The sequence below is a fragment of the Lagenorhynchus albirostris genome, chromosome 3 (genome assembly GCF_949774975.1).
Source record: "Lagenorhynchus albirostris chromosome 3, mLagAlb1.1, whole genome shotgun sequence".
Lineage (NCBI taxonomy): Eukaryota > Metazoa > Chordata > Mammalia > Artiodactyla > Delphinidae > Lagenorhynchus > Lagenorhynchus albirostris.
This window is the reverse complement of record NC_083097.1, coordinates 170,639,024-170,892,113: the sequence shown is the minus strand read 5'-3', so window position 1 is coordinate 170,892,113 and position 253,090 is coordinate 170,639,024. Positions and strand designations below refer to the sequence as shown.

The window sequence follows — 253,090 nt, the reverse complement described above, 5'->3', positions numbered from 1 at the left end:
GCAAACCTTCCCTCCCCCTATCCCCCCGCCAGTCCTCCAACATATACCCCACCCCACCCCACCCACCCCTCCCGGACCCCCGCAGTCCCCCCCCCCCCGCCCCCGTCTCCCGGTGCCGCCCACGGCCTGTTCTCCCCGAAGCCGCCAGAGGACACTTGTGAGCAGCGAGCGGGGCGCGTCCCTGCTCTGCCAGCCGCGCTGGGGGCTCGCGCGTCCCTCCGGGTGAGAGCCGAGCCCTCCGCGCCCCCGGGTCCTGCACGGCCTTCCCTGAGCTCCAGCCGCGTGGGCCTCCTTGTGGGTGTGTGCCCAACACACCCGTCCCGGCGCCTTTGCACATGCCGGAACCCCCAGGTACACTCGTCCTCAAATGCCCCTGCACGCGGTTCCTCCCCGCTGCGCGTCTTGCCCCCCGCCATGCGCTATTTGCTCAGTAAATACTGCGTGAACAACTGCGCCCACGGAGGCTGCACCCTGAGCCTGTGAGTCAGGAACAGACGAGGACTCCCAGGCCCGGCGGGAAGCGCCGACAGGACCCCGTCACGCAGCCTGGCTGTCCAGGCTCATTTCGTCCCTCACGGGGCGAAATGAGGCCATCTGGTCAAGTGCCCAGGTCCCGGCACACAGTAGGTGCTGAATAAATGTCTGCTGGCTGATGCCCGGAGGAGGGGCCTCCCTAGGGCTGCCACCTGCCTGGCCTGGGTCTCCCCCTTGTCTGTTTATGGGAGTCGGGTTTCCAGCCCGCAGCGGGGGGCTGGGCAGTGGGGGCACCCCAGTGGCGCAGGCCAGTGGTGGCGGGTTCTGATGTGGAGTCCAGGTGACACAGCACTGGTCCCAGGGGCAGACCAAGGGGAAGCCTGGAAGCTGCTGGGAAAGAGAGGCGCTCTGACACCCCGCCCCCAGGCTTGGGTTCACGCCCAGAGTCCCTCCTGCTAAGCTGGTCACTTTGGGTACCTTGCTCACCCCCTCTTTGCCTCAGTCTCCTCATTTGGAAAGTGGTTGGGTGGTCATGAGATGACTGTGTGCCATAGGCTCCCAGAGCTTTGGTGCTGAAAATAACGCACAGGATGCTGGCCGATATGGGCCAGCCCTTGGGAAGGACTCACTGCGATCCGGACACCGTGCTTCTCAGTGTACAAGCCCCGGCTCGCGGGGTCCTGACCATTATCAGCAAAGCGCTTTCACTGTCCCCATTGTTTAAAAATTGAGGTAAAATTCACATAACGTAAAACTAACCACTCACCACCTTAAATATACAATTCAGTGTTTTTTTAGTGCGTTCACAAGGTTGCATAACCACCACCTCTATCTAATTCCAGAACATTCCATCACCCCAAAAGGAGCCCCCGTCCCCATCAGCACTCACACCCACCCCTTCCGCCAGCCCCTGACAACCCTGAACCCACTCTGTGTCTGTGGATCTGCCTGTTCTGGACGTTTCCCATCAATGGAATCACACACTGTGTCCTTCTCCGTCTGGTTTCTCACACTGAGCATCGTGTTCTCAAGGCCTGTCCACGTTGTAGCGAGTGTCAGTGCTTTTCTCCTTTTCATGGCTGAGTGATGTTCCTGTGTGTGGAGGGACCACATTTGTGTATCCATCAACTGTTGATGGACATTTGGGTTGTTTCCACTCTGACTGTTATGAATCGTTCTCCTATGAACATGCGTGTAGTTTTGTGTGTGTGTATGTATGTATACATTTGGGCATATACCTAGGAGTGGAATTGCTGGATCGTACAGTAATTTTATGTTTAACTTTTTGAGGAACCGCTGCCTATTTTCCACAGCTGTTGCACCATTTTACATCCCACCAGCCATGGACAAGCGTCTGATTTCTCCACTGGGAGCTTCTTCTTTTTTTTAATAAATTTATTTTTTTTTAATTTATTTTTGGCCGCGTTGGGTCTTTGTTGTTGCATGTGGGCTTTCTCCAGTTGTGGCGAGCGGGGGCTACTCTTTGTTGCGGTGAGCGGGCTTCTCGTTGCTGTGGCTTCTCTTTGTTGCAGAGCACGGGCTTCAGTAGTTGCAGCACACGGGCTCAGTAGTTGTGACGCACGGGCTTAGCTGCTCCATGACATGTTGGATCTTCCCAGACCAGGGATTGAACCCGTGTCCCCTGCATTGGCTGACAGATTCTTAACCGCTGCACCACCAGGGAAGCCAACTGGGAGCTTATAAAACGAAGCACCCAGCTGGGGAGGTGAGTGGCTCAAGAGGTGGCCTGGAGCTGGTGAGGACTCTTCCTGCCCCACAGGCTGACTGTGGGTCCCCAGGCCTGGTCTCTTCTCTCACCCTCAGGCTCCACATCTGGGCCACGCCATCAGCCTGCCCCATGTCTAGTATCTCGTGGATGAGGCAGGAATTAGTATGGAGAGGAGGAGAGTTGGCAAGGGAGGAGTCTGGGTCCCGGCTGTGTGGCTTGTAGCTTAGCTTCTCTGAGTTGCAGTTTCCTCATCTGTAAAATGTGACAAGAGGAAAACAGTCTGGACATTCTTAAAAAAATGATCATGTGGTCCAGCACTTCCACTCCTGGGTACGTGCCCCAAAGAACTGGAACAGGTATGTAGACAAACCCTTGTACACACATGTTCACAGCAGCACAGTGCACAACAGAGTGGACACAGCTCAGATATCCATCAGCTGATGACTGGATACACACACTGTGGTCCATCTGTACAATGGAAGTCCATCAGCTGATGACTGGATACACACACTGTGGTCCATCTGTACAATGGAAGTCCATCAGCTGACGACTGGATACACACACTGTGGTCCATCTGTACAATGGAAGTCCATCAGCTGACGACTGGATACACACACTGTGGTCCATCTGTACGATGGAATGTTATTTGGCCATTGAAAATTGAAACACTGATTCTTGCTACAGTGTGGGTGAACCTTGAAAACATAATGTTGAGTGAAAGAAACGAGACACAGAAGGACAAATATTATGAGTCAATTTATATGAAGTCCTTAGAAAAGGCAGATTCACAGAGGAAGAAAGTAAATAGCGGTCACCAGGGGCTGCAGGAGAGGGGGTGGGGTGACCCCTAATGGGGACGGGGCTTCCTTCTGAGGTGATGAAAGTGCTCAGGACTCAGACCGTGGTGACGGTCGCACAACTCTACAGAACGTACTACACATCCCTGGATGGTCCACTTTAAAATAATGAATTTTATGGTATGTGATTACATCTCAATTAAAAGAAGACGCTTCCAGAGCTTTTCCAAAAGCGGCTGCCCCCTCTCAGCTTCCTGTCGGAGGTATCAGGAAGTTCCTATTGCTCTTGGTCCAGGCCAACACTCAGCATTGTCCGTATTTTTGGTTCCAGTGGTTCTCATGGTGGCCCCTCACTGAGGTGGCCCCTCACTGAGGTCTTACGCTGCAGGCAGGCCACATGGGGTTCAAGCTCGTTGGCCATTGGGGTGTCCTTCAGGACCTGACCTTTGAGGTCTTTGGCCCATTTTTCTTCAGTTGGGTAGTTTGCTTTTTGTCATTGATTTGCAAGAGTTCTTTACGTATTGTAGACCCTAGTCTTTCGCTGGATTATACACTGCAAGCATCTTCCCCCACTCTGCACTTTGCCTTTTGACTCTCCTAATGGTGTAATTGGACAGACTCACTTGTTTAAAATAAAAGACAATGTTTTAATTAGAAATAAATTTTATATGCAAGGAGGCTCAGCTCATGAGTCACGGGGGAGAGAGTTTACCAACAGTCGCATTAGCTTTTCCACGCAGAGGGCAGAGGGAATGAGATCGGCTTCATTCACAGATGAAGAGACGGAGGTTCCCAGAAGCACCCTGACTCGTCCTGGGTCACCTGGGGCAGCAGCCCCAGCTCTCCGCTTCTGCCCTTGCTTTGGGAGGGATGTTTCCAGAAGACACACCTCTTGGCCCACATGAGGGTATTTCTGAGCAGATTTGCAGGTTTGGCATGAAACCCTCAATTTCAAGTTACAAAACCTCATTTCCTGCCAAGGCAAATAGAAGAGGCTGGGGACGGAGAGGCCACTGTTTATGTCTCGTCCACTCCGGCTGGCCACCCTCATAGGTCAGTCATGTAACTACATGGTGTGGAGTGAGGACGTGGCCACACGCAGGGGTTGCGGAGGACCTCGGTCACCTGGCCTGAGCTGGACGCTGCTGCTGGGGCCCATCCCCCACACGGGGTCTCCATGTCCAGCGCTGGGTCCTCTTTGCTCCTCCCCTGGGGGGGTTGCTGGGAGGAGCCAGAGTGGGCAGCCAGGAGGCACTGAGTGACAGGCGCCCTGCCTTTCTGGGCATTAAACATTTGGGGTCTGGAAAGTCTGCTCCTGGATATATATACCCCAAATAATTGAAAATAGGTATTCAGAGAAAAACTTGTACACATACGTTCACAGCAGCACCATTCACAACAGCCGAAAGGTGGAAACCAACCAAATATCCATCCACAGGTGGCGGATAAACAATGTGGTCCCTCCACACATGGGAACATCACTCAGCCACGAAAAGGTGTGACGCCCTGGCACTGGCTACAACGTGGGTGGACCCTGAGAACACGATGCTCGGTGAGGGAAGCCGGACACCAAAGCCCACATAGTGTGTGATTCCATTTACGTGAAACGTTCAGAACAGGCAAATCCACAGAGAGAGAGAGAGAGTGGACTCATGGTTGTCAGGGGCTGGGGAGGGGGAGGGGGAGTGACTGCAGATGAGGATGGGACTTCTTTTTGGGGTGATGGAATGTTCTGGAATCAGAAGTGATGGTTATACAACAGTGTGAATGCACTAAATGCTGCTGAATAGTACATTTTAAATGTACAATTTTATGTGAATTTTATCTCAATTAGTATTTTTTAAATTTAAATTTTAATTTTATATTGGAGTAGAGTTGATTTACAAGGTTGTGTTAGTGTCAGGTCAACTCCGCAGGCGTAGAAAGCCTGGGAGGGCGGTCCAGGCCCCACCCCAAGCCCCAGCCCCAGCCCCAGCCCAGGTGCTTCCCAGCCAGACACATCCCCACACCTGTTTTTCAGGGCAGGGCACCGGTTTTCCCTCCTTTTCTTTCATTTCTCTCCCTCTCTCTCTCTTTTTTATTTGGAGTTCTTATATGTATTTTTTTTTTCTTATATGTATTTTTAAGCTGCTTTGTCGGGTATGAGTGACTTCAGCTGGGCGCCCACATTGGAAGCGGCCCTGCGATGTTCCCATGGGCCTGCCCGTGACATCGTGGTCACAAGAGCAGAGCAGAATCAGGACTTTTTTTTTTTGGAAGTTTAGTTGATTGACAATACTGTGTTAGTTTCAAGTGTACAGCAAAGTCATTCAGTTATATATATATATATTTTTTTCCAGATTACTTTCCATTTAGGTTATTACAAGGTATTGAATATAGGTCCCTGTGCTTAGAATCGGGATTTTGCAATGCGTCATAGGATAAAACTGCCACACACGTGGCTCAACCAGCCCAGAATCTGCAGTGTCTCCCATCCCCCGCCCGCCTCGGGGCCCTCATCCCCAGGACCCACCGCGGACCTCGGGATCCTTCGAGAAGTAATTACGCATCGTACACATGCGAGGGTTTGGATGGACGTAACACACCTGCAGCTATGACCTGCTTTGGTTCTGGTGGCTCCGCTGGCTGCCTTGGGGCTCAGAGCCCTGCTGGAACCGGACCTCCACCTGCCCTTCCCGGGGACGCGCCGGGGAAACCGAGGAGGGGGAGCGGGCGCCCTAGGGCGCTGAATCCTCACGAGACTGTCCGTGTAGGGATGTGGGTGACAGTCTGGCCCCTTGGACGGTGGTAGAGTCACCGGTGGGCAAGAGTCGCCGCAGGGCCTCGGTCCCCCTGGCCAGCGGCCACCGAGCGTTCAATGGGTTCCTGCGGGCGCCCCCGGCCTCATGGCCTCAATGCCGCCCCCATCCCCGAGCACGGGGCATCCACTCCGTGTCCCTGCCCTCTCCCCCAGGGCTGCCCAGTCGCCCCACAGACCCCGTGGCTGCTGCCTAAGAGTGTTGTGGAAAGGTCTCCCCGGGGGGGGGCGTCCCCCAGTCTGCCTGACCCCTCCCCGCAGACGCAGCCCCCCAGGAGCATCCCGCCCCCAGCCCCCGTGGCCTCAGTGTGTCTGCCTGTGAAATGGACGGGGCGGAGCTGCGCTGGGGTCCCACGTCCGCTGCTGAGGAGCCAGGAGGGAATGGACCAGGTGGGCACAGGGGAATGGAGGTAGAGTGACCTGAGAGAACAGACACTCTGACCGTGGGCGCTGGTCTTTATAAACCTCCCTGGAAGGCAGACAGGACAGGTCCCCCAGGCCGGGAGGAGACCCAGGGGGACCCGGATGCCCGCAGCCCCCAGGGGCTCGGGGCTGGGAGGGACAGGGCTCTGCTGGGGGCTCCAGTGAGGGACGCCCTGCCAGGATGGAGGCCCCGCCCTGAGCTTGGGGACGGACGGTTCAGGACAAGGAAAGAGGGAAGAGCTGGACAGCGGGGGGCCCGAAGGAGCGTGGGGGGTGGGAGCAGGTGGGCAGCATCCCACAGGGCATCTGTCCAGAGGCCGGTGGCTGACTCCAGCCCCTCAGAGGGACTAGTGCTGGGGAGGCTGGGGGCTGAGGACCAAAGTGGCCCTGACCACACCCAGGTGGCTGGTCTGAGCGGGATACCTGGTTCTGAGCCTCGGGAGAGGGTGGCCGGCCGGCACACCAGCCCTATTTATAATGGGAACCCATGGAAAGTTCTCCTGGCTTCACCGAGCTGCTCTTATCAATAAGTCGTTGCCAGGATGAAGATTCCACCCCAGGGAGCAGCGAGGAGGCTCCGCCTCACCCCCTCCCAGCCCTGAACGGGCCTTGGACGTTAAAACTGCTGGCCAGCTGTTCCTCAAAAGGTCAGATGTGAGGGGCTTCCCTAGTGGCGCAGTGGTTGGGAGTCCGCCTGCCAATGCAGGGGACACCGGTTCAAGCCCTGGTCCGGGAGGATCCCACATGCCGCGCAGCAACTAAACCCATGCACCATGGCTGCTGGGCCTGCGCTCTGGAGCCCGCGAGCCACAACTACTGAGCCCACATGCCACAACTACTGAAGCCAGTGCGCCTAGGCCCGTGCTCCGCAACGAGAGGCCACCACCATAAGAAGCCAGCCCACCACAACAAAGAGTAGCCCCTGCTCGCTGCAACTAGAGAAAGCCCGCGCGCAGCAACAAACACCCGACACAGCCATAAATAAATAAATAAATAAATTTATTTTTAAAAAAGGTCAAATGTGGAATTTCCATGTGACCCGGAAGTCTCCCTCCTGGGTGGAAATAAAGTGAAAGCATGAGTCCACACAAATTCACCCACATCCGGAGCACTACGGGAAGAGGCGGACGCACCCAGATGCCCATCCACCAACGACGGGTGATTGCGACGTGGTCCCTCCACACAAGGGAACATCGCTCAGCCACGAAAAGGAGGGAAGCCCTGACACCCGCTACAGCGTGGACGGACCCTGAGACCACGATGCTCAGTGAGAGAAGCCAGGCACAGAAGGACACACAGGGTGTGATTCCATTGATGGGAAACGTCCAGAACAGGCAAATCCACAGACAGAGAGTGGGTTCCTGGCTGTCAGGGGCTGGGGAGGGGGAAGGGGTGACTGCTGATGGGGATGGGGCTTTTTTTTTAGGGTGATGGAATGTTCTGGAATTGGATGGAGGTGATGGTCCCACAACTCTGAATATGCAAGAAAGCATTGAATTGTATAATTGTATAATTAATCTTTCTCTGCATAATTTAAAAATATCTTTACTAGTTTTTTGCACAAATTAATTTATACAATACAGCAGGGTATATTTTTTTCTAAAAGCCTGTCCCAGCTCATCATTTCACGTAATTCCATCAAGCCATGTCTCTAGGAGCAAACACTTTCTCCCCTCAGCTTCACTGAGGTATGATTGGCAAATAAAAATTGTGTACATTTAACGTGCAGCATGTGATGGTTTGATATATGTTTACATTGTGAAACGATGACCCCGATCAAGCTAATTAACACAGCCATCGCCTCAAGTGGGTACCTGTGCTTTTGTGATGAGAACATTTTTACGATCTGCTTTCTTAGCAGCTGTCAAGTACCAATGCAATATTATTAACTATCATCACCGTGCTGCACTTCAGACCCCCAGGACCTATTCATCTTATGACTGAAAGCTTCTTCCCTTTGAGGAGCATCTCCCCACTGCCCACCACCCACACCCCCCAGCCCCTGGTAACCACCGTTCTGCTCTCTGCTTCCATGAGCTTGATTTGTTTTTGAGTACACATTTAAGTGAGATCACGCCATATGTCCTTCTCCATCTGACCTCTGTCTCCTAGTATAATGGCCTCTGTGTCCATCCACGTTGTCACAAATGGCAGGATTTCCTTCTTTTTTAAGGTTGAATAATATTTCATTGTATATATAGGTACCACGTCTTCTTTATGCATTCATCCATCGACGGACACTTAGGTTGTTTCCATGTCTTGGCTATTGTAACTAATGCTGCAGTGAACACGGGGGTGCGCATATCTTTTTGAATTAGTGTTTTTGTTTTCTTCAGATAAAAACCCAGCAGTAGAATTGCAGGATGATACGATAATTCTATTTTTAATTTTTTGAGGAAACTCCATGCTGTTTTCCACAGTAGCTGCACTAGTTTACATGCCCACTGACAGTGCACAAGGGCTCCCTTTTTTCACATCCTCACCAACACTTATTATTTGTTGTCTTTTTCATGATGGCCGTTCTGAGTGGTGGGAGGTGATATCTCACTGTGGTTTTGGTTTGCATTTATCTGATGATTAGCGATCTTGGGCATCTTTTCATGTACCTGTTGGAAAAATGTCTATTCAGATCCTCTGCCCATTTTTTTTTTTAAAAAAAAGGTTGTTTTTTATTTTGTTGTCGCATCTGGACCTCCCTTGCTCTGCCCTTACAAGCATCCGTCCCTTTTTAAACACTAGATTTTGGTTTTTGAGCAGGTTTAGGTTTACAGAAAAATTGAGCAGAAATTGCAGAGAGTTCCTGCGTGCACAGCCTCCCCCTCGTTTCCCTGCTGTTTCCTCCCTGGCCATGAACGTCTGGTGTTGGTGTGCTACAAAAGTTTCAATCCATGAGCATTATCAATACTTTATTATTAAAGGCTGTAATGACACTCAGGTTCACTCTTGGTGTTGGATGTTCTGTGGGTTTGGACAAATGTACACTGACCCATATCCACCATTACGGCATCACACGGCGTCGTTTCACTGCCCTAAACCCCTCTGGTCCCCACCTATCCATTCCTCCTCCCCCCAAGCCCCGCACCACTGATCCTTCTCCCGGCTCCAGAATCCTGTCTTTTCCGGAACGTCCCAGAGTTGGAATCACAGTGTGTGTGTGTAGCCTTTTCAGACTGGCTTCTTCTACTTAGTCGTGTGCGTTTAAGGTTCCTCCGAGTCTTTTCGTGGCTTCATAGCTCATTTCTTCTTAGCGCCAAGTCACATTCCATCGTCTGGACGTCCAGCGTTTATCCATCCATCCACCTGCTGGACGGCATGTTTGTTGCTTTCTGTCTGGGCAGTTATGGACGAAGCTGCTATAAACACCGGTGTGCAAGTTTCTGTGTGGATGGCATTACCTGCTTTTACCTCTTCAGAGCTCAGGCCACTCGATGCAAGGGTCTCATTGAATTCTGGAGCTCTGGACCGATGTCCACCGCCACCAGCAACCGCGTGAGGGCGGAGACGATGGCCTACTGCCCCTGCTGGTCCCGGAGCTGAGCCTGGGGCCGGCTGGAGGCAGGGGCTAGGCAGAGCCCGCTCCAAGTCCCACCAAGCTGAGTGACCTCAGAGACTTCCCTGAGCCTCAGTCTCCCCAGCTTCATGAGGCCTGGAGGGAGGTCGCAAAGGGGGTTGCCGGCACGGGCCTCCCCTCCCCCCTCCCCTCCCTCTCCCCGCTCCCCCTTCATCTTCCCCTGCTCCAGGCAGAAGATGCTGGGGAGCAGCCAGTGGGGCAGCCACAGTGGACAGCTACTGCCCCCCGAATCCTTGCTTCTCGGGGACGGGAGCCTCCAGACTCGGGAAAGTGGGGCACCAAACGTCCCCAGCAGGTTTTTCTGGCCCACGGAGTCCAAGGTGGTAACGCACCGTCGGGCTGCCTGAACTTGTCCAAATTTCCCAATTTCCCTCCTGTGCACACAGCCCTCAAATGATGGAAACTCCCATGTGGTCTGACACGTACCTTCCCATGTCCTGACGCCACCCCAGCGCAGCCTCGGGGGCCACCGGGAGAAGCCAGCGTCTGCTGTTTTGAGCCCCGGGGCTCATGTTCTGTCCACAAGATGAAGAATCCTGCTCACCGGTGGGAAGGAAGTAAAGCGGGGCAGCCGCTGTGGAAAACACTTCCTCCGAAGTAAGACATAAGTTACCGTCCATTCCAGTAACGCCAGTCCCAGGCCTTTCCCCCAAATGACTGAAAACAGGTGTTCCAACAAAGATGTGTTCACAACTGTTCACAGCAGCCCCAAAGTGAAAACAACCCAAGTGTCCATCGATGGATGGACAGGTTCACGAATGTGGTCCCTCCACACACAGGAGCGTCCCTCAGCCATGTAAAGGGGTGAAACCCTGACACCCCTTCCCACATGGATGGACCCTGAGAACACGATGCTCAGTGAGAGAAGCCAGAGACAGGATACACAGGGTGTGATTCCACTGATGGGAAACGTCCAGAACACGCCAATCCACAGAGAGTGGGTTGGTGGTTGTCAGGGGCTGGGGAGGGGGGAGAGAGAGACTGCTGATGGGGACCAGGTTCCTTTTGGGGAGATGGAATGTTTTGGAATTAGAGGTAATGATTGTACAGCATTGCAAATGTACTGCCACTGAATTGTGCACTTAAAAATGGTCAATTCTGGGAATTCCCTGGCGGTCCAGTGTTAGGACCGCCAGGTCCTGTAGTTAGGTTAGCTTTCACTGCCACGGCCTGGGTTTGATCCCTAGTCAGGGAACTAGGATTCCACAAGAAGCACGGAGTGGCAAAAAAAAAAAAAAAAAAAAAAGACTAAAAATGCTCAAAACAACTTTACTCCCAGATGGGATCTCCATGATCATAAACTTGACCTTAAATCTAAAACAACCAGATATCTTAACAGCAAAACGGGTTTATTCGGGAACGGCAAACAGGTACAATTCTGGATACACGATCCAGGAAGGCACAGGCTAGTCTGTAGAACAAACCTAAGGAAACTTTTATAGAGACTAGGGAGTTGTGAGGGGCTGTTGTAAACAAAGAGCCCATTGGAGGAAACTCGGAGCTGGGAGTGTGGTGGCTTTTCATTGGCTGAGTTGTGGTGGTCTCTCATTGGCTGGGCTATGGTGGTCTCTCATTGGCTGAGTTGTGATGGTCTTTCATTGGCTGGGCTGTGAAGTCTGTGGCTGGCTGGGCTGGGCTGTTGCCGTGCGGGGAGAAATGCCTCCTTCTCCTGCTGGTGAGAAGCAATAACCTTCCTCATGTTTGGAGTCTGCAGGGGTGGGGGTGAGGGGTAGGGGTAGGGAAACCTCCACTGTAAATGAGGTTTCCTTTGTTCAGTGTCAGAGTTCCGTTGGCTGTGTGCCCGCCCTGTGCTGGGCAGAGGTGATAGGCTCGGGGCAATAATAAAGGCCCCAAGCATGAGCACCTGCTGTGCGCGTGAACCTGCCCAGGATTCTCCAATTTCGTGGAAACAATCCCATTTCTACAACAGCAGTCGCTGACTCTGCTGGTGTCCCACCTGAGGGCCGGAGCCCCCTGAGGCCTGACAGGTGTTATCCGGTTTGGTCTTACTGTTCCTTCCAAGAGGAGGTCAGGAGGTCAGGGTCACACAGGCGGGGCTTCTGCTCACTGCACGGGCCGGGGTCTGCAGACAAGAGCACCGCAGCCCCACGAGGGGCGAACCTTGCCCGCGTTTTAGAGGTGACACCACTGAGGCTCAGGGCAGTGAAACAGCTCCCCAAACTGCCCGCCGGCCCCACGGCCCCACCGCCGTCAGCCTGGCCCTCTTTAGGTGCCCACTGGGTGCTGGGGATAGAGCCTGGACTCAGTGGAGGGGCTGCAGGGGCCGCCGGACTGAAGGTGGTAACCCCTGCCTCGGTTTCCTCGCCGGCAAGCTGGATGTCAGCTGACTACCTGGCGTCTGAAATTCTGCCCCCTCCCTTTGTCCAGGCCTTGGTGTCCTCCGTGACCCAGCCTGCTCTGCAAGCGGCAGAATCTCCTTTCCATCCTCCTCCCGCCCACAGCCACGTGGGGGGCGTAACGGGTGGGGGGAGGCGGCAGAGCAGTCCAGGCTGGAGCGCTGAGGTCCTGACGGGGAGATCGGGGCGGGCGGGGGAGGCAGCCTGCTCCGTGGTCCTGCGGGTCCCCGCGCACACTGAGATGCAGGATAACCCACAGCGTGGGTGTCTCTGGGGGGGTGGGCCTGGGAGGGCGCTAGAAGGTTCTGTGGCTCGGCCAGGCGGTGGTTCTAGGACAGCAGAATCCAAAAGGCAAAAGGAGTTCCTGGCGGCTTCTAATTTAAAACAAACAAACAAACAATGTGGGAAGGAGAGAAGGAATGCTAGGAATGCGGCCATTCCCCCTCGCGGGTGGGGCCCTGGGCCTGCAGCCTCCAGTCCAGGACCCGCTGAGGGATGGAGGCCACCCCCGGCCCACCCCGGCTCCCCCCAGCCTCTGCGCTCCACGAGGCAACCAAGACAATTATTAACAACCTTGGAAAAGCAATTAAAACTGCCGTAAACCCTCCCCCTGGTTTTCTGTCATTTTTTGGCTTAATACCTCACTCCTCAACCGGAAGTAAAAAGGGGAAAATTATCAAAGACAGTGCTGGGGAACCAAAGGACTTTTCCTTCCTTGTCTGGGGTCAAGATCTCTGTGATCCCGCCGGCCTCCCTGTAAGGGGACCTGGGGGTCTGGGCGGGGAGTCCTTGGTGGTTTGAATTCTTCCAGGTCTGGGGTGTAGGAGAACCCCCGTGGAAGGTTCCAGAGACAAATTTTCACAGGGAGAAATAACCGTGAACTTCGCAGGTTGTCAGTGGCATACAGGGATTTAAAAGCTGTGTTTCTATTAGAGCCTTGGCCTGGTCTGTCCCGGCTGTGTCCCCGTGTCTCTGCCGGAACCCTATACAATATCTGGAAATGACACAAGAACATTCCGGAGTCCAGAGGCCGTGCTTTGGAGATAAATACAAGCCTCTCGGTACGTTTGTTTTTATTATTGGGACCTATTCTATCTTCAGCAAAAAGGAAATCGCCAAGAAAACAGGGGTGATGGAAGCTGGTGGGGCTTTCCTTGGCCCAACTGCTTCTAGAATGTTCCTCCAGGATAATGGGCGGGAATTTAAACCCTGTTGGCTCCACAGAGAGGCTCGGGGTGGGGGTGGGTTGCAAAATGTGAATTTCTTTAAAAAAAAAAAAAAGCTAAGAATGTTGGATCGTAGGGAAGGAAAGGTGATCACCCCAGGCCTTCTGGGTTTTTCTGGTTGTTTGTCCAGCTCTGATGCTCTGATAGGAAGGCCCAGGGGCAGCGGGCTGGCTGCAGGGTGCTGCTGAGGACCGCGTGGCAGGCAGCAGGTCCCAGGTCAGCAGGGCTGGGGGACTGGGGAGCACAGAGCCAGAGTGCGCAGACCTGGGCCCACCCGCAAGTCCCGAGTGAGTTCAGAGTAACCAGCTCAGCCCCCCACGTGAGGGGCCAGGGAAGGACGTGAGGGGCGTGGCCTCGGCAGGGGCTGGCCAAGGTCGTTCGGCATCTCAACCATGATCCAGCTCTAGTTAAAGATGATGTTTCCAGGGAATTCCCTGGCAGCCTAGTGGTTAGGATTCGGCACTTTCAGTGCCATGGCCTGGGTTCTATCCCTGGTCGGGGAACGGGGATCCTGCAAGCCACAGGGTGCGGCAAAAAAAAAAGGTGATGTTTCCGGAAAGTTCTGGGGATGGATGGTGGGGATGGCTGCCCGACAATGTGAATATGCTTAGTACCACTGAACTGTGCGCTTAACGATGGTTAAGATGGTGAATTTCATGTTCTGTCTCTTTTACCACCATTAAAACAACAAAAACGATGTTTCAGAAGACATGTTAGTATCATCCGGAAAGTTTCAGGATATCAAATAAGTGGAAAGGAAAATGAAGGGGAACCATCTTAACAAGGAGACATATCTCTCTCCTTGGTTAACAGAATAAAAGTACCAAGTAAGAATTTAAAAAGCTGCTCCACGGGCTTCCCTCGTGGCTCAGTGGTTGGGAGTCTGCCTGCCGATGCAGGGGACACGGGTTCATGCCCCGGTCTGGGAAGATCCCCCATGCCGCAGAGCTGCTGGTCCTGTGCTCCACAGTGGGAGAGACCACAGCAGTGAGAGGCCCACATACCGCAAAAAAAAAAAACCTGCTCCATGTAACAACAGTTAACAGTTTTACCTCCAGATTCCTGGGATATTTGTTTCCCTCTCTGCATCAACTCTATTTTTATTTTTTATTTTATTTTTTTTTGCAGTAGCAGGCCTCTCACTGTTGTGGCCTGTCCCGTTGCGGAGCACAGGCTCCAGACGTGCAGGCCCAGCGGCCATGGCTCAAGGGCCCAGCCGCTCCGCGACATGTGGGATCTTCCCGGACCGGGACACGAACCCGTGTCCCCTGCAACTCTATTTTTAAATGTTTTCCTGCCTAAGCTTGGGAGACCCCCTCCCTGAGCTGGTTTTTAAATGTATCAATGAGAAATGGATACAAAAGACTTGAGGACCATTTAAAAACCACAGGAGAGAGACTGCCTACCAGCCAGGAACATGGTGCCACCTTATAAAATAGAAAAACGATCGTATGATTCCCTCAGATCCTGGGATGTGGAAAATGCCTGGAAGTGAGCAGCGTGGGCTTGGAGCAGCAGGAATCTGCCAGGACCAGGAGAGAAGAAGAGCTTTGCACGCTTATTTTTTATTCTTCCAGGGTTGTGTGAACTTGCTACAATGACACTTAGTAATTTTTAGGCCAGTTTTGGAAAATATTAGCGTGATCCCAATTTTGTATATACATATGTATATATATGCATATATATACACATATGTATACGGTGTATATGTATTGTATATATACATACATACGTACAGATATGTAAATATCTGCACATCTATGTTTACACACGTACACGTTTCCCGTACAGCATAAATAGATCCAGGAAATATTCTGGAGGGAAAACCTCTGATGTTAAAGGCAATTATTGTTGACTTGGGGGCCGGGGGCCAGGTGTTACAGACGATTTTTAGTTTTCTTCTGTTTGGTTGTCTAATTGTGTAGAATGAGTATTTAACATACATAAATTTTAAAGTCAGAAAAAATACGTACAAAATACTCGGGAACAAAAAGAAGCCCCGTGCCCATCAGCAGTCACCCCATCCCCTCGCCAGCCCCTGACCACCACTAACTCTTTGTGGACTTGCCTGTTCTGGACGTTTCCCATCACTGGCATCACACCCTGTGTGTCCTTCTGTGTCTCGCTTCTCTCACTGAGCATCGTGTTCTCAGGGTCCGTCCACACGGTAGGGAGTGTCAGAGCTTCACCCCTTTCCGTGCATGGCTGAGTGATGTTCCCGTGTGTGGAGGGACACATCTGTCCCTTGATGGACACTCGGGTTGGCTCCACCTTTTGTCTGCCGTTCACCTCGTTCCCGTGAACACTTGTGTACGGTATTTATGCGGACTTGTTTTCATTTTCCTGGAGTGGAATTCCTACGATGGGATTGCTGGCCACACAGTAACTCTATTTTTACCCTTTGGAGGAACGGCCACTGTCATCCACAGCAGCTGCACCGTTTCATCTCCCACCAGCTGTGGACAAGGGTTCCAGCCTCCCCACACCCTGGCCCACACTTGTAACTGCCGTGGGGACATTGGCCGCCCTTGTGGGCCGGAGGTGACCGCTGTGTGGACAGTGGTCATCCTCGTGGGTGGGTGGTGATGGCCGTGTGGGTGGTGGCCACCCTCATGGACGGGAGGTGCCGTGTCACTGTGGTCTGACTTGCGTTTTCCTCATGAGGTTGAGCATCTTTTCACGTGCATGTTGGTTGGTTGTCCGTCTTTGCAGAAATGTCCACGCAGAGATGCAGAGGAATTCGGAGCCAGTGCTCTGGCTCCGTCCCCTTTGGGTGAGCACCAAGCAGCCTCCACCCCGTGGCCTGTCAAAACGAGAACAGATTGGTGACATAACGTCTCCACTCCAGGAAGGGGAGCGTTCTCTGAAAACCATGGCACCAAACGCCGGCTGGGGTGTTCAGACTGAGAAGGGGCCCATCCTGTCCCCCGGGTGGGTCATCAGGGGCCTCCCCGGCAGGCGGCCCTGAGGCACCTGAGCCAGCTGGCCACAACACGGGATCGAGTGTCCGTTTCCCGCTATAAACTATTGATGCCACTGATGTCACTCCCGCGAGGTTCACGGGTCTCATGTGTTACCTACCGTGAAACCCGAGGGCTGCTGCTCCTCTGTCCTGGAGTCCCATGGCCTGCCTGGGGGGGGGGGGCACGGTCCTTCCCCCCTCCTGGATCCTTCCAGAATTAACTTCTTACCAGAATACCCCCTGCCCCCAGGGAGCAGGACTGCAGAGACCCCAGAGCGTTTCGTTTATCTGAGCTGACATCCCTCTGCAGGTCCCCGTTGTCCCAGAAAACATGCAAAGGCACCAAAGGGTCTGGGCCAGTCTCCTCGGCTCCGAGCATCCTCTGTGGGGTGTCCCGGGCTCTGTGGGGTGTGGAGCGGCCTCCCTGCCCCCACCCACGCGATGCTGGGAGCCCCCCATGGTGATGACCACAGATGTCCCAAAGATGTGGCCCAGTGTCCCCTGGGGCAGAAACTCCGCAGGTGAGAGCGGCTGCTTTCCTGTAGTTAATTCTGGACTTGAACTTGGTTTGGCCTTTTGAGCCACCTCACACCTGCCCAGGGTCAGAGGCCAAGGTCTGGACAAGGCGGGGACGGACTCTCCCAGAACAGGCTCCAGACGAGGCAGCCCCAGGGGTTGCCAGGCTGGGTCTAGGGTCTCTGCTCCTGGGTGCTCCTGCAGCACCCCCTGTGCCCGCACCTGGCCGGGACCCCCCGGGCAGCCCTGACCCAGCCGGTGCCTGCGGCTCCATGACCCCAAGGACAGGCGGGCAGCGGGTGAACAGGTGGCCTCGGGATCACTTACAGCCCGGCTCACGTTCCCTCCGTATCGAGACATCAGACATCGTCCTTGTCATGAATTTTGCAAGCGCCCGCCCAGCCCCCACCTCCCCGAGGCAGAATGAGTTTCCCGTGGCTGCCGCCACCAAGAGCCGCAGCGGGTGACCTAAAGCAGCGCACATTTCTTCTCTCACAGTTTGGGGGCCGGAAGTGTGAGGTCAAGGTGCGGGCGGGCCGGCTCCTCTGCAGGCTGTGAGGGACCATCTTCCTGCGGCAGCTGGCCACCCTGGTTCCAAATAAGGTCGTGTTCATGGGTGCTGGCAGTCAGGATGTGGACAGCTTTTGGGGACCACGATTCAGCCTCTGATGGGGTCTCTGTGGGTCCCTCCTCCACACTTGGGCCCAGCTCTCCAAGTGTCGCCCCCCCCGCACCCCCCCGGGTTAGATGTGGCCCCTGAGTGAGGTCCCAGCCCCTTCCTGCGCCACCCCCACACACCCGCCCCCGTTTCCTGCTGCTGCCCTCAGTCATGCATGGGGTTGTCATTCACCTTCCCGGAGGCCCGGGCTTTCGGCACACCTGGTGCCCGGCAGCAGTCCCCGGGCCTTTTGGGCTGTGGCTTGATAGAGAGACCCCAGGCCCGCCCTGTGTGAGGGCTGCACACAGAGACACTTCCCAGGAGGACAGCGTGCAGGGGAAGGAACCCCCCCCCCTCCCCTCCGTAGAGCAGCCAGGAGGTCAGGTCAAGGTCGGCAGCAGGGGCCCCTGGGGTGATGGGTGAGAAGGGCACCTCCCTTCTGACGTCTCCCCCCAGGGAACCCATGGCCCCGGTGCAACCACAAGAAAACACTGCACAAACCCAGCCTGGGGACATCCTGCAGGACTCCCAGCCCGGGCTCCCCACGACTGCTCAGGGGCCCCCTCCAGGAGAGGTCGTGAGATCGGCACAGCCTGGAGGGCCTGGTACCGCACGGGGCCTGGGCAGAGACGACGTGGAGACAAACTGAGGAAATTCACCAATAAAGACAGACATGGAGAGAACGTGGGAAATCAGAGCCCTGGACATGTAGGCTGGGGCAGCCACTCTGGACAGTCTGATGCTTATTCCAAAGGTTAAGTTCAGAATCATCATACACATGACCCAGCAACTCCACTCCGGAGGGTCTATAGTTGGCTGATTGTGTCATGCCCTCCACCCCCTCCCCAAAATAAGATATCCTGGGGCCCTAACCTCTAGTACCTGTCAATGAGATCTTATTGGAAACAGGGTCTTTACAGAGGTGACTGAATTAAAATGAGATTATTAGCATGGGTCCTAATCCAACATGATACCTAATCCCTGGTGTCCTTATAAAAAGGGGAGATTAGGGACAACGACGTGAGGACACAGGGAGAGGATGGCCATTGACAGACCCAGGAGAGAGGCCTGGGGAACCAGCCCTGCTGAATCCTTGATCTTGGACTTCTGGCCTCCAGAACTGCAGGGGGATAAACTTTGGTTGTTTCAGGCCCCCATCTGCATCATTCATTACGACAGCTGCTGGAAACTAGCACAGATTTATCCAAGAGAAACGAAAACGTACGTCCATGCAACAACCTGTACACACACGCTCACAACTGCAGAAAAGTGGGGGGGAAAACGACTCTCCATTGACGTATGAATACTAAATGTGGTGTATACACATATGCACACATAGGAATATTACTCAGCCGTGAAAAGGGGTGAAGCACTGACACTTGCTGCAACGTGGACGGACCCTGAGAACACGATGCTCAGTGAGAGAAGCCAGACACAGAAGGACACACAGGGTGTGATTCCACTGATGGGAAACGTCCAGGACAGGCAAGTCCAAAGAGAACAGACAGTGGGCTCCTTGTTGTCAGGGGCTGGAGGAGGGGGTGGAGATGACTGCTGATGGGGATGGGATTCTTTTTGGGGTGACGGAATGTTCTGGAATTAGAGGGGATGGCTGTTCAGTGGCCACTCAATGCCACTGAATTGGACTCTTCAAATGTATAGTTTTATAGTATGAATTTTATCTCAATTAAAAAATTGTTTTGGGCTTCCCTGGTGGCGCAGTGGTTGAGGGTCTGCCTGCCGATGCAGGGGACACGGGTTCGTGCCTCGGTCCGGGAAGATCCCACATGCCGCGGAGCGGCTGGGCCCTTGAGCCATGGCCGCCGAGCCTGCGCGTCCGGAGCCTGTGCTCCGCAATGGGAGAGGCCACAACAGTGAGAGGCCCGCGTACTGCAAAAAAAAAAAAAAAAAAATTGTTTTAATGTTTGCAGCTTTCCTGGCTGCTCTGCAGAGGTAGAGAGCCTGGGAGGGTGGTCCAGGCCCCATCCCCACCTGTTCCTGCACTGGGGCAGCTTCAGTGCCTGGCGACCCCCCGGGACACTCCCTCGGTCAGGGGTACACGACATGTCTGGGTGCTTCACCCCCGCTGCGTGGCTGCCCACCCTGAATCCATGGGCAGCCCAGCCAGCCCCCGCCTCACCCTAAGACCCTCTACTCCCTCAGTGCCATTCCCTCTGCTCACCACATCTGACACACCTCCCCCAGGAAGCCCTCCCGGATCCCCCTCCGGTCCCTGCAGGGCCCTGCTCCGTCCTCTACTACCTCTCCCGACACGCACGTCCAGAAGCAGGGAGATGACCCGCAGTGTGGCTGAATCTCAGCTCTGTGCCCAGCGCCGGCCACAGCATGTGTGGGGCTTGAGAAGCCGCGAGGGGCATTTGGGAAGGGGGGGCTCTGGCCCCGCAAAGAGGTGCAGCAGAAAGAAGTGCCCAGAGACAGCTGTCCCCCAGGCTGGCCCGCTGGCCCCTCCTGTGACCACAGAGATGTCCTGTGGCCGGTGAGCAGGTGGGCACTAAAAGTTTTTACATTTAGTGCTTTTTGTGGGTGATTTTGGCCCCCAAGTGTCCCTGAGCACAAGAAAGCCGTGATGTGCCTTTTGGATAAAATGCGAGTATTTGCCGTAAGTTGCTCTACAGCCCTGCTGGCTACTGAATCAATATATGTTAAATAAGGAGGCTGCAGACAGAAACTCGCGGGACACAAGGTATGTGTGACGGGTTGGTGACACTGTTGTGACCAAAGGCTGGCAGGACTCTCACCCGCATTTCCCCCAGGAGCCGGGGTTCCGTGCTTCCCGACCCAGTGTTTGCTGTGACTTCACAGACCCTGAGTGTGAGAATGATGAGAATCAACAGGATTTTCTAAGCAGACTTTCTACTGAGCTGCGATTTACATGCAGGAAAGCACCCCAATCACAAAGCATTTTGCGAACTGAACTCCCATGAGTCCCCAGGTCCCCCCACCTGCCCTTCTCAGCCACTGACCCCCAAGAGCGCCCTATCCCAATTTCTGGCACTGTCGGTGCATTTTGCCTGCTGTTGGACTACATTTGTATACTTGGAACAGAGGTCTACCCGGCTGGTCTCTGTGCTTCTCCATTGCCGCGTGGATTCCCCCGTGCCGGAGACCCTCCGCACAGCACGTCTCCATCCTTTGCGCACTGCTCACTTCCGTTCTTTCCAGTGTTTGTCTGTTCCGTACTTTTTTAAAAGCTGCTATGGAGATTCTTGTCCAGGCTTTTGTTGACTATTTCTACACGTTTCTCTTGTGTAAACACGCAGGAGCGTGAGTGCCTGGCCTTAGGGGAGGCATACAGGCAACTTTTCAAGAAACTGTCAAGCTGTTTTGCAAAGCAGCTGCACTTCTTCCCCCTCCCCAGCGGCGTTTAGAGTTCCCCCTGCCCCATCCTTGCCAAAGCTGGCATTTCCGGTCTTCATCCTAATGATTTCTTAAAAACAGCTTTATTAGATATAATTCACATAACCACACTGCCCATCCATTTTTAAAGTGCACAATTCAGTGATTTTTCAGTTTATTCACAGAGTTGTGCAACCATCCTCACGATCAATTTTAGAACATTTCATCACGGGGAAGAAACGCCAGCCGCTGGCAACCACTTCCCAGCCCCTGACAACCAGGAATCCACTCTCTGTCCCTGTGGATCTGCCTGTTCTGGACGTTTCCCATCAATGGAATCACACACTGTGTGTCCTTCTGCGTCTGGCTTCTCTCACTGAGCATCGTGTTCTCAGGGTCCGTCCACGTTGCAGCGAGTGTCGGTGTTTCGCCCCTTTGCGTGGCTGAGTGACTTTTCCTTGTGTGGAGGGACACGTGGTGTTTATCCTTCACCTGTCGATGGTCACCTGGGTTGTTTCCGCTTTTGGGCTGTTGTGAATCGTGCCGCTGTGGACGTGCATGTTCAGGTTTTGTGTGAACGTGTGTTTTCATTTCTGCTGGGCAGATACCAAGGAGAATCTCTGGGTCAGGTGGTAACTCTACATTGACCATTTGAGGACCGGCCACACTATTGCTCACCCTCCTTGGTGCCCCCGTAAAGGCGGAGCAGCCTGGGTAAACCACAGGGGGGCCTCTTCCTGGCTGAGAGGCCCAGGCAGCTCACCCAGCCTCTCTGGGCTTGGGAAAAGGAAACATAGTATTTCCTACTCAGAGGATCCAAGACTTAAAACTGGAGCCTGGAGGGAGGTACCCAGCCCAGGCTGAGCTCCCAAGGGTGTGGACCGGGCGGTGGGTGTGGAGGCACTTAGGGCAGAGAGACAGCTCCCTCTCCGGGCAGGGCCTGGGGACACAGTGGGTCCTTCGGGGAGAGGCTGGCTTGCTGGTTTGGGCAGATAAGGTTTGCTTCTTGGCCTGAGGGCCTGGGGCTGTGGAGTCAGCTGTTGCCCAAGGACCCCCGTCCAGGGGCGGGAGACAGATTCCGACGTGAATATTCCCAGGCCCGAGCCAACCGTTTTGTTCTGCCCCTCAGCTGGGGACTGGGGTGGGGGGGCTCCAGCTTGGAGGGGCTGCAGGGTAGCCTCTTTGGCACCCCCTACCCCCAGCTCAGTCCCACAGATATCTGGAAAATGGGTCAAAGAGGCTAGGAGGCCTCTGAGGGGAGGGGAGATGTGGAACCCAGGCCCCCACCCACCCTGGACCCAGGCCCTACGGCTGTTGTAATCAAGGCAATGAATAAACAAACACAGGGAACAAATATTCCGAGACTATTAAGCCATTTCCATTTGAAACACTAGTGAAAGCCCGTGGGAAGGAAGGGGGCACTGGCCTAACCCTGCCCCTTATTTTGACAAAGGGGTAAACTGAGGCAGCCCCATCAGATCTGTAAAGAGAAATAAAACCCAGCAGCCTTTCCCCCCACCCGCCCCCGCCAGGGCCTGGGATGCTGGCCCTCCACCCCCATCTGGCTGCCACCCACCTCCCTTGCCCCTGCCACAGAAGATATCCTTTTCAAAATTCTCAATTGCAAGGGGATCACACACCCACGTTCACCCTAAATCATTGATGAGGGAGCCAGCTGGCCGGCGGGCAGAAGGGTTGAGCAGGGAGCAGACAGACAGGGGAGCCGGGTTTCTCCAATAAACCAGGGCATCCATCCAACTGAGATGCAGGGCCTGGGGGCTCCCTGGACCCGCCCCCTTGCAGACATGGAAGGTCTGCCAGCAGTCTTTCATGGCTGGTCCAGGGTCCAGGTGCTGTCCTGGGCTGACGAACAGCTCCGAAAACGGTGTGTCTGCATCCTAATCCCCTAACCCGTGAGCATGACTTTGTTTGGGAAAAGGGCGTTTGCAGGTGAGATTAAGGGCCTTGAGATGAGATTATCCCGGTGGTCTCTAAATCCAAGGGCAAGGGTCCTTTTTAGAGTCACAAACAGGAGAGACAGAGAAACAGGGAGAAGAGAACCATGTGACAATAGAGGCAGGGACTGGAGGGACCTGTCTACAAGCCAAGGACACCTGGGCCCCCAGAGCCGGAAGAGGCAGGAAGGACCCTCCCCTGGAGCCTCTGGAGGGAGCTCGGCCTTGTTGACACCTCAATTTCTGACTTTGGCCTCCAGAACCGAGCGAGAATAAATCTGTGTTGTTTCACGCCGCCTGGTTTGTGGCCCTTGTAAAGGTGGTAACAGCGTGGATTCCGATCCGGGCAGGGGCTGTCTTCTCTCCCTCGTGTTCCAGTGGAAGGCGAGAAAGAAATCCTCAACCGTTTTAAGGGAGAGGTCGGGGAGACTGTACTGACGAGGGGGCCTCTGCGCGAAGGCCCCAGGGCAGGGAGTAAAAGGAGGGAGTGGGTTTAGGGAGGAACCTTCCAGAAGGGAACAACCTCTTAAAGGAGGCCTGTATAAATACGGTCAGAAACCAGAAAGGCGGCTGCGGGTGAGAGGTCTGTGGGGCCACGAGGTCGACTTGGGCTTTGACTCTGAGCAAAGCCTGGAGGGCAGTGAGCAGAAATGGCTTTTAATAGATTGCGACCATTTAGATCCGTGCTAGGAACCTGGTGGAGGGTCCACCAACATTCTCCCTCTGGGCTGCGACACTCCCATGTCTCCAACCATCCTCCCTGCTGTCAAGAGGGCCCATCCCTGGCACCAGTAACCGAGGCAACAAAGATGAGCAACTGCCCCTGGTGGTACCCAGAGCGGAGCGCGACAGGAGTCCTGGAGGGAGCAAATCCACAGGAATGCGTTGGGGATTCTCCTAAATCCACCGGGACACTCCTGATTAGCCATTCCTGGGCTTCAGATGGCCTTCGGCGAAAGAAGGGGCCAAGGAGTGCAAGGCGGAGGCCTCCGTGAAAATCGGCAGCCGCCCCTAATCCGAGAAAGCCCTCTGGCTCGGCAGCCCCGGTCTCTGGGCTCCGTCCAGGCCCGCGCGGCCCTAAAATGGACGCTGTTGCCATGACTCCGCCCAAGCTAAAACCGACCGGAGAGGCGGGAGCAAAGGCCTGACCTCGACTTACGGAAACAACAAGTGTCATTCTCCCTCTTTAGGCTTGTGCCAATTAAAAATCCTTTTTTCTGCACGAGACGTATAGCAAACAATATTCAGGATAATTTCTTCTATTTATTGAACGTCTGCTCCACGCTGGGAACAAGCAAGCCCGGCATGCCCATCATCTCCTGGATGCTTCCAAAAGCCTGGGGTACCGGACTGCCGCGGCCTCCCTGACTCCGCCTGCCCCTCCCCCCACTCGCCCCACCCAGCTGGCCCTGTTTTCCGGCACCTTTCCCGGGGTTCCCCTATCACCCACAACTCTGTTCAACTCTTTTTGGAATCAGCATTCTCCGAGATAAGTTTGGAGTGTTCTGCTGCTGGGATGGAGGCCCGTCCAGTCCTGAACGTCCTTTGACGGCGGAGTCTGCTCTGTGCGCCCCGGGCCTCAGTTCCCCCCCATTGCAGGCAGGCACGGCGGTGTTGTCCGTGCGCCCCCGGCCTCATTTTCCTTCCACTGCAGGCAGGCAGGGCGGCGTCCGCCGTGCCCCCCCCCGGGCTTCAATTTTCCCATTCCTGCAGTCAGGCGAGGAGACCGTGGTCGGGCTTCGCTGCTCTGGGGCAAACAAAGGACAGTCAGGGGCGACCCGTGGCCACATCGTGCCACAAGCTTGGTGGCCAGCAGTGGAAACAACCCCGGCGCCTCTGGGACGCGTTAGGCCGCCGCCACTTCGCGTGCTAACCTAAGGGTAACGTCTAAGTTCGAAATGGACTTCGGCCAGGTGCCCACAAGCAAGGTGGCGCCCTGGAAGTTTCCTGCCCTACTTCAAGATGGCGACGCGCCTCCCTTTGCTCTCACGCCCGAAGTGGAGGTGGACTCTGCCCGTTTGCAAGATGGCGGCAGCCTGGGGGAAGCACGCTTCCCACCGCCTGACCCGCCACGTACCCACTCCTAAGATGGCTTCTCCAGCAAAGCCCCACGCAGGAGGGCAGCTCGCTCACTGGCTCTGGCGCAATCACGTGGCCTCACCTCTTCGCCCCTCCCCCGACTCCACGGGCCGTTTCCGCCTCGAGCCCTGACGGACGGCCATCTTCCCCAATGGCCGCCTGCCACTGTTTGTGGCCCCACCCCTCGAGCGACTTCCTAGCCATTGGGAGGCGCTGGCGGGGTCCCGCAGCGCTCGCCCCGCCCATCTGCGCGGCAGGAGCCAATGGGCAGAGCGCGCGGGGGACGTGTTCGGGCGTCTCCGCCATTTTGTGAGTCTATAACTCAGAGCCGTTGGGTCGGTTCCTGCTATTCCGGTGCCTCCACTCCGTCCCCCGCGGGTCTCCTGTGTGTGCAATGGACGGGTGAGTAGTACTCGTTCGCTCTACCCCCTGTCCTTCTCGCGCTCCAGTCTCTTTCTCGTCGCCGCCGCGGCCTCCTCGGGGCGACGGTCCTGGCGCGCCGCTCCGCCTCCACCCCGGGCCCGGGGCGCCGCCCGGTTCCCTCCCTTCCCCCCGGCCTGGGGCGCGGGTGAGGCCCTGGAGGGGGCCGCCAGGGGCGCGAGGCGGCGGGGGTCCGGGGGAGCCCTGCCCGCTTCCGGTGCCAACGAGGCCTGTCCCGTGCGCACGCGGCGGCCGCGCGGCTCTTCTCGCTTCCCGTCCGGGTTCTGCGCGCACGCGCCGCCCTTGGAGAGTCTTGTGGCCCTTCCGGCGCCCCGTATGGTCTCCGCGCGCCCCGTATGGTCTCCGCGCGCGTGCGCGGCCTCGCGCGCTCCCGGCAGCTCTGGCGCGCGTGCGCGGGCTTTCCCGCCGCGCGGACTGCCCCGGCCTGCCCCGCCCGCCGCGGGCCCGGGCGCGGCCGGAGACGCCGCCCTCCTGCCCGGAAGGGCGCGGGCCCTCCGCCGCCCCCTTTGTTCCAGCCCGGCGTCTCGGGGTAGCGCCCCGGGCGCGGTGGGGGCGGGGCGGCTCGGGACCCGAGCCCGCTCCCCGCGTGCCGAGGTGTCGGGGCGGGAGGGGACCGGGCCGCGCGGCGGCCGGGGCTCTGTTCTCGGGAAGGGGTGGAACCCGGTGGAACTGCGCTCTCCCGTCTGGCACCCCGTGGGAAGCGCTCAGGGGCAGTTGCGGGTATTTTGTGGTGGGGTGCTTCGAACCAGCTCTCCTTTCTCTCTTGGGCCCGACCGGGCGGGGCGGGCGGTTAAAAGTGCTCGGAGGGTCACGTGCCTTCGGTGTCTCGGCTTTGAAATGATAGGTTTCAACCTGAATTGAGGCCAACCTTTTAGAAAAATTGCTGCAGCAAGAGGAACTTGATCTCCTCGTGGTCTGCCTTCCGCTTTGGCTGGGGTGGACTTGTCCAGAGAACCCTTTCCCGAGCCAGCGGGCCGTGTGCTCGGTTTTCTTGGCTGTCTGGTCAAATTCTCGAGTTTTGTCTTTTCCATCGCCCCCCGTAATCTGGTTTGGGGGCGCATCTGCAGTCTCTTGTCGGTGGTGGTGGTACCTAGGCAGCCGGGCCTGGTCTCCGGGTGCAGCTCCTTATTGGTCTGCCGTCTTTTTGTATATGTGCTGCCGAAGCGAGCACTGGCCTGCCGTCTTTTTGGAAGGTCGGAAAATCTTTCCCAGAAAGGCCATTTTACGTAAAACACTTGCTGTGTCCGAAGCCCTCGCTTGGGAGTAGGAAGCCGCCAGGCGGCCTGGGTTAGCAGTTGGGAAACTGCGTACTTTTCATTGTTTGTCTTTCTGGGAAGTTTTTTCTTGACTCATTAAAATTTTTAAAAGTCGTTGTCGCTGGCCCGTGAGGTTTTTGAGGGCAAGAGGTGGAGGTTCCGCCGTAGAGGCGGAGGGTGAGGATGGGGCAGGGCCCGAGCCGAGGCTGTGGTGGGAGCCCCCTCCCTGAGAGCCCGAGGGGGATCCTGCAGCCGGCGGCCCCGGGGCCCTCTGCCGGGCCCGAGGCTGGGCCGGGGGACATGTTGTGTGACATCATGAGAGGCTCTGGTCACGGGACCGCCAGGCCTTGGAGGCCAGGTGACCTTGTGAGGGGCGTTGCTGGCTAAGTTCTCTCCTGAACTGATATTTTGGGAGTCGTTAGTTTGTTGTCAGTTTCTGTTCACTACGTAGACGACCTCGGAGGGTTCTGCTGTCCGAGGGTGGGGGGTGGGGCTTGGGCTGCAGGACCCAGGAGTCCGGGGCAGCTGTGCTCTCCCCCGGCCCCGCCTTTCGTAGCGGGGCCTGCTCTGCCGGGGGCGGGGGGGGGAGAAAGTCCGCTCACGCGGAGCCCGGTTGATGAGTAACTCGTGTCAGCTCTATCTGATCCTTTCCACCGAGCTGCCCCCTTCTCGGCCCCGTGGGGCCCGGAGCTCTGATCTCGGGCCCTTGAGTTGCCTTTTTACCGGCCTGCCTTCTGCTGGAAACGTCCCCCCAAGCACTGCCAGTTTCTAGAAAGCAAACAGCAGCACCTGAACCTTAACCAGCATCAAGTGTCTCTCCTAGGGCTTGTGGAGGGGGGTGTCTTTGTCTTTGGACGGGTCGGGAGGCGGGGCCGGGGTCCTGCCGGGAGGGAGCCGGAGGACAATGATGGCTCCTTTTCAAGTGGCGATTAAAGGGCGGACGGCTCGCTTCCCTGCCCCGGCCTTCTAGCTGACGAAGGCCTCGAGCGGGGGCTCGGGCGCCGGGATGTGGCGGGCGCCCTGGCTGACGTCTCCTTTTTTCTCTCCGCAGCATCGTCCCAGACATAGCAGTTGGTACAAAGGTAGGCGCTTGTGACGTTGCTTCCTCCTTCCGCGCGCTCCCACCATGGGCTGCCCGGCTTGCTGCTCCTAGGCTGGACAGCCGGCCTCGGGCGGGGGGTGGGCGGCCCCTCAGCAGTCTGATTTCTGGATCCCCTGCCCCGCCCTCAAGCTCAGAACGGCTTGCGGTTGGAGGTGGGATGCGCGGCAGGGTGACGGGATTTCTGTCCTCGGTTTCGTGTGGGTAAAGTTGAAGTCTGTTTGCACCTCAAGCAGCTAGTGGGGGGGGGCGGGACCAGAGAATCTCAGGGGGCTCTGGGGTAGTTCCAGGCTGCTTCTGAGGCTGTCCTCGTTCAGATAATTTTTGCTCAGAGAAACAGGACGGCGGGGGCAGAGTGTCCCCCCTCGGGCCGTGTGTCCTGAGCCCCGTAGGTGGCCAGGTGTCCTGAGGAGCAGGTAGCAGCTGGTTTCTGGTCTGGTGGCCGCCGTGCCTGGGCTGGTTTCGGTTTTCCCAGGCGGACTGTCTTTGCACACCGCTTGTCCCGATCTTCTTGCAGATAAAACCTGATTGGTGGCGGGAGGAGGGAGAGGGACTTCATCCGGAGTGCTGTGATTGGCACGGGGACCTTCCCCCTGCTTCTCTGGGGGCCGCTTCAGCCGGAGCACCTCTTCCAGGGGCTGTCTCCTCCGTCCCATGCCCCGGGGGTCTTGGCTGCACAGGACAGAGGCCCTGAGCCTGTAGGGTGCGTGCACCGGGGACCCACCGGGAGGGCAGCGTGGTCCTCTCCCTCAGGTTCAGGATAAGCTGGGCCCCAAATGAGGCGCCAGGGGTGTTGGTGTGTAAGCTATCAATGAAGAAGCAAGGGGACTCTAGGCGCTGTTCCTGGCGCGGTGGTCGTTTGCTGTTGGTGCTGAATTGACTTCAGGGCAGGGGCCCTGTGGCAGCAGCTGGGAAGAGCTCCCCCACACTGTGGACTGGCCCACGTACCCCCAGGCTTCTACCCTGCAGAGTGGCTGTGCCCCAGTGGGCTGTTCCTGTGGAGCCACTGGTTACCACGTGCGCCTGCCTGCCTGCCCCCTCCCCCCCCCCGTGCTGGGGGAGGGGGCGGCCTCTGGGAGGGAGGCCTGGGGGATATGGGCGGCCAAGTGGGTGGGGCTTGCCCCACAGACCCTGCAGATGTAGGCGTGCCAGGCCGTCTGCTGTGAGAACATGGTTGGGGCCAAGAACGCCCCACTCCTGAGGGAATCCCGGCCCTGCTTGTCACCTGTCAGAGACAGGAGCCGAGATGTTCTTTTTAAGGTTGTGCAGCCGGTGTGTGGGATCTGCCTGGGTGCCCCGTCCCTGTCCAGCTCTGGACGGGGGCCCTTTGTGTGTCAGGGGGCGGGTCAGGGCTCCAAGTCCACATTCCTACCACTTAGGCAGGGGAGACTCTGTCCTCGGTGGCTCAGGGGCATTCTGCCTGGGTTCTCATGTGGCCCTTCGTTCACGGCTGGGGCTGGTCTACTGCTCTGAGCCTTGAAGCGCCCAGGTCCACTTGGTGAAAGTGAGCTGGGGCGTGACGGGTCAGGTCAGCCTGGAGTGTTTGGGGTTTTTAACATTTTGCTTCATTATAACAAATTCTAGCCCGTAAGTGGTCTGCGGTTCTGGGTCCTTTTCTGGACTCTAAGACCAGGCAGGGGTCTGAGCCTTTGCAGCCTCTCCACGGGCTCAGGTGCTGGCCCTCTGCGCATCCATCTCAGCCCTGAGCCCTGGGGAGCAGATGCCCGCCCGGCGTGGGGTCTGGGTTCAGGGTCATGCCCGTAGCAGGTGGCCTAGCAGCCAGGGTGGCCCAGAGCATCCTGTTTGCTCCCAGCAGCGTTGCCATGTGCCCGATTCCTGTCCCGAGGGGCAGACCTTGAACCTCCCTGGCTTCCTTCGGCTTGTCTCGAGGGGCAGGGTGGGGTGTGAGTGTCCCACTCAACTTCGGTGCTAGACCACGGGAAGGTGGGAAGGACCCTGGGTGTTTGGCATCCTTGTTTGTAAGTGGCAGTTAAGCTGGCCTGAGGGAAGGGCAGAGATAAGGTGTTCTTGAGGAGGGACGAGCTGGCGAAAATGGCAGTTGGAGGGTCTGGCCCTGAGAAAGGCTGGTTTTTGCTGTTCTGCCGGGAGGCCGCGGGGCACCTAGGGCAGGGTAATTCTTCTCAGGCCACCGGTTTCATGTCCGAAAGTTGTTGAGGGGAGCCAGACCCAGTGGGGTCTCCTTGCCCCTCGGGTGGGGTTTTGTGCTCACCCGGCAGGAGGGCCCCCGTCTGCTTCTTCACCCTGGGCTCGATCTTACCTGGTTCTGGGAGTTGATTCAATTGCATTGAGATTAATGAGTCAACTAGTCGTTTCTGGAGAGAGAATGGGCTGGGCACTTGGGGAGCTTCTTGTTTGTCACCAAGGTGCCCGCCGCCTGGAGAGGTGGCCTTTCTGGTCATCGGGCTCCGGTTTCCTCAGACTGGAAAGTAGGACAGACTCCTGCGGCTGAGCGGGTGGCTGCAGTGTGTGTGACAAGGGGGCTTTGTCCTCGTGGGCCTTGAGTGGCTCTGCCGTGATTGAGAGCACGACGGCCGAGCCTCAGGGTAGCCAGCCTGAGCCCGTGCAGACCCCAGGCTCGGGGGGTGGGGGGACGGGCTGCGCAGAGCCCCTGTAGGGGACGAGACGCTGGCCCTGCTTGGGGAAAGACCCCCCAGGGGCTCCGCAGGTGGGGAAAGGAGTTGTGTCTTGGCTGCAGAACCACTGGGCCCCCGTAGGGAGGGTTGGGGGGCGCTGCGGTGAAGATGCGGCTCGGTTCCAACCCGCCCCTCTCTTCCAGCGGGGATCTGACGAGCTCTTCTCTGCCTGTGTCACTAACGGACCCTTTATCATGAGCAGTAACTCGGCCTCCACAGGTAACCCTAACTGCGGCCTTACCTGGGAGCACTTCCTCTGTGTCTCTGAGGAGCGCATTTGGGGTTGGTTGGTCCTGGCCTTGGTGACCTTGAGCCTCACTTCCCCGGGAGCCAGGTGTGGAGACCTCCCTGTCCCAGCAGCCTCCCAGAGCTGGGAGGAAGCCGATACCAGGAGAGGGGTCCCTTGCTCTAGGGGAGCCAGGAAGTGCCTCGTGCCATGCACACCATCCTTTTGCAGCAAATGGAAACGACAGCAAGAAGTTCAAAGGGGACAACAGGAGCACAGGCGTGCCCTCCAGGGTGATCCACATCCGAAAGCTGCCCAGTGACGTCACTGAGGGGGAGGTCATCTCCTTGGGGCTGCCCTTCGGGAAGGTCACCAATCTCCTGATGTTGAAAGGGAAGAACCAGGTACAAGGCCTAGGCCTTCTCTGGGGTGGTCGCCGGGCCTCCCGGGTCCAGGCCTGGCTCACACACGACCCCCCCCCCCCCAGGCCTTCATCGAGATGAACACGGAGGAGGCTGCCAACACCATGGTGAACTACTATACGTCGGTGACGCCCGTACTGCGCGGCCAGCCCATCTATATCCAGTTCTCCAACCACAAGGAGCTCAAGACAGACAGCTCGCCCAACCAGGCAGTGCGCGCCCTGGGCTGCGGGCGGAGGGGGGTGGGGTGGGCGGTGGCCTTGGGGCTGATGGGACTCACGGCTCTGCCCCCACAGCGGGCCCAGGCGGCCCTGCAGGCGGTGAACTCAGTCCAGTCGGGAAACCTGGCCCTGGCTGCGTCGGCCGCGGCGGTGGACGCGGGGATGGCAATGGCCGGACAGAGCCCAGTGCTCAGGATCATCGTGGAGAACCTCTTCTACCCGGTGACCCTGGACGTGCTTCACCAGGTGAGGCAGGGGGGTGGCAGGGCGGCACCGGCCTGCGGGAGGGGCTGGTTCCGGGCTGAGGCCAATCCCTCCGACGTGCTCTTCCCGTAGATCTTCTCCAAGTTCGGCACCGTCCTAAAGATCATCACTTTCACCAAGAACAGTCAGTTCCAGGCGCTGCTGCAGTTCGCCGAGCCCGCGAGCGCCCAGCATGCCAAGCTGGTGAGTGGCCCCGGGGCAGCCGCGCCGCCGGCTGCCGGCCCCCACTCACAGCCCTTTTGCTGCCCCCGCAGTCGCTGGACGGCCAGAACATCTACAACGCCTGCTGCACTCTGCGCATCGACTTCTCCAAGCTCACCAGCCTCAACGTCAAGTACAACAACGACAAGAGCCGTGACTACACACGCCCCGATCTGCCATCCGGCGACAGCCAGCCCTCGCTGGACCAGACCATGGCCGCAGCCTTCGGTAAGATGCCCGGTGGTGGGATGGCAGCGGGGCGGGGTGGGGGGCAGGACGCGTAGCTCGGTCCTAGGTGCCCGTCTCCCGGATGCCCACACAGCACCAGCCCAGAACCCACCGAGTGGGGCGCTGGCAGCCGGCTCGCACCCGTGGGTGCGATGATTAGTGTCTCATTTGTTTCTAGGTGCGCCTGGTATAATGTCAGCCTCTCCGTACGCAGGAGCTGGTTTCCCTCCCACCTTTGCCATTCCTCAAGCCGCAGGTATTCAAACGCTCGTCCCCACCACCGCCTCTGCATGCCACACCTCTCCCGTAGCTCTGCTTCCACGGCAGCCGACGTGGCGCAGTCACAGGGGGAGCCCACCTTCCTGGGCACAGGCCTCCAGGTTCCCCACGGGGCCTGGACAGGGCAGTCGTAGGGCAGGGCCGTGCAGAGAGCCCGCTGACCCCACAGTCTCTGGTCTGGTTCCCTTCAAGCGCCCGTGAGGACCAGCGCACGGTGGTTGGAGGGATATGCCCCTAGTAGGTGCGTTTAAGTGGCCTGGTAAGCGAGCGGTGTGAGCTGGGTGGGCACACCTGAGCATCCCTCCCGGGGGCCAGGCGCCCACCTACGTGACAGTCCTGAGCCTGTTGTCCCGCCCGGCGTGCTTTTTGCATGGTGACGGGCGCCTGCATGCGAGCACGGCCGAGGCCGCTGGGCTCGATCTTGCATCCAAGGAGCTGGAGCTTTCTGTGCTATTTGGCGCATGTAGACGGTCAAGCCAGCACGGTCTGTGCCACGAGAAGCGTGGAGGAGCCGCAGACGTGCCGCTGGGCCAGCCGCTCCCCCCCACCCCACCCCCTACGTGTCTCCGTTTGCATGAGGATGGGCAGGACCCGCGTTTTTGTCTCAGACAAGGTGGGCGCCGCTGCTTATCTGACTGCCTCTTCCCTCCAGGCCTCTCCGTCCCTAACGTGCATGGGGCCCTGGCTCCTCTGGCCATCCCGTCGGCGGCGGCGGCGGCAGCAGCGGCGGGCCGGATCGCCATCCCAGGCCTGGCAGGGGCAGGAAATGCTGTCCTGCTGGTCAGCAACCTCAACCCCGAGGTATGTGGCTCTTCTAGGCTGTCCTTCCGGACTCCTACTTCAGAAGTAGGAGTTGGGAGTTTGCTCTCAGGTCCTAGTGCAGACTGAGCCCCTCCCCCAGGCACTGGGGCCCCTGGAGCCGGGTCCCCTGGCCTGGCCAGTGCCTGCAGGTGTCACGCTGTTCTCCTCTCTGCACTGACGTCACTCACTGCTGCGTCCTTTCCGCAGCGCTTGGAGTCCTCCTGTTTTCCTTAATATCTCAATGTACGTTCCTAATTCCATGATGCTGAGAGTTGAAGTATTTGGTGTTCACGAGAGCAGTTTTGCAATTTCGAGCCCAACCAACCTCGGTCTGCAGGGGCCTGCGGGGCGCCTCTGGGGAGGGGGTGCAAGCCAAGGCCACCAGCCACGGTCCCTGAGGTGGCAGCCAGGCCTGTGCTTGTCTCGGTGGCCAAGTTCAGCTCAGGGAGCTGGGATGAAATGATAAAGGCTCGAGATATTTTGATTCTTGAGAGACGGGGTTCCTGTTTATTTTAACGAGCTGCTCTCTTGCCTGTCTGAGCATGTGTGACTTGCGGCCTCTCGAGCCCTGTCCCAGCTCCTCTAGCCAAGCTCTCCGCTAACAGCCACCCCAGTGAGCCTGACTGGAGGCCCTGGTGCGGGCCCCGGGGAGACAGTTCCTGGAGGGCCTGTTGGGGGAGTGGGGGGGCGGGCGGGCGCCGTCTCCTCCCCGCGGGGGGCGCTCCTGCTGTCCGCCCGGCGCGTGGCTCGTAGTGTGTGTGGTCTTGACTGATGGGACACCGCGTGTTTTCTTATGTATTTACTGACCTGTGTTTTTGCTACTTTTTTTCTTTTCTCCCCTTCCCCTTTCCCAATTTTTTTTTCTTGCCCTGATCCGGAATTTCTTTGCCAACTGACTGCACGGTACTTCTGCTTCCTGTTGTTGCTTGAAACAAAACAAAACCATAAATAAATAAAAACAAAATTCCCCCTCAAACCCTGCTCTCCGGAAACCAACCTGCCCTTGAATATTAACATCCTGACAACTTCATCATCCATCAACCTGCACGCCTGCGGGGCTGCCTCCTCGTGGTGGACGATTCCAACTCGCCCCCTGACCTCTCCCTTTCCCTGTCCCTCGCTGCCTTGCTCTGCTGTCCTCTAAAGAGAGTCACACCCCAAAGCCTCTTTATTCTTTTCGGTATGTTATCGTTCCCACTTTTATTATCTTGTTTTCGTGTAATTGAGGTGGTTGTCACGCTCTGAGACGTCCGAGCGTGCTGTTTGGGCTGCGCTTTGCCTACTGATTTGGACTCCAGAGCATGGTTTACGGCCCCGCATGCTATTGGCAGAGTAGATGTGTCGGTAGCAGCCGCAGGATGGTTCTTGGCAATTGGCCTTTCCTGGATTTCAGGGCTTCTTTGCTGAAGGCAGCCCTCCCGGTAACGCTCCCTGTGACTAGACAGCTTCTCAGGCAGAATAGCAGAGCTGCGGGGAGAGCCAGCCCTGTGCGGGAGTGCGGGTCGCGGGGCCGGCGGGGAGGGGCCGCGGGGCCCGGGCGGCTCAGCAGTCTGTTCCTGTGCCCTCGAAGGCGTGTACGGCGACGTGCAGCGGGTGAAGATCCTGTTCAACAAGAAGGAGAACGCCCTGGTGCAGATGGCCGATGGGAGCCAGGCCCAGCTGGGTAAGTAAGGGCTGCAGGGCCACCGGGCCGGGGGGCTGCGGGGCTGCGGCGTCGGCGGCCAGGGGCCTTGGGTCACGTGGGTCCTGTGTTGTCTTCCCCCCCCCAGCCATGAGCCACCTCAATGGGCACAAGCTGCACGGGAAGCCGGTGCGCATCACACTCTCCAAGCACCAGAACGTGCAGCTGCCCCGTGAGGGCCAGGAGGACCAGGGCCTGACCAAGGACTATGGCAACTCGCCCCTGCACCGCTTCAAGAAGCCCGGCTCCAAGAACTTCCAGAACATCTTCCCGCCCTCGGCCACCCTGCACCTCTCCAACATCCCGTGAGTGCACCCTGCACCTCTCCAACATCCCGTGAGTGCCTGTAGAGGTCTCCTGGGATGCTCCCGCTTCCAGGGGCTTCCACAGGCCGTAGGGAGGCCTTGCTGGAGGCCCAGCCGAGTGTGTTCTCTGCTTCTAGTGCACCTTTCAGATGCTCATGGTCATTTTCTGATAACCTATTTCTGGGGCCCCTAAAAAGCTCCTGGAGACCCCACCCTTCCCTGGACACTCAGCTGCTGTCTTGAGGGAATGGCCTTGACCTTCCACAGAGTGGCTCAGGTCCCTCTCTCTCTCTCCCTGCAGGCCTTCCATCTCTGAGGATGACCTCAAGATTCTCTTCTCCAGCAACGGCGGGATCGTGAAAGGGTTCAAGTTCTTCCAGTGAGCCCAGCCCCACCCCCTCGCCCCGCTGCCCCTGGGCCTGCCCTGCCCTACCCGGCCCTTCACGCCTCCTTGTGTCCCCCCCCCCACCCCGTTCTCCCTGCAGGAAGGACCGCAAAATGGCGCTGATCCAGATGGGCTCCGTGGAGGAGGCCATCCAGGCGCTCATCGACCTGCACAACCACGACCTGGGTGAGAACCACCACCTGCGGGTGTCCTTCTCCAAGTCCACCATCTAGGCCGCCACCAAGGACCAGCCTGCCGGGCACCCGGCGACAACTTCCATCATTCCAGAAAAAAAGCCACTTTAAAAAGCAGCTGAAGTGACCTTAAAAAAAGACCAGAGATTTTATTTTTTTAAAGAGAAATCAGTTTACCTGTTTTTAAAAGAAATTAAATCGATTTCACTTGCTCACCTGGGGGAGGTGGGGTGCCAACCTCAGGCTCTTGGTGACCGTGGAGGCCCAGCCCGGCCCCTTGCCCGTGCCTTCTGTAGTCTGTGTGGCGGGCGCTCCCAAACCTCCACTCGGCTTTCTTGTGCCTTAAACCCACTGCTCTGGCAGGGCCTATCTTGGGGTAGCAGACGTGTAGGGGTTTGGGGGCCTGGGGGGGTCGGCCTCCCATGGGATCGTGTGCCTGCTGCGGTGGGAGACCGTGGGTGGCCAGGTGTGGCCGCCCCCCAATCCTTGTATCATTTGCCCCCCAGCCCCAGGGCCCCTCCCCGTCGCTTCTTCAGCTTTGTTTCCACCATAATCTCTGTATTATGCTTCGACGCAGCTGCAGACACCTGTGCCTAGCAATATTTCCAGTTGACCAAATATTCTAATCTTTTTCATTTATATGCAAAAAATAGTTTTAAATAACGTTTTATATAGCAAGATGATAAAAATGGTATGAGTGTAACCTAAATTTTCTCCTCGTGGTATGACTTTGTATACTGTACTTTTATTTTATTCCTTGTCATTGAGTCGCAGGGCAGGATCTAATTTCCAGGGCAGACACAATGGGGCCGGCATGTCTGCGACCTGCCGATGCCTTACTCACAACTGTCCTCTGTCCCGGAGGACAAGTGCTCTTAAACTTTCAGGGTTTCTTTTTTCCTGCAAATTTTGGACCAAAGTTTTGTTTCTGTTTTTTGTCTGCCTCTAATGCTGGGACCCCAGGAGGTGGGACAGCAGCCCTAACCTTCCGGTCTTTACCGCCTTGTCCTGCACTCACGGGTCCAAGGGGCTCCTCGCGCAGGCCCTGTGCTGGCCGGCCCTCCTTCAGGGCCTGGGCCTCAAGTTTCCATGTCGGGGTGGAACAAGGGTGTAAATATTTATAATTTTTTATACCTGTTGTAAGACGTGAGGGGCAGCAATTGCGGTTTTTTTATGGTGACACAGATGTATATTTTGATAACAGCAATTACAGGCTCAGTATTGTAAGGAGCATGGCAGGCCACTGCCCGCTGCCGGCTTGTAATGCGGAGAGAACTGAATTAAAGCAATTTTATAACAACTCCTACCTTTTCTGTAGGCTCTTTTTTCCTGTCCACATGTAGGAGGTGGTCTGGCCGGTCTGTACTGGACTCTGAATAAATTCTCTGTATCCTGCACTTGATTTCCCTCTTTATTGGGCCTGTTTGTTTCACTGCTGTTTCCTCCTCTGTGTAAACTCAGCCGTGTTGTTCCCCTCACTTCTCGCTTGGGGGTTTCGGGGGGCCTGGAGATGGGGCCCCACATCTGCACTCCACCAGACAGATCCCTGCCCCCAGTTGAGCGCGCAGGGCCCCCGGAGGCCGGGTCTGCCTGCTGGGCCCTGCGACCGAAATGACACTCCAAAAAGCCGCACCCCGCTCAACGATCGCCTTTTATTGTCTGATGGGGCCCCACGTCTTGAGTTCGGCCAGACCCCCCCACCCCGCCCCTTGCTGCGCGGCCCCGCCCCCGCCCTCAGTCCTTGAACCTGCGGGCCGCCTGCATCTTGCGGTAGTAGCTCTCCGCCTCTGCCTCCGCGGCCTCCCGCTCGCACAGCACCAGGCCGCCCGCTTTGCGCCGCAGTGTCGACTCTCGGCTGGCCGGCCCCAGGGCCCCGTCGGCCACACCCAGCGGTGGCAGCCCCTCGCCTGTGGCCAGGTTGACGGTGGCCACGGCCCCAAACCGCGGCTCCTCCTGGTCCACGTCACCAACAGAGGAGCCTGGGGACACGCCCGGGGGCTTCGGTCCCCCACGGAAGCCGCGAGCCAGGTCCCCCAGCTCATAGCCGCCCTCCCCCTCAGCCCCCTTGGCCCCGCCGCCCGCCGCCTTCCACTCCCAGGGCCCGTTACCCGCAGACAGGTGGACCACAGGGTGGTGGGGCGCATGGGCGTCGATGGTGACGACGCTGGCGGAGTCACGGTCTGACGGCGACCTGTACTGGGAGGAGTCGGAGCTGGCGCTAGAGGACGAGGCCGTCTCGGCCGCCTTGGGGCCCGGCCCGCCTGGGGCCTTGGACATGGCGATGACCTGCAGCAGCCGTGGCGGGTTGGCCACGCGGGGCTGCGTGGAGGCTGTGGCCACCACGGTGCCGCTCTTCTCTGCCATCATGAGCCATTTGGCCCGCACGGCTGCGCTGCTCTTGGGGGACAGGCCTGCCGCAGCCTGGATCCCCTCCTCGGGGATGTGCACCAGTGGCTGCGGGCCAGCCCGCGGCGGGAGGATGACCCGCGGCCCGAGCCCCGGCCGTGCCTGGACTGTGGGGTACAGTGAAGGCGGGGCTGGACCCCCTTCTTCCCCCTCCTCGTCCTCGTCCTCGTCCTCCTCCTCCTCCTCCTCTTCCTCCTCGGCCATGGGCTCCGCTGGCGCCCGCAGGTGCGCAGGGCTGGCCTCGTCCGGCAGCCCCAGGCCGCGGCCCTCCAGCGACTTCTGCTTCCACTCGCTGATGAGCTGCTTGGATCGCGAGGCGTCCAGAGGCACGTGGATGGTCATGTGGCGGCGGGCGGGGTCATCGAGCGAGGGCGTGCTGACGCGGGGCAGCGTGTGGCTGAAGGTCACCATGTTCTCCTTGCCCATGGGGCTGCGTGGGGCCAGCAGGTCCACGTCCACGCTGGCCCGCTTCAGGCTGCCCAGTGAGGTCTTGTCGCGGGCCACAGGCCGGGGCACACCCTCCAGCCGCCCGGGGGGGCCCAGCTCGTCGGTGCTCACGGACTTGTTCTGCTGGTACACCGAGTCGTGGCCCCGCTGGGTCAGCGCCCGCAGCGCATCCTTGGCAGGCGCCGGGGCCGCTGGTCTCTCTGCCGGCGGGGCCTGGAAGTTGCCCACAGCGTGGCAGGCCTAAGGATGAGACACGGGCTGGGCGTGGGGCCGGCAGCCAGAGACCAGGGTCCCCGGCAAGCCACAGACTTGCCGTGGGAGTCCGAGAGGGGGAGTCCGAGAGGGGAAGTCCGCCTTTCTCCCAATGGGACAAATTCTGGCCTCAGGTCGCTCACTCTGCACATTGGGCAGGTCTGGGCCCGTGAGGTTCTGCCTCTAGCTACCAAGGGACAAAACTCAGCAGAGTCCCCCAGGGTGGGGCTGGCCTCCCCCCTCAGACCTCCCCCTGGGCACCCAGACCTCTCCCCTCAGCCCCTCACCAGGTAGGCAGCGATGCCAGCACCAATAAGGAAGCCGGCGTAGACATCCACGGGGTGGCTGCGGTACTGCGTGATCTGGGTGAGGCCACAGACGCCCGCCGCGATGGCAAAGGAGAACACCAGAATGGGCTTCAGCAGCTTGGTGGCGTCCGAGATGACCGAGTTGAAGTACATCTGCAGGGGGGCAGGCCGGGTGGTCAGGGCAGCCGGTCCTGGTGGGGTGTCCAGGGCATGGGGCTGGGCCGGCCGGGACTCACCGACACGTAGACAGCAGCGAAGGCAGACAGAGTGGCGTGCTGGGATGGGAAGGTCTTCCTGCAAGAGGCACCCGGGTGAGCCCCACCAGCTCTGGGCCCCTGCCTCAGTTTCCCTGCATGCTCCACGGGACGGGGGCCGGACACGCTCACCGTGCAGACAGGATGGCGTGGGTGTCGTGGCCGGAGCAGATGTCCTGCGTGATGTAGGGGTTGGCCTCACACGATGTGCCCAGCAGGGTGTAGTTGGGTTTGCAGACCGTCAGGAAGAAGGGTGCGTGGTAGCCCGTGGCCAGCTGGATGACGTCGGTCACCAGGGCTGTGGCACACAGGCCGAACACGTGGACGCCTGCGGGGTGGGAGGGTTAGGGCCGGGCGCGGGAGCTGGGGCCAGACCCGCCCCCCTCAGCGTGCGGACGCCGTGGGGGACTCACCTACAAAGCGCACCGTCCGCCGAAGGAAGGAGTTGAAGTTGCAGCCGCCGGCGTGGATGCTGCCCTCGGGCCCGCCCGAGCCCCCGCTGCGGCCCCACAGCCGGGACTGCATGCAGTACAACAGGCCCTCGCCCACCATGATCTGCCAGACGGGGAGGTGCTCAGTCGGGCTCCCGGCCGCGGTGCCCACAGCCGGCCCCGCCCCGCACCAGGACTCACCGAGGCCGCAGGCGCAGCGAAGGCCAGGCTGAGGAGCATGAGTAGTGGGATGAGCTCCTCGCTGGTCTCCACGTAGGGCATGGAGAGCGCGCGGTCGTAGCACTGGAAGCCCACCTTGGCCGGCTTGAAGAGGTCGGTCAGCTCCAGGAAGTAGAGAGACACGACGGAGGACGCCACTATGGGCAGCTGCAGGAACGGGACTGGCCAGGGTCACGCCACACTCGCTGACGGAGTCATCCGCCCATGAATTCAGTCCCTTCACTGATTCGTCCACCTATCCACATGTCCGTGCTGCTGCCGTTCACCCACGGATCAGCTCATTCAGCAATCCAGTGACCCACCACCCATCTGGGTAACATCCACAGATCCATCCATCCAACAGAGCCATTCCTGCACCCCTAACTCACTCATCGATCCACTAATCAGCCCATCCATCAACATTCCTTCCATGCATCCATCCGTCATCCATCTGTTCACGCATGCTTCCTTCCTTCCTTCCATCTATCCATCCATCAATCAACCAACCCACACACCCATCCACCCACCCATCTATTCATCCATCAGTCCATCATCTGACCATCAACCCTACCCACCTACCCACCCACCCACCCACCCACCCACCCACCCATCCATCCATCCATCCATCCATCCATCATCTTCCATCATCCAGTCATCAATCCACCATCCATTCATCCACTTAAGCTTCCTTCCTCCCACCCACCTATCCATCCATTTACTCACCCATCCATACATCTAACCATCCATTCATCATCCCACCCATCCCCTCATCCATCCATCATTCATTTATCCAAACACCCATCCATCCAACTTCCAACATCCATTCATCCATTTATTTATTATCCATCCATCCACCCACCCACCCATCCATCCATCCATACGTATGTCCATCCACCTACATTTCCATCCTTCCCTCCTTCTTCCCTTCCACTCACCTACCCACCCATCCATCCATCCATCAATCCACCATCAATCCAACCACCCATCTATCCATCCACCCACTCATCTATCCATCATCCAACCATCCACCCATGCTTCCTTCCGTCCATCCACCCACCCATCCATCCACCCATCTATTCATCATCCATCAACCCATGCTTGCATCCTTTTTTCCTTTCACCCATCCATCAACACAGCTACCCATCAGCCATCGATCCATCAACCCAACCACCCATCCATCTATCCAACACCCACCCCCCCATTCATCCATCATCCATTCATGCTTCCACCCAACCACTCACCCATCCACCCACACATTGATCCACCCTTCCTTCCTTCCAGCTAACCATCCTACCCACCCACCAATCTATCCTCCCATTCATCCATCCATCCACCCACCCACCCATCCACTCATCCATTCATCCAAACACCCATCCCTCCATCCATCAACTTACAACATCCACCTATCCATTTATTCAGTTTCAATCCATCTGGCCACCCACCCACCTACCCAACCCACCCTTCCATCCATCCACCAATCCTCCCATCCATCAATCCATCATTTTCAATTATCCATCCATCAATCCACCATCCATTCATCTATCCATTCATGCTTGCTTCACTCACCACCCATCCACCCACCCACCCGTCTATCCATCCATAATCCATCCACCCATTCATCCATCCACTATCCATCCATTCATCATCGATCCTTCAATTATCTTCCATCATCCATCAATCCACCTCCATTCATCCATCCGTTCACTCATGTTTCCTTCCATCCATCCACCCACCCATCCATGCATCATCCATCCATCCACCCACACTTACTACCCTCCACTTACCAACCCACCCACCCATCCATCCACTTACCCATCTATTCATCAACCCACATACCCATCCAACCATCACCCCATCCATCATTCATCCATTCATCCCTCCCATCCATCATTCATCCATCCATTCATCCATAATGTAGCCATGAATTCACCATCCATCCATCCACTTATCCTTCCTTCCTTCTTCCATCTATCCATTAACCAATTCATCCATCCATCAATCCACCATCCACTCATCCATCTACTCATGCTTGTTTCCTTGCTTTCCTCCTTCCTTTCATCCATCTATTCACACAACCATCAACCAACCCACCCATCCATCAACCACCCATCATCTTCCATCAATCCACCAACCATCCATCAACTCATCCTTCCTTCCATTCATCCATCCACCCAGCATCCACCCATCCATCCATTCATCATCTTCCATCACCTATTCCTAACCTAAATCCACCATCCATCCATCCATCCATCCATCCACTCATCCTTCCATCTAGCCGCCATCCATCGGTCTACCGTCCATACATCTACTATTCATGCTTGCTTGCTTCCTTTCTTCCTTCCATCCATTTATTCATACATCCATCCACCTACTCACCCATCCATCCATCCATCACCCCACACACCCATGCATCCATCATCTTCCATCATCCATACATCAATCCACCATCCATACACCCACTCATTCTTCCTTCCATCCATCCATCTTCCAAAATCAATTCATCAATCAACCATCCATTCATTCATCCACTTATGCTTCCTTCCTTCCTTCCATCCATCTATCCATCCATTTACTCACCCATCCATACATCTACCCACCAGTCCACCCAACCATCTATCCATCAACCCACTCATCCATCCATCAATCCACCTACCCACCCACCCATCCATCATCCATCCATCCACCTCTATCCATCTATCCATCCACTCATGCTTCCTTCCTTTGATCCGCCCATCCATCCCTTCATCCTTCCTTCCATCCATCAATCTACCCACCCACACACCCATCAACCCGTCCACCCATCCATCCACCCATCATCCATTCATCCACAAACACCCATCCATCAGCTTCCAACATCTACCCATTCATTTATTCATTATCCATCTATCTGAACACCCATCCACCCACCCATTCAGCCTCCCATCCATCATCCACCCATCAATCCACCCTCCATCCACCCACCCACCCATCATCCATCCATCTACCCATCCATCCATCATCCGTCCATCTACACTTCCTTCCTTCCTTCCACCCACCTATCCATCCATTCAGCAACGCACCCACCCATCATCCCTCCATTCACCCATCATCTTCCAGTATCTATCAATACACCATCCATCCATCCTCTTGTCCTTCCTTTCTCCCATCCATCCATCCATCCATGCACATCCATCCATCAATCCACCATCCATTCACCCATCTACTCATGCTTGCTTCCTTCCTTCCATCGACCCATCCATCTATCTGTGTATCCATCCACTTACCCATTCATCCATCAGCCCACCCTCCCACTCATCCATCCAACCACCACCTATCTACCCATTCAACAATCATCATCCTTTCATCCAAACACCCATCCCTCTGTCCATCACCTTCCAAAATCTAACCATCCATTTGCTCATTATACATCTGACCACCCATCTTTCCTCCCATCAATCATCCATCCACCCACTTATCCATATTCCATCCACCCATTCAACCACACACCCACCCACCCTTCCGCCCACCCATCCATCATCTTCCATCATCCATCCATCAATCCACCATCCATCCACTCATCCTTCCTTCCTTCCTTCCATCCATCCATCATCCCACTCGTCCATCAATCATCCATTCATCCAAACACTTATCCCGTCCATCAACTTGCAAGATCCATCTATCCAGTTATTCATTTTCCATCAGACCACCCTCCTACTCATCTGTCCATCCATCCACCCTTCCTCCCTTCCTTCCATCCACCCATCATACATCCATCCTGCCATCAATCCACTCACCCACACACCCATCCATCCACCCACCCCACACACCCATCAAATCATCCATTCATCCAAACACCTATCCCGTCCATCAACTTGCAACATCCATCTATCCAGTTATTCATTTTCCATCAGACCACCTTCCTACTCATCTGTCCATCCATCCACCTATCCTCCCTTCCTTCCATCCATCCATCATACATCCATCCTGCCATCAATCCACTCACCCACACACCCATCAAACCATCCACCCATCCCTCCATCAGCCCACCCATCCATTCACGCATCCATCCTCCCATCCATCATGCATCAATCCTACATCCATCCACCCACCCATTCATGCTGCTTGATTCCTTCCTTCCATCCATCCACACACTACCCATCCATCCACCTGTTCATCCATCTATTCATTTGTCATTCATCCGTCCTCTCCCATCATCCACCCATCAATCCACCATCCATCTACTCATTCTTCCTCCAACCCACCCATCCACCTATGCATCCACCCACCCACCCATCTACCTATCCTTCCCTCCACCTACCCATCCATCATCTGTCCACCCACCTACGCCTCCTTCCACCCTTCCCTTCTTCCTTTCTTCCACCCACCAATCTTTCCACCCACCAATCCTTCCACCCATGCTTGCTTGCTTCCTTCCATCTACCCACGCATCTATCATCTGTCCAACATCTTCCATTATCATCCATACATCAAACCATCCATCCACCCACTCATCCTTCCTTCCATCCATCAATCATCTTCCATCATTCATTCATCAATCCACTGTCCATTCATTCACCTACTTATGCTTCCTTCCTTCCATCCATCCATCCCACTCATCCTTCCTTCCTTCCATCCATCCACCTACACCTCCTTCCTTCACTCCTTCTTTCCTTCCTTTCACTCATTACCCAACCATTCATCTGTCATCCATCAATCCATCATCTCCCATCATCCATACATGAATCCACAATCTATCCACCCACCCATCCACCCATCTACCCAATCTTCTATCCAACATCCAACCATCCACCCATGCTTGCCTCCTTTTCCCCCTTCGTCCATCCACCAACCCATCCACAGATTCACCCACCCACCCACCCATCTGTCCATCACTCACCCACCCATTCATCCATCCATTCACCCATCATCTTCCAGTATCTATCAATACACCATCCATCCATCCATCCACTTGTCCTTCCTTTCCCCCATCCATCCATCCATCCATCCATGCACATCCATCCATCCACCATCCATTCATCCATCCACTCATGCTTTCTTGCTTCCTTCCATCGACCCATCCATCTATCTGTATATCCATCCACTTACTCACCCATTCATCCATCAGCCCACCCTCCCACTCATCCATCCAACCACCACCTATCTACCCATTCAACAATCATCATCCTTTCATCCAAACACCCATCCCTCTGTCCATCAACTTCCAAAATCTAACCATCCATTTATTCATTATACATCTGACCACCCATCTTTCCTCCCATCAATCATCCATCCACCCACTTACTCATCCATATTCCATCCACCCATCCAACCACACACCCACCCACCCTTCCACCCACCCATCCATCCATCATCTTCCATCATCCATCCATCAATCCACCATCCATCCACTCATCCTTCCTTCCTTCCATCCATCCATTATCCCACTCATCCATCAATCATCCATTCATCCAAACACCTATCCCGTCCATCATCTTGCAACATCCATCTATCCAGTTATTCATTTTCCATCAGACCACCCTCCTACTCATCTGTCTGTCCATCCATCCACCCATCCTCCCTTCCTTCCATCCATCCATCATACATCCATCCTGCCATCAATCCACTCACCCACACACCCATCCATCCACCCACCCACACCCATCAAACCATCCACCCATCCATCAGCCCACTCATCCATTCATGCATCCATCCTCCCATCCATCATGCATCAATCCTACATCCATCCACCCACCCATTCATGCTGCTTGATTCCTTCCTTCCATCCATCCACACACTACCCATCCATCCACCTGTTCATCCATCTATTCATTTGTCATTCATCCGTCCTCTCCCATCATCCACCCATCAATCCACCATCCATCTACTCATTCTTCCTCCAACCCACCCATCCACCTATGCATCCACCCACCCACCCATCTACCTATCCTTCCCTCCACCTACCCATCCATCATCTGTCCACCCACCTACGCTTCCTTCCACCCTTCCCTTCTTCCTTTCTTCCACCCACCAATCTTTCCACCCATGCTTGCTTGCTTCCTTCCATCTACCCACGCATCTATCATCTGTCCATCATCTTCCATTATCATCCATACATCAAACCACCATCCATCCATCCACTCATCCTTCCTTCCATCCATCCATCCATCAATCATCTTCCATCATTCATTCATCAATCCACTGACCATTCATTCACCTACTTATGCGTCCTTCCTTCCATCCGTCCCACTCATCCTTCCTTCCTTCCATCCATCATTCCATCCTACCACCCACCCATCCATAGATACATCCATCCACCTACACCTCCTTCCTTCACTCCTTCTTTCCTTCCTTTCACTCATTACCCAACCATTCATCTGTCATCCATCAATCCATCATCTCCCATCATCCATACATGAATCCACAATCTATCCACCCACCCATCCATCCATCTACCCAATCTTCTATCCAACATCCAACCATCCACCCATGCTTGCTTCCTTTTTCCCCTTCATCCATCCATCAACCCATCCACAGATTCACCCACCCTTCCATCCACCCACCCACCCACCCATCTGTCCATCACTCACCCACCCATTCATCCATCCATCATCCATCCTTCCATCAGCTATCAATCCACCTCCATCCACTCACCCAACCATTCCATCATCCATCCATCCATACTTCCTACTTCCACTCACCCACCCACCCATTCATATATCAACCATCCAACTATCATCTTCCATCATCCATCCATCAAACTACCATCCACTCATCCATCCTTCCTTCTATCCATCCATCTGCCCACCCACCCATCTATCCATCCATCCACCCACCTACCCAACCATCCACCCACCTCCACTTCCTTCCTCCCTTCCCTTCTTCCTCTCTTTCACCCACCCATCCATGAACCCTTGTTTGCTTGCTTCCGTCCTTCTTTCCATCCATCCACCCACCCATCTGTCATCTATCCATCTTCCATCATCCATCATCCATCCATCAATCCACCATCCATCCACCTCTCCTTCTTTCCTTCCATTTCATAATTCATCCATCCATCATTTTCCAGCATCCATCCATCAATCCACCATCCATTCATCCATCCACTCCTGCTTGCTTGCTTCCTTCCACCTATCTACCTATACATCCATTCACTTACTCACCTATCCATCCATCAACCCACCCATCCACCCATCCACTCTCCCATCCACCCATCTATCTGTGCATCCATCTATCAACCTACCTATTCATCCATCCATTCATCAGCCCACCCATCCTCTCATCCATCCATCATCCATTCATCAACCCACTCATCCATTATCCATCCATAAGTCCACCATCCATCCACTTACTCGTCTGTCTATCCAGCCATCCACTCATCAATCATCTATTCATCCAAACACCCATCCATCATCAACTTCAATATCCATCTATCCATTTATTCTTTTTCCATCCATCCAACCACCCACCCATCTGTCCACCCATCCACCCATCCTCCCATCATCCATCCATCCACCCACCCACCTATCCATTTTCCCATCCATCTACCACCCACTGATCCATCTTCCATCATCCATCCATCAACCCACCCATCCATCAACATCCATCCATCCATCTATTCACCTATCCTTCCTTCCTTTCATCCTTTAATCCACCCACCCACACACCCATCGACCCATCCATCCGTCACCTATTCATCCATCCATCCATCTACACTTCCTTCCTTTCCCCCTTCCTTTCTTCCACCCACCTATCCATCAATCAATCCACCATTCATGCATCCACTCATCCATCCTTCCTCCCAACCATCATCCATCCATAAATCCACTATCCATCCATCATCTATTCATCCACTCATCCATCAATCATTCATGCATCCAAACACCCATCCCTCCATCCATCAACTTCCAACATCTTATTCATTTTACATCCATCTGACCACTCGCCCACCCACCCATCTGTTCATCCATCCACCCATCCATCATCCATCCCTCCATTAATTTCCATCATCCATCAATCAATCCACCTCTATCCATCCATCCATCATCTTCCATCATCCATCCATCTATCCACCAATTCATGCTTCCTTCCTTCCTTCCATCCACTCACCCACCCATGCATCCATTCATCTTTCCACCCAACCATTCATCCATCCACCCAGCCTTCCTTCCATCCACCCCTCCCTCCATCCATCCATAAATCAATTATCCATCCACTTACCCATCTATCAACCCAACCATCCACTCATCCATCAATCATCCGTTCATTCAAACACCCATCCCTCTGTCCATCAACTTCCAATATGCTTCTATCCATTTATTCATTTCCCATCCAGCCGACCACCCAGCCAGCCATCATCCATCCATAAATCCACCATCCATCCATCCATCCACTTACTCATCCATCCATTAACCCACCCATCCACTCATCCATCAAGCATCCATTCATCCAACATCCACCCATCCATCCGTTCATCCACCCACCCTTCCTTCCATTCATCCAGCCATCCACCTATCCACCCTCCCATCCATCTATCATCCATCCATCATCTGCCATCATCCGTCCACTCATACTTGCTTCACTTACCCATCCATCCATCAACCCACCCACCCTTCCACTCATCCATCAATCATCCATTCATCCATCCATCCATCAATGCACCCACCCACCCACCCATCCGTCTATCTACCCACCCATCATCCATCCATCCACCTATACTTCCTTCCTTTTCTTCCACCCACCCATCCATCCATCAACCCACCCATTTCCCCCATCCAACTATCATCCATCCATCCATCCTCCCTTCCTTCCATCCATCCATCCAAGCACCCATCCTCCATACATCCTCCATACATCATCTTCCATCATCCATCTACCAATCCACCATCCATTCATCCACCCACTCATGCTTGCCTCCTTCCTTTCTTCCATCCATCCATCCATCCACCCACCCATCATACCACCCACCCATCCAACAGTCCATCCATCCACCCACTCACCACTTCATTCATCTCTCTCCTCCAGCTACCCTTGCTGTCTTGAACAACCTAGAAACAACAGACAGCTTCCTGCCTCTGGGCCTTTCCTCTCAGGGATAGAAGGACGCACTTAGACACTCCTCTGGGGTGTCTGGCCCTCCTCGGAGACTCCCTTCCTGGCACCAGCCTCTCCATCCCTTGCGCTGCTTTATTTCCTCTGCACCCTGTACCTCTATGTGCCAACTTCACACTCAGCCCTGAGAAGATGGGCATCTGGTCCATGGCAGGTGCTGAATAAATGAACGAATTCTTTGAATCATTCATTTGTGCAACTGTCCTTCTGCACACCCTGATCATGTGTCCTCAGGTGATAGGCACACAGCACACATGACACTCCTGCTCACAGCAGCCGTGACGAACGGGAAGGAGGCCGAGGTCCAGGAAAACTGAGCTGCGTTTGACCAAGTCGCAGACATGGCGCCCGAGGAGGGCAGGGGGAAAGGATCTACACCTCACTCACTCACCCACTCGTGCTGCAAAGCTACTGAGCAGATTCCAGTGGAACCTTCTTATGGAAGCAGAACCTCCCGGTGTCCTCTGCCTCCCCTTCTGGTCCAAGGATCTCAAACTCAAACCCCCACCAGGGCCAGGTGGGGCTGGCATATCTGGGGACCAGAGAGTAGGCAGGCCCCTAACGGCGCCCAGCTGCCTTGGGAAGCCCCCACCTCCACTCGATTTGTGCGGCGCCTTGAGAGGGGCCTCGGCCCTCCATGCAGCCCTGGCCGGGGGCTCCCAGAGGGGAAGTGCCAAAGGTGGGATTGCAGGAGCTGGGCTGGTGTGCAAGGAGCGTTTACTGACTGCCTGCTGCACGTAGGCATGAGGCCCAAGGCAGTTAAATGAAGCCACCTGCCTGGGCTTGCATCCTGGCTCCACCTCTTCCTGACGCCTCAGTTTCCCCGGCTGAAAACAGGACCAATAAGGTGGCCACCACCCAGGGCTTCAATGCAGGACTGGATAAGCAAATACACTGAAAGCGCTTAGAGTCTGGCGCACGTGGAGCCTGCAGTGGTATTAGCAGCAGTTACCGGCTGCCTCCGTGATCACGGTCAGGGTCATCTGGCTTGGCGGGCAGACAGCGTCAGGCCACAAAGAGGGTTTACGTGGGGACTGGGAAGCGCCTTAAAATCACCAAATCTCTCCGCGACAGGGTCGTGCTGAAGACCCCCCACGACCTTCCAAGTCCCAAGCCGTGTGGCTATAACGCCTGGCCGGCTCCCCTGCTTCTCCTCCAGCCTCTGCCCGCATCTGCCCGCCGGACCAGACTGGAGGGAGAACCGGCGGCCCCGCGTGGCAGGTTGGGTGGTGGGGGTCCCCCATCAGAGCCCGCCACCACCTGAGGACCTGTAAGTGCCTCCGGAGTCCCACCACCCGCCTCTCACCGCTTCCCAAGACCCTCGGCTGAAAAGCAGGAACCCCTCAGCGCGTATCTCTGCACCAAAGGAAGATCACTCACACACACCCACGATGTCGAGCCAACTTGCTTGCTTTGGGGGCGTGTGTGTTTAAAAACAAAGAAAAGAAAAAAAAAAAGGAATGGAACACTGGCCGTAAAGGAAATGCAGACCGGGACTGGGATATGGTTTTTCACCCACTGGGTCGGTCAAATCCAGACGCCGCTAACGCTTGGGGTAGACGCAACTGCGGGAAAACAGGCGCGCACGCGGGCGCCTCCGTGGGAGGACTTTGGGGTCTTTCCCGAGTGACCACACCCTGCTCCCCAGGGAGGTACCCTGCAGATAAGCTCTGCACACTTGTGTGGGGTGACACAGGCCAAAGGGCTTAAAGAGTCTCCTTCTAGGAATGTCTGTGAGACACAAAGGCTCGGAAGCACCCGAGTGCCCAACTCCCTGGGGCTGGGGCCCAGCACTGGAGTACTACATGGCGGTGAAAAAGGATGGGGCACCATTTCCTGGGACGATGGTAAGCAAAGATCTCCGCTAGAAAAAAGCCAAGGGCAGGAACTTGTGTTTGCAAAGGTGGTGGGGGGAGGTTGCACATCTGGTGGACTTCAGTGGGTGTGAAAGGTTTTCTGGGAGGGGACACAGGAGAGAGTAGTGGGAAGTGGAGGTGGGTAGGCGCCTGGGGAGTGGGGGTGCTGTCTCCGTGATGCCTGGAGAACACTGAGAAGGTACAACCTACTGTAATGAGGATTCAAATGCAAATCTGAAGAATCATCAGATTTCCTGCCCGTTGGGGAGGTACCCACCAGCCTGGGTGACCCTGCACAGGGTGGCAGGGGATGCTGTTTGCTCAGGTCTGGTGGCCCGCCCCCCCCTCCACCCGCACCTTGTCTGGGCCCCTCGCTGGAGCTGGGTTTCCCGGCACGGCAAGCAAGGTGCACTGTGGGTAACCCAGGTGCTAACCATCTAAGTGTGGCTACGCGTTGTCTGGTCATTAGCGCTTAGTATGTGCCAGGTGGCTGCATTTACCGTCTTTTACTTTTTAGACACTCACGAGGCCTTCCCTCTGTGCCCAGCCTGTTCTATCAGAGCTTGGCGAAGTGCAGGAGCCTCCAACATTAGCAGAGGAGGGATTTCAACTCAGACCTTCAGGCCTCCGGTCCTCACGCTGGAGGAAGACACCGCATCCATACCCCGCGCCCCGCCACCCACGGCCCCCAGCGCCTTGCTCCAGCCCCTTCATTTGCGCTGCTGACCCGTACCCCAGACTGCAGGCCCCGCCTCCCAGCATCTGCCCAGCTCCTGCAGGACAGCCTTCTGCGGCTCTGCAACGCCTACTCGTCCTACAGAGCCCAAGTGTTCTGACCCACCCCCACCCCCAGGCACCCTAGCTGTGCCCGTCCCTCGGCGTGGGGGTCCCCGAGGACCGGCGGAACTGAGGCCTCTGCCCCTCCCCCACCAGCGCGACCACCCCCCACCCCACTCACCTCTACGAAGTAGAAGCAGGGCAGAAGCGTCATGCTGTCCTTCGGGCTTTTATTCTTCTCCTTGGTCGAGATCATGGTGCCGGGGGCGCCACAGGCCGTGGTGGGAGGGGACGAAGCCGCGCTGGAGGAGGGAGGGGCGCAGACTGAGCCCTGGGGGGACGCGGAGCCCGGCGCCCGCGGAGGAGGGGCGGGCCAGGATGCGCAGGAACCGCCCAGGGAAACTGAGGCCGGGGAGAGGGGAGCCCCCGGCCTCCCCCGCGCACTGCGGCCCTGCCCAACGCTCCGGCTGCCACTCCGGATGGGGAGCCGGGAGGGGGCTCGGCAGAGAGGGCGGAGACGGCCTGGCCGAGGGGCCTCCGGGCCGGGGTCCGTCCCGCGCGTCAGGGCGGGGGCCTTCGGGACCCGAGGAGCGGTGGGGTCCTCGCTCAGCCCGAAGGCCCCTCACCTGGCGCGCCGGCGTTCTGTGGGCGGAGCTGGCGGCGACGGGGGCTGCGGCGCGGCTAGCACAAAGCCGGCCCCTCCCCCGCGGGGGCGGAGGGGAGGCGGGGAGGGAGGGGCCCCGCCCGGCCCGAGACCCCGCGCCCGGCGGCCTAGAGGCGGCGCTAGGGGCGGGGGCTCTTTGTCTCGACGCGTCGGGGGCGCCGCGCGCGTCCGTCGCCGTCCCCGCGCCCCCTGCTCCCGCGCCCTTAGTCTCTGGGTCTCCGGGGTCTCGGTCTCCCGCGGGGGCGGGCATGGGCCGGGGTTTGCGGGCTCCTCCCCTCCCGGACCTCTCGGATGGGCCCGGGGAGCCCCATCGAGGCCGGGCGCTGGGAGACTGTCCTGGTCTCCGGGTTTCTCGCCTCTCTGCCCCCCTTTCCCGGCGCGCGTTTCCATGGCGAGCTCCCGGGCGCCCGAGCCTTCGGAAGACAAAAGAAGCTGGGGGTGGGGGGCCGCCCTCACTCCCGGGCCCCCGCACCGCGCACCGCCCACCTGTCCCCTGCGCCCCGCCGGGGTCCTCTCTCCGCTCGTCCAAGCCCGGCCCCTCGCCGGGCCCACAGCATCCAGGACGCACGGCCCTGGATGCCCCGGGATGCGCGGGCGGCGGCGGGGCCCTCGTGGTGAATTCACGTGAGGCTCACTTAGGCAGCGCTTGCTCTTTTGCAGGTGTTTCCTCTTTTCCACACACAGCCATGCGGGGTGGGACCAGCTGACCGTCATTTGACAAGTGGGGAAGCTGAGGCCCCCGGGAACTTAAATCTCTGTCCACGGTCTCCAGGCCCCGCTGAGAACTGGAACAGACCCCCAAAACCAATCCCGCAGTTAAGCGTCCAGTTAAGGTCGGGGGTGAGGGCTGCACGGATGGATAACCCGGTGTGTGCAGCCATTGGGCTTTATTCGCACGCAGCTGTTCACACTCCAACCTGGTCCTGGCCGTGGCCCTTCTTGTTTTAAGAGACTCAGCTGCCTGTGTCTTCAAAGATGACTGTATGCGCGGTTAAGGGTGGGGCCCAGAGGGTTTGAATCGCACCGGGGCCTCCATTTGCTCACCTGGAAATGGGTATAACAAGGCCGCTTTGCGCATGGGGCACACCGGAGCTCTCTGTCCTGCCTCCCCACGCCTGATGCCCACTGGGCCTCGGTTTCCCTGCCAGCCAAGGGCGGAGCCTGGGCTGGGCAGCCGTTGGGAATCCCGGTGTTGAAAGGTGACCACAAACAGCCCTCAGGAGGCGGGAGGAGGGGAAAGTGGGGCAATCGCTCTTGGAGGCCTCCTGGGGGGGGGGCAGGAGCAGGAAGGGGTGTCCTGGGAGACCCTCCTGACAGCTCAGGGCAACAGGAGAGGGTCTGCGGGAGTATCAGGAACCGAGGTGGGGGTATTCTTCCTGTCGATCCCCAGTGGTGGAGGAGCCAGGCCCGGCTGTGATGGCACATGGCCCAGCAGTGGGGCCTGGACTTGCTTCTGGGGCACTAGGGAGCCATGGCGGAGTTTAGAGCAGGGAAGAGGGATTGAGCACGCTAGGTGCTGCTCAAAGACTCTTGCACGTATTAACCCACTCGATGCTCACCACAGCTCTACTGGGGGTGTGGCAGGAACTGTTCACGTCCTGGTACCCAGACAGGGAAACAGGGCCAGAGAGGGGCCCTTGAGGTCACCCAAGTAGGAAGGGATGGACCTGTGGGCTTTGGAGTCACCCATCTCTCTGGCTGTGCTCTGCGCAAGACAGCAGCCTGGTCCACGGGCAAGGACAGGGTGGGCGGCAAGTTGGGCCCTCAGGAGGGAGGATGCCCAGGTGAGATCCAGGGAGAGTGGAGACGGGAGGCAAACTTGGGGGGACACTGGTCTGAGGCAGAGGCCATGCGGGGGACACGGCTGGGCGGTGGGACCTTGAGACTCGGCAGGGACCAGGCCTGAGCCCCAGAACCCCACCATTCAGGCTGGGTGGAGGACTGCAAGTCCGCCCTGACCCCTGTTCCCGCCACCCTCCCCAGTCCTGCCTTGCGAGAGCCCCCTCGAGGCCCCAGACGGGAACTGGTGTCCTAGTGTCCTGAGACGTGGGGTCCACCACCAGCCCCAACCTCTTGGTGTCTCCTTGGAAATAAATCCTATTTTTTTTAAATTGAGCTGTCAAAAATAAGTAAAAATAAAAAATTGAGGTGAAACTCACATGACGTAAGATCACCCATCTTAAAGTATCACATCCGCTGGTTTTTGGAAGGAACACTCACAGAGTTGTGCAGCCAGCTAATTCTAGAACATTCCGTCTCCCCCAAAGAAACCCCATTTCCTTCAGCTATTATTCCCCTAACCCCCTAACCCCCCCAGCCCCTGACAACCAGGAACCCACTCTCTGACTCTGTGGATCTGCCTGTTCTGGACGTTTCCCATCAACGGAGTCACACCCTGTGTGTCCTTCTGTGTCTGGCCTCTCTCACTGAGCATCGTGTTCTCGGGGTCCGTCCACGTGGTAGCGAGTGTCAGAGCTTCACCCCTTTTCACGGCTGAGTGATGCTCCCATGTGTGGAGGGACACGTCTGTCTGTTGAAGGGCATTTGTGTTGCGTCCACCATTTGGCCACTGTGAACACACGTGTGCAGGTTTCTGAGGCCCTGTCTTTCGTTCTCTTGGGCACGCACCTAGGCGTGGAACTGCTGAGTGATATGATAATTCGGTGATTAACGTTTTGAGGAGCCGCCAGGCCTTCCCCGGCCCGCGGCACTACTTTACATCCCTGCCAGCCTGTCTGAGGTTCCAATTCCCCACCTCCTCACCAACACTGTATTTTTTCTGCCCTTTTCATTCCAGCCATCCTAGTGGGTGTGAAGTGGTGTCTCGCTGTGGTTTTGACTTGTGCATTTCCCTGATGACTACTAATTTTGAGCATCTTTTCACGGCATGTTGGCCATTTGCGTATCTTGGGAGAAACGTCTATCCAAATCCTTTGTCCATTTTTAAGTGGATTCTTTGTCTTTTTGTTGTTGAGTTGGGAGAGTTCTTTATATATTCTGGATATTCAACCCTGTCTTTCTCTCCCCTTGGCCTCATCTCTTGCCCAGGCTCTGAGTGCCTGAAACCTCTGAAGACCCTGCTTCAGAAGGGGAGACAACCTCTCCAGGACCACCTGGCTCTGGGGGCTCCATGGCCGCACCTGCCCACTTTAGAGATGCACAGACTGAGGGCGGGAGAGTGACCCGGCCAGGTGCCCACAGATAAAAACCCTGTAAGTGAGAAGCTGGACACAGAAGACACACAGTGTGTGATTCCATTGATGGGAAACGTCCAGAACAGGCCAGTCTACAGACAGAGAGTGGGTTCCTGATTGTCAGGGGCCGGGGAGGGGGATGGGAGGGGGAGTGACTGCTGATGGGGACGGGGCTTCTTCTGAGGTGATGGAATGTTCTAAAATTGGGGTGGTGGCTGCGTAACTCTGCGAAGATACTAAAAACGATGGAATTGCACGCTTTAAACAGATGAATTGTGTGGTACTCGAATTATATCTCAATAAAGCTGTTTAAAAAAAATAAAAAGCAGTAAAACACACACACACATGCAAAAGCCAGGACAGGAGGGCAGTGGTGGAACCCCCAGCACTCAGGCTGGAAAGCCAAGCGGAGCCCCCATTGTGAGTGGCACGGCTGGGTGTCAGCCTCACCCACATCTGACGGGTCGCCCACCGTACAGAGGGGAGGACGGGGCACAGGGTGGGCAGTTGGAGGGCCCAGGCAGGCCCCAGGAGCGGTTGGCTCTGGAGGCCTTGGGCAACTTCCCCTGTTCCTGACGGGAGGGGCCGGGCCCTGGGTCGGGGGTGTGCCGATGGCCAAGGCCCCAGGTATAGGGGCGCCACCATCCCAGCCACGCCCATCGGCCCCCATCATGACGGCACTCAGACTGCTGGGCCTGCTGGCCGGCCTACTGGCGACCTCCAGGGCTGGTGAGTGCCTGCCCCAGGCCAGACGTCCCCATCCATGCAGGGGTCCAGCTGCAGGGGACCGGCTCTGGTGGGAGGGACCAGCGGGCGCCAGCCCCTGCTTCCCTGGACTCAAGGCTCAGGGAGGGAAAGCGACCTGGCCCAGGCCGCACAGCCAGGCTGGCCCTGACCAGCCCTGGGAGGGTGGGCCCCTGTCCTTTTAGGGAACAGGGGGGCAGGAGGCCGGGGTCTCCCCAGGGATGGGGCTGAAACCGGGGGAGCTGCAATGCACCCTCTCCCCAGGCTCGGCCCCCCTGGTGGACATCGTGGGTGGCAGGAAGGCCCCGCGGCAGGAATTCCCATTCCTGGCCTCCATTCAGACCCAAGGGCGGCACTTCTGCGGGGGCGCCCTGATCCACCCCAGCTTCATCCTGACAGCCGCCAGCTGCTTCCAAAGCCGGTGAGGAGGGAGCCACAGGGTGGGGAGGGGGGTTCGGAGAGGGAGAGAGCTCGGGGGATTCCTGGGGGAGCGGTGCCTGGTAGGTGAGAAGGAGAGGGTCTTGGCGAGGGGGAGGGGTCTTAGGAAGGGTTGAGGGGCTTGGAGAGGGAAATGGGGGGACCCAGGATAGAAAGGGGGCCCAGGAGGGTCTCGATCTGGAAACAGAGGGGAGATACGGCTGCAGAAGGAAGCAAGGAGGCTTGACCATCACTGCTGTCCTTCCTTTGGCTCCTGGGCTGTGGTTCAAGCGGGCTAGTAATTCCCTGCCTTATTTGCACACCTGCTCTCCATCAATGCCCGGGCCCTGGGGTGGATGTGGAAGGTTAGGGACTTCCCCACAAGCCCCCAGGACTGCCCCAGCCTGGTGTCTGCCCCCACCTGCCCTTAGCAACACCGGGACTGCCACTGTGGTGCTGGGGGCCTACAAGCTGAGGCGGCGGGAGAGGTCCCGGCAGACTTTCTCCATCAGGAGCGTCAGCGAGAATGGCTATGACCCCCAAGAGAACCTGAACGACGTGCTGCTGCTGCAGGTGGGGAGAGGGGTGGGGGGGCTGACGACGGCCTGGGGGGCTCAGGAGGGACGAGCCACGTGTACGGAGCCTGTGGTTAAGTCGTACAGCCAAGTGCACCATCCATTCAGCTATCCTCTGGGTCCTGGACACAGTAGCTGGGCCCACTTACCCTCCCACCAGCAGAATTTAAAACTGCCCATTTCTCCGCATCATTACTGACACTGCATAATATGATTTTTTAAAATCTTCTTTCAGTTGTGATGGGGGATGGTGCCTTGTTTTATCTGCATTTCCACAAGCTCTTCACCTTCAGGGTCTCTCAACCCCCTTTGCGATAAGAACGATTGATTCCTTCTCTGGAGGAACCGGAGGCCCAGCGAGGTAAAGTCACGTGGCCAGGACCCAAACCACTTTACAGACCAAAACTCATGTAGCTGCCGCCCTGGCTCCCAGCTGGGCCCCGTGAGGCTCTGGTCCCCAGCTCCGCCCTCTCCTGACTCAGTTTCCCTCCCCAGCTGGACCGTCAGGCCAACCTCACCAGCAGCACCGTGGCAGTGGTACCACTGCCCCCACAGAACGCCACGGTGGAAGCTGGTACCAACTGTCAGGTCGCAGGCTGGGGCGCCCGACGGCAGAGGGGGCGTCTCTCCCGAGTCCCAAGGGTCGTGAACGTCACTGTGACCCCGTCGGACCAGTGTCGCCCGAACAATGTGTGCACCGGCGTCCTTACCCGCCGGGGCGGCATCTGCCAGGTACGGGCTGGGCGTGAGCTGGGGTGGGCCCCAGGTGGTGGGAAACGCAAGGACAAGTGCCAGGCTCTGGGCTGGGGGCTGGAAACACGACAGGGAACAGGACAGGGTAGGGTCTGCCCGTGTGGAGCCAGGGGCTCCCAGACCTTGTGAGTGGGGAAGTCAGGTGTCAAGACAAGGACGTGCACGGGGCAGGCCCAGCCCCGGGCAGCAGGGAGTTCCTGGGGGCATGTGAGACCTGAGCTGCAGGTAGGAGTTAACCCAGCAAAGTTGAGGGAAAAGCGTGCAGGCAGCGGGAGTGGCTGGGCCCGTGAGCCATGGCCGCTGAGCCTGCGCGTCCGGAGCCTGTGCTCTGCAACGGGAGAGGCCACAACGGTGAGACGCCCGCGTACCGAAAAAAAAAAAAAAAAAAAAAATATATATATATATATATATACTTAATAACTCATAATAAAATATACCAAATCCATTGTGTAAATATTATACATTAATATTTATAATATCATACATATAACGTGCACCTAAAATCAGTAAGGAAAACAATTAGAGTCCAGTAGTAAAAAGTGGGTCCCGGATGTAAACAGTTCACAGCAAAGAAACACAGAAGGCTCTTGACGATGTGGAAACACTGCCCCTCACCCAGTGCATGAGAAATGCCTGCTGGCCTGGGAGGTGGGCTTTTCACCCAGGGGGGTGATCACGAAGCCCGCCGTCTGCGGTGTCTCGTCTGGGGTTGGGGGGACGGGGTGGCAGGGACGGGTCGGGCATCCGAAACAGGTGCCGCCCTGGGGGCGGCCCACGCGTCACCTCGCACAGACGGGGACAGGTCCTGCCACGTGGCTCGAGGGAAAGAGGCTGCAAAGGATCCCGTGTTCCGGGCTGGCGGTGGGGAGACCACAGAAGGCCGGGGCGGGCGGGTAGCACACAGCGGTGGAAGGGGCTCAGCCCAGCCGGCGTCGGGGCCAAAATGGAGATGCCCAGCTCTGCCCTTCTCCTGGAGGCACTGCTGACGCCCCAACACGCAGGGGAGGGGAGGGGCTCGAAGGGGCGGCGCTGTGCCCCGAGCGGGGTGGTGTTGGGGTCTGCGCGGTCCCGAGCCCCCTGCCCTGACCACGCACCCTCCACCCACTCACTGCCCCAGAAGCCCCCAGCGATGGCCCACACTCACCGGCCACCAAGGTTAGTTGTGTTGCCATTAAGCCATTTTACAGATGGGGAGCCTGAGGCCCAGGGAGCTCCTATCACCACTGGCGTTGCTGACGCTTATTGGGCACCAGCTGTGTGCCAGGCCCTCACCCCATCCTACAGGCCTGGTCTGTGGGACCTGGGTCTGTTTATTTGTTTTTCATAATTTATTGCAGTGAAATTCACATAACATAAAATTCACTCTTTTAAAGGGAACAATTCAGTGGTTTTTAGTGTATTTCACTAGGTTGTGCAACCCTCACTGCTGTCCATCACCCCAAAAAGAAGCTCCGTCCCCATCGGCAGTCACCTCTCCTCCCCGCCCCCCAGCCCCTGACAACCACTAACCACTAACTCTCTGTCCCTTTGGATCTGCCTGTCCTGGACGTTTCCCATCAGTGGAATCACACCCTGTGTGTCCTTCTGTGTCTGGCTTCTCTCACTGAGCATCGTGTTCTCAGGGTCCATCCACGCTGTAGCGAGTGTCAGGGCTTCACACTTTTTCACGGCTGAGTGATGTTCCCGGGTGTGGAGGGATGCATATCCACCGTCCATCGATGGTCTCTGGGTTGGTTCCACCCTGGCTAATGTGAATCACGTCGCTGTGGACATCTGTGTACATGTTTTGTTTGAACATCGATTTTCAATGCTATGGATTTGTACCCAGGAGTGGAATTGGGGGTTCCGAATGGGCCCTGCTTTATAGAAGGGGAAACTGAGGCCCAGAGAGGAATGTCAGCGGCTCAGGAGCCCAGAAGGGTCCCAGGGGTCCCGCCTGCTGATTGTTCAGATGGGGAAACTGAGGCCCTAGGGTGTTGGGGTCCAAGAGCATATGGTCTCAGCTTGGAGCCCCCAACACTGGCCCCCTCAAGAAAGGAGTGTTTTTCCTTTTTCGGGACAGAAGAGGAAAAAGAGGCAGAGACAAAGAGGCTGAGCCTCTCCCGCCCTCCTTCCCTCGATCCTGGGGGGGCGGCTGGGGTCCGCTTGCCCCCTCACCCCGCCCCAGCCCGCGTTCCCGGCGAGGCCGTTGCCTGTTGCACCAGCCACAGTTGGAGCGGGAAGGGGCCGAGGCCACAGCTTCCAGCCTCACTTCCCCTCCACCTGCCGGCCTGACCCCCAGAGGCCCCCGATGGTTCCCTCCCTCCCAGTTACAACCCCCAGGGCTCCCGGTGGCCCCAGCTCCCCACCCGGTCCCGTGCCTTCCCAAGCCTCTGCCTTCAGGCAGCCCCCCAGCCCTGCACTCACCTGCCTGCCCCCACCCCAGGCCTGAAGCAACGAGGAGGACCCCGGGCCATCCCCCTGTCTTGTCTGATGCTGTGACTCCCCTTCCCCCCACCCCCCACCCCACCCACCGGGAGGCTCCCTGGGGAGTGAGAGCTTCCGGCCAGGACCCTGTGGGCAGTTACCTAGCAAGGTTGTGTGTTTCTTTTTCTTTTTCAGTTAAAGCTTTATCGAAATGTACTTCTCCTACCCACCCGCTTAACAATTCAGCGGCGTTTAGTATAGTCACAGGGTTGTGCAACCACCACCTCTAATTCCAACATTCTCACCACCCTGAAAAGAAGCCCTGTCCCCATGAGCACTCACCCCCATGCTCTCCCCCAGCCCCTGACAACCAGGAACCCACTCTCTGTCTGTAGACTGGCCTGTTCTGGACATTTCCCATCCATGGAATCACACCCTGTGTGTCCTTCTGCGTCTGGCTTCTCTCACTGAGCATCGTGTTCTCAGGGTCCATCCACGCGGTAGCGAGTGTCAGTGTCTCTCTCCTTTTCGGGGCTGAGTGATGTTCCCCTGGGTGTATCCCCTTTCATCAAGCTCTTAACTGTATTAGGGAAGTCAGCCCCTGAGGTGGGGTTGTTCTCATGACTCCCCATCATTAATAGATGGGGAAACCGAGGCCCAGAGAATCGCAAAGCACAGCAGAATGTGAACCGAGGCGAGGGACTCGGGACCCTGGGGTGAACCCGCCCCGCGTCTGGCCCCAGAAGAGCCTGGATCTGAGAGAGGCACGTGCTGACCCGGCCCAGCCGCCCAGAGGACGGGCTGAGACGGGGAGAAGCACAGCAGAAAAAGGAAGGGAGTGGTGGGGTGGCAGCGACAGGGCCGGCACCTGTGCTCACCACACCTCACTGCGCGCCCACACACTCCAATACTCTAACTTACCCAATCCTCCTGCTGTCGCCCTGGGGGAGGGACTATGCCTACGATCACCCCATTGTACACGTGGGGAAACCGAGGCACCAAGCAGCCTGCCCCGCTGGACCGGACAGTGCCAGTCCGAAGAGATGTTCTTGTCAAACGAGAAAAACCAGTTCTGAAAGCAAAAGGCACAGCAGCCCCGGGTTTCTGTGGAGACATGTCAGGGCCACACCCAGGGCTGCGGAGTCCCAGACGCCCGCCCGGCGGCCTTTCCCGAGTGACTGGGCTGATGTGTGACTTAAAAACACTTTGGCAATACAGATGGCCAACAGGCACATGAAAAGATCACTAGTGATTAGAGAAGAGGAAATCAAAAATACAATGAGGTGTGAGTTCTGACCTCACACGGGTCAGAATGGCCACCATCAAAAAGTCTACAAATTACAAATGCTGGAGAGGGTGTGGAGAAAAGGGAACCCTCCTACACTGTTGGTGGGAATGTAAGTTGGTGCAGCCGTTAAGGAAAACAGTATGGAGGTTCCTCAAAAAACTAAAACTAGAGCTACCATATGATGCAGCAATCCCACTCCTGGGCATATACCCCGACAAAAGTATAATTTGAAAAGATACATGCGCCCTTATATTCATAACAGCACTGTTCACAATAGCCAAGACATGGAAACAACCTAAATGTCCATCGACAGAGGAATGGATAAAGAAGATGTGGTCCATATATACAATGGAACACGACTCAGCCATAAAAAAGAAATGAAATAATGCCATTTGCAGCAACATGGATGAACTTAGATATGATCATACTAAGTGAAGTAAGTCAGAAAGAGAAAGACAAATATCATATGATATCACTTATATGTGGAATCTCAAATATGACACAAATGAACTTATCTTCGAAACAGAAACAGACTCATGGACATAGAGAACGGAGTTATGGTTGCCAAGGGGGAGAGGGGTGGGGGAGGGATGGACTGGGAGTTTGTGGTTAGCAGATGCAAACTATTATACATAGGATGGATAAACAGCAAGGTCCTACTGTAGAGCACAGGGAACTATATTCACTATCCTGTGATAAACCATAATGGAAAAGAATATGGAAAATATAAAAAATAAATTAATTAATTTGAAAAAAAGAGCGTGGGGGGGAAAAAAGAAAAGAATATATATATATATATATATGTATAACTGAGTCACCTTGCCGTTTAGTAGAAATTAACACAATATTGTAAATCAACTCTACTTCAATAAAATTTAAAAGATAAAAAATAAAAACGCATCGGCAGAGGGGCAGCCACCCGCAGGGCGGGAAGCAGTGAGGCACGCAGGCTGCTCCAGGAGTCCTTTGTGGGCAAAACTCAGAGCAGGTGTTTCTGTCTCAGAGACGTTCATTCATTCCAAAGGGGAAAGTGTGACTCGGCGGGAGGGACACGCAGGCGCCTCAGAGATGATGCCCCACGTCCTGGGGACCATCGATCGGTATGCAGACCCCATCTCCGTGTGGGGACCCCGCACAAGCCCATTCGGAGGGACGTTCCCCCAAAAACCCACCAGGTTGCCACCAAGGACACGGTATGAGGGCCAGGAGAGGCTGAGGGGCTGCCCCAGAGCCCAGGAGACTCGGGGAGGCGGGGTGGGGGATCCTGGACCAGAGACTGGCTGATTGTGAAATCCAGGCGGCCTGTGAGGGGGCAAACTTTGTGCAAGACGTGGCCCCGGGGAAGCTGGGGCGGCACATCCGGGAATTCTGCGGACTGCTGTAAGCGTGAAATGCTTTCAAAATGAAAAGCTTAACAACTTTTTTTTGGCCCCCAAATTCCGTGAGCTCCTCTATCTATGCTTCTGTAGGTTTAAATTTTTCATAATAATGAGTCAGTTATAAATAGATACATAAATAAATGTCTCCCGGCACCAGAGTCTCCCCCTGCCCCCTCCCGTGTGGGGCAGCATTGCTGGTCCCAGCCACTGCATGCCAGGAGCCCCCCAGTCGTGACGACCACAGGTGTCCCCAGATATCTCCAGGTGTCCCTGGGGGAGGAATCGCCCCAGGTGAGAGCTCTGCCTTAGAGGGAAGAGCGACTCCCCCAGACAAAGTGAGGGCAGAGAGATGATCCTGCGGGTCTCAGGAGGCGCAGGGCTCTGAGACCCTCACCCCCTTTTCTGTCCTGCTGAGTGGATTCATCCCACCCCTGCACACGTCGGCCCCATCTCACCTTGCTGGGGCTACAGGGACCCTCTGGGGGCAGGCAGTGCCCCCTTGGAGGTGTGGAAGCTGGGGTGCATGTCACTGTGAGGGCTGTGGCCACAAGCCCCCTTGTCCAGAGGACTTCCAGCATGGGGTGGGTGGGAGCCACCTTCCTGCATCTCTTGAGGACCCCGAGCCTGAGCCTGAAGCCCCTGCAGGCTTCCTGGGGTGCAGCTTTGACCCCCAAGCTCCCGAGCCCTCAAGCTGGAAGGAGGAAGTGGGGACGCCCAGCCCAGGTGTGGGGCAACCCTAATGGCCTCCCTGAATTGGGGCTATAAGAGGGGGTGGGCAGGCAGGGGGCATGGCCCAACCATGACCCGAAGCTGCAGACCCTCCAGCCCTGCCCTCGCCCCGGTGCTGCTGGCTGTGCTGCTGGGCAGTGCGTGGGGCCCAAGTCCGTCCGTCCGTCCATCTGCCTGTCCCATGCCCTCACGGCTCAGATGGGGAAAGTGAAGCAGGACCCAGCTCAGCTGGCTGCTTGGGATGAATGCCTCAAGGGGAGGGGAGGAGAGAAAGGGGGGCCCTGGGATACGTAGCTCTCTTTCCCCATCTGTAAAATGGGCAAAACCTAGTCCTTCCTGCCCAGGGAGGTGTCTTAGGGACTCAATATAACCAGAATCCCTGGACAGCACCTGGCACCCAGCAAGCACTCAGTAAGTGTGCACGCACGAACGAATGTGTCACCGAGTGAACGACGCACATGTCAGAGGAAAAACCGGAGTGAGGGAACCCCTCCGCCCTCATCCTGATGAGGCTTTTTCATGCCTCAGTTTGTCCATCTGCAAGATGGGTCATCTTGCCAGCTTCTTCCCACTCCTGACCTCCAGGACTGGGCGCCGCTGCTTCCTGGGAGCCTTCAGAAATAATAATGATAATGACCACCGGGCTCTCCCCAGCGCTAACTGTCCCGGGCCCGGGCCTCTTCCCTCCACAGCCCCAGCCGCCCTGTGCTGCTATGGGACCTCCAACTTGCACATGGGGAAACGGAGGCTCTGAGGGGTCCCGGGCCTGGTGGAGGCCACACAGCGGCTCTGCCCTCGTCCCCCGACCCCCGTCTGGGCTCCCTGGGCGGGGGATGGGGCGGTGGGGTGGGGTCGGTCCCCCGTCCAGGGAGCCGCGGAGGGCGTTAGGCAAGGCGACGGCCGCTGGTCCCGGCGTCCCCAGGTGTAGCCCGGGCCGCGGAGATAGTGGGCGGGCGGGAAGCCCAGCCCCACTCGCGCCCCTACATGGCGTCGCTGGAGCTGTTCCCCAGCAACCACTTCTGCGGGGGGACCTTGATCCACCCGCGCTTCGTGCTGACCGCAGCCCACTGCCTGAACAACGTGTGAGCGAGTGCGCCTGCGCGGTGCGGGCCTGCCCGGGGAGGGGGTGGTGCTCCGAGGGAGGGGGCGCGGCGCTGCCCCGGGGGTCCGAGGGGGCGAGGCGCGGCCTGCCTCCGCTTGCCTGGTCTCAGCCCCTCCGTCCATCTGCCCAACCCTCTCATCCCAAACTAGGCAGGCACCTGCCCTGCTCCCCAGTCCGACGTGACCCCCTGAAGCCCCAGGAGGATTAGCTCAAGCCAGGGGTCCAACCCTCGGGGGCAAGATGCAGATGCGGGGTGGGGGGGGGGCGTCTCCTGGGACGGCGGGCAGTCCCTGAGGGGCTGCACCCTGGGCCTCAGGACGGGGGTGAGGGGCGCGTGGGGGGGTCGGGGTCCCAGCGAGGCGCACAGCCTGCAGACCTCCGAGCCCACCGAGCAGAGGTTCAGCATCAGCCGCCTGTTTGAGAACAACTACGACCCACAGGAGAAGCCGAATGACGTCCTCCTCCTGCAGGCGGGTGCGCGGGGCCAGCAGGGCCCAGGGACCCCCGTTGATTCATTTTCCAGCACCTACTGTACAGGAGCCCCGGCGGGCGTGGGACACGGCCTGGTGGGGAGAGAGCCAGTCACCACCTTCTGAGCAAGCGGGATGCCCCCACGCCCCGCCCCCAGCCTTTGCCCAGCTGCGTCCCCTCCCTGCTGCCTGCGCTGTTCCCAGATACCCTCAGCCTTGGCACCAGCCTCCCCTCCTCAGGGAAGCTTCCCCTCACCCTACCTGAGCGACACCCACCCCTCCCCCGATACACTGTTCATCACTGGGCTATGTTTCCCTTGACTCTGCCGCCTGCCATTCTCTTCTTGGCCCCTCCCAGCCCCAAAGATCAGCTCCCGGAAGGCAGAGGTAGGATCCCCAGGGCTTAGCCCAGGATCAAGCATACAGTTGGTGCTCAATAAGTGCTTCGTAAGTGAATGAACGCAACAGTGACCAATGCTGCAAAGGGGAGTCTCATGGCCTCGGAGAATGTGAAACTGAGCCCTGGCAGGTTTGGAGGGTGATCAGGGCAGCCTCCCTGGAGGAGGTGACCCCTGAGGTAGAGCCAGGCGGAGGGAACAGCATGTGCAAAGGCCTGGAGGAGGCACTTTGAGATAATCGTCCACGGGTGGCTGCGGGTCCTGGAGACTCACTGCCCACCAACCGCCCTCTGTCCCAGCTGGACCGCCCGGCCACCCTCAACCCCCAGGTTGCGGTGGCCCAGCTCCCCCAGCAGAACCAGCTGCTGCCCCACGGCACCCAGTGCCTGGCCGTGGGCTGGGGCCACCTGGGCACCTGAGCCACTGCCCCAGGTCCTGCAGGAGCTCAACGTCACCGTGGTCACTTTGCTGTGCCGGCCACAGAACGTGTGCACCTTTGTGCCCCGACGCAGCGCTGGCATCTGTTTTGTATGTACTGGGGGCTGCAGCTCGGTGGCTGGCAGGGACAGCCGGGAGAGGGAGGGAGGGCAGGCAGGCGGGTGCCTCCGTCACACCATCTGGAAGGTGGGCACACCCATCGTGAGGGGGTAACGGGGCCTTCATGGGTCTGGGGGCTTTTCCACCCCGCAGCCCCCCCTTGGGTGGGTGCCCCAGCCCCGCTCCTGGGGCCACACCCAGAATTCTGGGGTCCAGGTATATAGCAGAGGGCCAATAAATGCCCTCTCTCCTCCAGAGGGGCCTCCCCTCCCTGTCTCACCCACACACTTTAAAGAAAATTCTAGACTGGAAACATTTCACCCCTACGTGGCCCCTTCCCCTGAGGTAGCCTCGTCTGTCTGGCTGCTGGCCTGGCCTGAGTGACTGACCGACCTGCCCCCTCCCCAGGGGGACTCGGGCGGCCCCTTGATCTGCGACGGTGTCATCCAGGGCATGGACTCCTTTGTGATCCAGGGACGCGCCACCCGCCAGTACCCGGACTTCTTTGCTTGCGTCTCCCTCTACGTAGACTGGATCCGCTCAGTGCTGAGCAACGCGGGGGGCGAGGACGGCCCCTGAGCCCCACCCCCACCCGGGCACTGAGGCCACGCTGTGGAGAGACGCGGCGGGTCTGCTTCTGCGCCCGTGCCCCCCTTCCTGCGCCCCCAGCTCTTGGGAGCCAGGCAGACCCATGGTGCATCAATAAAAGCTGAACCGTCCCCCTGGCTCCTGTGTGTCCTTCCCACAGGGAGATGTGGGGGAGAGTGGCCCAGGGTCCTCAGCGTCCGAGTCCCCAAACCCCGAGCTCGGGGTGGGGGTGGGAACAGAGGCCTGGAAGTCGGAGGAGGGCGCAGGTCACAGCGGATCCCACTCCCCGGATGCCCGCAGACGTGGGCTCTAACCCAGCCCCGCCAGTGTGACCCGGGGCAAGCTGCCGCCCCTCTCTGTGCCTCAGTTTCCTCATCTGGAAAACGGAGTCACTCCAGACATTTCCCAAGTGTCCAAGGAGCCCCACCCTGGCCCTCAGGGCTAGGGGTGTCCTGTCCAGTTCTGTGTCTCCCAGCTTCGGGGCCACTTGAGGACCAAGCTCTCATAACACGGGGTGCCCAGGGCCTGTGGGGCTCCTGACCGGTCAGGGGCAGGCAGAAAGGCTATTAGGGAGGCTTCTTGAAGGAGGCAGCAATGCCTCAATACGAACAAAAGGAGAAGTGTCGCCAGGCAAGGCACAGCCAGTGTAAGGGGCCCTGCATCAGGACAAGCTTGGGGGTGTGGGGGAAGGAGAGCAGGTCAGGGAGGGGGCAGGGATGGAGCATGCAGGGCCACAGAATGAACTGGGGTCTAGAGGAGAGGCCTGAGGCCAGGCAGAGGTAGGGGTCATTGGCCAGCCGTGGAGAGGGCACGTGGCCATGGCAATGAGGCAGTGGAGGCTCAGAGAGAGGGGCCAACCAGCTCACCGGACACACCAGAGTTGGAAGGCAGCTCTCTTGTTACTGATTTGCTCTGCCGCCATCTGGTGGCAGCATGCGAATTCAAGCTGGAGCCAGAACCCCCAGGGCTGCCCCCTTTTTAACTGTTTCACACCTCAGCCGACCACCCCAGGGGAGGAGATGAGACTGGTTTTCCACTTCAGCAGGAGCAAGGGTGTGCTGAGACCTGAGGCAAAGCCGAAATCCTGGGAAACGCAAGCTGGTAAGTGTTGAGGGAACGCCGGGAATTTTCTGCATTTCCCACGGGCCAGCGGCAGGGAAGTGGTTTCTATAAAAAGCCCAGAGGGATTTTGGTGCCCAGCACTGGGGGTAAATGAGGTTTGCTGGAGGGAATGTTGGATTGAGCCCATTGATGGGAACAGAAAGATCCAGAAAAAACAGCCCCGGGTGTTTTCTATTTTCTTTCTTTTTTTTTAACTTTTTTTTTTTTTTTGGCTGCCTTGGGTCTTTGCTGCTGCACACAGGCTTTCTCTAGTTGCGCGAGAGGGGGCTACTCTTCGTTGGGGTGGGTGCGCAGGCTTCTCACTGCGGTGGCTTCTCTTGTGGAGCACGGGGTCTAGGCGCGCGGGCTCAGTAGTTGTGGCTCACGGGCTTCAGTAGTTGTGGCTCGCGGGCTCTAGAGCTCAGGCTCAGTAGTTGTGGCTCGTGGGCTCTAGAGCGCAGGCTCAGTAGTTGTGGCGCACGGGCTTAGTTGTTCCGCGGCATGTGGGATCTTCCCGGACCAGGGCTCGAACCCGTGTCCCCTGCACTGGCAGGCGGATTCTTAACCACTGTGCCACCAGGGAAGCCTGTTTTCTATTTTCCATGAGCCCGTGTACGTGTGTGTGTGACAGAGGAAAGTTCTGCACACCAAAGATCAGATCCAAGAAGGGGAGGTGAGGCTGGGGGATATAGGGGCCTGGGTTGATTTGCTGGAGGTTGGCCGGGGTTGTTGAGATTCAGGGGACAGACCCACAGGAATCATAAACAGGATGTTGGGCAGATGCGACCTGGGGGACCTCGGGGACAGCAGGGCGGCTCCCAACAGCATGGGAAGGACACGCAGAGCATCATTTTCCTGTTGCGGTGTGACGGGGATCAAGCGAGAGACTCCCCGTGGCATCACGGCTCTGATCGTGAATCAGAACTCCCCCAGATGCCCAGCCCCGCTCCCCAAGGCAACCAGCACCGTGCCCTTTGGAAGAGGGTTAATGGTTAACAAGCCCTCAAGGACGGCACTTTCTCATCTGAGAACTTTACAAAAAGTTCATTCATTTAATCCTCAGGACAATCCTGTGAGATGGGAGCCTATAACTTCCATTTTACAGATGAGGAAACTGAGGCATGGAGGGGTTACATCCATAGCCTGAAGTCATAGTGGGCAAGTGGCCACTCCAGGATCTGAACCCAGAGTCCACAAGCTTAGCCACCATGACCTGTGAGGAAATAGCATACAGGTGGTGCTCCATATAGATGCAGCTTTTGTTTAAATCTGGTCTCCCTGCCTGAGTCACGGTCTCCTCCATTATTCCCACCCCCACTGGAAACAGGGTTATGTATACAGCAGGTGCTTACCAAGTGCTCTATGGTAACTTTAACTCAGCAGGGTGGGGTAACCCCACCGAGAGGGGAGAGATGGAGGTTTGCTTGCCTGTGGCCACACACCAAGGAGGAGCCCAGGGACAAACTGGACTCCAGCCCCAGCCCGCCTCTGGGTGTCCCTGAGGGCCCCCGCCCGCCTGTTCCTGCAGATGGATCCGTTGGTTCCCTCCCCTGAACCCTGCTCCGAGCCAGGAGAACGTTGCTTCTTGCGACAGCCTTGGCTACAACAGTTGCAGCTGGAGCAGCCTGGGACGGGGTGGGGGTGGGGGAGTTGAACTGGGGCCACGGGGCTGGGAACTGGCCCTGGTGGACCCCATCTCAATTGTTCGGCTTGAGTTCTTCCAAGGTCCAGGCTGAAGTTCTCAAACTTGGTTGGAGATCCATGATCCAGCCTCCAGGTCTGGGCAGGAATTTTTTTCCTCTGCCTCAGGCTGGAAGGGGGTTCAGAGAAGCTCAGAGGGGTGCGGGTGGGGTGGGGGTGGGAGGGATTCCTTCCCAGAACCTCTGAGGGCCCCCAGAGACTGACCAGGTCCCAGGTGGGACTGAGTTCCCCGTTAGGAACAGCAACCAGTCCGGGCTCCAAGAGGGAGACCCAAGGCTGAGGAATAGGCAGCAAGTCTCCCTCCAGCTGTGCACTGTGGGCACCTGGGTTCAAAGCCTAGTCCCCCCACCATTTCACTGGGTAGGCAGCTCCCAAATGTCAGGACAGGGCTGCGTGCACATGGTTGCCGTTGCCCTGGGTAAACTGAGGCACGTGGGCGTCCCAGCCAACTCCTCTGGGCCGGAGTGGTCAGATTTAGCAAAAATACAGTACTCCCAGCAAACTTTGAATGTCGGATAAACAAAGACTAACTTTGTACGTAAGTACATCCTGTGCTTATATTTGGGATATACTTATGCTAAAAAAAAAAAGCTTATCTGACGTTCCAGTTTAATTGTGCATCCTGAGTTTGATCTGGGGACCCTCCTGGAGCCAGCCCCGCCCCTTGCACACATCCTCTCCCCCCTGTTCTCCCATCACCCCCTCGTCCCCCACGTCCCAGGATGGGCAGAGAGGAAGCGGGGGCACCAGGCCCCCCCACGGGCAACTGCAACGGCCTTGGGGCATGGGGGCTATAAGAGGGGCAGGTGGGCACAAAGGGCAGAGACGCCAGAGCTCCCACCCAACCATGATCCAAAGCTGCAGACCCTCCAGCCCTGCCCTGGCCGCTGTCCTGTTGGCCGTGCTGCTGGGTGGTGAGCGGGGCCCAGGTCAGTCCCTGGGGTCCAGTCCTGCCTCTCCACCTGCTGGGGACCCTCTCGGCCCCCTCATCCTCATGGGGAGTGACAGCTGGGATAAGGAGAAGGCTGAGGTCCTGAGTGGTGAGGTCTGAACAGCGGGGTCTCTGGGGACTCCCAGCGGGTGAAGTCCAGATCTAGCTGCGCCCTGGCAGGGGGACCGTGCAGGCCCCCTCCCCTCTCTGGGCGACAAGCACGGCAAGAACCCGACCCGGTGGGGTCCTGGGAGGGGGGGGGGGTTTTCCCGGGCGGGGGCGGGGCTCCTCCGCGCCGCTCACCGCCGCCACCGCCCTTGCCCCCAGGCCCCGCGCTGGCCTCGGAGATCGTGGGGGGCCGGCCGGCCAGGCCGCACGCGTGGCCCTTCATGGCGTCCCTGCAGAGGCGCGGACGCCACTTCTGCGGCGGCACCCTGATCGCGCGGAACTTCGTGCTGTCGGCCGCGCACTGTCTGAACGGCATGTGAGTGTCCCCGCGCGTCCCCATCTCGGGTTCCAGTGCGCCCGCCGCGCGAGGGTCGCGCGGGCCGTGCTGCGGGCCCGGGGTGGGGCCTTCCGGCGAAGGCGCGAGGGTTTGCAGGTCCTCCTACGCTCGGGCGGGGTCTCTCCGCCGCTCCCGACCCCGCGGGCGCCCCAATCACCTCCTGTCCCCCCGCCCCAGGAACCACCGGTCGGTGCGCGTGGTGCTGGGGGCACATAACCTGCGTCGGCAAGAGCGGACCCGGCAGACGTTCACGGTCCAGCGGGTCTTTAAAAACGGCTTCAACCCCTTGCGCCTGCAGAACGACATCGCGGTTCTCCAGGTGCGTGGCCGGGGGCGGGGCAGGAAGAGCAGGTGCAAAGGCCCGTGGGAGGCTTGGGGAGGGTGGGGGAGGGGCAGGAGCCTGGGGGACAAGGCTGGCGGGCGCAGACCCGGTGTCGCCCCCATCTCTGTGTGCCTCAGTCTCCCCCTCTGTAAAACAGAGAAATACTCTCCACCCCCACCCCACCCCCGCCGTGCAGGGCTGTCAGAGATTACATGAGATGACAGCGAGAAAGGTATTTTTGTGCCCGCTGGCAGAGGGAAGGGGCAGTCTCCCTCTTTGCCAAATGGGGCAAAATTCCCCACATTCGGGCCAGTGGGAGACCGGAGGGAGAAACCTGCCTTTCCCCTCTGCTTGCCCAGCTATGATTATTCTCAGGCAATGTTCTAGAACAAGGGTTTTATGGTCGTTGCTGTGGCCCATCGTTTGCTTTATTACCTTTTTTTTTTTTTTTTAGAGAAGATGTTGGGGGTAGGAGTTTATTAATTAATTTATTTTTGCTGTGTTGGGTCTTCGTTTCTGTGCGAGGGCTTTCTCTAGTTGTGGCAAGCGGGGGCCACTCTTCATCGCGGTGTGCGGGTCTCTCACTATCGCGGCCTCTCTTGTTGCGGAGCACAGGCTCCAGACGCGCAGGCTCAGTAGTTGTGGCTCACGGGCCTAGCTGCTCCACGGCACGTGCGATCCTCCCAGACCAGGGCTCGAACCCGTGTCCCCTGCATTAGCAGGCAGATTCTCAACCACTATGCCACCAGGGAAGCCCTATTACCTACTGTTTATTGCACTCAAGACAGATCCAGGGATGCCCTGAGCCACGGTGACTGCTCCCACTTTACGGACGGGGAAACTGAGGCTTGAAGTGGGAGGCAACCTGCAGGGTGGGTGTCCTGCTCTGAAACATTCCAGGACCATGGTGGAGCCTTGGTTGGGGAAACCAGGGCCCAGAGAGGTGAGGGTCGTCACTCCCCACCCTCTGTGACATGCCACTGCTCCATCCCACCTGCTGCAGCTCAGCAAGATGGCCACCATCAACACCAATGTGCAGGTGGCCCAGCTGCCCGCCCAGGACCAAGGCGTGGGAGAAGGGGTGCAGTGTGTGGCCATGGGCTGGGGCCGGCTGGACACGAACCGGCCACCGCCCCCAGTCCTGCAGCAGCTCAACGTGACCGTGGTGACAGCCCTCTGCCGCCCCTCCAACGTGTGCACCCTGGTGCCAGGCCGGCATGCCGGCATCTGCTTTGTACGTACCCCATGTCCCCCCGAGCCACCACCGCGCTCCCATCCAGGCTGCAGCAACTAGGACTACAGCCAGACCCGTGGAAGGAGTCCCCGACCCTGAAGGGGGTGGGTGGGGGTGTGAGGGTGGGGACTGGAAGCCCAGACCCCCGAACTTGTCTGGCTCCACAGGGGGACTCCGGCGGGCCCCTGGTCTGCAACAGGCTGGTCCATGGGATCGATTCCTTCATCCGAGGGGGCTGCGGCTCCGGGACCTTCCCAGACGCCTTTGCCTCCGTCGCCAAGTTTGCAGACTGGATCAACTCCATCATCCGCCGCTACGGTGACGATGACGGCCCCTCCCTCCACCCTAGGGACACTGCAGGCAGGACCTGCTAGAAGGGGCTTCTCCTGTCACCCCACCTGACCCGACCCTGGCTGGGCCCTTCCCATGCAGCGTCATGTGGCACCTAGCACAATAAAAACCTTCTGTTTTGTAGAATGTGTCTGGGGGTTTGCTGGTTGTGCCACCGAGTGTCGAAAGTCCTCAGGAGAATGTCTTGGGCATGTCACGAGTACGCTGCCACCAGGTGGCAGCTAATTCAGGGCATTGGGGTAAGAAGTCCCTTCCCCACCCTCTACAAAAGGATACTGATTGCCATTTCTGGTTTTTCCTCCTATCAAGCATAATTAAACTAATGTTGCAGGTGGCGATAATGAAAAGCACTGTAGCGAGTGTTCATGAGTGCTTACAAGGCATAGAAATCATTGTGAGTCTTTGCAAGTATTCACTCAACTGGTCCTCTCCGCCCTCGAGGCAGGTCCTATGAGTTGCCCCACTTTACAGATGAGGAAGTGGAGGTGCAGAGAGCTGTGAAGCCACGCTCAGGAGCCTGGGTTTGAGTCCCGGCTCTGTGACTTTGGACAACTTGCTTGCTGTCTCTGAGCCTCAGTTTCCCTGTGGGGAAGAGTGAGGCACACTATCTGGGAAGGACCCAGCCAGGAGTTGGGGTCCCAGGCCAGCCTTGGCCTCACTGGGTGGGGAGACAATCCCTCCCCCACCTCCCCAGCCTTCTGCCTTGGCAGGGGTCGGGGGGGCAAAGCCACGCAGATGTTTCACAAGGAAACACCCAGCCCCGAAGGAGTCACAGCCCTGGGGGAGACGGCCAGCCTGCACCCCTCTTCTGCCTCTGAGCCTGAGAAGGAACCTCCTGGGGCCACAGGTGGGGGCCGCGACACATGTGGCCTCTGCCATCACTCGGCTCACAGTCTGATGGCGTGGGAAACAATCACCCAAGCAAGTAAATGAGAGAAGTTAACATCAGGTGACACCCCTTCCCCCACCCCGGACCCCACACCAGGGGGCCAGGATAAATCTCTCCCTCTCTGTCCCCTCGTGCCAAATCCTCAAATACCCGATCCCTGCAGCACCCCCCCCCGGGGGGGGGGTCCCACCTCAAGGTCGTTAACGTCTGCTGCTCCCTCTGCCTGCCGGCTCTTCCCGCAGGTTGTCACCGGGGCACACCTCCCCCCAGGTGCTAGCGGCTCAGAAAGGTGACCCACTGCCCTGCAATCACTTTTTCCACTTAATAAATACTACACCCTGGCGGTCTTTCCATGTCAACAAAACATCCGGGGACGAGCAGGGTTATTTATTGAACCATCTTGTCTTGTTGGGTCATTTCCAAATTTTGTTGCAATTTCCAACACTCTGACTTACATAATCTGGACTCCACATGCGAATGGGCTTTCGTTTCAGAGTTTCTGATTTGAGTAAGAAAACACGTTGGGATCTAACAAGTCACATTTGCTATGTTGTTCTCTATTTTTCTTTTCACCACGAAAAGAAGGAGAGGGGAAAAGATTGTGCACTGTTCCCACTGGGAGCAGCCTGAGGTCCTCCCCACCCTTCTGGTCACACGCAGCATCTCCCACTAGTAGTAGGTTCACGAGATGTTGACCCGCCATCCCCAACTTATAGAGGGCCATGTGACCCAGGTTCTGCTCCTCAGTACCTGCCATCACCTGCCCGCAGTGACGGTGTAGGGGCATGCGATCCAAGCTCGGCCAGTCAGAGGCAGGCTTGAGATTCCGGCTACAGAGATGGGGAATTTACGGAGGGGCTGACTGAGCTCCTGGGCCGAGTCTGGGGTCACAACAGGGGAGCCTGGTGAGGAGAAAAGCCATCAAGGAGGAAAGGAGGAACCAAAGGCAGAAACCTGACCTTGTTCAAGTAACTGGATCAAGCTACACCTGAAGGTAGACCCGTGAACTTTCCACGTAATTTCCTTGTAGAAGGCTCCACCCAGTTTGCCTCGGTTTTTCTGTCACTTGTATCCAATGGTCTTTCCAGCTGCCCCATACACGCCACCTTTCCAATATTCTACTTGTTGGGGTATCAAGCTCCAGAGCCACAGCAACAGGGACAAGGGTGTTGGATGACCTCTCCCCCACCCCCACCCGACCTCCTCTCCAAGTTGCAGGAGGAAGAGAAAGAGAAAGAAGCAGAAAATGCGGAAGTGGGCTGTTTACAAACTGTGGTTCCCAGCTGCTGTTGTGAAACCTTGGGGCTGCAAAGGCACTCTGCAGAGACGGGGCCGTGGGGCTGGGTGTAGGTCCCTCCCTCTGCTCTGCCTGCCGCCCATCCTGAGGGGCTGCTCCCCACAGGAGCCCCTGTGCCTGGCCCAGCCCTGGGCCAGGCTCACAGAGGCGGGACGCATGCCCAGCAGCCTGTCTATACTCTTGGTACAAAGTCCGTGGGAGACAACCACGCCCCTGGGGAGGGTGGACAGGTGGCTTCCCCATGCCAACTGGGCTGCTGCCCACCCGGCTGATAGGGCCTGTGCGAGAGCCCGCCCCCTTCCACCCTCATAAAAGCACCCCCAGGGCCTGGCCTGGGTCAGTGTCAAGGCCACTGCAGCATCATGGCGGACCGCTCCCTGCACCTGGCGGCTCTGATCCTCCTCGGGGCGACCGTGTGTGGTGAGTGAACCTGGGCCTGCGGTGACCGCTGGGGGCCACCAGCTTGCAGGGCGGTCAGCCAGGGGGCCTGCTCCGTCAAACAGGACTGTCCTCCAACCCCCCTAAGTGGGCAGGGAGGGGGCAGGTTTCACATGAACAGAAGCCTCTGAAAACCAAGGAATTCTCAAAATTTTGGTGGTTTATTTTTTTGGTGGGGAGGAGGCCGGGCTGTGCAGCTTGTGGGATCTTAGATCACCCACCAGGGATTGAACCCGTGCACTCGGCAGTGAAAGCAACGAGTCCTAACCACTGGACCACCGGGGGTAATTCTCAAAACTTTGAACCTAGCTTTCCACACACTGGAAAACCGGCAGCTCGAGGGGTAATGGCTGGCAGGGGTGTTGGGTTTGGACAGTCCGGCTTTCCTTATGTTTAAATTGCAGCCTCAGGCCCAATGTGTAGGTATGGCATTTGCCCCAGACTCGGTCACTCCCTATCATCTGTCTTCTCGGGCATTCCTCCCTGGGCCCCCCCGGAGTTTGCAACTCTGTCGGGGAGAATTGTAAGGATGGAATTCCAGGTCTGAGGCGTGCTGGAGCCGCCTCGGGGTAGAGAGAGAATCCTAGCGGGGGCGGGGGGGCTGCAGTCACCCCCTAAGTCCTCACGCTGACCTGCCTACCTCCAGCGGCTCAGCCCCGCGGCAGGATCCTGGGCGGCCGAGAGGCCATGTCCCACTCGCGGCCCTACATGGCATCCGTGCAAGTGAACGGCAAGCACGTGTGCGGAGGCTTCCTGGTGGCCGAGCAGTGGGTAATGAGCGCAGCGCACTGCCTGGAGGATGTGTGAGTGGCCTGGGGCAAAGAGCGGGACGGGGTGGGGTGGGGTGAGGTGGGGCGGGAACGTGACTCTGATGGTGGGTCCACCCCACTCCCAGGGCCGACGGGAAGGTGCAGGTGCTCCTGGGCGCGCACTCCCTGTCACAGCCGGAGCCCTCCAAGCGCCTGTACGACGTGCTACGCGCAGTGCCCCACCCAGACAGCCGGCCGGACACCATCGACCACGACCTCCTCCTGCTGCAGGTCTGCTGAGTCTAGCCCCAGTCCCCCCTGCTGCCCCGGGGCCCTCGCCCTCGTCCCCGCCCCGACCCTAACATCCCCTTCCGCCCCAACCCCCAGCTCTCTGAGAAGGCTGTGCTGGGGCCCTACGTGCAGCCCCTGCCCTGGCAGCGCAAGGACCGCGACGTGGCGGCCGGCACGCTCTGCGACGTGGCCGGCTGGGGCGTGGTTAACCACGCTGGCCGGCGGCCAGACCGCCTGCAGCACCTACTCCTGCCGGTGCTCGACCGCGCCACCTGCAACCTGCGCAAGTACCATGACGGCACCATCACCAACAGCATGATGTGCGCGGAGAGCAGACACCGGGACAGCTGCAAGGTGCAAGGGCGGGGCTGGTCCAGTAAAGGGGTGGGGGCCAAGGCCTCGGGAGGGCGAGGCGGGGGCGCGGCCTCCTGGGGGCGGAGCCAACAGAAGGGGCGGGGCGCGCGGGAATACGGGAGGCGAGGCTGATGGAAAGGGCGGGTCGCGCGCGCGGGGGAGCTCGCAGAGTGCCCCCCCCAGGAGAGTGGGCGTGGCCTGAGGCAGGTGTGGGGGCTGAGATGGGAGGGTCAATGACTCAGACTGGGTGGGCGTGGCTGGCCAGAGGTCTAGGCAGGGTTGGGAGGAGAGGTGGGATCTGGAAGAGGGTGCGGACGAGTTGGGGCCCGAGCTTGGAGAGGGCCAGGAGTGGGGCAGGGTCGGAGGAGGGGGCTGTTCCACTTCCGTGGGACGGAGTGCGGAGTGGAGCCTGGAGAGGGGCGGAGACGAAAGCCGGCGGAGGTGGGGCCTTGGTGGGCGGGGCCTGAGATTGACGAGCGAGGGAACTGTTGGGACCGGCGGGCTGAGGGGAATTGCAGCAGGCGCCGGTGGAGCCGGACCGGACGCCGAAGGGCGGGCCGGACGCCTACGGCGGCCCTGCACCGGACCTCATGACATCGCTCCCTGCAGGGTGACTCTGGAGGCCCGCTGGTGTGCGGCGGCGTGGCCGAGGGCGTGGTCACCTCGGGCTCACGTGTTTGTGGCAACCACAAGAAGCCCGGCATCTACACGCGCGTGGCGAGCTACGTGGCCTGGATCGACGGAGTGATGGCTGAGGGCTCAGCTGCCTGAGGAGGACCTGAGGGGCGGCGGTCACGGGGGCCCGAGCAATAAAGTCATCCACTCCTGCACCTGGTCCGCCTTTACAGATCGCACGCTGCGTGAGGGAGCGGATGGAGGCGAGCCAAACTGAGGGGGGCGGCAGCGTCCTGGTAATGCGGTGCCAGGAGGTGACCCAAAGGCTGAGAGACGGCGTGCCTGGCGCAGGGATCTTCGGGGACAAAAGTCCGGAGACCCCACGCCCTGCAAGCCGGGCTGGAGCTGCCAGGAGTCGCTTCACGTCTTGGCCACGCGGTGGCGCCCTTACTCTCCCCTGGAAATTGGAGAGACGCCCGGAGACCCAGGGAAGAGCACGAATGGGGGTGGGTGTCCCCTTGGTCCTTGCTTCCCGAGCAGAAAGTGAGGGCCTGCTATGTGCAAGACCCTGCTCTGGGCTGAGATCTAGGTACACAGAGAAGTTGTGTTCTTAGGACCCGTGTCCCAAATGGGAAAACAGGCTCAGAGAGGCCGTGCGACTCTCCTGACGTCACACAGCAAAGCCTGGAAATGAGCGCAGAGCCACAGGGCCTGCGTTCATAGGCCAGCCCCAGGTGCTGCGCGGTTCACTGAGCAAAGCTGACTGGTGTCCCAGAGCAGCTCCACTGATTGGAGGCCCAGGGGACTCACTGTCCTCCTGGCTCTGTTTACCCCTTTGGGAGGTGACAGGGCAGAACCCAGGTCCTGAGGCCCTGTGCCCTCTCTCCCACTTGGACGAGGGGCCACTGAAGCCCAGCACCTACTAGGCCCCAGGTGTTAAGCCTGGTCCACAAAGGGGGTCTCTGACCTCTCTTTGGTCGAGGAGACTGAGGGTCTGAGAGGTGGTCGTGTGCCCCACCAGGCATTGGAATTGGAACCTATGGCCAGTTTTTGTTTTTCCGCTATGGAGCGTTCATTCATATGGAAGCACTTATTGAGTGCTTACTGTGTAGACACAGCTGAGACCCAGCCCTGCTCCTAGGAACCGGGTCAAATATTCCATTGCACAGGATGGAACTCCTGAGTCATCCTGAAGACGGGCCTGGGGCTCTCAGCGTACTCACTGTTCGTCTGAAATTCAGATTTAACTGTCCGTCCTGCATTTTACCTGGCACCACTAGCGGGGGCTACAGACCAGACTAGGCTGTCCGTGTTGGTGAGCCGCGGGCCCTGAGGTCAGAGCAGGACCAGATGGAGTGGGTGGGGCAGGCAGAGGGGGAGGGATCTGGGGGTCTCCAGGCAGGAGACATAGGCTCCATGCTTTCTACCCCGTGGGGGGGTTTCTGCAGTCACATGAAAACTCAGAAGTCCCTGTGACACAGCCGCCTGAGAGCCCTGTGACCCTGCAGGGCCTCTTCTAGCAATTTCCCCCCAGATGCTGGTGGGAGGGGGAGGGGGAGCGTGCAGGGAGGGTGGCCCACGTGGCCGTGCCCCCCCCCCACTGCAGACGGGAGCCCGCTTGCCGTGGGGAGTCAAGAGCAGCTTCTCGCTTCTATTTCCGGAGGATGGTGGCCTCGGCCTCCTCACCTGCAGCTGGGACCCGTGGGCCTGGCTCTGAGGCGGCTGAGGCACAGTGAACACGCAGCCCGACCGACTGACTTGCCTCTCCCTGTCACAGTAACACCTGCCCTTGTTGACCCCAGAGGGGGGGACCCGTGTGGACACATGGTGGGGGCAGGACGGGGGGCAAGGGCACATCCCCACCCACAAATCCCCTCTCAACCTGGAGGAACGTTCCAGCAGGGCTCTCAGCAGGGCCCCCCCCCATGGCCCCCAGGTGAGCCCGACGCTTCTGGACAGCCGGGCCCGCTTATGGCTACTGGGCTTGTCACGGCAGTTCACGGAGCGTTCCGCTTATCCACTGCTGCATAACAAACTGCCCCAAACTCGGCGACGCTGAGCCATCCCCGTTCGCCATTCACTGCGCTCAGCTTGTGTGGGTTGGGGTCACAAGGATGTGGGGGGGAGGGGTGCGTGTCCCTGTCCCACCACCTAGATGACCAGAGGCCTGGAGGCTCCAGGATGATGGCCCAGGAGCCAGGCCGGTTCCCACCAGCCTCAGGGTCACCCGGGGTCACTTCCCCTGCACAGGACAGGTGGGAACAGGTGCGAGCCCCAGATCCAAGTGGAGGAGATGTGGACCCGCCCTCCAGGGAGCGTCCAAAGATGGTGGCCGGGGTGTAAGTACCCACAACTTAACCTTAACCAATGAAACATGAGTGCAAGAAACAGGTTCATTTTTCTAAGACAAATAACTGGTTTAAAGACTTCAGATGACTTGAGGAACACAAGTTGCTTTAAAAAAACATGGTCAAATGGGGTAAAAAGGCTGAGAAAAAATATGTAGGACAGTGGGCCACATGCCCCTCGACCAGGGAGGCCGCCCTGGGTCCCCTTTCCCCAAGGGGACAGAAGGCGGTGGCGGCAGCACGGGAGGTGAGTCCGAGGCAGGGTGTCTCCACCCCCCCCGCCCCCCCCCCCGGCATGGCCAGCAGCTCCGGGTCCCCACAAGTCCCCGCAGAAGCACCTCTCGGACAGCAGGACCTAGACGCCAAGTGCTGCTGCCGCAGGTGGGTGGGCCGGCAGGGAAGCGGCCCCTGGCCCAGGTAATGGGGCCCCTGGAGCGCTGCCGGCCCCAGAAAGCCCAACAGACACCGCTGCCGCGCGTCGACCTCTGCGGGGCGCCGGGCCGGCCCGCCCTCCCTTGCTCCTCCAGAGGAAAACAAGAAGCAATCAATCACCACTTAACAGGCAGGCGCTGTGCACGGGCCGCAGGGAGCCAGGTATAATGGGTGGAAGCAGCTGCTGGCGAAGCAGGACCCCTGGGAGCCGCGGAGCTCAGGAAACCCGGGGGGAGGGGGAGGGATGCAGAGGGAAAGCAGAGACAGAGACACTCATGTGCGCAGGAACCCAGGCGGCGGGGAGCAGCCCCCACCCACGTCCAGCCCACCGCTCCCCCCCACCCCACGCAGGGACCCCTGTGCCTGGCAGACACTAGGTGCTCAATAAATGCTGACAGAGCAGGAGAGCAGCGCACACGGGCGGAACCACATGCCTGTGGAGGGGGAGGGAGGCTCCGGGGGCGAGGGGGCTGCCGGGTGGCACCCAGGACACCGACAAGACACCGGCCACCCAGTGGGGACGTTTACTGGGCCTGCCCAGGTCAGAGACGGTGGTCGCGAGGGCTCAGCAGTGACAGGTACAGGTGAGGAACCCGAAGCAGACACCCGGGCTGGTGTCACTGACAGTGGCCACTGGACACCCGGCAGGTTCGTGTGGGATGTTCTGAAGGACAGAGGCCTGAGCTGTCCTGGACCCTCTGAGCTGGGACCTGGGAAATCCAGGGCGGTCACTGAGCTCTGGGGTCCCAGGGGTCGGGACACAGCCGTGGCTCTACCCGGGCCAGTGAGATCCTCAGGGCAGGGCCAGGTCTCAGTCACCACCTGTTACGGTGGCCATGCGGCCAGGCCCTCCACCCGGATCCGCCAGTAGGCTCCGAGGAAGAAAGAGCAGGGCCCGCTGGGCCGAGGGTGCCAACTTGAGGCTTCAGGCCATGTCCTCACCTGCCCTGCCGGTTACAGAGGTGCTGGCGCAGCTGATAAGGGCCGAAAAGCATAGTTCAAGGGTGGCACTGTCTCACGCACCCAGTGAAGGTCTGGAGTGCGTGGCTGCTCTGTGACCAGCAAGGGGACAGCGTGCCTTTCCTTTCAACCCATTGGGAATCCACTGACATTCCGCACAGCAAAGGAAACCATAAACAAAACGAAAACAACCTACGGAATAGGAGAAAATATTTGCAAACGATGCAACCAAAAAGGGCTTAATTTCCAAAATACACAGCTCATACAACTCAGTATTAAAAAACCAAACAACCCAATCAAAGAAATGGGCAGAAGATCTAAATAGACATTTTTCCAGAGAAGACATACACATGGCCAACAGGCACATGAAAAGATGCACGACATCGCTAAACATTAGAGAAGAGCAAATCAAAACTACAACAAGGTATCACCTCACACCAGTCAGAATGGCCATCATTTAAAAGTCTACAAATGACAAATGCTGGAGAAGGTGTGGAGAAAAGGGAACCCTCCTGCACTGTTGGTGGGAATGTAGTTGGTGCAGCGCAGCCACTATGGAGAACAGTATGGAAGTTCCTCAAAAAACTAAAAGCAGAACTACCATATGATCCATTCCTGGGCAAATGTCCAGACAAAACTATAATTCAAAAAGACACATGCACCCCAATGTTCACAGCAGCACTATTCACAATAACCAAGACATGGAAACAATCTAAATGTCCATCGACAGATGAATGGATAAAGAAAATGTGGTATATGTATGTATATATATATATATATATATATATACACACACACATACACACAACAGAATATTACTCAGCCATAAAAAGAATGAGATAGTGACATTTGCAGCAACATAGATGGATCCAGAGATTATCATACTAAGTGAAGTCAAAGACAAATATCATACAATATCATTTACATGTGAAATGTAAAATATGACACAAATGAACTTATTTACAAAACAGAAACAGACTCAGACACAGAACACAAACTCATGGGTACCAAAGGAGAGAGGGATATATTAGGAGTGTGGGATTAGAAGATACACATATAAAATAAATGACAAGGTTCTATGGTATAGCACAAAGAACTATATTCAATATCCTGTCATAAACCACAATGGAAAAGAGTAGGAAAAAGAACGTGTGTGTATACATATATGTATATATATAAATTTATATACTGTGTTATATACCAGAAACTAACAACCTTGTAAATCAACTACAATGAAATTTTTAGAAACCTTATCCAACTAATAATTAAAGATCGTATTCACCAGACAAGAAAAAAAAAAAGAAAAGAAAAAGAGTCCACTTACAGGGGCCTGGGCGCAGTCAGGGGTAGCTGAGGGGCATCCGCCACCAGAGCCCCCCACACAGGCAGTTCTTGATCCAGCGCTGCTCCCACTGTTTGACGGCCGTGGTCTTGTTGGGTGACTTGAGCATGGTGACACAGCCGCACCTGCAGGTGGAGTCAGGAGGGTGGGGCGCTAGGCAAGGTTGGGTGGTGGCCACAGGGCCTTTGCACATGCTGTTCCACGCCAGGAATGCTGTTCCTTGCAGCCCCCACTCCCCCCACACTGATCTAATTCCTCCACATCCTTCCGTCCCAGTTCAGATACCACCCCCTCACCTCCCTCAGTGGACAGAGGAGGGGTTGTGGGTCCAAGTCCTGGCTCAGCCCGTCCCTAGTGGTGTGACCCTGGGGTCATCTGGCAGCACTCGGGGCCACGTTTGCAAAGCGCAGCACTGCTGCAGTCACTCCTTCATGTCTGCACTTGTCAGGTCACTGGGGAGCCCCTCAAAGGCAGGCTCCGGTCAGCCGCTCACCGCTGGGCCACCCCGGCCCTTTATGAAGACCGCAGGGGCCCCCGCTCAGCAGCCCCACAAGGGAGGCACTCCGGGACCCCCGTTCCCAGGTGGGAAACCACCGGTGACAGAGCGGGCCCGGCGTCTGCTGCAGCGCTCACCTGGTGCAGGCCTTGCAGGCCTCCGTGGGGTAGGCGCCCAGGTGCAGCCTCCGCAGGTGGTCCATCTTGGGCTGGCCCGGCGCCCTGACAGAGAGGAGCACGGAAGGGGCTAGAGGGTGTACACGCACGCGCACGCACGCACGCACGCATGCACGCACGCACACGCCAGCACAGTTCCATCTCTTAAAGGCAAAGCGTGCGTGACGCACACTCGCCGGGGAACAGGGAGAGTCTGCAAGCAGGGCTTCTATACGCCCTCCGCCCACAGACCACTAGCCCGGGGGTCGGGGTGGCGGCCCAGAACCGCCACGACGTCTGAGAGCCTGGCGCCCAGAGCCCCTCAGAGAGGACCTGGGGCTGGGGTGGGTCGGCCTGTTACGCTCGTATCACACGTTTGAAAACTTCTGAGAGCGTGAAACCCCTTGTGCGACCAGCCACCTCTCCTTGTAAAGTTTTTTCTGAAACCCAAGCACAAACCACAGCGTGTGATTCATCAGGCTGTTCCGCCCACAGCGAGACGTGCAAGAAAACACAGAAGGTGTTGAGGGCAGGTCCAGAGCGCTTCCCGGGGAGGCGGGGACGCGAACCTCCACTTGGGGATTCATCGCTCGAGCACCATTTCAGGCAGGCGGCCCGTGGGGTGCTGGGTTTGGGTCCTGGCCAGCTGCCTCCCGACTGCATCTCTGAGGTTCAGTTTCCTCGTCTGTTAAATGGGGACAAACGCCCACTCCAAGGCACTGCCGGGCAGTCGTGAGTTCACTCAGCAGGGGTGGGCCGTCCAGACCCCACACATTCCAAAGAATGGCTCCTGAAGTCACCTCTAAGCCCTGGGAGGTCTGCCTGAGAGGGTTCTGATTCCCTGGGGCCTTGGGCCCCACCAGGCAGTCCAGGCTGCAGTGCGATTTACCGTGGGGGACTGGGGCGTCAGCTTGAACTCTGAACCAAGGTCAGTCACGTGGGGCCCTCCAGGCAGGCGGTGACAGACCAGAGAGAGGATGATGTCACCCAGACAAGCGAGGGCACAGATCAGCACAGGCCGAGGCGACTGGATGGAGGGAAGTGACCAGGAGGGGAGAGAGGGTGGAGGTGGGGGAGTCTCTGGAGCAGCGCTAAGGTCAGGCTGGAAGGAAGCAGCGGGCACGGCACGTGCAAAAGCCCCGAGGCAGAGATGGGCACGCACCTGATGAGGCCGTCCAGCTGCAAGCTGGTAGCACTGCCGGGCAGAGCGGGAGGCTTGCCGAAGTGCAGACGCAGGGGCTGCTTGGGCTGCAGGCGGCTGACGAGGCCATCGCTGACGGGCAGCCAGTCCAGGCTGGGGATGAGAAGCTGGCTGGGCAGCAGGCAGCACTCGTCAACGAGCGCCTCATCCGGCTCGCTCGTGGGGCCCTCATCGCGGCCTGCGGGGAGGGGACCACGGGGATATCTTGCTCAGCAGCCTTGCCCGGAGGGCTGCCCACCCAGGAGGCATCATGGCCTCCTCAGAGCTCACAGAGCACCAGGCGCAGGCCCCAGCCCTGCCCCGACTTCCTGAGTGGCCCTGGGAAGCTCCTTCCCCTTCTCGGGCCTCAGTCCTCTCCTCTGTAAAATGGGGACCCACTTATTCATTTAAAAAATATGCAGCAAACACTGGGTGCCCTTCCTGGCATCACGGATGTGACAACGATAGAGCCTGGCCACAGAAACACACGACCTGGTGACACAAGACAAACAGATGCCTGAGAGTGGCTGATGTTTAATGAGCACACACCGTGCCTGGACCTGTGTCGGGTGCCGGGGGAACAGTGGGGGCCACGGCAGAGCCAGTTTGACCTGCGGGAGCTTATATTCTGGTGGGGGGACTCGGCCAGGGCTTGTATCTTGGTGACGGAACGAGAGTAGAGAGCTGGGCGCCTTACAGCAGATCCAGAGCTTGGTGAGCAGGCGGAAGAGCAGGGACATGCTGTCCTGGGTGTCAGAGGTGGCCGTGTACACAGGCAGGCAGCTGGGCTTCAGCAGGCCCCAGATGCGGATGACTACCATCAGCTCCCGCAGCACGCCCAGCGACGCGCCGTCCCGCAGGAAGCTGTGGCCGGGCCGCAGCGGGGAGCCCTATGGGCAGAAGAGCCCAGGTTGCTTACTTCAGCGTGCGCCGCATCCTAGGACCTCAGCAGGCCCCGGGGGGAGGGGTCTTCTGGGAGGGGCGGGGTCAGGGAGGTGGGGCTTCAGAGGACAAGGCCAGGGGCGGGGCTCCTGGGGGGTGGGGCTCCCAAGTAGGAGTGCAGGCGCACCTGGTTGGGCAGACTAGCCAGCAGGTAGAGCACGAAGTCGCCCACCCACTGCAGGAGCTGCTGCAGCGCCTGAAGCGTGTTCATGTCCAGGACGAACTCCTCCGTCTTGAGGTTGATCATGACCTTGTCAATGTCTGGGAGGGGACAGGCAGTCAGGGGCGGCCAGAACCTCACATGTGTGCCCATTAGCACGCACGGTGAGCTGGGCCCGCCCCCACAGGCCGACACCAACGTCGTGAACAAGCAAATGAAGGACGGGCCTGCCTGAGCCTGGGAACCTGGAGGGCAGGGTTGGAGGGAGGGGCTCTGGGTGTCCACCGCTGGCCTTCAGATCGCTCTGCCCGCCCCTCGGACCCCCTGTGCCGGGCACCCTGCAGCTCCCGCCGGCCTCCAGGCCTCCACACAGGCAGTGCCCCTGGGGACGCCATCCCCAGGCTGGGTCATCTTTGTTCCCGTTAACGCCCACCGCGTGTCCCCGACGCCCCAAACGTGCGCGACGGCCAAGGGGTCCTCAGCAGCCAGGGCGGCCCGCAGGACAGGGCAGGACCCACCGACATCCGTGATCTTGGCGCAGACCTCCGTCAGCCGGTCGCCGGGACTCTTGTCGGGCGTGTTGAGCACGTGCGGGCGCAGCAGCGACTTGAGCGTGGAGCTGGCGGCGATGAGGAAGAGCTTGGCGTGGTACTCGCACACGCGGGTCACTGCGCAGGGCGACAGCTTGCAGAGCGAGGCCTTCATGGCCAGGATCCGGGTAGAGAGGACCTGGGGGGCGGAGGATGTGAGTGGGCGGGGCACGCGCCTGAGGAGCCGGGGAGAGCGAGGCGCTGGGGCAGCCGGGCAAGCCGCTAACCCTCTCTGGGCCTTGCCCTCCTCATGGCGGAACCAGGTAGGAGGACCTTCCTCACAGGATGGCAGGGTCTCAACCTGCGGGCGCGTGTGCCCCAGGGGCCCAAGGGACACACCTGGGACACCTCACGACTGGGGGCACTCCTGGCATGAAGTGGGTAGGGCCACAGATTCCGCTCTACCCCCCCGAGTTCCTGAAACCTATTGTCTCCCAGGATGAGTGGAGGACTTAAAACAGAAAGATGCTTGCCTACAGGGAATCCCCTGGTGGTCCGGTGGTTAGGATTCTGCACTCTCACCGCAGAGGACCCAGGTTCAATCCCTGGCGGGGGAACTAAGATCTCCCAAGGCATGAAGGGTGCAGCCAAAAAAAAAAAAAAAAAATGCTTGCACACAGCTCTGTCCGATGACAAGAGATCTGATCACTACTGGCGTCCCTGGCTCTGAACCCAGCTCCGTCCTGCGCTGTTCCCCGGGTCGGGCCCAGCACTCGCACATCTCAGCAGGCTGCTAATGGGAATGGGATCTCTCCTTCCTGTTTTCTCCTCGACGGCGGGCACAGAGGGCAACTTCAGATGCTTAGCAGCGCTGACCTCTGCATGCCCCACTGAACTCGGGGGGGGGGGGTCTGGGTTTTACAGGTGCGCCACCATGGCGTCTGAACGATCACTTCTCTCTGGCTCACCCGTCTGTAAAACCCCCATTTAGTGCTCTTCTCACAGAAGCAAAGGCCTCCAAAGCCACCCAGAGGCAGGTGGCGTCAGGCCCACAGCCACGCACTGCTGGGCTGAGGTGGCAGCGAGAGGTGGGCCGTCCGGCCTGCGGGTCACCCGGACGGAGGGACGGGGCAGCAGCCAAGGGGGGCGGCACCTGCTGCAGCTCGGCCTTCTGGCGCGTGTACTCCTCATGCAGCTTCTCCACCAGGCTCTGCACCATGCTGGGCTGCACGTGCAGCAGGATGTCCCACCAGTCGTAGCCAGTCACCATGCAGTACTCCAGCAGGAAGAGCAGGTGCCGCAGGGCCAGCCCCGCGTCCAGCGAGTGGCCCATGGAGGGCGAGATGCGCAACATGCTCAGCTGTGGAGGAGGGCGGGGCGTGAGGGGGCGGGGCCCGAGGGGCAGCTGGGGGCAGGGAGGGCACGGCCAGCGCGGGGCCCAGGCCTGCCCGCTGTCCTGTCACACGGGAGGGCTGCAGAGCCACAGCCCAGCCACGTGGAGTGAACGGGGGCCACAAGCCCCAGGTTTCCATAGCTGTGGCGATTCCCACATAGGGCCTGAAGGGCCTCCTAGCCAGCAGGGCGCCTGTCGGGTGACGGGGCCTGCAGGTCCAGCTGGGGGCCGTGTAGTCCCTGGGAACACAGACTTCGTGCTCCCGAGAAGCCCAACCCACCACCCGGAGACACCGAGGATGGGGCTGGAACAGAAGTTACAGGGTGTCCGAGAGCAACTCGCAGGAGCCCGCTGCGGGGGTCTGGGGGCACGCGCACGTGGGTGAGTGTGCAAACGTGTGCACGTGTGTCAACGTGCCAGTAGGACAAACGTGAGGTGTGAGCGAACAAGGGTATGAATGAGCGTGCAAACACAGAGGCGGGTGTAAGCGAAAGCGTGAGTGTGTGAGAGTGGCTGTGAGGCTGCCCGCCCTCCTGCGAGGCCATGGACAGGTTCCCCTGGGAACCAGGAGGCCAACTCGCAGAGCACCTGCTGCGCACTGGGGGCCTAGGACTCCTTGATGTCAGGAGCAGCACCCTAAGGGCCCCCACTTCCTAAGTGCGGCCCCCCGCCACAGACAGCAGTCCCCCGGGGACAGCACTGACCCTGCCGTGGTTGTCGATGCCCACGAGGGCCAGGGAAGTCCAGGAGAGCTGCATGGCCTTGAAGTGGACGGCGGGGCCCGTGGTCCGAGGACGCTTGATAGCCGGCTCGTCCACGGAGCGGGGCGCTGCGGAGCTATAGAAAATGGCCATGGTCTGCAGCGAGAGCCGGTGCACGATGTGGACGCTGCCGTCATGGAAGGCCAGGGCCAGCCCTGGGGGCACATGCAGGGTCAGGCGGCCGAACCCAGCTCTGGACAATGGGAAGGGGCAGCCCCCACGCCCAGCAGAGGCTGTGCTAAGGAGCGGCGTGAGCCCTGAGCCACTGGGGTGCACTCCCCCAGTGGGGTCCAGTCCTGGCTAACCGGCCCCCGAATCGGTGGAGCAGACTGCACCCTGTCTGGGCACCTCTGCCCCGCTCCCCTGCGGCCGGCACTAAGTTTGGCCGACGTGAGGCAACAGGTGACTTCCAGGGGGACAAGTGGGAGGGGCAGGCGGAGAGGACAGCAGATGGAAAGGGCCTGGGCCTGATGTACACAAAGGGCCTCGGGGCGGAACAGAGGCCAGTAAGCTCAGGGGCTTGTAGAACCCAAAGCCCGTAATCTACAGCAGGGGGCTGGGGGGCTGCCCTGGGCCGGCACCAACATGGCCAGCCTGATTCACCCAGGGTCACAGACGCCAGGGCCCAAACCCAGAATCGCCACGTGAGCTACTACAACGGGGGTGGGGGTGGGCATGGGAAGGAAGCTTATCTGGAAAGTCTTCCCCAAGTTCCCAGCCTCTCCCTTGCGGACTGCTAACAGCCCTCTACGTAGTAAAGAGCACAGTTTGACGGTGGCCTCACAGCCCTTTGAGCCCATCAGATCCTGAAAGCAGTACCCTCGTCCCCAGTGGGACTAACGTGAGGCCGGGGGCTAGGCTCCCAGGACCCTGTGACGGAAGCCCAAGCTCAGGGCCCACCCCATTCCCCCGGAGGCTCTGAGACACCATACCGAGGCCGGGGTAGAACTGGGTGTCGCTGGCCACCTTCAGGTCGGTGTTGGTGAGCGAGATGGGGAGCTTGGGCAGCGCCACGGCGGACACGCGGTCCAGGTCGTTGGTGGCTGACAGGATCCGCCATTTGAGAATCGTGGGCTGTTTGTCACCAACTAAAAGGGAGTGGGGGGGGACAGAGAGCAACAAAATGAAGACAAGACGGGGGGGGTGAACTGAGAAATTGAGATTGACGTATATATACTAATATATACTAAATAATGAACACCTGCTGTATAAAAAAATAAATACAGGGCTTCCCTGGTGGCGCAGTGGTTGAGAGTCCGCCTGCCGATGCAGGGGACACGGGTTCGTGCCCTGGTTCGGGAGGATCCCACATGCCGCGGAGTGGCTGGGTCCGTGAGCCATGGCCGCTGAGCCTGCGCGTCCGGAGCCTGTGCTCCGCAACGGGAGAGGCCACAGTGGTGACAGGCCCACGTACCGCAAAAATAAATAAATAAATACCAAAAAAAAAAATGAAGACGAGACAAACATGACAAGGGTGCACCTGACCCAGCACCCTGCCCCTCCTGGAGACCCAGCGAGCTCACGTGACTGGGGTCGGGGGAGAGGTGGGGGACCCCAAAGGATCCGGTCCTGGGCCTTCACGGGAACAGGAGGAGGCACCCGCCTGGGCCGCAAGGCTGTCAGCTGGCGGGGGCAGCTCCACCTTGTCCCCTCAAAGGAGCCAACGTGCTGAGAAGGGGAACCCACCCCCGACCCTGCCGCCACACAAACCCCAACACTCCCCAGTGACTCGGCCGGCTTGCACGGGGTTCTGTCTCTGTGGTCTGAGAGGTCCTGGGTGGAACCCCAGCTCTCCCCATGAGCTGGACCGACAGGTTCCCAAGACGGGCCCCTCCCTGCGCCCACACCCTCGGTGTGATGATGAAGCCCCCCAGCAAGGGGTGGGGTGGTTCCCGTCAATCTGGGTTTGGCCCCCGGTGCTGCGGGCGTGATGTGAGCAGAGGCTCAGTGGCGCCCGTGCACCTGGACTCCAAGGTGACAATGAGGTGAGCCCAGGCGCCCAGCCAGCGGCCAGCACCCCAGCTGCCCTGGGGTGATGGCAGACACAGGGAACCAGGACGGAGCAGCGGAGGCGGCCTGGCCCACCACCCTCCGGGCTGTGGTTCTGAGCCAGAGTTTGGGGCTGGTGTGTGACATGGCAAAGCTGGCTGTGACAGCACACCTCTACCCATCTGCCCTAAGAGCTCTTCCCTGGATGGCCCAGCGCAAAGGGGCTCTTGGCAAACGTCATCCCACAGGGAGACCGGGGCCCAGCGAGGGACGACGCTGAGCACAGCTGTAACGGTGACAGCTACGGCGATGCCCAGGGAGGGAGGGCGAGCAGGCCAGGCACCCGCACCCACACCCAGCCTGGCGGCCCCGGCCATTCCTAGCTTACAGAGGGGAGTGGCCGCTGTCAGAGGCTGAGCTGCTTGCCCAAGTCCACCTGGACACATGTGTCCACCCAAGTCAGGCCAACCCCTGGAGCACGGGCTGGCCGGTGGCTGGCAGAGCGGGGGCCTGAGGGGGAGGATGGGCTGGCGGGGGCGCTTAGGGCCAAGGCAGGGAGGTAGGAGAAGAGGCAGGTCCAAGAGCCCGCAGGCCACGCGAGGCTAGGATGAGGGGCAGGGTGGGGGGAGGAGGTGCGGGCGAGCTCGGCACGCGGACACCTGCATCAGGACAAGGCTCGACCCGCTGCCGGGGGTGGCGACCCTCTCACGTGAGATGTGGGCCCGCTTGTGACGAGGTCCCAGGGTGTGCGTGGGGGCCATGACCCGCCTGACGGCCGCGCCCACAGCTACTAGGACAGAGGAGGGACGAGGGAAGGGCTGGGACCCCTTGTGGCCCTGCCGCCCCGCGGCGTCACTCAGGAAAGGCAGCATGACCTTCTTCACATTTAGTTCCTCCGAGGCCACATCGAGCAGCTTAGGCAACCACCTTGCGGGCAGGCAGAGCCTCAAGGGGCCTCTTGACACGGCCCCTCGGTCACTCCAGGGCCAACAGCGCTGCCGTCAGCGGGAACACGCCCCACGTGGCCGCAGGTTCACCCCCGGCTTCCCGGCCACACAGGTGTCAGGAGGGGGGCCAGTCCCGGCAGGGGACTCGGGGCTCCACGTGGGTGTCGGAACAGAGAGGGAGGGAAGGGAGTGGCGGGCACGTTCTTGGCAAACTCAGGCCACCCCCGTGCCTCACTCTACCCGAGGGCTCCCAGAGGACCCCAGGCTCCCGGGAGGCTGCGTGTCCCTGGCCGGCTGGAGCGGGACTCACCGGCGGGCGAGAGCTGCTGGAAGATGTTGTTCACGGGGAGCCCCTCCTTGCGCAGAGACCAGCACTCCACCACGCTGCTGGTCTGGCTGGACGCACACAGCAGCACCTGGGGGGGCGGGCGGCTCGGTGAGGGGCCTGGACCAGCCCCTTGGCCTCTCTGGGCCTCCGGCTGCTCCACGGGGCTCACATCGGCACCCGCCTCACAGCCGCTGCAGACTCCGACCCATGTACACCCAGCCTGCACCGCACCTGCCCCCCATGACCCCGCCTCCCCTGGGGAAGGCAGTCGCTCAAGGCACCCCCGGCGAGAAACGAGGGGGCCAGGGAAACGTACTGGGACTTCATGAAGCTGGGTGCTGATCAGTGCAAGGTTATGAGGGGGCCCCGGTGCAGCTGGGTGAACCTCGCCCCCAGAAATGTCCCCGTCATGCTCCCAGGACCTGTGGATATGTCACCTCACGGGGCACAGGGGACTTAGCAGGTGGGATTAAGTTAAGGCCCCTGAGACGGGGATGACCCTGGATTCACGGGGGGCCCAGCGTCATCCCAGAGTCCTTATAAGAGGGAGGCAGGAGGGTCAGAGGCAGAGAAAGACGGGAGATGCTGTGCTGCTGGCTGTGAGGATGCAGGAGGGGCCGCGAGCCAGGGATGCGGCGCCTCTAGAAGCTGGAAAAGGCGGGAACCACTGCTGCCCTGGAGCCTCCGGAAGGACCAGCCCTGCCCACGCCTGGATTTAGCCCCGAGCGGTCCTACCACAGGGTGGCCGGGCGGGCACACCTGCTCTGACATATCTCGCGCCAGGAACTTGAGGTGGGTGATGGCGGGGAGCCGGTCCCGGCGGTTGAGGTCAGTGGTGCAGCGCATGAACAGCGAGGGCAGGATCTCGGTGTCGATGCGGCATTTCTCGTTGACGACGCTCACGCACACCTTGTAGAACTGCACTGGGGATGCACTGCTGCCGTCTGCCGTGGCCACCACGATGTTGCCACCACCCGTGAAGGCGATGTCGGCCAGGGCCACGCGGCCACGCAGCCGGCACAGGCTCTCTGTCGAGGTCAGCACTTGCCCGCTGGGCTTGAGCAGGGACACGGTGACCAGGCCGCTGACTGTCACCGCAATCCAGCCCTCCATGGGCTTGCCCCCAAACAGCGTGAGCGACGGCGAGAACTTGACTCGGGAGAACTTCTCGCCAAAGCTGGAGGCGCCCGACTGTGGGGGAGGGGGAGGGGTCAGCTCGGGGCAGCCCCGGCCCCGGGCATGCACTTGGCCTTCAGGGGTCTGCCTCTGTGACCCCAGGACGCCCTTCTGGGAGTCACACCCTTGGGAACGTGGAGGAACCATGTGGCAGAAGGCACGAGAGCATGAACCTGAGTTCAGATCCTGCCTCAGCCACTCAAGCACTGTGTGACACGGGCCTCTCTGACCCTCAGTATCCCCATCTGTACGTCCGAGAACTGTGGTGAGGATGACACGGCTAAACACGCGCAAGACAGGACTCACCATGTTTTCCTCACAGGGTCAAACACTCAGTATTTTCAGTTTTGTGAGCCAAGTGGTCTGCTGCAACCACTCAGCTCCTTCCCTGCGTCTGCAGCAGAGAAGCAGCCGCCAGTGAGACTGCTTACAAGGTGGGCGAGCGCGCAGGCCGCGGTTTACAGGCCCTGGAGGTAAAGCATTCCGGCTGTGCTGCGAAGTACAGCTGCCACTGCTGTGTCACCTTTCCAAACCTGGTCTAGGTTACAATTAACGTACAGCAAAATTCACCTCTTCCCGGCTTTCGGTTCGAGTTGACAACCACCCCATTGTGGAAACCGCTCCGATCCTGGGCAGGAACGTTTCTACTCCCCTCGGAAGGGCCCTCGGGCCCCCAGCCAACCCCCGCCCCGGCCCTGGTTTCTGTCCCCAGCTGGGCCTTTCCCAGCGTTCCACCCGGGCGGACCCGGGGGCAGCCTGCACGCCGGGTTCCTTTCAATCCGGGCAACGTGTCTGTCACTGAAACAGCACGAGCTGGAGACTAAGCAGGGCTCTCTGGGCAGTGGGAGAGTATGTGCCCTCTCTGTCTGGGGAGCAGACCCACAGGGCCAGGCGTCCAGGGAGGGCAGGGCTGACCACGGCCCCAACAGGGTCTTCCAGACGTGGAGGTGCTGGCACTGTTGAAAGAAAGAAGCAAAAGCCCCCGGATGACCCCTGAGGAGAGACGCTGGCCGTGTGAAAAAGAAACATCGCACAGAGAACAAGGTCCAGAAGGTTAGGCAGCAAGCCCTGCAGTCAGAATTCCTACCAAGGGAAGAGGGGATAGACGCCTGACCGCAACATCACGGGCGAGAGCCGCGTGCATGCCCGAGCGTTTTAAATGAGCACATCCGTCTCTTATAATTTAGAGACAAAGGTATCTGGTGGTAAGGAGAACAGTAACCCTGATGCTCGCAACAGTGTGGACAGACCTTGAGACCACGACGCTGATGAGAGAAGCCAGACACAGAAGGACACACGGTGTGTGATTCCATTGATGGGAAACGTCCAGAACGGGCAAGTCCACAGGGACAGACAGTGGGTTCATGGTTGCCAGGGGCTGAGGTGGGGAAGGGGAGTGAGGCTAACGGGGACAGACTTCCTTTGAGTTGAAAAGAATGGTCTGCGGCTTCCCTGGTGGCGCAGTGGTTAAGAATCCGCCTGCCAATGCAGGGGACAGGGGTTTGAGCCCTGGTCCGGGAAGATCCCACATCCCACATGCCGCGGAGCAACTAAGCCCATGCACCACAGCTACTGAGCCTGAGCTCTAGAGCCTTCGAGCCACAACTACTAAAACCTGCGCGCCTAGAGCCCGTGCTCTGCAACAAGAGAAGCCACCGCAATGAGAAGCCCGCACACCGCAACGAAGAGTAGCCCCCGCTCGCCACAACTAGAGAAAAGCCCACGCACAGCAATGAAGACCCAACGCAGCCGTAAATAAATAAATAAAAGAAATAAAGAAAGAAAGTATTAAAAAAAAAAGGAATGGTCTGAAATTGAGTGTGGTGATGGCTGTAATAGTCTGTGAAGATACTAAGTAAACCACCAATCTGTATGCTTCAGGCGAGTGAACCATACTAAGCGACTTGTATCTCAGTAGCGCCGTTACATAACAAAGGAGAACAGACAAAGGGAAGGCAGCACGCAGCCCCTGCCCCCGCTCCCCGCGGCTGCTGCCAGGTGCTGACAGTAACTGTCCCCAGGCCCTGCACCGGGCACAGGGAGCAGACGTGGGGAAGGGATGGGAGAAAAGCCACTTCCCACAGCACCAACCCAGGAGGGGCTCCTGGCTCTGGGGAGCAGCCGGCAGAGCAGGCCACGTGCACCCCGGCCGCCCCACCGAGCCCTCCCAAGCCTTCTCGTGCTGAACCCTCACCACGGCCAGCGGCAGCCCCACCTGATGGTGAGGAAAGCGACGGGTGAGGCGCGGCATCGCAATCTGAGTTCAGCACCCTGGACCCAGGCGGCTCCCCTCTCAAGGGGACGCTGGGCTGAACCGTGGGGTACAGGCAGGAATTCTGGGATCTCACCACGTCAGTCACACGGGGGCTGCTGGCCACACGGGTGCTGACCCTGCATGGCAGGTGTGAGCCGGGCCCGGGCGAGGCGGACCAAAAGGGTGCTGGTGACACAAGAGGAGGAGCCGCGCCCCCAGGCAGGACACCCACCTTTTCCACGTGCAGGGCCAGCTTCACACCGTTGTGCAGCCACGACAAGGCCACGATGGGGTCCCCCTCCACCAGGCTGCCCACGGGGCTCTCCCAGCTGTTGGCCAGGTGGTCGGCCATGCTCCAGCACTTGATCTGCCCATCGGCATCAGCAGACAGCAGCCTCGAGCCTGTGCAGGGCAGGGGCCAAAATTGCGTCACAAGACCCCGCCCCCCCGCCCCCCCCCCCCCGCCACTGTCCATCAGGGGCCCGGGTGGGAGAGGCCGGCCTGGGGGCAGTAGAGCAGGGAGGGGCACAGGCGAGTCCGGAAAGGACTCTGGACAGCAGCAGTGGGCACAGCAGGGCCCGCAAACCCACAGATCAAGGGGAGCTGCCCTCACCTGACTGGTCCCACTCGAGGCAGGTGACGGCCTCGCTGTGCCCCGAGCAGATGGAGTGCACGTCCCAGGGGTGCTCGGTGTCCAGGATGTGGATCACGCGGGTCAGGTCTGTGAAGGACGGTGTGCTCAACACGGCAACAACAGCCGGGTGCCCGACAACCCCGGGGGCATCAGGGAGGAAGAAGCAAAACCCCGGCCACGGGGACTCAGGAGCCGCTGCTGACACGCCGGCCGCCCGAGTAGAGATGGAGCGGCCCGCGGCCCGTGACCCTGCCTCCAGTGGGGCAAAGGAGACGTAGAAAACGGCACCGGAAGAAAACGAACCCCAAATGCTAACAGTGGGCGTCTCTCCGTGGAAACTAACGGCTGGTTCTTTCCCTCACCCTAAGTTTCTGTGTTTTTCTAATTCCCTCTCCCGAGTGCACGTCACTCAGTGGCAGAGACAACACAGGCCCGGCTGGCAGAGTGCACCTCAAAGTCAGGCGGTGACACGTTTGGTCTGGAAAACTCAGGCAGGAGCCTCAGCGAGCTGCCCAGGGCCACCCACCCCTGGGCCCTGCCATCCCACGGGGTGATCCCAGCGCCCCTGGCTCCAGGCCCTCTGCACCCCTCACCACCCCTCGTCTTGGAGGAGGAGACCCTGTGGGAGCCGGGGGGTGGGGGGCAGGGGAGCGGCTGGCGCACCCTGGTCGTCACTCCGCAGGTCCGTGGTGAAGGCGATGAGGTTACGGCAGGACCAGGTGCAGGCCAGGGGCACCGACGGGCAGTGGGTGCTCTTGGGCCATTTCTCCCACTCGCAGATGTAAGCCAGGTCCATTGTGCCCACCTGCCAAGGTCACACACGGAGGACAGTCACCAGCTCCTGCGGCAGGGAGACTGGCTTGTCATCGATGTTCACGCAGCATCTGCAGGACCCCAAGGGCAGTGCTGGACACTGGGTTACCGCGGGGGACAAAGTGGACTCAACCCCTGCCCCACATGTGGCGGGGGAGCTGCATTTTACTCATGCATGGCCAGGGAGGCCTCCCCGGTGGAGGTGTGAGGGATCGAGGCAAGCAGCCTGAAGGAAGAGCATGCCAGGTGGAGGGAACAGCCAGTGCAAAGGACCAGAGGCTGGACTGAGCCTGGGCGCTCAAGGAGTGGCACGGGGCCCTGCGGGGCAGGAAAAGGGTGAGTGAGGGAGCGGGGCAAAGTAAGGGTGGGGAGGAGACGTGACAGGTCGTGCAGGGCCTGGGGGGTTTCACCCTGAGGGAGGTGGCAGCCCCAGGAGGGCTGAGGCCTGTTTATGTTTCACAGGCCACTCTGGCTGTCTGGAGGGCGAGGCTGCGGGACAGGGTGGGGGTGACTGCACTGGTCCAGGTGAACAAAGCTGGGGACAGTGCAAGCTGTGAGGAGCGGTAGGGCAGGACACGGGTCTATCCTTAAGGAGGAGTCCACGGACACCCAAGAGCACCGGTGGGGCTGCCTTTGACAGAGGCAGGGAGGGGGCCGGGCAGCAGCTTGGTGCAGGGCTTCCACAGGTAACTAACAACGGGAACGGTGAACGTTTCCTCAGCGCGCTCCATGCGCCGGGCATCGATTAAGCTTATTTCTTTTCACCTTTACTAAAGCGCAGTGAGACTGGGAGTACGATCGGCCCCGTCTTCCTCAATCACGACCCCCAGGCCCCAGGCTTCTTCAAGCCCTGCCCGGGAACACCGAGGCCTCGCCCACAAGCCCCTTCAACAGTCTTTAAGCTCTGCCCCCAAAGCCCTCCGGCCCCGCCCCCTACAGTATTTGCTTTCCACACCCCACTCCCAATTTGCCCCTTGTGTCCCCAGGCCCGGCCCAAACTCTGTTTTCATCTCAGGGTCTCCCAAACCACCCCATAGGCCTCGCCTCCATACACCTGGCCCTTCATGTCGCGCCCCCAAGCCCCCCACCCAACGCACCTCAGGCCCTCCGCGGGGAGGTATAACCTTAGGCCCCTCCCCCGATCGTTCCAGGTCCCGCCCCGATTTCCCCCTGCTCCGGATGCCCCGACCCCCGGGGCGCCTCAGGTCCCCCCAAGTTTCCGCCACGACCCCCAGACCCCGCCCAGCGCACTCAGGCCGCGTACCCAGCACCCTTTGCTCTCCAGGCCCGCCCTCTGACCCCACAGGCCCCGCCCCAGGCCCGCTAGTTACCGCCTTCCCCGGCCGGCGCTCCCCGCTGCCGCGGCGCCGTCCGGAGGCCGGCCGACCGCCCGAGCCCCCAACCCCGTACTCACCGGGCCGGCCTGTGCGTCCAGCCGAGCGGGTGGCCGCAGCCTGCACTTGCCCTAATGCCCCGGCTCCGCCGCCGCCATCTTCCCAGGAGCAAAGATTCGCCCGCGCAGCGCAGCCGCTTCCCAGAGACTTCTGGGACGGCAGCGGCTCCGGCTCCGCCCCTCTTCCAGTATAATTTGCATGCGATCATGGATTCCCAGCAGCCACCTGAGTCATATTTGGTGGAACAAAAACCACTTTCTCAATTTCAGTGAATGACCCCATTTGGTTAAGGTATTGTTGCACAAATATCATAAAAGAAGGGACGAATGGCTGAACCGGTTTTTAATGGAGTGCACCCTTAGTGTAAAAGAGCGTATTCTATGCCCTCTAAATAGCTCTGGGATCAAACGTGGAACTGTGCTCGCTTCGGCAGCACATATACTAAAATTGGAACGATACAGAGAAGATTAGCATGGCCCCTGCGCAAGGATGACACGCAAATTCGTGAAGCGTTCCATATTTTGCCTTTTCTCTTCTGGTATCCGCGGTGTTATAACTGGGTTCTATAAGTGAGGTTCCTTAACACTTTGAGGGTCCCTCTGGATTCAAACCCCATCCGCAATTCGTTTTCCAAAAATTGGTTCTATTGCTGTTGGACTCTCTCCAGTTTGAAAGGTCTTTTCCAGAAAGACCTAGGATTGCAGGGAAGCGTGCACCGGGTGACCGGCACCGCCTGGGCAAAGGTTGGGGGGCCGGGCTGTCTGGGGGCCCGGCTGGAGTAGCGGGGTGGGGGAAAAAACCCACGCACCAGCCAGAGGCCAGGACAGGACGGAGTTCGCGTTAATAGTTCTGGAGGCAGGCTGTGAACTCCCCTAGAGACCCGACATCCGTGCCCGGAGCCCCAGCCCGTTCTCTGGGCGCCGGAAATTTGGTCCCCTTCACAGGTGAGAGCCTCGAAGCGGGTTACTCAAGTATCTCCTTGTGTCCTCCATACGAGCCCTTGGGATTTCCATTATTTAGCATCTATGTGTAGAACTTTTAAAATGCCTGTTAAAATGGAAGACAGCACACCCAGCGCCCAGATCTTGGTTTTTAAAACGGTGCCCCAGGGAAAGGAACCAGGCTCCTTGGCGAAAGGGCTGGTTCTAGGACGAAGCAAGAATATGCAGAGGAGCCCTCTGCGTCTTGTAGCGGCAGAAAGTAAGGAGGGTGCTCAAATAAATAAATAAAACCCCGCAACTATGGGAGTGCCTCAGTGACACACAGGAGCCACTGACAGGGCTCCCAGCAGCCGAATCTGGAACAACCTGACGAATAAAATTAAGGAATATTGGATTATAACCCAAACTAGAAAGTAAATGCCCAGGCGTCCGTACTGATATAAATGGTTAAATAAACAAATACACAGGGGAATAGAGACAAATCTCCCCAGTAGAATTTCCAGTAATCAACATAGATACTCCGCCTTCAGGGAGGTGGAGGAGATCAGGGGTGAGGTCAGTAGCGAGGAGCCCTGTGGGCAGCAGGGACCCCTGATGTGGCCGGGTGAGAAGGGAACTTCCCTCAGCGTGATCACAAGAGAACAGCAGATAATCCAGGCTGGGGGATCCTGCAGGATGCACAGCCGTTTCCAGACACACACAGAAGGAAGACACAGGAAGGAGGCCACGTGAAGATGGAGACAGAGGCTGGAGGGATGCAGCCACAAGCCAGGGGAGGCCGGAGCCCCTAGAAGCTGGAAGAGGCAGGGAGGACACTCCCTGGAGCCTCTAGAGGGAGTGTGGCCTTGCCACACCTTGATCTTGCATTTCTGGCCTCCAGAACCAGGCGACAATAAACTCCTGTGGTTTTAAGCTGCAGTGTGGTGTATTTTGTTCAGCCACTCAGGAAGCTCACACAAGTGACTTGTTTTTTTTTTTTGGCCATGCCACGGGGCACGTGGGATCTTATTTCCCCAACCAGGGATCAAACCCGCAGTCCTGCCGTGGAAGTGCAGTCTTAACCACTGGACCACCGCCAGGGAAGTCCCACAAGTGACCTTTCTGGAGGTCACACAGCTGGAAGGTGGCAGAGCTGGGGTTTGAGCCTGGGCACCTGGGAGGGGACCAGCCAGGGCAGCAGAGCCAAGGGCCGGGCCACTCCTAACAGAGTCTCCCCACCCACCTGCCTCCACGGGGGTTGTCACTCAGAACCAAGCTTCATCCCCTGAGGCCTGCATCCCTCAATGACCAGGACACAAGGGCATCGTGAGTGCCTGTCGTGCCCCCAGCCCTGCCCCAAAGGAAAACCCCACAGCAGTAGACCAGAGCACCAGAAATTTATTGAACGCTCCACCTTTCCCAAAGCACAACTAGCCACACACACGGGGGTGCAGGGCAGGGGTGCAGTCTCCAGCCCTGCTTCCTGTGCCAGGCCAGGGTGACCAGCACGAGGACACCCCAGAGCCAGGCTGGGGGCAGGGGCAAGGGGACATGGAGAGAGGAACAGGACAGTCTGAGAGTAGAGGCTTCTGGCTGGAAGTCCCAGATCCTCAGTAGGAAGGAAGGGGGGTGTGCAGAGCAGACGGGGCCCTAACAGCCACCAAAGGCGAGTGGCGAGGGCAACACACATTCCAAAAAGAGGGTGACACCAGCTTTTAAGACGCAGCTTCCATCCTGGGCTGCGGGGCACACACATGCACACGCGCGCGCACACACACACACACACACCCCAAATGTAATGCTCCCAGGGCGAGGGGCAGGGCCCCAGAGACCCTCCACCCAAGCCAAAAACTGGGAGAGGGTCAAGCAGGGACTGGAATGAAGCCCCCCAATTTATCACTTGGGGCAAGTTTTTGGTTTTTCTTCGCAAAAGGGAAATTTAAAAATCTACAACAAATCACGCCAAATTCATTAAAAATGATAAAAACCCAGCCTCTCCCTCCTCGCTTAAGCTTCACACGGGGCCAAAAACGCTGACCCAGGAAGGGACAGGGAAGTGACCAGGCCAGGCATCTCCTCCTGAGTCCAGGCCCCGGGGCGGGAGTAGGGTGAATTGTGCTCGCGCGGGGCAGCCCAGCCGCCAGCTTTAACCCGGAAAGCTGGGCGGGGAAGGGGTGCGGTGCGGGAGCCACCCCAAGGGGAAGAGCATGTTTCCAAGGGAAAATTCCAAAAATAAGAAAGATATTTCAGTGATGTTACGGGAGGTCTTGGCACTGGGGAGGCGGGGCCGGGGGCAGGGCCGCCATCAGCTGCGCTGCTCCAGGTACGCGGACAGGAGCAGCCCCGGAGGCAGGAAGTCCAGGTGCCGATTGCTGACCTTCATCTGCCGCTTGCCCTCCAGGTCATCACCTGCCGGGGGACAGGCAAGACAGGGAGGAAGGCGAGGGTTGTGGCACACAGGAGCCCAGCCCTCGGCCTGTCCTGCCCCAGGTCCCCACGAGCTGGGCTGACCCGACCCCCCAGGTCCCAGGCCAGGCGCTGAGAGCAGCTCGAGCTGTTCCTTCCTCTCCCGTTACTTATCCCGTGTCCTACGCGCACAGAGACGCACGCACCACCGAGACACACTGGCCCGAGGCCAAGGGGACTGAACGAGGGTCCCGCCCTGACCCTTGGTCTCCCACCTCCATCCCTGCCCTCAGAGGGAATCACCTAGGCCCCCGGTGGCCCAGGCTCCACCAACCTCCCTTCACCCACCTCCCGCCACCCCAAAACCTGAACCATAGCTATACACAACCCAAGCTGGGCCCACCTCCCAGCCTCTGGCCCGGCGGCTCCCTCTCCCCTGCTCCCCATCTTGCCAGGCCCCACCTCCTATGTTCAGGCCACGGCTCCACACCCACAGAGAGGCACCCTCAGTCCAGCCCCTCCATCCTGAGCCAGTGGGAACAAAAGCAAGTGTGGGGGCTGCATCTCCCTCCCAGGCAGCCTGAGAGGAACCATCCTGGGGTTGCCATGGAAACTGTCTCCTCAGCAACTCCAGGCAGGAGGCAGAGAGACAGGCGTGGAGACAGAGGACCCGATGGGATGCCGAGGGCCAGCAAGGGTCTGCGAGGACCCTCCATGGGGGGGTGGGGGTGGGCTGTGTCCCAAGATCACTCCCATCGTGAAAGGGGCACACAGGCTGGAGAAGGGACTTGCCAGAAGTCACATGTGTGGCACAGTGGAGGGGGGCTACAGCTAAATGCGAACTCTGCAGACACTGGGGTCCCTGGAGGCCCAGCTTCATCAGCCCCGCACAGGCCCCTCTCTCCCCAGCCCCGAAGATGCAGGTGGAGGGGAGTCTATGTGCACAGCATCGTCCATCGTGGGGCCAGAGGTACAGGTGCTTCTGATGAATCAAGGCAGCATCGCACTGCCCCCTCTGTGTTCACGCTGTCCCTCCTCTTCCAAAGCCTGCCACCGGGTAAGCAGACCCCGGGGAAGCCCAGCCTTGGTTTCCCCCAGACTGAATCAGCCAACTGGGGTCCCAGGGGCCGCCAGGCACTTACTGGCTGAGATGAGGTCCATGTACTGGCAGATGGCATGAAGCAGGAGCCTCTCAAAGCTGCAGGGAATGGATGCTGAGTGGCCAGAGCCAGACACCAGGGTAGCTCACGGCGCCCACCCCCACCCACCCAGTCACCTGTTGTCCAGCATGGCCGTGTACACGGCCTGGGGGGACACAGAGAAGAACCTCAGCAGCCGCTCCTCCCAGGTCTCCAGCATTTCCTGCAGGAGAAGCAGGCCCAGGGGGCAGGCCGACTGTGGCACCCTAGCCAAGATGTCCAGGCCCCCCACATCCATGACAGCCTCTGGAGCCCAAAGCCCTGGGTTCAAATGTGGCCTCTGATTCACTACATGAGGCTACTTAACCGTTTCCAAGGATACCAGGCACTCAAGACACATCCAAACCTTTGAATCTCTGAGTCTTTGGCCTGGTGAACTCCTACACATCCTTCAAAACCCACCTTCATTGCCCCTGTCCCTCCCACCCTCAAGGAGAACCCTTGCCCAGCCCTGGGTCCTGCACTCGGATCTCACTAGTCTATATCCTGCCCTGTCTGCTCCATCACACCACGTTCACTGGGTTACTGGTCTCCCCTCACCCCGCCCGATTGAGAAGCTGAGAAAAAGGGCCTTCAAAAGAGACCAAGCAAGTGGAAAGAGACAAGGCCAAGGCCAGGCTTGGTACTCACCATGGGAATACGGCTCCGCTTGAGAACGGCTCGTAGACGCCGGCTGATACGCTGGAAGCACTCGCGGGGCGTGTAGGCCGGGTCCTCTGCAAGAGTCCATGCAGTGGGGCAGAGGTGGGAGTGAGACGCAGGCCCCGCCCACACGCCAGGCTCCTCCCCACCTGCCCTGACCCCGCCCTCCCCACCCCCGACCCAGGCCCACCTCTCCGCCTGTCTTCCCCGCGGCCCCTCCTCCGCGCCTTGCTCCTGCCCTCGTTCTCCAGGTAGCGGAGAACCCGCTCCTGCTCCTCCCCAGAGCGGTTCATGAAGTCGTTCCAGACCTGGAAGAGAGGCAGGCAGGCCCTTACTAATGACTGCAAGCCCCCGAGCCTCAGTTTCCCCATTTGGCTAATGCACATTGGGGGGGCCACAAGTGCACAGAAATACTCCTTGTGCACACATGTGACCACGGGGCCGGCCAGGAGTTCGTGGGGCACTTGCGGACCCACCTGTGTGGGGCAGGGAATCGAAATGAACCAAACACGCCCCCAATCCCATCAGTAATTCCAAGTGTGATAAGCAGATGAACCACAGGTGCTGGAAGGTTCTGGGGTGGGTGGGTTTCAGGTCGCTGGAAGGAGACCCAGGGTATTCATCAAGGGACCAGGGAGGGGATGGGTGCTCCTGGCACAGGGTCCAGCATAGGCAGTGCCTGGTGGTGGGCGGGGGAACCCAGGGCAGGATACAGGGCCCCACCTCGACATAGGTCTCGTTGCTGCAGGCCTCTGCAAAGATGCTGGGTGCTGCGGGGGGCGCCAGGTCCCCATCCTCCAGGCCAGGTGTGCCTCCGTCTGTCTCCAGCAGGGTCAGGAGGTACTGGGCTAGATGGAAACAGACGGTCTCTGGGCTGGGGGTTGCATTCAGGCCCCCCCCCCGAGCCCCACCCCACCCCCCCGCCAGGCTCCACGGGGTCCAGAGGACCATGTTTCCTCCCCCACACCTCTATATTTAGGGCCTTTACTCTCACCAGCCTCCCCTCCTCCACGCTCCAGCTGTCTTTCCCAGAAGGCACAGGAACGATCCAGCCTCCAGAACTCCTCCTACCTAGCCCTGGCTTGGCTTGTTGAACTCCTACACCCCCTTTAAAGCCCCAGCTCCAATGCCCAGAGCTCCCTCTCGTCCAGCTCAGGGCCAGGCTCAGATAACAGAACATGCACACCATTGCTGTCTGAGGCCTAGGAGCCCCCAGGAGGCGCCCATCGACCCTTGCTCACTGTTCTCCAGGCGCTGGAGGCTCTTCCGTCCCTTGGCCTTGGGCACGAGGTCTGAGTTCCGCACAGCCTGGTTGATGAAGTGTTGCTTCCTCTTGGAGGCCGAGAGCCTCTTCACCTGGGAGCTGGCTAGAGCGGGCAGGCAGCCCGGAAGGGGCCTGTGGGCCAGGTGTGAGGGGGCAGTCCTCAGGGCCAAGACAGACCAGGACGCCCAGGCACAACCCTACCATCGCCACTCTCTCACAGCCATCCCCTGCTTGGTTTCCCTCCACAATGGGAAGCTCACCCCCTATCACATGTGCAGCCCTTAAAATGTCACTGTGTCTCATCGTCACATCACCCGGGAAGCAGGGACCGTTGAGGACAGGTTAGTAAACCGAGGGTCAGAGAAGGGGAGCCACACATTGGGTGGGAGGCCAAGAGAGCTGCTGCCCACGCCCCCAGGCTTCCAGGTCTGAGCTGCGAGCCGGTGAGGCCGAGTCTCCCTCCTCTGGGAGATTCCCGAGACTTCATTTGATGCAGCGTCCCCTCACCCCCAACCCCACGCTTCCAACAGAAGATAACCCAGAAAACGGCCCCCAGGCGCTAAGGTGATGCCCCAGCCCACCTGACTCACGCCCCAGGGGCCCCCTTGCTGGGTGGGGGAGATGGACAGAGTGGTTCCCCCCACCCCCACCCGGAGCACTAATCCTGGAGGTGGATTAGCGGGCCTCCCGCTGGGGACCCGAGGGCCAGGCAGCAGACGGCCACGCGGGAGGGAGGGGGGGATATTGAATGGAAACTTCCGGGCAAGAAGCTGCAGGGCTTCCTCCCTGGTCAGCCCCTGACCACAGGCTGAGAGGAGGGTCCCACCCGGCTCAGAAACCCTCACGCTGGGGAGCCGGTGGTGGACTCAGCCTAAGAGGGTCTAGGGTGCCAGGATTCCCCCTCCTCCTCCCCCTGCGCCTCCGCTCCAACCCGCCAGGCAGCCCGGCCTCTGGGCCTCTGCACCAGCTGTGCCCCCGCCCGGTGCCCACACCCCAGGCTCCAAATGGCTCACTCCCATCTCCTTTTGGCCTCTGCTCAAACCTCCTCAGGGGGACCCGCCCCCTCACTGCTCTGTTCTCCTGATGGCCACACGTTCTACCACCACCCTGCCCACCACCCACCGTGATCTCCATGCGGGCAGAGTTTGGTGTCCACTGTAGCCCTGCCTGGCATACAGTAGATGCTCAAAAAAATAACTGCCCAATCAGGTCTCCAGCAAAATCTCACGATTCCAAGACTGAGTAGAACCCAGAGTCCAGAATTCCACTCAAACTTTCCTAGTGTTCAAAGTTCCTAAGACACAAATTAAACAGAGAAGCATGACCCCTGCCCCACAAACAGGCGCTAGAAAATGCCATGAAGCCCTAGGACAGTGGGACAAGGTGCCTCAAAGAAGTTAGGATTGAAGCCCACACTCACCAAGGTCTATACATATGTAAAGAGTCCCCAGCCTTAAGTTTTTTGCCCTGGCCAGAAAGGCTGTTACATCTTGATCACGAAGCAAATAGGCTGACGAGACTCAGCCCTGTCTTAGGTTGGGGTGGGGCAGGCTCCACGGATGACACTTCAGGCAAAAATCTATGAAAAATTATCTGATGGGTAAACTCATGCAGGCACAATAGGAGACACACAACCGGTGGTTAGAATTCGGCGTTTTCACTGCCGGGGCCAGGGTTCAATCCCTGGTCGGGGAAAGAAGATCCCACAAGCTGCGTAGTGCAGCCAAAGGAAAAAAAAAAAAAAAAAATAGGAGACTAGGAGACACGCAGGCAGGGGTAGAGCCTGGAAGCTCAGCCCTGAGTTTGAATCCCAGCTACGACGGATGCTCCACTGTGTGACCTGGAGCCTCAGCTCTTTCTCTGCAAAGTGGGGATAGCGATGGCCCCTGCTGGTCTGGGAGGGGGCACTCAGAGCCAAGAGGAACCAGGACACACACCTTTCCCCAAGCTGCCACCTGTTTGGTTTCCTCCTGTGACTGGGAGCTCACCCCGTGGGCCACACCATTGATCACAGCCTGGTTAAGCGATTGCCTTCACCATCACCCCAGGAGGCAAGTACTATTGTTCTGATGCCCGTTATACAGATTTGCAAACCGAGGAGCAAAGTCATTATCCCGAGACCCCACAGCTGCAAAGAGGGCAGCTGGGACAGGGCAGGGCAACTCAAGTCAGTACAGAGCCCACAATTCTGAGGCTGGACGCAATCTTCCTGAGGCCCAGGCACCCCCACCCCAAGCTCCAGATTCAGCTGCGGCCTCGCTGTGGCTCCAGGGCCTGTGTCTCCACCCCGCAGATGGACGGAGGCCAGGACGGTGGCCTGGCGGGGCAGATAACAGGACCACATCCGGGGGGAGCTGTCGGGGAACCTCAGAGCAGGGTGGGACTCAGTGAGAGAGCTCGGGCCCTCAGGACATGGGGCTCCAAGAAATGGGGCTCCCTGTCACCTTGGGACCCGGGGCGGAACCAGGATTCGAACCTGGTCTGAAGAGGACCACTCCCCTGAACCATTCAGCCTCCTGCTTCCCTCTGGGGCCAGAGTGGTCAGAGGGGCTCAAACTCAGGTCTCGCTGGACCCCTCAGACCACAGCCCACTGGACTAAAGATCCAGCTGCTCCCTGACCTGCTCCACCATCACCTGTGGCTCCCCAGCACCCTCAGGACAAGGCCCAGCCTCTCCCCGGCCTGGCATTGCAGGTCTGCTGCCTGGTCCCACGGCCTCCTGGGGCCTCACTACCCTCTCTGATTCCAGGAGATTCCAGCAGGAGCCTGGGGCCACAGAGTGGGCAGGCGGAGCGGGCAGCAGATTTGTAATGAACGCTGGGGAGGAGGGGTGGAGGACAGCATAAACTTTATATAATATACATCCACATCAGAACATCAACACCCATCTCTCTCCGCCTCGTTGCCCCTGTTCCAGGCACAGGGCCCTTTTACTGCGTCGCAAGCTGACCTGGAACAGCCCGCCTCAGGGCCTTTGCATGTGCTCAGCCTCCTGCCTGAAGAACCCTTTCTCTGGCTCCTTCTGGTCCCAGCTCAAAAGTTACCTCCTGGGAGAAACTGCCCCACCCCCCAACTAGCCCAATCAGCCCCGTTTCCGGCTTCACCGGTTAGCATCAGAAACCAGCCCGTCCTCATACTTGTTTACTCCTGAATTCTCACCTCCTTCACTAACTCGCACGATAAGGACAAGGTCCCTCTTGGCTGCTCCTGTGTCCCCAGCACCTGGCCCACAGCACGTGCTCAATAGCTGTTTGTTGAATGAATACCCGAACTTCTGTTTACACACTCACCCAAGGGCCAGTTCATCTGCTTCCCCAGCCACCCAAAGAGACCACTTTACAGATGGGGAAACTGACCACCCAGATGGGGCATGTGAGGCTTCCTGGACCCAGCAGGCCTTGGGAAATGTCTGCACCATGGCAGGGGCCAGCGTCCAACAGGGGTGGACAGGCCTGACAGTGGAAACAGCTGCTAAGTCAGGTTGGGTTTGGGGAGGACAGGTTCCTTTGCCTCCCCCAATTCTCCCTGAGGGTTTTGAGATGGGGCCTTTAACACCCACTCCCCTAGGCAAACACACCCTCTCTCTGGCAGCTGCCCCTCCCCCAGGAACAGGCCAAAGAGGAACTACTTTCTCTAGCAGGAAACCAAGGAGGGCTCAGAGCAGAGGTGACTCAGGCTGGGATGGGCAGACAGAAGGAGCAGCAGCCCCCCTCTCCCGCCCCGGGAATGGAGGTGAGGGGGGATGGGGGCAGGTTGGAGGGACCCACCTGGCAGGTAAATACCCACTTCGAGTGGGTTAAGGCCCCTTAAATAACCACATCTGTAGAGACCAGTACAGCTTCTGGGTAATAATAACAATAAAGTAATAACAAATATAATAATAATAAAGCAATCACAAAATACCAAAATGAGAAAATTATTTTAAAATAACAAAACACCTACAATAGTGAACTATTTAAGATAATTATTAAAGAATGGACCCTCCCCTTTGCTGGGCACCTCCAAGTGCAGGGTCACTGACCCCAGCCCCTCAAATAGAGGACCGCTGTTATTTCATTTTACAGATGGGGAAACCGAGGCACCGAAGGGGTAACAGCCCGCCCGGGGCCACTAGGAAGGGCACACGAAGAAGCAGAAATGAAACCCCAGCAGCCAGGGTGGACCACCTGGGTTTCTGCACCAACACTCGGGTTAGAAAGAGACCTGCGAACCTGGGGGAGGGGGGCATACCCATATGGGGCCGCCCACCTGCCTCCAGTCCACGTCCCAGGACACACAGGCTCGTGTTGGCCCGGGTCTGTAAGCCCCCCATTCATTTGGGTATTTACCCGGAGAAAAACAAAGAGCGCGTCCACCGGGAAGTGGGGGGCTCACAACCCCGCCGGATACACAGGACTGGCTGAGGGGTAAATCCCCAGCTGGGGGACAGAACAGCCGCAAGTGGGTAAATACCCAGAACACCACCAGCGCGGATTCCGGGTACACCGCGCGCAGCGGCACCGCCTCACCCGACGCGGCGCCCGGGACCCCCGAAGCTCGGGCGCCGGGGGTCTGCACACGCGGACACGGGGGTGCCCCCTGCGCCCCGGCAAAGGCCCGGAAGTACGGGGATGGGGTTTCCCCGGGAAACACCCACTGACAACAAAGCCCACCACCACCCCGCTCCACCCGAGTGGGGTACCCCCCAGGAAAGGGGGCGGGGCGGGCCGGGGGCTGCAGCCCGGGAGGGGGTAAGAGGAGGGGACCCCGGAGCCCGGAAGCGCGCCGCGCCCGCCCGCCGGCCGCGCTCACAGCGTCCGCCGCCCGCCCGGGGCGACCCCCGCCGCCGCCGCCGCCGCCTCCTCCGGGCCGCCCTCCGGGTTCTCCAGCGCCACCATAGCTTGCACGCCGCTGCTGTTGTCGCCGCCGCCCGGCAGGGCCTTCTCTGGGCCGGGCAGGAAGTGACGGGAGGCCGGAGGCGGGGCGGGGCGGAGCCTGGAGGCTGGACGCGCCTGGTGGAGTCGCGGCCACGTCCCGGCCGAGCCCGAGCTGCGGGCCGGGGACACCCAACCCCGAGGCACGGACGGGGACACTGAGGGGGCGGCACCCAGCCCCGGGGAAACCGGGGCAGAAGACCGCGCCTGTCCTGCGCCCAGGCGGGGCTGTGGGCACGGCACCCAGCCCTAGGGGGACAGATGGCGAAATTGAGTCCTGGGGAAGGAGGAAGGAAGCGGACGTCCTTTTCAGAGGCTTGGACAGATGAAATGACCCATGCTACCCCCACCCGGCACCAACAGGGCTTTCCTTCCACCAGACCCCTCCCTGTCCTCTGTAAAGTGCAGCCTCTGGAGTCCTGGCTGGGTGCCTCAATCTACTCTTCTGTAAAAAGAGAACAAAGCTAACCCCACCTCCTTCTGACTTTTAGAGTTTATTCATTTAGCAAATGCTCACAGTCCTTGGGGTGGGGGCTGTGCTTTCCGGATCCAGCAGTGATCGAACAGGACCTCCCCGCCCTGGGCTAGGGAAGTGGAGACCTTTGGAAAGAGGACTGGCAGCCTGCAAAAGTGGGAGGGGTATGCCAGGCAGAGGGAACAGTCAGTGCAAAGGCCCTGGGGCATCCAGAATGGCTAGAGCAGGGTACTAGGTGAAGGGGGGAGGAGCAGAATAGAGGTGGAGGAGAAGGGACAGACCGATGAGATGTGTGTGTGGGGGGCCTTTGATGACAGACCTGGTTTTTGACCCGAGAGTTAAGAACAGAGAATTAAACCTACTCTAGAATCTAGAATCCACCCTTCATTCTACAAGAAAAGTGGGGGGGGGGGGAGGGAAGGACTTCCCAGGTGGCGCGGTGGCTAAGAATCCGCCTGCCAATGCAGGGGACATGGGTTCGAGCCCTGGACCGGGAAGATCCCACATGCCGCGGAGCAACTAAGCCCGTGCGCCACAACTACTGAGCCTGTGCTCTAGAGCCCGCGCTCCACAACTACTGAGCCTGTGTGCCATAACTACTGAAGCCCGTGCGCCTATAGCCTGTGCTCCACAAGAAGAGAAGCCACCGCAGTGAGAAGCACGCGCGCCGCAACCGAGAGTAGCCCCCCGCTCGCCGCAAGTAGAGAAAGCCCGCGTGCAGCAACAAAGACCCAACGCAGCCAAAACTAAATAAATAAATAAGTAAATTAAAAAAAAGAAAAATGGGGAACTAGGACCACGATAAGAGACACCACAGGGATGCAACCCCCAGATCCAGCCTGGTGGAAATTGTACAGGACAAACAACCCGATTGCTTTAACGTATAAAGAGCAAGAGGGGATAAAATAAAAAAAGAAAAAGGAGGAGGAACTATTACAAGACCCAAGAAAGCACCCAGTGTGTGACCTCATGGAGATAAATATGAAAAAATCAAGGTGATACAACTTGGGAGATGGTACCTCTGGGGGGAGTGCTTGGGCGGGGGATCTGGGGGCCGGGATGTTTGGTCTGCGGCTCTGGCCCATGATGAGCAGCTGCTCCACAGATGTGCTAACTCTACGGGACGCAGCCTGGGCCTTGCCGTGATTCTGAGGCCTCACTCATTCCTGTCCTCGCCTTCTTTTTTTTTCCTGGCCTCGCAGCCTGGCATGTGGGATCCCCGACCCGACATCGAACCTGTGTCCCCTGCAGCGGAAGCGGGAAGTCTTAACCACTGGACTGCCAAGTCCCTGTCGTCACCTTCCTAACACCCTCCCAGACCCTGGGCCAGTCCATGAGCCGTTGCTGCCAACCCCCCCCCACCCCCGTCGAGGCCCCCTCCAAGGTCCAGCCCCCTGCTGAGTTCTCTCCCAGGCCCACTCAACTCAGCAGTCTCCCCAGGACAGTTCCTCCATGCCCGTGGAGTATCCCTGGGTCTCCTCATGCTAACCTGGCCCTCATTACCACCCCAAAGGGACTTTTTTTTCCTTTTCTGAATTTTTAGGCCATTGTCAAGAATGATGTCGAAGCCTGTCTCCCCCCCAGGCTCCTAGTACTTCCTTCTGGAGATATGTGATGCCCTTTGATGCCCACGCATATTTATTCATTTCTTTTCCCCCTTTTAGTCTTTTTTACACAGACGGCATCATCTTTTCTTTTGCTACTTAGAACATCCCAGTGCCCTGTTTCGTGCCTCACAGGCTAGTATCTGGGGTACATTTCTGGGTGTGGGTTTGGGGATCAACATTATCCTTTATAAACTTCCCTCCACCTGGTTCCCACTACCAGCAGCACAGGTGTCTGTGTCCCCGTGCTGGTATCTGCCAATCAGTGCCTGTTAGGTGGGAGGTGGACACTCTCAAGGGGTCTGATTCGCAGCAAAGTCCTGGGGAGGTTGAGTTTTGGTTCCTTTTTTGTTCTTCTTTTGTTTTGTTTGAGGTTAAGAACAGGCATCTTCTAACCACAAGATCCCGGGCATCCTTCTGTTGCCCTGAACCTCCATGGCTCGCCAGTGTCCTGGGGCAAACCCTGGCAGCAGATACGGAGGACCTCTGAGGGCTGACCTCACCGCCAGGTGGGGCCCACCCACCGGGAGCCCCAGCCCCATGGAAGGTCAAAGTCATGGCCTCTGCCTCATTCCCTAGACTCTGTAGCTTTGTCCCCCTGCTTTTCCTGCTGGTGGGTCTCTACCCTTCCCTCCCCTGGGGTAGGATCGGTCCTTCCCGGGTCCACAGCAGCCTGTGGGAAGCCTACCTCACCCCTGCTCCGCCCCAAGCCCCTCCTCCAGCCTCCCCCCTCCTGTGCTCTTATCCTGACCCCCAAGGTGGGGGGGGGAGGAGGGAATGGGAGAGAAGGGTGCTGCGCTGGTGAACCGCAGGCCGCACAGGAGTGGCCAGCGGCTGCAGGAGAGGCGGGAAGGCGGGGACACGGTGGGATGCGGGGTATAAACGCGCGGCGGCTGAGCGCCGGCGGAGAATCCACGGAGTCCAGCGAAGCCGCGCTCCAGACCTTGTGGCGCATCCCAGGAGGGCAGCCGGGAGGAGAGTCACTGCCCCATCCCTGGGCGCAATCCCAGAGGGTGGCTGGGAGGAAGAGGGCGGCAATGCGCTCCTTGGCCACGTCCGGGCCCAACGCGTCCTGGTGGGCGCTGGCCAACGCATCCAGCTGTCCCGGCTGTGGCGCCAACGACTCGGACGGCCCGGCCCCGGCGCCGTGGCCCGTGGACGCCTGGCTAGTGCCGCTCTTCTTTGGCGCGCTGATGCTGCTGGGCCTGGCAGGGAACTCGCTTGTCATCTTCGTCATCTGCCGCCAGAAGCAGATGCGGACGGTGACCAACTTCTACATCGGTGAGCGCCCAGGCGCCGCGCGGTGCCTGCGGGCCATTCCGGGGGTCGCCACGAGGGCGGAGTGGCCAGGGGCGCCCCTAGCGGTGCGTCGGAGTCCTCTTAGATAGGGATCTCTCCCCTGCAGGGCTCCCTGTCCTCTCCCTATTGTCCCTGTACCTTAAGCTGGAGGTCGCAAACTCTGGCGTTGGAGGGTTCCACGGTGGCCGGAGTAGTTAAAAGGGAGGTTGGAGAGTGTGGCCCATGGAGCGCTGGCCATGCCACTCAAGGAAGATGTCCGATTGAAATGTGGTTCTTATAACATGGTGTCCGATGAATAAAAGGAGTGGGGGAAAGACCGCGTGGCCCGCGGGCCCCCACTTTGCGCCCTCTGCCCCAGAGGCTCAGTTTACACATTTGTGTGATGGGGGTGCCCTACCCGGCTGAGTACTCAGTCAGTGTTCTCCATTCTATGTTGGCTGTTGGGCAACACCACTCTACCCAATTTTCAGGTAAGAAAACTGAGGCTCAGAGGGGCGGGGGCCTACTCGCAACCCCCACAGGGGTGAGCAGGGTCCATTGCTGCTTGAACAGCTATGAAGCCCCTGCTGGGGGGGTGTATGAAATATAAAAGGGTGAGAGGAGGGTGCCCCAACTTCTCTGCCCACGGATGTTGGGACCTCTCTGGGGGCCTCGCGAGCCACCCTGCTGGTCACTGGGACAAAGGCGAGGCCCAGTGGGCTGGGCCAGGGCGCTGGGGCGGCTAGGCAGATGCACCCCACATCTAGCACCCGCGCGTCCCCCGCCTGCAGCCAACCTGGCAGTCACAGACTTGACGTTCCTGCTGTGCTGCGTGCCCTTCACCGCTCTGCTCTACCCGCTGCCCGCCTGGGTGCTGGGCGACTTCATGTGCAAGTTCCTCAACTACATCCAGCAGGTGCGTGGGCTGGGGGCAAGCGGGCTGGGGGAAGGGGTTCGCGAGCCAGGGGGAGGAGTCGGTGTGGGCGGGGCGTGGAGGTGGGCGGGGCGGGGACAGAGTCTGGGGGTGGGTGGGTGGGGCTGGAGCAGGTGGAGCCTGGACTGGGTGGGAGGGAGGAAGACGGGGGACAATGGGGGTTGGGCGGGGAGTGGGGTGGCGGGCGCTCGGAGCCCTGCTACTTCTTGCCCCACCCGTCTCGGGATCCTAGGATGCATCTGCCTCTCCTGGTCTCAGTCTTGGGGGCCTCAGCCTACCCCTAATGACTCCGCCCTCCCCCACCACCCTGGGCTCCTCTCTGACAGCCCCTCCTCTCCTGCCCCTTCAACTTGTGGGCCCTGGAGACCCTCCCGGGACAGGTCCTGCCTGTATTCGAGTGGCTGGACGGTGGGGGACCCGCAAGGAGGGCGCAGACAGGGAAAGGTCCAGACCAGGCAGGGGGCCACACGCTGGGCTCCCGTCCCTCCCAGGTCTCGGTGCAGGCCACGTGCGCCACCCTGACCGCCATGAGCGTGGACCGCTGGTACGTGACTGTGTTCCCGCTGCGCGCCCTGCACCGCCGCACGCCCCACCTGGCGCTGGCTGTCAGCCTCAGTATCTGGGCGGGTGAGTGCAGCGCGGAGGCCGCACGGGGTAGGGGGGACAAGTTTTCGTGCCCTGGGCTCACACTCCACACACACACTCACTGCTTCTCCCCGGACCTCGCTCCTTCATCCGGGAAATGGACGCAATGGCATTCCCTGCGAGGGCTACTGAGGGCGCGGACCCGGGCAGACGCGCGCCTAGGAGGCGCTCAATGTCCGTTGCCCTAACCCTAACCCTAACCGGGGTTAGAGGCACCGGGGAGACCAGGGCCCGGGCCCCCTCGCGCCCCTCGTCCCCCGGGCCAGGTCTTCAGCCGGGTCTGTGATGCAGGCTCCGCGGCCGTGTCCGCGCCGGTTCTCGCCCTACATCGCCTCTCGCCCGGACCGCGCACCTACTGCAGCGAGGCTTTCCCCAGCCGCTCCTTCGAGCGCGCCTTCGCGCTGTACAACCTGCTGGCGCTCTACCTGCTGCCGCTGGTCGCCACCTGCGCCTGCTACGGGGCCATGCTGCGCCACCTGGGCCGGTCCGCCGTGCGCCCCGCGCCCGGCGACAGCGCCCTGCAGGTGCGCGGCTGGGTGGATGGGGGCGCGGCCGGGCAGGGGATGGGGGGATGGCACAGTAGGGGGGAGTGAGGTGCATCTGAGGAGGGTGGCGCGGGGGGGCGGAATTTAAGAGGGTCAAGTAGCGGAGAGCCCTGGGTGTCGCCCCTGCCGGTCCTTCGCCTTCTCTCATACCCCCTCCCCCCCTCCCCAGGGGCAGCTGCTGGCGGAGCGAGCGGGCGCTGTGCGGGCCAAGGTCTCGCGGCTGGTGGCGGCCGTGGTCTTGCTCTTCGCCGCCTGCTGGGGCCCCATCCAGCTGTTCCTGGTGCTGCAGGCGCTAGGCCCGGCGGGCGCCTGGCATCCGCGCAGCTACGCAGCTTACGCGCTCAAAATCTGGGCTCACTGCATGTCCTACAGCAACTCGGCGCTGAACCCCCTGCTCTACGCCTTCCTGGGCTCCCACTTCCGTCAGGCCTTCCGCCGCGTCTGCCCCTGCGCTCCCCGGCGGCCCCGCCGGTCGGGACCCTCGGACCCGGCCGCCCCCCAAACCGAGCTGCACCGCCTGACCGCCCACCAGGCCCCCGCCAGGCCCCCGAAGCCAGGCAGCGGTGGGCTGGGGCCGCGCAGGCTGTGTGTCCTGAGGGAGCACGCTGCCCCTCTCTGAGCCCTCTCTGGGGGCATCAAGATGAGCCCCTCTGGAACAGGAGCTGCTGTAATTCTGCTATTAATGTCTTTATTTTTGTCCATGTTCATCATAGTGAGAATGTTCTGAGCTCTTGTAAAGCTTTGCCACTATTGATATTGTAATCGTTATCTCTGTGTTTCCTGAAGTTGAAGATGGTTTGCTGACGGCACTTTCTGGAACTTTCAAGGAAGTATCGATAGACATTTTCACACACTGCCTTGCAGTTGACTGTAAAATTGTAAGATTCATGCCATTTTCAGAGATGTTAAAAAGTGAACACGATGTGCATCTTAAAATTGATAGAAAGGTGCTCTTCTTGCTACCAGGTGAGCGTCCAGAATCCTGGCTGGAAAATAATGGGTGTCATTGAATAAATAAGGCCTCCCTGGAGCACAGTGCACAGAGCCGTCCCTGGGAGACACAGGATCAGCAGTACGTAACAAACCACCCCAAAACAGAGAGGCATAGAACAGCATCAGTGTATTACCACTCACGATTCGGTGAGTGAGCGGGCTCAGCTGGGCGGTTTTTGTGACCCACGTGGTGTTGAGTGAGTAGCCGGCCTAGCGGCTGGACCAGGAAGGCCGGAGAAGGCTTTGGTCTCACGCTGGCAGCCAAGCACTCCTCCACAGGCTGCCTGGGCTTCCTCCCAACATGGCAGTCTGGGGAAAGTCAGGCTTATGCCTTGGCGTAAACTTCCAAGTAGAGGTGGGAGCCGCAGAGCCTCACTCCTTCCACGTCGAATTGTTGGGTGCTGTGTCACACCCAGATTCAAGGTGGGGGGAACAGACCCACCTCTGGGTCTGTTGAGCTGCGTGTGCCTGCTGGGCAGGGGGAGGGTTAGGGTGAGGCCCTGCAGGCCTCAGTCTTAGTCACCCTGAAGGACAACTGCCCATCTCTTGGAGGGCCCCCATCCTTCCAAATTATTTGGGGACATCCTAGGTCTCCAAAGAGCCCAAATTTGCAAAGATGTTATGTGAGAAGGGGAGGCCAATTCATTCTGACATAGACATTGGCCTGAAGCTCGCTTGTTCTGGTCTTCAAGTCCTGGTCTCTGTACCAGGCCGGGCATGAGGGTGAAATCTCCCCTTTGCCCACAGGCCCTGCCCACCTCCCTCCCTCTCCTCGCCTCATCCCCCAAAACTCGACTCAGGGAATGAGTGGCAGGATTTCCTGTGAAAAAGGAATTTGAAACAAACAAACAACAACAAAAAAAAAAAACCAGGGTATTTCCTGGTGGTCCAGTGGTTAGGACTCCATGATTTCACTGCTGAGGGCCCATGTTTGATCCCTGGTTGGGGAACTAAGATCCCACAAGCTGTGCGGCCGAAAAAACAAAGCAAAACAAAAACAACCGAACACAGTTCCAGAGGGACTCTTGGGCACCTATCTCAGAGAAATGAAAACTTCTGTTCACACAAAAATGTGTACTCATGTGATCATAGCAGCTTTATTTGTGATAGCCCCAAACTGGAAATGACCCAGACATCCTTCGATAGGTGCACCCGTGGTCCGTCCACGCCCACTCAGCAGGTCTGAGTTGTGAACACACTGTTGATACACACACACCCGGCGTGGATCTCTGGGAATGACGCTGAGTGTAGGAAGGAAGTCCCCGAAGGTTACATGATGTACCATTCCATCTGTAACGTCCCTGAGGTGACAAAAATATGGGAACGGAGAGCAGATGAGTGGTGGCCAGGGGAGGAGATGACAGGAAAGGGACAACATGAGGGACACTTATGACAGAGCCACTCTGCCCCTGGACTGTGGTGGAGACACAAACCTACGCAGCTGATAGAATTGCAGAGAAAACTCACACATGAGTACAAGGAAAATGGGAAATACGAATCCATGGGTGGGATGTAGCGATTGCAATATCCTGATCTCCATGTGGTACTACAGTTTTATAAAATGTCACTGTTGGGAGAAGCCTGGTGAAGGGTATGAGAGAGATATCTCTGCGTTAGAATCTACAATGATCTTGGGATTTCCCTGGTGGTCCAGTGGCTAACACTCCGCGCTCGCAATGCAGGGGGTCCGGGTTCCATCCCTGGCCAGGGAACTAGATCCCACATGCATGCTGCAGCTCAGAGTTTGCATGCCGCAACTAAAGATCCTGCGTGCCGCAACTAAGACCCGGCTCAGCTAAAGAAATATTTTTAAAAAATGTACACTGATCTCGAAAAAGTTTTTTTAAAAATGAAGTTAAAGGGTTTAAAGGGACATCCAGGAAGAGGCATCGTTCCAAAACTGCAGACCCTTGGTTTATCCTCAAGTCTGTTCAGCTGGGCAGTTTTCAGAGCCCCTTCTGCGTGCCAGGCTCTATGTACGAGGCACCCTCTGACCCCTACCCACACAGAGCCCCTGTCTAGCAAAGGGGCCAGTGAGTGGCGAACTACCTAGAGAGATGCAAATAATAGCAGTGAGAAAGGTTACGAAGGAGATATGTGTGCCCTTTGTGAGTAACTGTGAGCCTGACCTTGGTGGCAGTGATTCCAGCAAGGCTTCCTGGAGGAGGTGAGACCAGGAAATGTGACCTGAGCTCAGCTGGTGCAGCTGAACTGGGAGGGGGTGAGGTGGGGGTGGGACCCGAAGCCACAGCATGGGGATAAGCCCCGGGGGTCCGGGCGGGTCGGGAGAGGTGTTAATTCCAATTTCAGATAAACAGTGAAAAAACTTTTAGTATCATTAGGTCCTGTGCAATATTTATTTGGGATACATTTAAAGTTATTCGTTGTTTATTGGAAATCCAAATGTAACTACAAGTCCTGTATTTTGTCCGGCAACTCTACCCCGGAACATTTCTAAGGAGCCACAGGAAGGGCTCGGCGGGCCTCCGTTTCCCCGTCCGACCCGGGAAGTTCGTTTACAGGTGAGACGGCGCCCCCTGGCGGCCTCCGGAGGAAGCCCCGCCCCCGGCTGCAGTCCACAGGTTCCCGGCAGGGGGCGCGCGAACCCCGCGGATGGTCCTGGCTTCCCTGGGTCCACCCCACAGAGGGACCCCAGGGCCTAGGGGGAGTCGCTCATGCGTATCGCAACCTGGACCAGCGGTTCAAAGTGTCCCTGCTGCAAAATGGGTCAAGCAGAGCCGCACTATGAATGTTCTGGGTCTCCTGGGCCCCTTCTATGAAAAAATATTAAAAATTCTGTTTTGCAGCTGTGTTGGTATAGTGACGAATTACTTTAGGCTGGATTCATGACTATCTATTCCTTATAATTATACTTGCTTTTCTCTTCTTACTTTAAAATAAGTTATAATTACATTTTCATAGACCCCGGTTCACAGGGACAAGGCAACCTGGAGGCCAGTCGGGGTTCTGGGATTTGGGGCTGGGCCCAGCATCCCCTTCAGGTCTTTCTTTTTCTTTCCTTTTTTTTTTTTTTGAGATTGAGATGGTGAATAGTTAACTTGCCCTCCACCTCTGTGTAGACAGACTCCAAAAATACCATGGGGTGAGGGAGGACAGAAGGGGACCCATGAATTCATTCGTTCAACCAACATTTATGTGTCCGGCCCAACCTCAGGATTGGAGATGCAACCAGCCGTGATCAAGGCTAAGGAGGTTAAACAACTGCAGCTGTTTTGAACAGAAGAGCCTGGGTGAAGATAAAACAAGGTGATGTGAGGTTCCAGTTTGAATGAAAAAGCACAGCTGGGGAAGGGTGGTCCAGGCAGGGGAATGGCCAGGGCAAAGGCCCTGAGGCAGAAATATGTTTCAGGGGGAATATATGTGGGAAGGAGGGCAGTTTGTGATCTGGGCGAATTTTTATTTTATTTAATTAATTAATTAATTTATGGCTGCCTTGGGTCTTCGTTGCTGCGCGCAGGCTTTTGTCCTCTAGTTGCGGCGGGCGGGGCTGAGCGGGGTCTACTCTTCATTGCGGTGCACAGGCTTCTCATTGCGGTAGCTTCTCCTGTTGTGGAGCGCACGGGTTCTAGGTGTGGGGGCTTCAGTAGCTGTGGCTCGCAGGCTCAGTAGTTGTGGCTCGCGGGCTCTAGAGCACAGGCTCAGTAGTTGTGGCGCATGGGCTTAGTTGCTCCGCGGCATGTGGGATCTTCCCGGACTAGGGATAGAACCCCTGTCCCCTGCATTGGCAGTCGGATTCTTAACCATCGCGCCACCAGGGAAGTCCCAGAACTTTTAAAAAGATGCTGCACCCCCCAGCCTGAATGGAGGGCAGGAGGAGTGACTGTCTGAGGGGCTAAGTGAGAATCAGGCTTGTATTTACAGGACCCCCACAAGCTGCTCTGGCCAGGAAACCTTAGAGGGCTGGGGGTCGCAGCATTCCCATTTCCCAGCTTGAGAAACAGAGACCAGAGCAGGGTTTGTACTAACCTAAAATCACACAGCCAGGACCCAGGTGCAGCCCAGGCCTTCTGCCCGTCCCTTGTAGAGCCAGCAAATCTGGTATCAATTCCCAGCTCCCTGCTGGGCTAAAAATAGGACCCCCTTCACTAGAGGCAGCTGGGAATCCTGCAGCTCCTCACTCTTCCGGGCCAGGCACCTCTGGGAAGTTGCACCCAGCTACTTAGAGACAGCCACTTCCCTCTGGGAAATGGGGGACAGAGTGGCACACTTCCTGCCCTTCGGGAGACCCCTCCTTACCCCTTCCCTTTGACCAGAGGGGAATGTCATCCTCAAAACCACTGTAGCAGGAATAAATTTAAATTGGCCCATTTTAGAGAGGGGGAAACTGAGACACAGGGAGGCCCATGCACGTGCCTGGGGTGGGGGAGGGGAGGCATTCTGAGGTTTGGCCCTTTGGTGGAGAGGGGGCTTTCCTGCACGTTGGAACTGATCTGGGGCCTGGCCCTTAAAGGGTGGCTTCCCTCTTCCAGCTCACCTGGGTCTCCAAACTCTCCCCCCTCCTCGGGCAGGGCAGTTGTTGCCCCTCTGGTGGCAGGGGCAGGGCAGGCAGCTGGGGTTGGCAGTTTAATAGCCTCAAGGTGGAGGCCTCCCTGCCACCTGCTGTCATTAGGCTAAGGGCAGCCCAGGGGCTGGAAGGCTGGGTAAATGAAAGGGGCAGGCAGAACTCTGGCCCTGGGCTGGGGGTGGCTCCCTTGCACCATCCCCTGGGCTTGGGAATTCCCCAGAGAGCGGATGGGGGCGGGTGATGTCCAGAGGGGGACTACCCACAGAAGATGGCAATGCTGTGCGTTGTGTGTGTGTGTGTGTGGGGGGGCTGCACACAACCCCCCCCTAAAGATCAGGGACTCTGGCCCCTCCCTGTGAGGGCCCTCTGGGTGGCCCCCGCCGGCCCTCCAATGCTCCCACTTGGCTCTTATCTGAGCTGGAGCCTGGGCCCCTGCGATTAGCTCGCAGGCTTGGCCTCAGGGGCTCACACCTCCCACCTGAGTCCACAACCCCAAGCCCACCTCCCCCAACCGACCCTGGGCCTCAGTTTCCCGCTCTCTGAAATGGGGACATTAAGAGTCTCTGCTACACAAAAATGTGAACCTCATGCCTTGGGCACCTGGCCGCACAACCGAGCGCTCTAAATGTGGAAATTGTTGTTCAACTATTATTACCAAGAAGATAATCTTGTCTCTCCTCCTAGAAGGTTTGGGTAGTCAGGTTCCCAAGAGGTGATGGGAACCTCAGGTGGGGGTGGGAGGGTAGGGGTCAACAGGATTTCGCGAGGAGCCCTCCTAGGTATCTTGGACGCCCTTCCCCACCCCCACGCCTTTGACAGTGCGGTGCCCCCGCGCCTGGCAGCCCCGCCCTCTCCCAGACCCCTCCCCACCGTGTGGCGCCCCCATCGCAGGGCCCTCGCTCCCTTCCTCCGACCCCGCCCCGCTCTCTTTTCCCGTCGCCGCAGCTCCCTCCTTCCTTTATCAAGTCTCTAATCCCCATTTTACAGACTTGGAAACCGAGGCACCACTCTAGGGGGGTGAAGTCTCGAGTTGCTTAGTCTAAGGGGCGGGGGTGAAACTCTGAGCCCGGTAGGTCTATCCTAGGCGCTCGGTAAGATGGGGAGGGGGGGGGTCCCGGACCAGGCTAGCGTCCCCAAATCCCATCCAGACAGAGCCCCAACCTCCTCCCCTCCCTATCCCCCTGGGGCGCTCCCAGCCCCGCCTGCGCCCTCGGCATCATGTACGCTCGGGCCCGCGGCGCGCACTTTGCCCACTGTCCCTAGATAGGGGGCGGGGTATACCGCGTCCCTGTTCCCCTTCCTTTTTATTATTTATTATCATTTAAAGGGGCCGCGACGTGAAAATTTCCGTCCACTCTCTCCCCTTCCCCAGCACCCCTGTGCTAGTCGAGCGTCGTCGGACGAAGCGCGGGGGGCGAGGGGGCGTCCGGGAAAGCGGAGGGGGCCTCACGAGACCCCTCCCCGCGTTCCGAGCCGCGGCGCTGAATCACCGGCGAGGTATTTGCATCTGAGAGCGATTTGTCACCCGGTGATTTGTCTGCGGGGCGGTGAGCGCGCCGGTGGTGGGGGGGAGGGAAGGGGCGGGGGAGGCCGCGCGCGGGGAGACTTTTACCAATCGGGTCGGTGGGGGGTGTAGACGCGGACTCGGCTGGAGACTCGGTGAGTCGGCGCGCGGCACAAACCCGGCGGTGGCCGGGAGCCAACAGCGCGCAGCTCGCGGCCCGGGCCGGAGGCCAGGCGCGGCCGGGGCAGGGCCAGACGCCAGGCGTGGGGCATGCGCCCCCCGAGTGGGCCCTGCGCCCCCCGAGCGGGCCCCGCGCGGTGAGGCTGGGGCAGGGGTGGGCCGGACTTTTAAATCGCGCGTTCTCTCCCGGGTGGGCGCCGCGCGCCCTGGAAGCCAATGAGGGGGCTCCCCAAAGTTGGTCAGGGACGTGGGTGGGGGTCCAGGGCCGGAAAGGCGATCCCAGTGGGTCGGAGTTGGTGTGGTTTTCTCTGCGACTCCATTGGAGATCTCACCCCCTGCCATATTGTACGGGGGCGGGCGCGGGGGTGACCGGGGGTCGCGAGCGTGTGCGCCCCCTCCCAGCGGAAGGAAGTGGTCTCTATGCGCGCGCGGGGGGCTGTGGTCGGGGTTGTTTCATCTACTCCCGTTGGAATCGGTGTTTTATTCGGGAGCCCCGAGGAGAGTGGGAGCGCCGGGTGGGGAGGGCAGTTCCCTGGCGACCCTCCCCAGCCTGGATGGTTTATTTATAAAGCGTCAGCTCTGGGGCAGAAAGGGGCCCCTGGAGGGGACACCACGGGGCCCGCGGCTGGGGTGGGCTCTGCCCGGGCCCTGACTCTCTGGCGGGGATCCCCGGGAAAAGCGCCCCGTGCCCCGTTCAGTGCCCCCCCCAGACACAAAAGCGGGCGCAGGAAGCTCGGGGAGCGCGCGTTGGTCAATTCCAACGTTCCGCGGACCCCGGGCGGCCGGTTTGTCAATAATCTTCCGTTTTCAGTCGCCCGGCCCGGAGGGGTTGCCCCCCCACCATGCAAATCGGCCGCTTTCCAAGAAGCCTTTGAAATCGGACTGGGGTTTCTGTCGTCTTATTTCTTCTCCCTTTTCAGTGTTTCTTTTCTCACTTCCTCCGGGCCGCCCCCTCCGGACTCTCCTAGCCCCCTCCCCAGCTTTCTGTCCCGCTCTCCCCCTCCTCTTCCCTTCGTGAAGTGAGGGCCCCCTTTCGCCACCCGTGGGCCCCAGCCTTGCACAACTCTTTAAATAACCGTGTTTTGCAAGCTCTGGGCCGAGCGGGTGACCTCTCTCTCCGGGAGGCATGGGGGGGGAGGGTGTGGCCCCAGATCCCTCCCTGCCCCCCCATCCAGGTCCCAAGGGCCACCCAGCACCCCCCCCCATCCCCGCCCGGTCCCTGCCAGGGAATGCCTCTCCCCTAGGGTTGTCATAAAGTGGGGGTAGGGCCTGAGGACAAAGGGCTCTTGGGGGGGAGGGGTCTGGAGGGGGTGGGCGTCACCAGCTTAGGGTTAATGGCGGCCATGGGGGGGGTGCCCAGGCTAGAGCCCAGGGGGGCTCCGGGGTTCCCACCTGCCCCCTCCACCAGCCCCAACGTGGTGGCCTGCCCTGCTCCCCTCCCCCATCCGTGGACCCGGAAGGGTCATTAAACCCAGCAGGCCTGTGTGTGTGTGTGTGTGTGGGGGGGGGGGGGTGGTGGCTTGAGGGGGCGTGGCTTCCTCTGGCCTCTTCCTTCTGCCCCCCAAAGAGGGGGGGCGTTGCCCAGAGCGTTTCCGTGGGGAGGGGGGGCTCATCTTGAAGTTGTCAAAGGTGGGGGAGGGGCAGCAGACCAGACTAGACACTGGGTGAGAAGTGTCCCCTCAGCACTTCTTGGGGCTGGTGGGGGGGGCGTGACCGCCTGTCCCCGGGGGTTGGGGGCTGGGTGCTGTCCTGCTGCCTCTAAGGACAGGCTGTGCTGGTCATTCTCCAGCACTATGGCCTCTGAGAGGGTCTTTGTGCCCTGGGACCCCTGCCCCTGCTAGATACTGAGGCCCTTCGGGGACAGGTCCCTCCCTACTTTCCCACAGGGACCCCCTACCTGCCCCCCCCTCCCGCACTGCCCTTTCACCCATCCTGCTGGAAGACCCAGCACTGGGGACAGGGCCCCTCCCATGACTGGGGAGGCTGGGAGGGCCTACACTGCAAGACTCCCCTGGGGGGGGGGCGGTCGTCAGGCTTCTCTTACCAGGTCACAGGAGGGGCCGGAAGGGCGGCCAGCCTGGTGACCCAGTGTCCGCCCGCTCCCAGGAGCCTCTGGCCGCTGGGCCCTCCTGTGTGTGGGCCGCCTTTGCCCCAGGAGCTGCTCAGGAGCCTTTGGGGATTCATTTGTTGGTTGGAGTGGCTCCTGGACCCTCCTGTGTTCTTGTGATGTACCATCTGTGGTGTCACTGCCGGGCCTGTTGGGTTCTGCCTAGTCTGTTTTATTGGCGGCCTGGGCGGGTGGGGGTGTGGCCTGGGCTTGGGTGAGTGGGGCTGGGGTGGGACCTGCATCCTCCTGTCCTTGGTGGTGCCCAGCTGTGCAGGGCTCTGGGACATCTGTACCCAGAGCCCGCCTGAGGCCCTGGTAAGGTAGGTTGGCAGTGGTCCGAAGGGACCCTGGACTGGAGGTAGAGCGCATTGCCTTCTGGGACCTTGGCCCCACTTGGGGTCCCAAAGGGCAGGGGAACTCCCTGCAGAAGGCACATGGGGGCCGCGTGGGAGGCTCTGACGTCACCCAGACCTGGGTTCAACTCCCAGCCTTGCCTGGAACCTGCTGTGTGTCCTCCAGCAGGGCAGCTCCGAGTCTCAGTTTTCCCCATCCGTGAAATGGGGACCATCCAGCCTCCTTCCCTAAGTCCAGCGAGTGCCTGCTGTGCTCCCGCCTTTACCATCACACACTCGCTTCATCCCTGCTTGGGCGCAGCGAGGTGGGTGCCATTCGGGCACCATTTTGCGGATGGGGAAACTGAGGCCTAGAGAGACTGAGGTTTAGGGATGGGGTGAGAACATGAGTGGGGAAGCTTTAGCCTGTATGCAGTAGGTGCTCAATCTGGGTCGGCCATCGTGCTTGTGAGATGCCCGGAGCCCCCTGGGCCGTGAGCAGCACCTAGAACTCAGAACCGGAACCCAGAACTCTGGTGCCCAGTAGCTGGCTGTAGCCAATCAGAAGCCAGAAATGCTCTGTTCCCCTGTTTCTGTTTATGAAGCTATAATCCGAGGTCTTTCCCTGGGGTGCTGTCGTCCACTAAGTGTTTCTCTGTGGCCCAGACGGGTGGGGGCCGACTGGAGGCCCTCGGGAGTCCAGTGCGGGGTGCCCCTGCTTCCCAGCCCTCTGGAGGGTGGACAGAGTGGGGGCAGATGGGACGAACGTGCTCCTCCACCTCCAGGGAGGCCCCCAGGTTTGCACACTGATGGGCGTGGATGGAAACAATTTTCCCAGAGGCCTCTGAGGTCCGACCTGAGTGGGGAGGAGCCCAGGCGTGGTCTGACGGTCTCTCCTGTCCCCTCCAGGTTTCTGCTGACACGTGAATGAGCCACCCGCCAGCCGCCGCCCCCCAGTTCCCGGTGTGAGAAGGAGGCGTCGCCCGCCTGCCGCTGGCATGCCCCGCCAGCCCTGAGCCTGAGCCCAGCGGCCCCCGCCCCTGCCCCCCCGCCACCCTGCACTGCCCCGGCTCCCCCGCGGCCCCCACACTGCAGTGCGGCCGGGCCCCCTCCCCCCAGGGGCCGCCCCCGCCGCCGCCGCCGCCCCGCCCTGGTGCCCGGGGCGGCCCGGCCCGCAGGGCCATGAAGCTGCAGGCCGTGATGGAGACGCTCCTGCAGCGGCAGCAGCGGGCACGCCAGGAGCTGGAGGCCCGGCAGCCGCCGCCGCCACCCCCCGAGCCCGCGGCCGGGCCCCCGGCCCGTGCCAGGGCCGCCCCGGACGAGGACAGGGAGCCTGAGAGCGCCCGGATGCAGCGGGCGCAGATGGCCGCGCTGGCCGCCATGCGAGCCGCCGCCGCCGGCCTCGGCCACGCGCCCAGCCCAGGCAGCTCCGAGGATGGGCCCCCCGGCTCAGAGGACGAGGACGTGGCCCCAGAGGGGGCACCAGGCTCTCCCCCCGCACCCGGCCGAGGCAGGGAGGCGGCCGGCCTCCCCGAAGGTGATGGCCACTTCGAGGGCTCCGACGATGACCTGTGAGTTGGGGTGTGTGGGCCCCCCACGCCGAGCACTTGCCACGTGCCGGCGGCTCTCAGCCCTGGGGACACAGCCATAGAGGAAGGACAAAACCCCTGTCCTGCTGTCCACCCAGGACATACCGTTCTTTAGAACTTCCCGGGGGACGGTGGACATTTCTCCACCTGCACCACCCAGGATCGGGGCCACCCGTCTCAGAAGGCTGACAGATACTTGAAGTGTGGCCACTGTGGCTGGGATCTCCTCATGTAGCTTTATTTCACCTTAATTTAAATGGAGCTACTCACACGTGGCCACTGGCCCCTATCGCCTGGCGAGGCTGTACTAGATTTAGTGGCGGGGACAGATGATAGAGGCCGTAGCCCGGCTGCAGCCTACGCAGAGTGAGCATCCATTTGCCCCCGGACGTGCCTCCCCGGGGTCTGACGCAGACCCTGAGCGGGGCGCTGGCAAAACCGCAGTGGGAGCCTTCTGAGAAGACGTTTAACGAGCAAAGCAGCAGGGCGATTGCAGGCTGTGATCGGAGGTGCCAAGAAAATAAAGCAGGGGTCTTGGGGAGGGGGGTGGCTGGGGCCGGGGTCAACTTCAGGCAGTGGTGGGTGGAGGTCTTCCTGCGGAGGTGACAGCCTCTGGGAAGGGCAAGGGGGAGCGGGGAACAGCATGCCTGGCAGAGGGAACAGCCTCAGCAAAGGCCCCGAGGCAGGAACTGGGTTGGTATTTTCAAGGCCCAGCAAGGAAGCCTGTGCGACGGAGGGGACGGGAGGGGAGACGGGGTTAGCAGGTGGGCAGGGGCTGGGGTTTATGCCCAAGGGGCACCTCTAGTTGCTCTGAGCTGATTGGGGACAAGGAGAGTAAGGCCCACGGCCTGAGCTGGCCTCCTCACGGGCGCTCTCCACAACCAGAGCACGTGGGGCTGCTCACCCACGTCCAGACAGGGAAAACGAGGCAGGAGGCGGCACGGGCCTCGCCCTCTCCCCTGACCCGCGCCCCGTGTCTGCCCCAGGAAGCCGAAGTGGGAGGAGGAAGAGGAGGAGCTGGAGGAGGATCTGGGAGACGAGGACGAGGACGAGGACGAGGACTACGAGGACGAGGGGGGGCTCGGGCCCCCCGGCTCCGCCGGCCCGGGCCCCGCATCCTTGTTTCCCCGCAAGGCCCAGCCGCTGCAGGCGTACCGCGGCGATGGCGGGCCCCGGGCTCTGGGCGGCCAGGAGCGCCCGGGGGCTGGCCCGGCCCTCCCCGGAGGGGCTGCCCACGCAGTGCCACAGCTGCAGCCGCCGGACCACGGGGACTGGACGTACGAGGAGCAGTTCAAGCAGGTGGGCCTCGCGTCCTAACAGGGGCTGTGGGCAGTCGCTGCCAGGGGGTCAGGCGTTCTCGTGGAAGCCACGGTGTGGGGTCGTGTACGTGGGTGGGACGGGCTGGCCGGTAAACGCGTGCATGTGGGGACACGAGGGGGAAGTTCAGGGGGCTCCATCGGCACCAGAGAACAAGCAGAGAGATAGAGCAAGGGAGGGGGTCCTGAGCAGAGGGACCGGGCCTGGGAAAGGCCGTGCGCCTGGACGAGGCTCCGTGGGGCTCATGGGTGTGGCTGGCAGGCGGGCAGGGGCGGGGGCTCAGGGGCGCAGGGCCAGAGGCCTCGTCCGTGGCGTCGAGTCTGGTCTCTTGAGCCTGTGGCTGGGGAGAGGGGGGTGAGCAGGGGTTGGCCACGTCGGTGTGGACGGCCGAGCAGCTCCTGGGGGCTCCAGAGGGGTGGGGAGGAAGCGGGCCGTCCTGGTGCCTTCCCCGCGGGCGGCCAGGGCAGAGGAAGTGGCCGGGCGGGGGATCCTTTGAAGTTGGGCCTCGCTGGGCTGGGCAGATGGAAACCAGATGGCGGCCGGGGAGGCCGGCTGGGCTTGCATTCCAGCCTGAGGCCAGCTGGGCCCTGCCCCGACCTCCGAGAGTGGACGGTGGGGACCTAACCTCCCAGGCCCAGCGCCTGAGCCTCATCTGAGGCTACGGACGCGCCAGGCACATGGGAGCCGGGAGGTGGCCGTGTATGGCCTTGGGGCACCCTCCCTCCGTGCTGGCTTCCAGGATGGGCAGTGGGATCCTCCTGGAAGGACCATGAGGCCCAGCCGCCGTGTGGGAAAAGGGCACTGGGATTCTGGCAACCCTCAGAAAGCTCAGATAAAGTACAGAACTGGAAACTGGACACACAGCGTGAGAGGAACAAGCCAGGGGCTGTGACGGGAGGGACGGGGCAGGTATAAAGGCAGAAGGGGACGGTGCCCGCAGGGTGGGCACGGCCAGGGCAGCGGCCCCGAGGCAGGAGGCCAGCCTGAGGAATGGGCAGGAAGGTTAATCCCCTGCCCAGGCATCTCGGGATGGGTGGGGCTGCCTGGCTTCCGGCTGGGTCCTGGCACGTGGGCGGCAGTGCCAAGGGGTGGGATGACAGCCAGCAGACGTCATCTCCTTAGGGCGTGGCTGGCCGCTCCCCACGCGTGGCCCCGGCTGCCCCCTCCCGCCTGAAGGCTTTTCCTCTGCGTGTGGACCCCAGCCTGAGCCAGTGCCTGGGATCGGGGTCCCCCCGACCCTGCTCCCTGCCTCAGTTTCCCTCCTCTTCTTGAGGAGCTGCTTGTGGCTGGGTTGCCGTCTGTCTAGTTCTGCAGATAAGAAAACAGGGGGGAGGCATTGGGGGTGGGGGACGGGTTTCCCAGAACCGAGCTCTTGACGTCTGCTGGTGTCAAAATAACACAAACGGGAACCTCATGGGCGAGTTGTATTTATGGACTCGCCGAATATTTGCCATCTGCCCTGAGTCCAACCATCAGGAAGCCCCAGGCTGGGGACCAGAGCCAGACACCTCCCACCCCCTGCCTCACAGGGTCACGGCCAGGCCAGAGGAAGGGACAAGGCCGCAGCCCCTGTGGGGTTGGGGGTCGACAGGTAGCCCCGGCCCCGCCCAGCAGCTTCTGCTGCGTGGCCCAACACTGGCGGGAGACGGGGCTTGGGTGGCCAGGCCAGGCGGAGTCCAGGGATCAGGTGTCTTGGCCGCAAAGCCCCCTCGGCCCATCAGGAACAAAGGGCCTCCAGGAGCCATTGTCCCGCTAGTCTTTGGACACGATGATGATGTCTCGAGGACTCCCAGGGTCAGGGCACGGTTGGGGAAACTGAGGCCCAAGGGGTCCAGGGAACCCAGGTCACACAGTCAGTCTCATGCTTACAGAGCGCCTACTGGATACACAGCTCCCCTGCTGGACTCAGAGGAGGTCCGTAAACAAACGGGGAGGAAGGGGTGAGGAGACGTGACCTGGCATCCAGCTGAGGATGCGGGGAGGCCTCTCGGGATGTGGCACTTGCTCCAGGCCCGGTCGGAGAAGGAGCTGGGCCCTCACACTGAGGGATGGTGGTGCGGCAGGCAGAGGAAACAGCCCGTGCAAAGGCCCCGGGGTAGGATGCAGCTTGGCTTGTGTGTGGAGGCCAGACGCCGCCGCCCGGCTGGGCCCTGCGGGGGATGGAATTGGATTCCAAGACGGTGGGGGTTGAGGGAAGTTGTGGGCAGGCGGGGGGCTGCCCTGCAGCGCCAGGATCCTGCGCCTGCCTGTTTGTGCCAGGTCCAGCTGCCAGCACTGCCCTCCCGCCCAGCCGGCCAGGCATCTGTGCGGCCAGTGTCAACAGTGGCCTGGGCTCAGCCAGCCCAGCAGATGTCGGGGGCTGTGTTGACTCTGGCGCCTGCCCCACCCCCTTCCTGGCACGTGGCAGCCGGGCCGGCCGGCCGCCTGCTTGGCACCATCACTGCCTCTTCCTCCCCGGTCTTGGCAGGGCCCAGGCCTGACTTCCGCCCGAAAACCCTCGACAGCCGTGAAATTCTGCCGCCGGCTACAGGGTCTGGGGGGCAGCCAGGCTGGGGAGGGGCCGGGAGCAGCGGGCTCAGGGCCACGGAATCTTTCCTTGAAAGCCTGGAACCTCGCTGCCGTGGGGCCCCAGGGACTCAAGCTGGTGGAGGCCAGCACTGGCTGGGATCGTCGCGTGTCATGGGGAGCGAATAGGATCTCAGCCTGCGGCCACCAGGCATGGCACCCTGGTGAAATCCTGGTGGTTTCCTGTTACCAGCAGGGCTGTGCCACCGTGGGATTTTAAGCAAGCGGAGTCTTAACTGCAGAGCTTCAGCCACTTAAGCATTTGAAGCTGTAGCTTCGATGATTCAAACGCCGGGGTTTTTATTGACAGCTTTATTGACTCAAGATTCACCTAGCACATAATTCAGCTGTCGAAAGCGCGATTTGGTGGTTTCTCGTACATTCACGGGGTTGTGCAGTCAATTTTAGAACATGTTCATCACCTCAAAAATAAACCTTTTAAAATGTACCCTTTAGCTCTTACCCCCACCCCCTCTTCTAGCCCCTGACAAACAGGAACCCACTCTCTGACTCTGTGGATCTGCCTGTTCTGGACGTTTCCCATCCGTGGAATCACACCCTGTGTGTCCTTCTGTGTCTGGCTTCTCTCCCTGAGCATCGTGTTCTGGGGCTCCGTCCACGTAGTGGGAGTGTCAGGGCTTCACCCCTCTTTGTGGCTGAGTGATGTTCCATTCTACGCATGTATATCCTGGACTTTATTTACCCATTCTTCTACCCCCGGATACTGGATCGTTTCTCCCTTTGGCTGCTGTGAACGTGCGTGTACAAGTCTGTGCGTGAACGCGTGCTTTCAGTTCTCACGGGCACGTACCCAGGAGTGGAGGCGCTGCGTCATGTGGTAACTCTGTGTTTAACCTCCTGAGGAGCTGTTGTTCACAGTGGCCGCTCCATTTTGCATCCCCGCCAGCCACACGAAGGTTCCAGTTTCTCCACGTCCTCTCCGACGCTTGTGGTTAGGACTTTGGTTCCAGCCGTCCTGGCGGGGTGGCGTGCAATGTCACTGTGGTTCCGATTTGCATTAAAGGTCGGGATCATTATTTTCCCTCCTCTCCAAGGTCGTGTCTGCTCCCCACAACTTGTAAATGAGCTCAGAGGTATAGAGATGACGGTTCTAGGTGGTATTTGTCGCCCAACTGCGCGCAGGCGGCAGGTGGAGCGTCTCGCGTGTGTCTCGTGTACCTTCGTTTCGTGGTGAGGCGGGGGGCGCTGCGTTTGCCCCGTCGTACAGTTGGGGAAGCTGAGGCACAGAGCCGTCAGGCAGCTTTGCCCACAGTCACACGGGGGAGGTGTCAGAGCTGGGATTCAGCCCCAGGGTGTACTGGAGGAGTGGACAGATGGTGAGGGGCAGGGGGCACGCCCCCCTGGCTGCAGGTTTCGGGGGAGCCCGGGTGGCCCTCCTCGTCTGAAATGGAGGCGGTTGGTCCAGGGCCCAACAGCAGGGTGTCAGGACCCGGTGCCTGGACACACAGGCCCCCAGGCAGGAAAGGACCCCGCCCATCCCCTCTCCCCTCCCTGGGCCTCCTGGGGCCTGTTGAATTCCCGTGGGTGTCCTCCTCCACCCCAGCGTGTGTGGCCCCGGAAATGGGTTCAAGCAACTTGGGGTGAAGCCCTGGGCCTCAGATGCATCCTCAGCAGGAGGCCGGGGTCACATTTTGGGGGTTTTTTTTTTCTGCTCCTTTCGCCTCACTTCGATTTTTTTAAATTATGGAAGGTACACATATATACATTTTTAAAGTCCTTTTTTGATGCCAGAAGTGACACTTGACACCATTCCGGTGGGGGATAAAAAGGGAGGGATTCCAGTGAGGCCTGAGGCCTGCCAGCCCCCTCTGTGACCTAGCTGGCAGCAGCTACGGTTTTCCCAGGCCTTTCTCTGTCCATTTACACAGAAATGTGACGCGTAAGGTATCGAAGTGTGGTCTCTCGGGGGTCTGCCAGGATCTGCCAAACGCTGAGCTGGACGTACTGCTTTTCTCGTTTTTTCTCATAATTTTCACTCTGCATCTGTCTGTTTCATCAGAGTGTTTCAAGTAGCCGAGTTCTTTTTAGCCGTTGCGGGTTCCCTTGTGGAGCTGACACCAGCACGCTGGTCTGTTTTCCTGTTTCCCTGTTGTAAACAACACTGCAGTGAACATCTCTGGGCTCGTGAGGGTTGCTTGGGGCTGAATGGGGTGGGGTTAGGGAGCAGGAATTGCCGGGACTCCGGGAAGAGGTGGCAGATGGTTTCTTCATCCTACCTGGGAGCCCCCAGAGGCTGGGGGCCCAGAGAGGGACACACGTACTTCAGCCCTGAAGAGTCAGGGCTGAGCCAGAGGGAAGGCTGCCCAGAGGAATGGGCTTTGGAGCTGGGGCTTTGCAGGACATGTAAGAGTTGGCCAGATGGAGAGAGAAGGGTTAGGGCCTGCATCTTGGAACGGCGTGGCTGGAACATAAAGTGGGAGGGGTAGGGGTGGGCAGACATTAGGGCAAAGCAAAGGGGGGCTCAGAGGGGGGCCTTAGCATGGTTTAGTGCTGGGGGAGGGAGAGGGACGCTGGGAGAACCCTTCTGGGCTCCACAGTCCAGGCAGGAGTGGAAGAGGCCAGCGCTACAGCCGGTGCTGTGGGACCAGGGTGGAGGAGGAGAGTTTTTTGGTGGAGTGTGTTCTGGGCACACAGGCTGGAGGTCAGGCACTGGCTTCTGAGCCCAGTGACGTTGAGCCGGTTCGCTTGGGGCAGCGTGGGCTGGGCCCAGGCCCATGGGTCCTGCAGGCCAGCTCTGGCGCCGAGCGTCTTCCTGGGGCGCCAGGGTCCCCGGGCCCCGTGCTGGGGGCGGGACCGGTGCCAGGAAACCCCCCGGGAGCCCAGCTCTGCCCGCCTGGGACAGCGCCCACCTCATCAAAGCCGCTGCGGCCGCTGGCGTGGAGCCAGATGGGCCGTGGCGGGCGTGGGGAGGATGCCGCCTGCAGCCCTGGCACCGTGCCCCCACCCGTGCCAGCCCTGGGAACCACACTGACTCAGCCGGAAGAGCCTTATCTGGCCCCGGCGCCGCCGAGGGGTCACTGCCGCTGTGGCCTGGCCCCCCACGCCCACCGCTGCTCCCCACCCCGGTGGCCACCGCCAAGCGCCCGGCCCCTCCCCACGCTTTCTAATGACACACATGGTGCCGGAGGACGTGGTGCCCGGCGGGCGTGGGGTGCACGGGGGGTCCAGCCCGCTGACGTGGGCGAGCGCGTGTGCGTGGGGACGTGGTGGCTGCGTGGGGTCCCTGTGGGCCGGGGGTTCCCGTCTGGAGGGCCCCGTGCGTGTCGGTGTCTGTTTGCAGAGCCGGGGCTCTGGGGGCGTCTTGGGCCCCCCGTGGTGTCCGTGGCCACGCGTGTGCCGGCGTGGCTCCCGTGTGTCTGTGCATGGTCTGGGGCCACGTGGACCCATCTGCAGTGTCTCGTGTATCTGTCCCCTCAGGCGCCTGCTTGTGTGTCCCGGTTTCTGGAGTGTTTGTGCACGTCTGCGTGCACCCCCGTACGACTTGGCCCTGGCATGTGTGGACGTGTTGTGAGTGTGTCCTGGGGTCTGGGTGGCTGAGCTTGTGTATCCGAGTGTGTCGATCCCAGCGCTTTGCCTGTTCCACACGTCTGTACGGTGGATGACAGGTGACCCTTTCCCGTGGCTGTTTTGTGTGCACATGGCTGTATGCTTGTGGGTCTGCAAGCACACACGTGTGTGTGTGCACGTGTGTCCGTGTGTGAGCCTTGCGTCCCCCCCCCCCCCCCGCCGGCCCTGCTGGCCCCGTGTCTTGGGAATCTTGAGCGTGCGGTGGGGCCCATTAACCGTTAGCCAGAAAGTCACGTTGCCCCAGTCAGTGGCTTGAATCGGCGGCCCGGGCACAGGTCAGCTGCCCGCGCCCGTCCGCGTGGCTTCCCGAGCCGCCTTGCTGACGCAGCCCCAGGGAGCCGCGAGGTGTGACCAGGGCCTCAGGGGCTGCAGGGGGTCCCACCGCCAAGTTACATCCCTTCCTCCCCTCACGTGCTGTGTGATCTCGGACAGGGGTGTGCCCTGTCTGATCCAGAGGTGCAGTCGGGGGGTGCTGAGCAGGGCTCACCTGCTCTGTGTCTCAGTTTCCCCACCTGAGACAAAGACCCTTCAACCCACCGAGCCTTCTGATCTTGAGCCAGCACCCCCTGTGGTGACCTGGAGGGGCATCCCGGACCCTCTGGAAGGCCCAGCGACCCCGTTTGCAGACGCCATCCACCGCTCCGGGAGGGTCCGGGGGCCCCTGGGGTTGTGGGCTGTGGGTGGGCACACGTGGGGGCGGGGCCGGCCCGCCCTCCTCTGCTCGCCCAGTTGCGCTCGGCCAGAGGACAATTGGGGGTCACGGGGTTAAACGGTAACCAATCTGCCTATTGAAGACCCCAGCTCGGGACGCAGCCGTGCCCCTCGTCAGGGCCGGCGGGGGTCTCGTGGGGCCGAGGGGTGCGGCGGACACAGAGTCAGCGCCGCCTGCCGCCACCCCCGCCTTCCAGACAATGAGCAAGAAACAGATGAAACCCTAATTCCAGGAAGAAACCTATCGGGGGGCACGAATGGGCACGTCTGCCCAAAATCTCAGAACGGGACCTTGCTTGGAAATAGGGTCTTTGCAGGTGTGATGCAGTTAAGATGAGGCCACAGTGGAGGAGGGTGACCAGTGCCCTTAGAAATAGAGGAGGGACACACAGAGACAGAAAATGGCCGTGTGACGTTGGCGGCAGAGACTGGGGTGATGCAGCCACAAGCCCAGAGGCCCCCAGAAGCTGGACGAGGAAGGGAGGACCCTCCCCCATGCCTCTGGAGGGAGCGCAGCCCTGCCTCACCTGGATTCTGGATGTCTGGGCTCCAGAGCCGTGTAAGAAAAAACCCCTGTGCCAAGCCCCAGGAAATGAATACAAACTCCAGTGAGGGCTTTGGGTCCCTGATCCTTGGGGCTCAGCAATGCCGGGCAGATTCTCAGGGAGCCTGCCCGGCCGTGGGGCCTCCTTAGGGGACCCCGACCGTGTGGTCCACGGGGTCATGGGACTGCTCTATGGCGCAGAGGCCGGGCTGGGCACCCGTGTGCGTGTGTGTCTGAGTCTGGGCCTTCCACAGGCATGTGTGGAGCGCCTGTTGTGTACCAGCCCCGTTCTGGGCACCCGGTATGCACCTGTGAACAAAGCAGACAGAAGTGGCCACGTGGCAGTGGGGGCCGGGCGGGTGCAGCGGCCGAGGGCGGGCCGTCTGGGGCCATTATCTGAGAGCCAGCCAGTGGACGAGGGTGTGTCTGTGTTTGTGTGTCTGAGTCTGGCCGGACGGGTGTGTCCATATGCGCCTGGAGACCACGCCAGGTGGTGGGACCTGCTGGGTCTGGGCAGGGCTGAGGGTCCACGTGTCGGGGTGGGAGCGTGCGTCCAAACAGGGCTGGGAGGGTCCGTGTGCAGCCATGGGGCAGACCCGGGTCCATGCCACGTAGAGGTCCAGGTGGGAGGGCCATGTGGTCTGTCTGGGCGGGGCCCGGGGTTCTCTCAAGGCGGGGGTGTGCCTCCTGCTACTGTCCCTGGGGGTAGGTGGGGCATCTCTGTCCAGGCTGGAGTGGCCGTGGGCCCTGGGGCTGTGTCACATTCTCTTTCTGCCCCGTGAGGGGTCTCTGAGGGTCCCCGTGGCCACCCCAGCCTCTGCCCTGTTAGGTTATGTCCCCCAGCCCACCACCCCATGGCTTCCAGTGTGGATCCTCTGGGCTTGTGAGGCCCCTACCCAGGGGGTCGCCCCCAGCCCCAGGGGCTGCCAACTCTGGTCGGGGTGGGCCGCCCGCTCCTTCTCTTTTTTTTTTTTTTTTTTTTTGCGGTACGCGGGCCTCTCACTGTCGTGGCCTCTCCCGTTGCGGAGCACAGGCTCCGGACGCGCAGGCTCAGCGGCCGTGGCTCACGGGCCCAGCTGATCCGCGGCATGTGGGATCTTCCCGGACCGGGGCACGAACCCGTGTCCCCTGCATCGGCAGGCGGACTCGCAAGCGCTGCGCCACCAGGGAAGCCCTTCCTTCTTTACTTTATCCCCCCTTTTAGGACGAGCCCCGTTATGTTGTTCCACGGGGCTCTGACTGGGCCTGGGGCCTTGCTAGAGGCTGGAACTCGTGTGACTCCCCCAGGCCACCCTGCCTGGCATGGGGGAGCCGGGCCTGGAACCTGGCCGGGGACAGACGGACCCTCTGTCCTTTTCCTCTCTTCTTTCCGATCTCCACCCTCATCTGCCCACCTGCCCCCATCACCCTGTAATTACTCCCAGCTGCCCTTTTCCCGTGAGTGCCCAGCGGACGGCATGCGTGGGCCTGGCTGCCACCCTCTCCCGGCCGACGGCCCGCCCGGCCCCGCCCTGTGTCCTCTAGCTGGCGCACGCATCCACCAACAGGGTGCCCAGTTCTTGGACGAGAAGTGGGGCCTGAGGGCACCTCTGGGGCGCGGCTTGCGGGATCTTAGTTCCCTGACCAGGTATTGGACCCGCATCCTTCGCCGTGGAAGTGCAGGTTCCTAACCGCTGGCCCACCAGGGAGCCCCTGAGGGTTATTCTTTTTTTTTTTTTTCCTGAGGGTTATTCTTTTCTTCGATGCCATTGCCGTCTGGGGGGAGCCCAGCCAAGCTGGGGTGCGGGTGGTAGCTGCTCCTGACGCCCCCCTTCTGGGCACCGTTTCCCCGTCTGGAAAACAGGGGCAGTGTCCGAGCTGGTGTTCTGTTGTCATCACTGTCGGTTACCGGTCACCGAGGGTCCTGGTGGAGGAGAGCGGGCGTGGTGGGCACCAGCTCGGCCCCCGGGTGCCCAGCGTGGGTCTCGTCTGTCCTCCTCATTCCCTGCAGGAGCTGCTCCCTGGGCGGCGGGATGTTCCAGGAGCAGAGTCCCCCTCTTGCGGTCGGCGGGCGGGTTTGTTGGCAACCTGAGCCCGCTGGCCGCCGCGGGCAGGTTCTGTTTTACCGTCGGCCTGGAGTCTGGCAGGGGCTCCTGCAGGTGTGCTGGGCGGGAACCCCCAGCCCTGAGCCGTCCAGGGCCCCTTCCTCTTGACTCCTGGGCGGGAGGCGGGAAGCACCCCCCTTCCTTCCTGTGCTGTCTGGGGGAGGCCCGGGGACGGTGGGGACCCGGTCAGCACAGCCAGGGAGGGGCAGCAATCAGCTCTCTTATGCTACTGCACTTCCGTCCCGCGAAGCCGGGCTGGGAGTGACGGGGCCCTCGCTCCCCGGGCAGGTGGATCTTCACGCACAGCCGGACCGCTAGGAGAGTCCCTTCTGGTGCTTTCCCCGCTGCCGGCGGCTCTTCTGCAGGGAAACAGGGCTGCTTCCTTTCAGAAGAAACCCCATGGTAGGAGTTTTAATCCCCGGGCGCCAGGCTCAGAACCCTGAGCCAGCAGCTAAGTGGCAGCTAGACAATCGTCCTTGGGTTTTGGGGGCCTGGAACCCCCAAACGAAACGCCCTGAGAGCAGCATGCAACATCGGGTTCGTAATTGCTGGCGGGAGGGAGGGAGGGAATGAAGAGGGAGAAGATTCTGGATTTTTGGCTGTCTGACTCCAAAGCATTTGCCCGGTGCCCCCTGACTGCCAGGCGGTCTCGGGCAGGGTCCCACCCCCAGCCCCACAAGGCTCTGAGGTGGTCCAGAGGCACCAAGGGGCTCAGTACTGGGTTCGAGTGCAGCTCTGCGGCCTTCTCTCAGCACCTCGGTTTCCCCGTCTGTGAAATGGGCTCCCATGCAGATAGCAGTCTGCTCAGAGCCAGGCCTGTGGGTGGGGGCTCCCAGGTGGATGGGAGGCGGCCCGCCCGGATTTGCATGTCGTTTGCATGCCGCAGGGCAGCTGCCTTCCTAGAAGTTTCTCCTCATGGTTCCCCATCCTGAGTGCGTCCTCAGTGCTGGGCCTGCTGGCATCCCCAGCTGTGACATGGAGCTGGCGGGTGACAAGCCTTGTCCTGCCACCGAGGTGGCTCCTCCTCCCTGCCCCCCAACCCCCCACCCATTTTCCTGGAGCCAGACTCTTCTCTCTGCGCAATCTGCTCCCATGGTTCCCTCGTCCCCCACCTGGAGGACCCAGGTGCACCCTGCCCACTTCACAGGTGGGAAGACTGAGGCTCCAGGAGACCCCAATTACATGAAAGGTTGACCCAGAGACAAGGGCACTTCCCCGGAACCTCACCACCTGGAAATCCAGGAAGAAGCGCCTTTAATCGTCAGCTTCATGGTCAGGCTCTCTGACTTGTTTCCTGAACCTTTATTAGTATTTGTTCCGTGGTGGGGGGGGGGTGCCGTGTCTTTTCGGAGAGGGGGCACATGCTGGTTGGTTGGGGGGGTGGGGGTTGGCCAAGCTGGCAGATGTTTCTGCCTGGCCCAGAATCACTTCCCCAATTTCCTGCAGGCCCGGTGGGGGCCCCTGCAGCCCTGGAGCGCTGACGGGAAATGAAAGGGCCATGTGGCCCTGCGTCTGGCGGGGGTGGGTGGCCTCAGGGGTCAGGTGCGCCAGGAGGGCACTTGTGGGAAGAGCCTGAGGTCGCCCGGTGAACACTGATTAAGCCCCTACTGTGTGCAGCAGCAAGCAAGGCTGCCCTTCCCCCATCCTGCCGCAGGGATGGCCGGCTCCAAAGACGCCCCCCTCCCTCACCACCTCCCCCTGCCCGTGTGTGACTCCTGCTGTCCCCCTCGCAGGCCTGGGGCTCCCAAGGGTTGTCTGGGTGTCTCTTGGGCATCCAACACGGGCCTTAACATACAGAAGGTTGGGAATTCCCTGGCAGTCCAGTGGTTATTAGGACTCTGCACTTTCACTGCTGTGGGCCCGGGTTCAACCCTTGAACTAAGATCCCGCAAGCCGTGCACCGCAAACAGTGTCGTGCAGCCCAGGAAAAAAAAAAAGCATACAGAAGGTGCTCAGTCACGGCCGCAAGATGGATTGACCTGGCCGCAGCCCCGAGGGCTTGACAGGGAGGGTTCCAGACTCCGGGTGCTTCCGCCCCACCCGGCCTCCCTGCGCCAGACTTCATCTATCCGTCCATCCATCCATCCGTTTGTCCCTGCCCCGGGGTCTCTGGGGAGGGGGCGAGAAGGGGCAGGAGCGCACCCTCTGGGCTGGGCTGTGGAAGAGGATGGTTACAGCGGGGCTACAGTGGGGCGGCACCAGTGCCGGACCAAGACCCGCACGGAAGCCCCTGGCCGCCTCAGTGGGCACGAGGGGAGGGGCCGTGGGGGATGTGGGGGCCGCCCCCGCCCCACCCGTGCCCTGCCCCGTCCCGTCCCCCAGCCCTGCGCGTGGGCGTTTCTGTGAATGGGGGAGGCTGGTTGGCCCCCAGGGACCCAGCCCCTGCCCACCTGGGTAACGGCTGCCAGCGCTGAGTCATGGGGCGCAGGGCCTCCCAGGGCCCGATAATGTGAGGAGGGGCTTTATCAGCTGGGGTGGGGCCGCCAGGAGGGGGAGCCAGGTGGGGGGACCAGCAATGCAGAGGCCCCGGGCAGGAGCAGGCTGGGAGCAGCGAGGGACCAGTGCTGGGGAGGGACCAGGTGCAGGCATCTGGGGGGCCAGGACCACAGCCTGGCAGGCAGGAGGCCTGGCTTCTTCTGACAGCAGCAGGGAGTCAGGGGCCTCCTCGGAGCAGGGGAGACACAGCCTGACCTCGATGTAAAGATTAAAAGCTCCCCGGACTCTCCACCCTGGGGGGCTGCAAGGAGGAAGTGTCATCCTATTGTTCTTGGGTGTTCTGTGGGGGGACGTTGAGGGATAAAAACCAGCTGTGCGGGCTTCTCTGCTCTTTCAGTGCACTTTCACTTTGCTTACAGGAGTTACAATGAATCAGTTCTTGTCCAAAGCGCAAAGAATATAGAAATAGTGAGGTTGGTAACGATAGCCAAAAAATGGAAATAACCCAAATGCCCATCAGTGGCGAATGGATAAACAAATGTGGTCCATCCACACGCGGGAGCATCACTCAGCCGTGAAAAGGGGTGAAGCCCCGACACTCGCTACCACGTGGACGGACCCTGAGAACACGATGCTCAGTGAGAGAAGCCAGACACAGAAGGACACACAGTGTGTGATTCCACTGATGGGAAACGTCCAGAACAGGCAGATCCGCAGAGACAGAGAGTGGGTTCCTGGTTGTCATGGGCTGGGGAGGGGGAGGGGGGTGACTCCTGATGGGGACGGGGCTTCCTCTGGGATGATGGAATGTTCTGGAACTAGATAGGGGTCGTGGTTGCAGAACAATGTTCAGTGCACCAAAGGCCACTGAATTGTTCACCTTAAAATGGTGAATTCTGTGTTACGTGACTTTCACCTCCATAAATATTTCTTTGAACGATCCAGGACCAGGTAGGTGAGATGAAGGCCCTGCGGCTCCCGGGCGGCGCCAGCCGTGCCTGACGCCTCACTCCGCCGTTCATCCTTGTCCGTTCCCAGACCCCCTCCGAGGGCCGGGGTTCCATTGGGGTCCCCATGGTCCCCACACATGGACGGTGTCTGTTCCTGCCGTTCTGGCCGTGGGGGGAGCCATCCTTCTCTGGTTGCCCATATGAGCCGTATTGGACACAAGTGCAAAAACGGGCCTTTTTCCGGACTTCCCTGGCGGTCCAGTGGTTAGGACTTGGGGCTTCCACTGCAGGGGCCCCGGGTTCAATCCCTGGTCGGGGAACTAGGATCCCACAGGCCACACGGTGGGGCCAAAAAAAAGAAAAAAACCACGAGGGGGCCTTTTCTACCTGTTCCCAGCTGTGGGCCTCTCCCTGCCACATTGGTGGCTGCCAGGGACAAGGTTGTCCCTCTCTGGGGCTGGGGGTCGCCGGTCGCCCGAACGCTCCCGGTTTCTCCTGATTTTGTCCCTGTATCTGCCGTCCAAGGACACGGCCTCACTCCTGGAGTCCCCCTGCCGCCCAGTGGCCTCCTGCATCCGAGGTAGGGCCCCGCGGACTTTGGAGCCGCCTGGGTGTCGGGAGGGGGGCTGAGCGGACACCATTAAGGGGGCAAAGTTCCTCCTGGGGGCCCTGGAGCGGGTGCTTTCTTTACAGCTGGGGCCCCTCGGCCTTGGGCTGGTCGCCGCCCTGGGCCCGTGCAGGCTGGAGCTGGGGACACGGTGCCAGGGAGGGGTCTCCCGCGTGTGGGCGGCCCTGGGGGCGCCCCTCCCCCCTGCACCAGGTCCCCCCTCGCGGTTTGATGGAGGCCACGGGCCTGTCCTCCTCTTTCAGGCTGGCAGGTGGGCCCAGGGCATGCGTGGTGCCCTGGCTCCCGAGGGGTCCGCTGTGCCCGCAGGGCGGCTTCGGGGGAGGGGGCCCCACCCCGGGGGCCATCGAGGCCTGGTCCGCAGCACAACCCGCTGACCTGGCTGGGAGCTCCTCGAAGCTGGTGGTAGTGAAAATGCTCACCTTTCGCCACAAACAAGAATTTCCTGTTTGCCCCTCGCGCACCTGGGGGAGGGGAGGTTATCTCACTTTGCCTCCCTGGCCCCTCCCCCGCCTCCCCCGCCCACTCCCTGACCCGGAGCCTGTCCTGCTTTATCTGCTTCCTCCTTGCAGACTGTCCCCTCCACCCTCTGTGGAGGGGTGGGTGGCGGGGTCCCTCCGGGGACCCCCTCCTCTCCCCACCAGCCTCCCCCTCCCACCTGGGCTGGGCCCAGAGCGAGGCAGGTGGCCTTTTGCGCTCATCATCCTCCCGACGCGGTCGAGGGTCCACTGAGAAATCCATGTGTGGCATGAGGCTGGGTGGCGCCTTTGCTGCAAAGGAAACTGAGGCAGAGGCCGGGGTCAGAGGGTGAGGAGGGGCTGGGAGGGGAAGGAGGGAGCCTTGCGGAGATCCGGGGAAGTGCATTCCAGAGGAGGGAGCAGCAGGTGCAAAGGCCCTGAGGTGAGGGCCTGTGGCTTTTGCTCAGAAAGCATGACAAGGCCCAAGGGGGCCGAGCAGAGGGAGGTGAGGGCAAGGAGGTGACAGGCCAGTAGTGACCGCAGGGGAAGTGGGATCCTCGATGGGGGCAATGGGAAGCCATGGGAGACTGTAAGGCGGGGGAGAGTCTCTCCCGGGCTGCCCGGGAAGGCCCCTCTGGCTGCTCAGCAGGGGTGGGGGCTTGGCTCTGCTTGGTCTGTGCCTCAGTTTCCCGTCTGTGAAGTGGGTGGTGCCGGGGAGGGGAAGATGGACACGCGGGCAGTCCAGCCTTGGTAACTAGCGGATGGATGCCCTCCGTCACTGGGTAGGGGCCCAGCCACAGCAGAGACCGGCGGAGGGGCCTGTCCCGGTGACCCCGCCCAGCAGGTGGAAAACGGGAAGGGAGGTGTGTGCTTGGGAGCCTCTGTGGGAGCCCCCAGCCCGGGCCCGCACATCCACACCCACATCCTCGGGGTTCTGTACCGCCTTCACAGATGTGGCTTGGGGAGGACAGGCTGTGAACCCAGCAGGGCAGACTCCCAAGTGCCCCCAAGACCCTTGTCTGCCCGACGCCAGGACGCAGGTGGCCCGAAGTGTGGGTTGTGCACAGACACATCTCGGGTTTGGGAAAGGATAGGGGTTCCCACCCCCACGTTGCTCGGAGAAATCAAGGTCCACCTAACGAGCATTTATGAAGCAGCTGCTGGGCGCCCAATTCTAGATCCTGGCGACCAAGCAGACAAAATCCCAAACACCCTGCCGGGGCAGGTGGACAGGAGACCATACCAGTGTGTCAACCCATGCGGCTTGGTGGTGCGGGGGAATGGGGTACATAGGAGAGTCGCCTGTAATCGGTGCATGTGCTCCAAGTGAGAGCACAGGCACGCGGGGCTTCTCTCCAGGGCGACGTGGGAACAGAGACCTGGGCGACAACGGGGAAGCCCGCGGGGACAGAGCTAGGACAGAGCCAGGACGGCATTCCAGGAGAGGAGCTGCCAGGTCAAAGGCCTGGAGGGGGGACCGCGGCCCCTGGCGGGTTTGAGAAGCAGCGGGAAGGCTGGTGAGAGGTCAGCTGGGAGCGTCCCTGGCAGGTCTTCTGGGACGCGTGGCCGCAGAGAGGCGGGGTGTCCTCAGAACTGGCGGGAGGTGGAGGTGGCCCCGTGATCAGAGCGCCCAGTGGCCCCGGGGAAATCAGGCTCCGGGGAGGGGAGACTGGGGCAGTTTATCTGGGGCCTCAGCCCAAGGCGGGGGTGTTTCCTGAGGTTTTGCCCAACCTCCAGCCTGGGTTTGCAGCTCGGGGTATGACAGTGCCTCCTGGTCCGTCCAGAAAGGGTCAGGGATTCAGCCAGAGGGCCCAGGTGGGCCCGAGGCCTGGGTGTGGCTCAGGATCTGTTGTGGCCCAGCTGTGTGGCTTGAGAGCCTTGTGAGGACAGGCAGACGGGCCCAGGGGCTCACGAGGGGAGCCTGGACACCGCCCCCAGCTCCCCCGTCCCTGAGGCCTGGTGGGCAGCCCTAGCCGGCTGGCCAGGGCAGGACACACCCTGCAGGGGTGCGGAACTTGGGCCCAGAGCCCCATATAGCTGGGGCGGCCTTTACTGCCCGTCTTTGTTGTTGGCTGCCCACAGCAACAGCCATTAATTCTTCCTTCTCTGTCGGCAGCCTGCCCACCCCCTTTATGGCCTCGCTGGCCGCGCCACGGCAGCCCGCCCACCGTTTGGCCTGGGAGTTAACGGCCCCCCACCAAGCCAGCCCACCTCTGCCCAGCAGCTGTTCTCTGCCCTGAGCCTCAGTTTCCCCACCTGGAATACGGGAGTCCTGATGGTTCCAGGAGCTCAGGGTGAAGCTATTGTGTTTATCACCCCCTGTCTCTGAAAGATGGGGAAACTGAGGCAGGAGGGGCACTGTGATCTCTTGTGGGAGCTGGGCCCAGGAAGGGCTTCATGCCGGGTGGACCCCCCTCCACCAGGGTCGGGATCTCAAGAGAGGAGATGTCGCCCCCTCATCAGGAAGGGCTTGAGGTTCGGTGGTCCCCGGTGAGCTTCCTGGAGCGGCCATAACAAATGACCACAGACTGGGCAGCTTAGAACAACAGGGATTTACTCTCAGTTCTGGAGAACTGACGTCTGGGGCCAGGGGATGGCTGGGCGTGACTCAGGCTCCAGGGGACGGTCCTTCTCGCCTCTTCCAGCTTCTGGGGGCTCCAGGCGTCACCCCAATCTCTGCCTCTATTTCCCCATGTGTCTCTACGTCTCTCCTCCTCTCATAAGGACACCAGTCACCCTGCTGTGGGACCTCATCGTAACTAATGTCATCTGCAGAGACCCTATTTCCAGATCAGGTCCCATCCTGAGGTTCCGGGTGGATGGGTATTTGAGGGCAATTCCCCACAAGTCTCTCTGATCTTCTGTGCCCAGCCTGGCCCACGTTGCGGCCGAGAAAATCAGGGTTCACTCAACGAGCATCTATTAAGCAGCTGCTGTGTGCTCAGCCCCATTTTAGACTTTGAAAACAGAACAGACAAAATCCCCGACGTTCCAGCCGGGCCGGCAGACAGGAGACTGGACCAGGCTGTGAATCATGGGGATCTGATGAAGGGGCCGAGGGGCGCACACAGTGCTGGGGGCCGTGCGGGCAGGGGGAATGAGGATGGGGCAGGGGCAGTGGAGGCGGCCCAGGCGGGTGCACGCCCACGGGAAGGTCCACCTGCAGGCCCCACACCCCGCAGGCAGGGGGAAAAACGGGGCCTCCCTGGCCACCATAAATCAGTGCAGGAATGCAGCTGGCCAGCCGGCCTCTGGCAGGGTGGAGACAAAGGCCCGGCCTCGACCACCCAGGTCTGGGCTCCTGGCAGCCGCCACCGCCCCCCCCGGCCTGTACCCTGCGTGCCCCACTATCTCTCCATTACACAGATGGGGAAAGTGAGGCCCAGAGAGGGGCGAGGTGGCTGAGGGGTAGCCAACCCGAGGACCCTGCCTCCCCAGGCCCGGGGATGTCCCATACCGCAGGAGCTGGGCACCAGTGTGTTCTTGGGCCCTGATGACCGATTGTCTCAGCCGGGACTAATTGGTGGTTTCAAGGCCCCACACAGTCCCGCTTGCTCTGTGTCCAGGTGGCCATGGGGACTGCATTCCCCAAAGCTTAATTTGAAGCCTGCTATCTGCACTGCCCCCCTTGGCAAATCCCCCCCCCAACTTTGCTCTCTAATTATCTCTGCCGGCTTCCCCTGCCTGCCGGCACCTGGGAGCTGAGGGTTGAGGCTGGGGACCCCCTGCCCCGCTGATAGCCCAGACCGAGGCCCTCTCCTCAACCCCGGTGACTGGTGAACCCAGGCAGCGGGTGCGCAGGACAGAGCCTGGGCTGAGAGTCCCCGAGAGTCCTGACTCCAGGCTCAGGCCTGCCTCTGTGCCTCAGCTACAAAATGGGCCACCTCTCAGGAGCACACGCGTGTGACTCAGTGGACCGTACCGGACGTCCACCATCCTCACGGTGGCGATGGTCTAGGTGGGATAAATTGTGCCCCCCAGAATGAACATGTTCAAGTCTGAGCTTCAGGTTCCTGTGAACGGGACATGATTTGGGAATCAGGTCTTTGCATATGTGATTAGTCACGGGTGGAGATGAGGTAGCCCTAAAGCCAGTGAGTGATGCCCCAGAAGAAGAGGGGGATTTGGACACAGAGACACAGGGAGAAGCCACGTGAAGACAGAGGCAGAGGCCGGGGTGATGCAGCCACAGGCCCAGGACACCTGGAGCCCCAGGAGCTGGAAGAGGCGGGAAGGATCCCCGCCAGCTGCCCCCCGCCCCAGCCTCTGGAGGGAGCACAGCCCTGCCGCACCTTGATCTCAGACGGCTGGCCTCCAGAGCCAGGAGAGGATAAATCTGTGTGGTTTAAGCTAAGTGTGTGGTCAGCTGTTACGGCCGCCCCAGTACAGGTGCCTCAGGGTCCTTGTTTGATAGTGGTGGGGGCAGGCCTCAGGAGATGTTTGGACTGTGGGGGGCCGGGGGTCTGGGGCCGGGACCCCTCGGTTGGCCCTCCGTGCCATGTGGACGTGGCACCCGCACCCAAGCTCTGGCACCAACTAATCCATCCCCTCCCTGCCGTCGCAGCTCTACGAACTGGACGGGGACCCCAAGAGGAAGGAGTTCCTGGATGACTTGTTCAGCTTCATGCAGAAGCGAGGTGAGGCCTGCCCACCGGGAAGTCCCAGATATGAGCACGCAGGAGAGGGGGCCCTGCTGCCCACTGCCCGGGGCAGGTGTGTCAGCCAGGCTGTGAGTGAGTTCTCCGTGGCCGGAGGCATCCAAGTGATGCCTGAGGGGGGAGACACAGCCCTGCCATGGTGGCGGGGGAGGTCTGAGAGAAGAGGCACCATCCTGCCATGGGTATCTGACAGGAGACACAGCCCAGCCTTGAGGGTCTGAGGGGTAAGTCCTTGGGTGCGGGGGTGCTCTCAGGGCCCCAACCCAGAACTGACAGTCCAGGCTTCCTCCCTTGCTGCTGAGACCCGGGCGCTGAGATCCTGGCTCCCCGGATACCCCGCAGCGGGGCTGGCCTCTGTCTGGGGAGCAGGGTTGCGTTCCCAGGCAGGCAGGCAGGCGGGCGGACGCTGGGTGGCAGGACAGAAGCTCCCCACAGGCTAGAGTCTGGCCTTCCTGCCACCACTGGTGGGAGATTTGGGTCCCGGCCCCTCCCTGCTCCCCCCTGGGGCCTCAGTTACCCCATCTGTGAGGTGGGCCACCAACACTCCCCGCCGTGTGGCAGTGCCCCAGATGTGCTGAGTGCCAGGTCCACAGTTATTATGCGCCAACAGTGTACCAGGCCCAAGCCACCTGTATCCCCCTACACCCTGGGGTCTGGGGTGAGGCAGATGCCAGACCCGGCCTTGAGAACAGCGAGACGACCAGGGACGGAGGCCAGGCCTGGGGAGCAGGGACTGGTCTGGGTGGGTGTCCAGGTGGGGAAACGGACGGCCCAGACGCTGGGGGGGCGTCGGGGGCATTCAGGGTGAGCCAGGCCCAGGGAGGATGGGGGAGGAGGGCACCCAGAGGGTCCCCAGGGCCCTCCCTCAGCTCAGAGCTGCCAGCCAGCCAGGGGACCCAGGAGCACCCACTGCGTGTGGGGCTCATTTCCTTGATACCTCCTCCCCCCACACCCCCCCAGCAGGGTTATCACGACCCCCACTGTTCAGGGAAGGAAACTGAGGCCTGAGAGGGGAGAGGGCCTCTGAGCCACAGAAGCAGGAAGGGGCGGGGCTGGGGCGGGGCTGCTGGGGGTGGGTGGGGCGGGCAGGGGAGCTGCATGCGCTATGACTGTTTCAGGGGCCAGCCAGGCGGCTTCTTTGTCCAGGGCCCCTGCCCGCCCCTCCTTGCCAGCAGCTTCTGTAAACACAGGCCCAACCAGGCCCAGGCCGGAAGGGAAGGAGATGAAAGGGGAGGGGGCTGCGGCCTCCACATTAACTCCTCCTGTGCCGGGGGTGGAGGAATCCAGACCCAGCCAGGCCTGCTGCCCCCCCCCCCGCCCCCCCCATGTGGTCAGAGAGATGGACCCACCCTTTATCATCCTGTCCACACCTACCTGAGCCCCCCACTCCCCCTCCCCCGACCATGGGGCTCCAAGCTCCCAGGCCCAGAGCCCACCCATTTTGCCCCAGACTGGGCTCCCGGTGTCCTGGAGGCACGGAGGAAGTATGGTGAGCTGCCCCAGAGTGATGAGGCTGGGGTCCTCTGGGGCCCCCAGCTCCTGGCCACACAGGTCTTCAAGGGTCTGTGTCCAGCCCTGTCTCCCTCACCAAGCCAGGTGCTCCTGGAGGACAGGAAGCAACAAACTCCTATGCAACCCTCAAAACCCAGCTCCAAGGCCCTCTCTTCCCTACCTTCCTCTTGAACCCTCCCCTCTATAATTGGGGTCGGGGGCTTTGGGGCTGAGAATCTGGATACCATGTCCTGCATCCCATAATAAAGTAGTCTTTCCCGCACATCACAAAGTAAAAGCCTCCAACTGGATAGCTCTCTGAATTCTCTGGGGGCTGGACATGGAGGAGGGGTCCTGCCTGCACCCCACCTTCCTGCGGTTTCCTTGACAACCTCTCCGCCCTTCCTTATCGCCCCCCCACCCCCGCCCGCCTCCATCAGTGCCTCTCTGTGCTCTCCCAGCCCCACTCCTTCTATAAACATCCGTCGCCCGGCTGCCGAACCAGGGCGCAGGGTCCCAGGAGGAGCTTTGGTGTGATTCCTTCTTTTTCCCAATGCAGAGCCTAAACCAGCGTTCTGGGTGGGCCAGGTGGGCGCTGTGGGCGCATCTGTGGGGCTGGGTGTGCTGCTGACACCTGGTGTTGCTTTTCTCTCTCCTTCCTGGGCTGGAAAATGAAGTGGGTAGCGTGGGGGTCTGAGGCACATCTTCCTCAACCGCCTCCAGGAGGTCTTCATTCGTTGGGGATTTTGCAACCCGGGAAGGGCCCGGCAGTGGCCAAGGTTGGCAGGAGGTGGTTCCGGGATGTCCAGCTTGTAGAGGGGGGACCAGGAAGCAGGGTCCTGGGTACAGGGCATTGTCCAGGGTGGGGGCAGGGAGCAGGAACCCACCCTGGAGCTTCCCTTTGCCACCTCTGCAGGGGCGGCAAGCATGCCCCCAGGGCTGGGGTGGGGGCCGTCAACCTTCCCTGTTGTTTATTGAGCACCTGCTGTATGCCAGGCTGGGCACCGGGGGACCCCATGTGAGCAGGACAGCAGGTGGGGGCCACAGACAGTAAACCCATACTTTCCCTGCCAGGGAGAGAGGTTTAAGTGGGGGCTTCTCCACCCTCAGCCATGATGGTGCCAGGCAGGCTAAGCTGAGACCTAAGGGCTCCCACAGCTGGGGCTTCTGGGTGACAGGGAGATGGCTGTGCAGGGGCTTGGAGCATCGGGGTGGGTGTAAGATGGGAGCAGGGCTGTCTGTAGGGAGGAGCCCCCTCCCGAGGCTGGGCCACCCCCCCTCCCTCCCTCCCTCCCTCCCAGGTCTGGCCCACCTCCCTAGTGTCTAAGCTGCAAAGTGGATTAATCAAGCCCTCCCTCCCCCACTGCAAAGCCCCCAACACAGCAGAGTTGTTTTGGCAGCTGTCCTGTCTGTAGGAGGAATAACAAAGGCTGCGTTTCTCCTGCTGGGCCCCCAGGTTGGCCCTGCAGCTCCCCCGTCACCCACCCAGGTGAGAGCAGCATGAGGCCAGATCACTGATGGAGAGACTGAGGCAGAGCTGCCTCCTCAGGGCTCTCGGAAGCAGGGGTCTCACCCGGGCGACCCTGCCCCCCCCCCCCCCCCCCCCCCGCCCCCGACACTGGAACACTGGCATCCTCTCCTGGCATCCAGTGGGTGGGGCAGGGAGGCTGCTCCACCCCTCACAGCGTCCGGGACGGCCCCCAAGAGAGTGAGCCGCCCCAGGTCAGCTATGCCGAGGGGACCCGCGCTCACCGACCCGTCGGGCACCACCCCAGGTGACGGCACCCCCCCTCCCCGCAGGGACGCCCGTGAACCGCATCCCCATCATGGCCAAACAGGTGCTTGACCTGTTCATGCTGTACGTGCTGGTGACGGAGAAGGGCGGCCTGGTGGAGGTCATCAACAAGAAGCTGTGGCGGGAGATCACCAAGGGCCTCAACCTGCCCACGTCCATCACCAGTGCCGCCTTCACGCTGCGCACCCAGTAAGTGCCCTCCCGCGGCGCCCGGGCAGAAAGGACCCAAGGCAGGGAGGAGTGGGGGGGGGGGCGGGGGGAGGCCAGACAACAGGGTGGAGGGTGGAATGTCCTGGCTCTGAGGCTATGCAAATTGAGTGTTGCAGGAATAGCAGGTAGTCGATGTGGGGACGGGGGTGGGGACATGTCACAGGACAGGCATTGAGACAGAGGGAACAGCACAGGCAAGGACCACGGCTTGGAGGGCTGCCGGGTGCTTCCAGGCAGAGATGTGGGATGGGGATTGAGGAGCTGGTGCTGCAGCGGGGCTTGGCTTTATGCAGACCCCAGAGGCATCCCAGGTGCCATCCTGTCCCCTTGCCCCTGCCTGCAGGTACATGAAGTACCTGTACCCCTACGAGTGTGAGAAGCGTGGCCTCAGCAACCCCAATGAGCTCCAGGCAGCCATCGACAGCAACCGGAGGGAGGGCCGGCGCCAGAGCTTTGGGGGCTCCCTCTTCGCCTACTCACCGGGCGGGGCCCACAGCATGCTCTCCTCGCCCAAGCTCCCTGTGTCCTCCCTGGGCCTGGCCGCCAGCACCAACGGCAGCTCCATCACCCCAGCCCCCAAGATCAAGAAAGGTGAGGGCTGCATGGGGCCTGGGGCCTGATCTTGACTCAGCTTCAGCCTGGCGGTGTGTCCCAGGGAGGGGACCACCTTTTCCCCTCCCTGGGTAACTGGGATGATAGACCCCAAAGTTGGTGTGTAGGAAGGCAGCCAACCTGCTTATGCTGTGCTCGTAGCAGACATTACTAATCAATTGCCATTTTTCCAGCCCCAGGCCTGTAGCAGGCAGACATCACTAATCAATTCATTTCCCGTGAACCTGTGCCGTCGGCAGACATCACGAACCGATAATTTTTTCTCCAGTTCTATGCCAAGGCAGACATGGCAAATGAAACCCAATTTTCCCATCCTATACCCGTGGCAGGCATTACTAATTAATCACTGTTTTACTGTAGCCCAGTCCACCTGCCTGTGGCTGGTGTTTTTATTTATTTAATTTATTTATTGATTTTTAATTTTTTGATTTTTAATTTATTTTTTGGCCACATAGCATGTGAGATTTTAGTTCGCTGACCAGGGATCAAACCTGGGCCCCCTGCATTGGAAGGCAGATTCTTAACCACTGCGCCACCAGGGAAGTCCAAGGCTGATGCTTTTCATGGCTGTCGTTCTCTCTAGTCCCTTGCACGTGGCAGACATTACTAGTTGATCACTGTATTCTTTTCCCTTTGAGCTTTAGAATCCTCCTAAACACACTGTCCCACCAGACACCAAGGGTGTCGTGTGGGTCATCAAGTGGACTCTTTAACCACCCCTGAAGCTATTGCTAGGTGCCCCTGGGCAGCTCACTGCCCCTTTCTGAACCCAGCTTTCCTTACACGTAAAATGGGGGAAATTCTGCCTTCTCTGTGGGGGTGTTGGGGAGCCTGCAGTGTGTAAAATGCCCAGCGTGCAACAGGCCTGAGGTTGCAGGTAGCTGGCAGCCCCCCACCCCTAATCCCCATCCATGGCAGACATCACTAGCCGATCACAGTCCCCTCTTCCAGCAAGTCTCTGAATCCTCGCTAACACATGTGGCAGCCCAGCCTCAAGCAGGTCGGTGCACCTGTCCGAGGTTCCATTTCTCATTTGCCACATGAGCTGTGACTCCCTACTTTCCAAGCTTGGCCCGGGGATCCGAGGTGATCCTCACAGCGCCCTGAAAATTTGGGGCTGGTCAGATCTAAGGTGAATGGGGTCTCACCAGTGACAGCTCCCTCCGGCCTCTGTGAGCCTCAGTTTACCCCCCAGCCTTGGGGAGTTGCAGCAATACCCGTGAATGTCATTAGGCATCTGCTGCATGCGAGGTCCTGTGCTGGAGCTAGGGAGGACGGGGGCGGATAAGAGAGAGGTTTGGACCTAATGGAGCTACCGAGGGGGCCAGGAAAAGCTGGTTCTGATGGGTCCCAGGGGCTCTTTTCAGCTGAGAGGGAGGCAAGCAGAAAGGGCTGCAGAGACTCCAGAGCAGACGGCCTGGCAACTGCAAAGTTTGGAGTGGGGACCCTCCTGGAGAGGCAGCCCCAGGCCACCAGGGATAGACACGGGAGGGAGAGTCAGAAGAGGAGACAGTGGGACCAGTGGGTGGGAACCACGGGGACGTTTGTTGCAACCACAGGACAGGGGAATGGTTAGGAGCTGGTTCTGGAGTTGGGCTGCATGGGTTTCATTTCAGCTCAGCCTCTCTCCAGGTCTGTGGCCTCAGGAAAATTATCCATCCTCTCTGAGCCTTGGTTTCCTCAGCGGTAAAGTGGAGAAAAGGGTGACTTGGTGGTTATGGGATGGTTGAGACGGTTCACGTTAAGTGCTTTAGACAAGACATGTGGTGAGCTCTGGTCATAACTAGTATTATATGTAATATGTGCTATTGTGGTCTCTCTATAACACTAATGCTAAATACTACTATGATACTGTCACTGTAACTAGTATTGTCACCATGACCTATATTACCATTATGCTGGTATCTGATGTCAGCCTGATACTAGAAAGGATCTTATAGCACTTGTGTCTATTCAAAAACCTGTACACTTCCCTGGAAAGGAAGTGAGCACCCCATCGGTGGAGGTGTTCAAGGGGGCACATTCCTACCTTGGGTGGGAGGTGGGGACTGGGCCACCTCTGTTCCATTCTGGCCACCAACCCCTCTTCTCTCCTGTCCAGAGGAGGACTCGGCCATCCCCATCACGGTCCCCGGCCGCCTGCCAGTCTCCCTGGCAGGTCACCCCGTGGTGGCAGCCCAGGCAGTAGCGGCCCAGGCAGCCGTGGCGGCACAGGCAGCCGCCCTGGAGCAGCTCCGGGAGAAGCTGGAGTCTGGGGAGCCTCCTGAGAAGAAGATGGCCCTGGTGGCAGAGGAACAGCAGCGGCTCATGCAGCGAGCGCTACAGCAGAACTTTCTGGCCATGACGGCCCAGCTGCCTATGAGCATCCGGATCAACAGCCAAGGTACCACCCTGGCGCTCAGACCCTCTGTGCTTCCTGCATGCGCACAAGGGCCCCGTAGCCACCACGTGTAAAGAGTGCTTACGGATCAGTAAGATAGAAAGGCAGACAAACCAGTAGAAGAAATGGGCAGCTCTGACTCGTAAACAACTGTTCAACTCCATCTAGTTGGGGATCTGCAAGTTAACGAGGAGATACCATTTTTCACCCGTCAGAGTTTGATAATATCAAACGTTGGTCAGGATGTGCGGAAAGGGGCCCCATTGGTCCTGCTGGTGGGAACGTAAATAGGTGACAACTTGGCAATCTCTTTTAAAAATAGAAAATGTGCTTGCCCCATGACTGGGTGATTCTGCTTGGCATCTAGAGCAGAACTAATGTAAGGAAACACAGGTTTTCAAGGACGTTCACTGCAGTTATTTGCGTGACATCACTAGTGTGTCCATCAGTAGGGAAATTCTTGAATCAAGTCTGGAATACTTTGTGGTCATTAAAAAGAATAACATGGGGGGCTTCCCTGGTGGCGCAGTGGTTGAGAGTCCGCCTGCCGATGCAGGGGACACGGGTTCGTGCCCCGGTCCGGGAAGATCCCACATGCCGCCGAGCGGCTGGGCCTGTGAGCCATGGCCGTGGAGCCTGTGCTCCGCAACAGAAGAGGCCACAACAGTGAGAGGCCCGTGTACTGCAAAAAAAAAAAAAAAAGAATAACATGGGGAATTCCCTGGTGGTCCAATGGTTAGGACTTTGCGCGCTCACTGCCAAGGGCCCAGGTCCAATCCCTGGTTGGGGAACTAAGATCCCACAAGCCGTGTGGCACAGCCAAAAAAAAAAAGAATGACATGATTTGGGTGTGGGGACACCACTTAAGACTTGTAGTCATGCTGTACACCTGAAACTAACACGCTGTAAATCAACTATAATCCAGTAAAAATTATTAAAAAAAGAAAAAGAAAAAATACTTGTAATCAAGAAAAAAGCAAATTTGAGACAAATACATCCTTATTCAATAAGTATTTATTGAGTACCTACTGTGTGCACTGCTGAGAGATCCTGTCCAGCGCTTCGAGAAGCTTCACGTCTGGTGGGTGACCCACGTTACCCAGATCATTGCATAGGTGGGTTTATGATTACAAAGGGTGGTTTTTCTTCTTCCCGCAGGCTCTGAGAGCCGCCAGGACTCAGCTGCGAACCTGACCAACACCAATGGCAGCAACAGTATTAGCATGTCAGTAGAGATTAATGGAATCATGTACACAGGTAGGACCACCCAGCCCCCATGCCCACCTTGACCACATCTCTCTCTCCCTCCCGAGTCCTGGTTGCCCCCACCCCCACCCCCCGGGGGTGTGGCCTTCTTGAGCCCAGACCTCTTCCCTCATGAGACTCAAGCGAGATAGTCTGTGTCCTATACTTAGCACGGAGCTCAGCACAGAGTAAGTGCTCAGAAATACATATCCTGTGTTATATATCTTATAGCAAATGATGTTTCCAGGTTCCTTCTAAAAAAAAAATGTGATCAGACCCATGGCTCCTATAGACCACCAGGTGGCGATGTTGACACAGAACAGCTCGGTGGCTGTAAAGACCCCCATGGGGGGAGGCTGAGGAGATGGTGGTGTCCTGCAAGCCGGGGGTAGGGGGGCGGGCACGCTCTTTACAGGGGGTCAGCGCTCAGGAATCCCTTGCACCTGTCACATGATCTTTTAAATTCTCCACGACTTGTCTCCTGTCCTTGCACCAGGAGTGCTGTTCGCCCAGCCGCCGGCCCCCACGCCACCCTCAGCTCCCAGCAAAGGCGGAGGTGGCAGCAGCCGGGGAGCAAACAGCGGGACCAGCAGCAGCGCAGGCAGCCAGGCGGGGCCAGCAGGGTTGTCTGCACCCCCCGCATCTTCTACCTCAAATAACTCATTGCCTTAACCGCTACACTCCTCACCCTGGGAGCCCACCAGACGGGTCAGGGGGTCCAGGTGGGCCAAGCAGGGGCCGGGATGGCGGGAGATACGGGTGGGGAGGGGAGGTATCCACAAAGGAGCGACAGCTGACGCCAAAAAGAAAAGAAAATATATATATACATATATATATATATATATATATATAAAGAAAATTTAATAAAACAGGGGAAAACCAAGGAACACTTGAATTACTCAGGTTTCGGACATTCAGAGAGATGAATTGTGAGAGCAGCAAAGGAAATTAGAAACAAGAGAGGCAAATGTCTCCTAGGGCTTTCCTGTAGCCCTAGCGGACCCACGTGGACTGGTGTCTGGTTTGGACAGGCCAATCCTGTTTACCTCATACATCCCTGCACTGTGTTTTTTCATTTTTATCTGTTTTTTTCCCTTTTTTTTTTCCCTCTTCATCACACACTCACCACACCCAGCTCCTTGAGTTGAATGAAACCCCTGAGCCAAGAGCAGTTGAATTTTTTTTCTTGTTGCTTTCGGGAACTTTTTTTTTTTTTTAAAGAAATAGTGAACTTCAAAGTCTGTAGGGTTTTTAAGAGGTTTCGGGGGTTTTGTTTTGTAAATATTCTATTTTATTCTTGGGGGAGGAATCAAACCTAGGAAAAGGATATATATATCTATATATTTGTGTTCATTCAGGGAAACTGGACTTGAAAAAGCAAAAAAAAGAAAAAAAAAGAAAAAAGTAATACCCTTTTTATTTTTCCCATGACTGATTTGGGTTCGGTTGTGCATTTCCTGTGGCGCAGTGGGCAGCTGGCGGGCCCAGGACACTGGATCCCTGGGCTAGAGTCAGCAGAGCCGATGAACTCAGGTGCTGTGGTAGGGGCTGCATGCTGGGGGTCCACGGGAAAGGGGAGCAGGAATGCTGAATGGTAGACATCACCGTACTTGTTCTTATTTCATGCGGGGCTCCTCAGTCAGGAACCCCAAAGTCTTAACTCGAAAGGAGAAATTGCTGGGAGGGGGTTAGCCTGTCAGCCCCAGGCTCCTGTCTCAGGGATGAATACGGCCTGGGGACTCCCTTGCCTGAAAGGGCTGCTTTTGGAGACTTGTCCATGCCGGGGACACGGGTGAGCCGGCCTTAGCTCAGGGCAGGGTTTCTGTGGGGCCACGGCACCCTGAACACCACCCCTCCCCCCAGCATTTTCATCTCCTCCACTTTGTCCCTTCGTACTTCCTGGGGTCCCTGCAGTAACTAAAGGAACTAAATAGAGGCTGAGAAGGGGCCGTGCCCCTCCCTCTGCGACCCTGTGCCCCGTGTCAGAAGGTGGGCATCGGGGGGGCGCGCAGCTGGGGGGCATTAGTTCAGGGCTGGTGAAGGTCTCCACCAGGCGAGCTGCACATCCGTCCTAAGCCCAGGCGCGGTTTGGGGTCCCTGGGGACCAGGTGCTGTTGGGTGGGGCCGTAGCTCCCACAAGGTAGCGCTCTTTCACGTTTCTCTGGGGTGGGGTGGGAGGAACTCAGCTGTTCCCAGGGTGAGCCTGGAACCTCTAAATGGGCCCAGGGAGCCCGGCCTAACGAGCCCGGAGCGGGAGGGCGCCGCCGGCCGCCTCCAGCCTCCAGACCCCGGCGTCATCTTGTTGCCTTGGAGACCGTGAGGGTGGTCCTGAGCCCCCCCCCCCCCCGCCCCCAGTCTCTCTGGGTTTGGGTTTGCCTTGCAGGGCTGAGGTGTGTCTTTGGGAGGGAGCCCGTTTCTTCGGTATATCTCAGGGTCGCTGACGCCCCCCACCCTTCCAGGAGGGGGTAGCGCTGGACGCGGGGCTTTCTTCCTGCTTTTCCTTCTGGAAGGTTCTCCCCTCCCGTCTCTCACTGCAGCGGCACAATCATTGTGGGAGGGGGATCCTTTTGTCCCCAGACACAATCTGCTCCCCTCTCGCCATCACCCCCACTTCTCCCTCTCCTCTCCCCCCACCTGACCGCAGCAGCGTGGGCGGCTGCCCTCTGCCCCCCCCCTCCGCCCCCCATTCTGCCGGCCGCGTGGGTGGGGGGGAGGGGGGGTCTCTGCTGCGAGTTTCTTTCTACCTCAGGTCTGACTTTTGATGCCAAAACCCCCGCCAGGCCGCCCACCCGCCCTAGCCGCCAGCCCCCAGCTCAGGGTCCCACCCCCGTGCGTCCTGTTGAGATCCACGTGTGTCTCGGGGAGCGGGTGTCCTGCAGGAGAGGCGCCTTCCCCCGGGTCTAACTCAGGGTGTGCCTGCGGTGCTGGGCGACGCTGATGATTGTAAGGGATGGGGGGGGGGCGTGGGCCCAGGATGGGGGGAGTCCACCGGCCGTGGAAACGCGAGGGGGGCCCGGGGCCAGTGGGCGCTCAGCCCCCAGGGGGCCCTGCCTCTGACTGGGGCGCCCCCATCAGCCCCCCCTGCTCCCAACCCCGCCGCTACCTGTCAGTGGGGGTTTCTGGGGTGCTGCTCAGCACCCCTTATGCAAACCGGGACGGGGATGGGGTCTGAGTGCTGTTCATTCCAGAACAGGTGGGGCTTAGCAGCATGCTGAGGGTGGGGACCCCCAAACTCAGGGTGGAGAGGGGCTCTAGGGGCTCCCCTGCTCTGGAGATGCTTGTGGATGGGCTGCTTCTAGAACCTTCCTTGTGACCTCCAAACCGGCTGCAGGGCTGTAGCTGTCCGGCTGGGGGGCGGGCGGGGGGCGGGACGGGGCACGGGGTGGCGGGTTGGTTTGTAATAGTTGTGTGTTTGTACAGTCACTTTTCTCACTGTTAGCATTTTTGCCCACTACCATCCTTTTTTTTTTTTCCCCCCTTAATTTTGCTTCTGCATTTTTTCTTGGCAAACATGACTTCAGCCTTTCATTCCTGACATGTGAAATTTCAGTTTCTCTGGGGTTTGTCAGAGGGCGTGGGGACCGCGCCTGAACTCAGGTTAAAGGGAAAAAAAAAAACTTCTAATAAAAAGATGTAAAATTACTCTCTACCTCTGGCCGGGCCCAGCCTGTCGCACCCTGGCCGCGGCGGGGCAGCCTGTGACGATTTATTTCAGTTTTTGCAGGACATTCAGGTATTAAAAGGGAGGGAAAAAAAAAAAAGACCAAAAAAAGAAAAAAAGAAAAAAAAAGGTGTGATTTTGAAATTTAAAAGAACACTGAAAGTTTACATTTTATAACATTATTATGCAGATTGTATTTAAACTTCAGAAATATTTAAGACAGTTGTAACCCTGTAAAGCTGATGAAATATTAAAACAAGACAAAACACTTCTTTTAACAGAGAACGGCTCCTGTGGTGGTTTTTTGGGCGTCGCCCCACCCCCACCCTGGGTCCTGGCAGCAGAAGGCACAGGGCCTGACCCAGACAGCGTCCAGCAGGGACTGTGCCCCCCAGGGGACACTGGGCCACGTCCAGGGATGTGTGCGCTCCTGGCATCGAGTGGGGGGGCGCGGGGGCCCCACAGAGGACGACCCTCCCCCATGTCAGCAGTGCTGGGTGGTGTCACCCTGACCTTCTGTGGGTGAGATGCACGGAGCTGCCCCACGCCCACTGGGAGCAGCCCAAGCAGTCTTGGCCGTGACAGGGGTCCACTCTGCCCCCCCCAACCCCCAGCCTTCCTGCTGTGGTTCAGTCCACATTTTTACACTTGACTTGTGGCCGCAAAGAAAGCAGACCAAGGGGCGGGCTCAGCCCTCGGGGCAGTTTGCGACCCCTGGGCTCAGCACACGTGGAAGGGAAACCCCACATGCGGGCAAACCAGCACAGCAAGATTTTCTGGGCATCTATTCCTCAGCCATGTCTTGACCCCACCCCCTGCCCAGAGGACGTGACGGGCTCAAGGTCAGCGTGGCCGGATGGTGGGCAGGGCGGGCCTCCTGCCACATGGCTCCCCTGCCACCTGCTCCGGCCACGGCTGGCCTGGGCTGGTCCCTCCTGCCGGGGTCAGCCCCCAGGTCTGTGTTGAGTGAGGAAAAACAACTCACTCCTGTTGGAGACACCTCCCTGTGGCCCATCCACGTGGTTCCAGCCTCTGCGGGCCTGGAGGACCTGGAGAGGTCAGAGGACAGGGGTCAACCCACCTGCCCCTCAGAGCCCCCTGCCCCCCCAGGGAGGTAAAGGAAAAGTGTTTTCTTGTTTTGTTTGTTTTTTTGTTTTAAAAAGGCCCATTCAGCAAACTGGATCGGCCTGTCCAGCATCTTCATTCCTCCTCTGAAGAGGCCCAGAGATGGGGCAAGAGGCCCTGAGGTCACACAGCCCTGGGGCAGGGGGGAAGCCGGGAGGGGGTCGGGCCCCGCCACCTCCTCCCCAGCCTCCCAGATCCCCGAGGAGCCTCCCGCCTGCTGGGCCTCCCGCTCTGTGCTTGTGAGGAGGCCCAGGGAGCCTCCCAGGTGAAACTCAAAACCATGTCTGATCAGCAGAGCTGCGGGAGCCCACCAGCAGCCAAAGGCAGGTTTGGATGAAAGGACGCCGGAAAAAGAAGAGGGTTTTCGCTTGAGTCATCCGCCTTCCCCTCCGCCATTAGTGCACTTAACGGGGCGGCCCCACAAAGGCCAGGGCTGCTGGGTTTGTTCCTGGGTCCCCGCCGCCCCAGGTGGGCAGGGGGTGAGATGGGGCAGTGTACCCTGGGCCTGCAAATAGGAGGCTCTCAGTACATGTGTAGGGAACGAAGAACGCGGGGCTTAGACCCGGAGGAGTTGTGCAGACCTCTGTCCCTCAGTTTCCCCATCCTGCTCCTGCCGCCAGCCTCATGCCCTCCAGGCCTAGGATTTAGTGGGTCTAGGACCAGGAACCAGGCTGGCACCGAGGAGGTCTGGTGACTGGGTGGTCCGAGAGGCCCCCAAAGTGTGGCTTTTGTCCTGCCCTTCCGACACAACTGGTCTGTCCTCATTCCGGAACCAGGCTGGGGGTGGGGTGACCTCTGACCTCACACAGCAGCCTGGCCGAGCTGCGTCCCCCCAAGGAGGGGCAGAGGGGAAACAGGAGGAGTGGAGGGAGAGGCCTGGGAGGGGGCCGGGCCAGCACTCCAGCTGCCCTGCCCTCCAGCAGAGCCAGGGGCTGCCCCTGCCTGAGTGACCACAGCAGCGACTGCTGTTTGCACAACTGGTCCCCCTGCAACCGGCACCTGCAGGGCCCACCCTGCATCCTGGAACCTGGGTGCTTGGAAACTTCCAGGCCAGACCTCCGCAGATAAGGATACACACCCAGGGGTCGAATCAGCATCCCTGATTTGCACATGGGGAAACTGAGGCCCAGAGCTGTGCAGTGACCTGCTCCGCTGCTCAGGACCAGGTTCAAGCCCTGAGTTGGTGGCTAGAAGAAGGCTGCCTTGGTCCACCCCTGGGGGTCGCAGAGTGTGCCCATTCTCAAATGGGGCTCCACAGAATGCCCAGGATTCAGGATTCAAAGAAAGATGTGGTTTTGGGAAAACAGTATCTGAAAAATGTAAACTAGCATTCAAGGTGTTTCATTTTTCTTACTCGCAGTAAGAAAAAAAGAAAAAAAGTTTGAGGAAGCAGGGAGGGAACATCAGCTGGTTCTGGGGGTGGAAATCAGGAACAGTTGGTTCTAGCTCCAATCCGTCTTTGGAATAGATGGTCCTTGCCTCAGTGTCCCCTTTTGGCAGCTTCTGGAGGTTTGGACACCCAGCTCTCCCCAGTTTACAAAAGTTCTTCAGTTTCACATGTCCTTCCCCCCCAACCCTGCCGGGGATAAAATAAAATCCAGGTCCCCATATCCAGCTTCCCCCTCCATGATCTGCCTCAGGGCCTTTGCACGCACCTCTGCCCCTCTTTCTCTTCAGGTTGTTAGTTCCCGCTCTAAGGACACCTGCTCTGGGAAGCCCCTCCTCCAGATCAGGCAGGTCCCCCCTGACGCCCCTCCTCCCGGTTGCTGCTTCTTGCTGTGGCCCCTGGGCCGGGAGCAACTCCGACCGGCATGCCGGTCGGTGGCTCGAGCCTGCCACCTGGCGGCCGGGCCTGGGGCTGCGGAGCCCCAGGCTCCGGGCGCCGTTCCTCCTCCAGGAAGGCCCCTCCTCCGCTCTCCTCTCCACCATCCCCTCCCGGATGGCAGAGCGGGATTGGGGGACGCACCCCGCACCCATTCTCCCCAATGTTGCTTGTGGGTACGCCGCTCAAGACAGCCATGAGACCGCGACTCCTGAGCGAAATTCCCCGTTTTCAAAGGTTAACAACTAATTCCACATTTTAAAATGCACTGTTTGTAGACGTGGCCTGCGGCCGGGAGCGCTCACACGAGATTGTTGGGTGCTCCCCAGACAGAGCTCGCGACTTGTTCGACCCGCACCAAGTTGCCGAAATAAAAATGTGGATTTTGTGGCCCCCGAAGAAGAGAGGTCCGGGGGAGGCGGACGATGGATCCGTGAATATGCGTCTAACTACGTTTTGAACACCAGCTACCTGTTATGTTAGGTGCGTAGTCTGTTTTACGTGCAATGTCTCATTCGGGCCTGTGAAGTCGGTATTCAATATACGCACGTTAAAAATAATCACCATCATCATCCGAGAGGTTGAGTGCTTGACCAAAAGCGCCCAGTGGAAATGGCCAAGCCAGACCTCCAGTCTCTGAAGCTACTAACCGCTCTCAGGAGACCCTCGGCCTGGGTTTCTCCATCTATTTTTGAAAGAAATCTCCTTCCAAGATCTCTAACCAGGCTGTGCGTCCCTTGATTCTCCGCGGAGCGGGAAAGAAGAGCCCGCCTGATTCACAGGGCCCCCTCCCCGAGTCCTGTGCGCACGCTCGGGTCGGCCAGCCGCCGGGAGCCGGGCAACGTGGGCACCGCTCTAGCCGGCAGGGCGCAGTCGCCCGCGTCTCGCTGGTGATGACGCATGTCCTGGGCGGTGGAGAAAGCATGATGGCGGCGCCCGTGGAGGTGGCCGTGTGTACCGACTCGGCGGCCCAGCTGTGGAGCTGCGTCGTGTGGGAGCTGCACTCGGGCGCCAATCTGCTCACATACCGCGGCGGCCAGGCCGGGCCTCGCGGCCTGGCGCTGCTCAATGGCGAGTACTTGCTGGCGGCGCAGCTGGGCAAGAACTATATCAGCGCCTGGGAGCTACAGAGGAAGGTTCGGCGGCGCGCGGCCGGGCGCCGTTGGCGGGATGCGCGGGGCTCAGGGGCCTGGGGTCGGGAGAGGGGGCGGTGGGGGCCGCACGGGCCCTGAACCCCGGTGGGAGGTGGGGAATCCTATTAGGATGCTCTGCGCACGCGCGGGTCTGGGGGCTTTTTGGTGGGGGGAGGGAGCCGCGCGCCCGGCGTCGGTGGGAGCGGTTAGGGCGCTGCGCGCACGCGCTGAGCTGAGGGTGGGCTGCCGCTCGGAGGTGTGGCGGGCGGGCCTCTGGGCAGCCAGCGGTGCGCACGCGCACAAGGAGAGCTGGGTGTGGGTCTCTTGGGGGCCCTGCGCTGGAGCCGGCGTGGGGCGGGAAGTGTAATTGAAAGGAGTTTGCCGTAGGGTTTCCGTGGGCATCGTGGGCTTGGAGGGTGAAGGTCTGAGGCCTGGGGGAGCACGCTGAAGGGGAGCCCGGAGACTCGTGTATTTATCACCCCTGAAAAGACGCTTACTTTTTGCCATAGGGCCCACGGTTTCTCCTACAGAAACTTCGAAATGCAGCCCCTGAAGCTGCTCGCCACGTGTTTTTGCCAGCTGGCATCTCTTTCGGCAAGCTCTGTGCTCCGGTTCTGCCTGGTGTGGCACACACACAAACTTGAGAAGTTGTTCTATTTTAGACATTTAGAAACTGACGCTCACGATCCCAGGCGAGACTTCAGGGGATGCAGGACTGGGGCGAAAGCCTAGTGGCCAGACGGTTCCTCTGACCCCCAGTCCAGAGACGCACTGTCTTGCTTTTTAGAAAAAAAAAAAAAATGTGTTTATTCGGCTGCGCCAGGTCTTAGTTGTGGCAGACGGGATCTTCGCTGCCGCGTGCGGGATCTTTAGTTGGGGCATGCGGGATCTAGTTCCCTGGGGACCAAACCTGGACCCCCCCCCCCTTCCTGCACTGGGAGCACGGGGAGTTGCAGTGCTGTCTTGCTTTTGAGGAGAATCCACAGGCCTCCACCTCCACTCCCGCCCTGCAAAGCCTCAGCTGGAGCAAATACCCCCCTTCCTGAACCATGGATTGGGTCAAACCACCCCTGTCCCCACTCCTCTTTCTGGTCCTTTTGAACTTACCAGCTGTCTGGGTGCTGCTCCCACTCGCCTCGCTTCCCCCTGCTCCCTCATCGGGCATGAAACTCAGAAGCTTCTTCTTTCTCTAGGACCAGCTTCAGCAGAAGATCATGTGCCCCGGACCGGTCACCTGTCTTACCACGTCGCCCAATGGCCTCTACGTTCTGGCAGGGATCACAGAGAGCATATACCTGTGGGAGGTGAGCATAGGAGCACAGAACCGGGATGGCGGGCTCCGCTCGCAGGCTGCCAGCTGAGATCACTGACCCAGTTGTCACCGACAGTCTGTTACGTTTGTGGGGGAAGCTCACCTCACTTCTTGCGTAGACAGTGCAGGATCTGAGGCAACAGAACAAGGCCTTTCCTGACCTCGGCACCGGCAGAACGACCTTCCTGGCTGCCCCAGAGATCAGCAAAGAGAACCGATTGTTCTCTGTGGACTGTGTGAGGCCCGAAGATATGAGAGAGAGCTGGTGACCTCACTCCAGGGCTCTTAAACCTCAGTATGTGATTCTGAAACTAAGAGGCCTTGTTCAGGCGCAGGGAGAGAAACTGAGACAGGTTGCCCTGTGGTAGAAATACTCCTTCTTTTCGCTGTCAAGCTGGTGCGGGGGGTGTGGGCAGACGTTAGCGGCCCATCCACCGTCAGCAGATGTCTCAGGTGGTTGGCTTCCTTGATGGGGGACACTGTGTGGTCCCGGCTCCCCACCTTCTTGGAGAATTCCTGGCCAGCGTGAGCTGTGGCCACGAGGGGGCGCCCCACGGGGCTGACCGAAGGCTGGCACACAGGCTGGGGGCTTTCTGATGCCTGTATCCGCCTCTGTGTGTAGCCTCTCTCCTTCCTTTTGCGGGGGGTGAGCGGCTGTGTGTCTGTGTCCAGGTGTCCCTCTTAAAGAGACAGTGGCCACTTCGCTCCCGCGTCACCTCTTCTGAATTGATTACATTTTCAGAGATTATGTCCTGTTCAAGGGAGGTCATAGGTTCCGGAGATTGGGCGTGGACACGTGTGTCTGGGGGACACAGTTCAACCTGCGGCAGCATCTGTGCCCCCCGCCAGCCAGTTCGGAAGATGGTGACTTGCAGCTGTGGCTGCAAGGATCGCCCCTGGCTCCAGCCGATCCTGGAGAGACCCTCCCTCACCAGCCCCCCTCAGCCTTGTCCCCTTGCTGACACCTTCCTGGGGCTGTGTCATCTCACTGGGGACAGGGTGGGAACAGGTGCTCGCAGGATCCAAGGGGGCACGGCCCCGCAGCCTCCCTGTTCACTTCAGAGCCGCTTGGGGCGGGCCCTCCCCCCTCCCCTCCCCTCCCCCTCCCCTCCCCCTCCCCCTCCCCTCCCCCTCCCCCTCCCCCTCCCCTCCCCCCCTCCCCCTCCCCCTCCCCCTCCCCCCTCCCACTCCCCCAGGGCTCCCCGTGACCCGGTGCCCCTCCGCCTCCCCAGGTTTCCACGGGGAACCTTCTGGTCATCCTGAGCCGCCACTACCAGGATGTGTCGTGCCTACAGTTCACGGGGGACAGCAGCCACTTCGTCTCGGGGGGCAAGGACTGCCTGGTGCTGGCTTGGAGCCTCTGCAGGTAGAGCCCCGGCCCTGGCGGCTCCCCATCCGGCTGTAGCCTCTGGCCGGGCGAGGCCTTAACCACGAGGGCGGGGAACCTGCTGTGCAGAGAGGCCAGGCCCCGGGGTGGGAAGGGGCTCCAGGTCAGGTAGGCTGGTGCCAGGAGGATGGGGCCCTGGGCAGCTACCCAGGACTTTTATTCGGGTGAGGGGGCCTGGTTGCTGCCCGGAGACAGGGTATAAAGGCGTCGAGATGTGGGCCGCCCTCCCCACTGAGGTCCGGCTCCTCCCCACCCCCCAAGCGTGCTGCAGGCAGACCCCTCCCGGACCCCCGCCCCCCGACACGTGTGGTCTCGCCACACCCTCCCCATCACAGACCTGCACTGCGGCTTTGGTGGGCCCCTGGCCCGGGTGGCCACTTCCTCGCTGGACCAGACAGTGAAGGTAGGGCCCTGCCCTGACCCCCGCAGTGGATCTGTGAGCTGAGCCCGGCGGCTGGCGGGTTCCTGGCCCATAGGAACCGGAGCATCATCTCCTCCCGCTGGCTGGTGGCCCCAGACAGCTCTTCATCCCCCGCTGCCTGGGGCCTCAAGGACGGCCGGGGGCAGGGCGGGGGCGGGGGGGGGGGCAGTCCAGCCCTGTGTCGGCTTGGAAGTTCCCACTTGGCCACTGCACCTGGCAGCTCCTGGCCAAGCCTCAGGGGACTTGAGGGAGTCCTCAGGTCTTCGTCCCTGGTTGGGGCAGTCCAGGGCTGACCTGGTGGTGGCCTGGGGGCTGACAGTAACTGAAGCCGGTGGTGGCGAGGGGTCCCAGCGTGAGAAGCAGGTCCCTCAACCCCCGAGCCCCCCGTGGTGACAGCTCCCGTCTGAGGTTCCTGTGGCATCCAGAGTCTCCCGGCTGGGCCGCTGCGCTCTACTCCGCTCTCAGACCCATGCCCCCGTCCCTGCCCCCAGCTGTGGGAGGTCTCCTCCGGCGAGCTGCTGCTGTCTGTGCTCTTCGACGTGAGCATCATGGCCGTGACCATGGACCTGGCTGAGCATCACATGTTCTGCGGTGGTAGTGACGGCTCCATCTTCCAGGTCGACCTCTGTACCTGGGTGAGTGGGCGTGGGGGACGGGGGTGTGCGCGGCTTGGGGCCGAGATGCAGCTGTGCCCTGTGCTCACCGGCCCTCCCGCTTCCGCAGCCCGGGCAGAGAGAGAAGAGCTTCCAGCCGGAGCAGGACCACGGGAAGGTGTTCAGAGGGCACAGGTACAGGGATGGGGTCGACCAGGAGGTGGTGGTGGGGGGTCACTGTGCCGCCCTCCCCCGGGCGCCAGGTGACCTGTCTGTCCCCAGGAACCAGGTGACCTGCCTGTCAGTGTCCACGGATGGCAGCGTGCTACTCTCGGGCTCCCACGACGAGACGGTGCGCCTCTGGGATGTGCAGAGCCAGCAGTGCCTCAGGACGGTGGCTCTCAAAGGTGGGCGCACGCAGCCCTCCTGGAGGCCCTGGGCCCGGGGGGCCTTGTCCACACGTGGGCGCCCCGGGGCTGGAGCAAGGCCCCAGGGTTTGCCTCGTGGAGGGTGGGGACGGGAATGCACGGGAGTGTCAGGGCCAGGTGGGTGGCTGGAGGGGCGGAGGGCGGGTCCCGACGCTGCCTGCCCGCCTGCCCCAGGCCCCGTGACCAACGCCTGCATCGTGCTGGCGCCCGTCAGCATGCTGAGCTCCGACTGCAGGCCCAGCCTGCCCTTGCCGCACTTCAACAAGCACCTGCTGGGCGCGGAGCATGGGGACGAGCCGCGCCACGGGGGCCTCACGCTACGCCTGGGCCTCCACCAGCAGGTACGTCTCACCCCTAGCAGGGACCCCCACCCTTGGGCCTCAGCCTCTGCCGTGTGGCTCTGGGTGCCCTTGGGTCGGGTCCTGGTGGGGACCTTCCACATGCTCCTTTGCTGAAGAGGTTTCTCTGCCCTTGTCGTTGAGGCCAGTCTGATGGCTGGTCCCTGGTCTCAGGAAGCCCTGGAACCTTCCAGAGAGGGAGCGGGCCACGCTGCCCTTTGAGAACAACAACAGGGTGTTGTTCCAGGGGCCGATCAGGACCCAGAGGTTGTGCACGGGCAGCCACCTTCTCCAGCTGGGCGGCGGGAGCGCTCACAGCCCCAGTGCCCATGGGACCCCCTTCATGACGGCCTGCCTGCCCCTCCAGGCCCCTGGGGCCCCTCCCTGCCTGTCCTCAGCACGGCCAGCCTTGCCCACTGAGGCCAGGCTCTGTCTGCTGTCTCTGCGCCTCGGAGTCACACGCGCCTGCGGGGCTGTCCACACCCCTCCCGGCGGCCTGATGGATGGCTGTGCCAGGCTCCGGGCTGCTGGCCCAGGGCAGCGTGCCCAGACAGGGTCCAGCGAGAGACGGATGGCCTCTGGGCGGCAGCAGGGTCCATCATCTCACAGGGCGGCTGAGCCCTCCCAGGGCTGGAGGCGCTAGCCGACCGTCCCTCGAGGCTTGATGGGAGTGGCCAGCTAACGCGGCCCCTTCTGTTCCAGGGGTCAGAGCCCAGCTACCTGGAGCGGGCGGAACAGCTGCACGGGGTGATGTGCAGCACGTTGGAGAAGGTGGGAGGGGAGAGGCCCCAAAATGGGGGAGGGGAGGGGCCCAAGATGGGGGCAGGGGCCCAAGATGGGGGCTTGTCCGGAGGGAAGGGCGGCAGGGGGCCTGGGCCTGGGTTGGAAGGGATGTGCCCCCGCCCCACCCTCCGTCATGGACCGTGGGGACGGTGGCCCTCAGTGCCAGCCTCGCCCCGCTGCCTGCCAGCAGGATGTCTGAGGCCCCCTCCCGCTCTGAGCATTCCACCGCCCCTCCCCCCAGAGCGTGCTGGGCGGCCAGGACCAGCTGCGGATCCGCGTGGCAGAGCTGGAGGACGAGGTGCGGAACCTGCGCAAGATCAACCGCGACCTCTTTGACTTCTCCACGCGCATCATCACTCGGCCGGCCAAGTGAGCGCGTGCACCCGACCCCGGCCAAGGGAGGCCCAGTGAGCATGCGCACAGCCCGGACCCGCGCCCGGACCTGCCCCCTGGGCTCCCCCCGGGACCCTCCCGACTGGCTGGCAGAGCCCGAGGCCCAAGCCCAGCCTCTGCCAGCGTCCTGTCATTTGGATTTGCCACCCCCACCAGGGGTCGTGGTCCAGTGTTGACCCGCTGTCCTTCCGTGGCCTCCCGTGTCATGTTGGTGCTGTGCCACATCTAACAAAAGAGCTGAAACCCTGCCTCTCGGCCTCCTTGTGCCCACGCCGGGCTCAGGACCCCGGTGGCGGGACCTGCCTCAGGGGCCTCGCCGCAGCCATCACAGCGTCCGAGTTTCAGATCGAGCGTCGAGAAGCCTTGGTTCTCACCTCTTAACTCACTTGCTGCCCCAGTGCCTTTCCATGACCCAGGGGCCATGCCACCAGTGGGACAGGGCAGGGGCATCCTGGGAGCTGCAGGACGAGGTCCCCAGGGGCAGGAGTGACTCAGGGACAGCAGTGTAGTCACACCGGTCCCGTCACCCCAACCTGGGTCAGGGCAGCTGTCTCTGGGGTGGCAGCCAATTCTGGGCCAGGGTCATCTTGACCAGAACCTTCTTGGTGTCAGGGGCCGGAGGGAAGCCAGGCCCTACCCCCACTGCCCAGGGGAGACAGGGACACCGCCAGCTGGCACCCGGAGCCCAGCCGAGAGGTGGGCCCTGAGGCTGCCCATGGAACCTTCCAGAAAGCTGCCCCCAAATGACAGTCTGCTTAATGGTTCAGAAAATCCTCATGACTTAGCAGGTGCTGTAATGACCTCGGCTGGGGGCCAGCACCTGGTTCATATCTTTAGCTAGTGGGCATCCCTGCTGGGGCTCTGCACCCACCCTCATGGCCCGCCTTGCCCAGGGAGCTGCCAGGTGAGGAGTCCTGCTGGCTGATAGGGTCCACGTTGTAGGTGCAGCCCCCGGGCCGCTGGTGGATCCCAAGAAGTGAGGCGGGGTGGGGGGGGGGCAGGTCGCGAGGCAGCCTGTCAGAGCAGAGCTGGGGATTGGAGCTGCGCCCTCCTCCCCAGAGCACCCAGGGCTGTTTTCCTGTCTGCAGTGTGCACCCAGTCCGTCCTCACCCCCTTGGTTTCCAGAGGGTCCGGAAGATGATGAGAGGGCCTCAGAATTGGGCTGAGATTCCCCTGGGGCCAAGAGCCACCTCACCTGCCTGGGCCCCTCGTGCCCTGGCCCTGGTGGGGGGTCCCTGGCAGCCCTGGTGCTGAGCCTGGGGCATGCTGCCCCACGCCCCCAGCTGTCTGCACTCGCCCCGTGATTCAGTGGCTTGGAAGGAGATGCCAGTTTTTGAGGCCCCGGTGTTGCTCTTTGTCTGGTGGAGTCCCAGGCAGGAGCTGGCAGGTGGCCAGGAGATGGGCTGGGGCTCACCCAATGTCTGGCAGCCACCTCCTGGGCTCTGGGTTTTACCTCCTGGGCTCTGGGTTTTCCCTGGGGAGCAGGGGTATTCTCATCGCCTTGGACCTTCAGCTGCCACCTTGGGTCCTGGGGTTCCTCCTGGCCCATCTGCCACACCTATGGCTGGGGGTGAGGGTAGGCACCCCTGGGTGGGGTCCCCACCCCTGGGGCTGTCATTTTAATGACTCAGCCCTGAAGGGGGGGTTGCCTGGCTGGGCCTGGGAAGATCCTCCAGTTGACACGCAACTGTCTTTGCCCACGCTGTCCCTGCCACCTGTCCTCGCGGGCCTGCAAGGTCTCCTGTCCCCCTTCCGCGGGCCGTGCCGAGGGAGTTCACTGGAGGTCAGCTGGCGGGAGCTGGTTGCAGAGAAGGTTGGTGGTGGGCCGTGAAGGCTGGAGACCGTTTGCCTCTCTCCCTGAAATCTCTACATGGCCCCGGGCAAGCCACACCTGGCCCCGAGGCTCCCTGTCATCTGTAAAAGGGAACGTACACCACCTCGGCCTGTGGGGAGCCTTCAGGAGCTGGTGTGCGGCTGAGCAGGTGTGTCACAGGCACCAGGCACACGGCCAGTAATGCCGTCTGTAAGAATCTGTAGAAGCACAATTTGACCCTGAATCCTGGTCCATCACTGCCAGAGGGGCAGGTGAAGGCGGCACCCAGCATTCACAGATGACTCCTGCATGTGCGCTGAGTTTATGTGAACCGTAGTGACATACTGCCTCTCACCCACCAGGACAGCTGTTATTTAAGAAACAACGTGTCAGGAGGCGGTGGAGAAATCTGAGCCCTTGTGCACTGCTGGTGGGAAGGTGAAATGGTACAGCCGCTGTGGCCAGTAGTCTGGAGGGTCATCAAAAAATTAAACGTGGAATCACCATACGCTCCAGCAATCCCCCTCCTGAGTGCATCCTCCAAAGAAATTAAAGCAAGAGACTTGAGATGTTTGCACGCTCGTGTTCACAGCAATGTGATTCACAACAGCCAAAAGGTGGAGACAACCCAAGTCGCCATTGACAGATGATAAAACAGTGTGGTCCATTCACACAAGGGAATATTATTCAGCCTTAAAAAGGAAGGAGATTCTGACACCTGCTACAACAGGGATGAACGTTGAGGGCATGATGCTCAGTGAGAGAAGCCAGACACAGGACAAATACTGTCTGATTCCACTCACGGGGGTCCCTGGGGGGGTCACATCCACAGAGACAGGAAGTCGATGGTGGGGGCCAGGGGCTGGGGGAGGGGGTGGGGAGTCAGGGTTTCATGAGGACAGAGCTTCAGTTTGGGAAGATGAGAAAGTTCTAGAGGTGATGGTGGGATGGTTGCACAACGTGAATGTGCTTAATGCCACCGAGCTGTGCACTTAAAAATGATTAAAATGGTGAACTTTACATTATGTATATTTTACCACAATTAAGGAAAAAACCTTGCCTGTGTCCACTTGTTTGATGTGCAGGGTAGCTGGGACGTCAGAACCACTACCATCGAGCTTGTAAAGATGGGAGCTGAGGGATTTCCCTGGTGGTCCAGTGGTTGGGACTCCATTGCAGGCGGTGCCAGTTTGATCCCTGGTCAGGGAGCTAAGATCCCACGTGCCTTGGGGCCAAAAAAACAAAACATAAAATAGAAGCAATATTGTAACAAATTCAATAAGGACTTTAAAAATGGTCCATATCAAAAAAGAAGCTTGAAAAAAAACGCTGGGAGCTGAGGCGCAGAGGCCAGGGCACCCAGCGCAGGTCATGCAAGTAGTGGGCCTTGGGGGAAGGTGAGGTGTAACAGCAGGACCCGAGATGGGGCGGCTTCAGGGGGTTCCCCCGTGAATCCGACGGGGGGGGACCCAAGGCACCGTCGGGTGCTTGCATACCTACCAGAACTAGCAGCCAGTAATGTTTGTCGACTGACTGACTGACTGCTGAGGGCCACATTAGGGTGAGGAGATATCCCCTCTCCAGGATGGGTCCGTTTCTGGGGACTCATGCTGGCATAGGGACCTTACCCCAGGGTGGGGTGAGGCCCAGGTGGTCCCAGGTGGTCTTAACCTGGCGCCTCACCCAGAACAGTGGTGGGGGTGGGGGCTCCCTGGTATGACCCTCCCTGTCCTGGGATGCCTGGCCAGGTGGCTGGATGAGGTAGCCTTGTCACCTGGAAGCCAGCCACCCAGCTCTCATTAGTCATCTCAAAATTCCATTCATGCTGCTGGCCGGTACTTGCATTTTTCTTCATCTAATGGAGTTTGTCCCTTGCGTCTCTAACACTGGCTCCAAAAGGAGATGGTTTCTTGTGCGTGAAAGATATCAACTGAGTGTAGACGCGTTCCTTAGAGCTGGAATGTTCCATGCACAGTTGCTGCCCTGTGCCTTGCGGGGTCTGGGGAGAAGACTGGCTTTCTCCACTCCCCCACCTGGGATGGGAGAATTCCATGCAGGGTGCTCCTGGGCCCTTATTTGACCGGTGGTTATTGAGCGCCTCCCACAGGCCAGGGCCACAAGAAGGTCTCCATGGCATTTGTCGTGGGGAGGCCCAGTTAATAATGTAGGAAGAGGCTGGGGGATTGGTAGGCTGCGGGGAGCTAAGAAGGGTTCCAGGGCAGCGCAGAGTGATGTAACCACGCGTCCTTGTCTGAGCAGTTGCTCAAAGCAACAAGCAATTATAGAGTGCCTGCTGTGTGCAAGCAGTGGAGACCCGGCCCTGTCTCCCAGAGCTGGCCACTGAATAAAGCAAATAAAGGGACAAAAAGACGATGGCGTGTGATGGAGTTCATGTAGGCAGGGATGACGAGGGTGTTCTGCATCTTTCTGGGTGACAAGCTAGGAAAGTTTTTCCAGCAGGGGCATTTGGCACTGGGTCTTGAAGGGTGAAGAGGAGTTCTCTGGCTCAAGTTGCTTGCCCACAGCTGGAGGGCAGGAGATCTTCCCCACAGGTCCCCATCAGACAAGTCTGCTTCAGTTTCCCTGGGGCGCCAACGATGGTAGGGCACGTGGACGGGTTGGTCTGGGTAGACGCTGCTCCCTGGAGGAGGAGGGTGCAGCTGGGTGACTGTGGACGCACACTGACCCCTTGTGGGCCTTAGTTTCCCTGACTGAGAATTGGGAACCGTTGCCGGGATGAGGGAGGGATCCAGGGGTGAGTGTGGGTACCGGTCTTGATGCAAAATCCCTCCCTGCTGCGAACGTCGGCTTCCTCATCTGTAGAGTGGGCACAGAGCCAGGAGGAGCAGTGTGGTTCGATTCCGCACCCCACCCCAAACCCCGCCTGCTGTGGCCATCTGAGCCTCAATTTCCCGCTCTGCGTAGTGGGACCCACGCCTCCCTAGTGGGCTGCCTGGCACTGGGGGACCGGGAGGGGGGAGGGCGGGCGCAGGTGGGCGGGCTCGGGCAGGGAGGGAGGTGCCGGGCCGGCGGGGGCGGGGAGGGAGCGGCGGGGGCGACCGAGATCCCGCCTCCCGTGGTGCGACCCGCGGCTCCGCCCCGCGGCGCCCGCCGGCAACTTTGGGATGGAGTTTCTGCGGGCGCTGCGGCCCGGCCTGGCGCTAGCGCTGGGGCCGGGGCCCGCCGGGGGCCACCCGCACCCGTGCGGCGTCCTGGCGCGCCTGGGGGGCTCGGTGCGCCTGGGCGCCCTCCTGCCCCGCGCGCCCGCCGCCCGCGCCCGCGCCGCCCTGGCCCGGGCCGCCCTGGCGCCGCGGCTGCCGCACAACCTGAGCCTGGAGCTGGCGGCCGCCGCGCCCCCTCCCGCGACCCCGCCTCGCTGGCCCGCGGCCTATGCCAGGCGCTGGCGGCACCGGGCGTGGCGGCCGTGCTAGCCTTCCCCGAGGCGCGGCCCGAGCTGCTGCAGTTCCACTTCCTGGCGGCGGCCACCGAGACCCCCGTGCTCAGCGTGCTGCGGCGGGAGGCCCGCGCTCCGCTCGGCTCCCCGTCCCCGTACGCGCGGACGCCGGGGTCAGGACGTGCGGGGACCCGGGGTCGGGACGGGAGAGACCCTGGGACGCTCTTGGAGCGCGGGGCCCGGGGGTACGGATAGCTGAGTCCTTGGGACGCGCGGGCCTCAGAGTCTGGACCCTAAATGCAAGAGTCCAGATGCGGGGAGACTCGGAGTCCGGATGACTGAGGCCCAGGGACGGCCCTCGGGTTAGCGGAACCTGGACCCCTGAACCCCGGATGTCCCCGGAGATCAGGGACCCGGAATGGGAGGCGGGAGCCCAGGGGCGCAGGGACCTAGAGCCACGGAACCCCGCGGCTCGGGAACCCCGCGGGATACCTCTGGACCCCAGATGGCGGATCCCACAGGACGCTTCCCTGGGCTTTGGCGGTGGAGTCCCACTAGCAGGGCCGCGGGGCTGGGATGGGGAAGCGGGTCTCCCTCTCTCCAGGGGCTGCAGTTTCAGGGGCTGCGGCTGGGGACTTTCCTCCTGCCAGGATCCTACCAGAGGCCCTCGAGGCCGAGGCTACCCACACCCCACAGCCTCCTTGATGGCCTTCTCAGGTCCCCAGGGCCACCCTATCTCTCCTAAACCCTCTATCCTCCTCCACCCTATCCTCATCCTTGGAGTTTATTCTCTTTTCTTAATTACACCCCCAGGCTGGAATTTGGGTCCGAATAAGTAGAGAATGGGACAAGGGGGAGAGAAGGGTGACTGGCAGAGCTCTGGGGACCCTGTTGTGCCCCAGGGAAAGAACCCCCTCCCAGGGCCAGCAGGGAGGGGCCCAACGCTGGGACATGGGGTCTGGAAGGGGGCCTGCCTCTCTCCAAACCCACCTTGAAGCCCCCTCAGGCCTTCCTTCTCCTGAGGGCGGGGAGACCCTGACCCTAGAGGAGGCCTGGGTCTCATTAACCCCCTCTGTCCTTGATCCCCTCCCGGTGGGAGAGACGCAGGACCCAAATCCATGCCTGTGGCGCCCTCTGCAGCCGGATCCAGGAACTGCACCCTCTGCAGTTGGACCTGTCAGGCTTTGGGGGGGGTACTACTGGCTTGCCCCGCCGCCCCGCGGGAGACTGAGCAGCAGCCCCCAGCCTTTCCCCCTGCACTCAGCACCCTGTCCCCACACGGACAACACCCTGCCTACATTAGGTGTCTGGCAAAGCTCTCTCGTCCTTCCCATGCTCAAAGCAAATTCAGGAGAACTTTCTGGGTCCCTGAGCACGGAGGGGGGGCCCCTCAGTCCCTAGCTTGCCTCGTAAGTCTGAATAGAGGTGGGGTAGTGGAGCTGGGTTTTGAAGGATGTGTAGGAGTTGGCTGTCATAGATGGGAAAAGGTATTCCAGCTGGGGAATGCAAAAAGCCTCAGGCCAGGGCCAGGCTCTGTGCTGATGGCGATGGGGAGCCACAGAAGGGGTTAGAGCAGGTGTGGGGCTGGGAAGAAGCAAGCACGAGGTCCAGTTATCAAGGTGTCATGCGTTTATTGAACATGTACAGATGGAGTGGGAAGAGTGTGGTGGGACACTGAGTTTGCCAGCCCTGTGACCACCCCTCTGCCAGAACCCCTTCCACCTGCAGCTGGACTGGGCCAGCCCCCTGGAGACTCTGCTGGACGTGCTGGTGTCAGTGCTGCAGGCGCACAGCTGGGAGGACGTTGGCCCGGTGCTCTGCCGCGTGCGGGACCCTGGCGGCCTTGTGGCCCTATGGACAAGCTGGGCGGGCCGGGCTCCGAAGTTCGTGCTGGACCTGAGCAGGCCGGACCCGAGCGATGCAGGGCTGCGGACCCGCCTGGCCCCACTGGGGGTGCCCGCGGGGGGAACGGCCCCAGTCCCCGTGGCCGTACTCCTGGGTTGCAACGAGGCCGGCGCCCGGCAGGTGCTGCAGGCCGCACACCCCGGGCCCCGCTGGCTGCTGGGCACGCCGCGTCCCGCCAAGGCACTCCCCACCGAAGGCCTGCCGCCTGGGCTGCTGGCGTTGGGCGAGGTCGCTCGGCCCCCGCTGGAAGCCGCCATCCACGACGCGGTGGAACTAGTGGCCCGCGCGCTGGGCAGTGCGGCCCGCGTGCAGCCGGAGCGTGCCCTCCTCCCCGCCATGATCAACTGCAATGACCTGCCGCTGCCCGAGCCCTCCGGCCGCCTCTTGGCACGGTGAGCGGGGACCCTGCTGCAGGAAGCCGTGTGTGTGGCTTTGTGAGAAGCGGGAAGGGAGGCCCAACCTGAGCCTCTCAACTGGCCTTTGGGCTGGGCCGTCGCCCCAGCCCCCAGGGCGTCGGTACCCCGGCTGGGAAGGGGATCTGGAGTAGGAGGTGCAGCAGCATCCCCCGTGGCCCGGTGTGTCTGAGGCGGAGCGATAGGTCTCACCTCGGCGGAGGGATCCCTCCGCCACCCTGATGCCGCCCACCCCCACCAGTTTCCTGGCCAACACGTCCTTCCGGGGCCACACGGGGCCGGTGTGGGTGACCGGCTCCTCGCAGGTGCACATCTCCCGGCGCTTCCGCGTGTGGAGCCTCCGCCGGGACCCGCGGGGCGCCCCGGCCTGGGCCACGGTGGGCCGGTGGCAGGACGGGCGGCTGGCGTCAGAGGCAGGGGGCGCGGCCGGTTGGCCCCCACCCCCGCCGGAAGCCCGGGCGTGGCCCAAGCTGCGCGTGGTGACGCTGGTGGAGCACCGGTTCGTGTTCGCCCGCACGCCGGACGAGGACGGTCGGTGCCCCACGCACTGCGCAGGTGCTGCTACGGCTACTGCATCGACCTGCTGGAGCGCCTGGCGGAGGACGCGCCCTTCGACTTCGAGCTGTACATCGTGGGCGACGGCAAGTACAGTGCGCTGCGCGACGGCCGCTGGACCGGCCTGGTGGGCGACCTGCTGGCCGGCCGGGCGCACATGGCTGTCACCAGCTTCAGCATCAACTCAGCCCGCTCGCAGGTGGTGGACTTCACCAGCCGCTTCTTCTCCACCAGCCTGGGCATCATGGTGCGCGCGCGGGACACGGCGTCGCCCATCGGCGCCTTCACGTGTCCGCTGCACTGGTCCATGTGGCTGGGCGTCTTCACCGCGCTGCACGTGACTGCACTCTTCCTCACCCTCTACGAGTGGCGCAGCCCCTTCGGCCTCACGCCCCGCGTCCGCAACCGGGGCACCGTGTTCTCCTACTCCTCTGCCCTCAACCTCTGCTACGCCATCCTCTTTGGACGCACAGTGTCCAGTAAGACACCCAAGTGCCGCACGGGCCGCCTCCTCATGAACCTATGGGCCATCTTCTGCCTGCTCGTGCTGTCCAGCTACATGGCCAACCTGGCGGCCGTCATGGTCGGGGACAAGACGTTTGAGGAGCTCTCGGGGATTCACGACCCTAAGGTGCGTGGCCATGGGGTTTCAGGGGTCAGAGCCCGGAGGTCACCCCCGCCCCCAGTCCCCACCCAGTAGAGGGCGGCCATCTGCTCCCACAAACTCATGTTGAACCCAGCTGGGACAAAACAGGCGAGGCTGCTGGTGAGAATCAAGACAGAGAAACAAAGTAGATGGTGTGTGAATTGGTGATAAAGTTCCAGGGAGGAAAATTAGACAGGGTGGGGACACAGGGAGCACTGGGGAGGGATGACTTCTCAAATGGGGGTCAGGAATTCCTCTGGGAGAGGTGATAGGTGAAGGACTTTTATGTAGATATAAGGGAGGAATATGGTAAGCAGAGGAGGCAGCCTGTGCAAAGGCCCTGGGACAGGATTGTGCTTGGCAGGTTGGAGGAACAGCAAGGAGGCCTGTGTGTGTCTGGAGCAGAGTGAGTGAAGGGGAGAGGGGGGAGAGGGGGGAGGCGAGAGCAGGGAGGGGGATGGGGCAGGTCATGCAGGGCCTGCACATGTGGGAGGACCTGGGCCTCCACAGAAGCTCCATTTAGACAGAACTTTCACCAGGAGTCCTGGAGGGCTGTGGGCAGAGCAGGGCATGCCCCAGCCTACATATTTTTCTCTTTTAATGAAAAAATTTTAATATTCTGGAGTAGGGAGCAAGGCCCACAATGAATGAACCCATTGCTCGGCTCCAAAGTCAACTCCTGACCAGTTTCGTCCATGCACCAGCCATAGCCACTGGGTTACCATGAGGGAAATCCCAGGCCTCCTATCATTTCGTCATGAGTATTCTGGGAACTTAAACATCAGGCAGCCATTTTTCTCAGTTGTCTTTTTTTTTTTTTTTCCTCCACGGTTTGTTTGAATCTGGATCCAAAATGTACAGACCCCGAGGAAGGTAGAAACCTCCTTGTTACCAGGCCCAAACTTGGGTCCACTCACCTGCAGTCAGTAAAGCCAATCTACTGACACAGGGTCCTGGTGAAGGAAAGCGCAGTGTTTATTGCAGATAAAGCAAGGAGTCTGCGCAGCTAGTGCTTAAGACCTGAACCCCTGGATGGCTTTCAGGGAAAGGATTATTTTTGTTTGTTTTTTAATTTTTATTTAAGTATTGGCGAAAGGTTTTTAAAGAGAGGGTGAGGGAGGGGGGTTGGGGTGTGTGTGATTAGCTCCTGGATGTTCTGATGGGTTGGTGGTGAAGTAATTGGGAATCAACATCATCAACCTTCTGGCTCCAATCAGTCTGGGGTCTACATGCTTGTGGGCAGCATGCAGTTAACTTCTTCCACCTGGTGGGGGTTTCAGTGTCTGCAAAAGAGCTCAAAGGATCTGGCTCAATTTTTTTTTTTTTTCCCATGCCGCATGGCATGCAGGATCTCAGTTCCCCAACCAGGGATTGAACCCATGCCCCCTGCAGTGGAAGCACTGAGCCTTACCCACTGGACCGCCAGGGAAGTTCACTGGCTCAGAATATTATCTACAGCCCTTGAGAAGGAATGAAAATTCCTTGACTTTAATGGCTAAACTATTATTATTATTTTGTCTTGTTTGACTGTTTTCCTTTGTTTCTGCATTTTCTCACTTCTCTGATTAAATTTATTCTTTGGAACTCGGGGAAGGCCTAGGAGACTAAAGTTTTTCTACAGACAAGAGGCAGGCAGAGGACCAGGTGGGGGTCTGTCCCGGGAAGGCCCCATGGGGCCATCTGGACGCTCCATCTTTTTGTTCACTAGCGATTTGTTTGTTGGAGAAGTTGTTTTTTCTCCTGCAGCATCTCCCAGTGTTTGGATCTAGCTGCTCTCGTCCCCTGCTTCTCCCCCACCCCAGTGTCCTCTGTTAAACCAGTAATGAGACCTAGATGCTTGCTGTCCCGTGGGCCAGCCACTCTCCACACGTGGCTACTTTTTTTAAATAATTCTTTTAAATAATTTTTTTTTTTTTGGCTGTATTGCGTCTTTGTTTTTGCGTGCAGGCTTCTCATTGCGGTGGCTTCTCTTGTTGCGGAACATAGGCTCTAGGCGCGCGGGCTCAGTAGTTGTGGTGCACGGGCTTAGTTGCTCCCCGGCATGTGGGATAGAACCCGTGTCCCCCGCATTGGCAGGTGGATTCTTAACCAATGCACCACCAGGGAAGTCCCGTGGCTACTATTTAAATTGATTTAATTGAAAGCACTCAACAGCCACTTGAGAACAGCACAGGTGTAAAGCATTTCCTTCCCCAGAAAGTTCTAGATGGCCCTGCCTGCCTCAGGTCTGGCTTCTCGGAAGTGCTGTAGCCCCGACAAGGAGGCCCTGGTCAGGTGGCCTCAGCAGCCACTCATGCTTTGCTTTAGGGAGGTTGCGCAAACAGTGGGCGGGCCGGAGAGCCCAGGGCTGAGGGGGCAGCGCTGGTGCAGGAGGAATGGGGGATGGGGGCCTTGGGTGGGGGCTGCGGAGGGGCGAGCACCGGGCAGGTCCAGGGTGTCCGGAGGGCAGCGCCCACAGGATCTGCAGGTGGACGGGACGTGGAGATGAGAGACGCAGAGGCGGGCAGAGGAGGGAGAGCGACTGCGGTGGGAAGGTGTGGGGTGGCTCGAGAGTGGGTCTTGGACGCGGTGAGCTTGGGGTTCCCGGGGGACCCTAAGGAGAGACGCAGCGGGTGCGGCGGAGGCGGAAGTGTGGAGTTAAGGGCCTGGAGATGGACGTGCGGGTTTTAGAACATTTTCAACTGGGCGGTCCTGCCCCCAGGGGACACTGGGCCATGTCCTGGCACATCTGTGGTTGTCAGACTAGGGCAGGGGGCTCCTGGCATCTAGGGGTTGGGGCCAGGGATGCTGTTCCACACCCCGCGGAGCCCAGGACGGCCCCCCAGAGATGACGTGGCCCACGTGAGCTGGTTGGGAGCCCTGGGCCTGGGTGCTCCGGGCTGGCGGACGGAACGGGGGTGGGGGAGAGCCGGGCTGCGATCAAGGGCCCCCCACAGGCGCTGACCGGGCGCTGGCCCGCAGCTGCACCACCCGTCCCAGGGCTTCCGCTTCGGAACCGTGTGGGAAAGCAGCGCCGAGGCCTACGTCAAGAAGAGCTTCCCGGAGATGTACGCACACGTGCGGCGCCACAGTGCGCCCACCGCGCCCCACAGCGTCGCCATGCTGACGTGAGGGGGGCGCGCGGGGCGGGGCCAGGTGGGCGGGGATGCTCACCCCGTCCCCGTCCCCCTCCCGGGCAGAAGCGACCCCCCCAAGCTCAACGCCTTCATCACGGACAAGTCGCTCCTGGACTACGAGGTGTCCATCGACGCGGACTGCAGACTGCTGACCGTGGGCAAGCCTTTCGCCATCGAGGGTGAGCGGCCCCTGGGACCAGTGACCTGCGGGCTCCAGGCGGGCACAGCTCCTGTGGGTCTGCGTCCAGCCCGGTCCCAACCCAACGCCCGGCCTCCCCCAGGCTATGGCATCGGACTCCCCCGGAATTCGCCGCTCACCTCCAACCTGTCCGAGTTCGTCAGCCGCCACAAGTCCTCCGGCTTCATCGACCTCCTGCACAAGTGGTACAAGATGGTGCCTTGTGGCAAGCGGGTCTTCGCCGTTACAGAGGTAGGGCAGGCCCGGGACGCAGGGAGGGGTAGGCGTGGGGGGCTCTGCACCTGTGTGTCCTTCACCAAGGTGACCAACCCCTGCTCGTTCCCAAGACTGTGTGTTTGCCTGCTTTTCTGCACCCTGTTCATCCTCCAAAACCCCAGTTCCAGTGGCCTTTCTTCTGTGATACCTCACCCCTGAAAATGGAGCCCTAGCCTTCCAATCCGGCTCCACAGCCCCAGGCCCTTCTCCCTGGCCCCACCTCTGCCCCCACCCCCGTCCAAGGCCAGGGCTCCCCAAGGGTCTGCCATGACCAGGAGGGGTTTTGTGCCTGCGTCCTGCCCGCAGATCCTCCAGATGGGCATCTACCACTTCTCGGGACTCTTCGTGCTGCTCTGCCTGGGCCTGGGCAGTGCTCTGCTCAGCTCGCTGGGGGAGCACGTCTTCTACCGCCTGGCGCTGCCGCGCATCCGAAGGGGCAACACGCTGCAGTACTGGCTGCACACGAGCCAGGTGAGGAGCGGGGGCTGCGGGGTGGAGGGAGGGGGGAGGGCGTGCAGGATGGCCTGCTGCTGACCCGACCCCGACGCGACTTCTGTCTTGGCTCCTAGAGAATCCATCGCGCCCTCAACATGGAGCCGCCCGACAGGCAGGAGGGGCCGGAGCCGAGGTAAGGGGCCCTGGGGGCCGCTCTCCACCCCAGCAACTCCCATCCCTGCCCTCCAGCCCCGACAGGCTGGATGGACCCCGGGGTCAGCAGTCCCAAAGGGCAGAGTGGGACTGTGGGTAGGACGCGGCTGCCCAGCCCCATCCGTCCCCAGGGGTCTCGAGGAGCCGCAGCAGGACACTCTGGCCGCCCCCGCCGGCCCGGGGGGCTGGACATGGGTGCACCGGGCCTCCGTGAGGGAGTGTCGCGCGCACTTCCTGCTGGAGCCGGCCGTGGCCGCCGCCGCTGCCACCACTCCCGTTGAGGATGCCCCAGACGCGGATGGGGATGCGGGGATGCGGCCGGGCCGCCCGGGGTCCCCGTCTGGCTCTGCTCCAATGGCCGCCCGCCCGCCGAGCTGTTCTCGGGCGCCCCACGCCCCGAGGAGCTAGAACAGCTGGAGCAGCGCATCGCAGGCGCACGCGAGAGGCTCCGCCAGGCGCTGGTGCGGCGCGGGCAGCTCCTCGCCCAGCTCGGGGACGGCGGGCCGCGCAGCCGGCTCCAGGCCTCCGAGGAAGCACCCGTGGCCGCCCAGTGACGCGGGACCAGGCCCTCCTCCACCTGCAGCGGGGGCTCCGAGGGGCCTCGCCTGGCCTCCCCGCACACACAAACGCTGGCTGGACGCTGTCAACAGTTTATTCTATATACAAACACCATTTTGTACACTGCAATTAAATAGAGTGGAATGAGCCCTCTGCTCCATTCCTCACGGTGTAACTGGGTTGGGCCACCGGCCGTGTCTTCACCCCGAGCAGGGCAGGACCCCGGCGCCCCCCGTGGCCGCGTCCGGGGCCCCAGCCTGGGCGTGTGGGCTGGCGGTGGAAAGGCACTGCACACGAGGGAGCACCAGCTGAGCCGGCCCCACTCGTTTCACCTTGCTCAGAGGCTTGCCCGTTTTGCCCTGGGACAGCTCACTCCGGACCTTTCACCAACCCATTGCAGAACCTTCCATGGAGCCCCCATCCCTTCTCCCACCCTGGCTCATCAGCCGGCCGAGTGGGCCCACCATAGACAGGGACAGGCTGCAGGCAGGCCCCATGCCCTGGGGGAGAGAAGCCCGCCTCCAAGCAAACCTGATGGACTCCAATACCGCCTAAGCAGGCTGAGCAGTCCCAGAGCCATTGGGGACAGCCTCCCTGACCCCGGAGGGCTCCAGCCAGGTCACACCCAGCTGGCCTGGATGGCCAGGGACAGAGGCGGTGAGCTGCCCAGGGCTCAGGAGCCGACCTCTGAGGGCGCATCCACTGGAGCCATGGACGCAAGGCTGGGCCCACTCACCCCAGCGGTCTGCGGGGCTGTGTCAGACCCTGGGGAGTCGCTTGTGGGGGCACTGTCCTGGGGGGCCCGAGGGAGCGCCCCACTGGGGCTCAGGGGGCTGGCCGGCCGCCGGTCCAGGAGAGAGGCGCTCAGGCCAGATAAGAAGGAGGCGTCTGTGATGATGGCAGCCGTCTCTGCCATCCAGCCCAGGTCACCACTGGCTGCTGCGGCTACCGAGGCCGCCGCGGCCACCAGGGAGCTGGGTGCCTCAGCCATGGGCCCAGGGCCTCCGCCACCACCCTGCAAGCCAGGGCCCAGGGCAGGGGGCTGGCTGGTAGAGTCGGGCGTGGCAGCCGGGGTGCCTCCGTTGTTGTTCAGGTCGTCTGGCAGGGCCGTGGGGCTGCCAGGGCCCAGCGGGGGCGTCTGCAGCAGCATCTCCTGGACGCGGATCTGCTGCAGAATGGCGGGCAGCTCGTAGTGGTGGAAGAAGTAGATCATGGAATGCTGGGGGGCAGGCACTGGGTCAGGCGAGGCCCAAGCCAGAATGCAGCCTCCGCAGAACCCCCGACAGGCTGGATGGACCCCGGGGTCACCAGTCCCAAGGGCAGCCCACCTCACCTGGATGAAGAGCCAGGAAGTGACGAGGGCCAGGCTGCTGTACTGCCCGTTGAAGCGGTAGTGGTAGGCGTAGAAGGCGAAGTGGTACAGGTAGAAGAACCTGCGAGGGGGACAGTGAGGCGCTGCCCACCCGGCTGCCCCCACCCTGGACCACACAGACCCCGGTGCCCACCGAAGCCAGTGCCGCTTGCTGGTGTTGGTGTGGCAGCAGATGGCGTCATACTGGTCGGCCAGCCACACGATGAGAATGATGTAGAAGGCCGTGGTGGTGTCGTTGAAGAACTCAGACATGATGGCCTCCATTCCTGTGGGGAGATGGGAGAATGCTGGTTGGGGGGGACGGGCAGGTGACGGCCAGGGCAGGGGGCAGGGCGTGGGAGCACAGGGTCCTCACCCACGAGGGCCAGGATGACGGTCAGCAGGGGCGCTGCGGGGAACGCGATGGCCATGTTCATCTCCAGCATCTGCAGCAGGTCCACTGCGGGCAGAGGGTGGCGGGCGGGCAGACCGGGTGAGGCGCCCGGTGGGGGGGTGGTGGGCGGGGGAGATGGCCAGCGGGGAAACTCACCAATGAAGACGAAGATCTGGTGGTGGGAGTAGCGCAGCAGCATGGACACGCTCAAGGTCTGCAAGCAGTGCAGCGTGAGGCCTGGGGCCGCCGCCTGGCCCCCTGCCCTCCGGCCCCCCGCCCCGCCCGCGGCACTCACGAAGATGACCATGATGACGAAGGCGGCCAGGTAGGATGTGCGGGCCATCCACATGCTCACGAAGCGGTAGTGCTCCCCGGACACCACGTTCCGCAGGAAGCCTGTGCGGGAGGCAGTAAGCCTGCGCCCCAGACCACCCCGGCCCCGCCCCGGCCCCGCTCACCCGGCTGGGCCCCGCACCCTTGTTCTCCTCGTTTTCCGCCAGGCCTTTCACACTGGACATGAGGATGTCGTCGTAGCCCAGGAACTCAGCCAGCAGCAGGCGGCTGAAGCGGTCCCCGAAGCACTGGTCCCGCGTGGGGTCTGTGGGCAGGACCGTGACAGGGGTGTGCACCTGGCCAGGCCCCCGCCAGCCCCAGTCGTGGTGGAGGCCCGGGGAAGGCCAGATCTCCATTTGTGGGAGTGGAGGAGCCCCCGCCCACCCCCGACCCGAGCAGTGATGTGCGTGACAGCCCCAGAGGAACAGTCAAGGGATGAAGCCTGGGAAGCTTCCCTCAGCTGGAGAGCACGGGCGGGCCCCCCAGGCCCCGGAAGCGAGTGCTTCTGGGTCACCCCTCCCCCAGAACCTCACTCTGCAGGTGACACTCACCCAGGGTGACCACCATGACTGGGATGCTAAGCCGCTGCCGCGTGGCCTGCGACAACCGCAAGAAGCCGTACTCCAGCGAGTACTCCACGATGTACTCGTCCTGTGGCCACGCTGTGGGCGGGACAGGCCTGGTCAGCCCGCGGAGCCTCTCTCCCCTGGGAGGGGCAGGGTGACCGCAGCCCACCGGGGGCACTGGCCTTTAGCTCCAGTGAGCAGTGAGTACCTTTTGTGGGCGTCTCAGGGAAGGGGAACTCCTGGCTGTCGTTTAGGGCCTCGGGGCCACCTGGTGGCTTGAACACCTTGGGCTCGATGTCCAGTTCAAACTGCAGAGAGGGAGGCAGGAGTCAGCAGGCCCATGGTGCCAAAGGGCCGGGCCTGGAGGCCTCTCCTTCACTGACTGACTGGAAGCAGATGCGCCCCTGTCCTATCAAAACCCTGACCCCCAACACTGAGCTCCCTGAGAGCCTGTCTCCGGGTGAGGGTGTGGGAGGGATGTGGTCCCCTGCTGAGGTCTGCACCAATACCCTACCCACACGGATCCCTGGCCCGCAAGTTCCTGGCCTCTGGCTGCCCAAGCACAGCCCTCCCTGCGGGCTGTGGGCCCGTGTCCACTGGCATTCCTCTGCTGACGGGGCGCTGCATCACCAGGATGCCCAGAGCCTTCTTCCCGGCTGTATCTGCCCTTGGCACCCCCGGAACTGGGCCAATCCCTTTCACCTGACAGCTGGGAAGCAGCCCGGGGTCCCAGTCGGCCGCGAGGCCACGGGAGCGGGAGCAGCAGCAGACAGGGAGGCCTGTGGCCCTGAAGATCAGGAACGCTTCCAGCCAGCTCACCTTGACGGAGCTGTTCCCAAACACCTCCACGGTCAGCTCCTCCTCGTCGTCCTCACCCCCCAGCTCCAGGCCTCCCGGCCCCACAGCCAGCCCAGGGAAGCTGCCGCCACCACTGCAGAACTGCAGGAGGACGGGCGCGCGGCTCGAGTTGTGCTGCACCTCCACGCGCAGAACGCCCTCTCTCGGCCACTCGTCCCGCACATGCTCCAGGCAGTTGATGGGCGAGCGGGAGAAGACGATGTGGATGTAGGCCAGGACGAAGAGCACGAACAGGGCCTGGGGGCGGGGGACGGTCAGCACGGGCCCAAGCAGAGCACGTGGAGCCATCACCCAGCTGCCCCAGGAGAAAACTCCCGACCTCACTGGCTAAAAATGGCCTCCCTCGCCGGCCGGCCGCCCTCTGCACCTCTCCCGGGCCAGCCTGAGCCGCTGAACACAGCCGACCCGCTTGGCCATGCCAACGGCCCTATGGCAGGGCTCACTCTGTCCCCCGAGGTACGGTTTCCCCAGAGTAAGACAGGACAGCCCTAACTGTTCACTGGGGGGATCCTGACACAGGGCCACATCTTGGGACGTCTGTGGTGATCGTGACTGGGGGGCTCCCAGCATCGAGCAGGCAGGGCCGGGGAGGCTGCTCCACACCCCACAGCGCCCAGGATGGCCCCCTACAGAGAACGTCCCAGCCCCGATGTCCACAGTGCTGAGGAAAGGCCCTGCTTGACGTCACCCCAACCCCCTGCTCCAGGAGCCCCCGTCTGACCGCTGTGTTTCTCATGGGGTCCCGGTTGGCCAAGTGTCACCCTTCGGCCTGGACGCCGTGTCAAGGGCATCGCTCCCGGGGTGAGTTCCCTGTGTGGTACAAATGATCGTGGGGGACCAGAGTACGAAGCCGCTCCTTGTCCTGTCAACAATGATGCTCAGGGGTGTGGTGAACTGCCGGTGGCCACGCGGCCACCGGCAGGGCCGCCAGCACCTCGTCCTCTCCATGCCCTGCCAGGAGCACCACAGGGCGGTGCCAGCGCTGGCCGTGGAACTCCCGGCTTCCTCTCTGGAGCCTGCCCTGCAGACTGGGCACGGGCTGGGTCAGCAGAGCACCCGCTCCTGTCCTGACTGGGCGGTAATCAGAGCACTGCTGATTTAAGCAGAGACAGACTACACATCCCAAGCCCCTGGGGTTCAGGTCACGGCAGACAGATGCTGAGCTGAGAACAGAGCTGGGACCCTGCCTGGGGAGGAGGGGCTGGGGAGGCAGTGGGGAAGTCCAGCTGAGGCCCCCACGTCTGCAGAGCCTCCCACAGGCCAGCCTGCGCCAGGGCCCTGAGACGTGGCCACAGGCCAAGCGTCACTCGGGACCCCCAGCACCTCTTCCCAACGTTGTGTCTGGGGACCTGGGAGCTGGCGACGGGAGTCCTGACAGTGTGGGACCCACAGCACGGCAGGGTGAGGTCAGAGAGCTGACCCACAGCGCCAGTCGTGCTCTCTGGGCCCAGATGTCCAGCAGAGCCGTGTCTGGGACACTGTCTGCTCTGGGCCATAAGGACGACGCTGTACAACGTGACGAGATACCACAAAAAGTGCTGACACGCAGGATGGCCCGATGCCAGGGGCTGCCCGAGCACTTCCCCCGGAGACACACGTGCCTGCCATCACCCCCAGTTTGCAGATGAGGAAACCAAGGCACAGAGACCACGCGGCCAGGAGGGGTGGAGCCAGGAGTTCAACCTGGAACACACGCCAGGCAGAGCCAGCTGGGCCCCGAGAGCAGGGGCACTTGAACGGACGGGGGGCTGGTGGCACCATGACCTCGCTGAGTGGCCCCCATGACCCCACTGTCACCCTGGCGCCCCCTCCAGCACCCCTCACTGGTGTCTGCCCCATCACTGTCCTTATCCGGGTCCTGAAACCCCAGGTGGGGTCCATCACCCTTGACTGAGTGTGTGGGTCCCCAGAGGTAGGCGAAGACTCTCTCACCCCTTGACAAGGCTTGCCCCAGATCTGGACTTGTTTCCCCACCATGGAACGAGCTGGCTGCCCAAGCTTCCCTCCCCCTACAACCTATCATCAGACACACAGGGCAGCCCTACCCACGCGGGGAAAGCAGGGTGCACTCAGCAGCCCCACCCACCTCGCTCTCAGGATTTCAGGAGTCTTGTCCAGGGCCTTTCCTGCCCTCTGCCTGCCAGCTGGCCTGGCCACCTCACAGGCCCTGGGTGCTCCAGCCCCCCAACCTCTGGCACCCTGTGACCCCCATGCTCCAACTCACCAGCCACACGGCTGCGCCGTCCCGCCAGCTCCAGGGCCTCTGCATGCGCCGCTTCTGCTACCCACCTCCTTCCTCGCAGCCTGAGGCTGCCTGATGTGACACAGACCCTGCCCTGCCGGCTGCCGTCTCTCCCCCTTCCTCCTGGTCACCCTACTCATCGCTGGGCCCAGAGACTGGCACGAGGCGGCAAAGAGGATGGCAAGGGCGGCTCCCGCCAGCAGTGAGCAGAGAGGAACAGGTGCCACAGGAAGAGGCTGGGGAGCGGGGCTGGGAGGGGAACTTGATCTCTGTAGCAAGAGCCCAGAAGCTGGGCGGCTGAGAGGCAAAGGAACAGAGCTTTCTGGAGCTTGAGGCGGCCTCAGAGGGCTTGAGCCGAGCCCTCCCTTTGCACACGAGGAAACCAAAGGCACCAGGGGTCAGGCAGGCTCTCGGGGAATGAAGGGCCTCCTGGTCGCAGCCCCAAGAAGAGAGGAGGTGCAGGGGGCTGAGGGCAGCCCGCTCACCCGGCCCCACGCACCAGGGACGCGGCCTGGATGTGCAGCCCATCTGCTTGGCCAGCCCAACCCCTGGCCTGCTCCTCGGGCAGGAATTGGCGAGACAAAGCCAAGGCCTCAGGCCGGTCTCTCAGGAAAAAGCTCAGCTCCACGGGGGGCCCCACCTCACACAGGGCACCCCCTCGAGTGACACGGGCTCCTTCTGAGCGTGTCGGGAGGAACAGTGCTTTGTTCCCCAAGCCAATCACGGCCTCACATGGCCTTCTGCCTACGCCCCAAGCCGCCCATGGGTTCCAGGATTGGGGTAAAGGAAGGCCGACTCAGGAATCCCCCGGAGTCCCACCCCCACGCCCCCGCAGGGGACGCCTGCCGCTCCGGGACCGGGGGTTTCAGGCTGGGACCCGCACCAGGTCTGCGGGACGGCTCGCACCGCTGCCACCCAACGCCAAAGAGCTGCCGGCTCCCGACCAAGCTGGCCCAGCCGGCACCCCACGCGCCTTGCCCGCCAGCTCCAGCCCCCTTCCTGCAGACGAGGAATCCGAGCTTCCTCGGACATCAGCACCCCTGGCCCCGGCCCCCGCCCCGGGGGCCACTCCAGGACGGGACACAAAACAAAACAGCCATTTCTCCACTTCCTCAGACCCTCCAGGCAGCCGGGCTCGGCACCCAGCGAGCTCCCTCTCTGAGTTAAGACCCCTCCTTGGAGGGATCTGTGCCGGCCCTCCCGGCACCGCTGAACAGCCGAGAGCTCTGCCACCCGAGCGAGGACAAGGGGCGGGTCCACGGGAGGCCCCTCACAGAGCCACCTGCAGCACCACTGGCTGGACTTTGCCACTAAGCCCCACGGCGTGACCTCAGCTAGGTCACCTTCCCCCCCGGGGTTCAGAGCGGGGAGAATCCGAGTGGAGGCAAGCAGAAGGGCCCGAGGAGAAGAGCCCCAAGAAAAAGGGGGAGAGGGAAGAGGTGCAGGTGGGCGGTCCGGGGGTGTGTTCTGGGAGGGGGCAGTGGCGGTGAGGCCCGGAATCCCTCGAGTCTGGGGTTCGGGGCCAGGCCAGGCTCGGAGAGTGGGGAGGCGGTCATCCCGGACTGAGGATCCCAGGCGGCAGGGCCGGGGGTCACGGGGCTGGGCTCCGGCCTCCGGAGGTGGGGGACGCTGGGAAGGGCGAGGCGAGGGGTGGGGTGCGGCCTGGAGGGGGCTGGGAGTGAGTTTCTGGAGTCGGGATCAGGGGCCACTAACCGGGGGAGACTCGGGCCTTCCCGGGTGGAAGTTTCTGGGTAGGGGGCCGGGGGCGGCAGGCCTAAGGAAAGGGTCCCAACGGGTCGGGCCGGGCCTACGCCACCGGGTGGGAGGGGCGCGCTGCCCCGGGCGGGGTCAGAAGTCGCAGACCTGGGGGAAAGGGTCCGGCCGCCAGGGTCAAGATTCGGGGCCCCGGTCACCTTGAGCAACACGAAGAACTCGAAGAGACGACGGAAGGCGGGCGGGAAGAGGCGCGAGTAGGTGACAGCCATCTTGAAGAAAAGTGCATGGAAGAGCCGGTCGCGCACGTTGATGAGAGGATTGGGGTTGAGGTTGGGGGTGCGAGGCCCACGCGGGGGGGCTGGGCCGCCGCCGCCGCCGTTGGGCCCGGGCCCCGGGGCCCCGGGCGCCGCGAGCTCCGACATGCCCACCGTCGCGCCTTAACGGCCCGCGGGTCCCCGAGGACGCCTCCCCACCGCCATCGGCCGTCCTCGCCACCGCCTCGCTCCTCACGGCCGCCCGGGCGCCGCCGCCATCTTCCGCCTCCGCGCCCCAGCTGACGCCAGCGAGTAGCCGCGCCGGCAAGAGCGGCCTCCCTGCGCCCGCGGGGAACGCTGGGATGCGGTCGGGCGGCCCGCGGCGGCCCCGCCCTGTGGCCTGGCTCCCGGGTAGGGAGCGGCGAGGGGCGGGGCTGCGTCTGGTCCGGGTGTTTTGCCTATCGCCCCCACAAGCCTCCGCGGCTGCAAGGCGGGCGGTAAAATTAGTCAATCTCTGAGGAATTTAGAGGTGTTAAAGTAAACTGAAAGGAAATACGACTGCTGGAGATGTTTTTTACTTGGCGCTCTGGAAAACTATGCCGAAGATAAGATTACGTTAGGATGTTCTAGCTGAAAAGTGATTTAATTTCCGGCCTTTAAATAGTCTCGCGAAAAAAAATTTGCTTCGGGTTTTGTGGGAACCTTCCTCCCCCGCCCAGGCAGAGTGCGTACTGGGTGTTCTTAAAGATTGCAGTTATATCCTCGTCCTCCGCCGAAAGATAAATAAGCGATATAACTTCCTTCTTTCTTCGCCCTTGGGGTCGGCTGGGGCGTTTACTTGAGCGCCTGGCTGCACGCGAAACAGGTTAAACAAGGTCGTTTTCTTTGTTCTTCCACCTCGCAGCTGCGATTCCCCGACCTTTCCGGCACGTGGAAAACAATTTTTCCACGGAGCGGGGGTAGGATTGTTCAGGCGGTAATGCGAGCGAAGGGGGGTGGCAGATGAAGCTTCGCTCGCTGGCCCGCTGCTCACCTCTTGCTGTGCGGCACGGTTCCTAACAGGCCGCGGACTGCTACCGGTCCGCGGCCCAGGGGTTGGGGACCCCTACCCTAGCGACTTTAGCTCTTCCTTCTGAGAACCGGGCCGCTCAGGTGGGTCACCTCCCCATCTCTCTCCTGCTCCCTGGCCGCCAGGCCCCTGTCCCGGCCATTCGGGGATGACGGAGTGGACAGGCCTCCTCCAGCTAAAGTGGGGTCACGAAAGGTCCGTACCTGGCCCTGCCTTCCTCTTGGCTGCCACCGGGTGCCCGCCCGCGGTGTCCCAGGCCTGGGGTCCCTCGTCTGGACCACATACACGCTCACTCATCTTTGAAACGTCTCGGCGCCTCCCAGCAGCCATGGTAGTAATAGGACCTAACATTCATTGAGTACCTACGGTATGCCAGGTGCTTCCACCTCCTGCTCCAAAGCAAGGCGGGGTGGGCTGCGGCAGGAAGTGTGGAAGGGCAGGAGGAGCCGGAGGCGAGGGGCCTGGGAGAGGATGCCTGACCCTGGGGAAGGACACGTTCGTGTCCCAGGGCCTGCATTGGGTGTTAGGGACACAGCGGCGGCCAATGCAGTACCGGTTCCTGCCCTAGCAGAGCTCAGGGACCAACAGGAGACAGGCAGACCGCCAAGTGGATATCTGGTCTGGTTCCCGATGGTGACAATCCCACTGAAGGGCACAGTCAGGGCCTCTGAGAAAGCCCAGAGCATTGGGGTGGGGGTGTTGGTTCCTGGGGGGGGGGGTTCCTATTCTGAATTGCACTGGGTGGTCAGGGAGGGAGGAGACTTTTCAGCTATGACCTGGAGGCTGAGAGAACCTTCCAGACCTACCTGCCGGCTTTCATAATCCTGGGAGCCCCACTCCCTGGAGGTGGACGGGTCTACCACAACCAGGAGGCTAAAATCATTCTCTTCCTGTTTCACGGGGAGTGCTCTGCACAGGGCCTGGCATACGGTAGGCATTCAATCGATGCAAATTCTTTTTTTTAAATGAATTTATTCATTTTATTTATTTATTTTTGGCTACGTTGGGTCTTTGTTGCTGTGCGCAGGCTTTCTCTAGTTGTGGAGAGCGGGGGCTACTCTCCCTTGCGTGGGCTTCTCATTGCCGTGGCTTCTCTTGTTGCGGAGCATAGGCTCTAGGTGTGCAGGCTTCAGTAGTTGTGGCACGCAGGTTCACTAGTTGTGGCACACGGGCTTAGTTGCTCCGCAGCATGTGGGATCTTCCCAGACCAGAGTTCAAACCCATGTCTCCTACATTGGCGGGCAGATTCTTAACCACTGCGCCACCAGGGAAACCCGTAAACTTTACTTTTATTGGTGTAATTTGTGTGGAAATGGGCCCGTGTGGCAAGCAGCTGCTGTGTTGGGCAGTGCCGTCTAGTGCTCACTCCCACACAGGGAAACATGCGGCCCTGGAGAGCAAGTGAAAGTCATGGTCACAGAAAAGGAGTATAGCGGGAGGTGGGGGCGGAGAGAGTTCCAAATCTAAGCCAAAGACACAAGGAAGGACCAGACCCCAGGCCCACCCTTCTGGGCACAGTCGGGAATTTAGAAGATGGGCTGGATTTCGGAGGATGCTGTGGTCATCATGTGGTACTGTCTGGGATGTGTGGGTGGCATTGGGACCTGGAGCCTGGGCTGGGGCTCACTGAGAAGGTGCTGGAAGGTGGACAGTGAACAGGCCAGGTGGAAAGAGTGTCAGGCGGAGGGCGCAGCCAGGACAAAGGCCCTGAGGCAGGCCTGGCGCTGATCATTAGCGGCAGAGCGAGGAGAAGCCCCCGTGTCTGGAGCAGAGTGAGCAAGGGAGAGCGTGGGGCCTGGAGGACACATTTGTTGAGGGGGCAGTGGGCAGCCATGGAGGATTGGGAGCAAGGGAGGTTCCTGACCTAACAGGCTTGAGATTTTATTGTTACTTTTTTTTTAAATTTTGGCTGCGCCGGCTCTTAGTTGTGGCATGCAGGATCTTTAGTTGAGGCATGCGAACTCTTAGTTGCGGCATGCATGCGGGCTCCAGTTCCCCGACCAGGGATGGAACCCGGGCCCCCTGCATTGCATGAAATCTTACCCACTGGACCACCAGGGAAGTCCCTGTTGTTACTGTTATTTTGTTTTCGCTGCATCGTTGGGGCCATAGGACCCTCCGGGGTCTCACTCAGAGCCCTGACACTGCAGGGAAGGGGCCCAAGCCCCTCACCACACCTGCAGCCCCTGTGCCCAGCCACCCAGACCGCCAGGCCCCACCCCCATAGCCCAGCACCGGAGGCTGAGTCTCTGGGGTTTCCTGCAACTCCAGGTCCTCCAGCCCCTGGCCCATGTCCCTCTGGCATCGCGGAGGAGATCCTGCCCCAGAATACCTACATCCGCCCCCAGTGAGCCTGCATCATTCCACACCTCCCCTACCCCCACCGCAGTCTCCCCGGGATCAGTCCGGGACAAAGAGGTGAGTGCGGGGGCGGGAGGGGGGGCAGGGAGAGGGTGGCTGGTCAAGGGCGGAGGACAGCTGCAGAGGCCCCAGACCTCCCTGCCACATTCAGAGGCTAAGCCAAAATTCCTAAGATTTTGACATGTGTTGAGTCAACATGCCCTTACCTCAGCTGACTGGGGATTGGAACCCAGGCCCAGGTGGGGGCCGCTGAGGTCATAGGATTATACAGAACCACATAATTCTGTAAGTTTTAGGTCCTGGGGGAGTTTCTCAAATTATAATATGACAAGCTTTTGGAACCCCAGGGTTTCAAAATCTGGGATGTCTGATCTGAATTTCTTGAGTTCCAGGAGGCTGAGAATCTAGACCATAGGTCAATAAGCTTTTTTCTTTCTTTTTTTCTTTTTTAAGCTTTTTTCTGTAAAAGGCCAAAAAGTTAATATTTTCAACTTTGCAGCCCAGGGACTACTCAGCCACAAGCAGTCTGTACACAAACAGCTGGGCGCCAATAAATCTCTGTCCAAACATGGAAATTTGGATATTATATGATTTCCATGTGTCATGGAATAGTATTCTTCTTTTGATTCTTTAAAAACCTCTTAAAAATGTAAACACCATTCCTAGCTCGCGGGCTATACCGAAAAAAAATATATAGCATCTGAATTTGACCCACAGTCCAGAACAGCGTTGGGCAGTAGAAAAATAAGACAAACCATACACAGAATTTTAAATGTTGGCTCATGTTAAAGAACTAAAAGAGAATAGTTTTGGTCATATATTTCACTTCACTTGATATCTGGGAAATATGATCATTGCAACAGGTAACCGATATGAACAATGATGTATGAGGTATTTCACACCTGTTTCTGTCCCGTGTCTGAAATCTGGCCTGTTTCCCGACACTGACGTTTCCTCGGAGACACTCATATGTAGCCCGACTGCGTAAAACTGACGCTGAAAAGGAAAACGCGTGCACATCCAAGTGGTTTCACGTATACTCAGACATATTCCAAAAACTGGATCCGGTGTTGGTTTGCACTTTTAAATTGGAATCAGTTAAAATCAAGGAAAGTGGAGGTTTCCCTTCCTTGGCCTTGCCAGCCACACCTCCAGGACTCAGGAGCCGCGCAGCCGGCGGGACAGGGCCCAGGAGGGCATTCTCGGTGCCATCTCGGTCCCATTGGTCACCACTGGTCTAAATGCCAAGATTTGCATCACCCAGCACTTATGTGGTACCTACAATGTCCCAGGCATTTTTCTGGGCACCTGGTGAATGTCAATGCCTGGGAGGTAAGCCCATTTCTCAGGCGAGAGACTGAGGCCTGGCGGCATTGGGGGGCTTGTCCAGTTCACCAGAGGGAAGGCAGGCAGGTGGTTCTAAAGTTTGGAATCATCCAGGCTCGGTCTTCTGTGGTTTAGCTCCTGTCCAGCCCTGCAGAGGCCCCACAGCCGCCCGGCGCCCCAGACATGGCCGGCCCCTGCACTGGAGTATGCCTGCCTCGGTGAGTATCAGCGGGTGTCACGTGCAACTTCCCTGTCCAGAGGCCCCCAGCTCTGGATGGTGTCCCTAGAGAGTCACTGGTGGCCCCCCTGGACAAGCACCAGGGGTCGGGGCATGACAGGAGGACCATGGGCGTGTTGCCGGCAGCCACTGACCACCCCAGGCTGGAGTAGGTACTCAGGGGACTGGCTCAAGCCTCCTTCCCCACAGTACCCTGGGTCCTGCCCACCCCCATGCCCCAGCAGGACCTGCAAGGGGTCCACTCAAACCGCCCTCTGCCCCCACAACTCCCCACCTAGACACTGATGAACCACCCGTTCCCACACTCCACCTCACTGTCTCATTGTCGACCACTGGTTCCCATGTCACACATGAAGAAACACACCCAGCAGGGAAGAGACTCACCCAAGACCACCTGGCTAGGACTTGGACCCTGAAGAAAGCCTTCAGATAGATGGAATGGGAGACATACAGTCAGGGAAAGTCAGTAGATATCCGGGGAGTGGGGTGCCAGGGAGGAGTGCTCCCAGGGAAGGACAGGGTGAGTCATCTCTAAGCCCTCACAGAGCCCAACCAGCCACTTGTCAAATGTGTCAAACTCCTACTTATGCTTCAAAACCCCACACCCCACATCCCCTCTTACATGCCTCTTTCCTTCACCCCTCCAGTGGAGCACCCACTCCCTCCCCTATTTCCTCCACCGCAGGTCCCTCCTTCTGTCCTGTACCTGCTTGCATGGAGCAGGGGTGCCTATGCCTGGGTTTGTCTTCCCAGGGATGGACAGGGCCAGAGCCAAGGTCTCCTGGGAGCCAGTATCGCCTAACAAGGGGCTGGCCCAGAGGCCCCATCAGGGAGCTTTCAATGAATGAATGAATAGGTGTGTGAATGAATGAGTGAGTTACTGAAGAAATGACTTTATTTATTCTATTATTAATTTATTGATTTATCTGTACAAGCAGGCAGCTCCTGTTGAGTGCCAAGTGTGTGCCTGGCCTGGTTCCCTTGGCAGCCTCAGCCCTACCCCCAAGGCATCTCCTGACTTCAACTCTCTGTTGTTTCACCCCCTTCCCTATTCCCCACCATCCCTCAGCCCAGAATTGAAGGCCCCTTCACATCCCCTACTTCCCCAACCTATCAGATTGATCTCTACACGCTTTCAACCACTGACGGTCCCTCCAGGTCTTTGCATGTTCTGCCAGGAACACTAATCCCTTTTGGACTGGCGAACTCCGACTCATCCACCAAAGCCCCAGCACCAATGGCCCCTCCTCTGAAGAGCCTGCCCTAGTTCCCTTGCTAACCACCCAGCTAGGAGAGTTCCCAGAAGGGGACCTAGACTGGGAGGCGCCTCTAAGTGGCAGAGAGGGGGTTCCTCATTAGTGTCCCAAGGGAATTAGGGTCCCACCCAACCATTCCCCCCTGCCATCATCGTGCAAAAGAGTAAACTGAGACCCAGAAAGGGTGAGAGAGCCGCCTTGGGGCTCCCAGCAGGGAGAGGGCAGGGGTGCCGGGTCTCGGCGGTGCGGGGCCCCGGTCCCTCCCTGCCTCAGTCTCCCGTGGGTTCAGAGAGGGCGGGGCCCTCCGGGCTTCTGGTGACGGGGTGCTGCGCCGGGGCGGGGGTCGGGCGGTTGAGGGGCTCAGGAAGCCCGCAGCCGCAGGAATCCGGCGCCGAGCGGCCTTATAAGGACATGTGCGCCGGGCGCCAATCAGCGGCGGGGGCGGGGCGCCGGGTCCGCGTCCCCCGCCGGCTCGCCTGCCAGCCCGGCCGTCCGTCCGTCCCGTCCCGTCCCTTCCCGTCCCTTCCCGCGGCGCCGCGCCCGCCAGCCATGAGCTCCACGCAGTTCAACAAGGGGCCCTCGTACGGGCTCTCGGCCGAGGTCAAGAACCGGGTGAGTGAGGGGCGCACCCCCGCCCCGCCAGCCCAGCCCGTCGCACCCTCCGCTGCTGCAGGGCGGGCGACCCGCCGGATCCCCAGCGTCGGGGGCGGCCCTCCTTCCTAACCTCTGGGGGGTGCCCCCGAAGCTCCCCCAACTCGGCGGAAGCAGTGAGGTCTGTGCTCTGGCAGCCCCCAACATCTGGGAGCGGTTGGGTCTAACCCCTTCCCCAGCCCTGCGCCTCCAGCCCTCCCCCGCCTGAAGCCCCCCGTCCACCGCTCTCAACCCCCCAGCCCTGGGCCCCTCCAGAGCTTCAAGGCCTGAGAAGGCCCGAGGGAACCCCATCGGCCCCCTTCTCATCCCCCTCCCCCACTTCTGCTTTTGGGGCCACTTAAGCTTAGGGGAGGGGAGGGGAAGGGGGCGGGCCGAGTGTTTGTGAGAAGCCCGTTGCCCCCCCCAGGAATTCCCCGACCTCTTACACCTGGGAGGCGGGGCACCCAGGGGGAAGGTGGAGTTGAGGGGGCCCGCCTTCCACCCCGCACCCCCTGCTGTTCCTTTCCACATTCTCTTTGTCCCCGTCTGACAAACTTTAAAGGGATAGCTAAGGCGTCCGCAGGACCCGTGGGATCCCCTGAATGTAACCCTAAGATGTGGGTTTTGTAACTTGCAAATGCGGGCTGGGACCTGGCGACACACTTTTAAAGAAAGCACTTGTGGTTCTGGCTCAGAGAGAGGGGCAGGCATGTCTGCAAGGCCACACAGCAGGGTCAGTGCACCTAGGGAGAGAGGAGCAGAGGATGATCCCAGCCCTGAGGGAGGTCCTAAGCCTGACCCGCAAGGGTCATCCAGCCGGAAGGGGAGTGTGTCATCCCTGTCCACCCGACATGCACACACCGCCACCTGGGAGTGTGGTCCCACAGCGGCAGCCGCCCCGCCGGGAGCCTGCCTGGGCACGCCGGGGACACAGCCCTGCCAGCTCCCAGGCCCCTGCCCGGTCGGCACTCCAGGGCCTGCAGACACGAGGGAGAGTTTCCGCATCACCTCTGTGAGCCCCAAGGAGCCTCCTTCCAGCCCGTTTGGGAAGTCGAGGGACCGAGCATGGTCCCTGGGCAAGCTCCCCATGATTCCCCCTTAAACACACAATTCCACACTCCAGCAATAATGCCATGGTGAGGAGGGGGGTGTTTACGGGCCCCACCCAGCGCCAGGATGGTCTAAGACCCCTGGTTTGCACACGGGGTTCAGAGACATTGCTCAAACTGCCCAGAAGCACACAACTGGCCAGAGGCAGAGTCAGTCAGGACTCGAACCCAGACCTGCCGCAGCCAACTGCCCCATGGCCACCGGTCCTCCTGGCAGTCCAGGCATCTCCCCTGAGGCAGCAGGAAGTGGGTGAGAGTACAGCACCCCAGCGGGGTGGGGGCCGCTTCCTGCAATGGAGTCCGTGGAGCCAGATTGACAGCTGCCCTGTCGGGGGATGAGGTCAGAAGGCTCCCTGTGACCAGCCCTCAGTTTGCAGGTCTGGAGAATGGGTGGGCCACCCCCGAATTGGAAACCAGGTTCCTGTGGCTTCTCAGCCACGCCCCATCCACTTTACCAGCTGCTTGAGAGGAGGAGGGAGACCCGGGGCCCTCTCTGCCCAGCCCCCCAGGCCTCAGTCCCCCACCCCACCATGGCCCGGAGGCAGGCTGAGGTCCAGTGTATCCCTCTGAGATCCCCGGCCGGCTGGGGGGCCTAGACCACTGGGAACAGCTGGTCCCGATTTAGCAGGGAGGCAGCGGCTGCATTCCTGGCAGTTTGCGGTGGGGAGGAATGTGCTGAAGGCTGGCTGGGCAGCCACTGCGGGCGGGGCTGGGCCCTGCGAGCCGTCGGGGACGGGGCCCAGCTGGGCAGGCGGGCCAGGCGTCCGGACCAGCCTGCCTGCTTCAAGCTCGGCTCTCATAATGACACCCTCTGCTTCCTCCAGCCCTGCTGCTCCCCGGCCTGCGGGAACCAGAGGAGACCCGCGGGAACTAGAGACCCGCGGGAGCCAGAGACCGGGCAGACGGGGTTAGCAGGCCAACCTCCCGCCTTTGTGTCCCCTGAGCTCTGGGCGGCTCAGCCCTGGTCCTGCATCTGGGGCTTTGTATGCAGGAAGCAGGAAGCGGCGCCCAAGTTTGGAAAGCCTTATGAAAACAATTCAAACATAAATGGGGAAATGGAGGCACAGGGTGAAAACTTTCCAGGGTCATGGGGAGCTGGGGGCAGAGCTGGGAGGAGGACTTGGGGCTGCAAAGGCAGCTCTGGGTCCCTGTGCCCTCCAGGTGTGTAGAGGAGAGGAAAAGAGACGGGCAGGGATGGCGTGAGTAAAGGTGGGCAGGGGTCTGGGGTCGAAGCCCACCCAGCTGGGCAGCCAGGTCCTCAGCTTCTTCCCACCCCTCCAGGGAGCCGCCCTGGGGCTGCCCGCACACCACACCGTCCTGGGTCTCCTTGGGTGCTGTGAGATGCTGTCGTGGGGAGCAGGAAGTGTTGTGTCTGTGGACAGCAGTGAGCGCTGATGCAGGACCATGAGCATCTTTATCCAGAGACAGCCTGAGCTGGATGGCGCGGCTCGTAGTGAGGATGGAACGTAAGCTAGGAGATAGATCATATGGCAGAAGGTGGAGAAAAGCTAGAAAGAAAATAAAGTAGGGCTGGGGGTGGAGGGGATGAGGAGGGCTGTCATAGCCAGATAGTCAGGGAGGTCCTCTCCAAGCTACAGCTGGAGTGAAGGGAGGGACCCAGCTGTGCAGACATCTGAGTCCAAAGCGACAGCATGTGCAAAGGCCCTGAGGCAGTAACTGGCCCTGTGGCCAGTTCAAGGGGCAGAGAAAGGTTTGGTGGTTCCTTAGTAAGTTAAGCTTAGGATTATCTTGTGACCCATCAATTCTACTCCCTGGTATATACCCCAAAGAATTGAAAACAAGTGTTCAAATAAAACTTGTAAATGGATGTCTATAGCAGCTTGATTCACAAGAGCCAAAAGGTGGAAACAGCCCAAATACCCATCAGCAGGTTAATGGTTAAACACGTGTCCCTTCACACACGGTAACATCACTCAGCCATGAAAATGGGTGAAGCCCGACACTCGCTACAGCGTGGATGGACCCTGAGACCATGATGCTCGGTGAGAGAAGCCAGACACAGAAGGACACACAGGGTGTGATTCCACTGATGGGAAACGTCCAGAACAGGCCAATCCACAGATACAGGGAGTGGGCTCCTGGTTGTCAGGGACTGAGGGCAGGGAGGAGTGGGAGGTGGCAGCTTATAGGGACGGGCTTCCTTTTGAGATGACGGAATATTCTGGAACCAGACAGAGGGGATGGTTGCACAACCTGGTGAATGTACTAAATGCCACTGATTTATGAACTTTAAAATGAGCTTTAAAATGGTACCTCTTGTGTGTTTCTCAACACAATTTAAAAACAACAGGGAAAGGCCAGTGTCTCTAGTGCTGGGAGACCAGGGAGGTGGCGGACGTGGGGGCAGATCTCTCCAGGGCCGTGTTGGCTGCCCTGTGGGGTTTGACACCAGTGAAAGTAGATTAGCCCCGACGATTGTCAGTGAGAGATGTGGGGTGGTTTATCTGTGCTGATGGGAAAGGGTCTGCTTGGGTGGTGTGGGGACCTCTAGGGCCCTCGGTCTTTTCTTCCCCTGGAGCCCTGGGCCCTGCCGCATTAGGAGCTTCACTGGGCTCCCGCTGGGTATGTGCTCACGCCAACACTGTGCCCTCTGCCCCTCCAGCTCCTATCCAAATATGACCCTCAGAAGGAGGCAGAGCTCCGAAGCTGGATCGAGGGACTCACTGGCCTCTCCATCGGCCCCGACTTCCAGAAGGGTCTGAAGGATGGGATCATCTTATGCACGTGAGTGCGTGTATCCGCATATGCTCATCACCCTGACTGTTCTGCACAACGAGGTCACGCTCCACGTGCTGTGTGACGCCTGCTTGCTTTTCCTGATGGGTCTCTGGTCTTTCTTGCTCTTCTTCCTTTTTCTTGTGTTACTGCTTTGTCTAGGATCTCTAATGTGGAGCATCCTCTCGGGAGAGCCTATAACATTTCTGGAAGACCTTCTTTGCTGCACCCTATTCAGCCGTGGTTCAAGCGTTCCATGGTTTGCACCTTAAAAATGTTAACGGAAATTCCCAGATTCACTCCCCAAACTCGGTGGTTCTGGACTATACTCCCAGTGCTGGTTATTGTCACTCTTTGGCATCTTTGCATCTTTGGTGGGTGAAGACTGGATTGCAAGAGGGGAAACTGAGGCCCAGAGAGAGGCAGTGAGGTTGGCCAGGAAGGCATGAATTAGTCTCTTGGGTCTCTGAAGTTCTGCTACACTAATGGAGGTTCCCTTTTCCCCACCATCCCATATGCCCCCCCGCCAGACTCATGAATAAGCTGCAGCCAGGCTCAGTCCCTAAGATCAACCGCTCCATGCAGAACTGGCACCAGGTGAGGGACAGGGGGGTGGAATGAGGATGGGGCTGGGGGACCCCATCTGACGGGGGGGTAAGACCGAGGCCCCTCACTATCCTTTTCCTGCTTCCTCCCAGCTAGAAAACCTCTCCAACTTCATCAAGGCCATGGTCAGCTACGGCATGAACCCTGTGGACCTGTTCGAGGCCAACGACCTGTTTGAGAGTGGGAATCTAACACAGGTGCAGGTGTCTCTTCTTGCCCTGGCCGGGAAGGTGAGGCCCAGAGAGGGGCAGCAATCTGCTCAAAGTAACACAGCGAACCAGGCGGGGATTTTCAGAGGCTGTTCATTCATTCCTTCACAAAGATTTCTGAGCACCCACGAGGCGCCGGGCACTTTGGATACAAGGGTGACCAAGGCAGACACAGTCAACCCCTTTATGGGCAGACAACGAACAAATCTCCATTTTTTTTATTTACAAAAAATTTTATGTTAGAGCATTTTTAGGTTCACAACAAAGCAGAGTGGAAGGTACAGAGACTTCCCGTCTACCCCCTGCCCCCACTCATGCACAGCCCCCCCTACTTTACATAATCAGTGAACCTCCGTGGACATCTCCTTAACACCCAGAGTTCCCATTAGGGTTTGCTCTTCAAATCATTGTTTTACAAATTATAAATCGTGAGAAGTGCCTTGAAGGAGAAGAAAGCGTTAGGCCGATGTCTAGGGTCTAAAACGGAGACCAAGACGGGCTGGAACAATGTTTCAGGAGGAGGAGGTTTTCATGTCAGGGAATTGTGTTCTGAACGGTGCTTTCAGAAGCCCCCTGTGATTGCCACATGGGTAGTGAGGTGGGGAGACCAGGAAGGAGTGGGGGACAGGCGTCCAGGGGAGAGACGATGGTCGTGGCCTGGCCGAGGGGCTGGGGCTGGGTAGAAGGAGGTGATGGAAGGTGAGAGAGATAGGAGGTGATGACGCCCCCTAAAATCCTTGGCCTGTGCAGCTGTAAGGCTGGGGCTGCCATCGCCTAGGGAGGGAAGGCTGGGGGCCACAGGGCTGCTGAGCCCGAGGTGTTGGGCTGCTGGTGTGGGGGGCAGGTTGCAGCCCGATACCTGGGCCTCCCCTGGGCTCACACACCCCGGGCCTGGCTGGGGGGACCCGGCTGCCCCTCCCTGATACTCCCACCCCCTCTCTCCCCCCAGGCCAAGACAAAGGGGATGCAGAGTGGTGTGGACATCGGCGTCAAATACTCGGAAAAGCAGGAGCGGAACTTTGATGATGCCACCATGAAGGCGGGCCAGTGTGTCATCGGGCTCCAGGTGGGTGCGCGGCTGGTCCAGCCCTAGGGTGCGTGGGTGGTGGGCTTGTGATGCGACCCAGGCCCTGTCCAGCCTGGTAGCCCCTCAAGTTCGGGGCAGGGTCTGGAGGCCTGGTGGGGGCAGCCTGACCTCTCCCACCTGCGTCCCTGCAGATGGGCACCAACAAATGTGCCAGCCAGTCAGGCATGACGGCTTATGGCACCAGACGGCATTTGTACGACCCCAAGAACCATATCCTGCCCCCCATGGACCACTCGACCATCAGCCTCCAGATGGGCACAAACAAGTGTGCCAGCCAGGTGGGCCTCCCCAGTCCCCCCGGGCCCCCACCCACCTTACCAAACCCTGAGGGCTCATCCCTGTTGCTGAGAGCATCTCCCGCTGAAACCCACTCTGGGTTTCCCTCCTACCCCTCTGGCCATGCCTGCTCTGACTCTGCCTCAGCCTGCTGTGTGTCCCAGGGGAAGTTACCAGCTCTGTGCCTCAGTTTCCCTCAAAGTTTTGCCCAGAGGCCCATCCAACTCTGATATTTTTAGACCCTGCAGTTGTCACTTTTCCTGCTATGTTGGTGTATCAGTGTGATGCCTTTGGAGCATTCAGGTCCTGGCAGGCCTGAGCCCCAGCCTGGGGAGCTTCCTGGCTGGCAGGGAGAGAGAGCTGGACCCAAACATCAGATCAACTCAGCACAGAGTCAGAAAAGAGAGGGTTCTGAGCAGGGCTTGGAAGGATCTGTAGGAGTTTGCACTGTGAGTGCAAAGACAGGGAGGTGGGAAAAGGTGTGAGAATTTAGGGGAAGTTCTCTGGGGCCTGTTTCCCCTTTTCTTCCCTCCCTGACGCCTCTTCTCTCTCTCCAGGTGGGCATGACGGCCCCAGGGACCCGGCGGCACATCTACGACACCAAGCTGGGGACAGACAAATGTGACAACTCTTCCATGTCCCTGCAGATGGGTTACACGCAGGGCGCCAATCAGAGCGGCCAGGTATTTGGCCTGGGCCGGCAGATATACGACCCCAAGTACTGCCCGCAAGGCCCAGCGGCCGATGGGGCTCCAGCGGCTGCCGGAGATGTCCCAGACCCGGGGGAGGCCCCAGGGTACCCCCCCTACTACCAGGAGGAGGCAGGCTACTGAGGCGCCCATGCGGGCTGTCTCCCATCATTGCCCCATCCGGGTTTTCGGGTTTTTCTGTATTTTTGTCTTGTTTTTCTTACATGTCTGAGTGCTGCCAGCTGAAGGTCTGGGGAGAAGGGGTGAAGGCCATATCCAGATGCATGTGGGGTGGGGGTCCCCGCCAGGGCACCTCCAGGCATGTTTCCTAACAGGCTTTGGGCCAAGTTGCAGGGGAGAAAGACGAAACCCGGGCAGGGAGGGGGACCGACCCCAAGTGGTTTCCGGTTGCTTCTTCCCTTCTTCTCTTTTCTCTGCCGATCAGTTTGTGGTTTCTGTACCCACAGAAGTTTCAGGCCGTTTTAGTGAAATGAAAATACTTTTTTTTTTCAGGGGAATGGTAGGGGGATGGTGGAGGGGGCTACTGGGAGAAGGTCAGGCCACAGTCCCAAAATATTTTAGGCCTCGTGAGGTACTGGATTTCCCTAGGACCCTCAGACCACCGGCCCTGTCCCCTGCCAGGGGCCCAGTTGGGATACTGAGGCCCAGGCAGGATAGTGCAGTTCTGAGTGGTTGAGGCAAAGCCAGAAACCCCCATACTTGTCCCCACACCCCACCAAATACTGCACAGGGACCCCCATCCAGAGGCCCTCCCAAGGACCAGCCCCTGCCCAGGAGCCCTGGGACCAAGAAATAATGTGAAATACCGACTGTGGACCAAAGGAAATAAAACCTCTTTTTCGGAAATGAAGGTGCTGGAGTTGGTGCCCAAGACAGGCTGGGGGGCGGTGCCTGGCTTGGATACCTTCTGGGGTCCTGGGATCTGGGGGTGGGGGGGACCTGGGGGTGGGGCAAAGGGCAAACCTGTAAGTAGGTCCTCAGGACGGTGGCTTCATCCAACCTCCAGGCCTTTGTGCATTTACTCGTCCCGGAGTACCCTCCTGGCAAACTCCTATTCATCCTTAAAGCCCCAGTGCCAACAACACCACTCTCCTTTCTTTTTTTTTTTTAAATTTATTATTTATTTATTATTATTATTTTTTGTGGTATGCGGGCCTCTCACTGTTGTGGTCTCTCCCGTTGTGGAGCACAGGCTCGGGATGCGCAGGCTCAGCGGCCATGGTTCACGGGCCCAGCCGCTCCACGGCATGTGGGATCTTCCCGGACCGGGGCACGAACCCGTATTCCCTGCATCGGCAGGCGGACTCTCAACCACTGCGCCACCAGGGAAGCCCCCAAACTCTGCTTTCATGGAGCCCTTCCCACCCTTCTCACCTTTCCCAGCACCTTCAGAGCTGTGGATCCACACACTTGTTTCATTAGGACCTTGTGAAATACACCCAATTTTCTGGAGAGGGAAACATCTGGAGGTTTCTTCCAAATCAGGGTCACCATCGTGACCCAAGATTCTAATCTTAGGATGTTGAGGGCCCCTTCCCCCTTCTGCCATCGCCTGGCCCACTGTAAGGACCGAGGAATGTTTGTGGAATGAATGAATGAACAAATGATGACTCTAGTCGAACCCCCATTTTCTGGATGGGCAAATGGAGTCCCAGAGTATTAGGGCGAGTTTGGCTAGGGCTGGAGGGAGAGTGGGGAGAAAGGGACCTCCTGAGACCAGGAGCTGCGGTATTGCAGGCGGCTATGCAACGTGGGCCTGGCCGGTGTGTTCGGAGGCCAACCCGCGTGGGGTGAGCCGGGCGCCCCTCCTCCTTGGGGTGCTGCAGCAAGAGGCGAGCGATCCCTTTAAGAAACCCGGCTCGGCGAGGCCCGGCTGTGACCCCGCCTCCCCCGTCGGCGCGCGCGGCTCCGGTTGGCTCGGCCTCTGAGTGGCGGCTATGGAAGCCAATGGGAGCGGATGGGGCGGGGCGGGGCCTGGCCGGGACGCGGGACACCAGGTACAGGTCGCTACCGCGGTCCCGCGCCCGCTGCGAGGTCTTCTTTTTTTTTTTTTTTTTTTTTTTTTTGCGGTACGCGGGCCTCTCACTGTTGTGGCCTCTCCCGTTGCCGAGCACAGGCTCCGGACGCGCAGGCTCAGCGGCCATGGCTCACGGGCCCAGCCGCTCCGCAGCATGTGGGATCTTCCCGGACCGGGGCACGAACCCGAGTCTCCTGAATCGGCAGGCGGACTCTCAACCACTGCGCCACCAGGGAAGCCCCGAGGGCTCCTCTTAAAGGAGCCGCTCTCCCCAGCCGCTGTCGGGCGGAGGGAAGGAGGCAAAAGTTGGGGGCTGGAACGGTGGGAGTGTCCCGGAGAGAGAGGAAGGCCCTGAGACTCGAGGATGCGGGGGTGCGGATGGGTGGGAAGGAGACAGATTCCGTGGGAAATCAGGGGTGAGGCCCGACTCCAGACTGTTACTCACCTTCACACCCTGCCGGGGAGTGCTGGGTGCGGCAGAATTGATCACTAAGTCTCCACGGGGAGGTATGGGCATCAGACTCACCAACCTACACCTGCAGCCCCTCTCCCCATTAGTACGCCGCTAAGCTCTCTGCCCCGTTTTACCAATACAGAAACAGAGGCTGTTCCCCGCAGGTCCCACTTGTAAAGGAGAGTCCTGGAGTGAGAGTCAGGGGTCCTGGGTCCACTCCCTGCCCCTCTGGCGGCCTCAGTTTCCCCATCTGTACAATGATGAAGTAGGCCAGGCTGGACAGTTCCAAGCAAGGAACAGGATCAGGAATCGCTGGTTCCAGGCGCCGCCCCTGCTCTTTACTCATTTTCTGGATCTTGTGGGTCTTCTGAGCGGAAGAATACTACGTGAGGGGAGGGCAGAGCTGGGGCCCTGCCTCCAGCTGGGTAACTTGCCTGTCTCTCTAGGGGCCTGGGGTGGCCCCTCTTCCAGCCAGTCGTGTAAAATACTCGTTGCTATTATCATTGGAGAAGAGCGCGGGGTGGGGTGGGGTGGGGGAAGGGAATCCTTCCCCGGGTTAGGGATGAGGCTGGGGGACGGGACCTGGAGGCCCCACCAGTAGGGCTTAGGGTGGAGCCTGGTGAGGAGAGAGTTAAGCCTAGGCTCCACCACCTGCAGGATTAATTGATCGCCTTTGGGACCCCAGCTGCAGCCCTGGGCCCCTCAACCAATGAGATGCGAGGATGGATTCGGGCAGGGCTCCCATTGGCTTACTCCACCCCTCTGGGGAGACAGGAGCCCCTTTAATTAGCGCGGACTGTTTGCTCGGCTCTAAGCAGAGCTTCCAGGAACCCTGCGCGATAGAGAGATGATGAGGTTCAGAGAGGAACAGGGAGTTGCCCGCAGCCTCACAGTACGTCTTCAGCCTGACCCCTCAGTCCTGTCTCCCATCCATTCCCACCATGGCCTCCTGGACGCAGCTGATGCTGCTGCTTTGGAAGAATTTCCTGTACCGCAGGAGGCAGCCGGTAATGTCTGGTCGGGTGGGCCAGGGAGGGGCGGCCCGGGCGCCCCCCACGGTCCCCCACTCCCCCCGCCTGTTCTGCCCCCGCAGTTGCAGCTCTTGGTGGAGCTGTTGTGGCCGCACGCCATTCCCACCCCCAACTTGGGCAGCATGAATGTGAGCCTCCCAACGTCCAGCACTTTTGGGTTAGGGTTAGCAGTGGTCACCCCGTGCACAGGGGCCCCAGGGAGAGTCCGGAGCACAGGCCGGGCACTCGAATCATGACTGAGAGGGGGCACTCTGTCGCCGGGGCTGCCATCACGCTGGGGACTCAGACGAGAAGCCCACGTCCGGCGTCCCCGCAGGCCATTTCCCCAACAAGCCGCTGCCGTCAGCGGGTACCGTCCCTGGACTCTAGGGCCTCATCTGCAACATGAGCAACACCTGTTTCCCACGGCCCATGCCCACCGAGGATCCTGGCGTCCTCAGCACCTTCAGGACTCCCTGTAAGCCAGCGGCAGCGGGGGCGGCCGGGTGCGTGTGGGTGGAGGGCCGCCCAGCCACCGCCTCCGGCCCTCTCTCTGTCCCCAGCGTCTCCCGGCTCCTGGCAGATGCCCACACTGTCCTGGGGGGCCCCAGGGCCCACAGGATGCTGGCTAGCCTGAGGCAGCTGATGCCTACGCTGAGGGCTGCACGTGGAGCAGGTGAGAAGGCAGGGCCAATGGCAGGCAGGGCGGGGCCGGGCTCTGAGCACGCACCTGCCTCCACTTGCTGGGCTGTGAAGCACGGGGTGGGGCGTGTCTCGGTTTAAGCTTTGCCTAGCCCTGGGCTTCTGTGCTTTACTCCCTCAGCCTGGGCTCAGCTGAGTGACTAGCCCAAGGAGGGACCGTTCCTGGCCACTGAGCTGCTGGGGACACTGATGCAAGGGGTGAGGTGGGGCAGGGCAAGGCCAGCTGGAGCCCTGGACACTGTTCTCGTGGAGTCCCGCCCTGCCCCTCGTGGGCCAGCCTCCAGGCCTTTGCCTGGGCCCTCCCTGGTGCCTGGGAGGGCCTGAGATACTCCAGCCCTGAGACCGTGAACAAGCCCATTTGCCTCTAGCAGCCTCAGTTTCCCTGTTTGTAAAATGGGGCCTATGATAGTATGGACCCCCGGGAACTTGGCAAGGTACTGGACCCCTGGTGAGACAGCAGTGAACGTCATTGTCACCTTGTCATCTTTCTCCCCAGGAATCCCTGGCGTTTGTGCTGGGCCAGGCCCAGGATTCCTTAGACAGCCTTGTGGAAGCAGCAGAAGACCTGGCGCAGGAGGTAAGAGGCCCGCGCAGTCTCCACCCCAGCCAGGAAATTGGGTGGGCTGCCTGGAAGGGGAGGTGACAGGGCAGCCCTAGGCACCTATCTTTGGTAGGTTTGGGGGGGGCACTTGGGCAGAAAGAGAGGGAGAGGGTGCTCCTGACGGAGTCCCCTGCCCTGGTTAAGGCTTGGCGGTAGGACCACGTGGAAGGGAAGCCTGCCCGGGCCCTCTGGTGACCCGTCTCCAGCTCCTGGCGCCGCCTGGCCTGGTGGAGCTGTGGGCACTGCTGTGGAGACCCCAAGGGCCAGGTGGCCCCCTGGAGGCGGTGGCAGAAGCCCTGTGCAGTGCCGGGGGCCCAGCAAGCCGGTACGAGGCCAGTGACCTGAAGGAGCTGGTGTGGCAGGAGCGGCACGGGCCCTGCCACACCACAGCCTGAGTGGCTGAGCTGGCTTCCCAGCCGGGGAGGTGGGGCCAGGACGTGGGCGGGCGCAGGGCCTCATGGTGCACCCCTCGGCGCTAGGCTCCACCCGCACTGAGCTGGTGGGGGCCCTGGAGGCCCACCCCCTGTCCCACCGGCTCTGGAGGCGCCTGAAGCCGCTGGTCCTGGGGAAAGTAGTGTTCAGCTCACGGCCCAGGTGACGGTGGGAAGGGTCCCACGTCCCGGCCTCAGACCGGGGCGGGGAGGGCCAGGTCAGAGGGGGAGGGCCCTGACCAGGAGATGGGCGGCCCCTGGGCTGGGTCCGGGAAGCGGGGTCTAGAAGGGGTAAGAGTTTGCCAGGTTACAGACAGCGCTCAGAGGCACAGGATGGAGCAGAGGGGGGGAAGCAGGAGGGGTGGGCAGGGGTCCTCAGAGGAGGGGAAGGGTCGTGAACAGGCAAGGCCGGCATAGACCTTGGTGCCCGCCTCCTGCAGGTGAACCGAACCTTCCAGGGGCTGGCGCTGTTGAAGGGCATCCAGGAGGTGTGGGAGCTGCTGGGCGCCCCGCTCTTGAACTTCGCGAACGACAGCGCCGGCGTCGCACGGCTGCAGGTGGGGCCAGGACGCCGGGCAGCAGAGTCATGCCCTGCTGAGGATTTGAGCAAAGGGCAGGGCTTTCTGGGCAAGGGTGTGGAGCTGGGAAGTGGTATCCACGGTGAGCTCCAGCCACAGGGATGGGAAGAGGGGTGACAGGCCCGGAATGCCCGAACCAGACTCCCACCTTCCCCGACACCCCCCAGAGGCTCCTGCAGGTCACAGGAAGAAGGCAGCCAGGAGCTGGAGGCCAGGACCGGGGGGAGGCTCTTCGTGCCTTTCTGAACCCCCGAAGTGGTGGCTGCAGCTGGCATGAGGCCCATGCTGATATGGGACACCTGGTGGGCACACTGGGCCGTGATGGAGGTGAGGGGCCGCCCACCTGGGGAAATCTCTCTGAGGGGAGGGGCAGCCCTGCTGTGGGACTCCTAGGAGGAAACGCGGCTCCACCCTCAGGTCCAGAGGAGGACCCTGGGACCTCGGACCCACGCCCAAGCCCCTCCCAGTGCGTGACTCTGGACGAGCTGGAGGCTGCCCTGGTGGAGCGGGCCCTGGAGCTGCTCTCCGAGCCCGAGGACTTCCCGGACTCTTCGCAGTCCCCAGGCCCTGGCCATGTGCGCATCAAGATCCGCATGGACATCGATGACGTCACAAGAGCCAATAAGATCAGGGACAGGTGGGGGGCCTTGTGGGGCGGGGCCGAGGGAATGGGGAAGCCAGGGAGCATCCCACCTACCATAGACCTTGGTAGGTGGAGCCCAAGACTCGGACCAACTGGGGCCTGCGGTGGGCGGAGCCTATGGTGTGAGGGGCGCGGCCAAGGGCTTGGCAGACGCGGGCTCAACTCTCGGCTTCTGGGATAAGATTAGAGCGCTTGGGGCTCCCCTGATGGCGCAGTGGTTGAGAGTCTGCCTGCCGATGCAGGGGACACGGGTTCGTGACCCGGTCCGGTAAGATCCCACATGCCGCGGAGCTGCTGGGCCCGTGAGCCATGGCTGCTGAGCCTGCTCTGCAACGGGAGAGGCCACAACAGTGAGAGGCCCACGTACAGAAAAAAAAAAAAAAAAAGCGCTTGGCAGGTGGGGCTACGTGCATAATTGAGGAGGCAGGTGAGGGCGGAACTAAAGTTGTGACGGGCAGGTCCCAGCCTCTCCCATACTCGCCTCAGATTTTGGGACCCCGGTGCGGCTGCTGACGCGCTGGTGTGGGGCGTCTTCGTGTACCTGCAGGACCTGCTGGAGCGTGCAGCCCTGCGCGTGCTCACTGGAGCCGCGCCCCGCGCCGGCCTCTACCTGCAGCAGATGCCCTACACGTGCTACGTGGACAACGCGTGAGCGCCCCCTCCTCACTCATTCACCCAGATGCTAGATCCCGGGTCTCAGGGTGCGGCCAGGGTTCCGTTTGGAATATTCACGCAGTCAAGGCTGAGAACTACAGTTTAGAGGGACCACTCTCCGTGACTTGTAGCGGGAGGAGCAGGGATTCCTGAGGGTCGGGGGTCTCCGGGAGCTGGGAGAACGTTGCCTAACAGCCAGAAGAACCCTGAGGCGCCATCAAGGGTCTGATGATAAGGGAGGACAAATGTCCTCGGCTGGCCTCACCTTGGGATCCCAGTGCGCGCACCCTCGTGCCAGATGGGGGCGGCGCGGCGTCTCCGCCCTCCACCCCAGCTGCCCACTGCCCCAGGTTCCTGCGCGTGCTGAGCCGGTCACTGCCGCTCTTCCTGATGCTGGCCTGGATCTACTCGGTGGCGCTGACCGTGAAGGCTGTGGTGCGTGAGAAGGAGACGAGGCTGTGCTGCACGATGCGCGCCATGGGGCTCAGTGGCGCCGTGCTTTGGCTGGGCTGGTTCCTCAGCTGTCTCGGGCCCTTCCTTCTCAGCACCGCGTTGCTCGTGCTGGTGCTCAAGGTGGGCGCACCCCGGCCTTCCCGGCTCCAGAATGGGTGCGCGTGTACGCGGGAGGGTAACAGGCAGGGGGCGCCTCGCGGGGTTGCGCGTCCCTGGGCGAATCCGTGCGCTCCCTCCAGCTGCCTTTGCCTCCCTGCAGCTCGGGGACATCCTCCCCTACAGCCACGCGGTGGTGCCCTTCCCGTTCTTGGCGGCTTTCAAGGTGGCCACGGTGGTCCAGAGCTTCATTCTGAGCGCCTGCTTCTCCCGAGCCAACCTGGCAGCCGCCTGCGGGGGCCTCGCCTACTTCGTGCTCTATCTGCCCTACGTGCTGTGCGTGGCCTGGCGGGACCAACTGCCCGTGGGCGGCCGTGTGGCCGCGGTGAGAGCCGGGTCGGGTGGGGTGCAGGGGTGCAAGGCACCCTTAGCTGCCCTTGCTTTCCACCTATCTACCTACCTGCCCCAAACCGCAGAGCTTTCTGTTGCCCGTGGCCTTCGGCTTCGGTTGCGAGAGCCTGGCACTGCTGGAGGAGCAGGGCGAGGGCACGCAGTGGCACAACGTGGGCACTGGGCCTACAGCCGATGTCTTCAGCCTGGCCCAGGTCTCGGGTCTTCTGCTGGACGCTGCGCTCTACGGCCTCGCCACTTGGTACCTGGAGGCTGTGTGCCCAGGTGGGCCGTAAGAGGTGCACAGGCGCCAGGGAGGCTGGGCTGAGGGGTGGGGCCCAGGATGGGGCGGGGCTTAGGGGTCTGGAAGCCGGAGGTGAGAGGGTGGGGATTCCTGGCACCTGAGCACATGCGCACAGGTGGCTGCGTTTGAGGGATGGTCTGGGGCGGGTGGGCGGGGCTTCCTGATTACTTCCTACCTGGATGCCCTAATCCCAGGGGTATGGCCAGCAGCCGGTACACACCAGGGGAATGGGCTCAAGCGGTAACTGAGTACCACTCGCCATAGGCGAGTACGGGATCCCCGAACCGTGGAACGTTCCCTTTCGGAGGAGCTACTGGTTTGGGCCTCAGACCTCCAAGTGCCCAGCCCCCTGCCCCACAGGACCCCAAGGGTGAGGCCCGACAGACCTTAGCAGCTACTTCCCTGTCTGGATTCCCAGGCCCCCCCAAAACCCAGGTTCCCGCGGATCCCAATCCTCTGGACACCCCTAGTTCTCCAGGCCCCCTGAGGCTCCCCTAACTCCTACAGAACCCTGCCCCACAAGTCCCCGACTCCACAGACCAGCTTGAACAGCCCCCAGGACCCCGGGGGCTCCCATGGCTGAGTCTGCCCTCCTTCCCCAATGCTGGTGGAAGAGGCGCCCCCTGGCCTGATTCCAGGAGTCTCCATACGGAGCCTGGAAAAGCGCTTTCCTGGTAACCCACAGCCAGCCCTGCACGGGCTCAGCCTGGACTTCTACCAGGGCCTCATCACCGCCTTCCTGGGCCACAATGGGGCTGGCAAGGCGACCACTCTGTGAGCAGCCGTCGCTCCCCTCCCCCCCAGTTCCTCTCTCCCCGCCCCCCAGGGCCTCAGCTTGCGCACCTGTTCAAGGGGAAGGACATCTGGGGTCAGAAGGTTCCTGTCTGTACAGTGAGGGCAGGACACCCCCCTCCCCAGTTCACTTTGGATCCCCCCCGCAAGTTCACTTTGGATACACAATAGGTAGGCGATAAGTATATTCTCTGAGCCTCACTTTCTCTCCCCTGTAAGATGGGAACATAATACTCCTTCGGTCTGGGCATACAGTAGGTGCCCTATATGTGCTGGTGCCTCTTCTCTGGGAACCTCAGTTTCCCCCTCTGAAGGAGCAGCTGCTCTGCGATCCCTGCACCCCCAGGTCCATCCTAACCGGCCTCTTCCCACCCACTGCTGGCTCCACCTGTGTCCTAGGCCACGATGTCCGATCCAACATGGCAGCCATCCGGCCCCACCTGGGAGTCTGCCCACAGTACAGTGTGCTGTTTGACATGTGCGTCTCAGTGGGCCTGGGGCATGGCAATGGGGGGCTGGGTGCTCTCTGGGCCCCTGCCCACCATGGTAGCCACCCTGTCTTTTGCCCATGGCCGCAGGCTGACCGTGGATGAGCACGTCTGGTTCTATGGGCGGTTAAAGGGTCTGAGTGCAGCTACCGTGGGCCCCGAGCAGGACCGTCTGATGCAGGATGTGGGACTGGTCCCCAAGCGGCATGCACAGACTCGCCGCCTCTCTGGGGAGGAGCCTTTGGGTCTGCAGAGATGAGGATGGGGAGGGGGCTAGGGCTTTATCCTGAGGATGGGGGGATGCCAGAGGAGACAGGAACCAAGGTCCAGGTGGGTAGGGAGAGGCGCAGGAAGAAGGGAGGTAGCCCTGCCTAAGCCTGTGGGTCCTGTTGAGATCCCAACCCCTGTCCTAACCCAGGTGGAATTCAGTGGAAGCTTTCAGTGGCCATTGCCTTTGTGGGTGGCTCCCAAGTTGTTATCTTGGATGAGCCCACAGCTGGTGTGGACCCTGCTTCCCGTCGAGGCATTCGGGAGCTGCTGCTCAAATACCATGATGGTAAGAATTGGGGGTGGCCTGAGGTTCCCCTGGATTCTGCTTGAGAGACCAGAAGATGTTTCTGACAAAGAGGTGTTGGGGGATGGGGTTTTGAGGGATGAGTAGGAGTTCACTGCATGGGGCAGAGACCACAGCTTCGGCAGCCTGATGGCATGAGTGGGTTGGGTCCCATGCCCAGATCGCACATTGATCCTCTCCACCCACCACCTGGATGAGGCAGAGCTGTTGGGAGACCGTGTGGCAGTGGTGGCGGGCGGCCGCTTGTGCTGCTGTGGCTCCCCGCTCTTCCTGTGGTGTCATTTGGTTTCCAGATACTACCTAACACTGGTGAAGGGTCCCCCAGCCCTGGCCACCAGCAAAATGGTGAGGGCTGGGCTTCCCTGGTGGCGCAGTGGTGGAGAGTCCGCCTGCCGATGCAGGGGACACGGGTTCGTGCCCCGGTCTGAGAAGATCCCACATGCCGCGGAGCGGCTGGGCCCGTGAGCCATGGCCGCTGAGCCTGCGCGTCCGGAGCCTGTGCTCCGCAACGGGAGAGGCCACAGCGGTGGGAGGCCCGCGTACCGCAAAAAAAAAAAAAGTGAGGGCTGGAGCTGACCTCCATCCACTGTCTCTCAAGGCTCTGGCCAGCCCTGCCCGCAGGGTGACACTGACTTGAAGGACAACATGGATCTTGGGCAGGAAAGGGAGCCAGGCAGCCAGGCCAGCACTGCCGGTGAGGGCCGGGGTGGGAGAGCCAGAGTGAGGGGCTGTTGGGTGGCAGTGGCTTGGTTCAGGGCAACAGGGCTTCACAACCCCGGGCTTGACTCCTGACCCCAGGCTGAGCCGACATATGGACCTATTCCTGGACTCCAACCCTGGGTCAAGTCCTGCCCTTGGGTACCTAATCCTGACGTCCTCTGCCCTCAGGGACAGGTCCCTCATGGGTCACCCAAGCCCCTTCTCCAGGGGGGCAGGGATAGGAGGGGCGGGGCAGGAGCCACGGCTGCCCACGCCTCCAGGGCCCCTGACATGCTCAGCTGCTTGCCCTGGTGCAGAGCCACGTGCCCGGGGCACGGCTGGTCAAAGAGCTGCCACACGAGCTGGTGCTGGCGCTGCCCTACCAGGGCGCCCCGGACAGCAGCTTTGCTGAGCTCTTCTGCGAGCTGGACCAGCGGTAGGGGAAGCTGGGACTGGCCGGCTTCGGGATCTCCGACACCAGCCTGGAGGAGGTGTGGCTCCTGGGGGAGGTGTGGGGGTGCCGGGAGGAGGGCTGCCTGGAGGATGTGGTGCTTGGAAGGATGAAGAGGAGTCTGCCTATTGACAGCTGGGTGTCCCAGGGTGGAGTCAGGGTACACACAGAAGCCTGGAGACTCAGGGGCCCTCCGGGAGGCCTGGGGACCCCCAGTGTATGAAGGGTGGTGGCTCTCAAGTCCCCCTCCCTCCCCTGTGTACCCAGGCTCTGAGCGCCCTGCTTCGTCTCCCCAGATCTTCCTGAAGGTGGTGGAGGACTGTGCTGTGGACACAGGCCCAGGGGGTGCGGCCGCAGGTCTCTGTCTTGATCCCTCAACCTGGTCCAGAGTTGGACCTGACTTTAGACCAAGTCCCCATCCCTGGCTGACGTGGCCCAAGGCATAGCCCTGACCTCCACCCCTGATTCCTGATCCCTCCACTGTGAACCTTGACGTTAGCCCAGACCCCAGGCTGAACACTAACCCTGACCCTGAACCTGACCCCAACACTGGTAACTCCACAGATGGTAGGCCCAGGCAGCACCCATGCTCAGGCATTGCTCATCTGGACGCGACTGCAAGGCTGCAGATTCTGCTAGAGGAATCAGCCCTGGAGAATGGGGGGCTGGGTGAGTTGTCCCCACCCGGCCCTGTGGCCCCTCCTGGTCCCCGGGGCATGAGCACTGACCCTCCTATCCCTCACAGCGGGATCTGCCCCCGAGACACAGGCCTTGCAGAGCTCTGGGCCAGACGCCGCAGGCTGTGTACATGGCTGGGTGCTGGCCCACCAGCAGCTCCGGGCCTTGCTTCTCAAGCGCTTCCTGCTTGCCTGCTGCAGCCGCTGTGGCCTGTTCGCACAGGTGAGGGGGGCCAGGCACGAGGGAGGGCGTGTGGGGGACCCTGAGTGCCTGTTCTCCACTCTGTGACCTAATTCAACAGCCTAATCCCAGGTGTATCCCCTACTCTGAACACTTTTTGAGAGCACTGGGGAGCCATGGATGGTTCTAGAGTGGGATCAGGGAAGGGTGCAGGCAAGCTTGGAGGGCAGACCAGGAGGGCAGCTGATGGGCTGGTCCTTCAGATTGTGCTGCCTGCCCTCTTCGTGGGCTTGGCACTGGTGTTCAGCCTCATCATGCCTCCTTTCGGATACTACCCAGCTCTGCAGCTCAGTCCCAGCATGTATGGCTCCCAAGTGTCCTTCTTCAGGTGAGTGCAGAGGAGAGGGGCCTGGTGGTGGGAGCGCCAGGAGCCTGTGGGTACAGCCCTGACTTGCGCCCCCTTTGCGCAGCGAGGATGCCCCAGGGGACCCTGAATGTGCCCGCCTGCTCGAGGTGCTGCTGGAAGAGGCCGGATTGGAGGAGGCTTACCTGAAAAATAACTCCAACAGGTGAGGGCCCGCCAGCCTGGACCTTTCTCCTCTCTGGTCTCAGTTTCCCTATCTGGGCTCTGGCCAGTGGGCCTCAGGTGCCTCGGGTATCCCCCATGCCTGCTTGGGAGCTGGGCACCCCCACATTCCAGGAACCCTGGAAGCCGGGTGCCCCAGCCCTGCACCCACCCCCGCAGGGCACCTGAGTGCACACAGCCTGCCGTCTGCCAGTTCTCGGTGCCCGAGGTTCCTGCAGATGTGGCTAAGGTCCTGGCCAGCGCAACTGGACTCCGGAGTCTCCGTCCCCTGCCTGCCAGTGCAGCCAGCCTGGTGCCCACCGCCTGCTGCCCAACTGCCCTGCTGTGGCCGGCTGCCCCCCGCCTCCCCAGGCACCGACCAGCTCGGGTCCAGGACCTAACAGGCCGGAAACTGTCTGACTTCCTGGTCAAGACCTACCCACGCCTGGTGCGCCAAGGGTGAGCACTGCCCTGGACTTGGCGTGCCCGGCCGTAGCAGGGTCCTCAGGTGGAGGAAGTGTTCTGTTCCTGGGGGAGGTTGGGGAGAGGGTGATGTCCAGCCTGGGGTTCCTAGCTGGGGCTTCCTAGGAGCCTTCCATACCTCATCGTTTCTATTTATCTCACCCAACTCAACTCCCCAGAATCTCTCTGTCTCTGTCTCACTCATCTTTGTGTCTGTGTGTTTGTCTCTATCACAGCCTGAAGACCAAGAAGTGGGTGAACGAGGTCAGGTGAGGAGTGTCCTCTGCCTGGGCTCCATTCCTGTGCCCTCTGCCTGCCTGCTGGGAGACCTGCCACCCCATCCTCCCCGACCCTCAGCTGCCCCTCCTCCACTGCCTCACAGGTATGGGGGCTTCTCCCTGGGGGGCCGAGACCCGGGCCTGCCCTCGGGGCTTGAGGTGGGCCGCTCTGTGGAGGAGCTGCGGGCACTGCTGAACCCCCAACTGGGAGGGGCCCTCGACCACATCCTGAACAACCTCACAGCATGGGCTCTTGGTCTGGACATTCAGGATGGCTTCAAGGTGGGAACTGGGAGTGGTGGGCTGGCGCTGCTGGGCGTAGGTCTGACCCCCGCACGCTGACCCCTTGGCCCTGACCCTACCACAGATCTGGTTCAACAACAAGGGCTGGCATGCCGTGGTGGCCTTTGTCAACCGAGCCAACAAAGCTCTCCTACTTGCCCGCCTGCCGCTAAGCCCCGCCCACCGTGCCCACAGCATCACCACGCTCAATCACCCCCTGAACCTCACCAAGGAGCAGCTGTCTGAGGCCACGCTGTGAGTCCCCCAGCTCTGTGTATCCCCCCAGCATCAGTTGGTTTCTCTGTTGTTTGGGGCGATGGGAGTTGGATTTACGCTCTGCTACGCTCTTGCTGTGTAAATGGGGAACAGGAACTGCTGCTCTCCACTCCCTAGGCCAGGGTAATGGGACATCATCAGGCTCCATGGGCTCCAGTCTCCCCCAGCTGCCTGCACATTCTCGTCACATCAACTTTTATTCTACTAGAGACCTGGAAAACCTCTCCCTGCCTAATGACCCGAAATGGCTCAAGCCATCTCCCCCATCCATACCCAGCCCTGAGGACCTCTGTCCCATCAGTGGTGTGCACAGTTCCCCTCTGAACAGCTCACGTACCCTCGCCCCCAGAATGGCCTCCTCAGTGGACGTGCTTGTCTCCCTCTGTGTGGTCTTCGCCATGTCCTTTGTCCCGGCCAGCTTCACCCTTGAACTTTCTCTGGGACATGGTGCGGGGACCGCCTGGAGGGGTGGGGGCCCCGCCACCACTTGCCACTGTCCCTTCTGGCCCTTTCTGGGCAGGGACTTGTCTAGGATGGCCCAAGTAAAGTCTTGGGGATTGTGGGAGACCTCATGTCCTGCTACCCAAAGCACAGGGAGGAGGTCAGGGTGGGGCACAGTGCCGAGGGTGCCAGTTCCCACCCCTGCACACCGAGGGGGGAGACTGCCACGTCCGATGCAGTGTAACTACTTGGTGCCAGTGTCCATCGTGGTGCTCATCTTTCTGGCCTTCCAGCAGAGGGCGTACGTGGCCTCTGCCAACCTGCCTGCCCTCCTGTTGTTGCTACTACTGTATGAGTGAGGCCCCTAGCCCTTCAGGGCTTGTTCTTACTGACCCCCCCCAACACTGTTGAGGGAGATGGGGCTCTGTAGCAGCTCCTAAGGAGAGGGTATGGAGCTCTGAAGTGACCCCAAGTGTGATCTCATTCAGCGGTGTGCCGAGGTGGCCTTAAAAGCTCATCTTGGCTTGATCCGCGTTATAAGGGCCTAAAACACAGAAGTAGGAAGGGAGATCTGTATTACTTTTAGGGCTGCTCAGCCCCTGTCTGGCAGTAACAGTGGCTCCTGTTACCCCTCAGCTGGTCCATCACACCGCTCACGTACCCACCCTCCTCCTTCTTCTCCATGCCCAGCATGGCCTACATGGTGCTCACCTGCATCAACCTCTTTATCGGCATCAACGGCAGCATGGCCACCTTTGTGCTCGAGCTCTTCTCTGATCAGGTGGGACCCGACAAGGTTGGGCCTCGGGCTGGGGTTGGACTGGGCATCGGCCTTGGCCCCTTACCCACCTCCTTCTTCCTGCCCCTGAGTAGAAGTTACAGGAGGTGAGCTGGATCCTGAAGTGGGTCTTCCTTATCTTTCCTCACTTCTGCCTGGGCTGGGCGCTCATTGACATGGTGAGGAACCAGGCCATGGCTGACGCTTTTGAGCGCTTGGGTGAGAACTTCCCTCCAGGTGGGGAAGTGCCAGATGAGAGTCAATTCTATAGGGTAGGGACAAACAGTAGCCCCCAGGAAGAGACCTGGAGGTCTTAGGTGGCCCCCAAGGGCTTGAAGGCCAAGTTAGACGTACAGCAAAGCAGCCATAAAAATCTAATTCTAATTCCATTTGGTCACATCGTAAAAGGTCTAAGGCTCTAAATAAGGGAGGTGGTGATACCGCTGTTTTCTTTTTCTTTTCTTTTTTTCTTATATATATGTTTTAATAGATTAATTGAATTTATTTATTGGCTGCGTTGGGTCTTCAGTGCTGCGCGAGGGCTTTCTCTAGTTGCGGCGAGCGGGGGCTACTCTTCGTTGCAGTGCGCGGGCTTCTCACTGTGGTGGCTTCTCTTGTTGCGGAGCACGGGCTGTAGGTGCACGGGCTCAGCCGTTGTGACTCACGAGCTCCAGAGCGCAGGCTCAGTAGTTGTGGCACATGGGCCTCATTGCTCTGCGGCATGTGGGATCTTCCCGGACTAGGGCTCGAACCCATGTCGTCTGCATTGGCAGGTGGATTCTTAACCACTGCGGCACCAGGGAAGCCCCGATGCTGCTGTTTTCCATGCCAATTAGACCCCAGTTGAGTGGCCTATTCAGCTTGGTCCTTTCCGTTAAGAACCCAGGGTGACCTGAATGGGGAGAGGCCCAGAAACCAAACCCCTAAAATGACCCAATCCCTCCTTCATGTCCTCACAGGAGATGGGCAGTTCCAGTCACCCCTGCGCTGGGAGGTTGTCAGCAAGAACCTTTTGGCCATGTTGATACAGGGGCCCATCTTCCTCCTCTTTACACTCCTGCTGCAGCACCACAACTGCCTCCTGCCACAGTCAGTGGGGACCACGGAGGGTGGTAGGGGCTGGGATCTGGCTTTGGGCCCACTCATGTCTCTGTCCTCAGACCCAAGCTGAGGCTGCTGCCTGCCCTGGGAGAGGAGGATGAGGATGTGGCCCGTGAGCGGGGGCGGGTGGTACAAGGAGCCACCGAGAGGGACGTGTTGGTGCTGAGGGGCCTGACCAAGGTGGGTGCAGAGTGCTGGGTTGGGTGGCTCCCACTGGCCCACCCACCTTTCTCACGGACCTGCATCCCTCCCAGGTGTGCCCTGGGCAGAGGACACTGGCTGTCGACCTCCTGTGTCTTGGGATCTCCCCTGGTGAGGTAAGTCCAGGGTGGAGGTCCTGGCGCAGGGGTGAGAGGCTGCCCTACTGTGCACCCAGGGCTCTGTACTGTTTGTGCCTACCTCCTTCTACTGAACACCTACTGTGAGCCTGTTTCCCTTTATTGAGCACCTACTGTGCACTTTTATTGAGTATCTACTGCCTGCCAATATTTGAAGTCCTATTTTGAGCCAGCGAATCTCATTAAGCACCTACTGCATGCTTACATTTATTGATCTCTACTGTGTGCAATAAGGTATGAATAAGATCCTAGTGAGGACGGATTTATTATTGAGCATCTATTGGGCTCCCATACATAGGCCTGCTACCTTAATCAAGCACCTATACTATGTGCTAGCACTTATTGAGTACCAGTTGTATATACTACAGCATTATTGAGCCCCCCTGTGTGTACCAAAAGTGTATTGAACATCACCTTTGTGATGATCAACTTTTATCAAGTTAACGGCATTTGTTGAGCCCCTACTATATATGTGTCAAGCACTTGCTAACAACCAGTATTTAGTAGGCACGTGCTTTGTACCAGTTCACATTCAAGCAATTGCTTTGTGCAAACTTTTCTGCTGTGGGCCGTTTACTGGCCACCTGCTAGGGGCTGGCGCATACCTGTGCACATGTGTGGTGTGTTAGTGTCGTCGTCACTCTTTAGCAAGTGCCTACTGTGTGCAGCCAACCTCTCCACTGTGGGCTGACTGCACACCCAGCATGAATTCTCAGCAGGTGCCATTGCCATCAGGTACCCGCTGCATGGCAGGAAACATTCTGAAATCTCCTGCCTCGATATTTATGGAGCACTGGCTGTGTGTGACCTTTATAGGATACGTACTGCGAGCCAGGATTGATTAAACACATGCTGTGTGCCAACCAGAATTCCTGCTGTGTGACAGCTGTATGCCTACCCACACACCCCAGTATCTGCCCCAGGGGTCCCTTTGTCCACAGCCCCCCACGTGGAAACTGAGTAACCCACCCCCAGAAATCAGAGATGCTGGGACAAGTGTCCAGGCCTCTGTGAGTACCGTCTCTGGGTGTACCCACAGTGTTTTGGGCTGCTGGGCGTGAACGGAGCGGGGAAAACGTCCACGTTCCACATGGTGACTGGGGACACGGTGCCCAGCGGGGGCGAGGTGGTGCTGGCAGGCCACAGGTGAGGGGCTCTGGAGCCTTTGTTCCTCCCCACCCCCGCCTTTGCATGCACGGATCGGGTGGGGCTTGAGTCCCTGACCCCCACACCTCTGCAGGGTTGACTTGGCCCTGAGACACCTTCTGTCCCTTACCAGGGTGGGTGGGCGGGCCCTGAGACCCCTGCTTGCCCCCAGTATGGCCGGGGCCCAGCTAGTTCCTGAAGTTCTCTGTTCCCCATCCCCAGCGTGGCTCGGGAACCGGCCGTAGCTCACTGCCGCATGGGCTACTGCCCTCAGTTGGATGCCATCTTCGAGCTGCTGACCGGCCGCGAGCACCTGGAGCTGTTTGCACGCCTGCGCGGTGTCTCGAGGCCCAGGTTGCCCAGGTGACACTCCCCACAACCAACCCCTCCGGTCTCCGCCCCCAACCCCGCCCCTGGACCGTAGCCTACCCTGGTGCTCCTTGGCCACACCCTGAGCCCAGGTCCACCCACGCTTGGTCCTCTGGCCCCGCCCCTGCCCTCCCCCAGCTCCTACATACTCACTTGGGTCTACCTCCCTTTCCCACTGTCCTCCCTGCTTAGGGACCCGCCCCTTCCCTCCTTGACCCTTCTGGCTATGGCCCCGCCTACTCACTTCCTGCTTAGGGCTTCCTGGTGGCTTCCTGCCCTGGGCCAGGTCCTGCCTCTCCCTTACTCTGGCCCCGCCCTCAGGTAGCAGTCCTGCCCCTGTACTCGCTCTGGCCCCACCCTCTTTAGTTACCTTCCACCCCCTTCCTCGCCCTAGCCCCTCCCACTCACCCTGCTCCCCCATGCTCACTCTGCCCCCCCTCATTCTGGCCCTCCTCCTCACTCTGGCCCCCCATTCTCTGACCCCCGCTATCCTGGCCCCCCTGCTCACTCTGGTCCCCCTACTCTGACCCGGTCCCCCCCCCACAATGCTCACTCTGCTCCTCCCACTTCGTCCCGCCACAGACAGCAAGCTCGGGCCTGGGGCGCCTGGGGCGCCTGGGCCTCCCTCAATGTGCGGACAGCCCCGTGGGCACCTACAGCCGGGGCAACAAGCGGAAACTGGCGACAGCCGTGGCTCTGGTGGGGGATCCAGCTGTGGTCTCTCTGGTATGTGAGGGGGAGGGCAGGGGGCGTGTGCGCAGAGTAGGGGCGGGGCCCCGCTTAAGCATCTCCCTGCTCCCAGGACGAGCCACCACTGGCACGGACCCTGGTGCACGGCGTTTTCTCTCGAACAGCCTTCTGGCCGTGGTGCCCACCTCACACATGTGGGCCCTGAACCGCACGGCTGGGTCTGCGGGTCCAGGTGTTCCATCCTGGGGAGAAAGGTGGACCAGGCCCGAGCTAGAGGCTATCAGAGCACAGGGTCACAGGGGATGGCATGGTCCTCGCTTGGGGGAGGGTGCCAGGCCTGAGTGGGAGAACACACGGAGGTGGTACCCGGCCCAGGGAACAGAGCAGTCTGGGCCTGACAGGAAGTGTTCAGAGCACAGGGTGGTCCAGAGCTGGAGGATGAGGGTCCCCAGCAGGAGCAGCCCAGTGCCCGGCACCGCCCGTCCAGGCCTGGCCAGAGCTCACGGCTCCGGGCTCCCACAGCATGGGGGAGAGAGGCGCTCTGCACGCACCTGGCCATCATGGTGAACGGGCGGTTCCGCTGCCTGGTCAGCACGCAGCACCTCCAGGGCCGGTGAGTGGGGTGAGGCTTCAAGGCCTGGGTGCGGGCAGATCCGGGTGGGGGTGTAGGTGGGGCCGGAGGGGAGATCAAGCGGGGTCAGGTTGGCTCTCAGTGGGGAAGAGACAAGCATCATGGACTGTCCAGGATGAGAGGGGTGATGAGGTCTGATGGCTGAGGGTGGGTCCATGGGCGGAGACACAAGAAGGTCTGCAAGTGGGTGTGGCCCAGAGGTTGGACTGGGGCGTGGCATTGCATGGGCGGGGCCTGGGAGAAGCAGGGTTAGAGAAGGGATGAGCATGTAGGAAAGGTGAGGACGAGCAGGGGTTGGGGTCAGGTGTGGGGCAGGGGGTCAACAGGAGCCAGGTATAGGGGTGGGGCTAGGAGAGAGCTGGAGGGTGGTGTGGGTGGGTCTTAGGGAAGAGCGGGCTGCGGGACTCCACCCCACCCCACCCCACCGTACCCCACCCTACCCTACCCTACCCTAGGTTCAGGGCTGGCCACACGCTGACCCTGCGGGTGTCCGAGTCTCAGTCCGAGTCGGTGGCAGCCTTCGTGGCAGCCACGTTCCCGGGGGCCGAGCTACGGGAGGTGCACGGTGGCCGCCTGCGCTTCCAGCTGCCTCCGGGAGCGCGCTGCGCCTTGGTGCACCTCTTTGGAGAGCTGGCGGCACGTGGCGCAGAGCACGGTGTGGAGGACTTCTCTGTGAGCCAGACCACGCTGGAGGAGGTGAACTCAGCGCCAGGACGGGGCTGGTGGTAAAGGTGGGGCTGGGGGCCAGACCCTTCAGCTGACCTCCCTTCCTGTTTCCTTGGGCTGCCCAGCACTAGGTATTCCTGTAACTCTCCAAGGATCAGGGGAAGGAGGAGGACGAGAAGGACGCAGAAGTGGGGGCGGACCCTGTGCCAGGCCCACAGAACCCCAGACTCATCACCCAGTTCCTCGAGGACCACAGCATGGCCGGGACAGTGCTCTGAGCCTCCCTCTCCTCCGTGGAGCTGGTGGGGGGCCCTGGGAGTGACCAAGGCAGGGCAGAGGGGTTGGAGCCGGGACCCAGGCTCCCTGAGGGGTTGCTGCCCTGGAGGGAATGCAGAGAAGTCATGGTGTGAAGTCCTCCGCACGTGTGTCCATGCGTCAGGCTGCATGCTTGTCCAAAAATGGCTCTCCATGTCTGGATATCGGGCCTGGCACCCGAGTGTGTGCAGGAGTTAGTCTGTGGAGACAGATGCAATCTCTAGGGGGCAGGTGAGAGTCCAGCTGCAGCCGACTGGACTCCCAGCTCTGAAGCCCTCTGTGGTGGGCTGTGGCGTGTCTCTCTGCAGGTTTGCCCTTCATAAGAGCCTGGACAATGGTCCCGGGGCCCCTAAGTGCCCACGTGGTTCTGGCGTCTGAGGGCGGTACCTGTGAGTGGCTGGTCGTGAAATGGGCCTGCGGTCAGGGCTCAGGAATGTCTGGGGCAGCTGGAGGAGCCCAGCAGGGGCGACCCAGACCTCAGGCCTCCCGACCAGGTCAGAAGCCCACCAGCCGGCCCTCGCTGCCTGCTCCTGGTCTCCAGAGCAATGAGTGGTGGGCAGAGGTTCCTTAAGGGGCTTCTGGGAGGGGTCTGTGGATGGACTCGGGCCTGGAGAGTCGGGTTTGCCATGAGGGGCTGTGGCCTGCATGCCCCGTGCCCAGAGATCACACCTGAGGTCAGTGGGGGCCAGTGTTGGGACTCTGGAGGGGTGGGGGAGGAAGATCTGGGGAGGGGAGAAGGCTCAGACTGGGGGGCTCGAAGAGGAGAGGTGGTCATAGGGGGAGGGGGCAGGAAGCTGTACACACCGCCAGCGCTCCAGATCGGGGAGCCCCACCAGGGAAGGGAGGAGGCGGCGTGATGGCCTCAGAAGTGTTAGCAGCCCTGCTGCTGGCCAGCTGTCCCGTGGTCGTGGTCGGTGCGTGTCCCTGGAATGTAGAATGGGGAGTGAGCGGTGGGAGCTGGGCTGAGGGGAGGAGACCCACTATGCCCAGCGCCGCCTGGGCCCTGGGGTCTGCAGGGGAGTCGCCAGAGGACATAGGGCAGGCACACCCGTGAAAGGTAGGAGGACTGGAGGGCAGGTGTCTGTGTCCAGGGGTATCCGTTACATCTGCGGAGCTGGGTGGCTTCTCAGCATGTGTCCAAGCCTATGTCCCTGCGTGTCATCGTGCTCCCGTGTCTGCACTCCTGGGTGCATCTGGGTGTGGCCGAGTGGGGGGGGTCAACGTCTCTGCCGTCCCCGTGTGCCCGCCAGGGCCTTGCCCGGGACGCCAGTGCCAGGCAGGGGCACCTCAACCAACGTGCGTGCGTGCGCAGAGCTCCTGAAAGCGGAAGCTGGGGGCGGAGCCTGGGACCCCACCTTCAAGCCCACTGAGCGGAGGGGCAGGCTGAGGCTGCGGAGGGTCAGGGGTGGGTCTGAGTCACCGCCTCCGGAGGCCTTTTCCTGTGGGGGGAAGCGCCCGCCAATGAGGGCTGGGCCTGTCACGTGGGCCTGACAGCTGGGGGGGGGGTGGTGGCCAGCGACAATGTGGTCCCGAGGCCACTGACACTAGGAGCTGCAGCGCTGAGACCCCCGGCCCGCCCCGCCTCGGGCCCCTCAGGCCACTTGGCCTGGCCACAACATGTTCTCCAGGAAGAAGCGGGAGCTCATGAAAACCCCTTCTATCTCGAAAAAGAACCGGGCGGGAAGCCCCTGTCCGCAGCCTTCGGGGGTGAGTGAGCCTCTGCTGGGAGCCGGAGCGGGCGGGGATCTTGGAGCGGCACCCGGGCAGCAGGGGGACCGGGGAACACCCTGCGCTCGGGCCTGGCGGGGCAGGGCCGGCAGTGCCATGCTGGGCCGGCGGCGCGGGGCTGGAGCCAGCTACGGCCCCAGGCTGGACTGCAGGGGGCACGCAGGACGGGCTGGGATCCCCACGTCCGGTTCACAGTAGGAGCCCTGGGGATGGCCACTGCACACCCCACCCCGTCCGGGGCTGCCTGTGGGGTCCAGGGAGTGTGGGTGCTCTGGGTCCGGGACTCTAGGGTGAGGGCTTAGGGAACTTGGGGCCTCCAGGCACAGTTAGATGTGAGAGCTACAGCCCAGCCACCGGGGGAATGTTTAGAGCAAGCAGAGTGTGCAGCGAGATCCATGGGGTGGGCCTCGTACGAAGCAGGCCTGTGGTGTCCGCAAGACTGAGGGGCCTAGCGGACCCTCAGAGTAAAAGAATCGAGGAGGTGTCTTCACCAGTGAGTAGGTGTGTCTGCAGTGGCCTCCCCTGAGGGGAGCTAAGGAGACCCTGGCCCTCCCTACCCCGCCCCCCTCCCAGGAAGTGGGTTGCCCCTCCCCCACACCCCGGCTGTGGTTTGGGTAGAGGCCGTTGTTTGTGAAAGCTCTGGGGAAGAGGATGTTGGGTAACAGGTGCGGGAGGGGCACAATACCAAATCTCAGCCCTCTGACCTGTGGCCTTTGATCCCCTGTGGGGTCAGGCTGAAGGCCCTCCAGAGCCCCACTTCACTTCTGGGAAAACTGAGGCAGGGCCCAGTGGGGGCACCTGCTCTAGTGGCTCCCCCCACCCTCCCAGGAGCTGCCCAGGAGAGATGGGGCTGATGCAGTGTCCCTGGCGCCCAGCCTGGAACCACCAAGTGTGGCCTTGAATGCCAAGGCCACAGGCACACTCAAGAGGCCCACCAGCCTAAGCCGCCATGCCAGCGCTGCCGGCTTCCCACTGTCCGGAGCCAGCACCTGGACGCTGGGCCGTGGCCACCGCAGCCCACTGTCAACAGCCAGCCCAGCCGAGGGACCCATCCAGGGACCCTGCCCCGACACTGTGGAGGACATCTCCCACCTGCTGGCTGACGTGGCCCGCTTTGCCGAGGGCCTTGAGAAGCTGAAGGAGTGTGTTCTGCGTGAAGGTGAGAAGTGGCAGGGACACCGCGGCCTGGGTGGAAGGCAGTTGGACACAGATATCCCAAACCCTGTGGGGTTGAGGCAGGATGGAGGGAGGGATTTGGGGAGGCTCCAAAGAGGGTTGTAGGGAGGGCTTCACGGAAAAAGTCATTGCAGCTAGGGTTCTGAGGGATGTATAGGAGTTTGGCAGCAACCAGGAAGAGGGAATGTCACATGCACAGGCTCAGAAACATGGAGTGGAGGTGCATTTGGGGGAACAAGTTTCGGGTGTATGAAATGTGTGAGGGTGGAGGCATTGAGAATGGCAAGCAGAGGGACCCTGGATGTTATCCTGAGGGTGGTGGGGAGCCGTAGAAGGTGTTAGAGCAGAGGTGGAACAAGGTCAGATCTGCACGTTGGACTGGAATGGACTGGAGGCAGGCTGAGGTCTGGACAGAGAGAGATTCAGGGCGGACGAGGGGCAGGACCAGCACGTAAGCTGCAGGAGTGAGCGGCCTGTGGGATGGCAGTTCCGTTTTCTCCACGCGTCTGCTGACAGCCCAGCTTCCTGCCGAGTTATTTTCATCTGCTTCCTGTTTGTCTTTGGCCGCCAAGGAGGGCACTATGCTCTCTCCTGCCAGAAACCGCAGTGCCAGGGCCATGCTAAACACTCTGGCCTGCTCCCCACAGGTGCCCATTTTACAGATGAGGAAACTGAGGCCCAGAGAGGGGCTCTGACTCCTGGCTCAACCAGCCAAGGAGGGGCCAGAGCCCGGATTCGACCTCAGACTGCAGAGACCTCAGCTTTGTAGGAGCTAATGGGCTCTGCTGGCCGGGCCTCTGCTGGGTCGGGGGGTGTCAGCCCCCAGGATTATCTGGTCCTGGGGTGGGGCTGGAGTTGTTTCCTGGGGAAACTCTCTCTAATCTCGGTTCCTGTCCGATCCTGGTGCTTCCTTGGAGGCCAGGCCTGGGCAGGGTTGAGCCAGTGGGCGTCCTGCAGGAGGATGGGCCAGGGCAGGGGCACCCTTCTTTGAGCATTGGGGCAGCCCTGGGCCAGGGGAAGGGTCTGGAGCAGAGAGCATGTGGGTTTGCATCCTGCTGCTGCCCCTGCCAGGCTGTGAGACTGGATCAGCTGTCCCTTCTCTAAGCCTCTGGCATTTCATCTGTGAAACGGGGCAATGATACGCCCTGGGGAGTTGCTGACTGTAACCAGATGTCCTCGGCTCACAGTGATTGTTGTGGGGACAGTGAGAGGGCTTGGGGACCCCGTGCTGTCTACCTAGGAAGCAGTGGGCGGCGGGATCTAGGTGGGCAGGGTCTCCCCACACCTCCCCACGCCCTGTACCTGGGCCTGTTTACCTGCCTGCCCTTGGCCGGTCCCATCCCGAATCAAATTGCATCTCCCTGGGTCCCAGGCTCCTGCTACCTGAGGCTGGGGAGCTAGCAGGACGCCGGGGCGGAGCTTTCCTCGGAGGGGGGCGGGTCTTCGGACCGGCCAGAGCCGGTTTGCTTGCAGAGGACCTGGCACCAAAGACCCCGGACCAGCCAGTTGCCTAGCCCGGCCTGCGCATTCACGGTCCCTGCGCCCTGACGGCTGGGCCATGTGTATCTGCGGGACAGTGCACCCGGCGCTGGAGCAGGCGCCGGTGCGCTGCCAGGCGGGGCCCCGAGGTGAGGGGACCGTGCGGGGTGCGGGGTGCAGGGCCTGGCCAGGAGCACGTGGCACTCGGGGCATTTGCTGCCCAGCGCTTGCCTTGGCCAGTGCTGAGCTGGGCATGTCCAGGCTTCTCCAGAGTCCCACCTGCCCAGGTGAGTGTGCTGCGGGGACCCAGGTGGCCGAGGCCCAGGCGACCTGAGGGGCCTGGTGTGTGGGAGGAATGTCCCGGGAAGGGGCGTGGCCCGGCCTTTCCTCAGCCGGCCTTTTATGGATTCCGTAAGCTCCTTCCCACCTCCCTGACTTGGCCTCGGATTCAAAATCCTGCCCGGTGCTGAGGCACTGGGCTGCACTCGGAGGAATTTGGGGCCAGGGACTCCGTGGGGGTCTCCCTGTCGGTGGCATTCAGTGGGGGTCCTCAGTGCTGAAAAGGGATCAGACACCTATTTTCAGATTCCGTTTTTAAAATTTTAAATTTATTATTTATTTATTTTTGAGCATCAGGTTCCAGGCACAGAGTTAGAGGCACACAGGTGAGGGAGATATACTCCCAGCTGATGGCCAGGTCCCTCCTGGGTCTCAGGGTCGGCTCATTCCTTCCCCATCCATACATTCCTTCAGCTTTGTTTCCACTAGATGGTGCGTGTTCTGCCCACACACAGCGCTTTTTTCCAATTAAGAACATCTGAGGAGGGCATTTAAAGCCGTGTTTGAAGATGCAGATCTGATCTTGACTCTCCTTTGCCCTAACACCTTCTGTGGCTCCCCATTGCCCTTATGGTAAAGCCAGGCAGTGTCCTTCTGCCTGGCATTCTCATGCCTTCAAAGCTAGTGGAGATGGAAAAGCTGCGTGATCCTTGAGAAATGACTTCTCCCCTGTATGCCTCAGTTTCCTCATCTGCAGAATGGGGGTGATGACAGCACCTGCCTCATGGGGTGGCTGGTCGGGAGAGAGTGAGGTGACGGGGTGTTTAAGCCCCAGTGCCCAGGCAGGCAGGGCTGGGAGAGAGCTGGACAGAGCCCTGAGAGTTTGGGGCAGGGAAGGGGCCGGGTGGGTTGCCTGGAGGAAGAGGCACCAGGACTGCAACTTGAAGGTCACTGGGAGTGTTTTCTGGAGGGACAAGGAAAGGGTGTTCTGAGCAGGACTGCCTAGACTGACATCTGACCTTTGATGACCTGGCCAGCAGTCGAGAGAGGGACAGTTCCTCACACACACACACACACACACACACCTCCCAACGAGGTCACACACTGAGCCTCAGGCAGTTATCTTCTCCCACCTTGGCCTCAATTTCCCCACCCGGGGACAGGAGCTCTGAGGAGGGTTAGGATTAGGTGGTTAGGTGGGCAGGCTTTTCCTTCCCTCCCTGCTCATACCCCCTCTGCCCGGCAGACCTCCTAGAGGCCCGCCGGCCGCTTGCCCATGAGTGCCTGGGTGAGGCCCTCCGCGTGATGCACCAGGTCATCTCCAAGTACCCACTGCTGAACACCGTGGAGTCGCTCACAGCTGCCGGCACCCTCATTGCCAAGGTCAAAGGTCAGCCAGGACAGGGCAGCAAGGGCTTTCTGTCTGGGCGGGCTTCCTGAAGGAGGGGATGTTTGAAGTGGGTTTTGAAGGATGCATAGGAGTTTGATGGGCACAACAACTCCAATGCTCCCCCTTCAGTTAGTTGCACGGGTGGTCACCTCCCAGACTGGGCCAACCCCTCTCGTCCTTGTCTGTCCCTAGCCTTCCATTATGAGTGCAACAATGATTCGGACAAGCAGGAGTTTGAGAAGGCCTTGGAGACCATCGCAGTCTCCTTCAGCAGCACGTGAGTGTGGGGGTGGGGAAGGGTGGCAGAGGGTGGGGACCCATGTGCCTCTTGACACTTGCCCCCTGCCCTGCAGTGTGTCCGAGTTCCTCATGGGTGAAGTGGACAGCAGCATCCTCCTCTCAGTGCCCCCTGGGGACCCGGGCCAGGTGAGAAGGGATGGCCTGGGTGCTGCACGGGGTCAGGCTGGCAGGGCGGATGAGTACCCCCCCTGCCCGCTCTGTGGACCGTGGTCTCCCGCTCTGTCCAGGGGGGGCGGTGACTGTCTCCTGCAGGGTGGGCATCAAACAGTACCCAGCCCGGACTGGACTCACCTGTCTCCCTCTGGTACAGTCAATGGAGAACCTGTATGGACAGGGGAGTGAGGGTGCCCCCCTCAGCAGTGAGGACTGTGATGAGGGTGAGTCTCTGAGCCTAGGGGTGGAGGGCTGAGGACGGAAGGAATGGTGGGCTGGGGAGGAGCCCGGGCTGAGAGGTGTCTGTCCCGCAGGCTGCCTCTCCCCGGAGGCGGTGGACACGCTGCTGCAGCGCTGTGAGGGGGGTGTGCATGCCGCGCTGCAGTACGCCAAGAACATGGCCAAGTACATGAAGGACCTCATCGGCTACCTGGAGAAGCGGAACGCGCTGGGTGCGAGCTGGGGCCCGCGGGGCGGGGTCTGGCTGGAAGGCCCCTCCCCTCCCCCCTGCGCTCACATCCCTCCCCTCCCCTCCCCCCTGCGCTCACATCCCTCCCCGCCTGCAGAGATGGACTTTGCCAAAGGCCTGCAGAAGATCGTCCAGAACTGCAGACAGAGCGTCATGCAGGAGGTAGGGAACTCGAGGGAACGGGTCGGGGTCCCTCAGGCCTAGGTGTGTTTCGCCCCTCAAAGATGGGCCAAAGGAAAGGGGTTTCCCATCTCTGCAAGGGCAGCTGAGGGCACTGGGGAGGCGGCAGGGCTTCCACGAGGGCGCCTGTCCCACCCCCGTGACTGCCGGCCCCGCCCCCACAGCCGCACATGCCCCTCCTGTCCATCTACTCGCTGGCCCTGGAGCAGGACCTGGAGTTCGGCCACGGCCTGGTACAGGCGATGGGCACTCTGCAGACCCAGACCTTCGTGCAGGTAGGCTTCGCCCTGGAGGGTGGGTGGGGTGAAGGGTGCCCGGGTCTCCATCACACCCGTCTCCCCACCCCCAGCCCCTGAACCTGCGGCGGCTCGAGCACGAGAAGCGCAGGAAGGAGATCAAGGAGTCTTGGCACCGCGCCCAGAGGAAGCTGGTACCGCGGGGCGGCGGGGCTGGGAGGGGGCAGGGCGGGCCGGCTCGCGCATGCGCAGTCCCCTGGTGCACTCCCGGGTGGTCCTTTCCCGAGTTTTGCGGACACCTGGCAGAGTGCCCTGTGCCCGCGTGGGGCTCGCTGTGGCGTCACAGGTTGGAGCGGGTCCTGCCTCCCAACTGCTCCAGCCCCATTACCTGCAGCTGCAGCAGGAGAGGCCCTGGCCCGGGGCCCCCATCACTGTCACGGGTCAGATGTCCGGAGGGACCGGATCACCAGTGGCCGCCAGGAGCAGGTCTGGGTTAGAGAGAAACTGAGGCTCTCTCAGGTCTGGTGGATGCTCCAGGTTCCTCTGTGTTGCTCTTTTCCCACCTCTCTTTTGGGCTGTTCCAAAGGCACTAGCAATCTTTTGCACTGCTCTTTAGGCCTGCTAACAGGGTCTGCGGTGCAAAGAGCCCCCACGGCCCCTGCTCCAGCTAGTGGTGTCCTGTGGCACATCTGGCAAATGAGCCTCTCCCCCCTTTTCTACACCTGATGACAGCTTGCCGAGTACCCTGTTCTGCTTCTGGCCTTTTACAGTCACCTCCATATCCAGGGACTGGCCCCATCTCACTCCATGTGAAACTCCTCCTCCCTTTTTCTCAGCTACAAGTGCTCAGCTGCAGAGCCACAGAGCTTAGTTCACTAAATCCCTATTGATGAACAGTTTAGTTGTTGTTGAGCTGTTGCTGTTTCAAACACCACGGCTGTGACGAGCTTGTGCCCCTGTTCTCAGACATGTGACCTAGCATTTATCTCAGATCAGTGCCTGAAAGGTAATGGCTGGGTCACAGATGTCATGAGCATAGAAGCTGACCTCCTGAGCCACAGCCATGCTTTTCCTCTTCTGTGAGCTCTAAGTTCATATCCTTTGCTCACCTTGGATTGGACAGTAGCCTGTTTCTTATTGACTTGCCAGAGCTCTTTACATATTAGAGAACCCAGCCCTTGATGACATGTGTTACAAACTCCCCCACCCCCAGTTTATTGTTTTGACTTTTGATTTAACCTGTTGCCTGTTTTCCCAGTTGAAACCCATGATTGTTAGTAGCAGTCTTTTATGGTTTCTGGGTTCTGTGTCACGTATGGAAAGGCCTTCCCCATGCTATGTTTAAGAAATTCTCTCATGGTTTCTCCTAGTACTCATCTGAGCTGTTTTCTTTATGTTTAAGCTTCTGATCATGTAGACTGTGAGGTGTGGCCCCCAGAAGGCCCACTGGGTTTTGACTAAGTGCTCTTCCTGCCAACCCTGAGGGTGCCTGACTTCCTGTCTGAGCAGCCTCACTGTTCTCATCTCTGAGACAGGAAATGAAAGAGATAGAAGCACAAGTCGCTCTGGCAGGTGTGGGTGTAGGTGTCGAGAGGATGATGTAGTTGGTGTCTCCTTCAGAGCTTAGCTGTGCCTCAGCTTCCCTGGCTGTGAAATGGGCATGCCAGATACTGGCTCCTCCCTGGGTCACCCTGTAGGTGTCACCTCCTGTCCTTCCACCACTGGTTCTTGGGTGGGGGCCTCTGTTTGCTTGACTGGCCATGGGATTCTGGCCCAAGGGATGGGGGTGGCAGAGGTCCCTAACGCGGTCTCTGGCTGATGGTGCTGGTCTGGTCCTTCCCATGTCCACAGCAAGAAGCAGAGTCCAATCTGCGCAAGGCCAAGCAGGGCTACGTTCAGCGCTGCGAAGACCATGACAAGGCCCGCTTTCTAGTGGCCAAGGCAGAGGAAGAGCAGGTGGGCGCTGGCCCGGGTGCAGGGGGCGTGGCCTCCAAGACCCTGGACAAGAGGCGGCGCCTGGAGGAGGAGGCCAAAAACAAGGTGAGGGTGGGTCAGGGGGCAGGAGGTGCGGGACAAGACCCATGGTGTCAGGGCCTGACCTGTGCAGGATTGCCCACCGCCGGGCCTTTGTCTGGGCTGTGCCTCCTGCCAGGAATGCCTTCCTGTCCTTTTGTGCCTGGCTGATTTCCGTGTGGGGCCTGAAGATGCCCTGAGGGCTGAACCCCAGGCTGAGGCCTCTCTGGGCACCCCGCCCCGCCCCCACCCCCACCCCAGGCGGAGGAAGCCATGGCCACGTACCGCACGTGCGTGGCGGATGCTAAGACGCAGAAGCAGGAGCTTGAGGACACCAAGGTGACGGCACTCCGGCAGATCCAGGAGGTCATCCGGCAGAGCGACCAGACCATCAAGTCGGTGAGCACCGTGCTCCCACCCCCAGCCCCCGCCCCTGTCGCTGCCCGTCCAGCCTCAGGACCTCCAGCACTTAGGGCCCCTCCCACCTGCCTGCCCGTAGGCCACCATCTCCTATTACCAGATGATGCACATGCAGACGGCCCCGCTGCCTGTGCACTTCCACATGCTGTGCGAGAGCAGCAAGCTGTACGACCCGGGCCAACAGTACGCCTCCCACGTGCGCCAGCTGCAGCGCGGCGAGGAGCCAGACGTGCACTACGACTTTGAGCCCCACGTCTCCGCCAACGCCTGGTACCCTGCCGTCTGCGCATGCCTGGGGGAGCCGGACTTCCCTCCTGAGGTGGGGGAGGGGGCAGTGAGCCTCAGTGACCCCCATCGTGGCCCCTTACTTTGGCTATTGGTCCCACCAGGTCCCCAGTCTTGCGCGCCCGAAAGGGCAGCTTCAACGTCAGCGATGCTGCGGTGGCGGAGGCTGCGGGCTGCCCCCCAGAGGAAGGTGGGCCTGGCGACGGGGAGCTTGCCAAGGAGCGCAGGGGTGAGTGTCCAGCAGGGGCAGGGGCGGGCGCGGGCCCCCTGCAGCCCCCTTCAGCCCTTCACTGGGGACAACTTGGCAGGTGGGCGCGGACACCAGGTGCACAAGTCGTGGCCGATCGCCATCTCAGACTCTGACGCCAGTCTGGACCCCAGCCCTGGCTCAGGTGAAGGGGCCTGGCCGGCAGGTGGGGGGGTGGGGGGCTCACGGAGCTGCCGCCCCCGCCCCCAGGTTTCAGCGGGCTCATTGTGCAGCCGGGGGCCCTTGGGGGAGTCTCTGACAACCCGTTTCCTGCTCAGGGGACTTTAAGAAGTTCGAGCGCATGTCTTCCAGTGGCACCATGTCGTCCAGCGAGGAGCTGGCCGACCAGGAGAGCAGCACAGGCGCATCAGCCTTTGACCAGGGTGAGGGGACCCCTGGGCAGGGCAGCGGGGAGAGGGGGGTTTGGACTCTCTCTGTGCGCCTGGCCCTGACCTGCCTCGGTAACACTGACCACCTGCCCCCCACCCCCACCAGATGACCTCAATGGCATGGCCCCGGAGCTGCCTGTGGCCATGCCCAGCGGGCCCTTCCGCCATGTGGGGCTGTCCAAGGCGGCCCGTACCCACCGGCTCCGGAAGCTCCGCTCGCCGGCCAAGTGCCGGGAGTGCAACAGCTACGTGTACTTCCAGGGCGCCGAGTGTGAGGAGGTGAGCGGCGGTCCCGGGGGGAGCCAGGCACCTGCATGTGCGCCCTCAGGACGGTGCCATGCAGAGCGCTGGAGGGAAGTGAAGCCAGGAGCACTTGCAGTCTCCTGGGGGAGAGCATCCCAGGCGGAGGGCTCAGCCAGTGCTGAGGGAACCAGAGGGCCATGGGAGCAGCCCAGGCTGCACTGGTGGCAGGGGCACGTTTCCCAACCAGGAGGGGTGAAAGCTGCCCTGTAGGGGGGTGATGAGAGCGGCGGGGGTCGCGGTGGAAGGGGGAGCCGCGGGTGTCTGTGCGGAGCTGGGGCACCAGGAAGGTCTGCTCACTCCTCGCCTGCTCCCAGTGCTGCCTGGCCTGCCACAAGAAGTGCCTGGAGACCCTGGCCATCCAGTGTGGCCACAAGAAGCTGCAGGGCCGCCTGCAGCTCTTTGGCCAGGACTTCAGCCAGGCCGCCCGCAGCACCCCGGACGGCGTGCCCTTCATCGTCAAGAAGTGTGTCTTCGAGATCGAGCAGCGGGCGCTGCGCACCAAGGTGACCGACGCGGGCACAGCTGCGGGGGCTCCAGCCGAGGGGCCATGCAGGGAGGGGAGGGGTGTGGGCCCAGGCTGACTGCGGGCTCCCACAGGGCATCTACCGGGTCAATGGGGTGAAAACGCGTGTGGAGAAGCTGTGCCAGGCCTTCGAGAACGGCAAAGAGCTGGTGGAGCTGTCGCAGGCCTCGCCCCACGACATCAGCAACGTCCTCAAGCTCTACCTGCGCCAGGTGAGACAGATGGGGACAGAGCAGAGCAGATCCTGGGCTGGACCTGAGCTTGGTGGGGGGCGTGGCCAGCTCTAAGCAGGGTTGTGGTTGCTAGGCCAGGGGCGTGGTCAGTACAGGGTGGGCGGGACCGGTGGCTGTCAGGGGCGGGGCTGCTGCTGTTAGGGGCGGGGCCAGTGCAGGATGGATGGCGTGGGGCCAGGCCCATTGACCCCCACACCTAACCGTCACCCTGCAGCTGCCTGAGCCGCTCATCTCCTTCCGCCTCTACCATGAGCTTGTGGGGCTGGCCAAGGACAGTCTGAAGGCAGAGGCCGAGGCCAAGGCGGCAACCCGAGGCCGGCCAGATGTCACCGAGAGAGAGGCTGTGGCCGTGGCCATGGCGGGCCGGCTGCGGGAGCTCCTGCGGGACCTGCCACCAGAGAACTGGGCCACGCTGCAGTACCTGATGCGGCACCTGCGCAGGTGAGGGCTGGCCAGGCCGGGGTCAAGGGCGGCAGGGTCCCGGGAGGCGCTCACACCTGCTCCTGCACCCTCTGACCCCCAGGATCGTGGAGGTGGAGCAGGACAACAAGATGACACCGGGGAACCTGGGCATTGTGTTTGGGCCCACGCTGCTGCGGCCCCGGCCCACTGAGGCCACCGTGTCCCTCTCCTCCCTGGTGGACTACCCACACCAGGCCTGCATCTTGGAGACGCTCATCACCCACTACAGCCTGGTCTTTGAGGAGGAGCCCGAGGTGGCATCTGGGTGCCAGGTGAGGATTGTCCACCCTGGGCGGGGGGTGTAGGGCTCTGTGAACATCAAGGGGGCCGGGAATCTCACTCACCCACAGCAGGATTAGACAGAGAGAAGGGCTGGGAGATGTCTGGCTCGGACGGGGCCAGAGCCCCGTCAGGGGCACCCAAGGCATCTTTTAAGCAAAGAACTGGATGAAGTGGGTTCAGATCTGCGGACGGAGCCCCAGGCAGTGCAGAGGCCCTTCGGCCTTCCCCCACGTCCCCTGGAGCTCACATCAGAACGCACTAGACCCGCCGTCCTGCCCCTTCTCCCATTTCCCGTCTCTGTGCTGCCTACAGCACATCCTCTGGGTCCAGCCTGCTGCTCTCCTCAGCCGACAGGCCTTGTTTCTGTTCGCTTCCAGGCAGCATCAGCTCCCACGCTCAGTCCCCCCTGTGCGTCTTTAACCCCTCATCTGGCATCTCTGGCTGTGGAGGTGACACGCCTGGGTGTGGCCTCAGGACAGTGGCTCCCATGCTGGTGTCCATGCAGGGCCTGCCTCAACCTTTCTGGCCAGGGCCTCTGCCCGCTTTGGACGAGCTCAGCCTGCTCGTGACTTGGGATCCGGGGGCCTCACGTGCTCAGCTGCAGCGGGTGTTAAGTTTTTAGGGTTTAACAAGACAGAAAAATGGAATGTGGGATGGCTGGAACTGTGGCGCTCCCTGACTTCCATTCCGCCTCTGCAGGATGTGACGTCCAACCAGGGGGCCGAGGTGGTGGTCCAGGAGCCGTATCCGGAGGCCAGCGGGGGCATGGCCTCACCCCTGCCGGAGGAAGCTGAGGATGGGGGCCTTGGTGAGCAGTGGGCCCAGGCGGCGGATGACACAGTGGGTCCACCTCAAGGGCTGCATCCCGGTTTGTCTCCCATGGAGACCATGAGTATCACCTGCTTTTTCACTGTCTTTAATGTGTTACAAACTCTTGCAAAGAGACACCCTTTCAAGGTGTGTTTTCCAACGCCGAGAAATGGGCACCCCGAAGTGGAAACGACCCCAGTGTCTGAGACCCTGCACCTCCGCCTGACCCGGGAGGGTTCTAAAGGGGGAGCCGGGCCTGCTGGGGGTAGGCGGACGCCCAGTCCTCCGCCCAGCGCCCCCCACCCTGCTCACAGGCTGTCCATCTTTTTCTCTCTCTCTGTCCCTGTCCCTCTCCCTTGGACTTTCCAGAACCCCACGTTGCCTCCAATGACTCCGACTCAGAACTGGAGGAGGCCTCGGACCTGCCATCCCCGGCGGGTGGGGCGGCCCTGCACCGCCTTGGCTTCTTGGAGAAGTTGGGCGGCGTGGAGGGCGGCCGGGACAGCCGCAGTGGCAGTGAGGAGCAGCTGGGCACTGCTACCGGGGAGGAGGAGGATGGGCCCGGGCCTGGGGTCTGGGAGGACCTCGGGGAGGAGCCGGCCCAGCGGCTCGCCGAGCACAATACCAACCAGTGCAACAACGTGGCTGTGGCCCGCCTGCCAGCCGTGAGGCTCCATGGCGGGCGGCTGGCAGGGGGCGCGGGCTGGGAGAGGCGGCCAGAGTTCGTGTAGCTGGGGCAGCGGGCAGGTCTGCTCCAGGCTCCTGTCCCTGTGGACACGTCACCGAGAGGCCTCTCCTTCCGCCCACAGCGGCGAGGGCATCACTGGCCAACTTTTCCAGAAGCTTCTGCCCGCGCTGCTCCGCACGCCCACCAGGCCCCACTCCTCTGAGCTGGGGGATTCTGCTCTTGGAGTCGCCCCGGCTGTGATGGAGGGACCCTGCCCACCCTGGCGCTGGGCCGTGGAGGCCACGCGGCAGCTGGGAGGAGGGCTGGACGCCTTTGTGGATGGTGGGCGGGCGGCCTTGGGATGCCCTGGCTTTTACGGAAAACTGCGTTTGGATACCTGGGGCTGAGGATGCAGTGAAGTTCCACGATGGAGTTCTTTGACAGGCACATTCCTTTTGCATAAAATAAAGTCTTTAACCTCAGCCTGTCTTCTCTGGCAGCAGTGGCCTAGCGACCCAGACACACAGGGCACTAAGCGCCATCCCCAGCTCCTCGCTGGGCTTGAGGGGCAGGGCAGGGAGCTGTGAAGAAGAAATTCCACCACAAGGCGGCCCCGTCAGGCGCGGGAGCCCAGGTGGCCATGGGGCCCAAGTCCCATTGACTCCTGACTCGGGCCGCCAGCCCCCGGTGGCTCCCGAGCACTGAGGTGTGGCTGCTGTGCTGAGGAGCCGCAGCTGAAATCTACTTGCACCAAAGGCCTCTGGGAGACGGCGGCCACCACGTGGAACGGCACAGCGAGGAAGAGGCGAACACCCCTCACCCAGCTCAGAGGCCCCAGTCGGGTTTATCCCAGAGGGCTGGGGCCGGCTCAGCAGAGACACAACTATTCATTTGAGGAATTAGATGGAATCCACACCCAGTCATGGTAAAAGCTGCTGGGCCTCCATTCCTGATACAGAACAGCTCACCCCAAACTTCAGCCCCCCACCCAGGCTTAGATAAGACCCACTGTGGCAGTCAGGGCGCTTTGCCCCTGCACACGCTTCCTAAGAGTGAGCGGGGGGGGAAAAGCAGCCAGCAAACTACCAACGTGTTTTGCAAACAGAGATAATGGGGCGGGGGGCACACCCTCTCGGTTACACGTGGCCTGTGGCCACTTCTGCCCTGTAGAGTTGAGCAACTGTAGCAGGGCCACCTGGCCAGCAAAGCCAACATACTGACCGTCTGGCCCTTTACAGCAAAACTTTGCTGACCCCGATCTATGTTTTTAAAAAAAATGCTCAGAAGAATGAGCAAATCTATTAACATTTCAGAGTGCTCAGCAGGACAGGTAACGGCAAGAAAGCGCCCCACTGTCAGGGGCCAAAGCATCTCTAAGGAGCCTGGCGGATCATGCCACACAACTTCACAGGTTGCACCGCCTTCAGACAAGCCTGGCCCAGGCTCACAACATGTCCTGGTGGCCGGAGTGGGGGACTGGGGGTGCTGCGTGAAAGCCAGCCCCTGCCTCCAGACCCGGGGGGGCCACTTCCTGAAGCCCCAAGGCACAATCTCAGGGACTCAGAACAGGCTGTGCGTGGTGGCGCAGGCAGGCAGAACCGGTGCCCCAGCAACAAGCAGGGGACCCCAAAGGGGAGCTGGTGCCACTGGATGGAGGGCGTAAGGGGCATCCACACCTCGCACCCGAGACCCCGCACCCGGGGACAGGTCTGTGCCCAGCCGGGAGAACAAGCACCCTAACCAGGAGCAGAAAGAATTAATACTCAAGAACAGCCAAGACAATTTTTTAAAACTGTAAATTATACATATTTACCATTGTTGCCACTTTAAACCGCACAGTTCACAGGCACTAAGCAACTTCACATTGTCGTGCAACCATCTTCACCATCATCTCCAGAACTTTCTCATCTTCTCAAAGAGAGACTCTGTCCCCATGAAACCTGACTCCCCATCCCCTCCCCCCCACCTGCTTCCTGTCTCTGTGGACCTGATTCCTCTAGGGACCCCTGTGAGCGGAATCGGACAGGATTCATCCGTCCGTGTCTGGCTCCTTTTGGCCAAGATCGTTTTGGAAAACGATATATGTCTATCTGGGGGAAAGGGGAGACCTGTTCTCCTATCAGATGTACTATAAAACTAAGATTTTAAAACCTAAATTCATCAATGGAAAAGAAGAGGATCTCAACACAGACCCACATGAACCCACATGCTACGAGAGTGGCAACTCAAGGCAGTGAGGAGAGCACCTTTGGTTCTTCACCAAACAGCGTCAAGACCGCTGTCTGGGGGAGAGTGACAGCCCCAAGTCATATGATGCCCAGAAGTAAATCCCAGGATTCGAGTCTTATGTATAAAGGCTACAAGGGGCTAGCTAAGAAATACAAAAGGTGGGAAAACATTTTTGTAAAGCGTATATCTAATAAGGGACCTGAGCCTAGAATATATAAAGAACCCCTAAAACTCAGCAGAGACAACCCAGTTAAACAAGGGGCAAAGGACCTGTGCACAGACACGTCTCCGAGATGACCGGCGGGTGGCCGGCGAGCCGGGGAAAGGTGCTCACCACCCTCAGCATCAGGCAAGTGAATCTGAACCACAGCGACTCACCCCCGGCCACGATTTGGTGAGGAGGTGGAGACGCGAACAGGAACCGGGGCAGCCGCGGCGGAGACAGCCTGTCTCTCCAAAGGAAACAAGAGCTTCTGCAGGACCCAGCAATTCTACTCCGAGGCACACCCACAGCCAGAGAAATAAACACAACCACACCACCTCGTACCTGGACGCCCACAGCAACATGACGCACAGTCGCCAACAAATGGAAACAGTCCATCAACTGAAGAATGAACACGTGTCCCTCCACACACAGGAGCATCACTCGGCCGTGAAAAGGGGTGAAGCCCGACACTCCTACAACGTGGACAAACCGTGAGAACACGATGCTCCATAAGAGAAGCCAGACACAGAAGGACCCACGGTGTGTGATTCCACTGATGGGAAACGTCCAGGACAGGCAGATCCACAGACACAGATTCGTGGCTGTCAGGGGCTGGGGGCAGGGGGGGTGACTGCTGACAGGGACAGGCTTTCTTTTTAGAAGGGTGGAATGTTCCAAACTTGACTGTGGTGACGGGTGCCCGATTGTGCATATACTAAGAATCATGGAACCATACACTTTAAATGGGTGAACTGTATGGTATATAAATCCTACTTCAATGAAGCTATTAAACAAAAACACAGACAACTGCGCTTAGCCTGGGTAGGAGGCCTCTGAAATTAGTAGAGGGAAAAGGGGGTAGTTTGATCCCAAACTTCTATGCAAGAAAAGCACCAAGAAGCAAAGCTGAAGGCGGCACTGGAGCCCCTCCCTCACAGCTCCACCAGGGGGAAGTGGGCAGAGACCCCGCTGAGGGGACAGAAGCCCGAGCAAGGTTGCTCACAGCAAACCGGGTAGACATTCCGCCTTGGTCTTTCAGACAAGTGAACTTATTTACTCAAGATATTTTTAATTCGTTAAGATATCCAGCATTCCGTAGCAATCGGTCTCACTCCCCGCTGCCCTCGGAGCACCCAGACAAGCAGCATCAGGGCCACTGTGTGGGGGACACGGCGACAGAAGCCCGGGCGGTATCCTGTCCCCTCCCAAAGCACCATCAGGTGGTATCCAGGGTGGGGCTCAGCATCCAGGAGCCCAGGAGAGGCCACAGGGACCCTCAGGCCAGGAAAGGCAGGCCCAAGGCGGGCCACCCTGCGGCCCAGGGGAGCAGAGGCAAGGCTCCCAGGAGGAGCGGACTCCCCCGGGCAGCCAGCCACCACAATCCCAGCCTGGTGGGTCGTCACAGCCCATTTTTCCATCCCCCGGGAGACTTGCCGAGAGAGAGGGGGCAGCCAGCAGTGTGACCTGTCTGTCGCATGAGCTGGGCGCACAGGCTGGATGTGAGCTCCCTCCAGAGCACGTAACAGGCGGGGCTCACTCACAGGGCTCGGACGGCCGCCCACACCCGGCCCTCGGCGCCCTCTCGCCTCGTCTGTCTGTCGGGCCGCTACTGCACCAGCCGGTAGGTGATGTACCTGCCTGCAGTCTCGCTGGGCCGGATGATCTTCACCACCTGCAGAGGCAGGAAAGCAGGTGGGCTGGCTCCCGGGACCCGGGGTCTCTCCTGCCCTGCTCAGAAGCCTGGGCTCTGAAGGGGGCTGGAGGTGGGCCCAGCTCCTCCCTGGGAGGGGCTTCTCACCTGCCCTCGCTTTATCCCAAAGTAACGTGCCACGGGGTCTCCCGCCTGGATCCTGGGCAGCTGGTTCTCTCGGAGTTTACTGAGAAGCAGGTCAGGGAAAAGGTCTTGCTGGACTGACTGGGGGCGTTGTGGGAAGAGCTGTAGGGGAGAGGAGCCGGGCCCGGCCGGGGGCCAGAAAGGATACTACCGGGCCAGCAACTCCGTCACCTCCTCCTTGGTCATGACAACGTGCTCTGGGACCAGCTGTGAGAAGAGAACCTGGGTCTCCACAGGGCTGCGACAGACCCCACAGGCCCTCCAGAGGAGAGGTGCAGCGTGGGGGCCCCAGGCATCTGCACAAGTCCTGACTCCACACTGGGACAGGGGTCCTAGAGCCTACACCCCTAGCCGTGCAGATGGGCTGCAGGGCACAATCCCGGAGCTCCGACGCTCCTGGGGACATGCAGATTCCACCCACCCCAAGCTCCTGACTCTGCAGGCTGGGTGGGCCTGGGAACCTGCCCTCCTAGCAAGGCCCCAGCTGCTCCTGGCCCAAGGGCCACACACTGAGACCCCGGCCCACCTTCTTTCCACCATGAAGGGGCTCCCGGACTCGCCTCCCCAAGACCTGGATGTCCGTCAACCCCGAACAGGTGAGGGGCCTGGGGGGCAGGAGGCGGGTCTCCAGTCTCATCCTCCACCCCTACCTCATGCTCCGTGATGTTGATGAGCAGCTCCTGCTGCAGAAACTGCTCCAGGATGTACTTGGGGGCCATGTCGACCAGGGACTGGAAGAGACACCAACCCTCAGGCACAGCTGAGGCGGCCACCCGCCCCCTGCGCTGGCCCCGGGCCCACCCACCACGCCCTTCCTCGCAGGCAGCTGGCACCCGGGAAGCTGCGCGGGTCCTGCGTCACACATCAGGAAAACCCACCTCAGTGGGTAGGGTTTCCACTTGGGGAGAGGCCCACCCCGCCCCTCCCAGGCATTCAGCACATTACCGAGGCCTCGGTCTCATTGCAAAAAGGGTGAGGGCCCGTCTGTCAAAATGCTCCCACGGTTGCCGGGAGCTGGTGCAGCAACCCCTCCCTGGACCCCACAGCCTGTGTCCCCTGTTCACACGGGGACAAAGGTGCTCGCCAGCTGCCCATCCCAACCACCAGCCTCCACTTAGGCCAGTCCAACCCACAGCCAGGGACCAGAGGCGGCGGGCACCCACCTGCTTGGCGGAGGGTGTCATGCCCTGCTGTACCACAATGAGGGCCCGCGTGATGTTCTCCTCCTGCATCCGCTGGCAGTACACCTTGATGGTCTTGATGCCCACCTTGGGCTCCTCTGCAGACCAAGTACAGGCTGGTGGACGCTGGCCGCCCCCCCCGCCCTCTGCCCGGCACCTGGGTTCTAGCCCACCCCTGCCAAGGCGCTGCAGTGCCGCTCCCCCACTGGGGCCTCGGCCTCCTGTTTGCAGAGTGAGAACCCGGCTGCCAGTCCCAGAACGGGGTGCTGGCTGCCTGCATGTCACGTGGGAGCTGAAAGGTGCCCTGGGCCCCGGACCTAAGGGACCTCTTTCTGGAAGTGGGGTCTGGGAGTCTGGGTCTGCGCGGTGCCTCAGAGGTTCTGAGGTTCGGGAAGTCCCAGACTAAGCAGTTTGTTTAGTCCAGGGGCCCACGAGACAAGGGCTGGGGTGTTCAGAGTTGAGTGGAGGCAAGATGACCCGGGGAGCACGGTCCCAGCATAGAGACAGCCCACCCAGCTCCTCGCTGCCAGCACCGGGGGTCCTCACGGTCTCGGCAGCACGCGGGGCCTGGGGCCTGACACGAGAGAACGCTGGACCCTAGTAGCCCAGCAGGTTGGTGGCTGGGGCAGCCCCGGAGTCCGCGTGCAGCACGTCCGCTGCCTCTCACCATTCTCCTCACACCCCACTCCACCGACCGGCAGTGCCCTGTCCCCGAAGTCCCTCTGTTGGAGTCCTGACCCCCAGGAACCTCAGAATGAGACTGTGTTTGGAAATGGGGTCTTTAAAAAAGTAATTACGGTAACACAAGGTTGTGAGGCTGGGGTCCTTAAGCGATCAGGACACAGACACACAGGAAGGGACGAGCACGTGAGGACACAGGGAGAAGACGGAGGTCTACACACCAGTGAGAGGCCCCCAGCACTGGGAGAGAAGCACTGTCTGTTTATGCCCCTGGTCTGTGGGGTTTTGTTATAGCAGCCGTGCAAACTAACACAGGCAGGGACCTCAACGCTGTGCCACGGCCCATCTGAGACAGCAGGACACCCCCACTGTCAGTAAAGACCAGGAAGTGAGGTGGCCCCACCCCCGAGATGGCACCACGGGAGGCACGTGCTTAGGCACCAAAGTCTACAATAAATACGTTTCACACACAAGGGACACTCTTCTTAAAAGTGCCACCTAGATTCATCCCAGGGTCACAAGGATGCTTCAATATATGCAAATCAATGTGATACACCACATCAACGAAAGGAAAGACAAAAACCACACGACTGTCTCAACAGATGCAGAAAAAGCATTTGATAAAATTCAGCATCCATTCATGATAAAAATTCTTATGAAAGTGGGTATAGAGGGAATATATCTCAACATAAAAAAAGCAATTCGTGGATCCGCAGCTAAAACCCAGCACAACTTACCCATGACATTTTTCACAGAACTAGAACAAATACTCTTAAAATTTACATGGAACCATAGAAGACCCAGAATTGCCAAAGCAATCCTCAGGAAAAAGAAAAAAGCAGGAGGCATAACTCACCCAAACTTACAATACTACTACAAAGCTACAGTTTTCAAAACAGCATGGTATTGACACATAAACAGACATGGATGAATGGAACAGAATAGAGAACCCAGAAATAAACCCACACAGCTGTGGTCAATTAATCTTCGACAAAGGAAGCAAGAATGTACGCTGGGGAAAAGACAGTCTCTTCAGCGAGTGGTGTTGGGAAAGCTGGACAGCCACATGTAAATCCATGAAGTTAGACACTCCCTCACATCATATACAAAAATAAACTCAAAATGGCTCAAAGATTTAAATGCAAAACATGAGGGGACTTCCCTGGTGGTCCAGTGGCTAAGAATCTACCTTCCAATGCAGAGGACGTGGGTTTGATCCCCAGTCAGGGGACCAAGATCCCACATGCCGTGGGGCAACTAAGCCCGTGCGCCACAACAGAGGCCTCACGCACCTTAGCTAGAGAGCCTGCGTGCCGCAAACCACAGAGCCCACGCACTCTGTAGCCTACACGCCACAACTACAGAGCCCACGTGCCCTGGACCCTGCATGTCACAACTACAGAAGAGAAAACCCACAGGCCACAACTAGAGAGAAGCCCACGCGTCGCACTGAAGAGCCTGTGCACTGCAACGGAAGATCCCACATGCCTCAATGAAGATCCCACATGCTGCAACTAAGACCCAACGCAGCCATAAATAAATAAATAAACAAATCTTAAAAACAAACAAACAAAAAAAACCAACTAAAAACAGTGTTGCCATATGACCCAACAAGCCCACTCCTGGGCATATATCCAGACAAAACTATAATTCAAAAAGATACACGCACCCCAGTGTTCACAGCAGCACCATTCACCATTGCCAAGACATGCAAACAACCTAAATGTCCAGATGAATGGATAAAGAAGATGTGGTACATACATACCATGGAATACTACTCAGCCCTCAAAAAGAATGAAATACTGCCATTTGCAGCAACATGGATGGACCTAGAGATTACCAAACTATGCCAAGTAAGTCAGAAAAAGAAAGACAAATATCATATATCACTTATATGTGGAATCTAAAAAGATGATACAAATGAGCTTATTTACAAAACAGAAAGAGACTCCCAGACATAGAGAACAGATGTGTGGATGCCGAGGGGGCTGGGGGAGGGATGGATTGGGAGTTTGGGGTTAGCAAATACAAACTATTATTTGTAAGATGGATAAACAAGGTCCTACTATACAGCATAGAGAACTATATTCAGTATCCTGGGATTAAACCATAGTAAAATAGAATATAAAAAAGAACATATATATATGTATGTATATATATTTACAACTCAGTCACTTTGCTGTACGGCAGAAATTAACACAACATTGTAAATCAACTGTACCTCAATAAAATGAATTTTTTAAAAAAGTGCCACCTGGGTCTGTTGAACAAGCATTTTCTGCCCACCCCTTTGATTCACGGCGCTGGGGTAGGCCCCCAAGGTGCTCACGACCCAACAAGGCCCCCTAACCTTTGGGGCTCTAGAGCCAGGCTGCCTCAGTGTAGGACGTGCAAAGACAGAGGAACACAGGGGTCCTGGGACACCCTTGGTGCTGGGGGGGTTGTCTTCACTCAACCCAGGGCTCAGAGGGGGTTCCCAAAGAGGAGGCACTTGAGCTCGGTCACCAGGGACGATGGATGGACACTGACCAGGCAGGCGACGGGGGAACCGGCAGGGACGAGACAGGGCAGGAGTCCTGCAGCAGCGCAGGAAGGGCAAGCGCTGGGAGCAGAAGCTGGGCTGACAGGTGAGGGCAGGGAGGACCCAGGGGCCCAGCTGGGAGGCCTGTGATAACCTTGGTCAGAGAAAAGGGTTGAGGAAGAGAGAATGGGGAAGGTGACCAAGAAGAGGAAGCTGGAAAAGGAGTCCCCACAGCAAGGAGGGCGAGGGGGCAGAAGGATGAGAGCAGGCAGACTCTGGGTCACAAGGCAGGTGGTGCTAAGAGCTGGCCCTGAGCTGCCCCTCACCTGGGAAGAAGACGAACATCTGGTCAGTGGGGTCATCGTTGTGGGCCACCAGCACCGTGAGGTCTGTGCGCCGAGGCCTCCCTTCACTGGGCTTGTCCCCAAACTGGGCCTTGAACTCCTCCAGAGTCTGGTCCAGCTCGTCCTGGGTCACCAGGTAGCCACGATCGTGGCACAGCTGCAAAGAGAAAGGACCAGGTGACCCCAGGGCGGAGGGGGGACGGCAGCAAGAGCTCGGGGTAGGCGAGGCCACTGCGGAGGAGACCGGGACAGAGCTGGGACGTGAGGAGGGCTGTTGAATGCAGAGCCAGGCCCCAGGGTCTGGGGCAGACAGGGACGGCTGGCTGGGCAGACGGTGGTTGGAAAACCAGTCAAAGACCTGAGGGTCAGCAGTTCTAGGTCCTGCCTCAGAAACTGGGGCTCTGAATGCGTGCACTAGATGAGGACCCAGACAAAGAAAGGAAGGTTGGAATCGCTACCCAGCCCAGCCCTGCCCGCACCCACTTTCCTCGGCCAAGTCTCCCTACAGAGCCCTGGGTCTCCTCTCCCAGGGACCCCTGACACTGTCAGCCAGAAGCACAGTTGCTCCGGCCCTGTCTTTGAGCAGATTTGCAAAGTGGCAGAGAGGCTGGGGGCCACCACCCGGCCTTAGCCCAGCAGGATTCCCAGGAGGGTGGGTGCTCTTGATCAAGGCCGCAAGCCTCCGTGGCATCACACTGGTCCCCTCCCACGGGGTGGATTAAAGAACGAGGCACACAGAGAACGCTGGTATGACCCGGCCCCGGCCCGAGTAATTCAAAGTTGGTGGCTGGGACATCTAAGTAGCCACCAGACAGCGGTCAGACAAGCCCACCAGGGTTCCTTCCACCCCCACGACCCCGGGATTCTGCGATATGCACTTGAGGTGGCGCCGATAAGGCAGTCTGGGACCTGGGACCTTTTGCTGTAGCCCTTGCACCTGGGCAAATGTCTCCTCCAGCAACAAAACACCCAGAAACTATAAGGGACTAGAAATAACTATGCACATGCGCAGTTCGGGCAAACAAGGACCAAGATATAAAAAGGCCGAGAAACAACAACCAAAAAAACCATAAGGGCTTCCCTGGTGGCGCAGTGGTTGAGAGTCCGTCTGCCGATGCAGGAGACACGGGTTCGTGCTCCGGTCCGGGAAGATCCCACACACCGCGGAGCGGCTGGGCCCGTGAGCCATGGCCGCTGAGCCTGAGCGTCCGGAGGGAGAGGCCCCAGCAATGAGAGGCCCACGTACCGCAAAACAAAACAAAAAAAAAAAAAAAAAGGCCAAGAACCTAACTGCCACTTCTGAGGAGCCGGGAGCAAAAGCAGGGTACTGGGCATGATCCCTGCACACAGCACCACCAAGAGGGTGGGCAGACCCCTCCAAGCCACCCCTCCGGCCTGACCCCTGGACCCGTCCCCACCCTCACCCCATTTAAGACACCAACTCGCCCTCCTTGGAGCAACGGCACCTGTTGCTTGTTTTCGCTACTTCACGCTGCAGCACAAACTCCAATAAAGCCTGGCTTAAATTTCTCGTCTGGCCTGCTATCAATTTCTACTGATTAACGAATTCAAGAACCCCGGCAGGTAACATCAGAACCTTCCACGGACACAAACACGCGCCGGCCTAGCGTCTGCCGTCCTCCCTCTCTCCAGCTCGAGCGAGACCCTGACCCCCTCCCGGGGGGCTCTTGGACTCGCGACTCCGTCCCCCGCAAACCCCCGCCCCAGGGGCCCAGCCTGAGCCCGACCCCTCCGCTCCAGCCGCGCGGCCGGGGGTGGGGAGGCTCATTTCTACCTCCGGGCCTCGCACCCGCCGTCCGCGCTCCGGCTGCTGCGTGCCCGTCTCGCCTGGGGGAGCGAGGCTCGTTCTCACCGCGTTCCCCAAGCGCGCTGCTCACCTGCATGATGGTCTTGCGGATTTTCCACAGCCGGTACGTCTCCTCCTCGTCGTCCATGGCTGCCGCCGCTTGCACTCACTGCGCCTGCGCCGAGCCCCGGTCAGGCCCCTCACGTCGCCCTCCCCTTGCAGGGCTGTCGCCGGCGAATGCCTGAATGAAGCGACCTTCGGGAGCGGCAGCGCCAAAGGCAGCCCGAACCTTACTAAAGCGACGGTTGGCTGCGCGAGAAGCGTGCGACCAGCACCGCCACCCGCGCCTCGGAAGTTCTCGCGAGGCTTTGACCGCAAGGCCCCTCGGGAGTGTAGTTTCCGCTCAATGCTGGTCTGGGAGGGCCGTTTAGAATCCAGAGAACAGAGGCGAAGTGTGGGCGGGGAAACTGAGGCCTTGACTGGGTCAGGGGTCTGCTCAGCTCCCGGAGACCGTCGGGCGGCCTAAGAGGCGCTCCATGAGTGTTTGTGCGTCCAATTGTGGGGGGTTTTCTCAGTTGGCTCAGGGCTACGTACAACTTAATGCCCCCGAGCCTCAGTTTCCCCTCTGTACAATGGAAATAAAGTGTCCCCATTTTAGAGGGTTAGCTGGGGATCTAAGGAGATGGTCGTACTTGGGAGGAGCTTGGAATAGTTCCTGGTGCTTATGAAATGCTTCCACCTCTGTCTTCTCCCTCTCCTGTCCCGTGAGCCCCAGCCCAGCCCCTGCCTGGATACCCCACAGCCCCCAAGCCTGCATGTTTTTACAGTCCGCATCTGCCCCTGCCCCCGAGTTCGTACAGGAGGTTCGCCCACGCTTGCCAAGCCCAGTGCCTCTGCATTGGTAACTTCTCATTCAGTAATGCATTCATTCAATGATTCAATGTTTAATGAGCAACCACAGCGTCAGTGAACAAAACAGGCCAAGCACCCTTACATGCCAGGGAGAGACAGGACAGAAACAGTGAACATAATAAGTAAATGATAAAGTATGTTAGGAGGTGACAATGCTGTGGAAGAAGAAATATACCAGGCTGAGGGAGACGGGAGGTTTGCAGTCCCAAATGTGGTCAGGGAAGGGAATTCCCTGGTGGTCCAGTAGTTAGGACTCCGTGCTTTCAGTGCCGAGGGCCCAGGTTTAATCCCTGGTGGGGGAAACTAAGATCCCACAAGCCGCTCGGCCAGAAAAAAGCAAGAAAAACAAGAAAAAAAAATTCAGTAGTTGTGGCATGCAGGCTCAGTAGTTGTGGCGCACGGGCTTAGTTACTCCGTGGCATGTGGGATCTTCCCAGACCAGGGCTCGAACCCGTGTCCCCTGCACTGGCGGGATTCTTAACCAATGCGCCACCAGGGAAGCCCAGTGGCCTGATTTCTGAACCTTGGGCTCTGCCAGTTGGGCTGCATGGTGGCGAGGTTCCAAGGAGAAAGTTAACACTCCATGTGCTGTTGCTGAGGTCACACGGTCACAGGCAGGATTCTGAGTCATGGGCCTTGGGGTTGGGCCCGCCTGCTACTGTGAGCCCTTTCTCCTCTCTCTTCCCTGCCCCCAAGAACAGCAAGGGTACCTAATGTCCCCTGTCACTCGCACCTGGGCCCTCCGCCCTTACCATCTAGGCCACCCTCTGGATCCTCCAGCAGTTCTGCCCCCTCCCCCACCCAGATTTGCCCATCACCTAGGCAGACACCCTTTGTCCTGTCTTAAACCCACTCTGGACCCTCTCCCTGTTCCCCCTGCTACATCCACATCTCCAATATCTTTCCTCTCATAAATGCCTCCCCCAGCTGGGCCCCATCCTTGGATCTGCCCTCTGCGGTCACAAACAGTGTCCCCTTGGCCAATCCCCTGCTCAATCCTCAGATCTGCTTTGACGGCTGCTCTGTCCCTCCTCCTTCCAACAGCTGCTTCACTGGGCTCCTGGACACCTGGCTTCCACCCACCCTCTATTTTTTTTAATGTTTATTTACTTATTTATATTTGGTTGCATTGGGTCTTGTTGCTGTGCCTGGGCTTTCTTTAGTTGCGGCGAGCGGGGGCTACTCTTGGTGCAGTGCGTGGGCTTCTCATCGTGGTGGCTTCTCTTGCTGCGGAGCATGGGCTCTAGACGCACGGGCTTCAGTATTTGTGGCTCACGGGCTCTAGAGCTCAGGCTCAGCAGATGGGGTGCACGGGCTTAGTTGCTCGAACCTGTGTCCCTGTGTTGGCAGGCAGATTCTTAACCACTGCACTGCCAGGGAAGTCCCTCTATTCTATTTAAGAAGCACTTAAGTATTGCCAGCGCTGCAATCATCAGCCACGTACCTATGCAGTGGGCGCTGTTCTTGTCCCTGTTCTACAAGTTGGGGGGGACATCGAGGCACAGAGAGGTTAAGTAATGTGCCCGGGTCACACAGTCAGGACTGGAGCCCAGGTGGCCACACCCCTCTACCTTCTGCTCTTTCCTCCCCTCCTCCCGGCCTCTGAACAAGGTAGGCAAGCCTCGCGCCTAGCCTCCGATCTGCTCAGTGATCTCATCCAGGCTCCCAGCTCCTGTCTCCACTGTACACCCACAACACCCACGTCTGTCTCCACTCCAAGCTCATCCCCAGTTCCAGACTTGTATCCCACTGCCCCCTGGATGTCTCCCCTTAGGGACCCCTGGGAACCCCAAGCTGACCACGTCCAAGACCCCCTCCCGAGCCGCCCCACACCTTCCCACCCCAGTCGCTCTCCCTCCTCTGCCCGCCTCTGCGTCTCTCATCTCCACGTCCTGTCCACCTGCAGATCCTGTGGGCACTGCCCTCCGGACACCCTGGACCTGCCCGCTGCTCACCCTTTCCTTGGAGCCATACCTATCTCTGGCCAGAACGGTCTTCCTCAGCCCCCTCCCTGGTCTCCCTGCTTCTGCCCCGCGGAGATGCTGAAAATGGCTGCAAACCTGAACTTTTCAACCCAACCAGCAAGGCCTCCCAGGATCTGCCCCACCTGACCTCTGACCTCTTCTCCCACCCCTCCCCCACCACCGGCCTCCTTGCTGCCAACACAACCAGGCAAGGTCCAGCTTCAGGGCCTTTGCACACACTGCACCCCTGCCTGATACACTTTCCTCCAGACATCCCCACGGCTCCTACCCTCTCACCCTTTGGGTTTTTGCTGGAAACTTCCTTGACCACATTCAGTGCCCGGCTCGGGCACTACTAGAGCCCGTGCTCCGCAACAAGAGAAGCCACTGCACTGAGAAGCCCACACACCGCAACGAAGAGTAGCCCCCGCTCGCCACAACTAGAGAAAACCCGCGCACACCAACCAGGACCCAATGCAGCCATAAATAAATAAATAAAATAAATAACATTTTAAAAAAAGTTATATATGTATAACTGAATCACTTTGCTGTACAGCAGAAATTAACACAACTTTGTAAATCAACTATACTTCAATAAAATAAATGTTTAAACAAAAAAGAAATCAGAAAAAAAAAAAAAGAAATCAGGCCACTACCCTCACACTCCTGAGTGGGGATGTGAGATGGACCAGTGGCTGTGGGAAAGTCTGGCAGATCCTCAGATAGTTACACAGAGTTACCATGTGACCCGGAAGTTCCACTCTGAGGTGCATACCCAGCAGAAATGAACACATATGCCCACACAAAAACTTGTACAGTGTTACAAAGCCAAAAGGTGGAACAGCCCATCAATGGACAAATGGATAAACGCAATATGGTCCATTCATATAATAGGATATTACTCCGCATGAAAAGGAGAGAAGCACTGACTCACACTACAACGTGGATGAACCCTGAAGACGTGATGTTCAGTGAGAGACACCAGACGCAAGAGGCCACACAGTACATGATGTGAAACGTCTAGAACAGGCAAATCCACAAAGAGTGGATTCATGGTTGTCAGGGGCTGGGGGAGGGGGCTGGAGGAGACTGGTAATGGGGACAGGGGGTTACTTTTTGGGGTGCTGAATGATATAAGCCAGTCACAGAAAGTGAAGTACTGTCTGATTCCACTCATATGAGGTCCCTAGAGAAGTCAAATTCATAGAGACAGGAAGTAGACGGTGGGGGCCAAGGGGCTGGGGGGTTGACTACAAATGCGGATGGGGTTTCTTTCTGGGGTGATGAGAATGTTCTAGAATTAGATAGTGGTGATGGTTCCACAACGTTGTGAATATACTAGAAATGACTTAATTGTACACTTTGGTTAAAATGGTGAATTTATGTTATGTGGATTTTAACTCAATTAAAAACATTTTTTTTTTCTAAGAAGAAATCAGGCGCTGGTTCCGGAAAGGCCTCTGGCTGGTAAGCAACTCAGCGTCCCCACTGGGGGACAGAGGCACTTTGGTCACCACAGGGGAGCCTCGCTGGAGCCTTGAGACTTCCCCAGGATTCCACTGCTCCTCTGTAAAGTGGGGAAAGTGTGGAAAAGCGGTGAAACCCAGGCACAAACCTCAGAGCAAGTGGGACCACAGTGGGCAGCTCATCCTGCCCAGTTCTGCTCTTATTTTAACTGGCCTGAAGTCAGGAATGGGCTGAGGCCTTGCTCCATCTCTCCCCCTCGGTGGGCTCCAAGGGGAGGGAAGGTCGCCCTGAGCTGTTTTTCTGGAAACCCTCAAGTAAATAGCAAGCCGGTGGCCATCTTCACGACAAAGTTTCAGATACCAGCTGAAGGGAAACTGGGAACAGCTGAGGCTTCCCAAGGGCCACTCAGACTCACCAGGGTGGCCTGACACCCAGTGCTGCCAGCGGGCGGAAGTGAGGAGGGGGTTTCCTGAGAAGTGAGGCACCCAGTTGAGATAATGGGAGCTCCCAGCCAAGAAACGACTTCAGAAGCCGCCGGCCCCTCGTGACCAGGCTGAGAGGGAGAAGCACGTGAAGGCTATTGGGCAAGGAAGGAATGTAGCAACCTGGTCCCGGGGATCCTGTCCCCTTTGCCACCAAACTCGGCCGTCTAAGCCCTGGGTTGGCCTGGGTTGGGGCAGAGGGAGGGGGCTCGTTTTCTCCCCCAAAGGACCCCAGCCCCGAAAGTCCTGCCCCCAAAGCCTCTGCAGAAACGTTCACCGGGAGGGTCCAAGAAGGAGAGAGAGAAGTTCACGGGCAGCACAACACCCTCCTGGCCGCAGGTCAACGTCCAGCTACGGCTGGGGGTGGGGGCAGCCAGGCCGGTGTGGAATTCTGTGACTCAGGTCCCGAGAATGGGGTGGGTCTGGGCAGTGGCCAAACGCCTGAGCCTCGAGTGGAAATGAGCTTGGAACCAAGCCAGCGGGAGCCCCATCCCGAACCGCACGCTGTGTCACGTTGCAAATGACAACAGATCCCTCTGGGCTGGCGCTTTCCTTGCTAAGCACACACCTGCGCGTCCTCCAGGAGAAAGGGGGGCGGGACCACAGGGTAAATTGCTAACGGCCCTCCCCAGGGCTCACGTGTCACTTATACAAGCAGCTAAGGCGGCGGTGTCCAAGGGCGGCGACACTCGGCTCTGTGCTGACGGCGCACCCTGCAGCAGGGACGCCGCCGTCCGGGGCTGTCGCCTTAGGTGACCCCCAGGCCCTCGCAGCGACACCGCAGCCCGAGTGGGGGGTTCTCCGACAACCAGCGTGGTTTTATTTACATTAAAAACAAAAACCACGGGCTTCCCTGGTGGCGCAGTGGTTGAGAGTCCGCCTGCCGATGCAGGGGACACGGGTTCGTGCCCCGGTCTGGGATGATCCCACGTGCCGCGGAGCGGCTGGGCCCGTGAGCCATGGCCGCTGAGCCTGCGCGTCCGGAGCCTGTGCTCCGCAACGGGAGAGGCCACAACAGTGAGAGGCCCGCGTACCGCAAAAAAAAAACCCCAAAAAACAGTTTTCAATGAGCTGGAGCGAGTTTTCTGAGAGTTCGAGCCAGCCCA

At 60.1% G+C, this 253,090-nt stretch overlaps 16 protein-coding genes, 1 long non-coding RNA gene and 1 other non-coding gene across 36 annotated transcripts; 14 read left to right on the top strand and 4 right to left on the bottom strand.

The window, feature by feature from the left end:
• Nucleotides 1-25,175: 25,175 nt before the first annotated feature.
• On the top strand, nucleotides 25,176-36,955 carry PTBP1 (polypyrimidine tract binding protein 1). 5 transcript variants are annotated; one of them, XR_009539835.1, is made up of 15 exons: nucleotides 25,176-25,303; nucleotides 27,650-27,680; nucleotides 30,495-30,570; nucleotides 30,809-30,981; nucleotides 31,065-31,211; nucleotides 31,296-31,466; nucleotides 31,557-31,667; nucleotides 31,739-31,913; nucleotides 32,092-32,169; nucleotides 32,845-32,993; nucleotides 34,140-34,173; nucleotides 34,564-34,656; nucleotides 34,763-35,010; nucleotides 35,281-35,358; nucleotides 35,465-35,527. XR_009539835.1 is itself a non-coding variant. In XM_060145867.1 (15 exons), exons 1-15 carry the CDS (start codon nucleotides 25,296-25,298, stop codon nucleotides 35,595-35,597), a joined length of 1,674 nt encoding a protein of 557 aa, XP_060001850.1. In that variant the 5' UTR covers nucleotides 25,177-25,295; the 3' UTR covers nucleotides 35,598-36,955. The 5 variants fall into 5 exon arrangements, 4 of the variants coding, with proteins under 4 accessions (XP_060001851.1, XP_060001852.1, XP_060001850.1 ...); XM_060145867.1 differs by having other exon boundaries at nucleotides 25,177-25,303; nucleotides 34,763-34,979; nucleotides 35,465-36,955; XM_060145870.1 differs by lacking the exon at nucleotides 25,176-25,303 and adding an exon at nucleotides 25,926-26,062 and having other exon boundaries at nucleotides 34,763-34,979; nucleotides 35,465-36,955.
• Nucleotides 36,956-37,282: 327 nt separating this feature from the next.
• On the bottom strand, nucleotides 37,283-100,087 carry LOC132518498 (uncharacterized). Its single transcript, XM_060146438.1, is given in 24 exon segments — nucleotides 37,283-38,651; nucleotides 38,951-39,183; nucleotides 39,186-39,265; nucleotides 39,358-39,553; nucleotides 39,639-39,780; nucleotides 39,858-40,043; nucleotides 51,777-51,897; nucleotides 82,682-82,824; nucleotides 83,333-83,416; nucleotides 83,810-84,015; nucleotides 84,117-84,223; nucleotides 84,513-84,729; nucleotides 85,228-85,420; nucleotides 85,600-85,733; nucleotides 86,151-86,361; nucleotides 87,316-87,522; nucleotides 88,260-88,471; nucleotides 89,249-89,404; nucleotides 91,563-91,668; nucleotides 92,316-92,771; nucleotides 95,243-95,412; nucleotides 95,624-95,731; nucleotides 96,308-96,449; nucleotides 97,872-100,087. Coding segments are annotated over 23 exon segments (5,160 nt in total). The 5' UTR covers nucleotides 96,441-96,449; nucleotides 97,872-100,087; the 3' UTR covers nucleotides 37,283-37,292.
• Nucleotides 56,125-63,020, top strand: AZU1 (azurocidin 1). Its single transcript, XM_060145953.1, has 5 exons — nucleotides 56,125-56,182; nucleotides 56,462-56,618; nucleotides 57,046-57,187; nucleotides 57,685-57,921; nucleotides 62,934-63,020. The coding sequence occupies exons 1-5, from the start codon at nucleotides 56,125-56,127 to the stop codon at nucleotides 63,018-63,020; spliced, it is 681 nt and encodes a 226-aa protein (XP_060001936.1).
• On the top strand, nucleotides 63,815-66,830 carry LOC132517928 (myeloblastin-like). The gene is given in 6 exon segments (XM_060145951.1): nucleotides 63,815-63,881; nucleotides 64,667-64,826; nucleotides 65,163-65,316; nucleotides 66,014-66,129; nucleotides 66,131-66,242; nucleotides 66,660-66,830. Coding segments are annotated over 6 exon segments (780 nt in total).
• Nucleotides 70,489-73,057, top strand: LOC132517852 (neutrophil elastase-like). The gene is made up of 5 exons (XM_060145865.1): nucleotides 70,489-70,555; nucleotides 70,900-71,056; nucleotides 71,255-71,396; nucleotides 72,403-72,633; nucleotides 72,801-73,057. The coding sequence occupies exons 1-5, from the start codon at nucleotides 70,489-70,491 to the stop codon at nucleotides 73,005-73,007; spliced, it is 804 nt and encodes a 267-aa protein (XP_060001848.1). The 3' UTR covers nucleotides 73,008-73,057.
• On the top strand, nucleotides 75,267-77,832 carry CFD (complement factor D). Its single transcript, XM_060145864.1, has 5 exons — nucleotides 75,267-75,590; nucleotides 76,255-76,411; nucleotides 76,504-76,648; nucleotides 76,745-77,002; nucleotides 77,612-77,832. Exons 1-5 carry the CDS (start codon nucleotides 75,533-75,535, stop codon nucleotides 77,771-77,773), a joined length of 780 nt encoding a protein of 259 aa, XP_060001847.1. The 5' UTR covers nucleotides 75,267-75,532; the 3' UTR covers nucleotides 77,774-77,832.
• On the top strand, nucleotides 98,269-98,375 carry LOC132518970 (U6 spliceosomal RNA). The gene has a single exon (XR_009540075.1). It is a non-coding gene; the product is annotated as a U6 spliceosomal RNA (small nuclear RNA).
• Nucleotides 100,088-100,151: 64 nt separating the features above from the next.
• R3HDM4 (R3H domain containing 4) lies at nucleotides 100,152-109,211 on the bottom strand. 5 transcript variants are annotated; one of them, XM_060145861.1, is made up of 10 exons: nucleotides 109,074-109,211; nucleotides 108,050-108,123; nucleotides 105,703-105,861; nucleotides 104,260-104,414; nucleotides 103,742-103,866; nucleotides 103,209-103,326; nucleotides 103,007-103,092; nucleotides 102,454-102,539; nucleotides 102,320-102,375; nucleotides 100,152-101,180 (listed from the first exon to the last, which is right to left on the bottom strand). In XM_060145861.1, exons 3-10 carry the CDS (start codon nucleotides 105,714-105,716, stop codon nucleotides 101,077-101,079), a joined length of 744 nt encoding a protein of 247 aa, XP_060001844.1. In that variant the 5' UTR covers nucleotides 105,717-105,861; nucleotides 108,050-108,123; nucleotides 109,074-109,211; the 3' UTR covers nucleotides 100,152-101,076. The 5 variants fall into 5 exon arrangements, with proteins under 5 accessions (XP_060001844.1, XP_060001845.1, XP_060001842.1 ...); XM_060145862.1 differs by lacking the exon at nucleotides 108,050-108,123 and having other exon boundaries at nucleotides 109,074-109,201; XM_060145859.1 differs by lacking the exons at nucleotides 105,703-105,861; nucleotides 108,050-108,123 and having other exon boundaries at nucleotides 109,074-109,206.
• A 3,100-nt stretch (nucleotides 109,212-112,311) lies between these two features.
• KISS1R (KISS1 receptor) lies at nucleotides 112,312-115,295 on the top strand. The gene is made up of 5 exons (XM_060146780.1): nucleotides 112,312-112,555; nucleotides 113,344-113,468; nucleotides 113,978-114,113; nucleotides 114,423-114,655; nucleotides 114,846-115,295. The coding sequence occupies exons 1-5, from the start codon at nucleotides 112,312-112,314 to the stop codon at nucleotides 115,293-115,295; spliced, it is 1,188 nt and encodes a 395-aa protein (XP_060002763.1).
• Nucleotides 115,296-125,499: 10,204 nt separating this feature from the next.
• ARID3A (AT-rich interaction domain 3A) lies at nucleotides 125,500-154,296 on the top strand. The gene is made up of 8 exons (XM_060146779.1): nucleotides 125,500-125,888; nucleotides 126,893-127,205; nucleotides 145,749-145,821; nucleotides 149,134-149,317; nucleotides 149,682-149,929; nucleotides 152,052-152,333; nucleotides 153,489-153,587; nucleotides 154,072-154,296. Exons 1-8 carry the CDS (start codon nucleotides 125,500-125,502, stop codon nucleotides 154,245-154,247), a joined length of 1,764 nt encoding a protein of 587 aa, XP_060002762.1. The 3' UTR covers nucleotides 154,248-154,296.
• Nucleotides 154,297-160,364: 6,068 nt separating this feature from the next.
• WDR18 (WD repeat domain 18) lies at nucleotides 160,365-167,219 on the top strand. Of its 5 annotated transcripts, XM_060145854.1 has the most exons (10): nucleotides 160,389-161,319; nucleotides 162,510-162,620; nucleotides 163,861-163,994; nucleotides 164,277-164,418; nucleotides 164,928-165,071; nucleotides 165,160-165,224; nucleotides 165,312-165,436; nucleotides 165,632-165,798; nucleotides 166,498-166,566; nucleotides 166,820-167,219. In XM_060145854.1, the coding sequence occupies exons 1-10, from the start codon at nucleotides 161,077-161,079 to the stop codon at nucleotides 166,949-166,951; spliced, it is 1,332 nt and encodes a 443-aa protein (XP_060001837.1). In that variant the 5' UTR covers nucleotides 160,389-161,076; the 3' UTR covers nucleotides 166,952-167,219. The 5 variants fall into 5 exon arrangements, with proteins under 5 accessions (XP_060001839.1, XP_060001836.1, XP_060001838.1 ...); XM_060145853.1 differs by lacking the exons at nucleotides 166,498-166,566; nucleotides 166,820-167,219 and adding an exon at nucleotides 166,163-166,488 and having other exon boundaries at nucleotides 160,374-161,319; XM_060145855.1 differs by lacking the exon at nucleotides 166,498-166,566 and having other exon boundaries at nucleotides 160,383-161,319.
• A 4,690-nt stretch (nucleotides 167,220-171,909) lies between these two features.
• On the top strand, nucleotides 171,910-181,362 carry GRIN3B (glutamate ionotropic receptor NMDA type subunit 3B). The gene is given in 13 exon segments (XM_060145848.1): nucleotides 171,910-172,141; nucleotides 172,144-172,327; nucleotide 172,462; nucleotides 173,889-174,475; nucleotides 174,738-175,036; nucleotides 175,039-175,682; nucleotides 178,659-178,804; nucleotides 178,877-178,992; nucleotides 179,095-179,243; nucleotides 179,574-179,738; nucleotides 179,837-179,895; nucleotides 180,047-180,227; nucleotides 180,230-181,362. Coding segments are annotated over 13 exon segments (3,003 nt in total). The 3' UTR covers nucleotides 180,470-181,362.
• On the bottom strand, nucleotides 180,550-188,551 carry TMEM259 (transmembrane protein 259). 3 transcript variants are annotated; one of them, XM_060145851.1, is made up of 12 exons: nucleotides 188,131-188,237; nucleotides 186,200-186,514; nucleotides 183,937-184,212; nucleotides 183,326-183,425; nucleotides 183,103-183,213; nucleotides 182,694-182,816; nucleotides 182,514-182,614; nucleotides 182,375-182,432; nucleotides 182,201-182,284; nucleotides 181,979-182,111; nucleotides 181,807-181,906; nucleotides 180,550-181,692 (listed from the first exon to the last, which is right to left on the bottom strand). In XM_060145851.1, the coding sequence occupies exons 2-12, from the start codon at nucleotides 186,242-186,244 to the stop codon at nucleotides 181,147-181,149; spliced, it is 1,677 nt and encodes a 558-aa protein (XP_060001834.1). In that variant the 5' UTR covers nucleotides 186,245-186,514; nucleotides 188,131-188,237; the 3' UTR covers nucleotides 180,550-181,146. The 3 variants fall into 3 exon arrangements, with proteins under 3 accessions (XP_060001834.1, XP_060001832.1, XP_060001833.1); XM_060145849.1 differs by lacking the exon at nucleotides 186,200-186,514 and having other exon boundaries at nucleotides 188,131-188,551; XM_060145850.1 differs by lacking the exon at nucleotides 188,131-188,237 and having other exon boundaries at nucleotides 186,200-188,122.
• LOC132517848 (uncharacterized) lies at nucleotides 187,669-193,161 on the top strand. The gene is made up of 3 exons (XR_009539834.1): nucleotides 187,669-187,836; nucleotides 191,528-191,674; nucleotides 193,079-193,161. It is a non-coding gene; the product is annotated as an uncharacterized LOC132517848 (long non-coding RNA).
• A 1,729-nt stretch (nucleotides 193,162-194,890) lies between these two features.
• CNN2 (calponin 2) lies at nucleotides 194,891-202,646 on the top strand. Its single transcript, XM_060145845.1, has 7 exons — nucleotides 194,891-195,049; nucleotides 198,800-198,921; nucleotides 199,443-199,509; nucleotides 199,611-199,748; nucleotides 200,677-200,793; nucleotides 200,946-201,092; nucleotides 201,648-202,646. Exons 1-7 carry the CDS (start codon nucleotides 194,987-194,989, stop codon nucleotides 201,921-201,923), a joined length of 930 nt encoding a protein of 309 aa, XP_060001828.1. The 5' UTR covers nucleotides 194,891-194,986; the 3' UTR covers nucleotides 201,924-202,646.
• A 2,467-nt stretch (nucleotides 202,647-205,113) lies between these two features.
• ABCA7 (ATP binding cassette subfamily A member 7) lies at nucleotides 205,114-222,347 on the top strand. Its single transcript, XM_060146437.1, is given in 52 exon segments — nucleotides 205,114-205,278; nucleotides 205,365-205,392; nucleotides 205,395-205,430; nucleotides 205,619-205,747; nucleotides 205,750-205,759; nucleotides 205,845-205,977; nucleotides 206,134-206,181; nucleotides 206,480-206,560; nucleotides 206,791-206,947; nucleotides 206,950-206,979; nucleotides 207,064-207,200; nucleotides 207,456-207,572; nucleotides 207,761-208,230; nucleotides 208,723-208,884; nucleotides 209,241-209,463; nucleotides 209,603-209,824; nucleotides 209,916-210,114; nucleotides 210,398-210,520; nucleotides 210,730-210,907; nucleotides 211,272-211,403; nucleotides 211,504-211,658; nucleotides 211,832-211,969; nucleotides 212,148-212,332; nucleotides 212,609-212,707; nucleotides 212,986-213,177; nucleotides 213,434-213,482; nucleotides 213,702-213,806; nucleotides 213,883-214,037; nucleotides 214,259-214,383; nucleotides 214,466-214,564; nucleotides 214,741-214,820; nucleotides 214,823-214,949; nucleotides 214,951-215,019; nucleotides 215,259-215,291; nucleotides 215,405-215,582; nucleotides 215,668-215,837; nucleotides 216,208-216,394; nucleotides 216,539-216,654; nucleotides 216,936-217,080; nucleotides 217,170-217,296; nucleotides 218,037-218,166; nucleotides 218,238-218,358; nucleotides 218,433-218,495; nucleotides 219,333-219,465; nucleotides 219,521-219,662; nucleotides 219,885-220,003; nucleotides 220,006-220,025; nucleotides 220,614-220,782; nucleotides 220,840-220,900; nucleotides 221,206-221,334; nucleotides 221,808-222,048; nucleotides 222,150-222,347. Coding segments are annotated over 52 exon segments (6,690 nt in total). The 5' UTR covers nucleotides 205,114-205,212; the 3' UTR covers nucleotides 222,297-222,347.
• Nucleotides 222,348-222,405: 58 nt separating this feature from the next.
• Nucleotides 222,406-236,839, top strand: ARHGAP45 (Rho GTPase activating protein 45). Of its 4 annotated transcripts, none has more exons than XM_060145844.1 (23): nucleotides 222,406-223,007; nucleotides 224,890-225,220; nucleotides 228,242-228,385; nucleotides 228,578-228,662; nucleotides 228,739-228,811; nucleotides 228,996-229,062; nucleotides 229,153-229,290; nucleotides 229,405-229,469; nucleotides 229,652-229,762; nucleotides 229,837-229,917; nucleotides 231,575-231,763; nucleotides 231,998-232,135; nucleotides 232,236-232,426; nucleotides 232,546-232,670; nucleotides 232,750-232,833; nucleotides 232,967-233,071; nucleotides 233,184-233,356; nucleotides 233,695-233,883; nucleotides 233,978-234,115; nucleotides 234,351-234,577; nucleotides 234,660-234,870; nucleotides 235,580-235,688; nucleotides 236,060-236,839. In XM_060145844.1, the coding sequence occupies exons 1-23, from the start codon at nucleotides 222,879-222,881 to the stop codon at nucleotides 236,419-236,421; spliced, it is 3,465 nt and encodes a 1,154-aa protein (XP_060001827.1). In that variant the 5' UTR covers nucleotides 222,406-222,878; the 3' UTR covers nucleotides 236,422-236,839. The 4 variants fall into 4 exon arrangements, with proteins under 4 accessions (XP_060001827.1, XP_060001824.1, XP_060001823.1 ...); XM_060145841.1 differs by lacking the exon at nucleotides 222,406-223,007 and adding an exon at nucleotides 223,140-224,040 and having other exon boundaries at nucleotides 232,257-232,426; XM_060145840.1 differs by lacking the exon at nucleotides 222,406-223,007 and adding an exon at nucleotides 223,141-224,040.
• Nucleotides 236,840-239,840: 3,001 nt separating this feature from the next.
• On the bottom strand, nucleotides 239,841-247,400 carry POLR2E (RNA polymerase II, I and III subunit E). Of its 2 annotated transcripts, XM_060145846.1 has the most exons (7): nucleotides 247,251-247,400; nucleotides 245,335-245,509; nucleotides 241,789-241,904; nucleotides 241,276-241,356; nucleotides 240,774-240,832; nucleotides 240,590-240,668; nucleotides 239,841-240,463 (listed from the first exon to the last, which is right to left on the bottom strand). In XM_060145846.1, exons 1-7 carry the CDS (start codon nucleotides 247,305-247,307, stop codon nucleotides 240,398-240,400), a joined length of 633 nt encoding a protein of 210 aa, XP_060001829.1. In that variant the 5' UTR covers nucleotides 247,308-247,400; the 3' UTR covers nucleotides 239,841-240,397. The 2 variants fall into 2 exon arrangements, with proteins under 2 accessions (XP_060001829.1, XP_060001830.1); XM_060145847.1 differs by lacking the exon at nucleotides 240,774-240,832 and having other exon boundaries at nucleotides 240,590-240,727.
• Nucleotides 247,401-253,090: the final 5,690 nt, after the last annotated feature.

Bases quoted from the DNA above. Each gene is read 5' to 3' on its own strand.
- PTBP1 (XM_060145867.1), top strand. The intron at 34,174-34,563 runs GTATGTTATCGT...GTGCCCTCGAAG, and splicing joins AAGCCTCTTTATTCTTTTCG to GCGTGTACGGCGACGTGCAG. The intron at 35,359-35,464 runs GTGAGCCCAGCC...TTCTCCCTGCAG, and splicing joins AAAGGGTTCAAGTTCTTCCA to GAAGGACCGCAAAATGGCGC.
- AZU1 (XM_060145953.1), top strand. From the start codon at position 56,125: ATGACGGCACTCAGACTGCTGGGCCTGCTGGCCGGCCTACTGGCGACC. The intron at 56,183-56,461 runs GTGAGTGCCTGC...CCCTCTCCCCAG, and splicing joins ACTGGCGACCTCCAGGGCTG to GCTCGGCCCCCCTGGTGGAC. The intron at 57,188-57,684 runs GTGGGGAGAGGG...TTCCCTCCCCAG, and splicing joins ACGACGTGCTGCTGCTGCAG to CTGGACCGTCAGGCCAACCT.
- LOC132517852 (XM_060145865.1), top strand. From the start codon at position 70,489: ATGATCCAAAGCTGCAGACCCTCCAGCCCTGCCCTGGCCGCTGTCCTG. The intron at 70,556-70,899 runs GTGAGCGGGGCC...CCTTGCCCCCAG, and splicing joins GTTGGCCGTGCTGCTGGGTG to GCCCCGCGCTGGCCTCGGAG. The intron at 71,397-72,402 runs GTGCGTGGCCGG...CACCTGCTGCAG, and splicing joins ACGACATCGCGGTTCTCCAG to CTCAGCAAGATGGCCACCAT.
- CFD (XM_060145864.1), top strand. From the start codon at position 75,533: ATGGCGGACCGCTCCCTGCACCTGGCGGCTCTGATCCTCCTCGGGGCG. The intron at 75,591-76,254 runs GTGAGTGAACCT...GCCTACCTCCAG, and splicing joins CCTCGGGGCGACCGTGTGTG to CGGCTCAGCCCCGCGGCAGG. The intron at 76,412-76,503 runs GTGAGTGGCCTG...CCCCACTCCCAG, and splicing joins GCGCACTGCCTGGAGGATGT to GGCCGACGGGAAGGTGCAGG.
- R3HDM4 (XM_060145859.1), bottom strand. From the start codon at position 109,159: ATGGTGGCGCTGGAGAACCCGGAGGGCGGCCCGGAGGAGGCGGCGGCG. The intron at 103,867-104,259 runs GTGAGCAAGGGT...GTTTCCATCTAG, and splicing joins CCTCCAGCGCCTGGAGAACA to CCCAGTACCTCCTGACCCTG. The intron at 102,540-103,006 runs GTGAGTACCAAG...CTTCTCCTGCAG, and splicing joins AGCGGAGCCGTATTCCCATG to GAAATGCTGGAGACCTGGGA.
- KISS1R (XM_060146780.1), top strand. From the start codon at position 112,312: ATGCGCTCCTTGGCCACGTCCGGGCCCAACGCGTCCTGGTGGGCGCTG. The intron at 114,114-114,422 runs GTGAGTGCAGCG...TCTGTGATGCAG, and splicing joins CAGCCTCAGTATCTGGGCGG to GCTCCGCGGCCGTGTCCGCG. The intron at 114,656-114,845 runs GTGCGCGGCTGG...CCCCCTCCCCAG, and splicing joins CCGGCGACAGCGCCCTGCAG to GGGCAGCTGCTGGCGGAGCG.
- ARID3A (XM_060146779.1), top strand. From the start codon at position 125,500: ATGAAGCTGCAGGCCGTGATGGAGACGCTCCTGCAGCGGCAGCAGCGG. The intron at 125,889-126,892 runs GTGAGTTGGGGT...TGTCTGCCCCAG, and splicing joins GAGGGCTCCGACGATGACCT to GAAGCCGAAGTGGGAGGAGG. The intron at 149,930-152,051 runs GTGAGGGCTGCA...TCTCCTGTCCAG, and splicing joins AGCCCCCAAGATCAAGAAAG to AGGAGGACTCGGCCATCCCC.
- WDR18 (XM_060145853.1), top strand. From the start codon at position 161,077: ATGACGCATGTCCTGGGCGGTGGAGAAAGCATGATGGCGGCGCCCGTG. The intron at 163,995-164,276 runs GTAGAGCCCCGG...CCACCCCCCAAG, and splicing joins CTGGCTTGGAGCCTCTGCAG to CGTGCTGCAGGCAGACCCCT. The intron at 165,437-165,631 runs GTGGGCGCACGC...CGCCTGCCCCAG, and splicing joins CAGGACGGTGGCTCTCAAAG to GCCCCGTGACCAACGCCTGC.
- TMEM259 (XM_060145849.1), bottom strand. From the start codon at position 188,355: ATGTCGGAGCTCGCGGCGCCCGGGGCCCCGGGGCCCGGGCCCAACGGC. The intron at 184,213-188,130 runs GTGACCGGGGCC...CCCCGCCCCCAG, and splicing joins AGTTCTTCGTGTTGCTCAAG to GCCCTGTTCGTGCTCTTCGT. The intron at 181,907-181,978 runs GTGGGCACCGGG...TCCCCCTCGCAG, and splicing joins AGCAAGCGGCACTGGCTTCG to GTTCTTCTACCTGTACCACT.
- CNN2 (XM_060145845.1), top strand. From the start codon at position 194,987: ATGAGCTCCACGCAGTTCAACAAGGGGCCCTCGTACGGGCTCTCGGCC. The intron at 195,050-198,799 runs GTGAGTGAGGGG...CTGCCCCTCCAG, and splicing joins CGGCCGAGGTCAAGAACCGG to CTCCTATCCAAATATGACCC. The intron at 199,510-199,610 runs GTGAGGGACAGG...GCTTCCTCCCAG, and splicing joins CCATGCAGAACTGGCACCAG to CTAGAAAACCTCTCCAACTT.
- ARHGAP45 (XM_060145844.1), top strand. From the start codon at position 222,879: ATGAGTGGTGGGCAGAGGTTCCTTAAGGGGCTTCTGGGAGGGGTCTGT. The intron at 228,812-228,995 runs GTGAGAAGGGAT...CCTCTGGTACAG, and splicing joins CCCCTGGGGACCCGGGCCAG to TCAATGGAGAACCTGTATGG. The intron at 232,427-232,545 runs GTACCCTGCCGT...TGGTCCCACCAG, and splicing joins CACGTCTCCGCCAACGCCTG to GTCCCCAGTCTTGCGCGCCC.
- POLR2E (XM_060145846.1), bottom strand. From the start codon at position 247,307: ATGGACGACGAGGAGGAGACGTACCGGCTGTGGAAAATCCGCAAGACC. The intron at 241,357-241,788 runs GTGGGTGCCCGC...TGTCTCTTCCAG, and splicing joins TGACACCCTCCGCCAAGCAG to TCCCTGGTCGACATGGCCCC. The intron at 240,464-240,589 runs GTGAGAAGCCCC...CTGCCTCTGCAG, and splicing joins TTGGGATAAAGCGAGGGCAG to GTGGTGAAGATCATCCGGCC.